This window comes from Gopherus flavomarginatus, chromosome 19 (genome assembly GCF_025201925.1).
Source record: "Gopherus flavomarginatus isolate rGopFla2 chromosome 19, rGopFla2.mat.asm, whole genome shotgun sequence".
NCBI lineage: Eukaryota > Metazoa > Chordata > Testudines > Testudinidae > Gopherus > Gopherus flavomarginatus.
In genome coordinates this window covers 2839334-3111365 of record NC_066635.1, presented here as the reverse complement: position 1 = coordinate 3111365, position 272032 = coordinate 2839334, and the positions used below count along the sequence as shown (strand labels likewise).

The 272032-nt window shown below is 48.7% G+C and overlaps 3 protein-coding genes and 1 long non-coding RNA gene across 20 annotated transcripts; all 4 read right to left on the bottom strand.

The window, feature by feature from the left end:
• Positions 1–4057: 4057 nt before the first annotated feature.
• MPO (myeloperoxidase) lies at positions 4058–44598 on the bottom strand. Its single transcript, XM_050928984.1, has 13 exons — positions 44523–44598; positions 41668–41761; positions 37407–37582; positions 36446–36569; positions 33466–33595; positions 24157–24363; positions 22414–22729; positions 20295–20455; positions 16148–16394; positions 14160–14330; positions 10925–11162; positions 6681–6892; positions 4058–4455 (listed from the first exon to the last, which is right to left on the bottom strand). Exons 1-13 carry the CDS (start codon positions 44596–44598, stop codon positions 4433–4435), a joined length of 2175 nt encoding a protein of 724 aa, XP_050784941.1. The 3' UTR covers positions 4058–4432.
• Positions 44599–55475: 10877 nt separating this feature from the next.
• LOC127037660 (chemerin-like receptor 1) lies at positions 55476–56120 on the bottom strand. The gene has a single exon (XM_050929674.1). The coding sequence runs from the start codon at positions 56118–56120 to the stop codon at positions 55476–55478; it is 645 nt and encodes a 214-aa protein (XP_050785631.1).
• Positions 56121–80987: 24867 nt separating this feature from the next.
• On the bottom strand, positions 80988–242557 carry TSPOAP1 (TSPO associated protein 1). Of its 17 annotated transcripts, none has more exons than XR_007770337.1 (32): positions 241545–242557; positions 221498–221605; positions 217540–217668; positions 210383–210559; positions 197615–197884; positions 178103–178210; positions 175990–176073; positions 172035–172124; positions 169520–169642; positions 168440–168544; positions 167837–167887; positions 160199–160219; positions 154451–154652; positions 144622–144860; positions 136592–136701; positions 135551–135660; positions 130160–130972; positions 129235–129386; positions 123256–123840; positions 121004–121324; positions 120509–120694; positions 109839–110996; positions 109065–109191; positions 108734–108858; positions 108350–108518; positions 106087–106158; positions 105603–105641; positions 100550–100653; positions 99742–99813; positions 97268–97396; positions 82318–82888; positions 80988–82250 (listed from the first exon to the last, which is right to left on the bottom strand). XR_007770337.1 is itself a non-coding variant. In XM_050928892.1 (32 exons), exons 1-31 carry the CDS (start codon positions 241914–241916, stop codon positions 93362–93364), a joined length of 6378 nt encoding a protein of 2125 aa, XP_050784849.1. In that variant the 5' UTR covers positions 241917–242557; the 3' UTR covers positions 82790–82888; positions 93327–93361. The 17 variants fall into 17 exon arrangements, 15 of the variants coding, with proteins under 15 accessions (XP_050784837.1, XP_050784838.1, XP_050784840.1 ...); XR_007770338.1 differs by lacking the exon at positions 80988–82250 and having other exon boundaries at positions 82259–82352; positions 82387–82888; XM_050928892.1 differs by lacking the exon at positions 80988–82250 and adding an exon at positions 93327–93388 and having other exon boundaries at positions 82790–82888.
• Positions 242558–254405: 11848 nt separating this feature from the next.
• On the bottom strand, positions 254406–258462 carry LOC127037368 (uncharacterized). The gene is made up of 2 exons (XR_007770343.1): positions 255275–258462; positions 254406–255159 (listed from the first exon to the last, which is right to left on the bottom strand). It is a non-coding gene; the product is annotated as an uncharacterized LOC127037368 (long non-coding RNA).
• Positions 258463–272032: the final 13570 nt, after the last annotated feature.

The following is a 272032-nucleotide window of genomic DNA, read 5'->3' as shown; positions in this document are numbered from 1 at the left end:
AGTGAAGGAGAAATAGAACTCAGGAACAGGTTTGCAGAGTTGGAAAATGAAGAAGGGGCACAGCAGGTGGTCGCTGAAGGTGAGAGGGCAAGGAAGAAGAGAAGAGCTGCTAGTCCTACAGGAAGAGGGGAGGAGTCAATGGAGGCAACACCAAATGTGAGCCCCAGGAGGATACGAGAAGGGTTGCGGAGGACTGCAAGGGTGAATAGGAATCGAGAGGACTTGCAGCCAGAGGGAACAGGGGATAGACCGGAGAATCACACTGTCACCAGGAAAAGGCAGGTCTACGTGATTGGGGACTCCTTACTGAGAAGAATAGACTGGCCTATAACTAGAGCTGATCCAGAGAACAGAAGGGTGTGCTGTCTGCTGGGTGCTAAGATACGGGATGTGGACCTGAGGCTGAAAAGGATCCTAGCGGGAGCGGGAAAGAATCCGTTGATTGTCCTTCATGTGGGAACGAATGATACGGCTAGATACTCTCTGGAATGTATCAAGGGAGACTATGCCAGACTAGGGAAGAGGCTTAAGGAAATCGAGGCTCAGGTGATCTTCAGTGGGATTCTGCCGGTTCCTAGAGAAGGGCAACAAAGGTGTAACAAGATTATGATGATCAACAGATAGCTCAGGCAGTGGTGCTATAAGGAGGGCTTTGGGATGTACGGCCACTGGGAAGCATTTATGGACAGAAGACTGTTCTCTCGGGATGGACTTCACCTGAGTAGGGAGAGAAACAGACTTCTAGGATGGAGGCTCGCACAACTGATTAAGAGAGCTTTAAACTAGGAATTTGGGGGAGATGGTTGGGAGATGTCCAGGTGATCTCCATGCCAGAATTTAACCTTGAGAGGGAAGAAAACAAAGTAAGAGGGGATACAGCCGTGGACAGAAGAATTGACATAAGGAGGAAGGGTTGTGTAGATACCAGACTAACAGGTGATGCTGGTGGTAGAATGTCTGTGCCTAACCGGGTAACGGATGTCAGTGAAGCCAAACGGCAAAAATTAAGATGTCTGTACACTAACGCGAGGAGCCTAGGTAACAAAATGGAGGAACTAGAGCTACTGGTGCAGGAAGTGAAACCGGTTATTATAGGGATAACAGAAACATGGTGGAATAGTAGTCATGACTGGAGTACAGGTATTGAAGGCTATGTGCTGTTTAGGAAAGACAGAAATAAAGGCAAATGTAGTGGAGCAGCATTGTATATCTATGATGAGGTTAACTGTAAAGAAATAAGAAGTGATGGAATGGAAAAGACAGAGTCTGTCTGGGCAAAAATCACACTGGGAAAGAAAGCTACTAGAACCTCCCCTGAGACAGTGCTTGGGGTGTGCTACAGACCGCCAGGGTTTGATTTGGATATGGAGAGAGACCTCTTTAATGTTTTTAATGAAGTAAACACTAATGGGAATTGTGTGATCATGGGAGACTTTAACTTCCCAGATATAGACTGGAGGACAAGTGCTAGTAAGAATAATAGGGCTCAGATTTTTCTGGATGTGATAGCTGATGGATTTCTTCACTCCCTTCCAAGATGCCTGAGATTTTGTGTCATTTGTGTGGTTCCACGTGATGCTTTGTCTTTGGTTCCAGGGTATATCACTGTCAGAGGAGACTTGCCAGACAACTTCATAATAATCCTGTCTAATCCCTCAGTGACATCTCGTATTTTCACTCCTGGGAAACAGCTCACCAGCCTATTGCCCTCATGTCCCTTGCTGAATTTTCCATCCACTCGTCTTAATATGGACTTGCTGATGATGATGGTTTGCATTCTTAGGGTGGTTGAAGAACCTCTCTTGGTAGCTTCTTACTTCATACCACATCAGGTATGTCTCTCGTAGTTCCATGCCTCCAGAGATTTGTTCTGCAGTGGTCGGTTTGCTCAGTATCACTACAGGTCAGGTTGAATGACTTTGGTCACATTAATTTGATGAAATTTTAAAAAATAATAACCTTACATTGATATATTTTAAATAATTTTGCCCTCTGAGTAAGGCACGGGGAGTAAGGAACCAATTTCAGCCTTGTGGAAACCGGGCCCTGCAATCCCCCATACTTACTCTGAGGGTTCAGCTGGGATGCCCTGTCTCCTCTATGAGGGGGCTGGGAGGTTTCATTCGCAGCTGTTAGTCTGAGAGGTAGTTGTTGATTTGTACCAGGCCTGCTGCAGTTCTCCTCTCTCAGTTTCTGTCACAACATCACGTGCCCCAGGAAGCCAAGGGATGCCTCTGCTGCACAGGGACTCGGCAGGGCAATTTCTTTTCAGCATTTTCTACTTTAGCTAGTGCCTCTGGATTTGAGCATGTACCTGCCGAGTCCCAGCACAATACCTCTCCTTGCTCAGCTCCCTTCACTACTTACTGCTCTCATTGCATTGCACAAGGGAAAGGAAAGTCAGCCTCTGCTCCAAAAGAGCATTTTATTGGATGATGCGTTACACAGACGGTGGTTATACAGCAGACATAGCAATTCAAGGCCTGTTACAGGAGAGAAGAAGAAGTTGGCTTGCCTCTCACTTGGGGAATGGTGGGCTATGCATGGAATGAGACTATGTGAACTAGATCTGCTCTAGAACAAACTGGAATTAATTCAGGGAAGTTCTGTGGCCTGTGTTATACAGAAAGTTAGACGAGGTGGTCACTATAGGCCCTTCTAGCCTTATAATTAAACAAACTGTTTCAGGTATTACTTCATTTCCACGCTAAGAAAAGGGAAAGAGAGCTTATTTACAAACACAGGCTCAAAAAAGAGTCACTGCCACCTTTATTGTGCCCAGTTTCCCACATAAATTGGCATGAGTGTAATAAACAGCTTCCTGCCTCCCCAGGGATGCGATCATGCTTCTGCTGCTTAGGCACAGAATCAAACCATTCTGATGACAGAAGAGCTCTAACAGAGAATGATTTTCTTCTCTGACTTTGCTTATTCCAGTTCTACCATGACACAGGGGCATGTGCAGTGACTGAGAGAGGCCTCTGTGTTCTGAGCAGAAGGGATGAAAGCCTTCAAGCCCTGACAGTCAGAGGAGTCCCCTGTTGTGTAATGCTGAAGATCACACTGTGGCTTTGTGACAGTCACTAACAATTACTGTTCACGTCCCAAACTCTCAGCCTCGCACAGCAGAAGATTCTTTGCACTGATGCCTGAGTTAATTAAATTAACTGACGATTAAATTAAACTGCCAGAGGAACCACACGAGTGAACACAAGGGCTTTCCAAATGTCTATGGCCTCTGTGACTGGATAGCTAGGCACCAAATCACCCACACCTAGGGCTGCTCTGCACAATTCTAGCCACTTTAGCTGGGCACAGCAACTCTAATGCCAGCGGACCCTGTCCCAGAGAGCTAAACAATTATCAACGCCACAATTGCTGGTGGATTCCCCCTGCCTAGGGGAATCCTGAGGTGACACAGAGCTTGTGTAATGTCTCCTACACCTCAGCTGCCAGATGGGGATGGAGCCAGGGGAAAGGAAGCATAGTTAAGGCATCCCTGCACCCCACTGGTCATCATCTTCCAGCTGCTCTAATGAGCACCAGGACTGGTCCCATCACCCAGGTTTAGGATGCAAAGACTCATGCCAAGTGCTTCTTCACCAGCCCAGGGAACTGTGGCTGCTGTGCTAATTTCCTTTCACATATGGTGCTAACATTAGTGGCGCGTCCTTCGTCTGGGACTACCAGAGCTCCACAGTCTGTGAAAAGACTAGGAATTAAGGAGTTAATGTCTTATTCCCTCAATAGGGACAATCTGCTGACTCACCATTCCAGGAAAAACAGCGAGAGAAGCTTTTTCATTATAAAGAAACCAAAGAACAATAATTAAGTGGCATCCTATGGCCGACAATCGTTACTGTCTCATTCAAAGGCACTCCTGGGAAATCAGCCAACTCTTAAAGGAAAAGTTCTAGTGATTTGTTATAGTAACTCAGAGAGCAAAACAGATTTGTAGTAAATAAGAGACATGTTAAAAGTTCATTTCAGTGAAATTCTAGTGCATCCGTTGGACTGCCTTTGTCCTACAACACCAGCTCCCAACAGAGACCCAGGTAGTTATGGAAAATCAGACAGAAAGAAATGGCTCTTCAGACAAAGCTGATTTAGGCCAAATTTCACAAGAGGGCAGCTTCCTGGCTGATTGTGAATTATTCTGTTGTCATTTTGAAAACTCATTTTGGTGTCGTTCTCTGCTCTGTGATGTCATGTTTAGAACATTGCATACATTGCACTGGAAAGTCTTTTAACAATGCTCACTTTAATTTGGTTGCATCTCACTGAAAAGGCCTCATGCAAAACAAAATCAAGCCAGACGATAGCATTTATGCCATGTATTCCAGGCAGTAAAAGCATTAGACTAAACGTGGTAAAGAATCCTTGCAGGCAGCATCCTGAATCCAGCCCTCCAGGGGAACTTCAGTTTCCATGGTTAGTAGTCACCGGATGCTTCTTCTGTGGGGTGAAATAGGCAAGGTGTTAATACAGCAGTGAAGGCTCCAGGAGGCTGGGATTGTGTTTCATCTCTATGAGTTAAGCAGGAACAGAAGGACAAGCGGAGACGTATCAGACAAAGAGGAGAGAGGCAAGATATCCACCAGTGGATGCCCTCAGTCTCTGTGGGAGGTGTTCACCTTGCCCAGCTGGAGTCCAATACAGCTAAGCAGGATTCCCTTCTGACTAGGCACAGGAGCCAACAGATGGCCAAAGAGCCTTTTTGAAGTGCGACTTTTAAGTTTGAGACATCTACCAATGAGAACTCTTGATACTTTGTGTACAGTGTCCTTCAGGCCCCTGACATTTTAACCAATAGAACCGGAGCATGCAAAGCTACTGGTCAGGAAGGGTGGCAATTGGTTGTATGTCGCAATGGGTCCACCTGATTTAGTCTATAATCGTAACAATTAGATAAACGTCATTAATAAGTTAATTTCTAAGTTTTTCCAATGTAGCTTGGGCATGAAATGTCAGTGTTTTATCTGTCAACTATTAGCTGTGACTTAGCTGCTGAAGAAGGGAAGCGATGTAGCTCAGCTGAGAACCTGAAGGATCAGAAGGGGCAGAGGAGCAACTGAGTTCTGCAGGAGGACAAGGCAGGGAAGCACCCACCAGCCCTGCTCTAGCCTGCTGGGGGAAGCCCAGGGCTGCAAGCCAGAGCTTGCATGGCAGTAGAGATCTCCTCGAGCCAGACCTCACCTCTCACGTTTCCTCAGATACCATCAGTCAACGCTCCCAGGCTGCAGCCACCCGGTGTTCCCTGGTTACCAGGATGGCTGTTGTGTGAGAAGGGGATCCGCTAGCCTCTGCAGGGGTGTGACCCACTGCAGCTCACCTCTTCTAGCTCCCTGCACCAGGACTCCCCTTGGCAAGCCATAGTGAAGCATCCTCCTTCTGCAGCACTGAACTGCTCCTCACGTCCATCCCACAGCCCCTGTGCTCTCTGCATTGCCCACTGGCAGAGCTGGTGCTGTCCTACTGGGGGCTGTAAGCAGGAATATCCCCCCCACACACACACACACACTACTAAACCAGGCAAATTCTTATGATAAAAACTTTGGGACTCCTTGAGCTGCTCAGGACCCTAAGCAATTGCTTAGTCTGCTCAGGAAGCCCAGGAAGCCAGCTCTGCCCACTGGGCTCCCGCTGGGGCTCCTCACACACCTTCTTCAGTTGCCAGGAGCTCCAGAGGCATAAATGAAAACAGTTCTGAAGAATAATAGAAACAAGAAGCCAAATCCCATGCTGCAAAGGGACCTGCGCCTGAGATCTTAGAGACTTTTCTGGGGGGACTCCATACATTCTGTGAATTTTTAGCTCCGGGGACCCAGAAAAACATTAGATCAAAAAGCTAAATTTGGAAAAGAGGCATATTTAAACCTTTAGAAGTTCAACATACTCCAGCCACTTAGTCCAGATCCAGGTCTGGCGGAAATATCAGAAACAATATCTGTACTCAGAATCTTTCTTCATAGGAAATAAATGAAATAAATTTTAGCGTAAAGTGGAAATCTCAACTCAGCCTTATCTATGGAGCCCACACCTGACTCTCAGCAATTATTTGCTAAGCACTGACAATGTGCTCAGCACAAGACATAGCAAGGACAGACGGCCAGGCTGGAGGGATTGCTGCTCTGACCCAGTATGGTAAGTCTGACGTGAAAGGAAGACCCTTTCCTGAGGAGGTAACAAGCCAAACATTTATATAAAGTCATCCCTGGCAGCCCAGGTCAGCTTTACCTTTGACCAGCAATGCTGATGGGCTGCATGCCCATGAGCTTACTCATAACAGACCCAATTTTCAAGCCTGGGTGCCTAAATGGAGGCGTCTATATACCAGTTTTTTGGACCTAAGAGCCAGCTTTACAAAGCTATTTAGGCACCTAAATCTGTAGATAGGCACCCAGCGGGATTTTCAAAAGCACTTCAGTGAATTACATGCCAGACTCACATTGATTTTCAAGGGAGTTAAAGTATCTTAATCTATTTAGGTGCTTTTGAAAATCCCACTAGGCCCCTATTTGCATCTTTAGGCAACTAAAAACCTTTGAAAATATGCCCTGTAGGTATTTATCTAGGCTCCTAAATGCAGATGCAAACATGCATCTTTGAGTATCCTACTTTGAAAATTGAGTTCCCCATGTTACGTTGAGTGCAAGCCAGCCAATTCACTCTGTACCTACTTTCCCCTTCACGTGTTGATCTCCAAGCCGAGAGGTCCAACTTCTGGATCTGATTGCAGTTCACAAAGTCTCTGGGATATCTATTGACGTGGAAAATATTCCTAGGAACCTCAGTAATGCGGGTGTTATCACAGATTATACGTGGCAAACTGATCCGTCTCAGGGCGCCTCGCTGCTGGGGAGTGAAAATCCCTGTGTTCTCCCACCAGAATCTGCCAAAACAGGAAAACAGCAGAACCAGATTTTATCCTGTGGGTTTCTATAGACTCGGGATCATTGGCATGTCATTTCCAGTGAAACCTGAACACCAGCAACACCTTTCTTTTGTGAGCTTTGCCATGAATGGGGCTTTGTAGTGAGGCTGAGTGTGAGGGACCACTATGCTCCCCTGGGTGGGTGGAGCCAAACCTGCCCCGCACCCCTCACTGGATGTCCCAGGAGCTCAGCTGCTGCCGAGCTAGAGGAGAGACCAGACGTCCCTGCCAGAGCCTGGCTGAGCTCTGAGCGGACCGACACTTTGCCATCGGTGGGGGGGGGGGGGCAGACGAGGACGCCGAGGAGCAGCCGGAGCTACCTGTGGCCAAGTACTCTGACGAGAGGTGGGATCTTAAGACCAGAACTCAGTATTGTCCCTATAAGGCAGTAATGGAAGGGCTGGACCTGCAGAGGCTGGTCCTTAGCCAGGTAGAAGTTAAGGGTGCCATATCACCTGCTCCATAATTCCTCTTTCCGTAAAACAGGTTTTCCTGCCCTATGCTCACAACAGCTATTGCAAAGCACTTGCCTACAAGCTATCTGACCAGATCCTTGGCCCATCTTAACTCCCCTTTGGGTTGCTAGTGGCACAAAGGGGACTAAAAGCTAGCTTAAGGCAGAAATGGAGGAGGCTCCCCCAGAGTGTGGGTTTCACCCTGGGGGTCACAGCCCCCTCTTCCTTCCTATATTGCTAAACAGATAAGGGGCCCCAGTAGAAAAACCCAAATGGTCGAGAGTCACGGTCCTAGTAAAAAGGAAACCGCAGCTGTCATAGGGCATGACCTTTATCACCTATTTCCTGCCTGGGCAGGAGGTATTTGGGGGAAGGAGGCAGCATGTTTAGGATGGGGCCAGAACACAATGTGTACTGCAGTGTTTCAAGCTGGCAGAGCAGCCCCTTGAGGTACATTATCCACTGGTGCAAGTTAGAGAGGCCCAGAGTCTGCTCTAACTTGTGCCATGGTGAAGTTTGGCCCTCAATAGCTGTGAGGATTGAAGTGGAGTGGAAAGTTGGTGAAAAGCCACCTATAACCCCCTCTTCAGGTTCTGCGAGTGCTGCTGTGTGTACCTGGGGGCCTGGCCCGCTGTGTAGCCAGTATCTAACTCAGTTACACAATCTGGACACAATCTGGACTTCTTGTTGCATGAATACTGCTAGTTATAACCCTGTGGTTTATCTGGCCCAACTAGTGCACAGATCCAGGAATGTGAAAATGAAGAGTTTGCATGGCCCCAGATGGGGAAAGGCAGCTCCAAAAGTGCTCTTGTTAAAGGAACTTTGTTTTCACCTACAATCCATCAGTGATCTTCCAGAAAACACCATCCTGGCCGCTATGGAGGTGGAAGCCCTCTACACCAACATTCCACACAAAGATGGACTACAAGCTATCAGGAATAGTAGCCCCGATAATATCATGGTTAACCTGGTGGCTGAACTTTGTGACTTTATCCTTACTCATAACTATTTCACATTTGGGGACAATATATACCTTCAAGTCAGCGGCACTGCTGTGGGTACCCGCATGGCCCCACAGTGTGTCAACATCTTTATGGCTGACTTAGAACAACGCTTCCTTAGATCTCGTCCCCTAATGTCCCTACTCTACTTGCGCTACATTGATGACATCTTCATCATCTGGACCCATGGAAAAGAAGACCTTGAGGAATTCCACCATGATTTTAACAATTTCCATCCCACCATCAACCTCAGCCTAGACCAATCCACATAAGCGGTCCATTTCCTAGACACTACTGGGCTAATAAGCGATAGTCACATAAACACCACCCTATACCGGAAACCCACTGACCGCTATACTTACCTACATGCCTCCAGCTTCCATCCAGGACCCACCACACGATCCATTTGTCTACAGCCAAGCTCTAAGATATAACTGTATTTTCTCCAATCCCTCAGACAGAGATAAACACCTACAAGATCTCTATCAAGCGTTCTTAAAACTATGATACCCACTTGCTGAAGTGAAAAAACAGATTGACAGAGCCAGAAGAGTACCCAGAAGCCACCTACTACAGGACAGGCCCAACAAAGAAAATAACAGAGCACCACTAGCCATCACCTACACCTCTCCAGCGCATCATCAGAGATCTACAACCTATCCTGAAAGATGACACCTCGCTCTCACAGATCTTGGGAGACAGGCCAGTCCTCGCTTACAGACAGCCCCCCAACCTGAAGCAATTACTCACCAGCAACTGCACACCGTACAACATAAACACTAACCCAGGAACCTATCCTTGCAACAAAGCCCGATGCCAACTCTGTCCACATATCTATTCAAGTGACACCATCATAGGACCTAACCACATCAGCCACGCCATCAGAGGCTCATTCACCTGCACATCTACCAATGTGATATATGCCATCATGTGCCAGCAATGCCCCTCTGCCATGTACATTGGCCAAATGGGACAATCTCTACGCAAAAGAATAAATGGATACAAATCTGACATCAGGAATCAAAACATTCCAAAACCAGTGGGAGAACACTTCAACCTCTCTAACCACTCAGTGACAGACTTGAAGGTGGCAATTTTGCAACAAAAAAACTTCAAAAACAGACTCCAAAGAGAGACTGCTGAACTCTAATTAATATGCAAATTAGATACAATTAACTTAGGTTTAAACAGAGACTGGGAATGGTTGGGTCATCACACTAATTGAATCTATTTCCTTATGTTAAGTTCTCCTCACACCTTCTATGGGTCTTCTCAATTATCACTTCAAAGGTATTTTTTCTCCTGCTGACGATAGCTCATCTCAGTTGATTGGACTCTTCCAGTTGGTATGCATACTTCCACCTTTTCATGTTCTCTGTATGTATAAATATCTCCTGTCTGTGTGTTCCATTCTATGCATCTGAAGAAGTGGGCTGTAGCCCATGAAAGCTCATGCTGAAATAAATTTGTCAGTCTCTAAGGTGCCACAAGTACTCCTGTTCTTTTTCGTTTTCACCTGTGAGTGCTGAGAGTCATCACTTTATCACGCCATCCTGTCCTCATCCCATCAGTGGTGATATCTAATCATACACACTGCAGAGGCATATAAGATCCTGAATTGTATTCTCCTCCATTGCTGAATTGCTTTCTTCCTCCCCTCCCCATCTTTCTTCCTATCCTCTCATTATCCTAGCTTTTCATTGAGTCCTGAAATCAGCGTGACACCCCTCACGAGAATGTGAACCAAGGTCCAAGCTGCAGGCGTCATGGCTGACTTGCTGGCCAAAGCATCCAATCATAACTAAAGAGCAGTCCACTGTTCCAAAAACATCAAGAAAAACATATTTTACCCCTCTTTTCTATCCTGTCCCTCATCCATCTTGTGTCTGTCTGTTTGATAGCAACAGGATTGGTGAATGTCCTTCACACATCAGGACTGACAGTAGAATTAATCCTTACCTTTTCAGCAAAGAAAGATTATTAATGAAAAAGGAAACTGATGTTTTGACGCTGAAAGGAGAGAGTCTTTGATAGGGTCAGACTAAGGTGGGGTTTTTTTTTTTGCATAGTCGCTCAACCACAGTTTCAATATAAATGCTTGGTTTAATTCCTTGGTTTTTCTTGATGATGCAGGGTGTGTGTGTGTGTGTGTGAGAGAGAGAGAAAGAGAGCAATCAATAAACTTTCAACTTGAATGAATACTTTTGGGTGTTTGCCAAGTAACCAAGTACAACCAAGGCCGCTGTGAAAAATAACCCCTGGCCTATCAATCACTGCTGAATGTGGGACAGTGAAAGAATTTATAAACATCTTTAACTCTTTAGGCCTTGGAGATTAAAATCCTTACAAAAGATCCCCAAAATGGAGGGACCCAGAATGCTTTTTTAAATGCTGGTCCTGGTACTTTACCAGGAAGGAAAGAAAAGTTTTGGAAAAAACAAAATCATATATGGAGCTCGCATTCAGCTCCCCAAAACAAACAGCCTCCTACCCTTAATCACTGGGATTCCTGTCTTTGTATGACCACTTACCTGTCCCCATCTCGTAATCTTCTGAACTGAGATCCAATGATGCAAGCCATGGTGGGCCCAACTCTGCCATTGGGAACAAACGGCTCCGCGAGTGCCCCAATCCAGATGTCGATATTGTATGGTGTCCCGTACAGGTCCATGAACTTCCTGGCCAGCTCACTATTTCTCAGCACTGCAGAGAGTTCAGCGAAGTTGCGAGGCTGTGAGAGCCCACAGAATTGTCTCCAGGCGTTATACCCTGAAGAACCAGAGCACAGCAGTCAATACCTCCATCTCCCTCCCATTGGTGTCAGCAAGTTGTTCCTCTCTCTTTGAGTGACCCAGTCACTCATTTGTTTCTCGTGTATTTGAAGACTTTTCTAAAGCTATCCCCTTATTGTCTCTGTTTTTCATTTCTTTGTGTCAATTCTTTGCCACTTTAGTTCCCATTTGTATCTTACCTGGCATGGCCTGTATAGTTCAGGCAGGATGTCTATTCTTTAGATAATGCTGATTTAGATGCAATCCTTTCTTGCTTGACAGCTTTTACTCTTTCTTTGTTTTGGTGTCAAAGGCACATGAATAATTGTGTCTCTCTATGGAGTCGTCAGTTACTTTCAGGCTCCATTTACAGTTTAAGATTCTAATATGTTCTTCTACCTGCTCTTCACCAAGACGATCTTTGGCTGTATAGACGGGGGAATGTTGAGTAGAACTAGTGAGGGGCTGTCATCTCTGAGTACATCACTGTTGGGACACTACATCCCATTCTGGTCTCCCCACTTTAAAAAGACTATTGAAAACCTGGGCAGGGTTCTGAGAAGAGCTACAGGAATCATCGGAAGTCTGGAAAGTACAACGTACACTAAAAGATTTAATGAGCTCAATATATTTCACTTATCAAAACAAAGATTAAGAGACTCGCTGATCCTGGCCTGTAATTACCTGTCTAGAGAAGGCCCCAGGCATTAGGGAGCTCTTTGCTCTAGCAGATAAAGGCAGGATGTGATCCAATGGAAGCTGGAGTTAGACAAGTTCAAATGAGAAATAAGTTGCAGCTTTTTAACAGTGAGTGTAATGAACCATTGCAGCAGATGAGCAAGGGAGGGAGTAAATTATCCTCATTTAGAGGGTTTTAATCAATTTGGGTATTGTTCTAAATGTTCTGTTCTAGTTCAGACACCTGGTACTAGACCCAATAGTGTTTCCTTACATAGCAGGGAAGAATTATTCCCTCCACTGCAGGAAGGGCAGGCTGGTGTTATATTGTCTGTGTTATGCTGGTCAGATTAGACCCTAGAGATTATTTCTGGCCTTGAAAACTGTGAATTTATCACCATTCCTCATAATTTTGAAATCTGCCCTATTAAATTTCCCACCACAATGCTATTGTAGTTACAATATCAGCCTAACTGGGCAGTGATCACCATTAGCCCAGGAAGTTCCTACGCTCCATTTTAAAGTTATTAACTCCTGTCTGTTACTCAAGAGTAAGGGCTTGTCTGCAAGGAAAATGCTGCAGCTGCACCACTGCAGTGCTTCAGTGAAGATGCTACCTACCCCAACAGGAAGAGTCTCCTGTCGGCACAGATATTCCACTTCCCCGAGAGGCGGAACTAGGTCTACACCAGGGACTAAGTCGGTTTAACTGCGTCACTTAGGGGAGTGGATTATTCATTCCCCTGAGCAATGTAATGATACTGACCTAATTGCCCGGTGTAGACCATGTCTGAATTGAGAATTGCTTCTTCTGTAGGTACCTAAACAGGCTGATGTAAAAAGGTATCATTTTGGTACCATATTGCTTCTCCAAACCATTCCCTGATTCATAGACTGTAAGGTAGGAAGGGACTATTAGATCATCTAGTCTGACCTCCTGCGTAACACAGGACAGAAATTTTAGCGTACCCTGTGTTGAGCCCAAGCTATGAGAATAGCATAGCTGAAGTCAACATATCTTAGATAGACTTAGAATCATTTACTTCGCGTCCTCGTGGCGCAGGATCAACGGCCACCGCTCCCCCGTCGACTTTGCTTTCACCTCTTGCTGAGCTGGAGTTCAGCAGTTGACGGGAGAGCGACTGGGGATCAATTTATCACGTCTACACTACACACGATAAATCAATCCCCGAAAGATCGATCGCTACCCGCCAATCCAGCGGATAGTGTAGACGTGCCCCAACAGTATGTGTCTAAGTAAAGCATCTCTTCCAGAAAGGCTCCAGTCTTGCTCTGAAGACTTCAGAAGGTGAGAATCGACCACTTGCCTTGACAGCTTGTTCCAGTGGCTAATCACCCTCTATTAAAAATGTTGCCTTATTTCTCATTTGAATTTGTCTGGCCTCAGCTTACAGCCATTGGCTCTTGTTCTGCCTTTCTCCACTACATTAAAGAGCCTTTTAGCATGCAGTATTTTCTCCCCGTGCAGGTACTTATATAGTGTAATCAAGTCACCTCTATATCAGCTAGATCAGCTGAGTTTTTTAAGTCTCATGTCACTGTAAGGCATTTTCTCCAGCCCTCAAATCTTTTTGGGGCACTTCTCTGTACCATCTTCAATTTGTCATCATTTTTTTCTCATTGGAGACACCAGAACTGGACGTAACATTCCAATACTGGTCCCACCAATGCCGTACAAAGGTAAAATCACCTTTGTACGGTAGTGAAGGGGCACTTTGCCACACAATAAGGAGGCACACACAGGACATGTGAGAAGATGCGATTTGTTGAATCAAACAGGCAGCATGGTTCAGGAGCTGGGCACAGAGTTAGAATGCAGAAACTCCTGAATTTTAGTCCTGGCTAGGCAATGACTCTTGCAGACAAGTCATTAGTTTCCATGACAGTTTTGCCATTTATCAATTGAAGATAATATGTTTGTTGTGACACACAGAGAAGACCATTAGCACCATTCTGTGCAATGTGATGTGACTGCAAAGGGTTATGCTGCTGAGCACCTAATTCCAGTCAGCTCCTAGCTCCACCTCGGCTGCTAACTCAGTGGCTAACTTTTCTACCTACTGGTTTACTGTGGCATAGATCCCCAAAACACTGGGCTATTAATATTTATTCTCCATGTCAGATTTTTTTTGTCCCAGCGTATGTGGAAGGGTTAAGGCTGACTACATTTCTCCTTACATTTCTCCCCATCTAGACTATACTGCAATTTACATTCATTCCTGTGGGGTTTGGTATATTGGTTTTTCCTCTTTTTCTGGAGTTTTGTTTCTGAGATGGAGCCAGCTGGGATCCTCACCTGGGAGACCTTTATCTCTGCCGCGCTGCATGTTAAGTGCAGGTAAATCCAGTCCAATCCTCGTGACCTGTTCAAACAGCCGATCCCGGAGTTCATCCACAACCATTTGCTGCTGTGTCATCAGTTTGGCCGGATTAGTCATCAAGCCACGGAGAATAGGGTCAATGCCACCTGCAGTAATTAAACAGCTACCCGTAAATGGCCTTCCACATCCAACTCCATCATTTGAAACAGAGTCCCCAGCTGGGCTTTTCTTCATACATTTATTGGTATAGCAGATGACTTGGAAACCTAAGCTTTGAATTTCCTGACATCTGGCAAAGGACTCCTTCGGAAAAGGAGAGTGGTCCAGCAGTTAGCATGCTGACCTGGGACTCAGGAGACTTGGGTTGAATTTCCTGCACCATCACAGACTTCCTAGGAGGCCTTGGGCAAGTCGCTCAGGCCCCAATCCAAGAAAGGTGCGTGGCCATTGTAAAGATTCACTTCTCAGTTCCTGGAAAATCAGGGGACTCACAAAGCCTGAGGCAGGCACCAGTGCATGGGGGCACAGAGAGAGGCACCTGAGGAAAGGCTCCACAAAAGCTCGGTGGGGAGCTACCTGAGCTAGCCAAAGGGGGAGGCGGATCAGAGGGGAGTGTTCTAAGCACCACCCCCTCACAGAGTTCAGCACCCAAGTCCAGGCTGCAGGACGGATCTCTGCTAGCAATCCACAGCCAGGAACCCCTCTGCTGGAGTCAGGAGGTTAGGTGGCTGCCTAGCTTCCCACAACACTGAGGAAGCTGCCTCGTGTATAACCTCAGTGCACTGGTTAGGGCACTCACCCGGGATATGGGAGACCGAGTTCAATTCCCCCTCTGCCTGATGAGAAGAAGGGATTTGACCCTGCTCATATGAACCCCCTAACGACTGGAGTATGGGAATATTCTGGTAGCAGGTGCTAGTCTCTCTTGTGGAAGCTGTTCTACTCTAACTAAATATTAATTGGGCCAGAGAAAGCGTGAGACTCTCCCTATGGTCCAGTGGTTAGGGCACCCACCTGAGAGGTGGGAAAGCCCTCTTCAAACCCTGTCTCCTAATTGGGAAGAGGATGGAATTAAACTGGGGTCTCCCCCATCCTGGGCAAGTACCCTAGCCACTGGATTAAAAGCTATAAGGGAGGCCAGCTCTGCCTCCTCCTCCCTCCTTGTCTGACTGTTCTGGGTAGTGTTAGGCTTGTTTTGAGCACACCGACTGGACTGGGCCCTGCAGGAAGATAGGTGGGGGAACATGGTCTGGGCAGAACCATGGACCCCAAGAAGCATTTAGGCACCTAAAGGGTTAAATGGCAGCTGAATGGTTGTGACTTGCAGTGGTGCCTAAACAGGGATTTGGTCCCCTAAAGCTGGAGTTTAGGCACGTACGCCCCTTTGTGGACCTCTCCCTCACTCTCTCTGGGCCTCAGGTCCCCATCTGCAACAAGGGACGGTAAGAACATCAGAATGGCCATCCTGGCTCAGAGCAATGTCCATCTAGCCCAGTGTCCTGTCTCTGACAGTGGCCAATGCCAGATGTCTGCACAATCTCACAGGGGCGTTGTGAGGATAAATACCTTAAAGAATGTGTCAGACCCAGACCCTACGGTGATGGGGACCATGTAAGTACCTCACATAGATTCAAATTTCCTGCATTCAGGTCTTTTTTCCTCCTCTTTCAATTCTAGGAATATTTTTATCTTTGGTATTTTATTAGCAACTATAACCCTTTAACCAACCAGCCGTGAGCTTCCCCAAGAGGCTGGTTTCTACTTTGACCACTCAGGGGAATTGTGCTGGGATGGCAAGATGCTTTGACCACCCGTGACTGGCAGAATTCACTGGCTGATTTTGAGACAATGACCCCTATTTTGATGTATCCTGTTGTGAAGTCTGGCCATCGTGGCAGACGGGAAGGGTCTGACCAGAATGGGTGCGGGGCAGCGGAACGCAGAACTGCAGGAAGGGTTTTACCTTGTGTCACAATTTTCCACATAGCAAAGAATTCTTTGCTGAGGAGGCTTGGGGGGCCTACAGGCTGGTAGCGATTATCCAAGCGGAACACAAAGGGCTGAATCGAAGCATGACCAAAGCGGAAAGCGATGGTGAAGATGCTGGATATTCGGGGATCCACAGAGTCATTGTACTTCCGGTAGGAAGGAATTGCTGTCTTAAAGGTATTTCCCAGCAGGCGGGGCAAGTAGTCTCTGAAGGTTATTATCTGGGGGAAAACAAGGAGAGGGTGATCCACTCATGGCACCAACCATCAGCTCCCTGGGAGTGCGGAGAGGGCTATGCTCTTCTCCCAAGAGTCATTCTATGTAACTGTTTCAAAACCACCTGTCTGGGAATACATGATAAAAGGGCAGGTGCTTGCACAAAGTGGGAGCAGAGAAAGTGCACAGGACAGGGACTACCCAACAATCATCTCTCTGTTGACGTGGCCAGACACTCTTTTCACCCAAACACACGTTAGTCCCAGGCACTACTTGTAACTTACTTCCTAACTTTGTGGCACGGACTCATGGTCCTTTCTACACCTGGCCGTTTTATCATGTGGTCAGTGATGCATTCTTGAGCAAGTCAGATTTGGGTGTCAGCACAAAAGTCCTCTGCGTATGGCTGCAGCTTCCCCAGCCAGGCGATGGTTTCAGAATCTCAGCTTTCATTACAAATAACAAAGTTTCTGCCCCTCATGTTTGCTCAGAAAATAACTAAAACAGGCTATTGTGAGCATGTCAGACCTGTCCTCTACTTCCTACGCTGGCTTACCATAGAATTTCACATTAAGTTCAAGGTCTCAGTCCCAGGGTATCTAAAAGACTAGCTAAAGCTCCCAGATGAAACCTGTGATCAACACACCACTCCCATAGCACGGTGGAACTCTCAATAATCAGGGTAAAGATCATCTGTGTAGGAGACAGGATTTTTTCCAGGGTTTAGTCCAAGACAGTGCAATGAAATCCCCCATGAACCAAGGACCATCCCAAATCTCCTTACATTCCACTTCAGGTGCAAGGCACATATCTCTGACCTTGCCAGTCAAAGGGGGCTGGTGGTTCCTAAAAGATGTAATACTAGACCCTCAATATCAAGCTATTCCAATGCAGAGAAAAGAAAAGAAGAGCCACAGGAGGCCAATGTGGCTGCATGAGAAGCTTTGTAGCTATCTAAAACCAAAAGGGATCCATACAGGAGATGGAAGGAGGGGCACAGCCCCAAGGAAGGATACATGGGAATAGTGTGATTGTGTAGGGACAAGATCAGGAGAGCCAAGGCAAAGAATGAGTTACTGCTGGCAAGGAATGTTGGAGGCAACAAGAAGGGGATCTACAAATATGTCAGAGAAAAAAAGGAAGATCAGGGAAGCTGAGGATCCACTGCTCAATGGAGAAGGTGAGCTGGGAGTGGAAGATGATAGGATGGAAGAGCCGCTCAGTGCTGACTTCGCTTCAGTCTTCACACCATAGCAATAGATACATTTATAAAAAAGAAAAATCCAACCTACAAATCAAGAAACGTCACTGTATCTGCTTCTCCCTCTCAGGAGAGGATGAGAGAACCAACCAACACGTACCAGATGTGTAGTCACATTGCTTTATATACGACAGGAAGGGGTTCAGATGCTGTGGTGATGAGCAAGTATAAAAACTATACAAACTAGAACAGACAGCAGGGGGAAGAGCAGCCACAAGTGCCAGGGGGAAGCTGCCTGGCCCCAGACCCACCACTGGAATAGTTCTGTCCCCTGCTGCTCTGAGTTGGGGGACTAGCTGACTCAGGGTTCTGATGCCCCACTAGTCTCCCTCTTGCGGGGGCTTGGATGCCTCTGAGCTCTGCTCCTTCCCTCTGGCCTTTGGGCTCCACAGGTCAGATGAAGACAAAAATTGCCAGTGTCTCCCAAACACCATCCACTTGTGGCTCCAAAGGAAGATGCTGCAGATTAAGTCCATCACTTCTTGTCCTACCTTCAGTGGATGTGGAGAACAACTGACCACTGTCCTCTGTAACAGCCCTTAACATATCTAAAGACTGTTATCAGTTCCCCATCCCCCTCAGTCTTCTTTTCTTCAGACTAAACATGCCAGTTTATGTCCTCATGGGTCAGGTTTTCTAAACCTTTGATCATTTTTGTAATTCTCCTCTGGACTCTTTCCAATTTATTCACATCCTTCCTAGAGTGTGGCACCCAGAGCTGGACACAGGACTCCAGCTGAGGCCTCACAAGTTCTGAGTAGAGCAGTACAGTTACCTCCGGTGTCTCACTTATGACACTCTTATTAATATGCCCCAGAATGACATTAACCTTTTTCACAGCTGCATCACATTGTTGACTCATATTCAATTTGTGATCCATGGTAATCCCAAAATCCTGTTCAGCAGTACTACTATATAGCCAGTTATTTCCCAGTTTGTAGATGTGCATGGGATGTTTACTTTCTAAGCAAAGTACTTTGCACTTATCTTTACTGAATTTCATCTTGTTGAATTCAGACAAATTCTCCAATTTGTCAAGGTTGTTCTGAATTCTAATCCTGTCCTCCAAAGTGTCCTTCCAGCTTGTTGTCATTTCCATATTTTAAAAGCATATTCTCCACTCTATTAGCTAAATCATTAATGAAAATAGCAAATAGTACCAGACCCAGGACAGACCCCTGTGAGGCACCACTACATAACATCTTCCCAGTTTGACAACAAACCAAACATGCATCTGACGAAGTGGGTATTCACCCATGAAAGCTCGTGCTCCAATACGTCTGTTAGTCTATAAGGTGCCACAGGACTCTTTGCTTCTCTAACAAACCATTGGTAACCACTCCTTGAGTATTATCTTTTAACCGGTTATGCACCCATTTTATATTAATTTAATCTAGGCCGTATTCCTCTGGTTTGCTCACAAGAATATCATGTGGGATTGTGTCAAAAGACTTAGTAAACTCAAATGCTGAAACTGCAGTTTCCATCGGAAAATCATTCCAGCTGAAAACTCCAAACCCACTACCATTGAAGACCCTTTTCTAGTATTAAAGGGAGAATCTGAACAAGTGGAGCATAAGAAAAGTAATGGTTTCCCCAACAGGGTATTCCCTGACCTAATACAGCCCTGCAGACAGCGGAGTTGGCTGGATGTGCTGTTGATGCAGAGTGAAGAGGAGGTTGAGTATGCTGTGCACTGCTAAGGGATGTAGGAGCTTTTCTTCTCCATCACAACAGGGGACCACAAGAATAATTGTGATGCCTTGTGTGCATCCCGGGTGTGAACTATCACAGGGCACAATCTAACAGCCAGAGCAATATTAATCCAATGCCCATCCAGCATTTGAAAATTTAAACCTACAGCATTTACACAGTGTTGCTCAGGTATATTCTCCCTCCTACTTTCTTTGTTCCCATATTCCTCAGAGAGGTCTAGGCAGGAAGTCTGATAAGACAGACAAGACTCCCCACTCCCCACAGTGAAAAGTGATTCCTCCACCTGCCTAACTCAGCAGTAGCCATTGTGCTCTTGCCTTCAGACAGGGAGTCGCTGGGGGGCTGGCACCAGGCATCTGATTGCTTAGCCAAAAACGAACATTTCCCAAAAGTTCTAAGCAGCTGACGAGAGGGTGTTAAAGAGGAACACCCTTCTCAGCATCCTCCAGCTATCGCCATAGCTTCCATGCATGTGACACCTGCCATCCCAAATACTTCAATCCAGATATACACTATCATTTCACCCACCATGAAAATGCAGACACCACTTGCATGGAACATACAGCTACTTAATATCTATTATATCCAGGGGAATTAAGGGGATGTCAAATTGGAATTTGGCCAAGCCCAACACCTACTCCCCTCTGAACAGTGCCAAAGACTATTTATTGACCTGGTGAGGTCAGCGCTTGGTTTCATACAGCAACTCCAGTAGCACAGCTCCCCAGCATCACATTGGGCATTGGTTCAGAGCTGACTCAGAAGGAAAAGCACCACCTCCCTTATCCGTTTTGCCTCTTCCTGTAGGAACACAGATTTCCGTTGATCGTCCCATTTTCAAGTACTTATGAAACCTGACCACGCTTCACTTTTAAAATCACAGCCCAAGGCAGCATGGCTGCGGGCAACCAATCATTACAACTGGTACCTGGATCATGGCACCTATGATCTTTCGGGCCTCCTGGTAGAGCTTCTCTCCATCCCACTGGGGATTTAATCTCTTCAGGTCTCTGGCCAAGCGATTGTGCTCTCGCAAAAAGACCGTGTGAAAAGATGTCAGCTCTGGCATTTCATTGGCTCGAGTGTCACCTGTGGAAATCAAAATCATTTATTTCATTCTCCCAGCCTTGTTTCCCTTGTAATCACATCGCCTTCCCCTCAAACCCCTACTGCTCCTCCCACTGAGTAGGTCCGTGCTCCCTCCCAGGAACCCCGTAAGTAACCCTTTCACCCCAGACTCCCACTCACCACCCAGCTACTCTTACCCTCCCCGTTAGCCCACAGCCTTTCAGGAATTTTATGCAGAATTCATATTTTCTGACTTCCACAAACAAAGGGAGAGTGAAGAGGTTAATTCCTAAAGTCTCATAAATGTCTTGGCCAAATTTACTAAACACAGTAACGCAGTCTGTGCTCTGCAGAGCTAATGCCACGCATTGGCCTAGCATGGAGAGGTGTCCTAGTGCTCGTCGCAACCTACTGCTAACTCCCACCAACAGGAGCTCTCCACTCTGCTAACCCCTGCTCCTGCTCGAGATTCTGCTGTTTATACATCCCAGGATCCCATTGGCCTTTTTGGCCACAGCATCACCCTGGGAGCTCAGGTTCAGCTGATTATCCACCATGACCCCCAAGTCCTTTTCAGAGTCACGGTTCCTCAGGACAGAGCCCCCATTGTGTAAGTGTGGCCTACGTTCTTTGTTCCTTGATGTATAGGTTTATATTCAGCCATATTAAAATGCACATTGTTTGCTTGAGCCCAGCTTACTGGGCAGTCCGGCGTGCTCTATATCAGCGACCTCTCCTCTTCATTATTTATCACGGCCCCATTTTTTGTGTCATCTGCAAACTTTATCAGTGATGATTTTATGTTTTCTTCCAGCTCATTGATAAAAATGGTAAATGTTATTTTAAAATGTTAAATCATGTAGGGCCAAGAACTGGTCTCTGCGGAATCCCACTAGAAAGTGACCCACTCAAGGATGATTCCTCATTTACAGTTACATATGAGACCTGCCAGTTAGCCAGATTTTAATCCATTTAATGGCACATTTTGTTATCAGTCAAGTTTTTTAATCAAAATGTCACCAGGCACCAAGTCAAATGCCTTATAGAAGTCTAAATATATTACATCACCACTGTTATCTTTATCAGCCAAACTGGTGGACTCATAAAAAAAGAGCTCAAATCAATTTGATAGGACCTGTTTTCCATAAGCCTTTGATGATTGACATTAATTATATTAGCATCCTTTAAATCTTCATTAACTGAGTTTTAACTGAGTACTGGGGCAATATTTTGCCTGTGCTTGATGCCAGGATGACATGGAAGAGAGCTAATAGGATACTGGTTTGTGCCTAAACACCATGATAATCAGACTACGTGTATTTTACTTTCACTGGTCTGGTTAGATCCCATCAGGATTGGCCACCTTGTTTGCAGGAAGATATATAATCTACAGGGATGGCAATGGAACGAAAGGCCTGAGATATAAAAGGTGGAGAAGTGAGGGCAGGGACATGGTGAGAGAAGTGAAGTATTTCAGCCAACTTGGGGTAATTAGGGTGGAAAGTTTATGATCCAGTAAGGTTTTTAAACTCTCCTGATGCAAGATCCCAATCCCACAGGCAATTGGGGTCATAGCAAAAAACCACGGAGGGGGCATTAGGAGGGTGTGGGTTCTGCTGAACATGATCTGACACCTTGCACTCCCCTGCAGGTGTGGCTGACGCACAGGCTTTCAGAGCTCCAGTCCAGAAGGACTCCAGGATGGGAGGCTTTTGGGACCCATGTGCTACAACTAGGCATCCCTAAACAGGCTCTTTGCACCTGCTTTCTCTTTCTTTCTTTCTTGGGCAGTCTGAAGACTAGCTGTGAAAATAAGGATCTGACAACCCCAGAAGAGAAGGTTTAAACCTCACTCCCCAAAATAAGATTTAATTGTTTGGATTTTTTAAAAAAATCAAGAAACAAAATAGAACCAATAGACTCATTCACTCTGGGTCTCGCTATCAGAGAATGAGAGGTGCTGCAGATGCACGACTTACCTGCAATAAAACATCGGATTTGAGCTGTTTTGTTGGTGAGAAGACAGGGGTCTCTCTCCGTGTCACCAAATGGCAGTAATTCCAATCCCCCGTCAGTAAATTGCTGGTTAACAGCCATCAAGCCCAGCTGGTTGGTATTATTCCTTAGTCTCCTAGCCAACGGTACTTCACTGCCATACACCATGCTGCCATCGAGGAAGGCTGTTAGTGCATTGATCTGGTTTCGAATGGCTCTGCCCATGGTGCATGCAGGGGCTGAGCGGGTGAATGGAATGCAGTCACTCTGGTTTTTAATTCGTGGATCATTGGGTGGAATCTGCAGCAAGAGATGAATGGGATTAATTACCACTGACTGCAGAAGCCATTCTCCCTCCCGGAGCAGCATTTCCTGCCCTGCTCCACACTGAAACAGCCTCAGTATCTTGCTAGATTTAAGCTGTGGCTGCACGTAGAATGCTTTGTTAATCCAGTCTCAAGGTGACAAAGGCTTGAGTTACTACAACAAGCAGAGAAATGGTCATAATCCTACGGGCAGCTGCAGAGAGGAAAACATTTTACTGGTCACTGCTCCTTTGTGACCTTCCAACAGCCAAACGGAGTATAATGAAGGCCTCCATCAAGGATCATTCCCACTCTTCATCAAGGGCCTGGGTCTGGGGGTGCCAAAGGCACTCACTGCCCATAGGAGGGCCTCATTCACTGCAGCCTGGGATGCAGGGGTAATGAAATGGGGGTTTCCTAATTCTACGACTGTACTTAGCCTGTCCTGATTGAAGGATCTCCATAACTTGAACTTCACTCACTAAGCATGGGGTAATGATGCCAAATCCAAGTGAAAGAGAGAGGGGGCAGAGACAGGTGTTCCTACCTGGTGGTGAGGACTCTGTTTAAGGATTTTAGATGCCACTGGATCCTCACTTTCCAACGTGTAAAGACAGAGCTGAGTAGAGAGTCTACGTCTCGTCTCAGTGATCACTAGAGCTGAAATCACTGATGGTCTGGTCTGTGGGACTGAGCTTAGGGCTGGTGTGGGGCAGAGTTGCAGGGGAAGGCAATGCAGAGGAGGCAGCAGCAGCAAGGTTCCCCATTATCTGGTGAAATCGCCAAGAGCAGAGCTACGTGGTGGAACCTCCAAACTCAGCATCCCAGCAGCAGGGCGTAGAGGTGCAGTAGAAGAGGTGCCCCCTACCCAGCAGTCTTAGAGCTGTGGGTACTAATAGCAGGGCTAGGCAGGTGTAGTATGGTGAGACATGCAGCAGCAAGTGGCAGCATCTGGAGGCTGCAAAGCAGGAGCAAAGTTGCAGTGGCACAGGTGGCAAAGTGGCAACAAAGGCATAGTGGTGAAAGTGGCAGTGGCAGAGGGATAAATACCAGGGAGGGAGAGGAATTATTTAAGCTTAGTACCAATGTGGACACAAGAACAAATGGATTTAAACTGGAGCTCAGCTGTTCTCAGTTGTGGCAGATGACAGAACGAGGGGGAGCTCTAGGTTGGATATTAGGAAGCACTAGAATGGGTTACCTAGGAGGTGGTGGAATCTCCATCCTGAGAGATTTTTAAAGCCTGGCTTGACAAAGCCCTGGCTGGGATGATTTAGTTGGTGTTGGTCCTGCTTTGAGCAGGGGGTTGGACTAGATGACCTCCTGAGGTCTTTTCCAACCTTAATCTTCTATGATTCTACAATTCTAAGGAGAGGTGCCCCATCACTTTTCTGTTCCACGCAGGAGAAAACCTGACAGTACCTTGATGGGGAAGCACGGTGGTTCTTTGGCACAACTGGTCTCACAGTTCACTCTGCTGCTGAAGGTGACTGTTGCTGGAGTCGCAGGGCCAAAGTCCATGTCATGATCAATAAACTGGCCCCACTGCATGAAGGAGACTGCCCTGTTCTGATCCAAGACGAGCTGATCATTTGGAAAGCGCACAATCTGGTTTGAAACTGCTCGGACCTGGAGGGATTAAAGCAGAGAGCATGTGTGTGTAATATGATGAGCTAGGAACATGTGTTCTGTGGACAAGATTGATGAGTTGGGGGCAATTCCCAGTACCATCAGCAGGTGTCCAATGGCAGCTGCTCCAATGTCCTTTTTGAAAATACAAACATTTAAGCCGTGAATTCTTTGTTTGCTTTTTCTGCAGGCACCATTCTGGACTCCCTTACTAGAGGGCTCTAACTCTCCATTTGCCATCTCCAGTCAAGTCTGTTCAGCTCTGAACTCACTCTACAATACTCCACCCTTAGCGCTGCTTCATTCAGAGAGCTCAAAGAGCCTCACCACTGCTTAATTTGTAATGAAAGATGGGCCAGGGCTCGAGCAATTGTTTTACTTTCATAACTGACACGGCAAGATCAGAGATGCCAGGCGCTGAACTGCCAGGCCCAGAGGTGCCGGGGTTGTGAACGGCCAGGCCAGGAGGTGCTGGGCTCTGAACTGCCAAGCCTAGATGTGCTGGGGATCGGCCCTGGCGCCAATTATGCAATGAGCCTCACAGAGGTGGTCCTGCATTATCAACCCTTCACAGACTGGAAATTAAAGAAAACAAGGATTGAAATCACTCTTTTGAAATGAGGGTGTCAGAAATGAATCGCCTGTTGAACATCTTTGAGTCAGGTGCCTTACTTCAGGCACAAACATTTGAAAACACTGACCTTCACCCCTTTGCTCTCCATTACCATTTCTGTGAAAGAGAAGCAACATTAGTTCCTTCCACATGGACGGGGGAGTCCGACCTGTCTGCCTGCCTCCATACGTCAGCGTAAAGGAGGAAAGTATGAAGGCCAGGCAGCAGCAGAACTACCCTCTGAGTCTTTTAATGAAATTTCTTAGGTTTTGTTTTAAAAGGAATTCCATAATCGGGAACTATATGGCCAGCTACCAGGGCACTGCTGGGCTGCCCTGTGCTGCAAAGCACACATTGACTGAGACAAGACTGCACTGAAGCCGTTGCCTTATTTAATGTGAACTTTAGAAGATGCATATGTTCACTAAACAGCTAAATTAGCTGAATGCCTTGTCTAGTCCAGGATTTAAGTCGTGACGTTAGCACCTGTTAGCTAATATGTTCTAATTAATACATTTTAAAAGCCTAATGTAAACAAGGCTCACACAGCCTTTACCACAGCGGTGGGAGGAAGCCAGTGTAACACATTTTCAATTATAAACTGTCGTATCTACTCTAGACTTTTAGAACATTCAAACATGTAATTTTCAGTCTCTAAGAACCTTTCTTTTAGCAACTGTTTATCTAGGAAGTATAAGAAATCTTACAAATCATTACCAAGCAAGTACCAAAAATGTCCTATTTACAAATACAAAAGTGGACATGCTTTTGCCAAGAGAGACATTATCCAGTGGACAGGGTATTAGAATAGCAGACAGTGAACCTCCTTTTATGCACCATGAATACATAAAATCATGGATTTTTTTGGATAATAGTTTATAGGAAATATCTGGGTTAGACACAAACAATATTGCATCCCTGTTTACTGCCTTCACACATCTCAGACTGGAGATCCTAGGCTCCGTTGACTTGCATTTAAGGCAATGGGGCCAGTGCCAATGTTCAATGTTCATGTGCCAAAGTTATGAATAAAATATGCCACTCTGTCCTGTAAACCCCTTTTCCTCATCTGAGGATAACAAGAAAAACACATCCTCTTTTGCTTTGGCACTATGAATTACTCCAAATACTATACAAATATTACTGGACCTTTGTTGGTCCTTAATTAATCCAGTTTGATCTGGATGTATATAAATCCCTTCCAGTTCTGCAAATAAAGAACAGCTCGTTTTGAATCTGGGCCTATCAGATCTGCATGAGGGAAAGTTTTTTCCAGCATTAGGGAGACCTACAATAGCAGTTTCTCTCATAGATTTTGGAAGTTCCTCCCCTAACACAGCAGCATTGTGAAAGTTACTGGTAACCCTCCTAACAACTAACGGTTTGGCCATTAGGGGAAAGCAGAAGCCTCACTTACACAGTACCCTGAACTTTTGAACTATCTTTTCTCTTCTGCCTCAAAGCAGAACAAACTTGCTTCAAACCAGCTTTTACTAACCAGATAACAGAGTGCGGAGTTTGACACCTACCAATCAAGTGTTAACATGCAAGGATCTTTGTCTAAAAGTGTATAAAAGGCTTGTGAATTTTGTATGGAACAGAGTTTTTTGTACCAAAGTACAAGGCTGTCCTTTCTTCTGCAGAATAAAGCATTTTTTCCTTATCCCTGTCAGGCTGTTATTGGCTCTCACCTAGGCAGACCTGATATTTCAGTAACAGCATTAAAGGATCAGCTGATATCTCCTTGACAGCTTGTAAAATTCTGCTGGAAATTCACAAGGCTTGGAGTTTTCCACTTTTTAAATGTCCTCTGTTATTTCTTCTCCAAAAAATTCTCTGTCAATCTCCTGTGTCTTTGACAGCTACTTCCCATTGCCGCTACTTCCAGATATTTTTGATAACAAAATAAAACTGGAAGTATCTGAAGTATAGACATTATTCTAATAATAGCAAAAGCAGCACATATTGTAGCAGTGTGTAACTACCTTTTGCCGAGCATTTTTAATTGGTGGGATAGTGTATTGTTCTTTAATCCTTTGAGCATTGAGTTATCACATCTACTTCCTTTTTCATAAAAAAGCCTCTTTATACATGTAAGGGCTTGTTTAGGGACATCTCCCATAAACGTATTCACTTCCCTCTCTAATGTTAGTTAGCTGGTGGTATGTTCTTCTGAGCCTGCACTTCTATGAATCTGTTACAGCTTTTTAGAACATAGGAACAGCAATACTGGGCCAGAGCAATGATCCAGCAATCCTGTCTTCCCACAGTGGCCAAAGCCAGATGCTACAGAGGGGATGAACAGAACAGGGCAATTGTCCAGTGATCCATTCATTGTTGTCCAATCCCAGTTTCTGACAGTCAGAGGTTTAAGGACACCCAGAGCATGAGGTTGCATCCTTGACCATTTTGGCTACTACTTATCTATTATGAACCCACTTATACTTTTGGCCTCCATCATATCCTCTGGCAACGAAATCCACAAGCTGACTCTGTGTTGTGTGAAGAAGTGCTTCCTTTGTTTGTTTTAAACCTGCTTCTTATTAATTTATTTAGTGACCCCTGGTTCTTCTGTTATGTGAAGGGGTAAATAACACTTCCTTATTCACTTTCTCCACACCAGTCTTGATTTTATAGACCTCTATCATATCCCCCTTAGTTGTCTTTTTTCTAAGCTGAACAGTCCCAGTCTTTTCAGTCTCTCCTCATACAGAAGCAGTTCCATACCCCTAATCATTTTTGTTGCCCATATCTCTACCTTTTCCAAATCTAATATCTATTTTTTGAGGTGGGGATGACCAGAACTGCATGCACTGATTGCAGTTCCCAACCAATGGGAGCTGCAGAGTCAGCACTCGGGACAGGGCAACATGCAGAGACCCCCACCTCCCCTGCTAGGGGCCTCAGGGATGAGCCGACCACTTCTGGGAGCAGCATGGAGCCAGGGCAGGCAGGGATCCTGCCTTAGCACCGCTGCGCCGCAGGACTTTTAGCACCACTCAGAGAGGGGAGCAGTTGAGGGAAGGAGGGGGAGGAGCTGATCAGCAGGGCTCACGGACCCCATGGAGTATCATTGGGGACCCCCAGGGGTCCACAGACCCCAGTTTGAGAAACTCTGGTATAGGGTAAAAGCACACAAAGGACCAGATTTCACTGAGAGGAGACCAGCTTTCATGGTCTGTGATGTGTTTTTGATGTCCGTGAATTTGGTAGGGCCCTATCTATTACCAGGCTATTCAGCTATATTCACCACTTGGACCAGCTCCTGTGCACCACTTAGGAATCTCCCCTTGTGAGTTTCGGAACTGCTGCTCCAAAAAGAAGTCATTAACGGTGTGCAGAAATTTTAACATCTACATCCTGTCCTGAGGTCACATGTTCCCAGTCAATATGGGGATAGTTGAAATCCCCCATTTTTAATGGGTTTTCTGTTTTTGTAGCCTCAATAACTATGATGAGCCTTTCACAATTACCATTATCATCTTCCTGGTCAGATGGTTGGCAATATATCCCCACTGTTATACTCTTATTGTCTATCCATAGAGATTCTATGGTACTGTTTGATTCTTTTAAGATTTTTACTCAATTTGACTCTATGCTTTCTTTCACACATAGTGCCACTCCCCTTCCAGTGCAACTGATTCTGTGATACCTGTGATATCAATATCCTTATTTCATAGCAGGCACTCAAGTTCACCCTGTGACACTCTGTACCTCAAAGTAGCACCCTGGAACCCCCATATTCACCACTGTGATAGGATTATGGTATGTTTTGTACAAACTACAGCTTGTGAGGTATCATTTTAAAGTCTTGATCTGTTGAACATTAATATCCTGTTGAATTGTATGTGCTATCATTGTATGTGAAGTATTGCTACCTGTGTTACTGGAATATGTTGTAAGGTTGGGAACACACACAGTCACCCTTTCAGTTACAGCAAAGAATGACTCAGACAGCATTAATGGCCCATCAAAAAGGAATCCCCTATCCCAGAGATTCCTTAGAAAAGACACCTATGTGATGAGTACTGCCTAACCCCCACATCACAGCAGGGATCTTTTTAGCAGCTGGACGAAGATATAAAAGAGAGTGAGGGACATCATCACTTGGCCTCTCCTTTCCCTCGCCCCCAATTCAACACCTGGAAGATCATCTGGAGGACAAAGACATTAAACTAGGGAGATTGGTCCCAGACCGGAAGGATTCCAGTCTGTGTACTGAGGAACTGTAAATTGTTTGTACCATCTGTTAGGGTGAGAAAGTGTTTGATTCAAATCTTGTTTAGTCTGTTTAAGTTAGAATTTAGACTGCGTTTCTGTTTTTATTTCACTTAAAATCTCTCTTTCTGTAGTTAATAAATCTGTTTAATATTTTATCTAAACCAGTGTGGTTTTGGTGGAAGTCCTTGGGGAATCTCAGCCCAGGTTAACATGGGCTGTTGCACACCCACTACGCTTCTGTTGAAGTGGCGAACTAATTAATGAGTTTACACCAGTCAGGCTTCTGACCAGCTCAGAATGGAATAGTTCTGGGGTGTAGGGCCGGAGCTGGGGGGAAGTGGCTGGAGCCTTCCTATTGATGGTTCATGACTAGGGCCCTACCAAATTCACAGCCCATTTTGGTCAATTTCATGGTCATAGAGTTTAAAAAACAGTAAATTTCATGATTTCAGCTATTTAAATGTGAAATGTTACGGAGTTGTAACTGTAGGGGTGCTGACCCAAAAGGGAGTTGTGGGGGAGGGCTCATAATGTTATCGTAGGGGGTTGCAGTACTGCTACCCTTACTTCTGCACTGCTGCTGGGGGTGGTGGCACTGCCTTCAAAGGTGGGCAGCTGGAGAGCAGCAGCTGCTGGCTGGGAGCCCAGCTCGGAAGGCAGCAGCGCAGAAGTAAGGGGTGGCAATACCATGACCCACCACCCTAAAATAACCTTGTAACCCACCCTGAAACTCCCTTTGGGGTCAGGACCCCCAATTTGAGAAACGCTGGTCTCCCCTGTGAAATCTGTATAGTATAGGGTAAAAGCACAGAAAAGACCAGATTTCATGAAGGGAGACCAGATTTCATGGTCTGTGGTGTGTTTTTCATGACAATGAATTTGGTAGGGCCCTATTCATGAGTGTCTGGGAACCTGTTCATGTAACTCAGTTGGGTGTGTCTGTGTCTAGCTGTGGATGGCTGTGTAAGTGCAGTGCCTGTCAGAGGCTTGTAGCTTGACATTGACATCACTGTGTGAGGGACAACCACGTTGATGGGTTCGAGGGCTCAATGGTCGGCAGTCCAGGCTGCACCCTGGGGACCCTGTCACACTCCCTTCGTAGTGTTTAAAGTTCTTCCATTTCTGTAGACGCACTTGTAAAATCTGTCAATATTTAGTTGTCTGCCTTCATGTGGTGTAACTGAATGAGACTCTATTTCACTTGACTGTTACTCTTCGCTTCTACTTGTATTTTATCAACTTCCATCCTCTCCTCTTTACTAGGGTATAGAGAATCTCCATTAATAAATCCTCCCCTACAGGATGTCTCTATCTAAACCATGTGCTCCACTGCACCTGTCGGTTTTTCCCCAGCCCTTATTTTAAAATGTCCCCTATGAAGGTTTTAATTTTACATACCAGCAATCTAGTTCCATTTTGGTGTAGGTGGAGCCCATCCTTCCTGTATAGGCTCCTCCTTTCCCACAGTGTTCCCCAGTTCCTAATAAAACCTAAATCTCTCCTCCCAACACCATCGTCTCATCCACACATTGAGACCCTGCAGTTCTGCCTGTCTAACTGGCCCACGCACGGAATGGAAAGCATTTCAGAGAATGCCACCATGAGCTACTGAACTTTAATCTCTTACCTACCCCAGAATCTCTCTCCTCTCTTTCTCTATGTCACTGGTAACCATATCTACCATGACCACCAGCTCCTACTCAGCACTGCACATATGTCTGTCTACATGTCTCAAGAAGTTCACAGCCTTAGCACCCAGGAGCCAATTCACCATGCAGTTCTCTCAGTCATCACAAACCCAACTATCTATATTTCTAATAACTGAATCCCCCATAACTATTATCTTTCTCTTCCTAATAACTGTGGTCCCCTCCCCCGAAAGGGTATCCTCAGGGCCAGAGGACACCACAACATCATCTCTAAGAATCCCAACTAAAGGATTGTTTCCCTCTCTCCCAGCTTGATGTTCTCCATCCCCGAGACTTTCATTCTCTTCAGCAGCACAGAGGCTGTCAGACCTCTCTGTCTCCCTTCACTCCTCCCATCAGTCACCCTGGTCAACAGCCCATGCTCGGTCTCTGACGGCCAGCAGCTGCTTGCACCAAATGCACACATATGCCACCTGCTCACAAGGCAAGTAATCAGACATGCTGCATTCGGTGCAATAAACTGGACAGCCCCCGCTGCTAGACTTCTGCCGCAGTAGTTTTACTCTTGCAGCTTTTTGGTTTGTTCTTTGTGTGTATGTCTGCGGGGTTTAGGGGATTGTTTGTTTTTCTGGTTGGGTTTTTGAGGGGGCGGGCGTTTATTGGCCTACATTTAGAGAATGTTTATCAATGTATCCGGCTCTCACGTGCCCTCTCTAAACACCTTTGCAGAACAGCCCTTTCTGCTGATCCTGTTCACTAGCTCTCTGGTCTCTTACAAGCTGGCTTTTCAAACCCCTGTTCTCACTGAGTTAGCCCTGCCCTCTTGAACCTAAAGAGATTAGGGATCAAAGGATGGATCTTTAAGTTCTGTTTCAGTTCTAATTTTTCTTGAGTTTTCTTTTTTTTTAATGAGAGTCTCTTCTCAGAGTTTACTCCTTCACGTGCCTCTCAGAGTCCTCTTTTTCTTTTGTCTTTATTATTTATTTGAAAGTATTGAAGATCACTTCTAATTGCTGCTAATCTATTGTTGTTCTGGCCAACATCCTCTACCCACGGGACCTCAACCCTGACCCTCAGGAGGAGATGTCCTCTGACGTTTATGTTACATGGGGAGGATTTATACAGAGCCCCTATGAGTCCCTTCCCATCCCCTTTCTTTTCTCCATTATTTCCCACCCCCAAGATCCCCCGCACTGCAGTGTGGCGCTTTTAAAGGCCTTAGTCTATGTTTGCCCCAATTAAACTGAACTGCAGAATATTTTCTTTTTACAATTAGCTTAGTTACTCCTCAGCTGTTCGTTCTGGATGGCTCTCTGTAAAACCCTTTCAGTTACAAATCTTCAGGTTACTCCTCATGTCTCAGAGTTCTCGTATTCAGCTCTGTTTCTCTCAGGGACAGCACGTTATCTGGATTCTTTTCTTTTCCTGCCCTCTTATTTTTCCTCCACGCGCTATGCATTTTTCAGTAGTTCATCATTAGTTTCTGCCTGAGGAGAATCTTCATGCACCTTCGAGCTTTGGTTTTCTAGCTCAAGCAGCTGGATTGCAGCTTCCTTTCTTTAAAGACTTTTCTGGCACAAGGTGGATTTTGGAAGTGGAATGAACATTTCAGCTGAAATCCCCAGCTATCCCAAATTCCTGCCTTCCTGAGTGCTGCTGTCATTACATCCCACTACAGCAGCTAACGGGTCCCCACTCACCCTGATGCGCGTACACATGTACCTCTTCTTTGCTAGGCATTTTAACATATTTTTTTTCGGGTTTTCTTCCTCTAGAACTTTGCGCTCTGCTTTTTAACAGGGTTAAGTGTTCTCAAACTGAAGAGTTCAAAAATTATGACTCAGGGCCCCAAAAATCATGAGACTGGCAGTGAAATCACAAGAATTTTTAAAATAGTAAATGTGGGATCTTTTTCTTTGCCTTCTGGGGTTTGGGCCATTAGGGTTCAGCTTTCTTAGCTCTTCCTGCCCCCATACGAGCTAGAAAGTCTTTTTTAAAAAATGAAAGCAGAGATTCTCATGACTTCAGGAGCTGGGGATTCAGGGGAAACACCCAGTATGATGACTCACCTGATAAAATCGTGTGAGTTGGCAACACTGGGTTAAGTGGGTCTAAGGGGGAACGATGGAGGCAGATTATTCTGCTTTCCACTCAGGCTTCAGACAGCCATTTTAGGGTACAGCTGCACTTTGAGCTCAGGGTGATTCCCAGCTCAAGGAGAGGCACCCATACTAGTTCTGATTGAGCCAGCATGCTAAAAATAAGCAGCTAGCTGTGCCGAGTACCTGCTCATCTGTGACACAAGGCAGCTAGCCTCTGCCTGCATCTGTGCCATGTGGCTATGTCTCTTTTTAGCATGTTAGCTCGATCAGAACTAGCCCAGGCACTTTCCCGCGTGCTGGGAATTACTCCTCCAGTCGGAAGTGCAGACCTAATGGCCTGCTGTTTCCTTCCTCTTTGGTCATTATGTGCCCAGCCTAGAGATGGCACAGGGGTTACTGATGGTGGAGGACGTGTGCCATGGGACCCCTGAACTACCCTATCTCTGGTAAAACTCTGAGCGTCCTTCCTACTGTTTTAATTGAAAGAATGTATTTTAAATGAATTGATAGTCCTTACCAACGGGAGACGAAATCCAGCATAAAGGACTTCTTCCGTCCAGCCACGAGGGATTGAAACACCATCCTCATACTCTGGAGGCAGCCATCGGCTATAGGGTCTGTTTGAAGCCCCTAAGGCAGGGCTTCTCCTGGGAGATGGAATGAAAGAATCCATATTTGCAATACAGCAAATTATACCATCAACATCATCATCATTATAGAGCCTAGGAGCCCCAGTCATGGGCCAGAACAATGTGCTAGGCACTGTACGGACAGAACAGAAAGACAGTCCTTGCTCCAAGGAGACAACAGTCTAAGAATAAGACAAGAGACACCAAGTAGACACAGACAGGCCAATGGGAGAGCACAAGTGTAAGCAGAGTCAGGATAAGCTCTACACTGACATGTGGTGGAAAGAATTTCAGAGAGTGTATTTGCATAGGCACGCCTACCCTATCCCAGACTGCCAAGCTGTGGGACTGCTTGGTGACAAATTGCTCACCCTCAGTTGGGTGGTACTGGCTAGACATGGGACATGGGTTCCAAAACCCAGAGAATTGAGAGAGGTTGGGGATAGGTATTTGTGCCTGCTGGTGCAGTCGCCTTGTGGAGCCGGAAGCACCAGTTGCACCCCTTCCTCTCTCCACTGTGGAATGTCAGAGTTGATTTTTTTATTCCCTTAAGAATTTAAATACAGGTTACTGAGCTGAAATCACTCTGGGCTAATGGTGCACTAGCACTGGGGCTCCCCTACTATGAGCTAGAATCACTAAGAGCTGAAAATCACTAAAAAGCTAAAATCACTGAGCTGAGAGCACTGAGTACGATGCTAACTAGTGGGGAGCCGGGTGGAGCAGCCCACAGAGTGAGCGGAGCCAAGCAGTTTGCAGAGAGAACTGGAGCAGCTCATGGAGCAGAGCAGCTGGTGGAGCGGAGCAGTTTCTGAGGACGGCTGGAGGAGCAGCGTGGAGCGGCTGGTAAAGCGGAGCAGTTCGTGGAGAAGGCGGAAGCAGAACCCACGGAGAGGCAGGGCAGTTGGCCCCTGACCACGTAAGGTGCCCCTTTCTACCCAGGCTGGGGGGAGGGACCTCTACAGATAAACTCTCGAACTCTGGGGTGGCATTGACCAGAGACTTTTGGGTTGTTGGACTTTGGGGTGATTGGACTTAAAACCCTAAGGGGAAAAAGGACAGTGCCAAACGTACTTGGAGGTGGGTTTTTGTTTATGGTTTGTGTTATAACCCTGTTTGTGGTGTTTCTCCAATGGGATGCCGCATTAATTCCTTCCTTTATTAAAAAGATTTTGCTACACTCAGACTCCGTGCTTGTGAGAGGGGAAGTATTGCCTCCTAGAGGCGCCCAGGGGGCTGTGGTATGTGAGTGTCCCAGGTCATTGGGTGGGGGCTCAAGCCGGTTATGCATTGTGTTACTGAAACGGAACCCCTGGATACTGAACCCGGCCCTTGTTGCTGCCAACTCAGAGGGGCAGAAGGGTTACACAAGGAAACAATATTGGGCAGCATGACAAGCAGGGGCCTCAGCACACCAGCTGCCTAATCATTGCTGACGCTTTTGTAGGCATCACTACACAGGGGCATGTTAAGGAGGAATTGGAAGGAGGAAATGAGGTGGCGATGCCAGGGCTCTTGGGAGCTCCTGCCATGGGTGAGGGGCAGTGTGGGACAAAGCACAAAGGGGCTTGTATGAGAATGTAATGAGAGGCAGTGAAGGAGGGCACAACTGACCTATGAGGGCAGGAGTCGCTAGTGTGTAAACCACTAAGCAGAACCATTGCAAATAGTTCAGTGACACCCTGACACACAGCATGCATGATGACAGACTACACTAGGAGCTGAAATCTGACCTCTGTTTTGGCTTGGGTGTGACTTTCACTCTAGGGATTTCCTGGAAATCAGCCTGATTGTGAGGCAGGAGCCAGCCGGTGAGGAGGAAGTTCTTGCTACTGAGCCAGGAGTGTAAAAGGCTCTTCAATGAGCTGAATTAACAAGAGGGTGTAGACACCAAATGCATGGTCAGGCTCACCACTCCTGGTAGGACTTTTCTTCTGTGTACCCTGTGAGATTTCACTGGAACAGGCCTGGCTAGTGATTTAGGAAATAAAAGCATAAGAATGGCCATACTGGATCAAAGCAAAGGTCCATCTAGTCCAGTATTGTGTCTTCCGACAGTGACCAATGCCAGGAACTTCAGAGGGAATTAACAGAACAGGGAATCATCAAGTGATCCATCTGCTGTCACCCATTCCCAGCTTCTGGCAAACAGAGGCCAGGGACACCATCCCTGCCCACTCTGGCTAATAGCCATTGATGGACCTATCCTCCACAAATTTATCTAGTTCTTTTTTGAACCCTGTTATAGTCTTGGCCTCCACAGCATCCTCTGGCAAAGAGTTCCACAGGTTGACTGTGTTGTGTGAAGAAATACTTCCTTGTTTATTTTAAACCGGGCGCCTATTAAGTTCATTTGGTGATCCCTAGTTCTTGTGTTATGAGAAGGAGTAAATAACACTTCCTTATTTACTTTCTCCACACCAGCCATGATTTTATAGACCTCTATCATATCCCACTCTAGTTGTCTCTTTTCCAAGCTGAAAAGTGTTTTTTGTTGCACTTTTCTGGACCTTCTCCAATTCCAATATATCTTTTTTGAGATGGGGCAACTACCTCTGTATGTAGTATTCAAGATGTGGGCATACCATGGATTTATATAGAGGCAACATGATATTTTCTGTCCTATTATCTATCCCTTTCTTAATGATTCCCAGTATTCTGTTCGCTTTTTTGACTGCCACTGCCCATTGAGTGGATGTCTTCAGAGAACTATCCACAATGACTCCAAGATCTCTCTCTTGAGTGGTAACAGCTAATTTAGACCCCATCATTTTATATGTATAGTTGGGATTAGATAGGAACGTATAGATAGGAAGTTATTCTAATGTAGGGAGGACCTGCCATCCTCTCCTTGACAGCTAGCATCACCTGTTGTTGCATTCACCCGTGATCGTTCGGTAAGGGTTTGTTTCATCACATGGTATATTCATAGTTTGTTGGGCACAGCCAGTAGCCTTGGAAAGCAATTTCAGCTGAGCTGGGCTCAGCATGTCTGCAAGAAAATGCAAAGGAAGTTCAGCAATTTGGTGTGTTGGGATTGGTGCCTCAGAAATGGGGCAAGGCAAAGTATTCTTGTAGCCACTTCTGCGCTCTGTGAAATCACTTCCCCAGCTCACTGCTGCCCTCCCCAGGATGCAGCCTGCTCTGGTCACAGAGCCTCTGTCTGGACTCATAGTAAAACAGAGCCTGAAGCAGCTGGGTATGTTCACACAGACAGCACCTGCTGGCTTTAAAACCTCACCTCTGCAAAACAGGGAGGGAGATGCCAGAATGAAGGGGAGAAAGGTGGCACCAGGGAAGAGTCCCCTTCGCCTCCCAGAAGAGGTGGGGGGCATGTGGGAAGGTTGGTGTTCTCTTTTCACACCAAGAAGATGAGTTCTTGAACTACAACACCACTTCTACTGCTACTCTGCCCAGGGGGTTGTGTTGCAGCGGAACTGAGTGATGAATGGGGAGATGCTAGCTCTGATGTGCACTACCTGACAGAGAGAGCATTCATAATGCTGTCACAGAATATCAAGGAGACCATCTAGTCAAAGCAGGGCCAATCCCCAACTGAATCCCCAAATTGCCCCCTCAAGGATTGAACTCACAACCCCAACGCTCAAACCACTGAGCTATCCCTCCCCAACGGTTCATGGCCTGCCACTGCCTGGCAACAGACACTTGCCTGTAGCTTGCAGACACTCATCTTCTAGCTTCACAGGTGTACCTAATTAAGGGCCCAGTCTCGCAGGACTGAAGTCAGTAGGACGACAACTGAGCTCCAAGACACTGGCCAGAGAAAGGCCTCAAGGAGAGGAAGCCTAACTGACTTGCCCCCCTGTACCTGTGACATTAAACTTCCCCTTCACAGTCCACTGCAACTTCTTCTTCAGCAGGCTCAGGGTGGTTTCCATGTAATCAGCAGCTCGGATCATGGCCCTGGTTCCCCCCACTGGCTGCTTCATATAGTCCAGCATATCTGCAGGGGTGAAGGCTTCGTTCCTCAGTTTCTCTTTTAAACTGAAAGAAAAAAAGTCCTGCTTTAGCTCTGAAGCAGAAACAATCCTCCAAGTTGCACGGGGCCCCTTTCGCCTTCTGTCCATTGCAGCTCATTCATTCCATAATTGCAGTAGTTACTATCCTGGCATGTGTGTGCGGTGCGGGGCTAGCAAACATCTGTGTGCAGGCCAGAGCTGACCAGCAGGGTGTATTGCAGCCTATATAATACAGTCGGGTTCTCCAGAAGCTCAACTTTCATTTATAAACCAGTTAAGGGTCTACCAGTCATGGCTGCAGTGCAGACATAACCTTCCCAAAGTGACTTAAAGGTAGCCAAAGCAGTGATGCCTGCCTGAGTCTGCACAGAGCCTGACACCATGGCTCCGAGAGGTGATCTCCCCTGTTCCTCTCACTGAGCCATCCACTTTAAATACCAGTGATGCCAACAATAACTGGTTAATTGCTGACCATTTTAGTGGCTGGAGGGGAGCATGGGGAGGCAGCGAAGCCCACAGGGTAGAAATTGGGTGTGGCTGCAGGGAAGGCAATGCAAAGAAAGTACAGAAGAATCACAGACAGGATAGGGAAAGAAACAGGAAGGTGGGTGGGGAAGGAAGAGAAGCAAACGGCAGGAATAGTAGAGGCCTAAAGAAGAGCAGATTCTCTCAGTGCGTGATGGATATGACAATAAGGCACTGAACAAATAATACAGATAACAATACAAACTAATCATCGGGCCAGAGAAAGTCACAAATGTAAGGCCAGAAGGGACCAGCAGATCATCTAGGTTGCCCCCTGTGCATCACAGCCACCCCCAACCCCTGGACCCTAACCCCAATAATGGCCTGAGTGAGACTGATGCTACAGCCCAGTGGTTCAGGCTCCCCGCTAGGAGAGGAGGCAGCCAGGTTCCAGTCTGCCTTCTCCACTCAGTATTGAATTACCCACACAAAGTGGAGCAGCTACGGCAGGAGAGACAGAGAGCCCTGCTCCAGAATCCCCTGACGGCTCGGGCACTCTCCTATGAGGCAGGAAACGCAGGTTAAGCCCTTTCATAGGGGACAGGAAAGTATTCTAGACACTGAGCTAAAGGGGACACCACAACCCCCTCTGCTGACCATTTTGTGTCAGTTTAGACGTGTGCAGAGGGCATCTACCAGACCAATCCCCGAAGGCAAGATAGGTAGGGGAATCCCTCGTTTGTGAATCCCACCAAGTGTTAGGTTCACGGCAGTGTGAGGAGGAGCTCAGCTGCCAAAATGTTGGTACCTTGTGGACTTTACAGGCAGAAATATCTATCTATGGACTTTATGCACCTACATGATTAGACAGAAGCTGAGCAGGGGGGTTGTGAATGCCAGTGGCACCTAATGTTGGACTGAGGAACTTAAAGTGGCAGTTAGGTGTGTATGTCCCCTTGCGAATTCCACCCTTGGAGTCTGGTGTCTCTTTGCTCACACGACGCAGGCTGCTCTCATCCAAAATGGCCACCACTTCTCATGGTTCCCACTGAGAGTGATGCCAAGTCGACTCCAGGGAAGATCGTAGCTCCCCATGCTGTAAAGGAGAGGAGGGGTGCAGGTGAAAGGAGGTGGTGTCCATCTTTGCTATGGGATTCAGAAGAATAAGAGCTGGCAGCCATTTTGAGAGGACAGTTGCTCATAGAATTCTCTGAAGTAGAATATTTTTCTTCAGCCACTGCTGAAGGAAAAACTTTCAGTTATGAAGAATAATGGCAAAAAATTACCATTAATCCTAAACACAAATTCTTCAAATGTAGCATATGCATACAAATTCAGTAAGGTTAATGATATGGAAAGTCTGAAGATTCCTCACAGTTCCATTAATGAGATTAGATTGGAACAAAAACACTTTATTTATTTTTTACGAATTGTAATGCTGTTTAATTAATAGATTATCTTGTATATGCTCAGAAAATTCATTTTATTCTCAAAGACAAAGTGCTGTCAGTGTGGGGAGGATATGCAGGATGGTTCATACAGAACAAAATGCTGAATCCCTGTTTTAAGTGCAATCTCCACACAACCGTGGAGTCCCAAACAGAACCTCCATAATGAGAACTTCCTGGGCACGTGTCCAGCCCCCTTACTCCACTGACTCATTTCAATCACTGGAATTGCGGCATGCAAATCAACTGTCAAGGGATTGTGATGGTTGGTTGAGTCACCTCTGATGTCACAAAAACAATCCACGCCGTTTGAACTGTCCTTGCTTGTATTTATGGAGGTACCGGTTGCAGCTCTATAGTTCTGTTTTGCACTTAAAATAAGGGTTCAATCTCTTGGTTATAAATGAAGAATACAACGTATCCTCCCCAAACTGACACCGTTCACTCTTTGAGCTCAGAATGAATTTTCTGAGAATTTACCGGTAAACCTCAGAATTAGCTTATAAGTTAACATGAATTAAAAATTGGATCCTTTAAGAAATTTACCATCCAAGTCAATCTGTTCTTTGTCCCAAAATAATGGGACAACACACGCTTGTCAAATTTCCACAGTTCAAATATTTGACCTCTTGTTCATGGTCTATATTTGAAGAAATGTGATTGTAATTAAACTAAAGTAGCAGTGATTGGTGCATAAATTGTTATGGTTTAACTGGGTTCAGATAAGATCAGGGCAACAGCTCAGCTAATTCGAAGTGCTACCAATGTGACATCAGAGGTAACAACTAATCCTCAACCTTCTTCTACAGCTAATTTGTGTGTAACAATTCCATTGCTTGTAATAAGAGAAGCATGAAGGAGATTGGATATATCAAGAGTTCTCATTGGTAGATTACATGGCACAACTGCCACTCCTTTTAAAGGTCCCATAGCCCCATAGAAGCTTGGTCATCAGTGCTTGAAAATTTCCCATTGGCTCCACGGACACAGAGGCAGCACTGCCAGAGGAACTGAGCCAGGAGCACAGGACAGAGCTATGGGGACTCAGGACCTTGTCTCTCCCAGCCTCCCTTCATGTAGCACCAGTCTCGCTAACGCAGACCAGTAAAGCCACTGCAAATTAGGGGACAGATTCACCACTGTGCTTCAGCTGCTTTGTACTGCTCTTGTGAAGGGAAAAATAAAAACCCCTTAACGTATCCTCAAAAAATCCATGTCCTCCAATCTGGAACCACAAACATTAAATGTTTTAATCATAATCCAGAATCTGTAATTGTATGGTTATTGCTTGGTCTCACTACTCGGCTCTCCCGAAACCTTACCATGTTTGGATTTCTTTTAAGCATAATTTTAACTTTGAATTTCCCGGGTTTGGAATGTTGGATATAGACTCACAACCGCCCTGAAATGTTCTTTCCCCTAAAATAAGGTGACATATTCTCTATCTTAACTATATTTAAACAACAATTGTTAGTAACTTTGCATTATGACCTGAATCGTTCAGATGTGCCGATTCCCAACATTTTCAATGTGTGTTAATTTTATGGAAAGTTTGCAGAGTTGAATAAGCTGTTTGGAAGTTAGATGTGGCCCAGGAATACCTGTGACTCAAAAAAAGGTGATGTATTAACACTTAGCTGAAAACCCTCAGAAGATTCACTCTTTGCTCCCAGATTAAGCGTTGTAAATTGGGGAAGATGCATTGTATTCTTAGACGAAAAACTGAACCCAACCTTATCTATGGAATAGCTGCCGGCTGTTCCATAATAATTATGTCAGAGCACAGATAGCCATGAGGCAGGACTTGCATACACAAGAGGCCCATGGGGAAGGACTGTCTCTGTCCCTCCATCTCTTTTACTGTCATTTCCACTAAGGACTATTAAATGCCACCTTAGTGACACCCCTTCTGCAGCCCTGCTAGAGAATGTCACCAATCGCAGATTAGGTCTCAGGCATTGTTCTACTTGCAACCTGGAGTAGACAGCCTTGGATTAGGGTCAGATATTGGACTGCAGCATATTACATAGGGAAAATTATCCTGGGACAGATTTTGACACCTGTGTTCAGGATGAGTCGCACCTTACGCTGCAAATAGTGACACAGAAATCAATAAAGCTACCTACTCATGGAGCGGGGTGCTATTCACCATGCAGAAGGGTATGAGAGGCTGACCCCCTGTTAGCAGGGAACTCACCGGTACCGGGTATACTTATATGCTGCATCCACCAGCCGCTTGGCTTCATCAACACTGCTCAGAAGGGATGGAGCCGACAGCATCCTTGAGATATCTAGTCCAAAGAGAAGGAGGAGCAGGACATGAGGACAACTCCGTCCCACAAGTTCACTGCACAAATCAGGATTTGCTGTATATATTGGAGCAAGTCTCTGCCCATCACAAGTTGAATCTGCCCTGAGGCTCACTATCTGGCCTCTGGCCTCTCTTCTCCTATCATATACCCACTCTTACAGCCATTCAATACCCAGAGCTTGGACATTCAAAGATCAAGTTTCCTTTGTACTATTAGCTCTCCCACATGGTACATATTGCATCAAATTCTACCCTAAATTACTGACATGTGCTACGAAACTTGACTCCAGTTTCATGTCGCTTTTGACTGAGAATTGTCTTGTTCTCTTTGCACTATTCTCTCTCCCACATGGTATCTATTGGGGCAGGCTCTGCCTAGTTAATTCTATGTGCCCCCAACTGAACTGAAGACTCTGTGTAGCTTGAAAGCTTGTCTCTTTTGCCAGCCGATACTGCTCCAATAAAAGACATTATCTCATCCACCTTGTCTCTCTAGCTGACATGGGCATTTCTAGACCAGACTGACTTTGGATTTCTTTTAAGTTTAATCTTTACTCTGAATTTCTTGGGTTCATAACAATTGTTTATGGGATAGTTACAACATCCCTGTTATGTTTGTTATCTTAAATTACTGATACGTGCTCTGAAACTTGATTTCAGTTTACTGTAACTTTTGCCTGAAAAGTGCCTTGATTTAAAAAAAAAAATTATTTCCGTATATGAACAGTAAACACAAACCCCAGCCAGAATGCCACTAAGTGATATTACTAGCGGTTTGAAGAAGCTGTAGCAATCTTTTGTTTTCATTTGCTTTTCATTTTTATGGCCAGATCTACTGGTTCAGGCTAACTTTTTTCTGCACCTTGGAAGCAGCACAAAGCAGCCAGAGTACTGGCATGGAAGTTGGGTTTACAGCTCCACAGTATAGCAAAGCAGTTGGGATACACCTTTCCCCCACTCTTTCCTGTCCACATTCCCCTGAAGACACGTTCTGATTTCCACCTCGCTCCTGCTATCCCCTGTGTACCACTACACACACCCTCCTCCTCTCCTCTCCCCCAAATAGGTCTGGTGCAATGGGTAGTTTCTGAAATGAAAGGTAGAGAGCTAATGGTCGTCTTTCCCATTATTCTTCATCTCTGAATGTCTTGAAGAACAATGAGAGAAGACAGACCTTTTGCAAAAGTGCAATTCATAGTTACTTTCTCTGAAAAAAAATATTATTATTCAGCCTCTGCTAAAGAAGAAACTTTCAGTTATGAAGAAAAATGAAGCATTCACAATTTATGCTAAAAATTATTGTGGCATTACGATCCATATCCTTCATAGTATTTTTATGATGATATGAGCATGGCATCATTATGACGTATTTTGTGCAAGATGAGGCATGTGAGATATCATTGAAGAGGTTATGAGTTACTGAATATGATTATCCTGTTTGCATGAATGTAGGGACAGGAAGTCAGGAATATTGTCTATACATCTATCAAAAATGTGTTTACACCTGGGGAACACTCACTAGACAGAATGCAATCAGTCTAGATGGCTGGCTGGGAAAGGCCATTAGGGAAAACAATAGGTCTTAGAAGATGCTAATCTCCCACAGGGAAGCCTTCCTGGGGACACTACAAACAGCCTCTGGTTCATGGCTGCTACAGCCTTACAGAGACATGTGACCAAGTCATCTGGTACTGGACTCCATCATAGAATACCAGTGTTTTTCCACTGAAAGGTGTGGGAACTAAAGTTGGAGACAAAGGGTTCCCGCTATTTGCAAAAACTATTTAAGGCAGGGGAGTGACATCATCGGGGTTCTTCTTGGACTCCCCGCCCAAAGAAGACTGCTGGAAACATCTGAGGAACAAGGACTGGAACTGGGGAGAAGGGCTGGACCCATGCTAGAGGGGTTTCTAGCCTGTGAAAGGAATAACGGGTTTTAAGCTTCAAGTAAGTGCAGCTTGCCCTCAAGACTCTGCAAACTGCCTAACTCAACAATTAGGGTGAGAATTTGCTACTCATATCCGATTGCTTTAGTATATTAAGCTTAGATTGCATTTTTGTTTATTTGCAAGGTAATCTGCTTTGATCTGTTTGCTATCCCTTATAATCACTTAAAATCCATCTTTTGTAGTTAAAAAATTTGTTTTTGTTTTGTTTAAAACCAGTGTGTGGACGTTATAACCTGGGGCAGAAAGCTTTTGCATCTCTTCCCACATTGAGGGAGAGGGCGGATTTCTAGAGCTTACAGTTCTCTGTGCAGCACAAGATGGTATAATTTTGAGTTTAGCCTCCAGAGGCGGGTGCCTGAGAAGCTGGTCAGTACCCTGGCTGTATAGCCTTCCTCTGCAGGGGCTGGTCAGAAAACCTGTGTTTATGTTACACCAGTACCATCTCCTTTCACTCTGGCTGAACAGCAAAAGGACACTGGCTGTCAGAAACTTGCCATCCTGTAGAATGACCAGGGCAGGAGAGGGAAAGGGCACTTGGGGCTGAGAGAGTCTGAAAAGGCAAATTATCAGCTGCTAGACATGCTCTCTGGTTTGTTTTCCCAAGCGAACTGTTTATTTCTTTTGTGCTTCAGCTGATCTCTAGGGAAGATTTCTGTGCAGATGAAACATTTAATTCCTGATGCTGTTGTAATTTTGCACTTTTCCTTCTCAAAATATAAACCACTTTTTAAAAAAAAAATCTTTGTCAAACTAATTAAAGAGAGCAGGAGAGGCAGGAGAAGGGGGCATTACCATTCAAGGAAGGGCGAGATCCATAGCACAGGCTCAGCGTTACCAGGGATCCGACAAGGGCGATCGCTGGCTTCATCCCTGGAAAGAAACACAAATACACCTGGATTAGTAGCAATGAAGGATGTAAAGGATTCATAGATTTCATCCACCCATCAGAAGAGCTCAACTCCCACAGCTCTGACTGCCCCTCTCCTCAGTAAGGTTCAACTCCAGGCCAAAATCTCCTCCCTTTGGGAACAGATGGACTCAGCTCCCAGGATGTGAGGGGTTATTTTCAGGCCATAAGAGAGCCATTGCAGTGGTACATGGCAGCCTAATCCTAGGCTCATTCACACCTCTGCAAGTCAGGCATTACGTTGGCATAAAGCCACTGGGCGAGGAGCTCGAAGCCCAGTCGGTGAGTTCCTGCACCTCAGCCCTTCTGCTCAGGTGGTACGTCCTGTTGCTATTATCTGGTGACCACAGCAGAAAAGCTCACTGCATCACACCCTTTTGATGGTGTTAAGTCACTTCCACTTTGCGTTCAGTGGTGTGTCCCACAGGAGCACCTCCTGCGTCCATCTCTCCCCGAGGAGCCGTGAGGGCAGCAATTCCCTCTCGCATCCATCCCTCCCTGAGGAGCTGTGAGAGCACCGATCCCCTCCTTCATCCATCCCTCCTTGAGGAGTTGTGAGGGCAGTGATCCCCTCCTGCATCCATCCCTCCCTGAGGAGCTGTGAGAGCACTGATCCCCCCTCCTGCATTTATCCCTCCCTGGGGAGCTGTGAGGGCAGCAGTCCCCTCCTGCATTTATCCCTCCCTGAGGAGCTGTGAGGGCAACGATCCCCTCCTGTGGAGCAGGAGTGACTTGTAAAAGGCTCAGTTCTGAAAATGTAGAGGCTAGAATAAGAATTGGCCAAGAGAGGTCTAGCAGGAGAAAGACTGAGCCACCCTTCTCCCCCCTCCGCAGGTAACTCTGGTGGGGCATGGACAGGGCAGCAGACCCGGCTGGGCACAAGGTAGGGGGCTGCTGGAGAAGGCTCCGGGAGCAGAGTCCCTCTGCACAGCCAGAGGTCGGGATATTTCTCATGCCTCTCTCTCTGCTGAGATGTCCATGCAGGAGCTCCAGAGAGACACTGGTGCTGTGAGTCAGGCTGGAGCTGGCTGCTCAACCCTGGAGGCCTGTTCTCCCTGCTCCTGAGGTCCAAGCCCAGGGCTCAGCAGCTCTCATTGGCCAGGAACCGTGACCAATGGGAGATGCAGGGGCAGTGCCTGCAGACAGAGCAGCATGCAGAACCACCTGACCATGCATCCGCATAGGAGCCAGAGAGGGGACATGCTGTTTCTTCCAGGAGCTGCTTGAGGTAAGCACTGCCTGGAGCCTGCACCCCTGAGCCTCCCCCGACACCACACACCCTTGCCCCAGCCCTGATCCCCCCTCCTGCCCTCCAAACCCCTCAGTCCCAGCCCATAGCACCCTCCTGCACCCTAAATCCCTCACCCCAAGCCCCAAACCAGAGCCCATGCCCCCAGCTGGAACCCTCACCCCCCCTGAACCCCAACCCCCTGCCCTAGCCTGGTGAAAATGAGCAAGTGAGTGAGGGTGGGGAGAGGGATCAACAGAGAGAGGGAGGATGGAGTGAGTGGGGGTGGGGCCTCAGCCAAAGAGCAGGACCTTGGAGAAGGGGTGGGGGCAGGGGGCATGGCCAGGGGAAAGGGGGGACACCATTGTCAAAGGTTTGGGGACCCACACTACATTAGCCCTTGTGACCACGTTGCACTGGGAGCTCATGCTCAGCTGATTCTCCTCCGTTGTCTCCATGCGGCCCCATCTGACCAACCTTTGTGAGTGATGTCCTCCTCCAGGGAGCCCAACTCAGGGAATACGATGGGGGCCCAGACTACAACTCCCATAAGGCAATGCACTTGCAAAATGCAATTGAGTAGGGTGTTTTAACTGATTTGAAACAAAATGTTTCAGGTCAGGTCAATAAAATGACACATTCTGATTTGTGTTCAACTGACCCGGAATGAAATCTTACAATCTGATTTTCCCAATAGAAAATTGGAAATTTTGGGCAAAATTGAAAATTTCCCAAGGAAAATTTGAATGTTTGTAGAATCAGTATTTTCTGTTAGCCTAATTTTCTGTCTGCATAATTCCCAGCCATCACTATTAATTGCATTAAGCCACTTTAGCATGTGCAGAGCTGCTGAGATGGGGAGAGCAGGATTTTAACAGTGGGACTAATTCACAGGTTTTGCTAGAGCAGCGTAACACAGAAGCTGGAATTCACAGATCCCACAGGAGTCCCCAGAGCTGCTGTTCTGGGGACCACTCACCGGGGTGGGGGTCCTTATCCCCAGCTCAAAGTTAGAGGAGCCTTTCCAGTCAGGAACACGCAGTGGCGTTCACCCCACCGTAAAGGGGCTGCTGGCTACTAGCTAGTGCCAGATTACCCTGGTTCTGGGGATCAAAGGTCACTGAGCACCACTTGGTGCCTCCCAGGATTGTGGAGGTGGCCGGGGACCAGAGAGATCCCCAGTGGTTGCTCTAATTTATGCGGTGCTGCAACTGCTCTGGCCACACCTCCACTTTCCCTCAGATCACCCCCCAGCAGGTCCCTGGGCCTTGGGCTGACCCAAGAGAGGTGTAGGGCCATGCTGCCCCCCTTGCACCAAGCTATACCCTGGCTTTGCATGCCCTGTAGGCCTGCAGAGCCAGTGTACAGGGCTCTCTGTGGAGGCCAAGTCAGGTCAGTGATGGTTCCAAACACAAGCAATGCACACAGCTATGGCTGAAAGGTGTGTGTTGCACGGGGCTGCCAACTTTCATGATATTTGTTGCTTTTCCACCCCCCAGTTCCTGAGTCATGTGATTATCTGAGACTGTCAGCTGTCCTATGAGGTAGAAAAGGTGTAAATTTCTACACTAATTGTTGTAGAGAAAAGCTTGAAAACATGACAGGAGTGCGGAATAAAGCTCCGGAATCAGAAGCCAAAGGCGTGTTATTATTTTAAGCTAATCTCATGATTTCTGAAGCCTGACATATGAATCCTGAATGCTCTGAGTGGGCAGCACTGGTGATAACTGGAGTGAATCAGGAATTTTTGATTAAACAAATTGTTTGCAAAACAGCTTCAAGTTTGAGAAAACACCTGGCTTAAAAAAAAATAAAAAGACTTTTCATTTTAAAATTTTAGTAAACTTACACCTAAAAAAGAAGAAAAGAAAGAGTCCAAATCAAGACAAAATGTTTCCAAATTATAAAAATAAAATGTCTCTGTTGACAAAAACCCAAATTTTTTTTCTTATTTTTGGGTTTTGAAAATTTTCAAGTGTTTGATTTTTGTCACTGATCCATGCCAGGAAAAAGTTCAGACTGTTGAAAAGCTCCTTTCCCGCCCAGCTCTCGCCATGGTGTTTAATTCTCCCGCAGCAGCTGCTCCAGACTGGTGAGACTATTCCAACACACCCAGAGGACAGGCCCTGGGTTGAGGGGACAGGGCTTAGCAGCCTCACAAGCACAACAATGGATGAAAGGAAAACACAACCAAGCAACTCAGATCTCTGGCTGCTTCCCTTTGCCCCGACCCCACCAATGAAACAACAGATCCCTGGTACAGTGCCTGGCTCAGCTGAACACCCTGCTGCTCAGGCAGGCAAGCGCTACTACCAGACAGCCGGCCGGACACGCCGCAGAGACAGTACCCAGCACTAGCACAGGGCACGTGCAGCAGTGTCTGCCACACAGACAGTGCAAAGCACCAGTAGCAGGGACTTAGCTGAGCTTTCCACAAGCATCTCCCGGCACATCCTCCTAACAACCGCGCTATTTTAGCAGCAGTTCTGCTCAAGCACATAAAAGCATTAAACCTGCAGCATCTCACCTGCCATCTTCTGTTCCTCTTCCCATGGCAGCCTTGACACTTGCACTTTTATCTCCAGGCGGTGGCAGTTCCTGCTGGGTGGGACTGGCCAGGCTGTGGGAAACGCCCAGTTGGCATGAATTGGGCAGAGCCAAGAAAAAGCTCTGCCTACTTCTTGCCGCCTCCCAACTCCTCATCCTGAAAGCACCAGGGCTAAGGGGCCATGTCACTGGTGCGCCCTGGCTGGTGTGTGCAAGCAGAGCTTGCCAGTGAGTCTGAATGGTCAGCTCCACTCCTCAGCCCTATGCCCGCCTGGAGGGAGCCTAGCGCTAAAGCAGGGATTCTGTCAGTTTTCTCAGGGCGAGCCTGGACTGACTCTTAGGGTGGTTTTAGTGGCAGAGTTGAGGAGCTGGGATGACCTCAGGGGCTGTCTGGCATTTTCTTCCCCATTAGTTCTGTTAATCCCTCACCGCGGTTCCCGACTCTTTATGCTGAAACTGCCCCCCCAGTCCCATCTCTGGGGGCGGGTCTGTGCCACTTTCTTCCTGTGCTGGACTTAGCCCTGTCCTTCCTCTGCTCCACGCTCTTGGGTCTTGTCTTCTTCTGAATAGACTGTATTATTCCTGCACTAGCCGAAACCATTCTTCATCTTCTCGCCGGAGGCGTTAGACCAAGTGCTTTAGCAAAATCCACAGTAAAATCAGCTCATGGCAAGACAGAGCCTGAATTTCCCTGTGTGTGTTACCGCAGCTGACTTGCACAACCATGACCGTTCTTATGCAAACCAGCTGAGCTGGCAGATGGCTCAGCCTGTTCTCTGTGCGTTCACTTTGCAGTCTCATATCTTTGCCCTTTGTGTGATGATCAGTCTTTAGAAGATGCCACTGGCCTATGCTGATATATGTGTTACACAATGAAGAATTACTTCTTTCATATGAAGAACAGGAGTCCTTGTGGCACCTTAGAGACTAACAAATTTTTTTGAGCATAAGCTTTCGTGGGCCCAGATAAATTTGTTAGTCTCTAAGGTGCCACTAGGACCCCTGTTCTTTTTGCAGATACAGACTAATACGGCTGCTACTCTGAATTCTTTCATATGGCATTTGAAAAGCAATGGGCTGCAATTGTAACTGAATCTTGAGATTCAAAAGCCAGTCAAATGCTGCTGGAGTAGCCAGGTGGATTCCCCCTTGTGCCACCACTGTAAGAGTGAATGTGACAGTTATTAAACCCCACTAAAAACCAATGCCTGGTCTCATGAGAAGTGGATCTTCTGGGAAAGATTTTGTCTCTTGAAAGCTGCTGTCCATGCCCATTGTGGACTTCTCCCAGGAGCTGCCCACAGAACACCACTCTGAAGGAGCAGGCATCTGAGATTCCCTTTGGGTTTTGGGGCACCTGTCTGCCAAACATCACCATGAGCCCCAGAGCCCTCACTGCTGCCATTTCCACCAAAATAGAATCAGGACTAATCCAAGCAAGGCCGGTGCAACCATTTAGGAGAACTAGGCTGTTGCCTAGGGCTCTGGGATTGGGGGGGCTCCATTTTCTTCAGCAGCTACTGCGGCGGCTGGATCTTGGGAGGCGCCTCAGGGTGGAGGGGAGGGGCTGCCAGGTGGGGGACGCTTCAGGGCAGGGGGGCACAAAGCGGAAGTGTCGCCTAGGGTTCAAAACATCCTTGCACCGGCCCTGGATCCAGGCTGAGGTGACACCAGGAAACGTGGCAACACTCCCAGAGCATCTACTTCTTGCCTAGCCACGGGGGGCTTCCCTGGTCTCATGAGCTGAAGGGATGTTCATGGGAACATCAGGCTTTAAACATTCTAGACACCCCAACAATACAGACAGCAATGCAGCTGGAAAAAAACGGAATGGTGTTTCTATCTGGGGTCTGTGTGTGTCCCTTAGTGAAGGCAGTTACCCATGCTGAGATATCCCCAGGCTAGAAGGAGGAGAACACCGCTGGATTGGCCTGCACCTCTTCACTATCATGGTTTGGGTGCCAGACCATTTAGATGAGCAATACTTTGAATATGGCACTAAAATACAGCTCATGTCCAGCATGGCAAGGGTCCTGCACCTGCTCTTTACTAACAAACACTGCACAACAACCATCTGTAACCCACTGGCCAGTGTGTGCTGATCCATAGACAGCTAACTCTCAGCTCTGATAGATTTCTCCTAGGTATATTTATTGTTGCTTCAACACCCACCAAATGCAATGGACTCTTTAGACATGCCCCCTGCCTCAATCTACACAAATTCCAGACAGACACAGAGACAACAAGTTTTGTGCAGTACCATGCCAGACATTTGATGCAATTTTTTCAATCTAATTTGTATATTTCCAAATAATTTGCATAAAACAATAAACTTCAGCTTAAAATGACATGTGGGTTTAGTGTTGGTGAAACAGCCCTGGTGAATCAAGGCAACTCGTTACTTACAGGGGAGCAGCAAAGCATGTTTCCCACACACACTGACAAGTCACCCTGCTTCCCCTTAATTCTTCTAGGGGGTCCCATCGGTCATTTGGCCTCTCAGCTGAGGCTGCGAGACATGGTCCAGCAGGCAGTGAGTTTGTGTGTTTTACACAGCAAGGAATAAGCCCCGAGTCCGAGTCGGCTGGCACAGGCCAGCCATGGGTTTTTCTTTGTTGTGTAGCCATACCTTCAGTGACCAATTAGCCCAGCCCATGCACTGCCTGGGGGGGCCTCCGGTCAGAAACCTGAACATAGGAACAGCCATACTCGGTATCACAATGTCTGGCTTGGCTCACAACTGTGAGTGCCTAACTCAGGGCAGGGCAGACCCCCCCAAGCCGGTGGTATGTTCTATAATTAGATTTCACCAAATCAGTAACAAACGTGAACTCCTGGATCACCAGAACAGTCTTATGATGAAGTCACACACCGTTCCTTTAGACTCTCCAGTCTATCTTGCCACCCAGACAAACTGGATGTAGTGAAAAACGGTCACTTACACCAAAAATTACACCATATTCAGGTTGCTTCCAGTTCCATGAGACCAATCATCTGCCTCAGGTTACTCTAGATCCTACACCAAAGACAATGCCTGGAGACAATCTTGTAATAAACTAGCTAAAGGTTTATTAACTAGGAAAAGGAAATCAGAGAGTTATTTACAGATTCAAGCAAGCAACCATGGACACACCAATGAGATACCGTCTAAATCCTAAGAGTGACAGAGTTGTAGTGATTTGTCTATTGAAAGTGTCTTTCAGGAGGCTGGGGATCTCTGGCTTCAATTTAGAGTCTCTGGCCCTTCAGAGTTCAAACAGCCAAAAAGATGCAATTTCTCTTCTTGTCAAGGATTTTTATCCCTTCCCCCAGAGTTAAAGATGATGGGATGAGTTCACGTGCGTGTCTCCTCTTCATGGGTGGAGGGGCGCAATATCCTCTGATGTTCCACCATGGTTAGTTTGGTGTCTAGGGGCCTTCTTTGGCTGGACAGATTATAACACCTCCTGTGGCAAACTAGTATTTCACACTTGGTCACGTTTCTCTCCTGACTGTGGGGCTTTACAGTTACAAAGCAAACACTTAAATATTGCCTAATAACATGGGATACAGACATTACAAGTGAGAGTAATGCAGTTAGCAACACATGCAAGCACTTCATAAAGGCTAAACACTAAATACATTCTTATACGAGTCATACCTATTTTGAGCAAAACAAACATCCAGGTGACTTGGTCTGGTCTCCAGCTGCGAGGTTGTCAGTTCTTAGCTACTGCATTTGACCTGCCAGTGTCACGTGGGGTCAGACTAGGTACATCTACCCCAATATCCTGTCTACAGACAGCGGCTGGTGCCAGACATTTCAGAAGGAAGGACCAGAAGAGGGCAATTGTCGAGTGATCCATCCCGTGTCATCCATTCCCAGCATCTGGCAGTGTGGAGTGTCTGGCCAGGGCATGGATAGAACAAATGGGAGTGGTGTGGTATTAATTTCGACGGACTATATGGGCCAAAAATGTCAGTAGTGTTAACTGTCCAACATTAAACATGGTTTGGGGTTTGCTATACAGAGAACTCAGCCTGCACCGTCCCATTGCAAACACACATTTAATAAGAGACAGAAAAGAAGAAAAAAACAGTTAAAGCATTTGAAATATAAAATATTAAGCAAGATTTTCATTTTCGCAACATCCCTTGTTCCCTTTTGTTTTATCTGGAGGGAGTTTTTAGAAGGGACCCCCCCCCCAGACTCTTAGATGGTATTTAAAATGGCAGTAACTGTTCTTTGGGGGATAGAGAAGAGTCAGTTGAAACAGATGGAGCTGTTGTTACTGCTGCTGTTGTTAAAGTCCGATCTCATTTCCTAGAAGACAAAACAAGAAACACACACAGGAAGGGTGAGAAAAGAACAGCAAAGAGAAAATGCAGCTTCTGTCTCTAGCACTGACTCACTTGCACCCTCACTGCTGAAGAAATAGAGGCACAGTATAAGGTTGTCTCAGCCACTCCAAGACCTGGCAAACTCGTATGACCATTGGGCTATTTAGGACATTGCTTTTAGCTGCTTCTTCATGGCCAGAGTCTGACAGCACTGTTGCAGTGCTGGGGCAGTACTGGCTCGCTAAGCCAGACTCTTAGTAGGCGGAAGGAAAAAAGAGAGGTGTACAAAGAGAAGAAATAAGTTAGGGAAGGAAAAGGACATGGGGTGGGTGGGGACGGAAGGTAACAACGTCTCTCTTACATCCCAGGTGGTGGTTGGGATTTAGCCAGATCCAGGGGAGGTGATGACGTCAGCTGGATCCCTCTCTCTGGCCCAGTCTGCTCGTGACGTCTCTCAGGATGAAGACCACAAAAGCCCAGCAATGTCATCTCCCAGGAGATGGTGGGTGGCAACCAGGACAGTAAAGCTCAGTGCAGGGGTTGTTAGCAGACTGCTCCTTTTCTGCTAGTTTTCGCCCCAAAGGCTGTTCTTTCTAAGAACCCCAAAAGAGAGAGATGGGTGGAACAGCCCATTCTGTTAGTCACCAATTTCAATACAATTTCCAGCACACCAATTTTGGGTCACTGATTTCAAATCCCACCATGTTCTCATTTACCAGGCGTAATCTTAACACAGACCTTGAATTACATCAGGAGGCTGTTTTGTTTGTACTAACTCAGTCCTTTTTATATCAGCATTTGTCATTATAGGTTATTGTTACATTTCATGGACTTTAACTCTCTTATTGCACTTGACCTCACCATTAGGTAAATGTGAAGGTCCAATGATTGCAAGAGTACTGTCACCCATGACCCCACCCCAAAGACCCCTTAAGCAGAGCGACATGTGCATGGTGTAAGGAGTTCTAGATTCTTATCTTCACTTGGCACTGTTAATAATTCTGTGTCTTGCACAGCTAGAGCTGAACAAATTATTGATGTTTCAGTTCAGTGATTGGACAGAAAATCCCCCCAAAATTCAGCGTGTTTTGAACCTAAATGGGGTGGGGGGGTTAGTTTTTTCTTGACAAAATGAAACCAATGAAAAAAAGTTCATTCCAGCTGAACAATGACATTTCAAATCGAAAGGTTTCCGCACAGTCACCAAAGAGGTTTGGCTGGGAAAAAAAACCTTACAACATGTCAGAAATGTCACTGCAATTTGAGGCATTTTGTTTTGAAATGTCATTGTTCAACTTGAATGTTTTCATTTTGTCAAGAAAAACGGAACCAATTCCATTTCAGTGAATTTGGGGGGGATTTTCTATCCAGCCACTGAACTGAAACATCAATGATTTGTTCAGCTCTAGCTGTGCAAGACACAGAATTATTAACAGCGCACAAGTGAAGACAAGAGTCTTGGGCTCCTCATACCATGCACATTTCACCATGTTAAAGGGGTCTTTTGAGAGGCTGAAAAAAAAACTCCTCTGTAGCAGCAAATCTCAGAGCTTGCATCTATAGACTTGGGCTAACGGGGCTCACATTGCAGCACTAAAAATAGCAACGTTCCCACTCAAGCTGGAGTGTGGGCTCTGAGCTCCTCCCATCCCCGTCCCCATCCCCGGAGGGGTTTCCAGCCCGAGCTCCATCCTGAGTGGGACTGTCTCCACTATAGTGTGAGCTCCTTGAGACTCACTGCAAGGGTCGGGGTTTGGGGTTGTTGTTTTTCACAGTGTAGACCTGGTCCCTGATGCTCCAGGGGAACCAAGCAGAATGGACAGGTCCAGTAAGTGGCCATGCTAGGGAAAGGTTAACAACAATTGCAACACTGTTCCGTTTTTTTCAAAAGACCTTAAACAACCCACTTGAGAAACCATCGTCTGTATATTCAGTTATAACTGCTAACCAACTTCCTCTAAGGAGGCCAGCAGCTATTAAGAATGATTGCACTGTGGGGAGGGAGAGTCTCTGGAGGATTGCCAGAACTGGAACGGTGTCTTTCCCAGCCATTGATATTCATACTACAGGTTTAGCTTTAGAAAAAAATCCAGCCTCACTCACAAGGTCCCTCGTGCTTCACAGAGTGTAAATCCACCCATTCCTGAGACTACGGCCATTCCATGGATCCTTCCGTACTCAGGTTGAAGAGTTTTGAGAATTGGTTCTTCTCAGCATTCTGGAGCAAACCAGCTTTATTTCTGTAAACTGTTCACCACATGAACTGTGCCACTCATGATCCTTTACTTAAAGGAGGCGGAATGTTTGCACTATGATGTTCAGAACGTCCCTAAGCTTATCCAGTCCCCACTGATATCTGTGGGAAGACGCCCGTCGGCTCAGGCCTGTGATCAAATGCCCTAAGCGCTGCAGGCTCAGCCATTTTGTGTGAAAAATATTGGCCATGAATTTAGATCCCTTTTTGTCTAGTGATCGCCCCCCTCCAGCATGTGTCATCAGCAGGGATTGAATCTAGCACCTTCAGCACCACACTTTGAGCACAGATGTTAAGGAGCCCCCAAGTGTAGTAGCAGTAGTAAGCTGTCATCTTCTTGTACAGTTCAGTTGCTATAGGGGGACACAACACACTTAGGAAGCTCGTTATCTTGAGCTACCATACAGTTTGTGAATGGATCCCATCTCCTCTTGAACATTTCTCCCCTATTCAGCTGGCTCTCCTGCCAAGTGAACAGCATTTTGGTAGTTAAATGCATTTTCCCTGCAGCCCATGAACTCCTGGCCCATGAAGGAAGACAGTGGGAATGAGGCAGCTGTGAAAATAGAGCAGGCCATCAGCAAAGAGGATGCCCATGTCCAGGGATTTTTCCATCACTGAATGTAGTGCATCACCTGAGACTTGCAGGAAGTAGAAGATGTGATATGGGAGACAGAAGAGGTAAAAGATCAGGATCAGGACAAGGTGGACATTGAGGAGCTTCCTGGACTGAGTGAGATGGCTTCTCCTCAGCTTGGCAGCTAGAAAAATGTAGCAGATGACGATCAAGGCTAATGGGACCAGGAACCCAACCAGGAAGCGGATAGCAACAAGGGCCATCATCCTTTGTTTTCTCAGCAAAAGGTTCTCTTGGACACTGTTCAGATTGCCAGAGGTGACGTTCCATTCTGAAGAAGAGCTCATGGAATCTCTGAGATTACAGTACTGCAAGCTCAATGCAAGGGATAGGACCCATATGACCAGAATAACCAAAGAAGCCAGACGGGGCGACCTGTGGTTCCGGGACCACACAGGGCAGGCCATGGAAATGCAGTGGTTGGCGTTGATGACAGTGAGGAGGAAAACCCTAGTGAACATGTTGAGCAAGGTGACAATAATGGTCCACTTACACATCACGCTGCCCAAGGACCAACAAAATCCCAAGGCTATGTAGCTAACTCTGAAGGGTAGGAAGGAAGTGAAGATGAAGTCAGCAATGGCCATGATAAGGAACCACATAGGAGGGACTGTCTTCTTCACCTAGAAGCCAGTGATGAGGATGATCCAGCCATTACCCACCATGCTCAAGAGGAAGGCCAGGCTATAGACCACCATGAAGATTATGTGAGTCGTGTCCAGGAGAACTGGATTATGAATAAGTGCTGCTTCATAGACTGCCATCTAGGTATGGGTTCAAGCAGTGCAGATCTTGAACTGACCGAACAAAGAACAGATATCATGTCTCTGAAAGCTTATCTTGATGAGCATAAAAGGTTAGGCGTGCTGGAACAATTTGTATAGTGGGAGTGCTGACAGCCATTGCACCAAACTATAACCCTGTTTATGATGGAAACCATTTCAAGACAGAGGCTGCAGCAGCACCCCCGGCACTGTAAAAGGTGGGGGTTTGGCTAGCAAGTTGTAAATAACACACACAAACTCTAGGTTAGCTCTACTAATAACTCTAGAAAGTGCTAAGATGGCCAAATAAAGGGCAAATTGCCGGTCTACACTAGAGTGTGCGAACACTTTTCTTAGCGTGTGCTCGCTAATCAGACTTCTTGGACATTTTTCATCAAAGTGATTTTTCAGGGACAAATAGTGTTTTAGTTGAAATCGAAATATCTAGAAAAACATCCTGATTTTGATAAAATTTCCTTTTGGAAAACAAAACAAAGTGAAGCATTTCAACATTTGCAGAATGGAATATTTCAATTTTTTATTTAAAAATGAAATTCATTATTTTGCATATAAAAATGTTAACATTTTAAAAGGTCAAAGTTGAAACAAAAGATTTCAAATGATCTAAATCAAAAAAAATTCAGAATTTTCTTTCATTGGAAATATTGTGTGCACTCCTGCCTCCCTCAGTTGGGGTAGAACCCAGGAGTTACTGCTTTAACCTACTAGATTCTGCACCCTGCGAGGCACTGAGAATAGTACCCAGGCATCCTGACTCCCCAGACAGAAGACTGTACAACTTTTTAAAAGATAATTTCTGATTGGTCTATAACTTATGGGCTTGATGCAGAAATGATGGGTGAGGCTCTTTGGCCTGTGTTATTCACAAGGCCAGACTAGATGATCCTAATGGTCCTTTCTGTCCTTAAAAGCTGTGAATCTATTAATCACTAGATCCCACCTTCCCCCACCACTGAGAATAGAACACAGCTGTTCTGGTTTACAGTCTCATTGCTCTAACTCACTAGATTACATTCATTAGTCCAAGAAACTCTTGAGGATTGACACAGAAGATACAGAACTGGATTTGGATATACAAGACTAGTTCAAATTAGGCTGTTTCACAAATCATACTCGGGATCCATAGGGTCAACAGAGAAACATTCCCTACGAAGAGCTCTTGGAGAAAGAGCACTGTGATGACAAGGGGCAACTCCTGGGTAAAGCTGGCCTGCAGTGGGGGAAGGAATGGGAAAGAACATCCTATAGCAGTGCGAGGAGTTCTGAGATAGACTGGAAAGAGGAAATCTCTGCAGCTGTAGTTGGCTCAGTAGTGGATACTAGGCCAAGGTCTGCTCCACTCAATTCATGACATTTTAACCCCTGAGAAGCCTGAGGGAACTAATAAGCCAATAGTACTAAGACAGACAAAAGGATGGATGTGTGTCTACTGTGAAGAGCAAGATCATTTAGTACAAGACTGTGAGAACTTACCTAATCCCAATTTAGTGCACCAACAGCAAAGCTGCCTGCTGGAGGATTTGTGTGACGAGGACAGCCAGCAAAGCAATCACGTAGATGCACAGAGTACAAACTGAGTCTCAGGAGGACAATCCTGGGGAAGAATCAGCATACCACAAGAGTTTCAAACACCAAGACCATAGCTTGGAAGGACAAATGCTCAAGATTCTATTCCCATTGATTGGAAAGTTTTGCAGTGACAAAACAGGCATATAGGACATGTGATTCACTTCCTGGAGTCTGGCCCTAGGCCCAGTCAGGGTGAGGAGGAGGAGAAGGAGAAATATAAGACCTGTCTATACGTACGAGAAAGGCCAAAGTTTTTCGTGTCCAATGAGATTTTGTACAGAAAGATTCAGAAAAGAGAAGATTTAGGATAGCTAGTGATTCCCTACACTCATTGAGACAGCATTATAAAGAATCCATGAGAAGATACGCACCACATGGGAATAGAAGAAACACTAGAGTTGGCTAGAGGTCAGTTTTATTGACCTTAAATGACCCAAGCCATAGAAAAGAAATGTCCGCAATCAGAACTCAATCCTCAGTCAGAGGAATTTGACCCAAACAAGAGGAGTCAACTTCATGAAGATCAACTGGAAGGGACACAAACCAGGGAAACCTCCCACCACAGTATCTGTAGAGAGTACTGCAGAAATACCTATTGGATCTCGCAGAACATGGAAAGATAGAGGCCAACCAGTCCAATCTGGGGACCATCCAAGGGCTGGAAAGTAAGGAACACTAGACTTTGGTTTGCTGACAAGGCAAGCGTTTGGGAAAGAATCAAGATGCTGCCGTTCTTTTTAAGCGGGGAAGGTGACACTTATTATGAAGACTGAGACCTCATCTCAGAAAGAAGATCAGAGAGCACCAGGTTTGCTCTGTGTGTGATAAGGGGAAAAGGCTATGTTGAAAGCTTGTGTTTAAATATATGCAACAGCACCAAAGTGGGAAGGCTGTATAAGGGCTAGATTTACTACCAAATAGCTTGTATTTAAAAATTATTCAGAAGTATTCCAGATATTATTTGCAGGGTGTTTGCATGTGTTCAGTGTTAGTTCATAAGACATTGCACTGGACTTTCTTTCTGAAGCTGCCTGGAAATTGTTAACACTTCTGTTCAGGGTTTTACATAAAACAGCCCTGAGGTTTCACTCTGTGTAATCCTTTCTGAAAAGCCTGTGCTTTGGCAAAGAGCTCAGCTGAGGAGGTGCAAGAAAGAGGAGTATGTAACCAAGTTATACATTCTAGTGGTGCAGAAACTTTTATCCTGTAATGTGTCATCTTCAGCTATCACCTCCCCTCTCCTTTCTCCTGTGTGATGTCACTCCAGAGCCCCTGACGTTTCCCAGGCGATTGTAGTAAACAAGTCCCTGGAGGTTCTGCTATGCCATGTGAGTAATGGCTTCCTCAGCCCCAGGCCAGTTCAGTTACTCACCTCAGAGCCAAGGTACTGAATGGAAAATACAGGGGATGGGGTGTGGGAGGGACCTGGTCATTCCTGGAGCTGACTAAGAAGAGGGCATGGTAGAATAACACACAGGCCAGATGGCTCTCCCACTCTGAATGGAGGTGGACCATGCCCTTGTTCAAGTCAGCCAAGACCTTCTCTGCCTCCCGACCCACCACCCCATCCTACATTCCTTCTGCTGTCTCTCTGCCTCTCACCCCCATCCTCCATCCCCATCACTGCTCCTCCACTCCCTTTGCTGCTCTATGTTGGTCTCCTTTCCATAGAACACTGCCTGTTCCCTCGTTCTCCACCCTGGTACTCTCACCTTGATGTTTTGGTTCATGTGTGCAGGCAATGGAGGGAACCCAGCTGCTCCTGCCTCAGCCAGCACCTCCAAGCCCAAAGGAGGAAGAGGAGGGAGCAGCCAACAAGAATTCCTGCTTCCCCCACCTCCCATCTTCAACCAGACAGCTCTGCCAAGCCACAACCCAGGGCTCATCTACAGCCTGACAGATGCCACCGTGTCCTTGCCCTCGGTGCTGGTCCAGACCCTGCCGGGGTCCTTCCCAGACATCTACGATGGAGACACCAAGAAGTGGGAGGAGCATTTCCACAGCATCCAGAGGGCATACAAGGAATTTGGCAAGGATGATGACTTCGCCATCCGGGTGCTGACCGAGGACTTCACCCTGCCATTCCCATTCACCTGGCCGGCTAAAGGTGAGGCATCCTTGCAGCCATCCTGTGACCCCACCGAATGCTCTGGCTTTGACTTCTTCCTGCACCCAGGCAAACCCGTGCCTCGGATCTTGCAGCCGCTGCACGCCACCACCCAGGCCTTCTTCAAGAAGAGACGTTTGGAGCAGCTGGCCCTCAGCTATGCCAGCCAGGCTTCCCAGGGGCCACCTGCAAAAGCAGCCACTCCCCCGATGCGGACAGATGTTGTGATGATCACCAGCCTGCCACATGTGAGCACCTCCGCCATTCCTGGAGAACCCACCTTCCTCCTAAAGGATAACAAAAGCCTGAGGAACATCCAGCCTGCCCCTGTGGCAGTCTCCAATCCTGCCCAACCGCAGCTAGAAAATCCTGAATTCCTTACCCCAACCATATCCCCTTTAAACCTTCAGTGATGCTCCAGATGTGTATGAACCCAAACACGGCCCATCTGAAATACTCCAGATGTTTATGACCCCTCCACACATCCGGTGTGAACACTCAATAATGTTTCCACTCTTTATGAACTCCAGTGCTGCCCGTCTTAATGTTCCAGATGTTTATGAACTCCAGCGCTGACCGTAACATACACTGATGCGCCAGATGTTTTTGAAGCCCAGTGCTGCTCACCTGGCCACTCGGAGTATGTCTACAATGCAAAAAAACAACTCCATGGCAGCGAGTCGCAGAGCCAAGGTAACTGGTTTGGGGTCATGCCGCTGGGCTAAAAATAGCAGTGTAGACATTCGCACCCAGGATGGAGCCCAAGCTCTGAGGCCCTCTCCCCTTGCTGGGTTTCCAGCCTGGCATGGAACATTTACACTGCTATTTTCAGCCTTGTAGTGTGAGCTCCACAAGCCCAAGTCAGTTGACACAAGCTCTGAGAGTCGCTGCTGCAACGTAGACATGCCCTCAGTGACGATCCAGATGTTCGTTGTCTAGCTGGGATCTGTATGTTACAGCCTGGGTTGAAAGTTTAATAAAAATCAGCCTATCTGCTGAAGGGGGACCCTACCAGCCTACCCTGTACATGGAGAGAGCATCCTGGGGAGAAGGTTAGTAAAATGGAATCAATTTGGACTCATCTTTGGTTTTAGAAGCTGTTTCTGCCGATTGGGCTCAGCGGACAGAACCATAGATCCTCTTTCACACCACAGCCAGGTCTCTTGCCATGGGACGTCAGAGACAAGTTGTGGGAGGTTCAGTCCCGTTACCAGCGGGACAGGTGTCAACACAACTCAGCTGCCCTTTTCACAGGCACCTTCAGCAGCATGGTCAGGGATTAAAATAGGCCCAGGAGACAGAAGCTGCTGCATCCAGATGAAGGCTGGTCAAAAACTTACCATAAAAAATGGTATGTCCCAATCCCAAAATATTTCCATTCTCAAATGCCACCAGGGTGCCTCATGGGAACTGTAGTTTGGGTAACTCATGCTTTTGGGCTATGTCCCGGTCAGACTGCCATGATACATCATGGTCATACAACTGCCATGATGAACGGCCTCCCCTTGCTAAGCAAGGAGCTGGCAGTCCATCGTGTCCAGATGGGGAGCCTGGTCCATTCAGCAGAGTATGAGGCACCATTTCAGAATGGAAATACTGTGGGGAGGGAGTTCCCAAAAAACTCCAAATTTAACCCCATTTTCCAGCTCTAATCCAGACTCTTCTTACTCTCCAACTGGCAGGTCCAGCCCCTCTCGGCCCCCTGCAAATCCATATGATGGGTGTGTCTGTGGGGAGCTGAGCTCTGAGTCATAAGGGGGGTGAAGATGAATGCGCCACACAATTCCTAAGGTCTGCCCCCCCCAGCACTGCCGAACCCCACCGTGACACTTCCCAGGGGTACCCAGGGCTGGACGGCACCCTGCTACCCTCTGCTGTTACCGTGAGAGAGCCGCCTGTGCTAGCCAGGGGCCACCTCCCCAACTCCACCAGCCACAGGCGACACAAGCAGTCAGACCTCAGCCTGGGCCGACCCCACGGTCCCTCTGCAGGTTAGCGATAGGCGCACTCCAGATCCCAAGCCTGCCAAGCATCTTCAGCATGGAGCCCCTGGGGCACCAGACACTCACTGTGTTTTCTCTCAAGGAACAGCACCGTCCACCTTGCCAGTTATGCCTCAGATCCCCGCTCTCCTGAAACAGCCCTAAGAGCGGCTTAGGGAGACGGCAAGCAAACGTTGAATTAACAAAGAGTAGATTTCAAAGAATAGCAAGTAGGAGTAACTGGAAACCAAATGTTACATATAAAATAAAATCATAGCACATATCCTGGGGCCTAGGCAACTAACCAAATACTGACGGTTGTTCCCCCAAGGATTCTCAAAGCAATTTCCGGCCTGCTTGGCTGTGACCTTCTGTTCATAGGCAAACACACAGCTTGCTTCCTAGGAGAAGGATCCGGCCTGTTTCTTTGCAACCCCAGATATCTCAAAACAGCCGTTTGATCTTTGTTCCTAAACTGTGTGCTCCTTCTTGTCTATTTCACGGTCTCTTGTCGATTTCACAATCTTGATTAGCTGGTGGCTGTGTAAAAAAAATAAACGTACACTCTGAGATCACAGTACACAATAATCAGACAGGGAGAGAAGCACTTGCTGCCTCCTGCCTGAACAAAGCCTGTGTGACCTGCCTTTCACTTCAAAAGCTTTAAGACATAATTTCCAGTATAAATACGTCAGTTCTTAAACATGATCCTACATACATTTCACAAAGACGATGATGACTCCTGGCTCTCAGCAGATGCCTTATCTGCCATCCTTTGGTGAATTGTTCTGCATATACTTGACCTAGGGGATCCCTGTAAAACTCTCCCCGTCTCATCCCTGTGTCTTCTGCCAGGTGGCACAAAGAGGTTTCTGTGTCACATGTCACACAAGACTTTGGGAAGTCCTGGGCCAAATATCATCCAGTGGGACCTGAGTTCTGTGACCCTAGTGCTCCCGTGACTCCTCCACCAACATGCTTCTGCTTCTCCCTCAGCAGCCGCCTCTCCCTGAGCTATCCCAATGAATCCCTTCATGTTCCTTTCTACAACTCTTATGGCAGAATGGCACGGGAAAGTTACCGTTAATGGGGCAAGCAACAAAGCAGCTCTTCTGAGGAACTGCAGCAGCAGATTGCCCAGTATCTCCACGAGAATTCCTGGAGATCTCTGAGGGAGATTCCCATGAAGTGAGGGAGTCAATCAACAACCTGTTCCACCGCTCAGACTAGGCATGTGGTAGGAGACAAACCTGCTTTCTGCAACCCTCCTGCCCCCAACAACTCGCTTCAGCAATTCCCAAAATCATATTCACTTACCAGGAGCCTCCTCTCCTCTTTGTGCTTCGCCAAGATCTGATTGTTGTCAGGGCCGGCTTTAGGAAGTGCGGGGCCCAATTCGAACATTTTCGGCAGGGCCCTGGCAGGGATGACTTAAAAAAAACGTTAAAAAAACCTTTCATTTCTTAGCAACAAGTTCCCTATAAAAAGTTCTGATTTAAGGGATGTGCCACAGTATGTATTTTTTGTACCAATAGAGTTACCATACGGCTGTATTTTCCCAGATGGTAATTTAAGAACCAAAAAGCCTGACATGTCCGGGAAAATAGGGATGTATGTTAACCCTACCTAAAGTTCTTTTTTTAAAAGATGGGCCTGAATTAGAAATGAGCTCCGTTTCACATGTGTGGGTCCCCACCATTCCCTGGGGGTGTGGTGTGCAAATGTGTGGGTCCCAGCTTCTTCCTGCCCCCCACATTGAAGCAGGTGTGCAGGGTTACTGCCCTGGGAACTGCAGGGCACCAGTTGACATGGGGCTGGCTGTGGGCAGGGTGGGGGTACGGGGCTGGTGTGGGCAGGGATGCAGCAGGGGCTGGCTGTGGGCAGAGGGTGAGGGTACAGGGGGTACAGCCCACCCTGTACGGTGCCCCCTCCTCCTCCCTCCCCCACTGCGGTAGCAGCAGGAGCAGCAGCAAGGACCGGGACAGCAGAGGCAGCTGGAGCCCCCTGCAACCCCAGGGCTCTGGGACTATTTAAAGGGCCCGGGGCATCCCTGCTTCTACTGCCATGTCCCTTTAAATAGCTGCAGGAGCCCTGGGAAAGTGGCGGGGCTCCAGTGGCTATTTAAAGGGCTGGGGCAGTAGAAGCAAGGGAAGCCCCGGACTTTTTACATAGCCCCCAGAGCCCCACAGCCCTACCCCAGGGCTCCAGCAGTGGGGATCTGGCGGCAATTTAAAGGCCTGGGGCTCCAGTCCCTGCTGGGAGCCCCAGACTCTTTAAATTGTCCCCTGGGGAAGCCAGAGCACCCTGGTACAGCGCACCAGCTCTTGCCCGTACGCCATACCAGGGCTTGGCGCGGGGCCCGATTCAGGGGAATTGGTGGAAGTGGCCTGAAGCCAGCCCTGGCTGTATTGATACGGAGTTGGGTGTCTCCACCCCAAAGCATTCAAGTGTTAAACCCTCGCTTTACTGCCACGAGAGTAGGCAGGTCAGTGTGGTCCAGCATTGTTGTTTGAGGTGACAGCGGCTCCCAGTGACTGGGCCAATCCTAAAAAGAAAAGACAATTAAAGACTTTGAAGTGTGCAGATTAAAGTAATTGTAATAATTCCCCTTATTGCCTTTCCCTTCGCCTGTATAAAGTCTTTGAAATGGTAAGTGCTGGGTGATGCTCTCTGGCCCAATGAGGAGGGCCTAACTGGTGTCTTCTGGCCTGAAAAGGATGAATCCATGACAATTCCTTGCTGGCCAGACTTCTGGAAGGTACTAGATGCCCTTGTTGGGAATGGGAGGGGGTCAGGTTTGGCTAGTGGCTTTTGGATAGTTGTTGCTGGACGCCGACTCTGTTATATTTGGAGACCGAACAAGATGAACTCGGCACAGGAAGAAGGGAGGCATCCTAACGATCAGGCACTGCAGCTCCTCTGGCTCAGTCTCCCACTTGTTCAGCAGCTCACAGCACACAGCGTATTAGCCGCTGCAGCAGACGGCAGTTAGACAACAGCTCCTAGCCTGGAGCTGCATTCAAGCCGTGTGGGGCCCTTGAAGAGAGCATCAGTGTCCCCATGCCCCTGCAGCCCCTGTGCTGCATTCCTGGCCCTGCTTGGACAGGGCCACCCGACAGGAGCTGGCTGGCGAGCTGGGGTCTCTTAACATACTGGATCGCTGCCCCCTGCTTCAGGAGAGATGGGGACCTCAGTCCCCTCTGACCCAGGCTGTGGTCTCTGTATGTGTGTGGGGAGGGCTGCAGCGCACTGCCCCCACACAGCTAAGATGGGGGTGGCAACAGTAACATCACAGATGAGTCCCCACTCAGGGAGGTGTCACAGGGGCAGGAATGGGGCAGAGGTGACAAATTTCCCTCCATCTTCCTGTCCGGTGTGCAGAGCAAATGTCTTCCTGAGCTCACACTGCACACCTGTGAGTGCAGCCGCCTCCTCGTCCCACTCCCACCCTCCTTTCAGCTCCCACTCCGTTCATTGCCCCGCCTCCTTCTTCACCCCTGTCATGACAATGGTGTGACGGGTTCCTCTGGGTGCCAGCTGGACCTGCGATACCACTGAGCCTCTGATCCACCCTCCTGGGCTCCCTCACACACTGTTCTGCGGTGACAAGCCCCTGAGTTCTCCAAGCTTCTCTTTCGACCAGCACACACACAGGTAGGGACACGCCCGGGGACACACCCAGCACACACACAGGCAGGGACACGCCCAGGGACACACCCAGCACACACACAGGCAGGGACACGCCCAGGGACACACCCAGCACACACACAGATAGGGACATGCCCGGGGACACACCCAGCACACACACAGGTAGGGACACTCTCAGCACACACACAGGCAGGGAAATGCCCAGCGGCACACCCAGCACACACACAGGTAGGGACACACCCGGGGACACACCCAGCACACACACAGGTAGGGACACGCCCAGCACACACACAGGCAGGGACACGCCCGGGGACACACCCAGCACACACACAGATAGGGACACGCCCGGGGACACACCCAGCACACACACAGATAGGGACACGCCCGGGGACACATCCAGCACACACACAGATAGAGACACGCCCGGGGATGCACCCAGCACACACACAGATAGAGACACGCCCGGGGACGCACCCAGCACACACACAGATAGGGACACGCCCGGGGACGCACCCAGCACACACACAGATAGGGACACGCCCGGGGACACACCCAGCACACACACAGGTAGGGACACGCCCGGGGACACACCCAGCACACACACAGATAGAGACACGCCCGGGGACACACCCAGCACACACACAGGTAGGGACATTCCCGGGGACACACCCAGCAAACACACAGGTAGGGACACGCCCGGGGACACACCCAGCACACACACAGATAGGGACACGCCCGGGGACACACCCAGCACACACACACAGGTAGGGACACTCTCAGCACACACACAGGTAGGGACATGCCCACGGACACACCCAGCACACACACAGGTAGGGACATGCCCACGGACACGCCCAGCACACACACAGGTAGGGACATGCCCACGGACACACCCAGCACACACACAGGCAGGGACATGCCCAGCACACACACAGGTAGGGACATGCCCACGGACACACCCAGCACACACACAGGTAGGGACATGCCCACGGACACGCCCAGCACACACACAGGTAGGGACATGCCCACGGACACACCCAGCACACACACAGGCAGGGACACGCCCAGCACACACACAGGTAGGGACATGCCCACGGACACACCCAGCACACACACAGGCAGGGACACGCCCAGCACACACACAGGCAGGGACACCCCCGGGGACACACCCAGAACACACACAGGCAGGGATATGCCCGGGGACACACTCAGCACACACACAGGTAGGGACATTCCCGGGGACACACCCAGGGACACACCCAGCACACACACAGGCAGGGACATGCCTGGGGACACACCCAGCACACACACAGGCAGGGACACGAGCAGGGACACACTCAGCACACACACAGGTAGGGACACACCCAGGGACACACCCAGCACACACACAGGCAGGGACACACCCGGGGACACACCCAGCACACACACAGGTAGGGACACACCCAGCACACACACTGGTAGGGACATGCCCGGGGACACATCCAGCACACACACAGGCAGGGACACACCCAGCACACACACAAGCAGGGACACACCCAGCACACACAAAGGTGGGGATACACCCGGGGACACACCCAGCACACACATAGGCAGGGACACATCCAGGGACACACTCAGCACACACACAGGCTGGGACACACCCAGCACACACACAGGTGGGGATACACCCAGGGACACACCCAGCACACACACAGACAAGGACACATCCAGGGACACACTCAGCACACACACAGGTAGGGACATGCCCAGGGACACACTCAGCACACACACAGGTAGGGACATGCCCAGGGACACACTCAGCACACACACAGGCAGGGACACGCCCAGCACACACACAAGTAGGGACACACCCAGCACACACACAGGTAGAGACATTCCCGGGGACACACCCAGCACACACACAGGCAGGGACACACCCGGGGACACACCCAGCACACACACAGGTGGGGATACACCCGGGGACACATCCAGCACACAGCAGGCAGGGACACACCCAGCACACACACAGGCAGGGACACATCCAGGGACACACTCAGCACACACACAGGTGGGGATACGCCTGGGGACACACCCAGCACACACACAGGTGGGGGTATGCCTGGGGACACACCCAGCACACACACAGGTAGGGACATTCCCGGGGACACACCCAGCACAACACACAGGTAGGGACACGCCCAGCACACACACACAGGTAGGGACATGCCCAGGGACACACCCAGCACACACAGAGGTAGGGACACGCCCAGGGACACACCCAGCACACACACAGGTAAGGACATGCCCAGGGACACACTCAGCACACACACAGGTAGAGACAAGCCCAGGGACACACCCAGCACACACACAGGCAGACACATGCCTGGGGACACATCCAGCACACACACAGGCAGGGACACGCCCAGGGACACACTCAGCGCACACACAGGTAGGGACAGGCCCGGGGACACACCCAGCACACACACAGGTGGGGACACGCCCTGGGACACACCCAGCATACACACAGATGGGGACACACCCTGGGACACACCCAGCATACACAAAGGTAGGGACACACCCAGCACACACACAGGTGAGGACACACCCTGGGACACACCCAGCACACACAAAGGTAGGGACACACCCAGCACACACACAGGTGGGGACACGCCCGGGGACACACCCAGAACACACACAGGTAGGGACACACCCAGCTGGTGTAACATGCACACAAGCTTTCTGACCAGACCCTGCATGTCTGTTATTGAGTGACCGGGGAGGTTGACATGTTCTCCAACTGGTTTTTGAATGTTATAATTCCACCAGGATTTCACCAATTTACACCCCACCATCAGCCTCAGCCTGGACCAGTCCACACAAGAGATCCACTTCCTGGACACTACAGCGCAGAAATGTGATGGTCACATAAACACCACCCTATACAGTAAACCTACTGACCGCTGTACTTACCTATATGCCTCCAGGTTCCATCCAGACCACATCACACAATCCATTGTCTACAGCCAAGCTCTAAAATACAACCACATTTGCTGCAATCCCTCTGACAGAGACAAACATCTACAGGATCTCCATCAAGCATTCTTACAACTACAATATCCACCTGGGGAAGTGAAGAAACAGAGCTAGAAGGGTACCGAGAAGTCACCTACTACAGGACAGGACCAGCAGAGAAAGTAACAGAACACCACTAGCTGTCACCTTCAGCCCCCAAGTTAAATCGACTTAAGTTACACTGGCGATCATAAACCACTGTAATTGCATCATAGAAGATTATGATTGGAAGGGACCTCAGGAGGCATCTAGTCCAATCCCCTGCTCAGATAGGACCAATTCCCAACTAAATCATCCCAGCCAGGGCTGCATCAAGCCGGGCCTTAAAAACTGCTAAGGAAGGAGATTCCACCACCTCCATAGGTAACCCATTCCAGTTCTTCACCACCCTCCTAGTGAAATAGTGTTTTTTGATATCCAACCTAGACCTCCCCCTCTGCAACTTGAGACCATTGCTCCTTGTTCTGTCATCTGCTACCAAGGAGAACAGCCTAGATCCATCCTTTTTTGAAGCCCCCTTCAGGTAGTTGAAGGCTGCTGTCAAATCCCCCCTCACTCTTCTCTTCCGCAGACTAAATAAGCCCAGTTCCCTCAGCCTCTCCTTGTAAGTCATGCGCCCCAACCCTCTGATAATTTCCGATGCCCTCTGCTGGACTCTCTCCAATTTGCCCACATCTTTTCTGTAGTAGGGGCCCCAAAACTGGACTCAATACTCCAGATGTGGCCTCACCAGTGCTGAATAGAGGGGAATGATCACTTCCCTCAATCTGCTGGCAATGATCCTACTAATACAGCCCAATATGCCGTTAGCCTTCTTGGCAACAAGGTCACACTGCTAACTCATATCCAGCTTCTCATCCACTGTAATCCCAAGGTCCTTTTCTGCAGAAGTGCCACTTAACCAGTCAGTCCCCAGCCTGTAGCAATGCATGGGATTCTTCCGTCCTAAGTACAGGACTCTGCACTTGTCCTTGTTGAACCTGATCAGATTTCTTTTGACCAAATCCTCCAATTTGTCTAGGTCACTCTGTATCCTATCCCTTCCCTATCTACCTCTCCTCCCAGCTTAGTGTCCTCTGCAAACTTGCTGAGGATGCAATTCATCCCATCATCCAGATCATTAATAAAGATGTTGAACAAAACCAGCCCCAGAACCAACCCTTGGGGCACTCTGCTTGATAACGGCTGCCAGCTAGACATTGATCACTACCCATTGAGCCCGAACATCTAGCCAGCTTTCTATCCACCTTATAGTCCATTCATCCAGCCCATACTTTTTTCACTTGCTGGCAAGAATACTGTGGGAGACCATATCAAAAGCTTTGCTAAAGTCAAGGAATGACACGTCCACTGCTTTCCTCTCATCCACAGAGCCAGTTATCTCATCATAGAAGGCAATTAGGGTAGTCAGGCATGACTTGCCCTTGGTGAATCCATGCTGACTGTTCCTGATCACTTTCCTCTCCTCTAAGTGCTTCAGAATTGATTGCTTGATGACCTGCCCCATGATTTTTCCAGGGACTGAGGTGAGGCTGACTGGCCTGTAGTTCCCCAGATTCTCCTTCCTCCCTTTTTTAGAGATGGGCACTGCATTAGCCTTTTTCCAATCATCATTGCTTGTTCATGCAATGCTCTGTGTGTCAGCAGAGTACATCTGTACTGTTAGTCTATAAGGTGCCACAGGATTCTTTGCTGCTTTTACAGATCCAGACTAACACGGCTACCCCTCTGATACTTGACATCTATACTTGGTGCTCTAGCACCAACAGAGACAGCATTGCACCATGGGAAGCTCTCCCACTGTGCAAATTGCCCCCTTCTCCCACTTCTCCCCCTTCTCCCACTATAAGATCTAGGAATAGATCACAGAGCATCCTAGGGTGGGATCACCACCCTCATGATACAATGTTCTCCATCCCATAATTCCAAGGGCTTCTGACTGTGTTCCATGACATTTTTCAACGGCCTCTGTAAACTTTGCACCTGCCATCTTTGCCTGAAAGCATGAATCCTGTGCTGCTCTCCAGTCTTGTGATGATCATTATGAAGACATCGTGGCTGATCCTGCAGTATTTCACGAGCTGCAAATCTGAACAGGAATCCATGCTGCCTACCATGCTGTGTGCCATGGAAAGAAAGAATTCAAGTTTGACGTTGGCATTCATGGAGCAGCTGCACAGAGTGGACTGTCACTGCTGGGTTCTGAAAATAAGCGCTGAGTGATGAGATTGGATTCTGATGCAGGTCTGGGATGGTGAGCAATGGCTGCAGAACTTTCAGATGGGCAAAGCCACCTTCCTTGAACTGTGTGCAGATCTTGCCCCTGCCACGCAGCACAGAACGAGAACTGCCCTTACAGTGGAAAAGTGAGTGGCAATCGCTGTGTAGACACTGGCAACTCCAGACTGCTACTGGTCAGTTCAAATCAGTTTGGAGCTGGGAAGTCCACTGTGGGGGTTGCAGTGATGCAAGTGTGCAGGGCCCGTTAATTGTCTCCTGCTACAAAGGACTGTGACTCTGGCAATGTGTGGAAAATAGTGGCTGGCTTTGTGGCTATGCGATTCCCTGACTGAAGTGGGGTGATAGCTGAACACATATTCCAATTTTGGCCCCAGACCATCTTGCAACAGAGTATATCAACAGAAAAGGTTACTTCTCTATGGTAGCTGATGGCTCACTGGGGTCATTTCACTGATATCAGTGCAGGGTAGTCATGGAAGATGCATACATCTTCAGGACACTGGTCTGTATAGAAAGCTATGTAGGGACTTTTTCTCCAGACCAAAAGCTTCCAACGGGGGATTTGGAAATGTCCATAGTGATCCTGGGAGACCCAGCCTACCAATTACTGCACCTCTTCCCCCCCCCTACATTGAAGCCAGGCACTAGAAACCTTGACAACAGCCAGGAGTGCCTCAACAACAGGCTCAGCAGGTACAGAATGACCACAGAATGTGCATTGGGCAGATTAAAAGCACGCTGGTGCTGCCTTTTTTGGCGGGTTAGACCATAGTCATAGCAGCCTGCTATGCTCTGCATAACATTTGTCAAGCCAAAGGGGAAAAGATTTCCCAGAGGTGGAGCATTGAGGTGGATCACCTGGCAGCTGCTTTTGAGCAGCCAGACACTGCGGCTGTTAGAGGGGCTCAACAGGGGGCTATTTGAATCAGGGAGGCTTTGAAACAGCACTTTGACAATGAGCTCCAGTAATGAGTCTTTCTATAATGAATTGAGCCAGGCACTGTTTACTTGCCACCTTGAATGACCCCTACAATGATTCCTGCCTGAGCGTTAATTATAGTCTGCAAATGTGGTGATTGCCTTTGTGTTTGAATTTCTGTTGCAACCACTGTGTGTAGGTCACAAATAAAGAATCACTGTTTTTGTGAGACTCAGTTTTTATTAAACAGTAATACACAGATTAACACGTTTTACCAGAGACATGACAGTGAGCAGCACTTGCTGATGTGAGACTCTCACAGGTGTATGTAAATCTAGCTGTCATTATGGAAAATATCCCTGGGGAGGAGTGCAAGGGGTACTGCAATGAGCCAGGAACACAAGATGAATGTGTCTGGGGAGCTTGGGGAAGGCAAGGAAGGCAATTCTGTATGAGCTGCAAGGGTGGGAGGGAGGTGTCAAGCATGCATGTGTTTTGCCTGCAGCACAGTCAGGGACCTCAGCATCTCCGTTTGGTCCTCCATGAGCTTTATTATCCACTCCTGATCATGTCTTCTCTCCCAGCCCTGTCTCCTTTCCTAGCTATCCATTTGTAGTCTCTAATTTATTGTCTCTCTCCACACTCTGTGCTCACTATTGGCTTGATCTGATAATTGCAGCAATTCCCAAAACATGTCCTCCTTACTCCTTGTTCACCTCCTTTTCTGATGGAGGTGCTCCGCCGGTGTGTAGGAGCTGGCCCCCAAGGGCACATCTGCAGAAGCAAAAGGAACAATACAAAGAGTCAGTATTGTGTGTGCACTCACAGTGAATCATAAGTTACATACACCTCTTTCTCACTTTCCCTTGTCAAGCACGCAGCACAGCCAGAGCACTAAACGTAGTGAGTTTAGTCTGGGGAGGGAGTGGTGCAGGATGAGACAGGTTCTGGGTGGTTTCAGAAGAGGATCAGCACAAATGCCTGGGGACACTATTCTGAATACTGGCACGATTTTTCACAGGCAGGGGCGATCGAAGCAGAAAGCACACTACAGAGGGTAACCGAAGATTCAAGGGTGCATCTCCTGCATGCGTGTGGCTTCAGACCAGGTCCCCATGCTGCTCACTTGTGTGCTGATTTAGTTCCTTCACATGTAATTGCTGATTGGCAGGGCAAAGTTTCCTACAATGGAGGAAGAAACAAAGCAGTTCTTCCACGGAACCTTCAGCAGAGGATTGCAGAGTATCTGCAGGAAAGTTTCCCAGAGATCTCTGTGAAGAATTCCTGCGAGACCTTGGTGTGCATTAACAAACTTTTCCACAGGGCCCCCACTGCATAGCAGCTCGGGGGAAAGCGAAGCAGATGCCAATAGTACTTAGTGTTGTTAATTTCGATCCCTTCTCCTATGTGCACCATGTAACAAAATAAAGGACACCTCTATCTCATGTAACTGTGCATTATAGAAGAAAAATGAGTACTTACCGGAGCTCCCTCTCCTGCTTCAGGCATGCCAGACATGAATTGCTGGGATTGGCTAGACCCCTCCAGAGTCAAAAAGAGGTCCTGGATCGCCACATCACCAGATGAGCCTGTCATCTGTCCCTCATCATCCTCCAACTCAACCTCCTTGTCTACCACTTCATCCTCAGAGTTGACTCTGCTGGCCACTGTCTCCAGTCCCCCCGAAGTATCCATGGGGCTCTTGGCAGTGGAGGCGGGGTCACTGCTGAGGATGATGTGAAGCTCCTTGTAGAAGTGGCATGTTTTTGGCACTGTATCAGAGCAACGGTTAGCCTCCCTTGCCTTCGGGTACACCTGCCTCAGCTCCTTTCTCTTAGTATGGCACTGCTGCGTGTCCCTTCTCATCCATGCCATGAGCAATCTGCTTGTAGATGTCAAAGTTCCTACAGCTGGATTGGAGCTACAACTGCACAGCCTCCTCTCCCCACAAACGCAACAGAACCAGCAACTTGTGTACTCCATGTGGGAGCCCATTTGCATGGTCAGCTGGGAAGATGCAATGTGAGTTGGCTATGCCAAGCAAACAGGAAGTGGAATTTCAAAAATTCCCAGGGCTTTAAAGGAAGAGAGGTGCATGCCTCTGAACCTGGATGCAGGGCAGCGGAGTAGAAACTGCTTGCCAGAGCAGTCATGATGGGCATTGCGGGACACCTCCTGGAGGCTTAGGGCAACATAAACAAACGCAGAGTCTACAGTGACAATGAGTCACTCTAACTTCATTGCAAAAAGCTCTATGCCATGCATTGAGATGGTTTTATTATGTTGATGTAGCAGGTGAGTTAAATCAGCAGGAGGAACTTTGCAGGGTGTACACCTGCACTGGTTTGTCAACAAAACCTGACTTTTGTCGACAAAACTGTGTAGATAAGGCCTTAGAGGGGACTGTAAGAGTGATCCAGTCTAACCCCTTGACAGAGTGCAGAATTTGTGTCATTAATGATTTAGAAGTATATATAAAATCACTGCTGATAAAATTTGCGGATAACACAAAGATTGTAAAAGTGACAAATAAGAATGAAGACAGGGCAGTCATACAGAGGGACCTGAAACCCTTGGTAATCTGGGCCCATTCAAACAATGTGCTTTTAATACAGAAAAAGGCAAGGCCAGGCATCTATGAACAAGGAGTGCAGGCCAGACATACACAATGGTCTGGGGTCCCTAAACCTGTAAATGCCAGAAGCTGGGAGTGGACAACAAGGGATGATCACTCAAAATTGCCCTGTTCTGTTCATTCTCTCTGAAGCATGTGGCACTGGCCCCTGTCAGGATACTGGGCTAGATGGACCATTAGGCTAACCAAGTATGGCCAGTCTTGTGAGCGTATCCTGGAAAGCAGGGACTCTTAAAGGTTTTATGAGTTATAGCGGGGAACTCAACATGAACACCCAATGCGATTCTGTGGCAGAAATGGCTAATGTGATCGTTGGATGCATAAAGAAGGGAATAGTGAGTAGGAGCAGAGAGGTGTTTTCACCTTCATATATAGCACTCGAAAGACTGACACGGGAACACTGTGCCCAGTTCTGGTATCCACTTTTTTAAAAGGTTGTCGAAAAATTGGAGAGGGTGCAGAAAAGAACTACAAATATGACGTGAGAGCTGGAGAAAATGCCTTGCAGTGAGAAAGGTGAAGGGCTTACTTTGTTTAGCAAAAAGACTAAGAGGTGACTTGACTACAGTTGCTTCACAGGGAGAAAATCCCCAGCACGAAAGGGTGCTTTAGCCCAGTAAAGAAAGTCAGAACAAAAATGTCTGAAGCAAGACAAATTCAAATGACAAATTAGGCCCAAATTTTAATGGTGAGGCTGATTAAGTATTGGAAGCAACTGACAAGGGAAGTGGTGGATTCTCCATCTCTGGGTGTCTTTAAATCTCAACTGGCCACGTTTCTGGAAGACACCTTAGCCAAAAAAGCTATTGGGCTCAATTTTGAGGTTCACTGGGTGAAAGTTAATGGTGTGCGCTATACAGGATGTCAAAGTAGATGATCCTATGGTACCTTCTGGCCTTAACCTCTATGGATAAGATGACACGTGAGGGCGTGAGGTACTGGAGAGGAAGAGCTTCCCTTGTGGTGGGAAGGTACCGGCCTGGGCTGCCAGGAGAATGGGTTGTCAGGGGGCTTGTTTCTGGTTTGGTGATGACATCGTGTGTCTCTCCAACCCTCCCATACTGGCAGAGATGGGGACACCTCCTAAATTCCCTCTAAGCTGCGCAGCCTGGCAGCAGCCCAGCAGGCTATCAAGTGCCACGCACTTCAGGTGTCTCTTCCCCCACTGCTACACTGTTCCTACCCTCAATCCCTGGCCAGCTGCTCCCAGGAGCCTCCTGCTTGCTGTTCAAAGCTGGGGGAAAGGGGGTCACTGATGTCAGGGTGTCCCCCTCCCCCAACTCTTGTATCCAATCTCCACAGAGTGTGCGGGGAACACACGACAGGGCTCAGGATGGAGGGAACTTGCTGGCAGCTGTTGCTGTGTCTCAACAAGCAGGGAACGGGCTTCAGACTGCTGAGCGCTGATCTACTTAAAAGGGCAGCGTACTTAAAGGGGCAGCATGTGTGAAGAAGTGGGGTTCTATTCATCTTGCTATGTTGTATGTGAGCCTATGTGAGTCTTACTGTTTTGCCTGAATGTTGTTTGCGCCTCAGTTTCCCTGTGTATTACACCAGAGATGGAAATAGGGATGTGTGACTTTTGCTGACACACTCAGGGGCAGGTGAGGCTGCTCCAGATGCCTGCATGGATGCTATGACAGTGCCCTTCATAACCTGAGACGCAGGAGGGGGATGTGACCAGGCCGGGAAGCGAGACAAACCAGGAGGAAGAGCAATGAGGGTGTCTGAGGTTGGGTTGCTGGAAGCTGGGTAGTCTGCTGTGGGGGACTGGAAGTGGGGGGCGTCCAGGGCGTCTGGCCCAGGGCTCCCCCAAGATAGAGTTGGCTGAAAGTCACAGATTTCTGTTCTACACTCTGTTCCTGTTGACTGATAAACCTTCCACTTTACACTGGCTGAGAGTCACATCTGACTGCAGAGTTGGGGTGCAGGACCCTCTGGCTTCCCCAGAAGCCATGCACGGGCGGACTCGCTGCAGGAAGTGCACGGTGGTCAGACCCAGGAAGGTGGAAGCTGTATAAGCTTCTTGCCCTGGCGACAGGGTGCTCAGAGAGAGGAGGCTCCCCCCAGAGTCCTGACTGGCCTCATAGGGAGTAGTTCCAGAGCATCGCCCCAGTAACTCCATGACAACTGGGGTAGCAGTAGGATAATCTGCACCCTGTGGACGGAGCATCCTGCAGTAAGTGACTGAGGAGCAGTAGAACGAAGGGGGATTAGCGAGAGACGAGCATGCTGAACGCTCTGAGAGGAGCAGTTACAGGAGGCGGAGGAGCCAGGGGCGGCTCTAGGGATTTTGCTGCCCCAAGCACGGCAGGCAGGCAGGCTGCCAAAGCAGTGGGACCAGCGGACCCTCCGCAGGCAAGCCACCGAAGGCAGCCTGCCTGCTTCCCTCGCAGCAACTGGCAGAGTGCCCCCCGCAGCTTGCCGCCCCAAGCATGTGCTTGCCGTGCTGGGGCCTGGAGCCAACTCTGGGAGGAGCCCACGGCTTAACCCCGAGAGTGGACCCCCGGGAAGAGCTGTCACACTGAAGGGTTTCCTCCAGGGATCATGAGAAGCTGAGAAAGCACAGGCCTGTGAGTTCCTGACAACTTGGGAACAGTGTGGAGATGGCCTATAACCATCTCCTTAAGAAGGACATTGTAGAGCTGTGCAGAGGGAGAGGGCTGTTCACTGGAAAGTTCACCAAGGCACAGCCAATTGCTCAGTTGGAGGAGAACGATTGCTCTAAGGTGCCGGTTCCTGACCCAGGTGGGGCCGCAAGAGAAGTTGGGAGCAGCCGGGCATTCATGAAATCAGTGTCCCTGACCAGCCGGAGGTCTCCACTGGGTTCCCCACCAGTGGATCTGAGACGGCTGGAATTGGAGCTGAGAATGAAGGAGTCAGAGGACCATAGGAGACAGGGAAGGCATGAGGCAGAACAGCAGGAGAGACAGCGGCAGCATGAACTGGCGATGGCTGAGCTGAGAGGCAGAAGGACCCATCCAGAGGTGAATGGGGATGGACCCCGGGGTGCCAATTCCACAGGGAACCTCGATACTAAATTGCTGCCACAGGTTAAGGAGGGGGGTGATATAGGTGCCTGTCTCACGGCTTTCAGGAGAGCTGGCAATTGGAACCAGGTTGGCCCTGCAGAAAGACTCCGGTGTCTAGCCCCCTTCCTGGACCCCAAGGCCATAGAGCTGTTTAGCCAGATGGGCAGGGTGGCAGACTGGCTCACTCCTGGTCCCTCCCAACATGTATGTCTGCATGATGTCTCCTGGGCTCAGGACCCTTGGACCCCCAGTGGGAGCAGAAGGTGGTGGTCAGTGGGGAGACCTGCCTGGGGTGGCGAGACCCTGGGACAGAGACAACTGTTGTCAGTCCCCGGGTGGTGCAGCCGTAGATGCTGAGGGGCTGTGGGACCTGGGTGAAGATCCCAGGTATGAAGCCCCTCTCCCTGCCTATGGCCCAGATCCCTGTGCAGACACAGGAGAGGTCTGGCTGGCTGGCTGGCAGTTGGGGTTCTCCAAGTTATCGGCTGGGAGATCCTGATGGGGGGTGACCGTGTCTCTTTTGGACAGAATTCAGGCCCAGCTCCTGTAATGGCCGAGGATTTGAATTTGAATTTGAATCCAGGGAACCAATCGACTGAGACTGAAGGAGTCAGTGTAAATGCAAATGAGCTGGCTGGCAGGGGGGAGGGGCTGCTGGGCTTAGGATACCTGCCCGTCTGCAACCAGAGCCCTGGGGCTGAGTGGGAGGGAGAGATGCTCTCTGCCCCCCTGCACACCGGGGAGGGGGCTCACGCTGGCTCTGATGCTGTGACCAGAGCAGAGAACTCACTGCCTGCCCCCACGAGGACAGCAGGGGAGAAGCTGAGCCTGGGGGAATCAGAGACTCCAGCTGAGTGTGGGCAGACACAGCCGGGGGGGACAGCTGCCAACCAGGGCTGCCTTGTCCAGCGGTGCAAGAGGCCTCAGGAAAGGGGGAAGCAGATAAAAGGGTGCTGCTGGTGAAAGAGACACCTGGTCAGAGGGTGGCTAAGGCCCAGAGGTGGACTCTTCACCAGGAGAGCATGACTCCCTGCGCTCCTGTCTGGAGGGCTGTGACCGTAGGCAGTGAGAGAGAAATGGTTTCACTCCCCTCTCCAGCTGCTGAATTCAAAACTGAGCTACAGGAAGATCCCTCCTTAGAGAAGCTGAGGGACCTGGCTGGCCTCAATGTGGCAGAGACCATCGGGGAAGGCTGCAGGGACAGATTCCTGCGGGAGAAGGGATCCCTGTACCAGGAATGGGCTTCCTCAGGGGAAGTGGAACCATGGGGGAGCTGGGGGCAGTTGGTGGTCCCCCAGAAGTACCACCGCAGCTATTGTACCTGGCCCACGATGTCCCTCGCAGGGTACCAGGGAATCCGGCGCACCAAGCAGAGGCTGCTACAGAACTTTTACTGACCTGGGGTCTTTACTACAGTCCAACAGTATTGCCGATCTTGTGACCCCTGTCAGAGGGTAGGTAAGGCCGGGGCCAAGGGGAAAGCAGCCTTGAGACACCTGCCTGTCATAGAGGAGCCTTTTCAGAAGGTCCCCTGGAGGTCCTTACAGACCAGGGGTCCAATTTCTTGTCAACCCTGCTCCAGCATTTGAGAGACAAGTGTGAGGTCCAGCACACTTGAGCCTCGGCATATCACCCTCAGTCTAACGGGCTGGTGGAGAGGTTTAATGGGACCCTGAAGATGATGCTGAAGACTTTCATGGACCAGCATCTGCAGGACAGGGACAAGTATTTACCCACCTGCTGGTCGCGTACAGGGAAGTGCCCCAGAAATCCATGGGGTTCTCTCCTTTGCAGTTGAAAGGAGATGCTGAATGCTCCAAGGTCAGACCCAGGAAAGTCGAAGCTGTGTAAGTGTCTTGCCCTGGAGACAGTGCGCTCAGAGAAAGGAGGCTCCCCCAGAATCCTGACTGGCCTCATACGGAGTAGTTCCAGAGCATCGCCCCGGTAACTCTACGACATACATACACAATGTGTCTCTGTCATACACACAGTCTGTCACACACACAGTCTCTCTCTCTCTCTCACACACACACTTTCACACTCATCTCCCAACACATACTTATATTATTATTATTATTGTTAGTTGATATTTCTTTCAAAAGTGTGTTGTTTTAGTTTTTTGACTGGTCGATGCATTTCACAATTTTTATTTCTCTTATATGCTTAAATGTAATACTTTGAGTAGTGAGTTCTAAAATGCCTAACCTGTCCTACTGGAGTGATTATCCCTATGGTAACTTTTAAAAAAATATATTATATCTAGGCTTTTTGTTTCTACTGGTGGTGCAGATCCACACATTACCTCAATATGATGCACATAACAAAATTCATTCCGCACATGGATGAAAAAAAATTATATATAGAGAGAGAACACTGGACACCTCCTGCCCCTACTTACAAGTCCCTGAATCCAGTGCAGACTCAAGGCATCTAGTTCATTCCTGAGCGAGCGAGTCAGTAGAAATGCAGCCCAGGGGCTCTGACTCTGAGTGAAGGTGTCCAGGGTGTGTTTTCAGATTCCATCGTCTATTTGCCTGTGTCCCTCATAGCTAAAAAGGGTCCAAGTCCTCATGCTTTTTCCACAGACCTTTTAAAAGAAAGAACGCCGATCCTTTCTGCCCATTTCACTACAAATCTTGCTCAGGTCCCTCCTTCTTCATCCTATCACTGCAAGTTCCCTAACATCCACACTGCCCTGCTCCAGTTCCACCCCAAGAGCTGATGCAGACACCACCGTCCTTGCCTCTTGTCCTAACCCTGTCTCCCCCTTTTCAGAATTTGCCTCCCTTCCCCCCACAGCACGGACTTTAAGCTTTGCACCCAACCCCACACCCCACCTCCCACCGCTCTACAAAAGTGCCATGTAACTGCCCCATATTGGGCCCTTGTTCCTTGTCACTTCACACCCTACCCTCCAATCCATGATGCCAACCTTAAGTCTCCCGTCACCTGTGTTCACACAAACATCTTCATGCTTTCTCCACACTGACCCTATGCATGGAACGCCCGTCCCACAGCTGAACCACGAGTCCACCACCCCCTCCTCATTCAAGTCCCTCCTGGAGACTCACTTCTGCTGTGACACGGACATGAACTCAGCCAGCTCAGACAGCCATTAGCCAAGAAAACTAAAGAACTCCGCCCCACCCTTTCATGCCATGCCCCTGTCTATGCTGAGTGCTTCTGATTGTCATTCTGCCACCCCACCTACTGTTGTTTTAGCCAACTGCAGCATCATGTCCACCTCAGCATGTTCTCTCCTCAGGGCAGGGCTAGTTGGTCTGATTTCACACTTTCTCTGAGCACCTCATTGTCTCTTGTTTGGAAGGGGAAGGCGGGGGGGGGGGTTGGGCGGAAAAAATAAGCAGCAGTGAATTTACCCTTTTTTGTAGAAAAAGTGTATTTTTGTGAAAATAGATTTTATTATAATAAATTTTGATTTTAAATACAAACATACTGTACCACCAACACCCATGGCTGTGGCCTGAGTATCATTGAAATACCAAACGTAGCTGCTTTGCTCAAAACAAATACCCACCTGAAACATGCAAAGGAATGAACGCTGCCATTAAAGGATAGACCCATGTATTACAAAACTCTCCTTGGCTATAGAAAGAGATCCATTCTCAATGTCTCTTATGAAAATAGCTGCAAACTCGCTGGCGGGGTTTTGCTCCCAGCTCCGCTCTCCAGACACACACACAGTCAGGATCACACAAACATCCAAATGATCCAGTCAAGAGTTAAATAAGCAGATAGGTCAAATAAGGCGGGATCCCCGGCTGACTGCAATGACCATGCACCAACCAAACGCCAGGAATGTTAGTCCAGCAGACTCCTGCTAACCCTGCCAGCAGCCCTGCGGAGATGCAAAGCTATTTAATGTATCCCCTGTGCAAAACGCTTTGGGGCACTGACTCCATGGCCGTTGGAACCGGGGGGGTTGGAGGGACTAGTGCCCTTCCACTGGAAACAGTGGTGGTGCCACCCCGTGTAAACTCGTGCATGCCAGGGGGAGGGGGAGGCAGAGGTGAAAGTGGGACCCAGAGGGGCAGGACTGGGCCTGGAAGCCAGCAGATGCCCCCAGTACCCTCCATCCCAGCCTGGAGATGGCTGACCTGCCCCTTCCTTGCCAAGTGTCAGTACCATCCCCTACTCCCCTTCCTATCGCTGTCTGTCCCTCCCCCAATTTTCCAGAAGCTTCTGCCCTCCCCTCAATCTATTCCTTCCTTCTTGGTGAACTGTCGCAGTGCAGCACGGCTGAGACAGACAGGATGCTCCTAGGCACAGCTGCATATTTACAGGTTTACAGTACAAATGTCTAACTCATCAGCCCAGAGGCAGCAAAAGGGATCGACAGGGAGAGAATCAAGCGCAAACACATTTCAGGGAGCGGAGGAGTCGCCAACAGCCTAATCTGAACGGAAGAGAGAAATGCCAGGGCACACTAGTCAACGGCGTCTCAGTCTTACAACAAAGGAGTGCTGCCGACGGGGTCGGGCCTCAGCGGGAAGAGCCGGTTAGCAAAATTACAGCCAGAATATCGTCTTTGAAATTCAAATATTTACAAGGAGTTGGTGCTGTTCACAGCTGGTTGGATCTGGGCACATTACTGCAAAGTATCTGCACCCCAGTTCCCAGGCCTCTTTCTGAGGTACCTGCACCCGTTCCCAGGCCCCTTTCCGAGGTACCTGCACCCCACTCCCAGGCCCCTTTCCGAGGTACCTGCACCTCAGCTCTCAGGCCCCTTTCCGAGGTACCTGCGCCCGACTCCCAGGCCCCTTTCCGAGGTACCTGCGCCCCAGCTCCCAGGCCCCTTTCAGCACTGCCCCCGTTGCAGCAGCACTACCTCTGCCCAGACATGCGTTATACTGAGCGTGCAGTCCCACAGCGGCAGGACTCTATGTGATGATGAGGTGAAGGAGGCCTAAGGTTGGAGCCATTTCAAGTCTTCAATAATCAAAGTTCACCTTCCCTTCTTCCAATACTCTGCGGTGGTTAGTTTGCTGCAGAGGACTTGTCCGAAATCTCCCTGTCTGGGCTCCGCAGAGAGGCCTACGGAGAGCAGCAACATCCTTTTCTAGTTCTTCTTACTGGGCCCTAGTTTCTTTAAGAGCTTTTTCCCCTTGCAGAAGAAGCTTCTTTTCTTTTTACTCTGAGTGGACAGGTCACTTGATTCAAGAGTCTCTAGTGATGCCTGGTCTGGACTTGGGTCACAGATGAGAGTGCAGGAAGGTGGCACTTCAGGAATGTTAGGCCAGGGGTCCTTCTGTTCAGCAGGCCCATCTAAATTCAGCTAGACAGGAAAAGAGTGAACAAAAGAGTGAGAAGAGTTTAGACTCGAGCAGTGACACCATTGCCACAGAAAGGCCGTACGATGAGAGAAAACCCTGACAGCCCATGTCCAGAGCTGGTCATCTCTTCCGGCAAAGACCACCTCCCCAGCAAATTCAGCCGGCCCATTTCAAGTGGCTTTAAAATGCTCCCCAGCACCGACCAAGACCATGCATGGGATCAGGTTTTGCACAGCCCTTGGTAAATTCTGGGCTACACAATGAGAGAAGGCCACAGGCTCCGAAGTGTTGGAGACAATGCAGCCATCTGCCTTTGGGTGACAGCAACAGAGGGTTGTGGGTGGCACCCTAAAGATACCACAGTAGGCTGCTTGAGGGGGTCAGCCTGTGGGCTACCCACTAAATATTCAGGCCACAGGGTGTGCCACTAAGCCTCTCCTCAAACTGGGGAGCCCAGGGCCTGATGGGGAGGGATGTATGTGGGGCCTGTGCAGGGACAAATTGCTTGGCCAAGCATGTGCGATAGCTAGAACTCTCCCATAACAGCAGCTGCTGGGCCAAACCTGAGCTCTGAGCCTTTTCAGGGTCCCTCAGCACCAATCCCAGCTCAACCATGGCCAATAGTAACTATGGGAAGCAGCGTATGACCTGATGGGCAGGGAGGAGTTAATCATAGACCTGGACATAGAGGGGAACCTTGGAGCAAGTGACCATAAAGCAACTGAATTTCCAGCAGCAAAGAAGAGGCAATCAGCCAGCAATCACAAAGAGGCGCTCGACTTCATCCAAGCAAATAGTGTGTGTAGCACACAGCACAATGGGGCTCAGCCTTCTGGGCATTACTGCAATGTACAGCATCATAGCAAACATTGGGGGCAATCCTGGCTCCTGGAGCCTCTCCCTTAAGAAAGAGTAGGGCCCTTTACAGGCCGAGATTCCCCTCCCTTCAAGCAGGAAACGCCAGTCCTTCATGCAAAGTCAAATTATGGAGGTAACATTTCAAAAGCACTTCCATGTCTTGGCAGCCGGTGTCTCTGTCAGTCATGGACTCCAAAACCCGGACGGGTTTTTGACAATGGGATATGGGCTCCTAAGTCACTCTGCTCTAGGATCACAAAAGTACGAAGTCCCAGATTTAGGCTCCAGTCTGATTTGCAAAACTCCCATTGACCCTGTATGTGCCTAAACTCACTTGGCGACTCTGTTTCTGAAGTAAAACGTTCCCTCAGTGCCTAGATTTCTGCTCTCAGCATACACGCTGCTGCCTGCCACTCGCTATTCGGCTGCCTAAATTACATGCAGAACTCGGCGTGTGCTTAGAGGGGGCCTAGCAGATCAGCCCCTCATGGGAGTTCACACAAACCAGTGGGATGGGGAAAGGGGAGGCCCCCACAGATATTAGCCTAGTGGTTCAGGTACTCATCTGGGCTGCGGAAAACCTCCAGTTCAGGGCCTCACCCTCCACCTGATGAGGAGGGATTTGAATCAGAATCTGCTACCTCTCACACTAGTGCTCTAACCACTGGGCTCTGGGACACTCTGATGGGGGGAGGGGTGGCCTCCCTCCTTCTCGTTGAAATGGTTTCACTCTGGCTCTATAATTAAAGAGCAATTGGAGCAGTGGAAGTGGACCCTGGTCTCCCACATCCTGAGGGCGCGCACTAATCACAAGGCTAGAGTCAGTCTCATGTGTGTGCCTGCTCTCTCTCGCCCCAAGGATTCTAATGACTGAATTCACAGTGGAGCAGCTTCAGCAGAAGTGGCTGTGGGGCCCCCACATCAGAATATCCCAAAGTTTAGAGTTCGATCACTCCCCTCAGTGGTAACAAAGCCCAGTTTAAATCCCTTCTCCTTCTCAGGGGCTCTCCCAAATCCCAGGGGAGTAGCTGAACCACTGGGCTAAACATTATGAGAGGTCGTCCTTTCCCTGCCCCCACCAAGCTTCCTGCAAAAATCACCTTAGGTGCTTAACTCCCAAGTGGGGTCCCAGCTGAGAATCACTAGCAGAGACAGGTGCCTGTCTCCAGGAGAGGGAAGGGCACCGCACACACCTCTCTCACAGCATCTCCCACTGGCTAGCATAGGCAGTTCCCTGCCTAGCATGCTGCCTTCTGTGAAGCGCGATCTGAGTATGTCCACACAGCAACACAAGCCCAGCGGCAATGGGACTTGTGTTAGCAGACCTGGGTTTGAGACCCCAGAGCTCAAGTGGCTACACTGATTGCCAACCCTAGGTCTTTAACCTGGATGTGAAATCGGGGCTCTGGCATCCACACTGCAACATGCAGATCTGAGACCAACCAGCAGCATCCGACTTTCTAGCACCCGCCCAAAATGTGGCCGCTCTGGATCTTTGTTGATGGTACCCCGTGGGAAAACTTGACTGTCTACCCTGCATGTTCCAGGAAGTTGGAACCACTTACCAACACATTCTGCCCAACTGTCATTTTCGTCTGTGCAGTCCCAGTAACACGGAGGTGCTGTTTGAAGAACTTTTCTCACTTGCACTTTCACTCTAGTTTCAAGAAACATGCACAGCTTCGGTGAGACACTGGTGGATATTTCAGTGGTGTTTTCTGACCCATTGAAGGCACCGGACAGAGTTAATGATGGAGGAGGAGGAGGAGGACACAGACATGGAAGTCTCAAACTAGCTGCTGTTGCTTATAACACTCAGTACATCCACTGATATTTCTTGTACAGACTGGCACTTCTGGAGCAGGGCCACAAGGACAGACTGGTGGGACCACATTGTCTTGCAGACCTGGGACGACCAGCAGTGGGTTCAGAACTTCTGCATGAAGGAAGCTACTTTTCTAGTGTTCTTTGAGCAGCTTGCCCCGGCTCTACAGTGTGAAGACACATACATAAGGGCGGCCATGGTGGTCCAGAAGCAGGTTGCTGGAAGCTGGTTACCCCAGACTGCTACAGGTCCATTGCAAACCCATTTGGGGTTGGAAAGTTGACTGTGGGTAAAGTGGTGGTGGAGGTATATGAGGCACTCAGACGTGTGGTTTACCACTAGGTGGCAGGCAGTAAAGATGTTCCTGACATAGCTGCTGCCTTTGAGAGAATGTGGTTTCCAAACTGTGCTGGGGCTGCTGATGGGACTTGTGTGCTCATAGTTTGGCCTCTTTCAAGGAGCTCACGAGTACATGAACCGCAGAGGTTCTACTCCACTGTTCTACAGGCCTGGGGTGGACCACAGAGGGCAAGTTATGAGTGTCACCATAGGCTGCACCGGGAAAGATCATGATGCCAGTGTGTTTCGCTGATTGGGAGTCCACATTCATGGACAGGCTGGGACACTATTCCCACCAAACGACATTGTCATGAAGGAAGTTGCTGTCCCCACCGGTACTCCGGGGGACCCCGTGTACCCACTTTTGCCTTGGCTTATGAATTCCCACTCTGATCTTTGTGAAGCCACAGGGGAGCCATTTCCCCTGAATGGGCCCAGGACAGCGAGGGGCTGCTGAATCAGGATGCTCATCCACAAAGTGCAGCTCTCACAGCTGGAGCTGGATGTACTGGGCACCAGAAGGCAGGGATGCTTTGTGCTCCCACACCGTGGGCTTGCCTGGCCCAAAGGAAGAGGGGGAATGGTACCTGTATGAATGTTGAGTGTGTGTGTGTGTGTGGGAAGGATTCATTGCTTGTGGAGGGTTTCAGAGCTGGGGGAGCTGACTGCCATGCAATGTACTTATGAATGATCTCACTGAATAGCAAATGGAAGTAGGGGTGGGGAGTTGATGTAAGGCAGCGTTTTTCAAAGTTCGGGTCATCACCCAGTACTGGGTCGCAGCATGTCAGGCACTGGGTTGCTCTGGTCAGCACCGCAGACTGGGATGTTAAAAGTCCCGTTGGCGGTGCTGCCCAGCTATGGCAGGCTAGTGCCGACCTGTTCTGACATTGCGCTGCGTCCCGGAAGCAGACAGCAGGTCCAGCTCCTAGGCAGGGGGGCCACGGGGTTCCGCATGCTACCCCTGCCCCAAGCACCAGCTCCGCACTCCCTTTGGCCGGGAACTGGCCAATGGGATCTGGGGGGGGGGCGGTGCCTGTGGGTGAGAGCTGCGCTGAGCCACTTCCACGCCTCTGCCTAGGAGCCGGACCTGCTGCTGGATGTTTCAGGTGCAGTGCAGTCCATGGTGCCAGGACAGGCAGGAAGCCTGCTGACTGGGGGCTGCTGGAGGTAAGTCCATGCTCAAACCCCATGCCTTGATCCCCTACCCCAGCCCTGAGCCCCCCACAAACCCTGAGCCTCTTCCTGTACCCCAAACCCCTCATCCCTAGCCCCACCTCAGAGCCTGCACCCCCAGTCAAGAGCCCTGACCCCCTCATGCACCCCAACTCACAGCCCCCTCTCATACCCTGAACCCCTCATTCTCAGCCTCACCCCACAGCCTTCACCTCACCTCAACTCTCTGATCCAGCCCTGAGCCCCTCCCACACCCCAAACACCTCATCCCCACCTCCGTTGGGTCGTGGGCATCAACAATTTTCTTCAACTGGGTCCCCAGAAAAAGTTTGAAAACCATTGATGCAAGGTGACTGATGCAGCTAACTGTACTGACAACGAATGTTTGGCAATTGTCCCTGGTCATGTGTTACCTTTATGATGTGAAATACACACAGTGTGGTGTGATGTGATGCAGTGATAGCAATAAACTTTCTTAATAAAAAGCTTTACTTATAAACATGGCCCAGCTGCCATTAGCACATCAAAACACCAGCAACAACAAAACCTTTACAAAAGAGAACAAAGTGCATGAACAAATGCAAACGGTGAAACCATGTTCAGGACAGAAACCCATGACCATTGCATATCCCCTGGCTCTCCATACTCCCTTCCCTTCCTTCCACAAGTGCTGCACACTTGAATCCTAGAATCTCAGGGTTGGAAGGGACCACAGGAGGTATCTAGTCCCACCCCCTGCTCAAAGCAGGACCAATCCCCAGACAGATTTTTACCCCAGTCTCCTAAATGGCCTCCTCAAGGATTGACCTCACAACCCTGGGTTTAGCAGGCCAATGCTCAAACCACTGAGCTCTCCCTCCCCCCAGCTTGGCGTGGGGGAGGAGTGGGAGAGGCATCCACAGACAATATGGAGGGCTGCATGTGCCACAGTTGCCCTGGCCTGCCGCTCACTGGGCCCAATCGCATGGGCCACCCAGCCATGGTGTTGTCCAAGCTGTTTCTGGACTGCTGCACGGGAACAGCCAAGGGGACTCAGGCCTTGGTGTAGGGGATGAAGTAGGAGCCTGTTAGAACTTTTTGAGTGGCTGCTGTTGCTTTCTGCTGAGCTCTGTCCTCCCTTAGCTGCCGTTTATGGTCCAGGGACTACAAAGAAAGTGCCCGTTCCTAAGCTGAAAACCAGTCCTCAAAGGCAGCCTGAGCCTTTCCCCTTGCCTCTCGCCACACCTTTCTTCTAGCCGCAAGTCCCTCTGCCCTTGGTGCTGGACCTGCTTGTGGGCCCTGTCCAGAACTTCAGCCATCAGTTCATCACGGAACTGATCAGTTCATCACTCTTGCAACGGTCTTTGGAGGTACGTTGGTCCAGGCTTCTCCTGCCCTGTGGGCGAACTGTGGAGGTGCTGCAGTCAGTAGGGGGCGAGGGGCCTGGCAGAGGACCAGACACTGAGGGTTTTCTGCTCACATGCAGGAGCACTGGAAGAATCCATGTGGAATTTCAGAACATAAAATGTTACTTTTCCAAACTGAACTTCAGTATATTACGAGAGGGATGCTACAGACCACAGAGGCTCCCTGAACACAGCCTGGCTAATCGCCGCAAAGATGTCCAGAGACAATGACAAGTTAAAAATTACAGCTGCTTTTTTCCCCCCTTAAAATTGCAGAACAACTTGAGTTAGCGGGGGAGGTCGGTGGCCATACACTGCACAAGGTTTTCCTGTCATTTCTGGCATTCTGCATTTTGGAGGACGGAACAGTTCTTATGGTGCCTGATTGGCAAAGAGAGGTGTTACTCCAAGCTGCCAATGGGAATCCTGCAGTGTGTGCCACTGACGTATTTAAATGTGCAGTGACTGAACAGCACATCTACGAGTGCAGTGGGCTGGTCAGCTACTGAGGTGGCCTGGGAAAATACAACCTTCTCTATGACTACCTGCTTCATGAGGGAATCAACAGGATGCTGCATTAGCTTCCACGCAGCTTAGCCTGTTATGGATCCATGCAAGCACACAGAATGCCATGGCCATCCCCGTCCCTGGAGAAAACTTCAAATCCCAGTTGTATTTGGGACAAATGATTTCAGCACCCATGGACTGCATGGACTCCCTCAAACTGAAATGGACTAGATTTGTAAATAGAATACGTTTCCACACTCCTCCTCTTCGCAATTTTCAAGTGGTTCATTACACCCGAGTGGTTCCAGAGCAGCGTGCTTACAGGGGTAGCAACGTAAGGTTATTATTTTCTACAAACAGGAAAGCACTAGCAAAACCGTGCCCCTTTCCAGTAGAAATTCACTTTTCAAGGTATTTTTTACTGTCTGCACTGTGTGATTACCATTTTTAATTCCACATGGCGGGGCAGGGCGAGGGTTGCTGGGGACACCAAGGTGCTGACATACAGTCTGCCATTAGCGGATACACACTGATAGCCAGGGCTAGTGATAACTCTTGCATTAGTTCATAGAACAGAAATTTTCTCCCATTCCTATGTTAATAGACATTAACATGGAGCCAGAAACTTACCAGGCTCCAGGACGGCTTCTGCCTTTTCTGCTTCAGTTGCAGGTGCCACAATGGTTCCTTCTGTGGCATCAAAAAGCTCCTCTGAGTATAGCCCAGGTTGTATTGCAGCTGCTTTTGCTCCAAAGCCTCCTCTGGGGCCAGTGTCAGCTTTGGTGGCCTCACTTGCTGCCTGCCACTGGCTGCCCTCAGCTCCCAGGCTGGCTCCATGCCACGCGCAGTGCCCAGCACCCAGTTAAATGCCTCATAAAATGATGTCAGCGAGATGCCCATGGTGCTGTTCTGGTCCCTGGTTTCCCTGTACTCAGTCCTGAGCTGTGTAGTCTGCTCCCTGCCCTGGTCACTGGCCAGTAAATTTGCCAGCTTCTTCACTATTTGCCGCCATGCAGGGTCATTCCTGGTACATCTCCTAAATCCACTGCTTTGCTGGCCCCACAGCAGAGATTTCCCAAATCTAGCCATGCTCCCAAAAGCAGCGCGCTCTGCAAAGGACTGCTTCTGGTCAGTGTCCATTTCAAACGCAGAAGGCTCTCTGAAGGTATATTTGGAGCGTGGCGGTCAGAATAAAATGGAATGGTTAAATTCTGATTTCCTGAGCTGCTGTAATACAACAAGGGGGAGTTGCTTCCATTTCCCTGGAGTCAACTGGTAATTCTTGGGAGAGAGAAAACAAAGGAAGTTGGCCTGTAGGATTATGGAATACTCTTGGCAGACTCCCAGAACCCAAGTCTGGGGTGGCTGCATCTACACTGCAGAATGATGGGGCTTGAACCCTAGGTCCTAGCTTGACTCAAGTTTGAACCCTCCACCCTCTCAGGGTCCTAGGATCCTGGGTCTGAGCCCAAGACATTTGTGTCTAGATGGAAGGGGGGCTTGGGCTCAACTCTGAGTCCAAGCCCGGGGTTATGCTGCAGTGTAGACATACCCTAAGGCAGTGGTTCTCAATCTTTCCAGACTACTGTACCCCTTTCAGGAGTCTGGTTTGTCTTGTGTACCCCAACTTTCACCTCACTTAAAACCTACTTGCTTACAAAATCGTGAAGCTTTCCAGCTCAGCCATGACCTTAGCCATCCTGGGCTGCTAATACATTGTGGACCCTAGCACAACAAAACAGTCTTTGCCCTCCTCTGCCCTTTCTATGACTCCTGAATGGGTATTGAACATTAACACCGACTTGTCAGGTCTGAGAATCATCCTTCCAACTTCCAATTGTACTCACTACAGAATAATCACCCAAAGAGTAGCTGCAGGCAGGGGCAGAGAGGTGGGTTAATCACCAGCATGCTGTTCTGAAACAGCATCCCAAGAAGCTCTGGTCAGGAAAGCTTAGCTACTCAGGACAGCCCCAAGTCTGAGTTTAGGTTCTATAGGAGTCAATGGGAGTTAAGCACAGGCACAAGTGGTTTCATGAATCAGGGTCTGGAAGTGTCTAGCTAACAGAATCAGACTCTCAGGGTTGGAAGGGACCTCAGGAGGTATCTAGTCCAACCCCCTGCTCAAAGCAGGATCAATCCCCAACTAAATCATCCTGCTCTGCCTGGGAAGAGTATGAGTCAGTGATCTAGACAGCATGATGTTCTGCCTAGGGAGGGGTATTAGCAAAGAGCACAGAGGCTGTCTCTGGAGACAAGCAGAAGAAATGCAACTAGAAGGCTGTGTGAGTGTAATGCTGTTGTCTTGTGTCACTTGGGGACTTGGGCATGGGAATACTTTGCTACCAGGAGCTTGTTACAAAAAAAACTCAGCTGCTGCATAAAAGCAGAAATGGAGGCTCATATGGCTGGCAGTCTGGAGCCTGTTTCCTGTGTCGAAATAACAGACTTAGCATCCCTGCATCACCCCACGGCTGAACTGCTCCATGCCATTAACACAGTTAACAGGAAAGGCAGGTTGTCCATGGTCTCTTCTTCTTTAGAGTTAAATTCACCTCTAGTTCATTCATTTCTAAGAAGAACAAATTATAAGGTGAGCTGAAACACAACTTCTAGGGAGTAAGATCTCCTGAACATCTTGTGGGGTGGGGTGTGTTACATGGAAAGAAGTCATTGTTTAGGAGAGGGTGTGACAAAAGTGGAATCAGTATTCTCGAGAAAGAGCTAAATGAACCTTTTAGAGAAATCTGGTTTGGTACTGATGCAAAATGCATATCTGCTCCCAAATCCAATGAGTTAACAGCAAGCACAGTGACTACAACATTGCTTTCCAGCATCCCAGATAACCAGGGGCTTGTTGCTGTTCACGGATTTCATAGATTTTAAGGCCACAAGGGACCATTATATTAATGTAGTGTGACCTCCTGCATAACACAAGCCAGAGAACATCTCCCGGTCAAGCCCAACACGTTTGGCTGAGCTACAGTATACTTTTTAGAAAAACAGTCAGTCTTCATGTAAAGACTCCAAATGATGGGCAATCCACCACATCCCTGGGTAACATGTCCTAATTGTTCACTGCTCTCAATGTAAACAATTGGCATCTTATTCCCAACCTGAATTTCTCTAACCTCAGCTTCCAACCATTAGATCTTGTTCTGCTCTTGGTGACATACGTCCAACGAAGTGGGTATTAACCCATGAAAGCTCATGCTCCAAAATGTCTGTTAGTCTATAAGGTGCCACAGGACTCTTTGCTGCTTGTTCTGCCCTTGTCCATTAAATTATAAAATAAAGACCTTATACTTCTGGAACTCTTCTCGCCATACAGGGCTGATAGACAATTGGTTATAACAACAGTATTATTGTACTATATTTGAATAAATCAATTCAAATATCAAATCTCCATCAGTTAGGACATGACTAACTGTCTTTGTGGTCACACATCCTTCTGATTGCCATCTCTGGTGAATCTCTCTCTCTCTCTCTCTCACACACACACACACACACACACACACGCACACCCCTCTCCTCTCCTCTAAATTACATAGAGGCAGTGCACTCAACTGGTACGTAACAAATGGAAATTCAGTTCTGGATATTTCTCCAAGAAAAGAAACGAAGAAAAATTACTCTGGAAAGATCTTGATAAACAGTGTTAGTGTTGAAAAAACGAACAATCATGTTAGTCTTTTCTCTTCTCTGTTACTCATGAGTCTTTTCTGAAATGATAAATCAAATGTTAGAAATCAAAAACACAGTAAAGCTGCTCCCCCTGCACCCTTCAAATGGTGGAGTGCAGGAAGTCACACCCCACAGCTGCTTGGATGCAATCCTTTCTGCGACTGCTGTCAAACAGAACAATTATCCACCTGGGTTAATTTTAGGGACTAGCACCACTCTATTTAGTCAATTTGCTAGTCTTTGGATTGTTTACGGGAGCCCCAGGGAACATAGTGAGGAGGCATATGAGAAAACTGAGCAAAGGAAAATGCAGGCTGAATATGGGAAACTATTGCATGCAGGCTGAGGTAGGAGCCCCATCACACGGGACAGCTACACCCAGTCTGGATAAAGCACCATAAACTACTGTGCAGAGAAGAACCTTGCCCTAGCTGGGGTCTGCCTGAAGGACAAAGCAGGCCCCTTCTATCCCTTATTTCTAAGAAACCAGCATCATACCACAGTCCCCAAAACCACCAGATAATTGTTCCAAACAACTGTACTTCACAGCACGGCTTCTCTTTGGTAATGAGCCTCATGCAGCCAGCCCCTCTGCAGCAGGGGAAGGAGAGAAGTCTGGCTGCAGGGCAGGCAAAGGATTAAGGAGACCTTCTCCCATACACTTACATGGTTGCTCTCTCTCTATGTATCATTCTTATCTATCACTGGACTCTTCTTTTCCTCATTCTCTGAAGAATATAACCGCCAGGGTTGCATAATATGGGCAGAAATAAATAGATGAAATCAATTAGAATGGAATACTTTCTAAAGGTGCTTTACAAACCTCAGTCTTTGACAGAATCGGCATATTACTGATGCAAAGTACACCCATAAGACCAATTCCTTGATAACAACAACTAATCATTGACGTTACCATGGGATTTTCACTGTCGCATCCAGTTTTCACCTGCTCAGGACTTCTCAGGGAGTTTCCCTTTGAGGATGAGTTTTCAGTGCTTAGTTTTCGTCCAGAAGTGACATTTGTTTGAAAGTTTAAGCAAAATCCCTTCATCTCTTTCAGTTATTGGACAGTTAAAAATATCCCCCATGTCTGCAGAATTGTACTAATTGTTTAGTCACCAATGATCCACATAACTCAGCCTCCATCCTCCTTCCTTTGTCTGGAAATTATCCTCACTGAGGGGCTGGGACCCTGCTTGGTGTGGGGGGAGGAGGGGGAGTTTAATCCAGAAAGTTATAAGCAATTGGAAAATCACTTCTGAATGAGCCCCTGCTAAGATCTGAGTAGGGCCAGCTTTGTTGTAACATCACGTTGTCCAGTGACCCTGCCCAAGAGGGCAGAATGGCTCAGAGGCTGCAGCTAGGCAATCTGGCAGGAGGAATCTCATCCCTAATCTTCCAAAAGAGTCCAATCATGCTTTCTCGCTGCTGCTACCTCTCTGTTGCTTTTTCAGCTCTGCTGACCCAGTTTTGCAGGAAACGGTCCCCAGCTGAATCAAGGTGGCAGGAAATGTGAGAATTTCACTCTCCCCAGCAACCAATCCCTCTCCCTGGTCAGGTCCAGCCTCAGCAAATAGGCTGTGTTTAAAGCCATGCCAGCTAACACTCTTTAACCAACACGAGAGTAGGCCTGTAAAAATATGCTAGCTGGTTATGGTCAATCCTGTTCCCCCAGATGTAGTTTGGTTGATGTCAATGACTCTATATTAATTCACAACGGGTGAGGATTGAGCCCTATACCATGGCGAGGGAGGGGGGCAAGGGGAGGCTATACTATGTAATAGGAGTAAGAATGCAGCTCAAGGGTCCTGGAATGAGGCTTTATTACTATATTTCTTCTGCTAATTTAGGAGTGTGTGTAAAAACTTCACTTCCAGGAGCCTCCCAGTAGTGCCCTTTCAATCCGATACCACGCTGTTTTGCAACGGACACAACCGTCAGGACATACAAATTCTGAGTTTAGTGAGAGGTGGGCACTCTGCAGAGACAATGCTAAGGGAACACTAGGGTAGTGAGACAAACCCTGTCGCCTAACACTTCACAGCCAGCAACTGCTTCTCAAAGGACAAAGCAGAGTCTGTTACTATTAATCTATCAGAGCCTCCAGCCAGACTCATGCCAAGTGTCCTCTTTCCATTGGTGAGCTTTCTAATTAGCTCCTCCTCCACTGCGGTCTCTACCATGCAAATGAAGATGAGGTCACAGCTATCTGCCTGTGACATCACTGAATGTGGCAGGCAGCCATAAGCAGCTTCAGGATTCAAGTTCTCAACCACCAAGAGTCAAACTTTTGTTATACAGGGCCTTTGTATTCATTCATGTCTCCCTCTGGTTCCTTTCATTGGAAGAGCCTGGGGCAATTCAAGTGCATTCATTAATTAGCCTCATAAGACACTAACTATGGGAGGAAGGTGGTCATTCAGTTGTACCTATCTAGGCACTTATGCCATGATCAGAATTTATACCCACACTGGGGAAGCTGAGGCAAGTATAGAATTCAGTGTCCTATTTCTGGTTCCCCTCTGTAATCACTCACTCAAGCTATACAATGTGTGACAAAGATTCAAATGAGAAACACCCGGAGAACATAAACTCTTCGGGATAGGGATCATGTCTTTGTATATTTATACACAGTTCTTGGCACATGGTGCCCTGACCTTGAAACGGGTCATACTCAATGTTCATGTCAATAACCACAGCAGGGAACTGGGAAGGATGTTGGGGTAACTTTCTCAGGAATGTATGGAGCTTGATATGAAAGTGAGCTGACCTCAGCCCCTGAGGGGAACAAAGGTAAACACTGGTCCATTTGGGAGGAATGTATATCAGGGAGGAACTGGAACGGGTAGATGTGGGAGGCATGTCCGTGTACAGCAGGCAGCCTATTATCAGTTAAATTCAATCCCTAACAATTGATTCCCCAAAATACAGCCTCCATCTACCCCAGCTTTGGAATCACATGCCAAGCCACATAGATCCAGAGCCATTAAAACAGTTGGATCTTAATTGGGATTAGTCTGCCTTGATGCACGTGGACATCTGTTTAAGAGAGCTATGCAGAGCCCTGTACTCTAATCTGTGTCCATTCACACAGTGGGGAATGCAGAGACTAAGGAAAGTTGTACTGTGAATTTAAACTGATACTGTTAACTAGCGGGGCCCCCTTGTGGGCACCCTTCTTCCAGTGTCAGAGCAGGGATTTTCACTTTACCTTTTGTCACTTTGGAAGTGGTTTAAACTAAACTGAAAAAGCCACTCTTACTCTGGAATAAGAGTGTCCAAAGGGGAGTGGTATGAGTGTAAATACAGCTCTCTAACTATACCTGTAAAATTAAACTGTTACAACTGGTAAAAGTTTCCCAAGCAGACAAGCCCTTCAAATCAGGGTCAAAGGAATCTGAACATCCATGACTGGCAGCTCAGGTTAGCCAGCTTTGGGCTGGCTTTAGAAGATGGGGCAATTAGCCTAACTGTATTTGACTGGTCTGCAAAGCAGGCACAGCACCTTCCCTGTATGAGGAGGAAATCAAGGCACTGGAGCAGACAGACATTACAGAACATGAAGTCATTGGAAATGAGGGATATGGTGCAGTAGGTGGGGAGGGAGGCTTGTGGAGACTCTAGTGTGGTTGAAGGCAAAGGCCAACGAGCAGGAGGTGGCTGAGCGTGAGGGAGAGGGATGGAGGCGGTCAGGAGCTGGGAGGGCTGGTGCAGGACTAACAGGAGGCAGGAAAGCCAGGAAGGTTTTAGTTCGGGTGACACTAATAGTTCCAGCTTCTTTTAAGAGGCAGAAAATCTTAGGAACTTGGGCAGTCAGGGATATGTGCCTGTTCCCAGACTTAGGCTTGGTGCCAGACTAGGCCTGCGGCTAATGCACAGCTCTGACAACTCTGGGACTTAGTGAGTGGGGAGCTACAGAGGTAATTTCCCAAGGTAGCTGACGGAACCGAGATCCATTTGAGAATTAAGGCCCAACTAAGTGTGGCCTTCCCCTGGCAACCACTGTGGCTGGAGGCACTGCGGGGGGGTAAGGAAGCACAGAATAGGGTCTGCTTTGGGGAGAGCAGCTGGCTGTGCCAGGAAGCCGAGGGGGGAGTGGCTGACCCCAGGAAGCAGGGGAGGGAGTGGCTGACCCCAGGAAGCAGAGGAGGGAGTGGCTGACCTAGGATTTTCTGGCTGTGAGTTTCCTGGGTTTGAGAGGTGCTCTCATAGCCTTGCATCCTTTTCACAGAGGTGCATGTGGGGATGTCCCAGTGGGTTTTCAGGTGTGTCACACTCACCATCGTGCAGCAGTGAGGGAGCAAGTCCTCAAAGCATTGTCTTGCCTAGAGGCTTCTCCCATCCTTTAACAAGTGGCTCTAATAATTCCCTCCAAACCCTTGAGCTGCTCTTGTGTGATAAAACCCACTAGACAAAGTGCAGTGATCTGAGTGGCTGCAGGAGATGGAGTGGGTTGCACTCATGCCCTCCACTCCACACCTCTGCTCACTGTGGAGTTTTGTATCTCTCCCATTTCTCAACTACTGGACGTCTTTTTATATGGAGATGGTAACAACAGTTTCTGTCCCAAGAGTCCTCTGCATTGATCAGCTGCCATATCACCTTACCTGACTCTCGGCATTCACTGCACACGTGTCTTGGTTTTCCAAATGAAGCCCGTCAGCCATTCCTCCATCCAGATAGACAGCTTCCAGGAAGTTAGATGGGACAAGGCCTCTCTGTCTGTTTAACTCCCCCTGCAAGGTCAGAGGAGCAGTTTAGATACACCACTAAGAAAGGCTGACTTGAGAAATGAAGCAGAAACCCCACTGCACAGGGCTGGGCAGATTGCAGCCTGTAGCTAAACCTGGCTACAGTCATTAGGAAATGTGGCCTGCCTTGCTCCCACAGGCTAAAAGGATCAAGCCTGGGTTCTGCTCCTGGCTCTGGCCTGCTGGGTGACCTTAGGCAAGTCATGTCCCCTCCTGGTGCCTCAGTTTCCCCATCTCTATATTGAGGATAATGGTCCTGACCTGCATTGTAGAGTGCTTTGAGAGCTAAACTCTGGGGCTGGGACTGTCTCTTTGTTCATCAAGTGCCAGCACAATGGGCTCCTGGGAATACAAAGGTTGGGGATGATGAAAAGCACTATGTAGGAGCTGAGGATTCCTATCATTAGTATTGTGCTGGGAGTGGTGTAGGCAGATCTCATAGAATATCAGGGTTGGAAGGGACCTCAGGAGGTCACCTAGTCCAACCCCCTGCTCAAAGCAGGACCAACCCTCAGACAGTTGTTTGCTTGCCTTTTTTTTTTTTTTTTTTTTTAACCGCAGTTCCCTAAGTGGCCCCCTAAGGATTGAACTTACAACCCTGGGTTTAGCAGGCCACTGCTCAAACCACTGAGCTATCCCCCCCATACCAACACCTGTTCCACTCTCACTACAAGAGCAGGAGCAAAGTAAAGGGACAAACAATGGAGCCAGATGGACAGACACTGATCACCATAAACCTACAGAACACATTGATACCTGGACAAACAGCAACTGACTTTGGAGAAACAAAGCGAAATGATTTGCCTGTTCTGGTGACTTTCTTAATCCTTCTGATTCTATTTGGCACTGGGGGTTTAACTACAGCTTCTCTGAACAACAACAGGTACAAAGATACTTTATCCAACAGGATCCCAGGAATACAGAGCCATAGTAAATGGAGTGCAGAACTAAACTTGAAAACAGAGTCTTGTAGGCAAGATGGGGATCTTGGCACAACACTGTGTAACATAAATATCCAATTCCTTGCAAACACCCTGGAAGATTCCTGGGCACCTGTAATAGCCCTGGGAGAGAATTAACTGAAATGTGACTTTTATACTGGGACTTTCTTTTCTCACCAGCGAGAGAGTTTGCGTTTAGTGGAAAATGTCTGTGACATATTGTTGCTACAGTGAAACTCTGACAACATCAGGAGTGTCTGGTCATCCCCAAGTTCCTGTGTAAATGATATCATAGACCAGTACACGGTTGTCACGTTGTATGCTTAGCTGAAATGAATGGGTTTGGTTTTGTAACAAGAACAGACTGGTAACAGCTAGAGCTGTCTGAATTGTAGAATATCAGGGTCGGAAGGGACCTCAGGAGGTATCTAGTCCAACACCCTGCTCAGAGCAGGACCAACCCCCACTAAATCATCCCAGGAGGACTTTGTCAAGCCTGCACCACCTGGATAGCTGAGCTGCTCCATGTCTGGTGGGGTGCTGGTTTGACACACTGTGTCTCTCCTCTCCCTAGAATAGCACCTCATGGGCAGCCACCGCGCCATCTCCCCCACACTGCCAGCTCAGCTTTCTCAACTGCAGGAGCCGTCTCTACCACAGAGAGGGAGCTTAGCTTCCAGGGCACATTCAGTTCTCAGGCTCCCAGTTCAGACCACCCCTCTATGCCATTAGTGCACAGGGGTTTCTTTGGGATGTCCTCTACCTGGGAACCGGATTGAAAGAACCAATTCATTTCACATAAGCCACTATGAAGCCTGTGGACATCACCAGCTTTCAGTCACTGCCAATCTAACTGGATCTGAACCAGGCCCCTGGGCCTCTCCTGAGCCCTCCAGGCTCCCAGCAAACATATCACTTGTGATTAAACCAGGCCATGGTACGTATAAAGGAAACAAGGAACGGAGAGTGAAACAGAAATAGCCGTAACGAAATGACACTTCTTTAATTGCAACTCAGCCTGCAGCAGATGTGGGGTGCTTGCTGAGCACTGCTCATGTGCACAGTACACAGACTCCAGTTTGGCAATAGCTGTATTAGGGTTATGCCAAAAAAGAAACTAGGAGAACAAAAGGGGGGGAGGGCGCTCCCCTCCACCGGGGACTGGAGAGAGAGAGAGAGAGAGAGAATGACTTAAAGGTAAAATGCAGAAAATATACCCCAGCGGGAATGTGTCGGACTGGGATTATGTAAGAAACCAAAGGCTGGAATTCACTGTATTTGGGACAGTCCCTGCTGACAACCCTCCATTTTGTTTCCCAGTCTCTCCTATTCTGACAGTCGATGGGGACAGGCTGCATGTCTCTCCGACTCTCTGGACGCAGTACTTACGTAATAGAATCCATCATCGTCCATGGACCCGAACACTGTGATAACGTCTCCAGCAGTAAATGTCAGCTCAGCCTAAAAGGAGGCACAGTAAGGACGTGGTGAGGAGAGCCCAGCTCTGGGAAGGAAATGGTTAGACACAAACAATGCTCCTGTGACCTGCCTTTCCCAAGCTTCTGCACCTCTTTCCCATTTTCATTTCCATCTTAGAAATTATCTGGGAGAGAAAATATTCCGAGGCTTTGGGATTTGGGTCCTGACTCCCAAGGCCATTGTGACAGGCTTGGGAGAGTCAGACTCCTAGTGAAGGAAGGAGGATCTGTCTGGATGTGAAGATAAAAGGAAACACCAGAAACAGGTCAGCCTCCTGCCCAGAGATGTCTAAGCGCAAGGAACTGTCATGAACGGAGCAACATGAACATTGGCTCACATATAAACAGTGATGCGGCCTCTGTGTGTTTGGGCCCAACGCCTGGGAATGCTCTAGCAAAAGCGTTGCCTACCAATAGCTGTGTTTTACAGGGCCTGATTCCACACTGCAGCTGCGGTCAAAACTGAACTGAATAGATTGAACTTGGGTCTCACACTCCAATCAGAGTAGGGGAAGTCTCTACAGTCAAACACCAGACCTCGCTCTGTGGATAAAGAGAAGACTTCTGTCTCCAAGGCTATTATTCCCAGATGTTCACACGCACTCAGAAAGAGGATGATGCAGGTCAGGCCAAAGGAATCCAGCATAAGAAGGTAAACCAGAGAGAGAGAGAGAGAAAGAGAAGTATGCCTCAAGCAGGAAGCGACTGGTGCTGGTTACCTCCACATCCATATTTGGAGAGCTCTCCCTAGGGTTGTAGTCAAAAGCAGCCACCATGGTCCTAGGTGTGATCAGATCAGCCCCACGGTCCTGCCAGCTGGACCCTGAAGGACACAAAAACAAAACAGACATTCCTGAGACTGAAAATCCAGGATGAAACCCCAGATTGGAACAGTTCCTCTGCTATCCCTGGAGCAGATGCAAGCACTAGGTCTCAATAGGTATCTTAAACGGGGGAAGGACATTTGTAGGGTTCAGATGGGTGGCTGGAAAGGCAACTCAGCTGAACCTGGTGAAAAGGTGCCACCTTTTCTCTCACCTCCCCTACTTCCTCATATATCCAGGATTCCCTCACCAGCTCTCCCTGTCTGTCTCCTGACCTGTCTGTATCTCTCTTCCCCACTGACCTGCTGGTGCTCCCACGAATCACCCAGGCCAGCACCTGCCACTTGCAGCCAGACTGGGGAGTTGGGGAACCATAAAGCCATTTGGCTGGTGCACAGCTCCTGTTCTGCTAATGGCAGAGCACTAGGGAAAGCAGGAGTCAATGAGATGAAGTTGCATGGTAGGGGGATGAGGAGGTGGCGAAGGTCCCGCAGAACCTGCTGGGGAATGCACTGATCCCTCAGCCACCTCCTTCTATGATCAAAGGATTGCTACCTTCCTTGGCTTACACAGCAAATGTGGGGCCCAGTTCGCATTTGCCAAACATGCTGCCACGTACAGCCACTCAGGCTGCAATGCGTAAAAAGGGACACGAGCTAACTGTGACCCCTCTTCCAATTCCTGCTCCTCATCTCCAAAGGGACCTGGCTGAACCAGGCCAGTCAGCCCTTCCAAACACAGACCAACTGCCCCAGTTATCATGACAGTGCACAGCTAATGGCTGAAGCAGTCCTGTGAAAGGACCTCTCTCGGTTGGGTCTAACTGACACCTTTCTCCCCCTTCTGGGATGACATTTTCCAGGGCAAGTCTCTACTCTACGGCATTTCTTTTTGCTGAAAGTTTGAGCCAAAGCAGTTCAGCCCCTCCTAGGAAGAGAGGCAGTAGCAAGGTCCAGCCCCAACTGAGAGAGCCCAGGAACTGAGTTCCTGGTTTGAGGCAGAGAGTTGAAATGTGGCCCCGTTGGCAGGCTGGAAAATGACCTTTCAGAGTCCCACTGAAATCCCATTTGGGTTGGGCCACGTCAGCAGGGCACACAGCACCATCTGCGAATTGCTCGTTGACGTGCAATGGAGCAGTGACAGAGAGGCACAGTCAGGGGCCAGAGAGGGGGCAACTTGCTCCAGAACGTGCCTCCCTGGCAGAGCTCCAAGCTCTGCTTAAGCCTGTCAGTGTGTAAAAGCAGAACTCGGAAGTCCAGGAGGTGCCAACTGTCCAGTCTCCAGCTGTTGGCTGCTGCGCTGTCCCCAGATCCTCATGGATCTACGCCTTCCACTGGCCAGGGCTGTGGTAAGGGAGAGAAGTGGGGGGAGGTGTGGGGAGAGCAGTGTCCTAGGGAGAGGCAGCGGCTCATTCAGGAAAGTGCACACGGAATGCAAGAGGGCTCTGGGGGCATCTCCTAGCCCCTTAACAAGTGTTCAACTTCCCTCCAGCACACGCTCTTGACAGAGAGATTTTAAAATTAACTTTAGATTTTGCAAAGCATCTACGATGGCTTGTACCTACGCACTAAGACAAAAGTTAAACCAAATATTGCTAATGGCCAGACAAGATGGCCTCAAAAGATCATTCATCTCCAGAGAGAACTCACATGACTCCTGTCTAGCAGAAATAACAATCAAACAGCTACAATACTACACCACGGGAAGGGATAGCTCAGTGGTTTGAGCACTGGCCTGCTAAACCCAGGGTTGTGAGTTCAATCCTTTTGGGGCAAAAATCTGTCTGGGGATTGGTCCTGTTTTGAGCAGGGGGTTGGACTAGATGACCTCCTGAGGTCCCTTCCAACCCTGGTATTCTATGATTCTATACACAGAATATTTCATCTTGTGGTATATATCACCCAGCTCCGGTTTTGCAGACTGTGGGTGAAGTCAATGGTTGTATTGCCGTAGACCTCCAATGGGACCAGGAATTCACCCCACAAGAGGAGTGAGTTTCACAGATGGAAGCTCTTCAGTAAGAATACCGAAGTAAGACTTCATCTCTGGGGCCAGACAACAAGAGCATTCCCACTAAAAGTTATGTTGAAATCAGGTGGAGAGGGTGATTTGGTCTAGAGGTTAGTCTGGTCCTAAGCCCCTTTAGGGCTCTCTGGATAAGCGAATACCTTGCATTATACCTGGAAGTGCATGGGAAGCTAGTGCAGACCTTGGTGGCTGGTGTTACGTGCTCACATTTGCTTGTCCCGCTAAACAAATGGATGACCACATTCTGCGTTAGCAGAAGCTTCCGAGTGGTCATCTAGAGCAAATCAAAGTAAAATATATTTCAGCACTCCAGCCTGTAGTAGAGAGAGCGAGCCTGAAGCATGGGCCTGGTGCAAGACCTGGGGCCTGAACCAAAGTCAGCAAGAGTTATGCTCTGAGCTACAGTCAGGCCCTGTCAAAAGATGCTTGCCTGCAAGTCAGTGACTAGCACACAAACTCGGCACCGGTACTGCTAGTATTGATTAAACACACTGAATATGTAAACACACTGCAGCCAGCCAGTGCAAGAACACGACAACAGTGATGAATAGTGATCTTTTGTCTAAAACATTAGAGTAAAGACAAGTGGGGAACAGGGATGTTTTGTCTGAAACATCAGGAGGAAAGTACAAGGGGAGGTAACAAACATATCATGATATGTAAGTTGTTTATCCAAGTCTATCCCTCACTTTAACCCTTCGTCTGGCCTAGGGGGCACTGGTAAGGCACTGAGCTGGTCCATTAGCACAGGCATACGTGTTAAGCGTATCCGTAACCACTGAGCTGGGGCATTAGCGCCGCGCTTCGTCGGCAAAAACCAGACCGAGCGCCTTTGCTACTAACCGGGTCGGGTCATTGGGCAGTTCAGTCGGAGCTTGGTACAGCACGCAGAGAGAACACACACACACACAGAGCCAACAACTGACAACACTGGTGACCCTGACCACTGATCTGGTAAGTAAGTGAGTTGCCCTCTGTAGGAATTGTGATCTAACAGCGCAGAAAACTATGAGTTAGGGAGCAATGGTGCTGAAAGAGGCAGGTCTGATAGCGGGTTCACAAGAGAAGCAGCTGCAGCCTGTGGCCCAGCCGAACATGGCAAAGGGCACTGCAAACACCTATTTTTACCTAGATGCCCAGGCCCAGCAATGGCTCCAATATGATCTCAATAGCTTGGCCCATAAAGACCAATGAGAAGCATACCTCCATCCCCACCCTTCCTCCAGATGTTCCCCCATTCAGCAGTATTTCCCCTGCCTTATCTAAACTGAGCTGAACACATCCAGCTTTCACCAAAGATCTTAGCTTGGCCACTAACTGGGAAAACACGGACCCTGCTGCTTCCAGTATGAAGAAAAATAAATGGAAATCAGGGCCGGAGGGGTAAGGAATTCAAGCAATCTGAATTCTATTCCACTCTCTGCAGCAGATCTCTTGTGTGACCCTGGGCCTCTTCTCTGTGGGCACTTTGTAAAACCAGGATCACACCGCCTGACCTCACAGGGTGTAGTGCCACCCGACATCACACTTGGCACCCATCCATCTCAAAGTATTTTCCAAGGATGGGTAAGTATCATCATCACCATTGTGCCTTTGGTTCCCCATCTGTAGAGAGAGAGGATGAGACTTACCCAAGGCCACCACCCAGCAGGTCTGTGGCAAGCTCAGGAATGGAACCTAGTTCTGCTGACTCCTGGTTCCATGCTCAATTCACTAAACCACTGCTTGTTTCAAGCAGCCCAGAACCTTGCCCTCTAAATGGAAACCACTAACAGGCCTCAATAACAGACTATCTCTTCGTGCTAATTTCCACTAGCTGGGAGTACCAAAGATCCATCTCCATTCTGCGCTGCTCCCAGCACAGCCAAAACCTCCTTCAGGGAAGCCAGATCAAATGCTGCAGGTCCACCAACTCTTGCCTAGGGTGACCAGACAGCAAATGTGAAAAATCAGGACAGAGGGTGGGGGGTAATAGGAGACTATATAAGAAAAAGACCCAAAACCCGGGACTCTCTCTATAAAATCAGGACATCTGGTCACACTCTACTCCTGCCCAACATGCATCCCTGGAACCAGAGAGACTGTCATGGAACTAAGCAATCAGCCCAGTAAGTCATTGGAACTTCCCTCACAGCAAGATGCCCTTCACTTTCTCTAGCTGTGGCACTGTCAGCCCCTGGGATCTATCACAAGGGGGTCCTGATTTCCGACTAGGCACCATGTCATACAAATAAATCATCACCAGATGAGTCAGACATCCTACTACTACTCAGGACAGCCACACTGGCTACCCAAAACTCCCCCAAGGTCCCCCAGCCACTTCCAGATTCCCACTGTGTATCTGAAGGTCCAACAGCCACCGTCCAACCACTATCCGAACAGGAGTGAGACCCTACACACACTGTAACCCCTCTGGCGTCACAACATGCTTTCCAAATGTCATAGGGTGACCATCTCTCCTGCTGCAAGAGCCATTTCTCAAACCTCACCCCTTTGTCCTCATTCCTGTCATCCCTTCGGACCATGCACACCTCCATGACAAGCAGCCCGAGTCCGACTCTTCTCTAGTGAGCCCTAGAAGCCTGCCATTCCCTATGCTCACCTCACCCACCATCCATGTCCCCAGTATCTGCCCTCGGCATACACCGCTCACTGCATAAACAGCCTGTTCCTTCTTGCCACAGCTTAGCTAGGATCTGGGTGAGACTGAACACTCCAAAACCACAAGCTGGTAGCAGGACTCTTCTTACTGGGGTCATGCTGACAAGGTTCCACATAGGGAAGAGAGAGAAACCTGCTCACATGGGATCTTACGAGGAAATCATGCGGCTGCTCCCTGAGATGTGTTGCTGAAAAGCATCTGTCTACTTTTATGGGCCTTTTCCCTGTAGTATCCAAGCATGGAAGGAGCAATTCTCACCTGGATGAAGCTTGTAGTTTTCCTGTTTCTCCAGCTCTGCTGTGGAAGAAAAGATTTAATGAGTCTGTAATTCAGCTTTCAACAATGACAAAAACGGACACCTGACAAACAACAACGAAACGTTCCTCATGAACAGCAAAGACCAAGCCAAGGCTCAACACACACACACACACACCCCCCACAAGCAGATCGTACATCCTGTCCATGCAGCTCAAAGTCTAGGACAATAACAGTGACACTGGAACATCACTGGAGACAGACGACAAGCTCCAGAGACGTAAAGAGCTATCTGCCCTGGAGAACATTTAACACCCAGGGTCCCAGCATGGAGTGATTACAAATGGTGCCAAACTGGAAGGAAAGGGTGCTCTGTCCACTTGCTGCCAGTCTGACCATTTGGAGATCCTGAAAGCAGGTAGTCAAAACTCAACCCAGTTTGCAACCCAAATGCCAAAATCAAACGCAAGCAGCAGGCGTGACAGACCTTTCTTGGCACGTCTGGGTTTCGGAGGAGGGACGGTGAGGCGGCGTGGAGGTGGAGCAAATGTACCATTTCCTTAATAAAATCCAAGAAAAAACGCAAATAGACAAAAGAACAGTAAGACAGCAAATGAAAGTGAAAAGCTTCTTGGAGAGTGAGCAAGCAACACAGCAGCATGAAGAAACTTCCACTGGGAAGCAGACTCTGCAATTTAAATATTATATACACAGGGACTCACATACTGTACAACCCACACACAGATACATGGTTTGTTATATATATGCTCATCAAGAATGCAACAGAGCATGTCCTGCCTGTCCATCCCTCCCTGCCTGTGACTGCACATCACCTTTCAGGAATATCAGAGAAACAGTAAAAACAAACCCTAACAGAAGCAAATTTAAGGCTGCGCTTCTCAAACAAGTCACCCACATTAACCCTGCCCTTACAGAAACACAGTTCCCTTATTCCCATTCTGCAGACAGATGAATGAAAAAGATCAGGATGGGAGACTGGGAGAGAAGAGGGGATTTCAGAGGCTGGCAGGGGAGATCAGGGTCCTTCTCTCCCTTCTCCTGAGGCTCTGCAGTGAGGAAGATCCCCAGTGAGCCAGGGGAGGAGGCGGTTCACCAGCCAGGCCCTCATGTGAGGCTCTCAAGGGGAAATTCTATTTTGTGCTGACAAGGTTCCCTACTGACAGGGTGATGCTCTGAGCTCAATCTCTGCAGAGAAGAGGAACCGATGGTTTTGGTAAGTGCGAGCATCAGGCTCCTGCAGTCCCTATGCTCTCAACCAATGATCCACAGTGATTCAAATTTAAGAACTAGTAACTTTTGAAATTACATGTTAGCCTTCGTCATTGGACACTGGATCTCAGCCTGGGGAGACAGGGAAACATGCTTCCTCTCTTGCCTCATCTCCACTGTCAACTACAACGTGGCAAAAGCACTGGGCAGACAGAGTCTGGTTAACTGCTCTGTCATTTGGGTGTGAACTTGGGAGCCCTTTGTGCACGCCACTCCATATTTGGTAGGAAAGTTCTATCCCAGCCTTAGATCAAACCTTCCAGTGCTGCTGTCCACCCATGGCACTCAGAATATCCGGGATTCACTTGGAGCAGCCAGGGTGTCCGGAGAGCCTGCAAGACATGCCAGTGCTTAGATGGCAATATTCTCCCTGGAACTCTGGCTGCTGGCAGGCGCCATGCCCACAATTCCCACCCAGGTTCAGCTGAGATCTTGCAGTTCACTAAGACCCCTGGTGGCTGTGATAACAAAGAGGGATTCTTGTCCTTCTCAGGCTCAGCTTCATGCATGTGAGATGCAGGAGGCAGAAGGACATCTGCTGTGCATAGAGCACTAAGGCCCCATGCTTCAGACACTCGCTGGCACGGACCAGGAGCCCAAGTGCCACCACCGTTTGGCTTCTCTAGGGCCACGTATGTGTACTTCACACTTCGTTACAATCTATGCAACAAGGCCGAGTTAAAGCAGCGTGGTTAATTGTAAAACTCAGCTCTTTCTCTCTCTTCCCCTCATTCTCTCCCTCCCATCAGTCTCCCTCCTCTCAGAGTTCCCTCATCACTATTCTCCTCTCAGCCCTGGCTTTCTTCCTCACCTCCACCCACCCGTCTCCTCCTCCTTCCCTATCTACACACTATGTTCTCCTAAAAGTAGTGCCTCCCCTGCCCAAGGGCTGGTCAGCTGCAGACCATGAGGCGCCCACGATGGGCTGAAGCTGAGGCACTGCTCTGCTCCCTCCTGCTGCTCCCTGCCATGTTCTTCTCATGTACTTCAACAAGGAGCAGACCCTACTTCAACTCCTCACTGCAGAGCAGCTGGCCCAGGAAAAGGAACTCCAGGGTTAGCTCTCACAAAGCACACACGTCATTCAAACCGATCCAGAGACAGCATCCTCCCCACGTGCCACTCCCTTGCATGTCCACACTCAATGCTGCATGTGGGAGGCGGCTTGGAACAATGCTGCAGTTTGGAAGGGCAGGTTTTGAACTGAGATACTACAGCAGTTAGAGCCTCAGGCCAGGTTACTCAGCTCACGTGCAGAGCCCTTGCTGCTCGCTATTGCAACAGCAGGGGTTCTGGGGGCTGATGCTCCTGAGGGTGGCCACAAGAACCCCCTTGGCAGGTGCAGTTGGCATGCAGCTGCAGTGCAGTGCATGACAGCAGTGCTGAGCTTCCTGAATGGCAGGAAAGAAACGCATTGTCCACATGCAGAAACCGAGCAGCGTGGGAGAGAGGTACAGTACCTATGCTTTCCACCGATGTGGCAGCAGGAATGTAACCTTGCTTTAACAGCTCCTTCCTCACTTCCTCACTCTCCACCTGCACTTCGGACACCATGTTACAAGGGATGTACCCTGCCCTTCCTGCACATTCACCTCTGTAAAACCCATCAGCGTCTTTGTCGCCACACACCTAGAAGAGGAGAAACAGCATCTGCATCAGTTCACACTAGGGAGCGTGAGCCATGTAATGAAAGCAGGGATGCTCTGCAGGCAAAGCAGTTTAAGGAAGGTAACGACAGCCTGTTCAACTGAATTCTGCATCCAAACGTCCCAGGCATCTGTGGCCGGGACGTGGCAGCTTAGCAGCAACACTGAAGAGAAGACCTCATGTAGCACTGCTCTTACCTTCAGAATCTGCCCCTCCTTAAATGGGAGCTCTTCTTCAGCCGCATCAGGGTTAGGTGACATAGAAATGGGGTCATAGTCAAAAAGGGCCACAAATATCCTCACTGAGTTGTCTGAATCTGTGCCTGCAAGCAAGGGAAATGAGGTTAGCACCGCATTCCAGGGAGGTCATACCTCCAAATCTACATGTTTTCAGGATAGAAGTTACCGGCTTCTCTTTCAACATTTCACAACAGATTTCTCTCGCTCCATCCCTCCGTCTGTCTCTCTCTCCCTGTGCTATGCTCCGTTTCCGATGGAAAATAGTCTCAAGGAAAGCTGACAAGCTCACCTGAACCGGAGATGGAAGATTTCAAGATTCGGCTTCTTCTCAAGGTCTTGTTCCCTTTTCGGGTTGGAGTCTGCCAAGCTGGTGAGCCAAGTAACTCCTGTAACCTCAGATCTTCATTATCAGAAGCCTGCAACAGAAACCACTGGAGAGTTACTAATGGCTGTGCTTTGAACTCTGAATTAGCATGGACTCAGCTCCACCCCTGACCAGCGACACTAAGCACACCACAAAAAGCAATGCATTCAAATGCAATATTCCTCTTTTGGGACACTCCAGAGATGAGAATTACGTGGCACTGTGGAAAACTGAAGCAAGTCAACAAGGACAGGTGCTTTTCTTGGAGGCCAGTAACAGCTCCATTGTGGTTGAGAGGAGGGGTGGAAGGACACATCAAGGAAAAGCAGAAATGATCACAGATCATCATGAATTTACTAGGAATTTTCACTAAGGTCCCAAGGTCTTTGAACTTGGACAGCATCTTGGCCTAAGGAGGAGGACCCAGTTGAGAAAAGGAATACTGCATCCATGATTCTTAGCAGCAGAGCAATGATTCTTCTCTGACTTTCCACAGTACAAGCATAAGCAGAGAATACAAGAAAAGCCTCAGAGCAGCACAGATCTACAAGCTCTAAAAGCTCTCCCAGACATACCGCTGGAGAGTCCGTTTCTGTACAGCACTAGACAAAGCAGCACACAGGCAAGCTGGGGACATGGGGCAGGGGAGGAAACTATTATCACTACAAGCTGCTTCAAAACCAGAAGAGGAAATGTCACCCAGACCCTTGCGTGCAACGCAGCACCATGTATCCCCTTCCAAGGGCGCTCTGGCATCCTCCTCCAGCCAGCTGGACTATCCTCTTGTTCCCAGCCTTGCTCCTCTGAGCTGCCTTCACTCCTCAGTGCCTCCTTCTCTGGGCAAGGTAACTGTGGGTGGTGGCCTGGAGACCCAGCCCACTTCATTCCCTCCTCTTCCCCAAACTCTTGTTTCGTCAGCGGGGTGCTCTCATCAGAGTGGGCAGACTCAGACTGACTGGAGCAATCACTCCACCCTTCACAGCCAGTCTGGGACCCTTCCACACTGCCATCTGGCCATTCACTGCTCCCGGGGCTGGAAGGGAAGGTCAGATCCTGATCTTCCTCGGAGTCATATTCAATATTGATCTCGAGGCTCCTTGTGTTGAAGCAGTGGGCTGTCAATGCAGCCGGGTCTGCTAGGTCTGAAGGCATTAACTTTCTGTGGGATTTTCTAAAGGTGCCTGGTCTTGCATGACCACAGATTTCTGACCCACTCTTGCCACTAGCACTGCTTACGACATTCAGGTTCTCCCTGAGACTATGGGCTCTGTACAAGCTGCCTCCTGTCAGGCTGCAGGTGTTCAGCAGGCGACTACACTGCTCTTTGACATCACTCCGTTTCTTCCTGCTCACCTCAGGCAGATCATGGGCCCTTTCTTGAGAATTACCTCCTTTCTTTCTGCCCCACTGGGGGCTTGTGCCTGCAGTGGGCTTCATTCTACTCTCCTGGTAACTCCAGTTACAGCTACCCCTCTTCTGAGTCCAGCTCAGCTCCAGATAGGCAGGATTCTCATCGTCAGAGTCTTCTCTGGTCTTCTGAAGGATAAGAGCCTCTTGGGGAGCCTGCATGGGAAGATTTTGGTAGGTGTCATTACCACCTGTGTTTGGAAATGCCTGAGGGACACTTATGGGATGGGATGTCCCCTTCCTTTCTGCATGGTATGGATCTCTCTCCAGGGAGCAGTGTGGGGATTCTCTCTTCTCCACATGTACACACTTTTCTTCCTCCTCCTCTTCATCCTCTTCCTCTGTCACTTCGGGAATGCTAAACAACTTCTTGCTGCAGTTCTGCTGATGTGAGAGCTCCAGAAGCCTCTCCAGAATTTCCTCATCGCTATCGGTGTCGCAAGGCTCCAGCTGCAGCCCAGCCCCCAAGATAAGGCACAAAGGGGATAAGCAGAGAGAAAGAGGAAATAAACATTAACAAAGAAAGAAGGCTACTGATGCTGCCTCACAGTGTTTGAAACAGGACAATCCAATGTCAGGACGAGGACAGCACACTGTGACGGAGAGCAATTGCAGTCTGCAGAGAAGCACAGGTAGGAAGCAATGGAGGAGATGGCTCTTCGTGCTAAAGAAAACAATTAGACAACCTAGTGATGCAATGAGACAGCAAGAAAGGCCACTGGGTGGGACGGTCTTCCCCTGCCAAATCTGCACAGATGTGTCTGCGTCTGCAGCACCTTCGACTGCATCCTCTGGATGCCACAGAGGCACTCAGCTACATGAGGAAACTGGCTGGGCTGGGGTCAGGCATGCTTTCTCCGGGGCCATCCTGTGTACACAGGAATCAGCAATTCACTCCATCCATAGGGAAAAGTCAGACTGCTCCTCATATGCTGGCCCCTGCCTCCTCCCCACCAGCTTTCCTGCATCCTTCTCCCTGCAGAGGAGTAGAAAGAAGGAATGCCTGTGCAACCAGAGCAACTGAGGGCAGGGGCTGCTCCTCTGAGAAGCCTGTTGCCTTTGTCACTCACAATGGTCCTATAGCAGCTGATTTGTACATGCAGCCTGCCTGCAAACCCAGGTGAACATACAACACTCCCTTAGCCAGAAGAGGCAATTGCTTTCCTTACATCATGGCTGCCCAGAGGAGGGCAAGTGGGACAATTTGCCCCAGGCCCAGCGGCGGTCCGGGTCTTCGGCTGGCATTTCGATGGCGGGGGGGGCCCTTCAGTGCTGCCAAAGACGTGGAATGACTGAAGGGCCCCCCGTCACCAAAATGCCCCGTGAGCCCTGGCCCACCAGTCGTCCGGGTCTTTGGCGGCATTTTGGCAGCGGGGGGCCCTTCAGTTGCTCCGGGTCTTATGCGGCATTTTGGCAGCAGGAGGTCCTTCAGTGCTGCAAAAGATGCGGAACAATTGAAGGGCCCCCCGACGCCGAAGACCTGGATCGCCGCCGGGTGAGTACAAGCGCCGCAGCGCCCCTGCTTTGCCCCAGGCCCCCTGAATCCTCTGGGAGGCCCTGCCTTACATTAAACTGAAATGGATACACTTGGTCCTACAGAGCTGTGTTCCATTCAGACACATATTGAAAGACATTCACATTAAACTGGTTATGCAAATGGTTGGTGAAATGTTGCATTGCTTGTAATAAAGCTGGGTTTTAACCACGGATGCTAAGGGTGGGTTATGTCTTGCCTTTTACTATTTTAGTAACAAAAAAAAATGTTCACTGGTACTAGGGGTTCATTTGCAAATAGCTTATAACGGATTACTCAACAATTAACACATTCTATAAGCATGATCTAGATATGAGCACTCTGTGGTATGGATAGTTATAGAGACCACAATAGAAGGTGTTCTAGATGGATCTAAACAACCTATGGACCAGTTGGACTCCGTAACAACTGATCAACCATTTATCAAAACAGGAAATGCACCGTCACCCAGCCCCAGAAACTGGTTCTCCTTACGTGGCTCCCAGTGGGCTGGTTCCATCATGGCTCAGATGACAGTGATTCCTTGTAGGAGCTATGGCTTGACCCCAGCTGGCAGGAATGGCTGCGTGTTAGGAGAAGTCCAGCAGCCACAAGCCACAGGTGGCTGATTAGCTAATAAGAGAGAAAGTGCCTGTGCTTCCCCCAGCACGCTCAATGTGATCAATGTGCTGTGCAGCGGCCTGGGCTGTCTGTTGGTCATCTGCAAAAGGGCCATGCCTTTTATGCCACAAGGGCCATGCCTTTTATGCCACAAGGTGTGATTGCTGCCTCACTGCCCCTTGGCTGAGTCTCAGCTTCTCTCTGTTGTTAGAGTAACTCAAGCCTCCAGCCAAATGAGAAACTCCCCCCCTCTGGCATAAATAAAAATCCCCAAACAAACCTGAAGTCCCCAGTCCCTCCCCTTGGTGCAAATACCTTCCCCATCTGATTTCAGCAGGACCTTTATTTCTCAGTTCTTGGCGTATCTGTATACTACCTCCAGGCAGCACCACAGATTCATAGAGCTGAAGGCCAGAAGGACCTACGATAACTTCCTGCACATCACAGGCCATTAATGTTCACCCAGTTACCTCTGTGTTTGCCCATAACTTGTGTTTGACTAAATCTTCCAGGAAGGCATCCTGCCTAGATCTGAAGACATTAACAGGTGAAGAATCCACTACTTCCCTTGGGAGTTTGTGCCAATGATTAATCACTCTCATGGCTAGAAATCTGTTTCAGCGTCCAGACATTGGTTCTTGTTCTGTCTTTCTCCACTGGATTAAAGAGCCCTTTCACACCTGGAAGGAATGGATACACTGTGACTCAGGGTACATCTACACTACCCGACGGATTGGCGGATAGTGATCGATTGGAGATTGATTTATCTTGTCTACACTAGACACGATAAAATCGATCCCCAATCGCTCTGCCGTCGACTCCAGAACTCCACCACGGCAAGAGGTGGAAGCGGAGTCGACAGGGGAGCGGCAGCGGTCGACTCACTGCCGTCCTCACAGCCAGGTAAATCAACCTAAAATATGCTGACTTCGACTACACTATTCGCCTAGCTGAAGCTGCGTAGCTGAAGGTGAAGACACCTCCCCCAGTGTAGACCAGGGCTCTGTCACCTCTCAGTCTTCTTTGGGATAAACTCAACAGATGGCGCTCTTTACGTCTCTCATTGTAAGGCATTTTTGCCAGCCCTCGACTCATTTTTGTGGTTCTTTTCCACACCTCTCCAATTTCTCAACATCCTTTTTAAAAGGTGGACATCAGGACTGCACACACTATTCCAGTATTGTCTCAGCAGTGTCATATACAGCGGTAAAATACCCCCCTGCTCCTGCTCCCTATTTCTCTGTTTATACATCTGTGGGTCCCATCAGCCCGTTTTCCCACAGCACTGCACTGGGAGCTCATGCTGAGTTGCTTCTCCACTATGAGCCCTAAATCCTTCTCAGATTCACTGCTTTCCAGGATACAATCCCCCATCTGTACATCTGGCCCACATTCCTTCTTCCTACATGTATGGCCTCGCATTTGGCTGTATTAATACGCATTCTGTTTGAAATAACCCAGTTTCCCAAGCAATCCAGATCGCTGTGTGTGACTGTCCTGTTCTAATCGTTATTAATCACTGCACCAATCTTTGTGTCATCTACAAATGTTATCAGCAGTGACTAATATTTACTTCCAAATCATTGAGGAAAATGCTGAACAGCATCAGGCCTAGTATTGGTTGCTTCAGGATCCAACTAGAAATATGCCCATTTGATAATGATTTCCCATTGACAACTACTCTTTGAGATTTGTCATTTAGCCAGTTCTTAGTCCCTTTAACATGTGTTCTGTTGCCACTGTATAATGCAAAATTTTTAATCAGAATAGCGCTGAATATTAATCAGAACTAAGTCAAATGCCTTACAAAAGTCTAAGTATATTAAATCTATGCCAAGTATCGGAGGGGAAGCCGTGTTTGTCTGGATCTGTAAAAGCAGCAAAGAATCCTGTGGCACCTTATAGACTAACAGACGTTTTGGAGCATGAGCTTTCTTGGGTGAATACCCACTTCGTCAGATGCATGCCGTTACTTTTATCAACCAAACTTGTATTCTCAGCAAAGAATAAAATCAGGTTTGTTTGACATAAGCTATTTTCCATGTTTATTGGTAATAATTTTATTCCTACCCTGAATTCTTTTTTTTATTGAGTTCTGTATCAGCTTTGCCATTGTTTTGCCCAAGATTCATGGCAGGTTAACCAGCCTATAGTTCCCACAGTCTCCTTTGAATATTGGCTCAACATTAGCACTCTTCCAGTCTTCTGGATTTTCCCCAGTATTCCAAGATTTATTTAAAATTAACATTAGCAGGTCAAAGATCTCCTCAGCCAACTCTTTTAGGACTCTTGGGTGCACGTTCTCTGGGCTTGCTGATTTTAAAGTGTTTATACTGAGTAGGTGTTGTTGAACATTTTCATTAGTTACTAATGGACTGGAAAGTACTTCATCACCATCATGTGATATAATCACATCATCCTGCTTCTTTTCAAAACCAGAACACAAAATGTATTTAACTTCTGCTTTTTCTGCCTTATTATTGACAATTTGCCATCTCCATCTCATAGTGGGCCTATATTATTGCTAGGATTTCTTTTGTTCCCAATATATTTTAAAAACACCTTTTATTGTCAGCCCTGTCAACAATGGAGTTTTCCCTGATGTCTTTAAGATTCCCTTATCAATTTTCTACTCTTCATAACTTCTAATTTATATTGATTGCTCTCTCTTTCTCCTTAATTTCTATTTGTTATATGTTGCTTTTTTTTATCTCTAACTGCTGTCTTCACTTTTCCACTGAACCAGGATGTGCTTTTAGCCAAAGTTGTCATCTTTCATGATTATGGAATCATGGCTTTTTGGCCATCAAATAAACTCTTCTTAAACACTCCCCATTTTCATTCAATTTTTTCTGTCTAAATTTTTCCTCTGAATCAATTTCACTCAATTCCCTCAGCTTTGGGAAAATAACTCTTCTGAAACGAGAGAGAGAGAGAGAGAGTGTATACAAATATATATAAATATATAAAAACTGGCTGGGACTGTCCTCTGTTTAAATATTTAATGTAATTCGTTCATGATCAGTGGTTGCTAGGCAACCAGCAACTTTCAGTCCAGTGATTAATTTATCTTTATCAGACATAGTGCACTCCAAAACAGAAGGAGTATTCTGAATCAGAGCAATAAAGAGGTGCAGGAGCAATCTAGAGGCCAAATTATTTTTTATCTCAATCGGTTGGAGGCAAAGTAGAAATCAGTTAAGTGGAGAATAATCAGAAGTAAATCAGAGTTACTTGTTTTAGCAGGAAGAAGTTACTCACCTTGTGCAGTAACAATGGTTCTTTGGGACGTGTCCCCCTATGGGCGCTTTACTGTAGGTGTGTCTGTGCCCCCGTGCTGCTGATTGGAGAATTTCAATAGCAGTGTGTCCTGCCCGCACAGCTCCCCATTTGCCATGAGGTTAGCCAGTGTGTGCGGGCATTCAGTTCCTTCTCTATCACAGAGTCAACTACTGAAACTCCGAAATAGAGGGGAGGAGGATGGGATGTGGAGCACCCACACGGACACACATCTCAAAGGACCATCGTTACTGCACGAGGTAAGTAACTTCTTCTCTGAGTAGTGTCCCTGTGGGTGCTCCACTGTAGGTGACTCCTGAGCAGTACCCACTGTGACAGACCCAGGCCAGTGGCGTACAGGAGTCTGGTAGAGGGCAAATATACTGGTCACTGGATGGGTAGTTTTCTGTTCCCTGAGTGACCAGAGCAGGGGCTGCACTAGAGTAATCAGGCACCTGCTAGAACCAATTAAGGCAGACAGGCTGATTAGAACACCTGCAGCCAATCAAAGAGGGCTAATCAGGGCACATGGGTTTAAAAAGGAGCTCACTCCACTCAGGCAGGGAGGAGCCAGAGGAGAGGAAGTGTGTGTGAGGAGCTAGGAGCAAGAGGCACAAGAAGCTGAGAGTGAGAGGGTGTTCTGCTGGAGGACTAAGGAGTACAAGCGTTATCAGACACCAGAGGAAGGTCCTGTGGTGAGGATAAAGAAGGTGTTTGGAGGCAGCCATGGGGAAGTAGCCCAGGGAGTTGTAGCTGTCATGCAGCTGTTACAGGAGGCACTATAGACAGCTGCAATCCACAGGGCCCTGGGCTGGAACCCGGAGTAGAGGGCGGGCCCGGGTTCCCCCTAAACCTCCCAAATCCTGATCAGACACAGGAGGAGCTGACCCAGACTGTGGGGAAGATCACTGAGGTGACCAAATCAGCCATATAAGCGCAGGACCCACCAAGGTAGAGGAGGAACTTTGTCACACCACCAATGGAGACAAGGACTTCAGAGTCAAGTCTGATATGGATGACAATACTGTCACACCAAGCTTGGCATCTGAAGCTGAATCGCCCAGGATGGCATAGTGCTCTGCAAAGGTATGCACAGATGTCCAGGTAACTATTCTGCACATTTCTGACATAGGGATACCCTTGGAGAAGGCAATGGGTGAGGAGACCAACCTCATGGAATGCGTGCATACTGAAGGTGGGGGTGCTAAACTATGCAATTGGTAACAGAGTTTAATACAGTCAGAAACCCAATTTGAGAGCTTCTGAGCTGAGATTGCTGTACCTTTTGACCTATCTGCAATGGAGAGGAAGAGTCTTGGAGATTTTCTAAAAGTCATTGTTCTGTCCAAATAGAAGGCCAAGGCTCTACATACACTTGATGTGAGGACGGTTTCCATGTTATCCTCATGAGGTTTGGGATGAAATGCTGGAAGCTGAGTAAGTTGATTCATATGAAATGCAGAAGTCACTTTAGGAATGAACTCTGGATGTGGTGTGAGTGTCACCTTATCAAGAAAAACACAGTAAAAGGGGGATGCGCCATCAAAGCTGCTATCTTCCCTATCCTTCTGGCAGAAGTGACGGCAATGAGGAATGCAATCTTCATGGAAAGTTGAGTTAGTGAACAAGTGGCCATGGGTTCAAATAGCGTCTAGTCAGTCCTTTTAACACTAGATTGAGGTCTCACTGGGGTGTGGGGGACTGAGTTGAGGGAAGAGGTTTGCTATGCCCTTAAAAAAGCTCTTCGTAGTTCAGAGGGAGAAGACTGAGTAGCCTTTTACCTGTTAGTGCAAGATTGCAATTGCTGCTAGATGAACTGTCAGTAAGCTAATAGAGAGACACAATTTCTTAAAAGGTAGACTACACAGGTAGTCTAGGACCACCAGTAAAGTGGCTGCAGTAGGGGTGATCCCCTTGGGCTGGCACCTGATCTGGAACCTCTTCCATTTCTGAAGGTAGGTATGATGAGTAGTGCCCTTTCTAATGTGTAATAGTGCCTCCTGTACCTCCTTGGAGCAAGATGTTTCTATGTGCTGGAACCATGAAGAAGCCACACTTTGAGTCACAGGATCCGCAGATTGGGATGGAGAGTGCATTCCTTATTCTGCAACAGCAGACAAGGAGTGATTGGGAGAGTCATCGGTGGACATAATGCCAGCTGCGACAGATAAGGGTACCACGTCTGCCTGAGCCAGGTGGGGGCAATCAGAATCATGTTTGCTTTTTTCCTTTTTATTTTTGACAGGACTTTCAGTAATAGAGGGAATGGGGGAAAGACGTAAAGATGTCCCTTCTCCCAAGGAATGAGAAGAGCATCTCCCATGGAGTGTCATCCGACCCTGGCCCTGGAGCAGTACTGTGGACATATCTTGTTCTGGTGAGTAGCAAACAAGTCTATTACTGTTGTGTATTCCACGTAGGTAGGAAATTAATATTAGGCTGTTTTGGGAGATGGACTAGTTCCATAGTTTTAGTGTTTCTACACACAAGGAATGAGATTTGGCACTTTCCTGTTGGTTTATGTAGAACATGCAGGCCATACTGTCTGTTATGACCTTCATGTGCGCGTCCTTGATCAGTGGGAGGAAGCGGTACCATGGCTGCCCACACCATGGAGGTTGAGGGTTGGGTGAGCGATATGCCTGGTGCTCATGGTGAAATTGGGTCTCATATAGTGGGTAAGATGAGCGGTGGGAACCCAAGTGCTCTATCTCACTATCCGACTCCAATGAGGAGAAAGGTGGGGTGTGGCATGGAGATGTCATTGAGTCCAATGCTCTGGGAGAACTTGGCACTGGAACCCCAGTACTGAGTAGAGGTGAATCCGGTACATCGAACACCAAGAGATCTGTTGTGCACTGGAAATCCACTATGTGGATGTCGTTGTTAATGGCGATTATAGGTGCCAAGAGGTTTGTACTGATGAAGTTGGAGATGCGGACCTAGTCATACTGTCTGTCAGTGCACTGGGGTTGGTGCCGGTGCTGATTCCTGCGCCGACACAGCCTTCCCCGGGGTGGATCTTTCATGTCTTTCATGCCTCCCACAGTACCGGTATTTCTTTGCCTGTGCCCACTGGGTCTTTGGCAGACTGACTTTCTCTGTTGACTCAGTATCGCGCATGTCCTGGGTACCAACTTTAGGCAGCTTCAACACCATCGGTACTGATCACATCGATGGAGCCGGAGACCATTTCTGGCTCGATTGGGACTCGCTACAGGGACTCTTAGACCTTTTCTTAGCAGTCTTGATTAAGTGGCTCGTCTCCTTGGGATCACACAGATCTTCGACATAGAAGGTTGCAATGATAACTCTTGCCAGGACTCTGGCAGCTGAAGGGCCAACCCCATGAGCCAGAGTTTGATCCTTAACCCTCTGTCTTTCCTGGACCTGGGTTTTAACTGCTGGCACCAACCACACTTTTGTGGAATGTGCTTTTCTCGCAGGCAGTGAACGCACTGTGAGTGTCTGTCCATCACTTGGATGGATTCTTTGCAGCTAAGGCACTTCTTGAAGCCTGGATAGCCAGGCACATCCTTGTCCAGGAGGGGAGGCGAACCCTTTCTTCTTTTTGCTTTTTTGGCATGGCCAACAAAAAACAAACAAAGAAAAAAGCTTCAAGGGAAGCTAAAATTTTGAAAACTAAAGGGAATTAACAATCCATGGAGAGCTCTTAGCTCCATCTCTAACCAGGGGTGGTTGAGAAGGAACTGAGGAGGGAATGCCCAGGCACGCTGGCTAACCTCGTGTTAGGCAGGGAGATGCGTGGGCAGGACTGACTGCTATTGAAATTCTCCAATCAGCAGCACAGGGGCGCAGACACACCTACAGTGGAGCGCCCTAGGGATACCACTCAAAGAACTATTCCTTAGGCTTACACCATAAATTACTGTCAATGATCACTGCTATCTACTGTGTATTACCTATTATCTCCCAGCTTCGCCTTTGAGAGCTTACTCGTATAACCTCAGGCCACAAGCCTGCAGACCTTAGCTGTATGCCCAGCAGAAGTCCAACTGTTATTATGTGCATGTGTGTTTGCAGGATTGGAGCTTTAATGGCACCTTCGTATGCGTTCTGTATGGGCTCTATACGTATGTGAACATTACAGGTTAGCTGTATTTTTACACACATTTGAGTACTGACTTATTGAACTTTCACTGTTATTTATATATTAGGGGTCAAATCCTAGCCCCAGTGAAGTCTATGGGAGCTTTGCCATTGATTCCAATGGGGACAGGATTTCAGCCTATAGTGTTACCTTTGCAGTACACTTTGTACTGTTCCAGCTGAATAGAACATGTTTGAACTACTTACCCATTTGACTCCAGAGTGTATTTCTCACACCCATCCCTTCCCTTCTACAACAAACGGGTATTCCGGCTAGTGAGAGAGGACATGAGTCTGTAAGACGGAGAGCTTGGTGTGTAGGAGATTAGCAAACAGCTGCTGAGAGCATCTGGGCTCAGTGAGGTGGCCCCTTTTACTCGCTAATGAATGGAATGAGTCCACTCAAACGCACCAGTAAGGTGACATTGCTGGAAGTTACCTTTCCCCCGTTCTCTCCGCTGCAGTAAGCCCTTGGGTCCCACTGCTTCTTTCCCTGCATGTCTGAACATAGGTCCTCCTCCTCCTCCTCCTCCTCCTCCAAAATATCTGACAGGTCAGAGCTGCGGCTGTGCTCAGCAAGCAGATTCAGCTGCCGTTTTCCTGCTTCTGCTATTTTCTCTTCCTGCTATTGAAAAGAAAAACCTCTGATGTATAACTCAGACCTCTGAGCCAGGCTCACCATTTCAGGAAGGTACCAAGCTGCACTTCGCCTTCTGCCTAAGGATAGCAACCCTAAGGATGGCAGGAGACGAGAGCAGAATGGAGATAGAGAACAACTTATGTAGGCAAAAGGAAAAATCATCCAGAGTGTCGTATCTGCGGGGGAAGAACTGGGATCCTATACATTGCACAGAACTCTGCATGATGCACTCGCAGCTCTGGGGTTCAAAACCAATGGCCCCTTAGGCAGAAATTCTCCCAGGGTAACACAAACCTCTCTTTTGACTTTGGGCACCATCAGAGAAGAGTCTCCTCGGGAAGTTTCTTTCATCAGTTTCTTTCCAGGGGACACTCTTAGGAATTCCTGAACAGAGTTTCCAGTCCTATCTGAGTCTCTGTAACAGTCCACACCCAGCCCAGCCTGGTGGGTGGAGAGCTGAGGCTCTGGACTCAAGCACTGCTCATCTGCCTTCCTCTCTCTGTCAATGGTTGACTCTTTCAACTGCTCCTCCACAAAGCACGTGTGGCAGGTCTCCAGGGGCATCTTCACATCACCGCTTTCTAGCTCAGGTCCGTTGCTTACAGAGAGCTCCTCCTGAAAAAAGAAACTGTTTTGGTCAGGGAGATGAAGCTTCACGGTATCGGCTGCATGATTACTTCTCAATCCTAGGCCCGGGATCACACATTACCTAACTCTGCATCTTTGCGGAACAAGGGTGATGGAGAAATGCTTTTGCAGCCATCAGGGATTGTGAGGAGGGAGACACAGACAACCTTGAGATTTCACTTTGCAGTGATTTTTGCTGCTACTAAAAGTTGGGTCCCCTGTCTATAGCCAGTCATAGTGCAGGCAGGGTTAAGGGAGGCTTCCCCTACTCAGCCCTGCCAAGGCACTCTAGTTATACCCAGCTCTGGCAGTGCAATGCACCCCCGTCTTGACTTGCAGCAAAACCTGCTGCTTTAGTCCTGGGCTCCTCACACAGCTCTGCCCCTCAACCCTGCTTGCCAGCCCCCATCTCTTTCCCCTCTATTTCAATCCTTTGCACCCTTCAGTGCAAACTACAGACCGTGACTAACACAGTGGTGGATTTGGGGTGTGAAACATCCATTCATGGTTAAGATGAAAGCAATCCCCCTGGATTAAACCCCTTCAGCCCATGTGGCACGTAAGTACAGGAGCAGAGTTTAATGCGGCGCCTTTCTGCTTTGCATTGGAAACACTCCCTGCTGCAGGTGACGCTGCAGCAAGTTCCTTCCAGCTTTTTGTTACTGAGGTTGGCATTACATGGGAGGTGACCTCACCCACTGCTAGTGACTGACTGTTTCTGTTTTTAAGATGCAGGCTGACAGCAAAGGCAGAAAGTAGACTGGGCTTATGGAAGAGAAGAAACTGGGATCAGTACATAGGCCAATATTTTGATGGGCACCACTGGGCCATCCTGGTAACTACGCTTCTCAGCCTGCACTAATGCCGCAGTCTATCCCAAAGGAAAAGCCTAAAGAGTTGCCCTAAGTGTCAAAGAGACAAAGGTTCTCCTCCACAGTTGTGACTGGCACAACACAGGTTAACAGGCCTCCTCTGCCCCGTGCCTGCTGCCTGAATTCCTCAGACCCCCAGCCACCATCCCTCACAGAGTGCTCTGCACCCCTGAATGGCTGATTATCACTCCTTGATAGACCTGTCCCCCCAGGGCCTGTCTACATTACAATCAGAGACGGGACTGCACCACGTGGAGACATATCTGAGCTAGCTCTGACCTAGTTAGCTCAAGTATGAATAGCAATGACACCACGGTAGCATGGGTGGCAGCGTGGGCTGTACAAGCCTGCCCAGGACTCTAGGCATGTGGACTCAAGTCGCCAGCTGCTGCTGCTGCAGCTTCACTCCTACTGTTATTCCATTTAGCTAGACCAAAGCTAGCCTCTGACTACTGTGTAGACAGATTCCCCGAGACCAGTGACTTCAGACTGCTTAGTGCTGTGGGAACCCCCACTCCTGATCGGCTACCATCCCTGCAGATATTCTGCAGGCTGCCTGTACAGACTGCCTCTGTATCCTTGCCTGCCCACCCTGCCCAGCACAGCTCCCAGCAACAAATCCCGCAGGGTGCAGAAGCCTGCACCGATAAGAGATGGCTGGATGGTGAATGCCGTACAAACACCATCATCACCACCTATAAGAATAATGACGATGGTGCCTTTTCCATCACCCACATTTCCTATCTCCTGCCTCTTGGGTGCAGCCCTCTGATCTGCTGGTGCACATGCAGCTGAGCAATGAGGTTCATTTGTCCCCTCCTGTTCTGTGCACACACCAAAGCAGGCAAGACTCTCCTGTTATTCTGCCACCAGCGTGAGGACTACACAGTCTCAAAGACAGTGTGTCACCTGACAAGGAGAAAAAGGGCACTGTGTCATTTCCCTGTACATTCTCTCTGCTCCCCCCAACGAGGTCTGTTTCCCTTCCCCTTTTCCAGTGTCTTAGAATTCACGACACTTTTCAGACGAGGATTCCCAGGCACTCACCGTCCCCTGTGCCTGGATGTCTTCACCAGGGCCCTTCAACGCTGCTGCCCTCAACGGCTCGGGTTCTTCGCCCACTCCCGCAGGCTGCGGAAGGGAAGTCAGACATTGCTCATCTCTTACAGTGTCTGAAACTAGGGATGATGTGCCCAACACTTGCACCGAGGAAACCCGGGGAGAGGAGAGGTGCAGGTGTGGGAAGATCTTCCCTGGCAGACAATTCACTGAGCTGTCACAGCTGGGAGTGGTGTGGGCAGTGAATTTGGCATCCGAACTGTCAGTGGAATACTTCTGTGGAGGGAAGAGCGGAGCTGTGCAGTGTGTAACTGGCATTCGCTTGGGATGAGAGCCCTTGGGTTCCCCACAGATCAGTCTGGAAGGAAGACTGGTAGAAACAACAGCCTGTGATAGTGAGGAATATCTGGAAGCTTTCAGCAATGCTGAGGGGATTTGGGCTGGCACTGAATCAGCGGATTCTCCATACAGAGACATAGTTCTCACAGAGACCTCCCGGCACACCTGGAACATCTGCAGCTGGGACAGCTCCACGAGGACACTGCCAGCAGTTGGAGATGCAACTTCCATCACCTGCAACAGAGAAACAGGAAGAGTCTCTTTTTTGTGCACAGGTAACAGCTTCCAGTAGCATGTGGAGACATACCTGAGCTAGCTCTGACCTAGTTAGCTCAAGTATCGACAGCAATGACACCATGGTAGCCTGGGCAGCAGCATGGGCTGAAAAGCGTGCTCAGACCTTAGGCATGTGGACTCAAGCAGCCAGCTTCCAACCCTACTGTCCTTCTATCACTTTTCAAAGCTCCTGGCAATTGAGCGGTAACAAGAAACTGCAACTGTCCAGCCCTTCTGCAGATGGAGATGAGGCAAGTCACAGCAGACAGAGAAAAGAGAACAAGTCACCCCAGCAAGAATCCAAGTCTCCAACTGACTGCAGCCCCACACAGGACTCCTTGGGCTGCCCCAGGACAAAGGCCCAGTCCCAAAGAAGGGGAGAAGGAGTAGATGGCTGTGGGAAGCCCTTGCTGGCAAAACCAGAATTGGGAAAATGCTCTGTTAAAAGCAGCAACGAGAGCCAATGAACCCTCTCCAATTTTAGCACATCCACATGGCATTAGCTGTTAAGATTTTCTCTTTTGCCCAGATTTAGTTACCTTCAATTGCATGAGAAATGTGGATATTTTACAAGCTAGAACTACAATCTTCCCTCTTCCCAGTCCCTCCCCCATCTGAGTCCTCAGAACCAAGTGCTGACTCTTCTTGTTTCTAATACTGGCATCATTTCCAGCTAAGCCACCTGGCTGCTGCTTCCCTCTCTCCCAAGCTCTGACAGTCTTCCAGGCTCCTTGGCTTTGGCCTGGGGAATGGAAAAGACGCCACTGCAAACAACATTCTCTCTTTCCTATCCAAACTGTGTTGTGCTGCGCACTTTTCCTGGTTGCTGTGTTTCACCCTAAAGGGGTACAGCTACACTGCACAGACCTACCGCAATGGGACTCAGAGCCTGGGTCAAAAGACGTGTGGAGCTCATGCTATGAAGCAGAAAACAGCAGCGTAGTCATTCGGGCTCCTGCTGGGCTCTGAAACCCAGTGAGAGGGGAGGGTTTTGGAGCCTGGGCTCCAGCCCAATCCCGAATGTCTACACTGGTAGTTTTAGCCCTGTAGAGTGAACCCTGCAAGCCCCATTCATTAACCAGGGCTCTGAGGCTCACTGCCACAGGTTTTCTTGCAATGTAAATGTACTCGAGACAGCTGCGTTTCCCACAGGTACAGTATGTTGCAGGTCAGTTTCAGCTTGTAATGTTCTAAGGGATTCTCTGCAAGCAGGTACTGGAGTGTGGAGCGTTCATACCCCACTCTCCTTTCCTGCTTCTAAGGTAGAGGGTGAGTTCCCTCACCAAGGGCTTGAAATATGCATCTGACACCTACTAGCACAAAAACTTTCAAAAGTACCTAAGTGACCTGCGTGCTTGAGGGACAGATTTTGAAAAGGACTTAGGCACCTGAAGATTCAGACAAGTGCCTAATGAGATTTTTAAAAGAGCCTATGTAGGTTCGGTGCCTAACCTGTAACCAATGGGAATTAGGAACCTAATCTGCTTAGATGGTTTGGAAAATTTGCCTATGTGCCAATCTGCATCTTTAGATGCCTAAATAGCTTTGAAAATCTGGCCCTAAATCATTTTTGGAAATGACACTTAGGCTCCTAAATCCATTAAGCTCAATTTTCAAAAGTGGCTTGGACAATTAAGGCACTTAGAGCCAGACCCACAAAGGGACTTAGACACCTCCCTCTCTCTTTAGGCACATCAGTCCACCAATGAGATGCTTCTGACATTCTCAAAACCACAGCTCAGCTGCATCCTACCCCTGTAGGCATCTACGTACCCTCAGCGGCTCCACTTCTGCTGGTCGGCATCAAGACGCCCACGCACTGACGCTGCCCCACAGTTGGTGAGCTCCTTGTACTCCTTGCTCATGCCGATGCCCAAGTAGTGCCAAAGCAGGATTTTCCAGCTAGACATTACCCCACGTATGTCACCAGAAGGGTCTAATTGAGCAGGTGTGCTCAGAGCACGGATCAGATCTCACCCATTAGATGACCAGGGATGAGCAGTGCGATAATTTTTCATGGGTGTGTGTCTCCACCTAGCAGTTAGGAATGAGGGGCAACATCTACAGGAGAAGGAGTGAGACCCACCCTGTATAACCAGGGGGTCAGGGCGTGCAACAATGATGTGGAGACCTCAGTTCTAGTCCTTGTTCCAGTGAATAGTTAATTATTGATACAAAGTGGAACAACTTCAACAGGCAAAATCGAGAGCTCCCTGCCCCTGAATACCCAATAGTCCAGTGGATAGGGCTTCCCGAGTGATGTAAGAGCCCTGGATTAAAGTCTCCCTCCACATCAGGCAGAGCAGCTCTCCCAGACCTCAGGGGACCTGGGCTATAGGCTACCATGCGGTAGGTTTCTCTCTGGCTTTTCATTAGTATCTCCTGCTAGAGCACGGATGACCTGGCTGAGATGCCTAACTCCAGGAGAGGGTCACTGCTGAGTCCTGAACGGAGAGATGCACCTCTTCCCTGCTCAACAGTCAGGTGCCTAGAGGCCCTCATTAGTGCTAGTTAGTGCAGCCTTGCAGGAGCCCTAGACATCATTAGCAGTGTGAACCACAGGCTGTGAACCAGAATCATCAATATTTGGCAGAATAGCGACGCACTAAGTGTCAGCTAACCAGGTAAGCACAGTCTTGACCGGAGAAGATGGTACAAGAACACCTAGAGTTCTCAAGTAACTACATAAACACATTTGTAAGAGGTGATACAGGACCACACCGACCCTGCATAAAGATAAGGAGGGGATGACAGATAATGGATGAGGATGTTTTGCTGGAACTAGCAGGTACAAAGAGAAGGGTGGTAACTAACTACATCCAGAGTGTAACTCATCTCTTGTTATGCTGATTGTCCTTTGTGACAGGCATCCATGTGTTAGTGTCCCTGTAGCTCCTATGGGGCATTAGGACCCTGCTTTGCTGATGACAAACCTGGCCAAGCGCCTTCACCACCGAACTGAGCTTGTGGCCTTTCTTGTGGATAACATCGAAGTCTGCTGAATCCGCATGCAGCACTGTCTGCTAGCGCAGCTGAGACAGGCGCTCCAGGAACGGCAGCACTAGCTGCATTAACAACTCTGCAGCACCAGCAACGCTCCGCGGCATGAACAACATGCCTCTGCATTTCACTCCTGGCTAGGGTACTGGCATCTGCGGCTCCCTTCCAGGACCCGTTCTGCCAGGCGCGGTGCAAACTGATACCAAAAAGATGGTTCCTGCTGCAAAGAGCTTACATTCTAGCTCTAATACAAGAGACAGACCCCCGAGGGAGCACAAGAAAATCACATCTGGCAACCTTATTGGCAGGGATCTCACAATAGCAGCTGCCCTATCTGCTGTCAAGGTTTCTTTAGGTGTCACGGCAAAGGAGAGTTTTAAGGGGGGATCTGAAAGATGACGGTCAGGTGGCTTTGTGGACGTTCACAGGAAGCTCCCTCCACAGGTGAAGGGCAGCCTGGGATAAAGCATGAAGATTTATTTGACAACATAATGAGCGAGTGACAGAGGCTGGCGTTATTGGCAGAGCAGAGGTGCAAGCTGACATCTCAGCAGTGTCTGAGTGACAATAGATAGCATGGAGATAAGACGGGGGAGAATCTGTGAACTGGCTTGAAAGTGAAGCTGAGTCGGTTGTGTTTGACATGATGGAGAATGAAGGGGAACAGTGGAAAGATGCACAGAAAGGGGTGATGTGCTCAAAATGATGAGCTAGTTACATTTTTTTGGCAGTGGAATTTTGGATGATATGTGGAGCAAGGTGGCATTTGTCAAGGCCAGAGAAGAGGAGAGTGCATCCGTCAAGACATGAGATGATGAGACTCAGAATGAGGCCTTCAGCTGTGTGGATAGAGAGGAAAGACCAGACTTTAGAGATGTTAGACTGAAGACTTGCAGCATTTAGACAAAGCCCTACCAAGAGAGCCGAGTCAAACATGGCACCCAAGTTATGAGCCTGAGTGACAGGGAAGATGGTGGTGGTGTCCATGGCGACGAAGAAAGATGGGAAGGGGGAAGGTTTTTGGGGGAAAGATGAAGAACTCGGCGTTGGCCTTAATCTGGCATCTGAACATTCACCAGGAGATGCCAGAGGCAGGCCCAGATTTTGGCCTGGACTCAAGGAGTCAGGTCTGAGGCAGAAAGTTCCTCCTGGCTGCTATTTGGCAGTGGCAGGATCTTCAATACTCCATTCTCTACCAGGTTGTTACAATGCGTTGTGGGCATCTCACTACTCTGTTAACCCCTCCTCTATAGACAACAGTGCTGGCATTCACCAGCCAGCTTCAGCGGTGTTACTGAGCATTCTCAGTACGTGTGAGCATGCTCAGTGCAAGCCAAGTGTGATGGTGCAGCTGCCCCCACTGGCAGAAAAGGCGTTAAAAGCAGCCCTAGGTAGGCTGCACCGGAGCAGCCGATCAGAGAAAGTCTGAAAGGAGCAGCCAGTCTGGACCAAGCAGGCCCATATAAAAAGAGAGCTGCAGGGCAGAGGAAGGCAGTTCTCTGCTGGGAGCCCAGGGAGGAAGGACTGTGTCTTTGGAAGGATGAGAGAACTGCCAGAACCCTGGACAGAGAGCGCTCCTGGCTGGCTACTAGGGCTTGCAGGCTGAGACCCTGAGGTAAGGGCAGAAGAGGGTGCTGGAGACACATGGGAAGTGGCCTCAGGGCATTGGACTGCAGTTGCCACTGAGGGAAGTGGCTGGATAGAGATTGGACAGAGATTGCAGGTCCCCTAGAAGTGGAGGGAGGACAATGTGTGGCAGTGTCGCTGAAGGGGACACCATGGTCCTTAGAGAGACATGGGTTCTAGAGCAGGAGTGACAGCAGTGAAGGACCACCAGAAGAGGCCGAACTACTACACAGAGCTAATTCCCAAGACAACCAACAGGAGGCGCCAGAGCGGTGAGCGCACCTCATCACACCAAGCAGCAAATCAGGAGGGGGCACGTATCCCTCCATGTCTCCCCCACACCTCGCCTCTGAATATGTTGTCGTGGATGTGTCTGAAAACACCAAACGCGTAACTGGGAATTTTCAGCTAACTAGCTATTCCCTGCATGCGCCGTACTAATGACGTCCGCACAGAATGTCTTTTTGCAGCTGATATTTCAGCTCTAAGCTCTTTGGAGTAGAGACCTTGTCTTCCTTCGTGTTTGCACATCACGAACATGACAGGGACTCCCTCACTTCTGATGGGGGAAACCGAGCACCACTGCAACAGCAAATTAGCATCATCCATGTGACTTCACTGAACCATATGGGGCCTCTAAAATAACATACCCACTCTCCCCTTCAATATCCCCATCCCACATCCCTCTGCACCCCAGTATCCAGCCTGTGACTGCATGTATATTACCTTCTGTCCATCGGCATACACAGCATAGCCAGTAACTCGGACCCCATTCGATGAGCCTTCTGCATCAATGGTGACAGGTAGCCAACTGATAACCAGAATGCCTGCTGAGGGGCCAGGCTCTGCTTGGACATCAAGTGGTGCATCAGGAGTTCCTAGGAGAGAGCAATACAATTTTCCCTTGTATTTGTCATGAAGTGGCATAATTGCCAAAGTAAATCCAAGTAAGTAGTGGAAGGAAGGAAGTGAAGCTCTCTCACCCGAAAGCTACAAGAGCAGAAATCAATGGAGTGGTTCATCTGCAGACTTGGGGAAAGACAGAGCGAATCAGAGCAGTGAAAATGCAATGCTTTTGCTTTGTTAATTTCCCCATGTGGAAATCAGGCTTTCGATGTAAATGTAGATGAGGGTGAAGTGAAGTGATTCCTGCAGCCTGGTGCGTGTATTTAACGATGACACATGTCACCTCTCCACACTACACACTTCACTGGAGGTGGACATTTGCTATTTTCACTCAGCAACTTGCGGCAAGAAAAGTTTATCTTGTAAAACTAAAACAAGAAAATGTTAAAACCAAATGACAAAGCAGCTTAGGTCTGTCTACACCTGGAGCTGGGGCTCTGACGTACATGGGCTAGCTCTCATCAAGCTAGGGTGACAAAAATAGAGAGTAGCGGCATCGGCATGAGCTGTGGGACGGGCTAGCCACCCCGGGTACGTAGTGCCTCTGATGGGCAGCCACTTGGGGTGGGTAGCCCTCTCACTGCTCCTGCTACATTCTGCTTTTAGCATGGGAACTCAAGGAAAGCTAGTGAGGCTAAGTCTTCTCAAACTGGGAATCACAGCCCCAGCGCCAAGTGTTACTCTTTGGAAATCAGAGAAACCACCTAGTAAAACTGCATTGTTTGTCCCTCTCCGTCCCCAGTACCTGCTAAGGGAGTAGTGAACTGTATCGCTGCTGATTTCTGCTCACGCCTCTCCTGGGACAACTCCCAGAGCACCCTGGGGGGCCGGGCCTCCACCTTGGCAACGTACTGAGTGCTAGGGCGCAGGCTGTGGAAAGTGTACCAGTAGACACCTGGCTTTGTGGTATCACACTCTTCCTCATTGAGGTACACTGCATGAACGTAGTTGCTGTTGCATGGTAGCCAGGTAACCTCTGCTGTGGTCGCTGTCATGCTTCTGATTTTCAGCAGCGTTGGTGCTATGCAGAAATCTTGCCCTACACAGAAAGTGCACCGCAGCTTATCGGAGCTTCCTCGCTCTGTCACACTTTGCACAGAGATGCGATAGGTTTTCAGCTCCAAGTCCAGCTTCTCGATCACAGCTTTCATTTGAGAGCCACTCTTCACATTCTGGCATAACTCTGCATCCACATAGACGTTATAGCTCTGTATGTCTGCACTGCCAACTGGCAAAAGTGGTGGCTCCCAGCCTACAACTATGCCGCTGGTGAGCTGTTTGATCACAGTCAGCTTTCTCGGGTAAGGCACTGCTGTGTGATTGACAGGCTCCTCTTGGTCTTCTGGTCTGCTAGGCAATGGACTGACACTGGCCTCGTCAGCAGAGTGATCACTTCTCTCTCCACTGCTAGTACTTGCACCGACAAAGCTCCTCTCGTGGTGCGAGCTCTGGGTGAGATCATTTACCTCTGGAGGCAGAAAGGTCATGAGGTCATCATCTGAAACTCGTTCAACAAAATTGGAGGGGACCAGCCCTCTCCTGCCATCCATTAGCTCCCCTAGATGAGAAACAGGAAACCCGTTATCACCACACCTGCCCTTCAGGCTCCAAACCTGGCAGTGGTAGAGAGAAAAGGGAGCAGAATCCCAGGTCAATCATTATCCCAAAGTAATCAGAAGAGAGAAGCCCTGTCAGGCCCTAGTGAGCACAGCACTCTGCCGGGAAAGGACTGCCCTCCATTTCCTCGCACTTTGTCCCATCTGGTTCTAAATGTCCCACAGGATGGGGTCTCCACTACTTCCCTTGGCGAGTATTTCACAGCCTACGGACTAGGAAGGATTTCTAGATAGACTAAGCTTCCTTTCCTTTTATTCCATCTAGTCACACTCCTTTTACTACCTTAAACCATCTTCTCCAGCCTTTCCAATCCAATATCTATATCAGTTGGGGCATGGGGAGGAATCTCTGTATAAGAGGATTTGTACAAGAACCCACAGAGTAAAAGAATTCATAACCTAGGGCAGTGCAGAAGGAGAAAAACAGTTACTAACCTTCCAGTGTAGGTGTGCACAGGCCATGTGCACTGTTGCTGGAAATTTTTCTTCCCAATGATATCCATCAGGTCATCTCTGGTGCCCCCTTGAGTGATGCCTACATGGTGCAATATATAGGAACCTACCACCCTCTCAGTTCTTTCTTGACAGCAACTCCAACAGAGAGGTAGGACGACGGGTTTGGGAATGGACATGAACAACATTTCTCGAAGAACAGTTACAGAAAAGTTAGTAACCGTCTTTTCTTCTTGGAGTGTTTGCTCAAGTCCATTCCAATGTGGGCAATTCCCAAGCAATTGGTCAGGTGTTGGGATCAGAGTTTCACTGACAAGCAGACTAGCACCACTTGACCAAAGCCTGCATCATCTCTAGCCTGCTGAGTGATGGCGTAGTGTGAGGCAAAATTGTGGATCAGCAGCCAGGTCACATTCTTTAGATGTCCTGGATTGGAAGGTGTAGGCCTCCTTCTGTAGTTCTAATTCTTCCTGTGGCTATAATCTTGCCTCTACTGAGGATGCTGTGGAGGATAGTGATGGCCCATAGGTTGGGGTGCATAATGTTTCCGAGCCGGGGCTGGGGTTTTTAAAGTAGCCCTTGAGTGCTTTAGAATATGGAGATTAGCATCAGTCTGCTCCAAGAAAAGGGAGTTCCGGGTAGGTACTAAATAGTCTGTTGGACTTCATAGGATAGTCTTGAGGACTGAAGCCAGGAGCTCCGCCTCATGACCACTGCTGAGGCCATGAATCAGGTTGCCAAGTCTGCCGTGCCCAATGCAGTTTGGAGGGATGCTTTGACCACCACCTTACCCTTCTCTACGAGGGCCAAGAATTTAGTCCTGGAGTCCAAAGGTAACAGTTCCTTAAATTTTGTCATGGCCGACCACACATTAAAATCATAGTGGCCCAAGAGGGCTTGATAATTGGCTATTTTCAGCTGAAGGCCCCGTGTTGAGTATACCTTCCTGCCCAGTAAGTTAAGTTTCATGGCCTCTTTCACCTTGGACAATGGCCCTTATTGCTGGTTTCTCCCTTTCATTAGCTGCCAGGACAACCAGCGAGCCCAGTGGAGGGTGAGTAAACAGATCCTCATATCCCATGAGGGGCACAAAATATTTCCTTTCCATCCACTTAGCTGTGGGGTGGAGGGAAGCAGGAGTCTGCCACAGAGTCTTTACAGGCTGCAAGATGGCATCATTTAAAGGCAGGGCCATGCTTGACAAACCCAAGGGCACTAGCATGTCCATCAGGGCATGGGCTGACTCAGAGATTTCCTCAGCCTGTATTCCCAAGTTCTGGGTGACACCACGCAGAAGCTCTTGATGAGCCCTATAGTCATCTTGCGTGGGCACCATGGTCATCCCTGCCACTGCCTCATATGGGGAGAAGGATAATGAAGTTTGTACCAGAACCGGGCCTTATATCTCTTCTGTTGCCCTATGTCCCGGTGCCAACCTCAGCATGAGGGATCAAACCCCTTTCAGATGGGGAAGGCAGAGGCACTCTCACCTCCAATGGTGTCAAGAGCATCCGGAGTGGAAACCTTGGAACAGATGGATCACCCAAGGGTACCAGATTGGCATTTACCATTGTGTCGATGACTACGCTATCAGTACGTGTCCTTGTGCCATAGCTGCCGGGTGTCTATGGTCAGCTTGGTACCTGCTCCTCCAGGAGGTGTACGAGTCTGCCTCCAATTTAGAGCCCAAGGACCCACTCCTGGGTGATCACGGTGGCGTGATGCTGTGATGGGGATTGGTGCCATGATGGAGAGCAGTGCTGCGATAAAAAGCAGCGCAGCGAGGGAGAGCTCAATGGATGGTGGTGCCACGCCATCATTGCTGGCTTGCCCTCTACTGGCACCTGCTTCGATGCTGAAGCATCCCATGGTGCTGGAGCTGTCATCAACAGTCCACAACCTGAGGGGGATGGTGGAACTGGGAGAGCAGAGGCTCCTGGCCACCTCAAAAGCCTCCAGCATCAATTGTAAAGCCAAGGCTGTATCCCATTGATGGCTCTCTCTAGGCAGAGAGTCCACCAGTATCAAACTTGGTGGTCCCCTTCCCATGGCCAGAGTCAGTGGTGCTGCATGGTCTGTAGGCATCTCAGAGTGACCTGCCACAGGTGGCACTCTTTCTGTGGCCTTATGTCCTGGGGTCAGAGAGAGCCCCTGGTCTGACTTCTTCTCTTTTTCAGCACTGGCAATGGGGAGCAGTGCCGGGAGGCTGGAGTTGGCGCTGACTTCCTGCACACCAGAGAACCATGGCGGTACTGGGGAGCAGAGTCTTTCATTGGCACCAGGGATGCGGGGTCACCGTACCTCTCTCAGGGAGGCCGGGGCACTTCTGACCGATACCAAGGTACTTGGCTGCCGATTCCACCTGTGGGTCTGAGGAAGGACGAAGTGTTACCTCCATGAGGAGGAATCTAAGTCTATTGTCCCTCTCCTTTTTTGTCCTCGGCTTAAAAGTTCTTACAGATCTGGCACCGATCTTGCACATGGGCCTCTCCCAGGCACTTCAGACAACTATCATGCAGATCAATCCCTGGCATCGGTTTGTGGCACACTGTACACTGTTTGAAACCCTGAGATCAAGGCATACCCCAGGAGCCCAAGCTGGGCTAGCCCTGCAGGGTGGAGAGCACTTCTATCGACACTAGGGTACTTGACTACATGCTAACTCATTAAATCCTAACTATTTACAATCTATTTACAGAACAAAAGTCTACTGAGGAGTAGCACCCCCAGAGGCAATAAGAAGGAACCGAGTGGGCAGTGGGGTGGCAGGTTCCTATATACCACACCATGAAGGTGCTGATCCAGGGGGCACATGAGCTGACTCGATGGATACCACTGGGGAAAAAAACTTTCCAGTGATGGTGCACGTGGCGCACACACACCTACAGTGGCATGGACGTGAGCTAGCACTCGACGAAGAACTAACTAAATCATTTATTCCCTTAACATTGAAAAATTCATTCAAATTGGCTTGCATGAGTATACTGAGGATATAAATCTGTCTAAAACAAAGGGCAAATGTAAACACCAACATATTGACATGGAGGGGTCTAGTAGGAGCCACAATCATGGCTAACAATGGTAACACCCATTTTTTCATGTGTGCGTGTGTGCGCGTGCGTGCGTGTCTTCCTTCTGTATTTTCCACTACATCCATCCAATGAAGTGGGCTGTAGCCCACGAAAGCTTATGCTCAAATAAATTTGTTAGTCTCTAAGGTGCCACAGGTACTCCTGTTCTTTTTACAGATACAGACTAACATCGCTGCTTCTCTGAAAACAATCATCAGTGTTAGCATCACTCTTTGGTCTGATCTAGACGAGGGAGCTCTCAGAACCCTGATAAAACACACACAAATAAGGATAAAGAACACTTTAAAATGGAAATACATTTTGTTTTGAGTCGACTGAAAATGTTTTGGCTGACTTGAAATGAATCCAAAACATGAAAAACAATTTCTAGTCAACTCATTTTTTTTTTGAGTTTTCAATTCAATAAAAAAAATTAAATGTTGTTGTGGTTCAAATCCAACCAGCTTTTTCTGGATGCTTTGATTCAGCCCCTAGAGCAAAGCTCTGTTCCTGCGTGCATCGAGAACGCCAGACACCACTGGGGTGGGGCTATGTCGTGCAACACCCCAGGGCTGTAACGAGTATACTGGGAGCTACTGGCCTAGGATAAGTGCAAGGCAACGTCTTAAACCCTTGGCACCAGTGGCTGCACCATGGCATTACCACTGTCAACTCCTTGAGAGAAAAGTGTGATGCCTACAGCTAAGGAGTCAGAAAGAGTTTGGGTGAAACACTTTTGGTGAAGTCCAGGCTCCAATGAAGCTAATGGCAAAACTCCAATTAACTTCAATGAGGCCAGGATGTCACCCTCTGATCTTAATTCAACCCTGGTGTAAGGAAATGCATTCCCCATTACATCACGAGAGCTGCACTTGCTTATGCTGCTCCTCACTTTGACCTTATGATCTTATGTTTCCTTAACTGTAAAAATCATTAAGTTCCTCTCTGTTCTTTCATGATGCCAGGTTCAGCCATGTCTCGTTCCAACAAACCCACCTTCAAAGAAGCCATCCTCGTCCATGTCCCCATAGATGTAAATATACTCTCCAGCAGTCAGTGGGAGCTCTGACTCCGGGTTCTCATTAGGACCATTGAAAGGATTATAGCTGAAACACATGCAACAGTCAAATGTACTTTGTACAGCAACTTGCATTGGTCACACTAGATCAGCTCGCTGGTCCACTGAGGCTGGTATCCTGCCTCTGGGCATAGCCAGTGCTTCCAAGGAAGACCAAAGCATAGCTGCTTCCTGGATCCTTGGACCCAAACTTTTTGAGTCCATTGGCTACCTCCTGGCCTGGGGCTCAGATCGCACGATACACACTGGATCCATTCATGCTGAACAAGTAATTGTCCCAGGCCATTTGCAACTAAGAGTATTTTGTGTCTTTAAAACTGTACTTGCATATCCTTAACAGTAAACGGATACACATGCCTGCCCATAACTGCCTTGGGTGTCAGAATTAATGTTTCACAATCATTATCAGAGCTGACCAGAAAATGGTGGCTTATTCCATGGAAAATTTTGAATTTTTGCTGAAAAAAACTGAAACCGAAACTTCAGCCAAAACCAGAATATTTTTGGTCAAAAACTGGAAGTTTTAGTTTTCCAGCTACACACTTTTCAGCTTTTAGGTTTATGGGTTTTTGATGAAAATGTGACATTTTCCCCAGAAAGAAGGCACTTTCACAAAAAAATATGCATAACCAAAATCCCAATTTTCATAAACAAAACAGTTTCAAAGGAAAATTTTCAGCTGGCCCTACTGGTTATACAACTTGTGAGTTTGTAACCATTACTTTTGTTTGTATAAATCCTTAGCACTATAGGTATTCCCAAACTGTATCAGAGGCACACTCCATCTACTCCAGTATCTTGTCTCTAACAGTAGATAGCGCTAGATGCTCATAAAAAGGAGCAAAAAACCCCAGAGTGTACCATTATGGATAGCCTGATCCACAGATCAGCCCTGGAGCCAAAAATCCCCTCAATTCTTCCTTCCCTTTACACAAAGGCCCTTGTGTGTAGTTCAGTACCTGTAACGAGCTAGGAAGACTTGGAGTTTTGCAGGGCCTTGGCTCTCTGACTCTGGAATCAAAGAGATGCTATCAACATCCAGTTCTTCCATTTCACTTGCAGTGTCCACCTAAGAAACACAAAAATAAGGAGAGAGGCTACAGCTCTGAATAAAGGAACAGTGGCAGAAAGCTCATAACAGCAGTGCAGCAACAGAAATCTTATTTCTGAGCTGGTGTATCCAGTCTGATGACACCAGTACTATACTACACACAGAAGCACAGAATGGTTAAATGATCTGTAGGAACTGCTCTGGGGAGCTAGAATTGGTAACAGATGCACATTCTTGGCTTCATGACATAAAAATATACCTAGTAGTCAGGGGACTAAATCCACAGTCCAAGGCAGAGATGAAAGAAGAGGTGACAGAGGACCTCTTGAGAGGTCGGGGGCAAGTTCCAGGTAAGAAGCCTGAAACCTCTGCCATCCCTAGCAGCTGGGAAAGTGCCACCCCTGGATCCTGCTCCATCTTTTGTAGCCACCTCTGTATATTAAGGGTGAAATTCTGGCCCTACTTAAGTGTATAGGAGTTTTGCCACTGTCTTCACCTATTGAGCATCTCATGTCCGCCCACATCTAAAGGCCCCACCCCTAGCATAAGGGGAGGAGCTACTAAAACCAGAGCCCAGATGAGTTCAGGGGACAAATAATGAAAAACAGGGATGAGAGTGAGGTCATATGGTCAAAATCAGGGAGCCAGAGAGGGACGCGGAGCAGAGAACCCCAAACAGCGCTCATTGCTCCTTGAAGGCATCGAGGGAGCCCTTGGACGCAGCCCAGAGAAACTCTGCCCAGATGCTGATCGAAGGGAGGAGCAGAAACAGACCCCACAGTCACAGAGAACCTCCCCATCCAGCATTCTCCTCCTGGTATGGTGGACAGCCACATTGGCCAGTGCCAGGAGGAATTTGATGAGGAGGTCTCACAACTTTGTGAGGCCATAGATAGGGTGTGTGTAGATCAGGAAGTGTAGGGAAAGGGGCAGCCAGAACCTGAGGAGAAGGTTCTGGAGGTGCCGGAAAAGGGGCTGCAACCTGGCACACTTGAGGTAGAGGTACACCAGGGTCTCCCTCATGCCGCAGAAAGGGCAGGTGTCAGGGAGAGGGTGAACCGCGCAAAATACACATCCATGCTCACGGCTCCATGAAGAACCTGCCAACCTAATATCCCTGGCAGGCCATGGAACCAAGGTGGAATATAGAGTGGACCACTCTCAGCCTTTTATACTTGTGCAGCCCCCACCTGCTGGAAGGGTGAAGGAGCTCTCTCTTTTCTTCTCCCCTCTTGAGAATCTCCTGGATGTTGCAAGTGGGGCAGGTCCCGCCTGGTCTACCTCCCATGGCCTCCTGGAAGCAGTGAGTGGTGGGGAGAGATCTCTACCCCTGCCCAATCTCCATTTCTTCTGTCTGTCTAGGTGTTTATCCCACACCCAGCATCATAGACTCTAGGTCTTCCTCACCCATAAATAACTCCTGTGCCTACACCTGGCTTTTGGAAACAAAACAGCAGTAGCAAACATACTGCAAGGTCACTTTTTTCAGGGAAAAAAATGCCTAGATTGGGCGACAAAAAACTTCACTTCCCTTTACAGTTGACAAACAGCCAGTGTAGAGACCACGTTTTTTTAAAAATTTTATTGGCCTCCAGGAAAGTATCCCACAATTCCCACGCTCTGGTCAGTGATTTGAACTTCGCTGCCCTGAAGCCAACCCACCCCTCACCCTTGCAAGCCCTAGGAATTTTAAATCTCATTTCCTGCTTGCTGACTTCCCAAAGGAGCTTCCCAGGTGAGCACGGCTGCCTATCGCACCAAACGCGCTCCTGCTTGGACCACTGCTGAGTTGTCAGATCTGATCAGTATATGGGGAAAGGAGTCTGTTCAGTAACAGCTGCAAGTGACCTGTAGGAATCGGGGCATACATGGGCAAATTTCTCGAGGCTTGTGCAAAAAGAGCTATGATCGGGACACGCAGCAGTGCAGAGTAAAGATCAAGGAGACAAGGCAGATGTATCGGAAGGCGTGGAAGGCGAACCATCGCTCTGGTGATGCACCTAAGACCTGCTGCTTCTATAAGGAGCTGAATGCTACCCTTGGTGGTGACCTCCATCGCCGATTGCCCCATGGATACTTCACATGCAGCTGAAAGAGGGGTAACCTGGAGGCTGAAACTGTGGATGAAGAAGTCGAACTAGAGCTATAAGTAGGGGCATTGCCAGCAGATCGAAGGACGTGATCATCCCCCTCTATCTGACATTGGTGAGGCCTCATCTGGAGTACTGTGTCCAGTTTTGGGCCCCATACTACAAGAAGGATGTGGAGAAATTGGAAAGAGTCCAGCGGAGGGCAACAAAAGTGATTAGGGGGCTGGAGCACAAGACTTATGAGGAGAGGCTGAGGGAACTGGAATTGTTTAGTCTGCAGAAGAGAAGAATGAGGGGAGATTTGATAGCTGCTTTCAACTACCTGAAAGGGGGTTCCAAAGAGGATGGATCTAGACTGTTCTCAGTGGTAGATGACAGAACAAGGAGCAATGGTCTCAAGTTGCAGTGGGGGAGGTTTAGGTTGGATATTAGGAAAATCTTTTTCACTAGGAGGGTGGTGAAGCACTGGAATGGGTTACCTAGGGAGGTGGTGGAATCTCCTTCCTTAGAGGTTTTCAATATCAGGCTTGATGAAGCCGATGACCTTCTGAGGTCCCTTCTAACCCTGATATTTTGTAATTCTAGAAGAGGATGTGGTGCTCTCAGTGGGGTCGCCCAGTGGGGCAGGCAGCCAGGAAGTTTCCTCCACTCCAGAAGTGCTCAACAGGGAGCAGGAAGCAGATGAAACTCCAGATAAGTGGCTGTGGCTTGTGTAGGGAATGGAAAAGTGGGAAGCAGGTAGTGTTTTCTGTGAGCTGGACATTGCCCTGTGTAGTTAATCTGCACAGCCAAGCAGGGTGTCGACGGACATCAAGACCTGCAGGGAATCCGCCAGAGAGAGGCTCTGGAAAGTTTCCAAAAGGTACTTGTTAATCCACTGCTGCAGATTCCAAGGGATTGCAGCCCTGTTAGTTCCCCCATTGTAGAAAACTGTCCCCTGCCATTTAGCAACCACTGAACTGGGACCAAAGCAGAACATAGCTGAGCTGCATATAGACTAGAGTGAAAGCCGCAAGCATTCAGCAGCTGAGCCCTGGTTTTTCTGGTCACCCTCAGCAACGAGATGTCAGCCAGCAAGTTGGCCGCCTGTGAAAAAGTGTGGGATAATTTTAGAATGAGTTCCCTGCAAAGCTACCCTGCAAGCCGTGACCTTTTTATCCGTACACACAACTGCCTTCCCCCCACTCTGGAAACTCACCATGATTGGGGTGATCGCGGAGCTGTGTGCCTGCCTAGAGGCTCAGAGAGAAAGTGATTCTACTAGCAAAATGCCCTTTTTACTAAAATGTTTCAATCATTTGCTGGAATGCAACACTCTCTCTTCGGTTCAGCACAGACCTTGAAGAACACTTCATGCACCCCCACAGACCGGCTGCGGCAGATAAGAAAAAAACTTAGGCGCAGCAAAGAAGACAAGTTCCACAAGGTTATACAGCATGATGAGAGACAGACTAGGGAACAGAAAGAGTGCTGGGACGCCGAAAGGCAGGACAAAAAAGAGAATGCTGCTTTTGCTAGGCAAGCAACAGAGCGGATGGTCAAAGTTATAGAGGATCAGACAGAGATGCGCAAGTCATTGATACAGCTGCAGACTGAGCAAATCCGTACTGGAGCGCCACTGCAGCAGATTCACAATTCTTTGCCAACCCCAACCCCCTCTATGCCCACACATTCCTTTTCACTCCACAGCACTCCTGAGTTGCCCTGTCACTCCACCCCCTCTCACAGCTTGCACAATGATAGTTGGAGCTACACACACTTGTGAGGTTTTACACTTTTTAACAATAAATAAAGGCAAAGGTATTTAATAGTACAGCATTTTTATTCTATATTCTACAAAAGCGTAGAGCAGGGTTTCTCAAACAGGGGTCACCACTTGTGTAGGGGAAGCCCCTGGCAGGACGAGACGGTGTGTTTACCTGCTCCGTCCGCAGGTCCGGCTGATCGCGGCTCTCACTGGCTGCGGATCGCTGCTCTGGGCCAATGGGAGCTGCTGGAAGCGGTGGCCAGTAAGTTCCACGGTCTGCACCGCTTCCAGCAGCTCCCATTGCCCCAGAGCAGCAATCCGCAACCAGTGAGAGCCGCGATCGGCCGGACCTGCGAACGGGGCAGGTAAACATACCGGCCTAGCCCGGTCCGCCAGGGGCTTTCCCGACACAGGCAACACTGTTTGAGAAGCCCTGGCATATAGCAATCAATTCACTCTCGGGAACAGGCTTCTAAAGCATTGTGTTTCATGGATCTTGAGCCTCAAAATTGTACATGGATGCAACAGGGAAGCAACTCCAAAGCAGACATGTGTTAGTGCCCCTCATTGTCCAAGTCGTTCCTCAAAGACTCTCTGATGTTAGTAGCAGCCCTCTGGGCTCCTCTGACAGCCCTAGCATCTGGTTGTTCAAACTGTGCAGCCAAGTGCTCTGCCTCAGTGTTCCACACCTGAGCAAACATTTCACTCTTCGATTCACACAGATTATGCAAAGTGCAGCACGCAGCTATGATGACGGGAATATTATCCTCAGTAAGGTCTAGCCTGTCATTGAGACACCTCCAGCGAGCTTTCAAAAGACCAAAGGCACAGTCGATGACCATGCGGCACCTGCTCAGCCTGTTGTTAAAACGCTCCTTGCTGATGTCCAGGTGCACTGTGTAAGGTTTCATGAGCCAGGGCCGTAAGGGGTAAGTGGGGTATCCCAGGATTACTATGGGCATTTCAACATCCTCCACTGTGATCTTGTGGTCTGGAACAGAAGTCCCGCCTGCAGCTTTCTGTACAGGCCACTGTTCCTGAAGATGCGTGCGTCATGCACCTTTCTAGACCAGCCTGCACTGATGTCTATGAAATGCCCCCGGTGATCCACAAATGCCTGCAACAGCATGGAGAAGTATCCCTTCCTGTTGATGTATTCAGAGGCAAGGTGATCTGGTGCAAAAATTGGAATGTGTGTGCCATCAATGGCCTCGACACACTTAGGGAAACCCATCTCTGCAAAGCCATTCACTATGTCATGCACATTTCCCAGAGTCATGGTTCTATGCAGCAGAATGCGATTTATTGCTTTGCATACTTGGAGTAATACAGCCCAAACTGTTGACTTTCCTACTCCAAATTGATCTGTGACTGACCAGTAGCAGTCTGGATTCGCCAGCTTCCACACAGCAATTGCAACACGCTTCTCTACTGGAAGGGCAGCTCTCAATCTGAGGTCCTTGCGAAGCAGGTCAGGGGCCAGATCAGCACATAGCTCCATGAAGGTTGCTTTACGCATCCTAAAGTTCTGTATCCACTGGTCATCATCCCACACCTGCATGACAATGCGATCTCACCAATCAGTGCTTGTTTCCCTAGCTCAAAAGCGACACTCTATCATATGCAGCTGCTCTGTGAATGCACAAAGCACTGATAAGTTGCTGCCATCCATATCACACTCGGGTGCTGGCGATTCATCCTCTGCTAGCTTCGTGAGTAACTGTGCTGCCATGCATGATGTCCTCAAGACAGCTAACAATGCCTAGGAGAGAAGTGTGAGATCCATCCTCTCTGACTGCAGATGCTGGTGCACACTACAAAAGAATGAGAGTTGGAAAAACGGCGCAAAAGGAAGCCAGAGACCTTTCGCGGGGTGGGACGCAAAGCAGTGCATGACAGTACACTTTGCACATCCCAAAATGCGCCGTGTTCCGTTTCCATATTCCCACAACACTAGCAACAGATGGTGTCACCAGGCACTGTGGGATACATATCCACAGCCCATTGCTCTCGCTGTCAACAAAGGTGCCCCGAATGTGGACACGATCTGTCGACAGAGGGAGCAAATGTAGACACACTTTGGCGACTTTGCTTTTATTGATTTTTCCTTGGCAACATGAGTTTCATTAAAAAAACTTGCCAGTGTAGATAAGCCCTTAGACCTCTAAATGCCCGGGGAATGGGGGGCAATCCCCCCAGACAGGGCAGGAAATGTAAACTAAAGTTCTTTTTCTTTTTTTCCCTTTAATCCCAACAGAGTAAAAAGGAAAAACTAACTATTAAAGAGAAAAAAAAAAAAAAAACAACTACTACTTATGCTAATGATGCAGATGAGGAAGGGCTGACTGCTTGCTCCTTTTAAGGCCAAAGACAGTTGAGAAGGAACTGGGGGGGGGGTTCACCCAAGCAGTGCTAGATAGCATTGGGGCAAAAATCAGTACTTGGTCCTGCTAGTGAAGGCAGGGGGCTGGACTCGATGACCTTTCAAGGTCCCTTCCAGTTCTAGGAGATTGGCATATCTCCATTTATTTTTTATTGAGGCAGACCACGAGGGAGGGACAGCGCATGTGCAGGCTCAAATGGACACTGCTACCAAAAATCTCTGATTGGAGGTGCAGGGGTACAGATATAACTTGCGTGGAGCGTCTGACGAAGTGGGTATTCGCCCACGAAAGCTCATGCTCCAGTACATCTGTTAGTCTATAAGGTGCCACAGGGCTCTGTTGCTTTTTACAGATCCAGACTAACACTGCTACCCCTCTGATACTTGACACCTACAGTGGAGCACCCATAGGGACCCTACTTGAGGAAGAACTGGGTGTTCACTTGTAACTGCTGCCAATAAATACACTGTTCCCAGCCCTCAGAGAAAGTAATGCCCCGGGCACTAGCTGTTAGATGGACTGGCTTGCTGGAGATAACACAGTGTAAGGCAGGGAGCTGTGCAGCCTTAAAACCCCGGTCAGCAGGGAGAGAGACACAGTCTCCTCCCAAGAGAGATGACGGCTGGGAGTCAGAAACCTTAAGTGAGTGCCCTCTGGGGACCATGGAGGGGGAAAGTCAGGTGCAATCACCCTGAAATTGAGATACAGTTCATGCTTGGGGAATCTGGGTTCCAATCCTAGCTATGACTTTGGGTACATCAGCTGATCTGTTTGTGACTCAGGCACCCTGTCAGTACAATGATATTTGTTCACCTTGTAGGAATGTTGTGAAGCTTAAAGAGGGCTTGTGAAGTTCAAAGGACTAAGAGAGACAGTCAGCAGGAAGGGTGAGCCTAGAACTCAGGCTCTCCTGGCTCTTAGCCCTGAACCTACTCTGCTAGGCTAAGAGAGTACATCGCAGAGTGGACATAGCATCAGAAGATGAAAGAGGCACTCTCTTACCAGACCCAGATTTCCATGAGCTCCCCTAGTGATCTAATGGGAACATTAAATAAGGGAGGGGACAGGACTGAGCCCCACAGGAATCCATACACGAGACCTACTGGGCAGAGGGAGCAGCTGCCATCACATCTCTGAGATCTGAGAGGGAGGGGAAAGCAAAGTCAATATAACCTGTCCGCATCTGCCGTCACCAGCTCAGCAGCCCTTCATGATCTCCTGCACCAACAGCTGCTAATAAGTAACAGCGATGTTTGCACCAGTACGTGCCCCTCTTGCCTGTATGCCAAGGACAGCAGGGCATGGGAACACGCCTTAATGCTGCTAAACCACTACTACAAGCTGCAGTACTCAGATATTGTGTGGCAATCCAGGGATGTAGTCACAACAGAGACTATCCAGAACTAAATACAAATTGAAAACACTCAGGAAACTTGCTATACATTTCCCAGGGCTTTTCTCAGGTTGTCTGCATTCCTCTCGGACTGCAATGATCTGTACAAATGGCCGTCACGGGGTGTTGCCAAGTGAAGAGGGAGCAAATCCCTTCAACCGTTTTCTGCAAGTTTTCTTTTATTTTTCCATGGGATTCTCTAGTTTCAGACACAGGTTTAAGAGGTAGCTGCAAGTGGAGAAAGCAGAGCTAGTAAATGTATTGATCCCAAGGTGTGCTTATCCCCCCCGGGTAATGACAAGGGTCACCAGAAACAGCACTGACCTCTGGAGTGGGGCAGGACTTGAGACTGTTCTGCATGGATTCTGATTTCGAAGAGCTTGACTGGGACTCCAGTCTCTTGACTTGCTTCTGAGACGTGGCAGCAGCACCTGAGACTGGAATTTTGATGACACTAGACATGGGATCAGGGATCTGAGGTAATGATTCCAGCTCTTTACTCCTTTCATCATGAATCTTCTTAGTGCACTGAAGAGCAGGACGTGCAGGGGCAACATCTGGATCTGAAACCAAACACTCCATTTGTTACTCCAAGCAGCAGCAGAGCAGAACAAGAGCTGCTGTGAGCACCAGGGTGCTTGCAGTGCAGACACACTCTGTAGCAGGGATCTACCCAGGGGCTTAGCTTTGAGCTGTGGAAACATGTTCAGCCCTGATTCTCCTTGCACACACACCAACAGCAGTTACACTGAAGTTACCGGAGGGAACTGATATAAGGGAGGGAGGATCAGGCACTTGACATGCAATACTCAGCCCTGCATGCTGCTGTGGGCCAAATCCTCTGCTTCACTGAGGTCCACTCTGCACAGGAGGTAGGGGAGCTATTAGGGAGCTCATTAGGGCTTGCTGAACCTGTGGGCTTGTCTGCACCAGCCCCACTGTGAATTAACTTACACCACAGGGATGTTAACAGGCCACTTCACCTTGAACGGTTCCTTAGAACATGAGCTGACTACTTACGCTAAACAATCTGTTCCATCTTGTGACACTCTCAGACTGAAGAAGGGCTCTGTGTAGCTTGAAAGCGCGTCTCTCTCACCAGCAGAAGGTGGTCCAGTAAAAGATATTACTTCACCCACCTTGTCTCTCTAGGGCAGTGGTTCTCAACCCATGGCCCGTGGGCCACTTGCAGCCCAATCAGCACACAGCTGCAGCTCATATGACATTCTCAGGGCCATACAGGTAGTAAAAACGGTTACTCACCTTCTCATAACTGTTGTTCTTCGAGATGTGTTGCTCACGTCCATTCCAATTAGGTGCGTACGTGCCCACACGCACAGTCGTCAGAAGGTTTTTCCCCTAACAGCACCTGTCAGGTCGGCTCTGGAGCCCCCTGGAGTGGCGCCTTCATGGCAGTGTATATAGGTCCCTGCCAACATGCCGCCTGTTCAGTTCCTTCTTGCCGGCTACTCCAACAGAGAGGAAGGCGGCTGGGTCTTAGAATGGACATAAGCAACAAATCTCGAAGAACAACAGTTACGAGAAGATGAGTAACTATTTTTTCTTCTTCGAGGGCTTGCTCATGTCGCTTCCAATTAGCTGACTCCCAAGTCCTAACCAGGAGGTGGGGTCAGAGCTCGTGGAATTGCTGACTGAAGCACCGCTCTGCTGAATGGAGCATCATCCCTGGCATGCTGGGTAATGGCATAATGAGAGGTGAAAGTGTGAACCGAGGATCATGTCGCTGCCCTGCAGATCTCCTAGATTGAGACCTGGGCCAGGAACGCTGTCGAGGAGGCCTTCGCTCTAGTTGTATGAGCCATTAGTGCAGGGGCCGGAACTTGTTCTAGAACACAGCATGCCTGGATACAGGACATGATCCACAATGAAATTCTCTGGGACAACACTGGAAGGCCTTTCATTCTATCCGCAACCGCCACAAACAACTGGTTCGACTTACAGAATGGCTTTATGCGTTCAATGTAAAAAGACAGAGCTCTCCGAACGTCCAAGGAGTGTAGTCTTTGTTTCCAGCCATCCGCATGAGGCTTAGAGTAAAAGACCGGTAGAAAAATGTCCTGATTGGCATGAAATTGGGAGACAACCTTTGGAAGAAAGGTTGGATGAGGCCTAAGTTGTACCTTGTCCATATAAAAAATGGTATAAGGAGGATTGGAGGTTAGGGCTTTAAGCTCAGAAAGTCTCCTTGCTGACGTAATGGCGACTAGGAAAGCCACCTTCAGTGATAGGAAGAGCAATGAACAAGTTGCTAGGAGTTCAAACGGGGGTACCATTAGCCTGGAAAGGACCACGTTAAGGTCGCACACCAGGACTGGTTGCTTAACCTGCGGTTTTAGCCTGTCTAGACCTTTCAGGAAGCAACTGACCATCGGGTTGGCAAAGACGGAACAGCTGGCCGCTCCCAGGTGGAAAGCTGAAATGCCTGCCAAGTGGACCTGGAGAGATGAAATCAAGAGGCCTGCTGTTTTAAGTGTAATAGATAGTCTAAGATAAGTGGCATAGGTGCCTGCATTGGGAGAGCACAACCCTGAGAATATCAAATTGTAACCATTTTCCACTTGGCCTGGTAGGTAGCCTTGGTGGAGGGTTTTCTGCTGCCCAGCAGAAGCTCCCTAATGGGCTCCGAGCAAATCAGCTCCATTGGATTTAGCCTGAAGCTTCCAAGTGGTGAGGTGACAAGACTCGAGGTTGGGATGACGAAGACAACTGTGGCCTTGGGTGATCAGATCCGGAAGCAAGGGCAACGAGACTGGAGCGTCCACCGACAGCTCCAGGAGCATGGTATACCAGTGCTGGCAAGGCCAGGCTGGTGCTACCAGTATGACTGTAGTCTTGTCCCTGAGGATCCTGAGCATAACCTTGTGGATGAATGAAACTACGGGAACATGTACAACAGATGGTCTGTCCAGGGAGGTGGAACACATCCGTGAGGGAGCCCAGACTGTGATTCCGGAAGGAACAGAACTGGGGACATTTTCTGTTGCTCTCCATGGAGACCAGGTCAATTTGGGGAACCTGCACTTTTGGAAAATGTTGTACACCATGTCCAGGCAGCTGGACTACTTGTGATTGTGGAATGATCTGCTGAGACAGTCTGCCAACTCGTTCTGGGAACCTGGGAGGTAGAATGCTCCCAAGTGAATGGAGTGGGCTATGCAGAAGTCCCAAAGCTTGAAGGCTTCCCGACATAGCGGAGAGGAATGAGCTCCACCCTGCTTGTTTATATAAAACATTGCAGTTGTGTTGTCATCTCGGTGCATTTCCCTTGCAAGTGGGCCTGGAAAGTCTGGCATGCCAGGAGGACCACTTTCAGTTCCTTGAAGTTGATGTGGAGTGAGAGCTTTTTCTGTGACCAGAGACCTTGGGTCTGAAGGTCTCCCAGGTGAGCACCCCATCCCAACGCTGTGCATCTGTCACCAAGGACAGGGAGAGCTAGGGCTTTGGGAAGAGGACTCCTGCACATACCATCGGTGGGTTGAGCCACCAGTGGAAAGACTTAAGAACTGGCACTGGGAGAGTGACCACCTTGTCCAGACTGTTGAGCCCTGGCCGATAGATTTCTCCAGGCCTGGCTGGTGTCAGCCTGAGCCTCAGTCTCGCATGTATGCCACATACGTACGTGCTGCCATGTGGCTGAAGAGTTTCAAGCAGTTCCTTGCTGTGGTGGTGGGGTACCGCTTGAAGTTTTCTATGATGTCTATCATTGTCTGAAACCAAGATTCCAGCAGAGATGCCCTGGCCCTGGCCTGACCTGAGTCCAACACTGCTCCAATAAATGTTATTCTCTGCGGAGGGGACAGAGTTGATTTGCGCTCGTTGAGAAGGAGACCCAACCTGTCGAAGGTGTATCTTACCAGGCTGACCTGACCCTCCACTTGTTCCCTGGAGCAGTCCCTGAGCAGCCAGTCATCGAGGTATGGGAATATCTGCACTTGCCTCAGTCATAGGAAGGCAGCAATGACTGCCATGTATTTAGTAAACACTTGAGGGGCCGCTGACAGACCAAAGGGGAGGACCGTAAATTGGTAATGGTTGTGGTTGACCACAAACCTGAGCTGGAATTATAGCTATGTGGAAGTACACATCCTTGGGGTCCAGGGCAGCATATCAGTCTCCCAGATCCAGAGACAGAATGATTGCGTTTAGAGAGACCATGAGGAAGCTCAACCTTTTTTATGAATTTATTGAGGACTCATAGATCGAGGATGGGTCTAAGGCCCCCTTTGGCTTTGGGAATTAGGAAATAATGGGAATAGAACCACTTGCCCCTTGTCCCTCCTGAGGAACCTCCTCCACTGCTCCCGCAACGAGGAGAATTTGGACCTCCTCCATGAGGAGATGCTCATGAGAAGGGTCCCTGAAGAGGGATGGGAGGGAGGAGAGGAGTAGAATTGGAGAAAATATCCCACTTCTACCATGCAAAAGACCCAGTAGTCTGAAGTTATCTGGGACCAAGCATGGTAAAAGTGAGACAGATGATTCAGGAAACAGGGATAAGGATCCAGTGAATAGATTGGTGCGTCACCCTCAGGCGCACCTTCAAAAGGCCTGCTTAGAGAGCCCGATGCCTGCCTTGCCAAGCCTGGCCTTGGCTGGGTGGAGGATGAGGAGGCTTACATCTGCCATTCCTACTCCGTTTCCTTAAGAAGTCCTGCCTGGGCAAGGGAGGGCAGAAGCTCTGCGGGGGCTGAGGTTTAAAATGTTTTTGCTGGGTAGCAGGGGTATGCAGGCCCAACAAATTTAATGTAGCCTGCAAATCTTTTAGGCTGTGAAGCCTGGAGTCTCCGCAAAAAGACCCCTGCCATCAAAAGGTAGGTCCTGAATTGTCTGTTGAACTTCAGGAGGAAGGCCGGTTACTTCGAGCCATGAACTCCTCCTCATGGCTATGTTCGAGAACAAGGTTCGCATAGCCGAGTCTGCAGCGTCCAGTGAGACCTGTAAAGAGGTCTGTGTCACTGCCTTGCTCTCGTCCACTATGGCTGCAAACTCTGCCCTGGATTCAGATGGGACCAACTCCTTAAATTTCAACATGGAGTTCTATGAGTTGAAGTGAGATCTACTCAGGATTGCCTGTTGTTAGCAACCCTGAGCTGGAGCCCTCCGGTTGAGTAAACCTTCCAACCGAAGAAGTCCAGCTTTTTTGAGTTTTTAGACTCTGGGGTCGGCTCTCGCCTCTCTCTCATTCACCGCAGCCCCAACAAGAGAGCAGGGCTGCGGGTCAGTAAATAAAGTACTCATATCCCTTAGAGGGGATGAAACACTTCCTCTCCACCTCCTTCACTGAAGGGGGAATGGAGGCAGGGGTTTGCCAGAGAGTTTTTGTAGTGGCCTGAATAGTCTTCAGGAGGTGCAAAGCCATCCTAGACAGCCCCTCCGAGGTTAGGACCCATCATGTCCTCCAATTCAACTACCTCCTCAGTCTCAAGCCCCATACTGTGAGCCACCCTACGCAGTCCTGGTGTGCTCTACTGTCAATGAGAGGCGGCCCAGAGGAGGAAGACCCCGCCACCACTTCATCCAGCGAGGACGACGACGAGGCCAGAGGAGGACCAGGCCCTTCTCGCCCTGTGGACTTGTCCCACTCAGTGCATATTCCTCATCGCTGACAGCAGGCTCAGAGCTGTGGTGGGCCCGCGATCTGGACACAGCTCCGTGCTGTGTCCCGACACTGTTTTGGAGCCCCAAGGGGTGGGATGGTCCGTGTCTGGCGGAGGTACCCAGGCTCCCAACACCACAGAGTGAGAACCCCTGGAGTGCATGCCTTGGGCCTGGTGGTAGGCCCACAGGGTCCAAAATGGCCACTGCACGGGCCCTTGACACTGCACTTACCATGGCACTAGCCTCACGTCCTGCCTATGCCTGCGGTGGTCCAATTGAGTAATAGGACTCCACCTCGGAGTCCAATGTTTGGGATCTTGAGCACGAAGACCACAGTGGCGCTGAGCAGGACGGTGCCAGAGAGCAGTGCTGTGGGGACGGTACCGGAGAGCAGTGCTGCAGTAGAGGTGCCAGGGACTGGTGCCGCGATGACGATACCGAGGACCGGTGCCAGGGGACAAGTGCCACGGGTACAGTGCTGGAGACCAGTGATGTGGGGAGCAGTGCCATGGGGAGCGATGCCACGGAGATGGTGAGCAGTGCCTCATCATTGCCAGCTTGCCTCTGGATTGTGTCGTGCCCTGCAGCAACGGAGGTCTATCCAAGCTGATGGGGATCAGCTGAGCCGTCCTGGCAATCAAGTCCCTCACCACCTCAAAAGTGTCTGGGGCAGAAGGGAGCTCTAGCTCATCCGCCTGGCACTCTCAGTCAGGATAGTCCAACAGCACCGGACTCGACAGACCCCCTTGCGGGACCAAAGTTGATGGTGCCAGCTCTGTCCAACCCAGCTGCTCTTGGTGCGGGCGAGCAACCTGTCTACCTTCTTGTGCCGCTTATGCAGCCCCGGAGAGTGCGAACAATGCCGTGCTGCCTCTACGAGCTTCGGCGCCAGGGAATGTTGGCACCGGGGATCTCTATGGCCAGAATCCTTCCTCGACACTGTTTCTCACATAGAGGCTGGAGTGCTCTGCACGGAAGTGCTTGGTGCTGGATCCTGTTGGCATGGAGCCAGCTGGGGATGAAGAGCTGCTTCCATCAGGATCTACTTCAGCCTGAAGTCCCGTTCTCTTTTAGTCCTCGGGCGGAACCCTTTACAAATCTTGCATTGTTCTGTTTGGTGCACCTCCCTCAGATACTCGGGACAAGAGTTGTGGGGGTCGCCCGTTGACATGGGCTTGAGGCAGGTTCCGAACCCCAAAAGGGAGACAAATTAGGGTGGGAGAAGGACTTTCACTCCTAGAAAACAAACCAACTAAACTAACTTACTCTAAAGAAAACTATTTACAGAGCTAAATACAAACACTAGAGGGAGCACTTGCTAAGGCAAGCGACCACAGTTCCAACCACGGTCACTGGTGGTAAGAAAGAACTGAAGAAGTGGCGGGTTGGCAGGGACCTATATTCACTGCCATGAAGGCGCCACCCCAGGGGACTCCTTAGCCAAAATGGTGGGTGCTACTAGAGGGAAAACCTTCTGACAACTGTGCACATGGCGCACACACACCTAATTGGAATCGACATGAGCAAGCACTCAAAGAAGTATATATATTGTGTGGATGCGACCCAAATAACACATGGAGAGCGGCATATGTGGCCCACAATGGTAAACGGTGGGAGAGCCACTGCTCTAGGGACTCTGTCTGGCCTACATAAATCAATGTACAGCAGGGGTGGGCAAACTACAGCCCGTGGGCCACATCCGGCCTGCCAGCCATTTTAATCCGGCCCTCGAGCTCTAGTCAGAAAACAGGGACTGGGGCTTGCCCTGCTCCCACGCCTCAGCTAGGGAGCAGGGTCAGAGTCTGCTCCACGCATACGTGCCACAGCTCTGCGCAGCTACCAGAAACAACAGCATGTCCCCCTCCGGCTCTTATGCGCAGGGGTAGCCGGGGGCTCCGCACACTGCCCCTGCCCCAAGTGCTGCCCCCACAGCTCCCACTGGTCGGGAATTGCAGGCAGTGGGAGCTGCAGGGGTGGAGCCTGTGGACAAGGCAGGGCTGCCTGGCCGTGCTTCTGAGTAGTAGCGAGGAGGGGGGAGAGAGAGACATGCCGCTGCTCCCGGGAGTTTCACCCTGAACCCCTCCTGTGCCCCAAGCCCCTGCCTCAGCCCTGATCCCCCTCCCGCTCTCCAAACCCCTCAGTCTCAGCCCAGAGCACCCTCCTACACCCTAAACCCCACATCTCCACCCTCATCCCAGAGTCCACACACCCAGCCGGAGCCCTCACACTCTCCTGCACCCCAACCCCCTGCCTCAGCCCTGAGCCCCCTTCGCACTCCAAACCCCTAAGCCCGAGCCCAGAACCCCCTCCTGCACCCAAGCGCCTCATCCCCAGCCCCACCCCAGAGCCTGCACGCCCAGCCAGAACCCACACCCCCTCCTGCACCCCAACCTCCAATTTCATGAGCATTCACGGCCCGCCATTCAATTTCCATACCTAGATGTGGCCCTTGGGCCAAAAATTTTGCCCATCCTTGATGTACAGCATAGAAGATGTTGCACATACATATCTAATAAGTCTAGTTGACAAATAGGAAAATGTTTGGGAAAATTTTCACACAGAAATCAATCCCTTAAACAAAATTCTGAATTTCAAACATTTTCAAACAGCTTTAAGGGGTGATTTTTGTGAAAATGTTTGCAAACTATTATGGTCTTTATTAAAATATCAAAATTTGGAAAATGCTGATGAGATTTAGTATCTAAGTTTGTAGAAAAAATTATAAGAAAAGGTACGTAACCACGTTATTATATATATCATATAACCACAGGGGCACAGCTAAGGTTTTTTGGCAACTTGCTAGTTGGCATTTCTTGACTCCTGAGGTCTTTGCCTCCAACTTCACACTGACTGTGGAATGGTGCTGGAGAGTCCCACGTTTATTGTTTCTCAGTGATTCCAGAAAACTGCTTTCAGGGTCTTCAAGTAAAAAGAGTCCGTTTTTAGCCACCAATCCCACAAACTCACCCTGGGTTCTGGAAGCCAAGCTAGTTTTCTTTGCACCAGTAATGCAAGCAAAATTATCAATGACACCAGGATAGTGTTATTGTCTTCTGTTGGTGTGCAAGGGAACTCAGCAGCGTTAGGATGAATTTACCCCCAGGCACAGGGGCAACACAAGGACCTATTCTAAGTAAAGATGGGCACATTTTTGGCAAATAGTTTATTTGCAGAAAAATGCTGTTTCAGTCAACCCTAAACCAGCTGTGACTTTGTGCAGAGTTTGCTAAACCATTTCCATCCCATTGAAAAATTGAAATGTTTCAGTAATGCTGAAACATTCCAGGCTAAGACTTGCAAGGGGCACCATCACCTCCTCACTCACTCTCAGTGAAATGGTGAAACTGAAACAAAATCTTTCAAATCAGAGCAAACAAAACATTTTGTTAGACCTGACTCAAAATGTTCTTGGACTTTTTCAATTCACTACAAACTCTGAAAAAGTTCATTTTTCATTTGACCCAAAATAAAGCTTTTCTTCAATTTTTTCAGATTGCCAGCAACCAAAGAAGATTTTTTGCCCAGCTCTAATTGATGATGCCTTCAGTGTGATTTACGTGATGCACAAGTATTGTGAAGATCCTCTGTACAAGGGTGAATTTCATCCCTCACAGAGAGAGTCCACAAGATGCATAGTGGAGGAAATTGCTTTGATGATTGCCTAAAGTGCAAAAATTCACAGATTTTCAAGGCCAGAAAGGCTCATTATGATAATCTAATTTGACCTCCTGCATGACTCTAGCCAGAAAGTGTCACCCAGAGAGCCCACAACTGCTGGTGGAACTAGAGTGTATCCTTGAGAAAGGCACCCAAGCTCAGTTTAAAGCTCCAAGGGATAGAGAATCCATCTCATTCCTTGGTAAGTTGTTTCAGTGGATGAGGACGGCGTTTGATCAGGGCTTGCACCTGCAATCCTTACAAAGGGCCCAGATGCTCTCCCTCAATCCTCTTGCATGTTACCTTGTATTTAAACACAACTATTATGGAGGCATCATTAGTGGCTCTAGAGCTAAGGCTGTGCTGAAATTTGCATTTACAGAATATCAGAGTCGGAAGGGACTTCAGGAGGTCATTTAGTCCAGCCCCCTGCTCAAAGAAGGACCAACCCCAACTAAATCCCCAAATGGCCCCCTCAAGGATTAAACTCACAACCCTTGTTTAGCAGGCCAAATACTCAAACCACTGAGCTATCCCTCCCTCCCCCATTGTTAGCTATTGTACCCTCCTCCTCCCCAACTAACACCATTTACTGCTGGGCATAGACCTAATTATCTGGGAAATTATTCCAAGCAAACGTTTAGTAGTTCGGGGCTAGGAATTAAAGACGCCTTTTGTAAATATAAAGTGTCTGTGGAATATTTCCCTCCAACAACTGAAGTGTTAAGTATGTGTTGCTCTAAATCAGTCTCAGACATATGCTAGTGGGGTTTTAAAAGGAACTAAAGAGATGAGAGAATTATTGCCATTATTGATCCTAATTGGTTCTATTTGCACTCAAGAAAGCCAACAGACAAAGCACTCATCAGCTTCTCGCAGCAGTTACCCTTCTCCCACTGGCGGCACTGGGATTGAGGGATGGAACAGCAGGGCACGAGCGGGAGCTCAGAAGTCACCAATGTTGAGGTCAGAGGGCAAGTCTTCCCTGCCTGTAGCTGGAATCGTTTGAGTTCCTGAGACAGGAGGTTGAACTGTTCGATGTGGCTGCGGCACTGATCCTCCAGATCTCTCACCTGGGCCTGGCAGGGAAGCAAAGCAAAGTGAGGCACAAACACAGGCCTGAACTGAGACAAGGCTCTTAATTGCAGCAGTCTTTGCTGTGTCCTTCCATGTAAGGGAGCTGGGATATTCAGAGGATGAAAGGTTGGAGGTGCCCAAATCCCAGAGATGATCAGTAGGGGTGGCAGCCCCCAGGCCATAGGCCCTTTGAAAATCCCAGTCCCAACAGACAACTTTAGGATTGGTCCCACTCTAATCCCAAGATGAGCCATCAGTGGAAAGCTGCTTTGGGCCTGCAATTTCCCTTGCTTACACCCATACAGGAGGAAATGTAGAAGGGGCTAGAAGCAAGTCAGACAAGGCCCTCTGAGATCGGGGAGATTGGAAGGCTTTTCACATCAAAGTCATATCTCCAAAACGGACTCCACCAGACCGAGCTAATCTAGGGAGCCTCCCTGGGACATGAGGCCTCCAGCAGCTTCCCCACCAAACTACTGGGGACAGGAGCCCTAACATTTCCCTCTTGGGCCAAGTTCAGCCATGAGTAAGAGACTCCAGGGAGCAACAGAGCATCAAGGCCCCTGAACTATCCAGGAACCTGCACACACCCCACTGATGTCCACAACCCACCTCCAGGAATTGTTTTCCATGGGGGACCGTGGATTGCAGCAGAAGTAGGAAAGCAGAGGAGGTGACTCTCCAGAGGGAGATGTGGGGGCTACGAGGATCACTTGAGGGTCACCTGCACTCCCCTGGCTTCTGGCCCCAGAGTGCCTCCCCTTCCTGCGTGCCTGCCCCCCACAGCTGGGCTCTTGTCCCAATAGGTTTAAAAATACACATAATCCCTCTCCAACATAGCCTACTGCAGCTCCCCCACCTGACTCCCTCAATGCCTCAAGCCCACACAGCTTCCAGGAATCAACAACCACTCGGCCTTTAACACCCCTTTTAACCCCACTCCTAACGAACAAACAAAATGTATGAGAGCCTGCCACGAATGTTCTGTCTAAATACTTTTTCAACGGAAAATGTAGTTTCCGCAGGAAAAATCTCCAATTTCCCCCAAATTTTTAATTTTTCAGGTCAGTTCAGATCACTAATCTGGGGCTGCACGAGAGGCAGTGGTGCCTCATGGGAGGAGTTGTAGTTTGGGTGCCTTACATCTATTCTTCTCTATGGACTGTGCTCCCCCGTGGGACTATGTCTCGCATGATTAAGGCTGAAGGCTGCGAGTTTGTCATGGAGGTCATGGAAGTCACAGATTTCATGACTTTCTGTGACCTCTGCAGCGGCCGGTGTGCCTGGCTCAGGGATCCCGGACAAAGGGAGCTGTGAAGCCAGTGCTCTGAGCAGAGGCAGCGTGCAGAGGTAAACGCCACCCAGAGCCCACCTCACCCCGTCTCGTGCCCCAATCCCCTGCCCACTTCCACACCCGGACTCTGCTGCTGGGGTGGGGGAGGTGGAGTGGAACCAGGTAGGGAGCCTGCCAGCCCCACCAACTCGTCCCTGCCCAGCACCAGCAGGGGTCCCGGGACTAGCACCACGGCTCACCCCCGCTCCAGCACCAGTAGGATCCCGGGCCACACACCACCCTCCCCCCAGCACCCAGGCTGCCCTCCACCAGCATCTGCAGGGCCCCCAGACAGCCCCATCCCTCCCAAGTTTTAGTCACGGGTATTTTTAGTAAAAGTCATGGACAGGCCACGAGTTTTTGTTCACCGCTCGTGACCTGTCTGCGACTAAAACGTAGCCTTACACATGATGCACTGCAGTCTCCACTCTGAACATTTAGTTTAAATCAGAAACATCAAAATGAAAAATTTTGAATCAACATTTTTCAAAACTTTCCACTCCGTGAACATTTTTGATATGTTGAGCTTTCGTCGCACTTTGGAATGAAAACTACCGGAATTTTCTGTAGAAAAGAAATTCTGATTTTTGACCAACTCTAAAAACGATACATTTGAATCGCCTGTCCTTTTCCAGATGAGCACAAGACCTTTCCATTCAGTTTCTTAACAACTAACAAAATCATCCAAAGCACAGGACTTGGTGGAGATGGGGGACTTCAACTACCCAGACATCTTTTGGGAAAATAACATAGCAGGGCACAGATTATCCAACAAATTCTTGGAATGCACTGGAGACCATTTCAGAAGATGGAGACAGCTACTGGGGGGAGGCTGTTCTAGATTTGATTTTGACAAATAGGGAGGAACTGGTTGAGAATTTGAAAGTGGAAGGCAGCTTGGGTGAAAGTGATCATGAAATGATAGAATTCATGATTCTAAGGAACGGTAGGAGGGAAAAGAGCAAAATAAAAACAATGGATTTCAAGAAGGTAGACTTAAGCAAACTCCGGAACTTGACAGGGAGGATCCTATGGGACGCAAGTCTAAGAGGAAAAACAATTGAAGACAGTTGGCAGTTTTTCAGAGAGACATTATTAAGGGCACAAGAGCAAACTATCCCATTGTGTAGGAAAGATAGGAAGTATGATAAGAGACCACCCTGGCTTAACCAGGAGATCTTCAACGATCTAAAACTCACTGGATGTCTAACATTGTAAATGCCAGTGAAAACGAGGAAGGATCAGAGTCTAAAACAGGGGATGCACAAGTCAAACATTGCTTAGACAGATTAGATGTCTTCAAATCAGCAGGCCCTGATGAAATGCATCCTAGAACAGTCAAGGAGCTGACTGAGGAGACATCTGAGCCCATTAGCAATTATCTTTGAAAAGTCATGGAAGACAGAAGACATTCCAGAAGACTGGAAAAGGGCAAACATAGTGCCCATCTATAAAAAGGAAAAATAAGGATAACGCAGGGAATTACAGTCCAGTCATCTTAACTTCTGTACCCAGAAAGATAATGAAGGAAATAATTAAGCAATCAGTTTGCAAATACCTAGAAGATAATAAGGTGATAAGTAACAGTCAGCATGGATTTGTCAAGAACAAATCGTGTCAAGCCAACCAAATAGCTTTCTTTGACAGGGTAACAAGCCTTGTGGTTGGGGGGGGAAGTGGTAGGTGTCGTGTATCTTGACTTTAGTAAGGCTTTTGATACTATCTCACATGACCTTCTCATAAACAAACTAGGGAAATACAACCTAGATGGAGCTACTATAAGATGGGTGCAGAACTGGTTGGAAAATCGTTTCCAGAGAGCAGTCATCAGTGGTTCACAGTCATGCTGGAAGGGCATAACGAGTGGGGTCCTGTAGGGATCAGTTCTGGGTCTGGTTCTGTTCAATATCTTCATCAAGGATTTATATAATGGCATAGAGGGTATTTCTAAAGTTTGTGGATGATACCAAGCTGGGAGGGGTTACAAATGCTCTGGAGGATAGGATTAAAATTCAAAATGATCTGGACAAACTGGAGAAATGGTCTGAAGTAAACAGGATGAAATTCAATAAGGACAAATGCAAAGTACTTCACTTAGGAAGGAACAATCAGTTGCACACACACAAAATGGGAAATGACTGCCTAGGAAGGAGCACTGTGGAAAGGGATCAGGGGGTCATAGTGGATCACAAGCTAAATATGAGTCAACAGTGTAACACTGTTGCAAAAAAAGCAAACATCATTCTGGGATGTATTAGCAGGAGTATTGTAAGCAAGACACAAGTAGTAATTCTTCCACTCTACTCCACGCTGATTAGGCCTCAACTGGAGTATTGTGTCCAGTTCTGGGTGCCACATTTCAGGAAAGATGTGGACAAATTGGAGAAAGTCCAGAGAAGAGCAACAAAAATGAATAAAGGTCTAGAAGATATGACCTACGAGGGAAGATTGAAAAAACTGGGTTTGTTTAGTCTGGAGAAGAGAAGACTGAGGGGGGATATTATAACAGTTTTCAAGTCCATAAAAGGTTGTTACAAGGAGGAGGGGGGGAAGTTGTTCTTCTTAACCTCTGAGGATAGGACAAGAAGCAATGAGCTTAAATTGCAGCAAGGGTGGTTTAGGTTGGACATTAGGACAAACTTCCTGTCAGAGTGATTAAGCACTGGAATAAATTGCTTAGGGAGGTTGTGAAATCTCCATCATTGGGGATTTTTAAGAGCAGGTTGGACAAACACCTTTCAGGGATGGTCTAGATAATACTTAGCCCTGCCCTGAGTGCAGAGGACTGAACTAGATGACCTCTCGAGGTCCCTTCCCACCCTATGATTCTAAACTCCTGACAATTTCTGCATTTTACTTTAGAAGAATTAACCGTCTGCAGCACTTGAGTCCATTCTGTTACTTGCCTCATATCACTGGATCAACAGCTTTCACACTTAATATAGTAAGCATGAGAGATCACCTCTAGGCTATTTAACACTGTTAAGACTAACAATGACAGCTAGCCAGCTTTGCACTGAGCCAGGTGATTTGATGCCCTGCCCACCTTACAGAAGTTTTTAGATTCTAACAAACCAAAGACTGCTAACTATTCATACCTTTGCCTTTTCCCTGCTCCTCCATGCACAAAGACTGCTGATTCCACCCATTAGCTAACCCCTTATCTGTAACTGTAAGTTATCCCACCAATTCCCCGTCTCGTCTAGGGCGTGATCTATACTTAAATCTTATGTATATATAGTTACAGCACTTAGGCAGGGAGAGCTGTGCCTGGACCCAAGAAGAGGCAGCTGGGCTCTCAGCGAGGAGCAAGGAGCCAAGACCCCGGGAGGCAGCATGGCTCCCAGCAGGGAGATCAGGTGGCAGCCCAACCCAAGAGCCTGGGTGGCAGCCCAGCTTGGACTGGAGACAAGGTAGCAGCCCATCTGGGGAGCAGAGGGGTGGCTTTCTTGTTAATTTCACAGCTCAAGTGGAGACATGAAATTGACAAGACAGCCAACAGCTGATTTAGGAAATGCAGTGATCACCCTAACTACACACACAGAAGCCCTACATCTCTTGTGGAGGTGGAGGGCACTTACACCGGCGGGAGCAAGGCTGTAGTGTAGACACTGACATAGTTAGGTTGACATAAGCTGCCTTATGTCAACCTAACTCTGCATGTAAACCAAGCCAGAGAATCTGAAAAAATAGAAAACCTGGAAGAGTGCACAAAAACTGAAAAAACAACCAACCCATTGTGTAGGATTTTTTTCTGAGAAAGAAAAGGTTTTAACAGGTAAGTGCTCTGCTCTGTCAAAGCAGCAACAGTAGCACCCTTTACATTATTTTAGATCTACTTTCTAGAGATGACATCCCACACAATAGTCAGAGGGTATGTTTTCACTGCCCGCCGTATCGGCGGGAGCAATCAATTGCTCGGGGATCGATATATCGTGTCTCATCTAGACGCGATATATCGATCTCCGAACGCGCCCATATCGATTCCGTAACTCCACCAACCCCAACGGAGTTGCGGAATCGACAGGGGGAGCCACGGACATCGATCCCGCGCCGTGAGGATGGTGAGTAACTCGATCTTAGATACTTCGACTTCAGCTACGTTATTCACGTAGCTGAAGTTGCGTATCTAAGATCGATTTTCCCCGGTAGTGTAGACCAGCCCAGAGTTAAGCAGCAGCAGGAGGAAAATGCCCTGTTCAATTATCTCAGTACCTGCATGCAATCCAAGTTATTCTGTCAGCAAGGAAAAGAGCAAACAGAGATTTAAAACCACATATCAGCATTTTCATTAACCAAAAATCAAGACACTGCAAAGCATAACAAAATCCTCAGTTTAGGAACATTCTTCTCCCAATTAGTACAAAGTAAGTGTTGAGATCCTCTGAGACACCCTTCTCCCCAGCCACTAAAAGAAATTCCACAGATTGAAAGCATGAATCAGATTGCTGCTACTTCAGAAACACTCACACTCTCCAAGGGCCTCCATCAAGGGCCTTTTAATTATGAATCTCAAACCCTTTTCTCCCAACCACACTGGTGGCTGACAATTCCCTGAACTAGCTGCTCTCCTGAATCAGAGCTCCACTCAGTGCTGGAAAGACAGAGGGGTTCAGTGAGCAAGTTACAATGCCCTTATTCTTGGAGTTGAGCCAGCCCTGACACAATGTAGAGCAGCTACCAGGCTGCTCTAAGGGTATGTCTGCACCGCAGCTGAGAGATATCATTCCCTAGTGGGGCAGACACACACACACTAGCTCTGCCTGAACTAGCACACTACAAATTGAAGCACGGCCACAGCGGCAGTTGCTTGGGCTGGCCTCCGAGCACAACCCCAACTGAGGTAAATCCTGAGTAGTAGCTTTACAGATCTCAATAATGTGCACATTCTTAAGGAAGGCCATAGAAAAGGCAATGGACCTTGCAGAATGAGTGGTTGAATATTTTGAGATTCATAACAAAAGTCAATGCAGGCAGATATCCACTTGATAAACTTCTAGTTAGAGGTTGCAGACCCTTCTGCTCTATCTACTAGCAAGACGAGCAGCCTACGGGTCTTTCTGAAGGACTCTGTCCTATCCAGACAGAAGGCATGGACTCTCCTGATGTCCAAGGTGTGCAGCAGTGCCTCTTGGTTACCTAGATGTGGTTTGGGGTGAAAGACAGCCAGGTGAATGGGCTGATTGATATGGAACTCGGAAAAAACCCTGGGTAAGAATTTGGAGTGGGGCCTCAGTGTGACCTCGTCCTTAAAAAATACGGTGAAAGAGGGGCATGCCACCAGGGCCTCCATTTCTCCAACCCATCATGCTGACGTGATGGCTATCAGGAATGCCATTTTCATTGTCAAATGGAGCAGTGAGCTGGTAGCCCTGGGTTCAAATCGTGGCCTTGTGAGGCATTTAAGGACCAGATTGAGGTCTCATACTGGAGTAGGATGTTGGACTGGTGGATACAGATTTCCAATCCTTTAAGGAATCTCGCTGTGGGTGGCAAAGACAGAATAATCCTCTCCTGGGGGATGGAAAGCTGTGACTGCTGCCAGGTGGACTCTTATGCAGCTCATCAATAGTCCTGAGATTCTGAGAGTTAGAAGGTAGTCCAGTATATCCGGAAGCAATGAGGTCACTAGTGAAGCATGCCTGAGGTCACAACAACTGGCAAACCTCATCCATTTCTCTGAGTACATGCTGTGAGTAGCTTGTTTCCTGCTATGTGTCAGTATTCTTTTTACGTCGTCTGAGCAGAGTGCCTCTAGTCCTGTTAGCCATCGACCAACCATGCACAGAGACCTAGCGCTGCAAGACTGAAGTGAAGAATCTGCCTGCCTTCCTGGGACAGGAGATGAGGAGCAGCAGAGAGAATGATCAGAGAGCAAAATGGTCAGCTGTGTCCAGTAAGGAAACCACGTTTGCCTGAGCCAAGCTGGAACTATTAGGATGACTCTGGCTTTATTTTTCTTTATTTTGAGCATAGCTTTGGCTATTAGGGGAGTCAGCGGGAATGTGCACAGAAGAGCTGATGACCACTGAATGTGAAAAGTATCCCACAAGACCTGGAGAGTCAATCTGTCCCTCAAGCAGAAGTGGGTACATTTCTTGTTTAAGTCTGTGGCAAAGGGGTTTACTGGAGGGGTGTCTCCATTGACAGAACACATGGTGTAATTTACAGGGGTCTATTTCCCACTCATGGTCTTTGAAGATATGCCTGCTGAATGCATCCGCAGTCACATTCTGAACCCCTGAGAGACAGGCTGTTGTGATGACAATCTGGTTGCATACGCACCAATACCAAAGTTTGACAGCCTTGGTGCAGAAGGAGGTGGATCTTTCCCCTCCTTGGTGACTGCTGTAAAACATGCATGATGTATTGTCCATCATGATCTTTGTGTGTTTGCTCTGGGCAGTGGTAGGAAATGAAGAAAGGCATATCTGGCCAAAGGGGCGCACTCAGCATTGAAGGTGATTCTGGCCGACAGTGAAACAAAGGAATCGTTTCTGGGATGGGTGGATAGTGATATGGAAATACGCATCTTGAAGGTCAAGGCACAGAGAACCAATCCCCTTGCTCTAGTGACAGAATTATCACTGCAAGTGTTACCATTTTGAATTGTTCTGCCTTCACACAGGTGTTGGTACCAGGAAGTACCTATAATAAACCCCCTTCCTTCTGTGCTGCACGGGGACTGGTTCTATAGCTCCCAAGTGTAACAAAGTGTCTCCTTCTTGAAGAAGTAAGCTCTTGTGAGAGGGGTCCCTGAAGAGGGACAGTGAAGGGAGGCTTGATGGAAATGTAGTAAAGTGGATAGTGTGTCCTGTGAAGATGATCACCAAAACCCACTTGTCTGTAGTGAACAACTCCCAAGTCCGCATGAAGTGCTGAAGGTGGTCACCAAAGGGAGGAAGGCTGGTGAATCGATGCAGCTGAAGAGGATGACGATGGTAATTCAAGCCCTCAACCAACCCGTCAAAATCACTGCTTGGAGGCGGACAGTTGCAAGGCGGGAGGCTGAGAAGTGACCTGTTTCCTTCTCTGGAATCTCTGCCTCTTCTGGTGCAGTTCATACGAACTCTGGGAGGATAGGAATTGGGCAGGGTGGGATCTCTGGGTCCTCTGGGACTTGTTGAGCTTTCTCTTGTAGGTGAGTGTGTAAATACCAACATAATGTAAAGTAGCTCTAGAGTCCCTTAGTATTTGCAGAGACCTTTCTGTGCTATCTGCAAACAACTTAGACCCATCAAAAGAAAGGCCCTGTACTGTATTCTGGACCTCTTTTGGGAATCCAAAGAGTTGGAGCCAGGAAGCGACTCAAATAACTATCACTGTAGCAATCAAACAGGAAGCAGTATCAGAGGTGACAAGGGAGGCTTGTAGGGCTGTTCTGGCAAGCAGATGGCCCTCCACAATAACTGTCTGGAACTGCTCTCTGGGCTCTGTCAGTAGGTGATCCACAAAATATTCAGCTTGGTATAGTTCATGATTGTACTTTGCCATTAACATCTGAAAACTGGTGTTTCTAAGTTAGAAGGAGGCAGAGGAATAAGATTAAGGGGCACATTTGATAGCTGCTTTCAACTACCTGAAAGGGGGTTCCAAAGAGGATGGATCTAGACTGTTCTCAGTGGTACCTGATGACAGAACAAGGAGCAATGGTCTCAAGTTGCAGTGGGGGAGGTTTAGGTTGGATATTAGGAAAAACTTTTTCACTAGGAGGGTAGTGAAGCACTGGAATGGGTTCCCTAGGGAGGTGGTTGAATCTCCTTCCTTAGAGGTTTTTAAGATCAGGCTTGACAAAGCCCTGGCTGGGATGATTTAGTTGGGGATTGGTCCTGCTTTGAGCAGGGGGTTGGACTAGATGACCTCCAGAGGTCCCTTCCAACCCTGATATTCTATGATTCTGTGACTTATGAGGAGAGGCTGAGGGAAGTGATCTTATTTAATCTGCAGAAGAGAAGAGTGAGGGGGGATTTGACAGCAGCCTTCAAGTACCTGAAGGGGGTTCCAAAGAGGATGGAGCTCGGCTGTTCTCAGTGGTGGCAGATGACAGAACAAGAAGCAATGGTCTGAAATTGCAGTGGAGGTCTAGGTTGGATATTAGGAAACACTATTTCACTTCGAGGGTGGTAAAGGGTAACAGTGAAATCCTTGCTGATCTTAAATACAAAAAAGAAGCTTACAAGAAGTAGAAGACTGGACAAATGACCAGGGAGTATACAAATATTGCTCAGGCATGCAGGAGTGAAATCAGGAAGGCCAAATCACACTTGGAGTTGCAGCTAGCAAGGGATGTTAAGAGTAACAAGAAGGGTTTTTTCAGGTATGTTAGCAACAAGGTGGTTGCAGAAAGTGTGGGCCCCTTACTGAATGAGGGAGGCAAACTAGTAACAGAGGACATGGAAAAAGCTAATGTACTCAATGCTTCCCTTCCCCTCCTCTTCATGAACAAGGTCAGCTCCCAGACTACCGCACTGGGCAGCTCAGGATGGGGTGGAGGTGAGCAGCCCTCTGTGGAGAAAGAAGTGGTTCAGGGCTATTTAGAAAAGCTGGACGAGCACAAGTCCATGGGGCCGGATGCGCTGCATCTGAGGGTGCTAAAGGACTTGGTGGATGTGATTGCAGAACCACTGGCCATTATCTTTGAAAACTTGTGATGATCAGGGGAGTCCCGGAAGACTGGAAAAAGGCTAATGTAGTGCCCATCTTTAAAAAAGGGAAGGCGCAAGATCCAGGGAACTACAGGGAAATCAGCCTCACTTCAGTCCCTGGAAAAATCATGGAGCAGGTCGTCAAGGAATCAATTCTGAAGCACTTAGAGGAGAGGAAAGTGATCAGGAACAGTCAGCATGGATTCACCAAGGGAAAGTCATGCCTGACTAACCTCATTGTCTTCTATGATGAGATAACTGGCTCTGTGGATGAGGGGAAAGCAATGGACATGTTATTCCTTGACTTCAGCAAAGATTTTGATACGGTCTCCCACAGTATTCTTGCCAGCAAGTTAAAGAAGTATGGGCTGGATGAATGGATTATAAGGTGGATAGAAAGCTGGCTAGATCATCGGGCTCAATAGGTAGTGATCAATGGCTCCATGTCTAGTTGGCAGACAGATGGAGTGCCCCAAGGGTCGGTCCTGGAGCTGGTTTTGTTCTGTATCTTCATTAACGATCTGGAGGATGGCGTGGACTGCACTCTCAGCAAGACTGCAGATGATACTAAATGGGGAGGAGTGGTAGATACGCTGGAAGGTAGGGATAGGATACAGAGGGACCTAGACAAATTAGAGGATTGGGCCAAAAGAACTCCACTACAAGAAGGATGTGGAAAAATTGGAAAGAGCCCAGAAAAGGGCAACAAAAATGATTACATGCATCCAACAAAGTGGGTATTCACCCACAAAAGCTCATGCTTCAATACGTATGTTAGTCTATAAGGTGCCACAGGACTTTTTGCTGCTTTTACAGATCCAGACTAACACGGCTACCCCTCTGATACTTAAAAATGATTAAGGGGCTGGAGCACATGACTTATGAGGAGAGGCTGAGGGAACTGGGATTGTTTAGTCTGCAGAAGAGAAGAATGAGGGGGGATTTGATAGCTGCTTTCAACTACCTGAAAGGGGGTTCCAAAAAGGATGGGTCTAGACTGTTCTTAGTGGAACCAGTGGACAGAACGAGGAGTAATGGCCTCAAGTTGCAGTTGGGAAGGTTTAGGTTGGATAGTAGGAAAAACATTTTCACTAGGAGGGTGGTGAAGCACTGGAATGGTTTACCAAGGGAGGTGGTCAAATCTCCTTCCTTGACAAAGTCCTGGCTGGGATAATTTAGTTGAGGTTGGTACTGCTTTGAGCAGGTACTGGATGACCTCCTGAGGTCCCTTCCAACCCTGATATTCTATGATTCTATGAAGCACTGGAATGAGTTACCTAGGGAGGTGGTGGAATTTCCATCCTTAGAGGTTTTTAAGGTCAGGCTTGACAAAGCCCTGGCTGGGATGATTTAATTGGGGTTGATCCTGCTTTGAGCAGGCGGTTGGACTGGGTGGCCTCCTAGGGTCTCTTCCAACCCTAATCTTCTGATTCTATGACAAAGGATCACCAACGGTTGGAGCCTCCTGACAGGCATAACCAACATCTTAGGCGAAGAATGAATCTCCCCGTCTTCCTTCAAACATGCAATAGTCTAACCCAAACTAAAGAATGGCACCTTGGAGGTAATGGACCTAGCGAACTATTGCAAATATTAAACCTTTCTTCTCTGAACAAGTTTGTTAAGAAGCTAGCTAAATGCCAGCTTCAAACTCCTCTAGCAGAAGCCATATCCTAGACATGCCACAATCCAGATTCAGGTCAGCAAATGGTAAGGAAACAGACAGCAGCACTGGTGGTCAGTCTCTTGTGTCAATGGAACACTGATGTCCATTCTCAAACCTCTGGACTCTGCAGCATTCAACACAGTCAGCCACAAGGTATTTCTGTCCCATCTAAGCAAGGTGGCAGGGGCCAATGAAAGAACTACAATAGTCTGACCACTTCCTGGAGGGACATGCCCAAGGGTCATTACGTGAACCTGCACCTTTACCCCCAGGCTTCTTGCTTGTGGAGCTCCACAATGATCTATTCAACTCAAAATGCAGTAGCCTGCTGAACTGGTGAGACATCACAAGGTCAAATGCCAACAAGATGCAGCTGAGACATAGACCTAGCTGTCTACCCTTTACAACAAACAGCAGTGCCATTGTCACCAAGCTAACCTAGATGTCCCAGAATCAAGATGAAAAAGGGTTAGTTAAAGCTCCTGGTTGGCAGAGGAGAACTCTGTGAAGGGTGCAGCCATGGCACAGTCTCCATCAGTCAAAGACACATACCCATACCTGCTCAGCTGACTTCACAGTTTCTTATAGACTCCTCACTGACACCAAGGTCTCACAGAGCCGAGGTTATAAGGAATGCATTTTGCCATTTCTGATTGTGTTCCATCACTGGAGAGGAAGAACAGGCTTCAACAGCACATACCTTCATTACCCTTCAACTGCACTGTAAGAAAGCAGCTTACTTGGGCTTACTACTGATGGAGAGTGCAGCAGCTCGTGCCCTGGGCATCAAACCTCACCCTCACTCACTATACTGGATTCCCCTAAATCATCATGTCAAGTTGAAACTGCTGGTCCTTTGTCATTATGCCTCTAAACAGCCTGGGCCCAGGTTATCTAAGAGATCACCTCATGCGTAGGATCAAAACGATGGTCATCACTTCTCTCCACTGGCATAATGAAGTTGGCTATCACAACCATAAAGCTTGTTTGGGCGGAGGGCAGAGCATTGGGGGGGACTGGCACTTTGGGAGACTGTGGCATTTGTTCCTGCTGGATGAAAGAACTACCTCAAACCTCACCACTTTCCATTCCAAGAGCTAAGCCGCATCTTTGCTGTGTCTCCTGTAATAACAGCACAGACCACACAACATAAAAACCAACCAACCAAAAACCCACATGCAGAAAGTCATGGAGAAGGATGCAGACATGACAGTTATGTTGTTTAATGCATCACTGGAAGATGAACAGACACCACAGTGATGGTCATTGTCTGAACCCGAACTGAGTAAACAGTCTTAGGGCAGATTTTCCAAGAGGATCAGCATGCCAGGTGTCAAGCTCTTGAAAATTCTGGCCCTAATGACTACTCAGCCTGACTGACAGGTAAGTGTGCACCACACTGCAGTGAGACAGGTCTACCACTTGCAGTGTTTGCTAGGGAACATTCTGACCCAGGAACATCAGCCCACAAAGAAACGAAGCGTTAAAGCTATTAGAGACCAAGCTTGCAAACATCTGCCTGATTTTGCCTTTCCATCTTACCTCCAGTAGCTGCACTGCTCCTTCATGTTCCCTTTTTGCCTCTGCCTGGGCCTGAAGTCAAACAAGAGACAAGAAGTTACTCATCAAACACTCATCAGAAAGCTCACTTCTGCTGTCAGCACCTCAATAGGCAGCAAGGTAGATTTAAAAGCCTGAATAGAACAACAGGACCAGAGACATCCTTGATCTATTGACAAAGAGCCTTTGCAGATTAGAATTGTCGTGCATGAGAACAGCCCCTTGTAGTGCCCAGGTATCAGAGTTGCCCCTGGCACAGACACACTTCCCTGGATTAGTTTATCTGGTAAACTCACACATACCTCCTCCCTGCACAGTCCCACCAAGGAACATAAGAACAGCCATACTGAGTCAGACCAAAGGTCCATCTAGCCCAGTATCCAGTCTAACAACAGTGGCCAATGCCAGGTGCTCCAGAGGGAATGAACCTAACCGGAAATGATCAAGTGATCTCTCTCCTGCCATCCATCTCCACCCTCTGACAAACAGAGGCTAGGGAAACAATGGAGGAGTTCCATCTCTTTCCAGGGGGGATTCAGAAAGTTAAAGTGTCCATTTTCTCATTGTCTCACACTCGCTACATACCTGCTGCAACCATCTGACCTCCTCTTGTTTCTCCTGCAGTGCTAGCTGGGCTTCCTTGTGTTCAGCCTCCAGATGCTGCCTTCGCTCAGCCACATCTCTCATATGCTGGAGAAGAAGTCACACACAATTTAGGGGAGGCATTGTCGAAGCATTGCTTCTCGGAGCTCTACTGAGGGCCTCATCCTCCATGCTTTCCTGATGGCAATTAACAGACTGTGTGTTTCTCACAGACTAATTAAAAAAGGGGGAGGTTACTTTCAGGGGGCGGAGTTCTAGCACATAATGGCCAGATCCTTGGCCTCCCAAAGTGCTTTCCAAGCCACTCTAGCAATATAAATAGGATTTCTAGCAGCCTCATGCAGCTTTACACCACTAGCTTCCCCCTCAGACGCAGAGTGCATGTAGAGGAGTGGTATGCCAGGTACGCTAAGAGGGAAGGCCATCACACACAGCACTCTAGCCAGTCCTCAGCCAGCAAAGCAGTCCCTGTGGGATTACAGCAGCCAGTATAATTTAAAGTCACTCTTGACAGACAAGAGACTTGTCAAAAACCAGATATCTGAAATGAGAACCTTCTTGTAGAAGCCAGAGGAGCCCAGTTTGAGAAACTCCCTAAGTAGGGAAAGCCACCAACAGCGGTACTATACATAGGTGACCCAAACAAATCATGCAAACATACTGCAGGAAATCAACCGCTACCCCTCCAACTTGGCTGCCTTCCACCGTATCGCAGCCCAGGTGGGCTGACAGTCTATTGTCTGTGGTGAACAAGGAGCACCAGGGAATCATGGTGCATTGAAAATCTCCAACTGCAACAGGAAATTATAGCAATCACTTCCCTCCCATATTACCCACAGCCAAGGAAACACATTCATAAGTCTCTCTTCTTGCTGTTTATGACAGACTTTAGACATTGCTCTAACAGACCCTCTTGAAATAGCATTAAATTAACTAGATCACTAGCTTAGACAGACCAAATACTGTAAGAAAGGGGGAACTTCATGTCCTTTCCTGAGCAAACCAATCAAAACAGTGTTCACCATTTCAACAGCCTTTTCAAAGGCTCTGGATCTGACTAACCTTCAGCACCCGCTCTAGATTCTCCAGTTTGGTTTGGAGTCCTTGGCTCTTCTGAAGAGCAGAATCCCGTTCCTTAGTAACTAAAACAACCTGCAACTTCAGGTCGGCATTTTCAGATTCCACCTGTGGAGAGATGACAGTGTATTAGTACAAACAGCCTCAGACACACTTTGTATAAATAACAGAGGGCCACCATTTTTCACAGCCTGAACCACATCTTAGACTTAGAGACACCTTTCACTGGCAGGGACATGAACCTATGTCTTTTACTCTCCCGTGGGCAACCATGGCACCACATCTCCTCCCATCCCATTGGCAGTCATGTGAACTCACTCTCCTCCCATTTGTGGTCAAACACAACATTACGAAAATATTTATTTGCATCTTTCTTAATTATGACTAATGGTGAGTCACACAGCCTTCATTTGCTACTGAAGTCATCTCCCGTCTCATATGTGGAGCTTTCTGAACATGATTTATGCTGGAAAGACTGTGGAGAGCCAGGCTGTACAACCTGGACACAACAAGAATAAACCCAGAGATTTGCGCTTCAGGTTGGACAGAACTGTAACCTGATGTATTGTGTTCTCCTCTACATTCACCATATAAAGTGCTGATGATTAGTCTTTATATCTAATCAGAATGAACTATGACTTGGGTATTATGAGCAACTAAGATCACCAGTGTAAGGCTAATGCTCCCTTTCTGGCAGATGGCTTGTGATGATCTAGGAAGTCTTAACCATGGGGAAAATGACCAGTCTTCAGAGTGAAACTCAGTGCAAAACTTGGCTTTTTGCCTCACTTATGCCAAGAGAAGGAGCTGAGTTAAGAAACCACATCTTTGAGGCATACTGCCCCCTGTACAAATCCTTTATCAATTCCCATGCACTTATGAACATTTAAAATCTTTCCTTTACTCGTTAGTGTGTGCCTTATGGTTACCTTAATGCCTGCAGCCAATATGATGAATTATTTTCTTTCTTTTTTCCTTGCTGCTCTGTGCATCTGTATGATTTTGATTTTCCTGTTTGTTATGACCACTGTGCAGTTATTTACTGGAGGTAATGCCAGAAAGCGCAGTCACGTCTTAAAAAGCCAGTTTCCAAAGTTGGCACCATAATTACCCCACCCTGCACCCTTAGGGGGATTCACACAAGGAGTGCAGCTGGTGTTGCTGCCTCCTGTCCTGCTTCAGGGTTTCCATCAGGCAAAGGCAGCTGTAAATTGTACTTGGGTTTCTTCCCTGCTCCCTGGGGTACACTCTGCCCTCAGCCAGCTTTACCCATTTGAGGGGCAGCACTGCCCCCCCCCCCTTATGCCCCAGCTATGGAGAAACATTTATGGCCACTTTCCTCCACTGTTACCACCCCATGGTGGACTCCACCAGCCCTCTACAAGGCCCCTCATCAAGCACTACAAAAGCAGAAATCACCATGGGGAATCACAGAATCATAAAAAGCTGGGACTGGAAGGGACTTCAAGAGGGCATCAAGTCCAGGCCCCTGCGCTGTGGCAGGACCAAGTAAACCTAGACCATCGCTGACAGGTGTTTGTCCAACTTGGCCTTGAAAACTTCCAGTGACAGGGATTCCACAACCTCCCTTGGAAGCCTGTTGCAGAGCTTAACTACCCTTACAGTTAGAACATTTTTCCTGTTATTGAACCTAAATCTCTCTTGCTGTAGATTAAGCCCATGACTTCTCACCCTATCTTCAGTACATATGGAGGATAATTGATCACTGTCCTCTTCAGAACAGCCCATAACGTGTTTGAGGACTGTTATCAGGTCCCCCTCTGTCTTCTTTTCTCAAGACCAACCAGGCCCAGTTGTTTTGGTCTGAACCTTTCCTCAGGTCAGGGTTTCTAAACCCTTTAACATTTGTGTTGCTCTGCTCTAGGCTCTCTCCAGTTTGTCCACATTTTTCCTAAAGTATGGTGCCCAGATCGGGACCCAGCATTCCAGCTGAGGCCAGGGGCAGCGCGTGCACCCCCTGTTCAGGGAGGCTAGTCCCTTTCCCTGCTCTTCCGCCCGAGGCTATAACCCCCAGATCCTTTCTGCAGTACTATCACCTAATCAGTTATTCCCCTTTTTGTAGTTGTGCATTTGATTTTTTTCCGTCCTAAGTGTAGCACTTTTGCACTTGTTTATTGAATTTGATCTTGTTGAAGTCAGACCAATTCTTCAGTTTCCCAAGGTCACTTAGAACTCTTATCCTGTCCTCCAAAGTGCTAGCAACCCCTCCCAGTCTGGTGTCACTCTCCACTCCATTATCCAAGTCATTAATGAAAATATTACACAGTACCAGAGCCAGAGGACTGGCACCTACAGGACCCCACTAGATACACCCTCCCAGTTTCACAGCCAGCCATTGATAACTACCATTTGAATCTGGGCCACTGCTTTTTCTTAGTCCTCTGACAAGCTCTGCTTGGTAGAGGAGTTTTGCAATGTCGACATAAACATAAAATAAAAGCTAATGCTCCACTGAGGGAACAAGAGTATCCCTGGTTACCTGTCGTGCCCATTCAGCCTTCCCATTCAGTTGAGTGTTCTCCTCAGCCAGTCGTGCATTTTCACCCTGCACCACCTGCAGCTGGATTTCCTGTCCAGAGAGAATGAGCCTGTTACTACACCAAGGTTCTCTGATTAACTGCTTTCCCCAGGCAAGAGGGGACTAGGAGACTGAGCTGAACCTGGCCGATTGCAGGTTATAGTTCTGTGCCTTGATGCCCACTGTACAGACCTAGGAGATGCAGCTCACATAATTGTGAGTGGTGATATGGGGAGACAAAGATTTTCCCCAGGCCGGGAGATCACCACAGAATTGTGAGTGGTCTCTATAGTAATGGAGGAACTTTACCAAATTTCATTCCCTCCTCCACACAAACACACATTGTGGTAGATGTCAAAAACTCCAGAGAAGGGAAACAGGCGGTTAGTGACCATCAAATATTTCCTGGACACCCACTCGGCACAAAGCACCTCTGCAGAGAGACTTTCAATCCAATTCCTCTGCAGTCACCAAATATTCTAGGGTCAGCCAGTCCTATCATCACTGGGGGGTCAGGTTCTGACACTCTTACACACACTGAATGAACAGCATCGTATCCCACAAGCAGCTCTGCTGACTTCAGTGACTTGGTGCTACCCAATATGAGTCAGGGGACCAGAATCTGGCCCTAAACGTGTAAATCAATATGTGGGCAAGACATGATCAAATTAGACCCCATGAGGGTAACAGTGGCTCCTGCATCCCTGTTCCTAGAGGGCACTTTTCTTCACATTCCAGCGATCACACCATTAGCAGTGCAATAGCCAAGGCTCTGCTGGGAGATGTGTAAGGGGGCAGTTGGCACCTTACTGAAACGTAGTGGCTTTTTGGTTGGCCCCCTCGCAATATCAAGAGAAAGGGGAAGGGCTGAAGAGGAATCAGGATCCAGGGACTGACAGGTCCCAGGGCCAATGGAGAGAGGCCAGCACTCCAAGTCAGCCAGATTGTCAGGGTGGGCAAGTCAATCAGTGATGGAGCCAAGAGCTCAGGGCCCATGCTCGGCATGAGCTGTGGCTGCCAGGGCAGAGTAAGGCAGAGCCAGGGAGAGCGCAGCAGCCCAGAGCAGGGGGTTGATTTTACATTTTCTTCCAGGTCATCGATAAAAATGTTAAACAGCACAGGAACACGAACCAATCCCCGCGGGACCGCATTAAAAACACACCCATTCAACGATGATTCCCCATTTACAATTACATGTTGAGATCGATCAGTTAACCAGCTTTTAATTCATTTAATGTGTGCCATATTAATTTTATAGAGACAATGTGGGTGAGGGAATATCTTTTAATGGGCCAACTTCTGTTGGTGAGAGAGACAAGCTTTCGCGCTACACAGAGCCCTTCTACAGGTCTGGGAAAGGTCCCGCGAGTGTCACAACTAAATACAAGATGGAACAGATTGTTTAGCAAACCAGGGCCCACCAACTCAAAGCAAAACCAGACCCTGCCAGAACAACACATGCGAAACCTGCAGACATATCTCCACTGCTACAATAATCAACATCCCCCACGACACACCTTTCATTCCATGGGTCCTACATACATCTATCACAATACAGGTGTATTTCATCGAGTGCACTAAATGTCTCAACAACAACTCTGTGGGTGAAACCCACAATCACTATGCTTTTGAATGAATTCACACAGAAAAATGATAAAAGAAAAAACACTCTGTCACCTGTGGGTGAACATGTCACAAAACCATCACTCTATATCTGACCTCTCAGTCCTCATCCTCAAAGGAAAAATGAACAACACCTTCAAAAGATCTTGGGAGCTTAAATTCATAACTTTACTAGACATTAAAAATCACAGACTCAATAAAGATACTGAATTTTATGGCATATTACAACAACCTATAACCCACTAACCCCCTGTTTTGTCCTATGACTAGAGAGACGTGAATGGGCCATTTCACCATGAATGGTCTCATAGAATAGGTGTTAACTACTTATGCTAAACAATCTGTTCCACCTTGCCTTTAGCTGTGATGCTCCAAGTACCCTCCCTAGACCTGAGTAAGAGCTCTGTGCAGCTCGAAAGCTTATTGCTTTCACCAGTAGAAGTTGGTCCAATAAAAGATATTCCCTCACCCACCTTGTCTCTAATATCCTGCAACACACACAGCTACAACAACACTGCGAACAGCCTAACTTTATATTTTTCTAACTTTTTTAATCAAAATGGTACGTGGTTCCAAGACAAATGCCTTACAGATGTCTACGGCCAGGTCTACACAACAGACCTATACTGGTATAACTAAATCACTCACGGGTGTGAAAAAATCCACACAGCTGAGCAATGTAGTTATACTGACCTAACTCCCCCATGTAGACAGCGTTATGTTGGTGGGACATCAACATGACTACTGCCTCTCGCTGAGGTGGATTAATTACACCAATGTGAGAAGCTTTCCAGTCGGCGTAGTAGCATCTTCACTAAAGCACTAGAGGTGCAACTGTACCAGTGTAGCTGTGCCGCTGTATTGCTGTACATGATGTTATGCACATAGGGCTTGTCTTCAACACTTTTACCTTTATCATCCAAAATAGTAATCTCATCAAAAAAGATACCAAATGCATGTAATAAACCCCTCAGTGCTACAGATATTTGTGACCACAGAACCATATCATCTGCACATCATACGACAGACACAGCGTGATTCATGATTTTAGAGGGAAAATACTGATCCTCTTTTAATGCTAAAACCACATCATAAAAGATAAAAAGAAAAGGGGCTACTAGACACCCCTTTCTAACTGGGATGGAATCAGTTAGTCCCCCATCCAGGTTTACTCACTGTTTGTCTGTGAAGAGCTCTTAAAAGAAAAAGTAATTAAGGGTCTATTCCAGCAATCTCCAATTTGCCCCACTGATGGTCCCTAACAATCGATTCAAAGGCTGATTTTAGATCAACAAAAACTGCGTACAATTTTCTCCCTTTAGGAGGCACATATTTGTAAATCAAACAAGAATATGTTTGCTACTGTCAACAGGAAGGCCTTTCAATAAATTACTCCAAAACTAACAAAAGCGTCTTTTATCAGAGACTGTGGTTGCATAAATGGAGGATCGATGGACAATATACTGAACAGGCTAGCTCTTTTCCCCTATGCGGGTATATAGGTCTCACAAAATGGTTTGTGGCATACAAATATTCAGGTAGCAAAAGAGAAGGCCTCAAATTTAATGCAAGTGATTTTATATTTTACCTAGACTCATGGGGGCAACTTAGTTGCACCAGCCTTTATCATAGAATCATAGAATACTAGGATTGGGAAGGACCTCAGGTGGTCACCTAGTCCAATCCCATGCTCAAAGCAGGACCAACCCCCAGACAGATTTTTACCCCAGTTCCCTAAATGGTCCCCTCAAGGATTGAACTCAAAACCCTGGGGTTAGGAGGCCAATGCTCAAACCAGGTCATATTTTTAACCAATATGGCCTTCTTCCTTGACTCTGGCTTTTTAGGCTTCTCTTAAAGAATTCTTAAACAATTCTTAAACAAGTCAAATCATCATTCAAATTCTTCTGATTACATTTTTCCTTCCAGCTGATTTTTAAGGCTGGAAGGGACCTTTAATATCTTCTAACCTGACCCCCCGCATAACACAGGGGGAATTTCACCCAACAGTCCTTCAAGTGGAAGGAAATATTTTTCCCTACTACATATATTAATATTAATTTAATGCGGAAGCATCTACACATTTGGCCTACAATCAGCTGAAACACTACATGAACTAATCTTTGGACTCTAAGGGTTGGAACCCAGAACTTGTGATTTTGTTGAAATGAGAAATGAGAGCTGGAAAAGAAATTACTTTAGCTAAACGAGGAAAAAATGACATATAAGAACGCAGCAATCTAACCATTCATCTAACATCAAACTCACAGCTGTAGAGAGAGACAATGCTTACCAATTCTTTGCATCTTTTGTGCTTTTTCCTCACTTCATGTTCAAGGTTTTCACATTTCTTACGCTTTTTCCTGAGCTCAAATTCCTACACAAGAAAAGCAAAGAAAGCCATGAAGAAACATTGGACCACACAGAGACCAGCATCCCAGATGTCTCATGGCGCATATGAAATTCAAAATAGCTTCCTCGATCTACCACCACACAAGCTTTTACTCTGCCACATGAAAATCTCTTTGTGAAAATTATTTGAAAAAAGTTAATGACAGTTCTTAAGAAGACAACAAGAAATGCGCAAACAAAACTCAATAAGCCAACCAGCTATTTTTACAGGCCTCTTTCCTCCTCCCACCTTTTCAGTTCTGGACACAGCTCTCTTCCCACGTGCATCATGCTGATGACAAGCAGTACATGGCATGACATCCAGCACAAGTGGGGAACAAGTACAAAACACAGAGCTACAGGCTAGCGTTATGCAGAAGGGTCAGCCTGAGCTGCAAAGAATGTGTTACCTCAGCTATTTGTTTTATTTCTTAGGTAACCAACTTGATCTGTACACTTATTACTTATAATCTCTTAAAATCTCTCTTTCTATAGTTAACAAATCTGTTTTACATTTTACCTAACAGTGCGTTTTGGCTGAAGTGCTTGGGAAATCTGCTCAGGGTGCAAGGGCTGGTACACGATCACTTTCCTTTGTAGAAGTGGCAGTGTCATAAACAGATAAGTAAGAGTTAATAGAACAGAAGTACTTCATATCTTTTTTGCCTGTAAAGGGTTAACAAGAACAGTCAGCCTGGCTGTCACCTGACCAGAGGGCCAATCAGGGGACAGGATACTTTCAAATCTTGAGGGAGGGAAGTTTGTGTGTGTGCTGTTAGTTTTTGGTTGTTGTTCTCTCTGGGTTCTGCGAGTGACCAGATGTGCAACCAGGTTTCTCTCCAATCTCTCTGATCCAGGCTCTTGTATGTCCAGAATAGTAAGTGCTGGCTTGATAAGGCGAGTTAGGCTTGTGTTTGTTTTCTTTATTTGCAAATGTGTATTTGGCTGGAAGGAGTTCAAATGTATATTTGGCTGGAAGGATTTTAATTTGTACTTGTATACTTAGACTGGGAGGATATTCCCAGTGTCTATAGCTGTAAGACCCTGTAACATATTCCATTTAAAATTTACAAAGATAATTTTTTACTGTTTTTTTCTTTCTTTAATTAAAAGCTTTTCTTGTTTAAGAACCTGACTGTTTTTTCATTCTGGTGAGACCCCAGGGAACTGGGTCTGGATCCACCAGGGAATTGGTGGGGAGAAAGGAGGGAAGGGGGAGAGAGAGGTTAATTTTCTCTCTGTGTTAGGATTACTTTCTCTCTCAGGAAGAGTCTGCAGGGGGGAGAGAAGGAGGGGGGAAGGTGAATTTTCCCCTCTGTTTTAAGATTCAAGGAGTTTGAATCACAGTGATCTTGCAGGGTAACCCAGGGAGGGGAAGCCTGGGAGAGTCAACGGTAGGGGAAAGGGTTTACTTTCCTTGTGTTAAGATCCAGAGGGACTGGGTCTTGGGGATCCCCAGGCAAGGTTTTGGGGGGACCAGAGTGTACCAGGCACTGGAATTCCTGGTTGGTGGCAGCGCTACAAGTACTAAGCTGGTAATTGAGCTTAGAGGAATTCATGCTGGTACCCCATCTTTTGGACGCTAAGGTTCAGAGTGGGGAATTATACCATGACAGGCAGACTGGGTAATAAACTTACACTGTGGATGTCTGTGTAAGTGCAGTACCTGCCAGAGGTTTGTAGTTTGTCACAGCATCACAGAGTGAGAAGGAGCCCAGACTGTGGGACAGAGGGCTCAGCAGTACCCCAGTTCCAGGTTGCAGCCCAGGAAACCCATCACACCTTGACTACCTGTTTTGCTGCTGGTTCTTGGCACAGGCCAGTTCCTCACACCTCACTCTGAGACCAGCAAGCACCTGGGAGACTTTATCCCAAATCCCACATATGAAATCAGAGATGTAAAAACTGAAACAGTTGTAGCATTTCATCCCAAGAAAGCCTGACTTTCACTCTGAGGGAGAAAGGCCCAGAGATGGAGTTCCCTTCTGAGCCTGTGGAAAGGGACGGCAACTCACCAATTGCTGTGTTTGCTGACTGCTCTCTGGGTCTGCTACCACACTTTTTGGAGGAAAGTTCTCATACTCCTCTGAGGCATGTCCCAAAGGTAGCACTCCTGGCTCCACCTGGAAGGGAAGAAAGTGATCCCAGAGGGATATGAGAGAGAATCAGGGTAACAGCACAACTTGCTTGTCAAGGGAATGGCAGCTTTGCTTCCAGCAGTCTAACCTACAGCCCAGAAGAATATTTTCTCTCTCTCTGAAATCAGCCAGCAGAGTGAGTCATGCTAGAGATGTCGATAAGGGAAAATAAGTGTTTCCATTATATCACATTGCACACCTCTCTGGAGCTTAGTGAGATTTCTCATGGATGATAGAGTTCTTAGGAAAATCCAGGTGTTACAGGCAGTAGTGCTGGTGATTCACTAGAAGAAGCTCTTCCTTCTGAATCAGCTGACCCCAATGCCCCAGTAAGCTGTTAGTGGATGCTGTGATGGCTGAGGAAGCCTTTCTAGTGACAGCTATGGGTCTTGGCATTTCTCACTACAAGATAAGCATGTCCTCAGCAGATTCCAATGTGGGACAGAAAAGGTGTCTGGTATTTTGCTGTCTTTAGCAAAGTTCAATATACACATTCTCCTTCCATTCATCCATTCTGTCCCAGCCAAGGTTTGACCTTTTTTCACTGAGTTACCATCACGGAAAAATCCCATATAATTTAATATGGATAAAACTAATACCGTGCTATGGAAATTGACTCTAAATAGCTACAGAATTTAATACAGAATGTGATCTCCTTTCCACTTCATTTTTAAGCCTCCTGTCACATAGCTGCATTTAAGGAGTAAGCTGTGCTTTCTCTCCTCCTGACTAGCTAAAGAGCAGGAAGCCTTGGGAAATGATTCCCCGTGTTTCAGTTGATTTGCTTTTTGTGTCAGTTTGGTGACTAATAAACAAGCCCTGAGGAAAGAACCTTAAAGAAGTCAGGTTAGGAGCTCTATGTCTATTCCCTTGATGGTGGAACCACCACCAGCTCACACCACACTGTCAAGTATAATAGATAATTATGGAAACACCACAGAGCCACCGCATAGTTAGGGCTACATTTTAAAATGGGGCATTATGATCAGCTCTTAGCAGACATCCTGTGTAACCCAGGGAAGAGACCTTGTGATTCCTGCATCAAGCCTATAATTTGTGTCTAAGCTACCGCATATCCTTTAGAACAGCGGTCACCAACCAGTCGATCACGATCGACTGCTCGATCCTAGAGACTCTCCCAGTTGATCACTGTAATAACCTTAGTCCCAGATTTGGACCTTAGCGTCCAAAATATGGGGGTTAGCATGAAAACCTCCAAGCTTAGTTACCAGCTTGGACCTGGTACCTGCTGCCACCACCCAAAAAATTAGAGTGTTTTGGGGCACTCTGGTCCCTCTGAAAAACCTTCCCTGGGGACCCCAAGACCCAAATCCCTTGAGTCTCACAACAAAGGGAAATAATCCTTTTTCCCTTCCCCCCTCCAGGTGCTCCTGGAGAGATACACAGACACAAGCTCTGTGAAACTACACAGAGAGACTCCCCCTCTCTGTTCCCAATCCTGGAAACAAAAAGTACTTTCCTATTCCCCCAGAGGGAATGCAAAATCAGGCTAGCAATCCAACACACAGATCTCCCCGATTTCTTCCTCCCACCAATTCCCTGGTGAGTACAGACTCAATTTCCCTGAAGTAAAGAAAAACTTCAACCGGTCTTAAAAGAAAGCTTTATATAAAAAGAAAGAAAAATACATACAAATGTTCTCTCTGTATTAAGATGATACAATACAGGTCAATTGCTTAAAAGAATATTGAATAAACAGCCTTATTCAAAAAGAATACAAATCAAAGCACTCCAGCACTTATATTCATGCAAATACCAAAGAAAAGAAACCATAGAACTTACTATCTGATCTCTTTGTCCTTACACTTAGAAACAGAAAATTAGAAAGTAGAACTACTTCTCCAAAGCTCAGAGAAAGCAGGCAGGCAGACAAAGACCTCAGTCACAAAATTCCCTCCACCCAAAGTTGAAAAAATCCGGTTTCCTGATTGGTCCTCTGGTCAGGTGCTTCAGGTGAAAGAGACATTAACCCTTAGCTATCTGTTTATGACAATCACGATTTCTGGCCGCTAAAAGTCCGGTGGTGCAGCAGGGCAGCTGGAAACGTGGAACTGCGGCCAATGGGAGCTGCAGAGGCGGTGCTCGAAGGCAGGAGCAGCACACGGAGACCCCTGCCCACCGCCCCCCCCATGGGCTGCGGGGGCATGCTGGCCGTTTCCAGGAGTGGCATGAGGCTGGGGCAGGCAGAAAACCTCCCTTAGCCCCACTACACTGCCAACCGGGAGCCGCCCCAGGTAACTGCTGCCCTGCAGAAGCCCGCACCCCAACTCCAGCCCTGAGCCCCCTCCTGGAGCCAGTACCCCATTCACCCTCTATACCCCATATCCCCATCTGCCCTAGCCTGGAGATCCCCCCTGAACTCCCTCCCAGAGCTTGCACCCCTCAGCCCCTCCTGCACCCCAACCCCTTGCCCCAGGCTCAACCTGAAGCCCCCTCCCACACTCCAAAGCCCTCAGTCCCAGCCCAGAGTCTGCACCCCATCCCGAACCCCAACCCCCTGCCCCAGTCCGGTGAAAGTGAGTGAGGGTGGGGGATAGTGAGCAACGGAGGGAAGTGGGGATGGAGTGAGTGAGTCGGGGCTTCAGGGAAGGGGCAGGGCAGATCCTGGATTGCACTTAAATTCAAAGAGTGATCATGTGCGTAAAAAGGTTGGAGACCACTGCTTTAGAAAGACATCCAATATTGATTTAAAGGCTCTAAAACACAGCGACTCCACCACATTCCTTGGTAATCTGTTCCAATGGTTAATTCTCCTCACTGTTAAAAATGTGCCCCTCAGTTCTAGTTTGAATTTGTCTACTTCCACTTCCAAGCACTGGATCTCATTCTGCCTTTGTCTTCCAGACTAAGGCTCTCTCTTATCAGAAATCTTCTCCCCATGTAGGTACTTCTACACTGTTATCCAGTCCCATCTTAACGATCCCACGGAAACACTAAATGCACTGAATGTATTTATTGTGCGACAGGTTTTTCTAAACATTGAATCAATCTTGTATGTAAGAACACAAGAACGGCCATGCTGGGTCAGACCAGTGCAACAGCTAGTCCAGTGTACTGACGCTGACAAGGGGCCAGTACAAGATGCTTCAGATGGAATGAACAGAATGGGGCAATTTTGAGTGATTTATCCCCTGCCATCTAGCCCCAGCTTCTGGCAGATGGGAGATTTAGGGACACTTGGAGCATGAGGTTGCATCTCTGACCATTCTGGCTAATAGCCATTGATGGAGCCATCTACCATTAACTTACCCATTTCTTTTTTGAACCCAGTTATACTTTCAGCCTTTACAACATTTCATTCACAGTCATGTAACACTTACTAATCTTTCTGACTCCAAGCAGTAGCTGGGGGAGAGTGTTTGGCACACTGCAGATTCTGCACCCTCCTCCAGCTACTCTTGGAGTCTCCAGCTTACACTGTCACCTCACAGTTTGTTAATTTTCAGGTAGCCGTCTACAGCTCAACTTCGGTTTGTGTCTAGCTGGATTTCTTGAGCAACTTAGCTGAATTTCTGCTGGAGACTGTTTGCTGTCTGATGCAATGGAAGGAAACCTCAAAATAAAATAAAATCACTAAACAAATGGAACTGCGGTAACATTTAAGTGAGAAATTGGAGCTGATGTAACATTTACTCAGACAAAACACCTTCTAAGGACATTACACGACCCCCTTTCCCGGTTAGTTTTACACGTGCTATACCTGCCTGCCCCCCGCACCACCCAAGAGCACATTAGCTGAATGGGCACTAATGGCAATGGCATTCACCAGTGGCTGAAATAGGGCTGAAATCTGCAGCAACAACATCTGCTTCCGTGCAGGTCGCAACCCGATCCCAGGAGAATGTTGACAAACTGAACAGGGTACAGATAAGAGCCACTAGAATGATTAAAGGATCAGAAAGCCTGCTTTATATTGATAGGCTAAAGGAGCTCAATTGATTTAGCCTAACAAACAGAATGCTAAGGGGCAACTTAATCACAGTCTATAAATACCTACATAGGGAACAAATATTTGACACTGGGCTCTCCAGTCTAGTAGAGACAGGTCGAACACAGAATCAGGGAAGATGAGGGTTGGAAGAGACCTCAAGAGCTCATCTAGTCTAACCCCCTGCTCACAGCAGGACCAACCCCAACTAAATCATCCCAGCCAAGACTTTGGCAAGCCAGGCCTTAAAAACCTCTAAGGATGGAGATTCCATCACCTCCCTAGGGAACCCATTCCAGTGCTTCACCACCCTCCTAGTGAAATATTGTTTCCTAATATCCAACCTAGACCTCCCCCACTGCAACTTGAGACCATTGCTCCTTGTTCTGTCATCTGCCCTCACTGAGAACAGTTGAGCTCCATCCTCTTTGGAACCAGCCTTCAGGAGTTGAAGGCTGCTATCAAATCCCCCCTCACTTTTCCTTTCTGCAGACTAAATAAGCCCAGTTCCCTCAATCTCTCCTCAAAAGTCATGTGCCCCAGCCCCCTAATCATTTTCATTACCCTCCACTGTAGTCTCTCCAGTTTGTCCACATCCTTTTTCTGTAGTGGGAGGCGCCCAAAAATGGACGCAATACTCCAGATGTGGCCTCACCAGTGCCAAATAAAGGGGAATAATCACTTCCCTTGATCTGCTGGCAACGCTTCTACTAATGCAGCCCAATATGCAGTTAGCATTCTTGGCAACAAGGGCACACTGCTGACTCATATCCAGCTTTTCATCCACTGTAATCCCAAGGTCCTTTTCTGCAGAACCGTCGCTTAGCCAATTGGTCCCTAGTCTGTAGCGGTGCATGGGATTCTTCCGTCCTAAGTGAAGTACTCTGCACTTGTCCTTGGTGAACCTCATCAGATTTCTTTTGGCCCAATTCTCTAATTTGTCTAGGCCACTCTAGGTCCTATGCCTACCCTCCAGCGTATCTACCTCTCCCCCCAGTTTAGTGTCATCTGCAAACTTCCTGAGGGTGCAATCCACGCCATCCTCCAGATCATTAATGAAGATATTGAACAAAACCAGCCCCAGGACCGACCCTCAGGACACTCTGCTTGATACCGGCTGCCAAATAGACAGGGAGCCATTGATCACTATCCGTTGAGCCCGATGATCTAGACAGCTTTCTATCCACCTTATAGTCCATTCATCCAGCCCATACTTCTTTAACTTGCTGGCAAGAATACTGTGGGACACTGTATCAAAAGCTTTGCTAAAGTCAAGGAATAACACGTCCACTGCTTTCCCCTCATCCACAGAGCCAGTTATCTCATCATAGAAGGCAATCAGGTTGCTCAGGTATGACTTGCCCTTGGTGAAACCATGCTGACAGCTCCTGATCACCGTCCTCTCCTCCAAGTGCTTCAAAATGGATTCCTTGAGGACCTGCTCCATGATTTTTCTGGGAACTGAGGTGAGGCTGACCGGTCTATAGTTCCCTGGATTCTCCTTCTTCCCTTCTTAAAAGACGGGCACTACAGTAGCCTTATTCCAGTCATCCGGGACCAACCCTGATCATCACAAGTTTTCAAAGATAATGGTCAATGCTTCTGCAACCATATCAGCCAACGCCCTCAGCACCCTCAGAAGCATTGCATCTAGCCTGACGGACTTGTGCATGTCCAGCTTTTCTAAATAGCCCTTAACCTGTTCTTTCATCGCTGAGAGCTGCTCACTTTCTCTCCAAACTTAGGCTGACCCGATGTTCTGATTTTATAGGGACAGTCCCGATATTTGGGGCTTTGTCTTATATAGGCACCTATTACCCCTCACCCCATATCTTGATTTTTTACACTTGCTGTCTGGTCACTCTCCCCGTGCAGCAGTCTGGGAGCTGACCGTGCTTGTGAAGACCAAGGCAAAAAAAGCATTGAGTACATCCGCTTTTTCCACATATCTACATGGTCCAATGGCTGGAAGTTCGGCAAATTCAGACAGGAAATCTGGCATAAATGTTTAACAGTGAGAGGAATCAATCGTTGGAACAATTTAACAAGGGTCAATTTTTAAATCAAGATGGGATTTTTTTTTCCCTTAAAAAGTACACTAGGATCTCTGGCCTGTCCAGACAAGGAGATCCCAGCTTGCCTGGGAATGGGTAGATCCATCCTAGCCTGGGGCCTTTAGTCCCATCAGACACAAACCTACCTGGGCCACTAGTGGCCTCCGAAGAGAAATGACGCTGGTCGGTGCAGCAGCCTGCGGGGAGGCAGCGGGCTCAGGCGGGAGGCTCGTTGGCGGCTCCCCTGGTGCAGGCACAAGGCGCCAGTGACGCCTGGCGCGGGTGGGGGAGGCGGAACTGCCCCTCACGGGCCCCGCCGCCCCGGGGAGGAGCCGGCGGCCGAGGCTGTTTCGGTACCAGGGAGCGCGGCGGCGGAGCTGAGCGCGCGGTCCGGCTGCCAGGCTCGCCGCAGCCCTACGGCAGCGGGGCCGGGCCACGAACCACCTGCTCCAGCCCGGCCCCCAGCCCGCCTGGGGAGGGCCCCCGCCTACCTGAGGCCGGAGCCGGCGGGGCGGGCGGGGGCGGCGGGACGAGCGGACCGTACCATGGCCCGGCGGGGGGGCGCGGCCCCGCCGGCCGGCAGGTGTTGGGCGGCAGCGGCCTGAGCGCGGGGGGAGCAGAGCGCGCCGGGCCTGCGGGGCAGGCAGCGACCCCCGGGGCCGGCGCCAGCGCACACGCTCGGGGTAGCCTGGGAGCCGCAGCCTGGCGCCCCAAACCCGGCCACGCGATCTGGATGTGACCCCCCCCAGCTGTGCCTGGCGCCCCAAACCCGGCCACACTTTCTGGATGTGACCCCCCCCCAGCTGTGCCTGGCACCCCAAACCCGGCCACACTTTCTGGATGTGACCCCCCCCAGCTGTGCCTGGCGCCCCAAACCCAGACACTCGTTCTGGATGTGACCCCCCCAGCTGTGCCTGGCACCCCAAACCCGGCCACGCGTTCTGGATGTGACCCCCCCCAGCTGTGCCTGGCGCCCCAAACCCGGCCACGCGATCTGGATGTGACCCCCCCCAGCTGTGCCTGGCACCCCAAACCCGGCCACGCGTTCTGGATGTGACCCCCCAGCTGTGCCTGGCACCCCAAACCCGGCCACACTTTCTGGATGTGACCCCCCCCCCAGCTGTGCCTGGCACCCCAAACCCGGCCTCGTGTTCTGGATGTGACCCCCCCCAGCTGTGCCTGGCGCCCCAAACCCGGCCACGCGTTCTGGATGTGACCCCCCCCAGCTGTGCCTGGCACCCCAAACCCGGCCACACTTTCTGGATGTGACCCCCCCCCCAGCTGTGCCTGGCGCCCCAAACCCGGCCACGCGTTCTGCATGTGACCCCCCGCCAGCTGTGCCTGGCGCCCCAAACTCGGCCACGCGTTCTGGATGTGACCCCCCGCCAGCTGTGCCTGGCGCCCCAAACTCGGCCACGCGTTCTGGATGTGACCCCCCCCAGCTGTGCCTGGCACCCCAAACCCGGCCACGCGTTCTGGATGTGACCCCCCCAGCTGTGCCTGGCACCCCAAACCCGGCCACGTGTTCTGGATGTGACCTCCCCCAGCTGTGCCTGGCACCCCAAACCCGGCCACGTGTTCTGGATGTGACCTCCCCCAGCTGTGCCTGGCACCCCAAACCCGGCCACACGTTCTGGATGTGACCTCCCCCAGCTGTGCCTGGCGCCCCAAACCCGGCCACGCGTTCTGGATGTGACCTCCCCCAGCTGTGCCTGGCGCCCCAAACCCGGCCACGCGTTCTGGATGTGACCCCCCGCCAGCTGTGCCTGGCGCCCCAAACCCAGCCACGCGTTCTGGATGTGACCCCCCCAGCTGTGCCTGGCACCCCAAACCCAGCCACATGTTCTGGATGTGACCTCCCCCAGCTGTGCCTGGCACCCCAAACCCAGCCACATGTTCTGGATGTGACCTCCCCCAGCTGTGCCTGGCACCCCAAACCCAGCCACGCGTTCTGGATGTGACCTCCCCCAGCTGTGCCTGGCACCCCAAACCCAGCCGCGCGTTCTGGATGTGACCTCCCCCAGCTGTGCCTGGCACCCCAAACCCAGCCACGCGTTCTGGATGTGACCCCCCCAGCTGTGCCTGGCACCCCAAACCCGGGCACGTGTTCTGGATGTGACCCCCCCCAGCTGTGCCTGGCACCCCAAAGCCCGCCACTCATTCTGGATGTGACCCCCCCCAGCTGTGCCTGGAACCCCAAACCCGGCCACGCGTTCTGGATGTGACCCCCCCAGCTGTGCCTAGCACCCCAAACCCAGCCATGCACTCTGAATGTGACCCTCCAGCTGTGCCTGGCACCCCAAACCCCAGGCATGTGTTCTGGATGTGACCCCCCCCAGCTGTGCCTGGCACCCCAAACCCCGCCACTCATTCTGGATGTGACCCCCCCCAGCTGTGCCTGGAACCCCAAACCCGGCCACACGTTCTGGATGTGACCCCCCAGCTATGCCAGGAAGCAGTGGCCTGTTCCCTCACCCCCTGGCCTGGTACTGGAGAGGTGGGTCCTGTTCCACACCCAGGACCTTCTCCAAACACAGCCAAGCTCAGAGGTCGGCTCGCTTGGGTAGGAATGGCAGAGAATGGGCTCTTGTCTCCGTTTCTGCTTCTGTCAGACTCTCACTGTGGCCACACTGGCTGAGCACAAAGGACAAGGACAGTGTCCCACCAATACACAAAACAAAGGGAACTTCTCAAAGGGTCAGGGGCATACCCCCCACCCCGGCCCATTCCCCTGGCCCTGCTCCAGTTCAGTTACAGAAATGTTGTCCGTGGATTCAGCACTGCCACCCTTCCCAACAATGCCCACTTCCCCCTTCAATGGCCGGCCCGCTTTGCAGTGCCACTCGCCTTATGATTGTTAACCTACTATCTTCTCTTGCACTCATGCAGTTACTGTCACACAACCCAGACTCCCACTTCAGCCACACTGTGCCACATTCCCTGGAGAGAATAACGTTTGGGACGGTTGGTTTGTGTCTGGGAAATTCTGCATCTGGAATTCACGTTGGGAGGAGTTGGGTAGGGTGGAGTGGAAAGGAAGTTTGCTGTGGAGCTGTGGGTTGGTGTCCGACGATGATTGGTTTTTAGTTAGTACTCTGTGCTCTGTACTAATTGGTACAGAAAGGCCTCAGTTGTAATGTCATGATTACAGATTTGTTTTACTTCTCACGTACATAGCACTGTGGGACATGCTATACCAATGCCTATCCCAGTATTTCAGAACACTCAGCCTACTACCAATCATCATACACTTAATAACTGCAGTTGCCCTAACAGGAATGTGTTGCTATCTGCAACACCAAAGCCAAAGCACCAAACTACAGCACTGTATTTCAAAAACATTGTTATGCTTCAAGATAAGAGGGTGTCACATATACACATACATCCTATGCGTACATGGGCGGCAGGTATAATAGGCCAGGGGAGGCTGCCTCCCCCGGCGCTGCCATGGTCACGACCAGACCCTCGTTGCGGGGTTTGGGGGTTAAGTTTTTGTTTTATTTTGCCCCATGCAGGTTCCAGGGCAGCAGCGGAGTCTCATAATGCTGCCTCAGCTGCCCCGGAACCTGCATGGGGCATATCAAAAGAATCTTCTAAGTAACAGAAGCTTTTCTCCTAGGTGGGCTGGGTCCAGGGAGCGGAGGCTTCTGCCAGCCAAAGGGGAGGGGCACTCGGGGCTGCAGTCAGCCCAGGGCTCCTCCAGCAGAGTGGGGGGCACACTCCAGGCTGCGGCCAGCCTGGGGCATCTCCAGCCAAGGCAGAGAGCGCTCAGGGTTCCGGTGGAGGGGGGTGTGTGTTCCAGGTGGGGGTGTTGTGGCTCTGGTCATACAGGGGGCAGGGGCCATGGGGAGGGTGTGGGTGGAAGGGGCAGAGCCAGGGGTTAGCCTCCCCAAAGGAGGGCTCTGCCTGCTGCCCATGTATACATATATACCCATATACACTACAAATGTACACATCATATCCAGATTGTTCATCTGTATTCATTATCTGGTAGTGCCTCCAAGGCTCAGTCATAAAACTACGTTCCTCAAAGTCCCAGGCCTAACACTCCCAGGCCCACCATAACGGACAACACAGATTAGAAAATAAAATCTGTGCATCAGTCGTATAAGGGAATGTGCAAACTAAGGGACAGATGGGGCATGAATGTGTGGATGGAACAGTAAGGTGGCCACGTAACAGTGTTTAGTCCATTGGGCGATCTTCGGTCCATGCATTATGCTTTTCTGTAAACATCCTCCCCATAAAAAAAACAAAGCAGGGGAATGTAATAGGAAGAAAGCCTGAGACATAAGCCCTTGTATCAGAGGCCTAGTGCGAGGCAGGACCTGCTCACAGACTGGCAAGAACAGGGCTGATATTGCAGAAATACACATTCCTAAGCAGTGCTAGTCACAGAGTGCTCACGCAAGCACATCCCGATACCCAGGGGTACCAGAACATCCCCATATCAAGGATGGTACAAAACCATTCCCCAAGGTTAACAGGAACACACTGACCCCTCCTAAAGATCAGGTCAGGATGACAGTACGTAATAAAAATGTTTTAATCAAACCAACGTGTACAAGGAGACGGGTAATAACTAGTGATGTCGGGGCAGTAACTATGTCAGAGGGGCAGTGCTAACTTGTTTGTAGCGGGGTATAAAGATGTATCTCAGAAGGAGGATCTTTGTCCAGCCGAGGGGGAATGGAAAGTCCTGCCATTCAGTGAGCTGTGTCCATTGTCACAGGCATCCATGTCTTAGCATCCTCGTAGAGTCTGCCAGGTGCTATTACCGTGCTTTGCCGACAGTAAACCTGGCCAGGCAGCTTCACGGAAAACCGAGTCCGTGGATTTATTGGGCAGTTTAACTGAGGTTTGCTATTTCCACTACCTGCGCAGAGCTGGGACAGCACACTAAATAAACACACACAGCCAACATCTGACCACAGTGGTGAGCCATGGCAGGAGGAGTAGAGGGGTGGGGTAGCCAGGGCCGGCTCTACCATTTTTGCCGCCCCAAGGAAAAAAAAAAGCCGCTCAGACTGCCAAAGCAAAAAAAAGGCACCTGGACTGTGCCACCCCAGGCACATGCTTCCTCCGCTGATGCCTGGAGCCAACCCTGGGGGTAGCTGGCAATGTCCTCTGACTTTAGTGGCTGTGGTGATAGGAAACCCAGTTCAGCAACTTTAATTTCAAGTTACCCAGTTTCTTTGTGTGGGTATTTCCACGGCTTTTTAAAATGTGTTTGGGGGAAGGTGGCAGTACTGGGAAGAGGGGAGGTGGAAGAGGTGTTTGACCTAGGAAATGCACCAGGGAAAATGGAACAGCAGAGAGGACATGCAGGGCTGGAGAGGAAATGAGATCCCTGCTGCACAGGGGCACCACAGGAACATGTCCAGGAAGAGAAGCTGCCCCCTTAGCAGAGCTGCAAACTCCATTTTCCAGACAAATTTGGATGCAACTCTCCCCCATCCCACCATCTCCTAGCCCCTCATTCCAAATGTGGGCATGAAGAGAGCAAGGTAGAGAATCTTATGGAGAGTGGTAAGATGCAAATGTGAAACAGACAGACAGGTTAGCCACATAGTGAATGAATCTGGGGACAGCCCCGGGGAGCACTACCTATGAGATAATCAGCCAGGCATATCAAAGGAATCTGAAAGACACATGTGGGCTATGATGGATAAAGACGGGTGTGTCAGGCTGAGGTGGGTGTGCTTAGCACAGAGCAGGAGAAATCTAAGGCAGTAACTTCATGGTACCAAGCCAAGGGACAGCCCCCAGCTCACTCTCACTGAGTATCAAACTAAGGCTCCATGTCAACCACTTCCTTTGCTTCAGTCTGATTCTTTCTCTTTCTTCTACATAAATTGTTGTCCAAATTACAGAAGGTCTGCTCAACACCTAAAACTCAGCTTGATCTAGCTACACTGCTCAGAGCTGTGAAAAACGTCACGCCCTGCGTGATGTAGTTTGGTCGACCTAACCTCCACTAAAGAGGCAGTTCGGTCAACAGAAGAATTCTTCCACTGACTACCTCTCGGACAGGGGATTGATGACAGTCCCTTCCATCACTGTAGTAAGTGTCTGCACTATAGTAGTGTAGCGGGGGAGGGATAGCTCAGTGGTTTGAGCATTGGCCTGCTTAAACCCAGTGTGGTGAGTTCAATCCTTGAGGGGGCGATTTAGGGATCTAGGGCAAAAATCTGTCAGGGGATTTGTCCTGCTTTGAGCAGGGGGTTGGACTAGATGACCTCCTGAGGTCCCTTCCAACCCTGATATTCTATGATCCTCTGCAGTGCAGACACAGCACAAATGGAGAGGTAGGGTGAGCTGAAGTCACTGTAGTGCATCTTGAAGAGAAGATGACCTCATTATGATAAGCATTTGGGGAGAAAACAGTACTTCTTCTGGGACACTTGGTAAAGGCAATTCCCTTAGCCTGCCTTCTGGGTCCTGGCTGCCATCACTAAGGGAATGGGGAAATAGAGTACACAGAGTGGCAAGAATAGGGATAAAGCATTCTCTAGGCTGAGGAGCTGCCCAGGGGCACTGGTGAGGCCAGGAGGCAGCTTGGGAGAACAGACACAGCTGGAGGAACTAGGCCATTTCACTGGCTTTTATTTGTTGAGCTAAATTGTCAGGCCGTTACACCTCATTTGATAGTCATTTCAGCAGCTATCCATCACTGGCACAGATGGTCCTAGCACATGACAGCAAGTGGCAAAAAGCCTTTATGGGAGAAGCAACCTGTCTCTGAGACATTAAGAGAGCACATGTGCGTGTGCGTACATTTGTGTGATGCTTGAAATTTTGGGGGACTGTGAGTCTACGGGGAGGCAAAAATATGTTTAGAGTCTCAGTCTTAATGTTTGCTCTGCAAAAGTTAGTCAATATTTTACTATTATAAAACATTCAGTTCTCTTCTGCAGAGCAGCCAAAAGAGGCAGGGGAGAGACACTCCATGTTAAAAATGGCATTACCTGTTTCCCAGTCACTGACAACTTGGAAACAAATGATCTTGAATGCTTATGGATCGAAGTCCTTACAAATAAAGAACAAGATGGAACAGTAGTTGAAGTCTGCTACAGACCACCAAATCATACTAGAGAATAGGATAAAAATCTCCTTAAGCACCTATCTATAATGTGTAGGGGAGAAAACAGTGTTATCATGGGGGACTTCAGTCTCAGTGATATGTGCTGGAGGTCTCACGCTGGCTAAAATTCAGGGGCGGCTCCAGGCCCCAGTAAGCCAAGCACATGCTTGGGGCGGCATGCCGCAGGAGGCACTATGTCAGCCGCCGGGAGGGCGGCAGGTGGCTCCGGTGGACCTCCCGTTGGCGTGCCTGTGGAGGGTCCACTGGTCCCGCGGCTCTGGTGGACCTCCCACAGGCACCAAAGCCACGGGTCCAGCGGACCGCGGGACCAGAGGACCCTCCGCAGGCATGCCTGCGGGAGGTCCACCGGAGCATCCTGCCACCCTCCCGGCAGCCAGCATAGCACCCCCTGTGGCATGCCGCCGTGCTTGGGGCAACGAAATGTCTAGAGCCGCCCCTGCTAAAATTGATTAATGACTAAAAATTATAGATGACAATTTACTCAAAAAATGCTGCATCCAACATGAGGGAATTCAATATTAGACTTCATCTTGAGAGAGAAAAAGAAATTGATTGCAGAATTAAAAATTAGTGAAGACTTAGGTGCAAGCGATCATAACTTGATTACATTGTTATGTGCAAACAGAATAAAGTCCAGTCTAGTTCCTGGACAGTGTCCATGTGGAGACAGCTGAGGTAGCTGTCCCATTACACAGGACTGCTGACACAGCACCGGTGGAGGAGGAGATGGCTCAGGTTGGACACTGGCAGCTGGTTACTTCTGGCAGAGGCCAGTGCTCCACCCCTGCTCCGAACCCTCCCGCCGTGGTAATAGGTAACCGTTATGCTCTTCTTGATACAGGAGAGAAGGAATCACCCCCTACAGTAAAGGAGAAGCCTCATACCCCTAAGGCTGGGAGGTCTGCTGCCACCACTGCGAATAGGAAACGTAGGGTGGTGGTGGTCGGAGACTCTCTGCTGAGGGGGATGGAGGCGCCCATCTGTCGCCATGACATTTCATCTCGGGAAGTATGCTGCCTGCCGGGAGCCTGTATCCGAAATGTTACAGAGGCATTGTCAAAGATTATCCAGCCCTCTGACTACTACCCCATGCTACTCATCCATGTGGGCACAAATGATACTGCGAGGTGTGACACTGAGCGGATCAAGAGCGACTACAGGGCTCTGGGAGTACGGGTGAAGGAGTTTGGAGCACAGGTAGTATTCTCTTCGATTCTTCCTGTCAAAGGTAGGGGCCTGGGCAGAGACAAATGCATCATGGAGGTGAATGCCTGGCTGCGAAGATGGTGTCACCAGGAGGACTTTGGCTTCCTCGACCACAGGATGCTATTCGAGGAAGGACTGCTAGGCTTTTGAGGAGGGGAAAGACTCTATTTGCACACAGACTGGCTAACCTAGTGAGAAGGGCTTTAAACTAGGTTCGACAGGGACAGGTGAGCAAAGTCCACAGGTAAGTGGGGAACATGGAGACCTGGGAGATGGATCGGAAACAAGAGAGAGCGTGGGCTATAATGGCAGAGAGAAAGGAGGGTCAGGGCAAAACTGGGAGGCAAGATCAAACCAGTATCTTAGATGCCTATATACAAATGTGAGAAGTATGGGTAATAAGCAGGAAGAACTGGAAGTGCTAATAAATAAATACAACTATGACATTGTTGGCATCACTGAAACTTGGTGGGATAATACACATGATTGGAATGTTGGTGTGGATGGGAACAGCTTGCTCAGGAAGGACAGACGGGGAAAAAGGGAGGAGGTTTTGCCTTATATATTAATAATGTACACACTTGGACTGAGGTGGAGATGGACATAGGAGATGGAAGTGTTGAAAGTCTCTGAGTTAGGCTAAAAGGGGTAAAAAACAAGGGTGATGTCGTGCTAGGAGTCTACTACAGGCCACTTAACCAGGCGGAAGAGGTAGAAGAGGCTTTTTTTAAACAACTAACAAAATCATCCAAAGCCCAAGATTTGGTGGTGATGGGGGACTTCAACTATCCAGATATATGTTGGGAAAATAACACCGCGGGACACAGACTATCCAATATGTTCTTCGACTGCATTGCAGACAACTTTTTAGTTCAGAAGGTTGAGAAAGCTACTAGGGGGGAAGCTGTTCTAGACTTGATTTTAACAAACAGGGAGGAACTCATTGAGAATTTGAAAATAGAAGGCAGCTTGGGTGAAAGTGATCATGAAATCATAGAGTTTGCAATTCTAAGGAAGGGTAGAAGGGAGTATAGCAAAATAGAGACAATGGATTTCAGTAAGGCGGATTTTGGTAAGCTCAGAGAGCTGATAGGTAAGGTCCCATGGAAATCAAGTCTGAGGGGAAAAACAACTGAGGAGAGTTGGCAGTTTTTCAAAGGGACACTGTTAAGGGCCCAAAAGCAAGCTATTCCGCTGGGTAGGAAAGATAGAAATTGTGGCAAAAGACCAGCTTGGCTTAGCCACAAGATCTTGCATGGTCTAAAAAATAAAAAGGAGTCATATAAAAAATGGAAACTAGGATAGATTACAAAGGATAAGTATAGGCAAACAGCACAGGAATGCAGAGGCAAGATTAGAAAGGCAAAGGCACAAAATGAGCTCAAACTAGCTATGGGAATAAAGGGAAACAAGAAGACTTTATCAATACATTAGAAGCAAGAGGAAGACCAAGGACAGGGTAGGCCCACTGCTCAGTGAGGAGGGAGAAACAGTATCAGGAAACTTGGAAATGGCAGAGATGCTTAATGACTTCTTTGTTTCGATCTTCACCGAGAAGTCTGAAGGAATGCCTAACAAAGTGAATGCTAATGGGAAGGGGGTAGGTTTAGAAGATAAAATAAAAAAAGAACAAGTTAAAAATCACTTAGAAAAGTTAGATGCCTGCAAGTCACCAGGGCCTGATGAAATGCATCCTAGAATACTCAAGGAGCTAATAGAGGAGGTATCTGGGCGTCTAGCTATTATCTTTGGAAAATCATGGGAGACGAGAGAGATCCAGAAGACTGGAAAAGGGCAAATATAATGCCCATCTATAAAAAGGGAAATAAAAACAACCCAGGAAACTACAGACCAGTTAGTTTAACTTCTGTACCAGGCAAGAAAATAGAGCAAGTAATTAAGGAAATCATCTGCAAACACTTGGAAGGTGGTACAGTGATAGGGAATAGCCAGCATGGATTTGTAAAGAAGAAATCATGTCAAACCAATCTGACAGCTTTCTTTGATAGGATAACGAGTCTTGTGGATAAGGGAAAAGCCATGGATGTGGTATACCTAGACTTTAGTAAGGCATTTGATACGGTCTTGCATGATGTTCTTATCGATAAACTAGACAAATACAATTTAGATGGGGCTACTATAAGGTGGGTGCATAACTGGCTGGATAACCGTACTCAGAGAGTAGTTATTAATAGTTCCCAATCCGGCTGGAAAGGTATAACAAGTGGGGTTCCGCAGGGGTCTGTTTTGGGACCAGCTCTGTTCAATATCTTCATCAACAATTGGCATAGAAAGTACGCTTATTAAGTTTGCAGATGATACCAAACTGGGAGGGATTGCAACTGCTTTGGAGGACAGGGTCATAATTGAAAACGATCAGGACAAATTGGAGAAATGGTCTGAGGTAAACCAGATGAAGTTTAATAAAGACAAATGCAAAGTGCTCCACTTAGGAAGGAAAAATCAGTTTCACACATACAGAATGGGAAGAGACTGTCTAGGAAGGAGTATGGCAGAAAGGGATCTAGGGGTTATAGTGGACCACAAGCTAAATATGAGTCAACAGTGTGATGCTGTTGCAAAAAAAGCAAACGTGATTCTGGGATGCATTAACAGGTTTGTTGTGAGCAAGTCATGAGAAGTCATTCTTCCGCTCTACTCTGCCCTGGTTAGGCCTCAACTGGAGTATTGTGTCCAGTTCTGGGCACCACATTTCAAGAAAGATGTGGAGAAACTGGAGAGGGTCCAGAGAAGAGCAACAAGAAAGATTAAAGGTCTTGAGAACATGACCTGTGAAGGAAGGCTGAAAGAATTGGGTTTGTTTAGTTTGGAAAAGAGATGACTGAGAGGGGACATGATAGCAGTTTTCAGGTATCTAAAAGGGTGTCATAAGGAGGAGGGAGAAAACTTGTTCATCTTAGCGTCTAAGGATAGAACAAGAAGCAATGGGCTTAAACTACAGCAAGGGAGGTTTAGGTTGGACATTAGGAAAAACTTCTTAACTGTCAGGGTAGTTAAACACTGGAATAAACAGCCTAGGGAGGTTGTGGAATCTCCATCTCTGGAGATATTTAAGAGTAGGTTAGAGAAATGTCTATCAGGGATGGTCTAGACAGCATTTGATCCTGCCATGAGGGCAGGGGCCTGGACTCGATGACCTCTCGAGGTCCCTTCCAGTCCTAGAGTCTATGAATCTATAATCTATGAATCTATCTATCTATCTACTTGATCCTTTAAACGGCCAGTTTCACAAAGCTAAAAACAATTTTGACCAAATCCGTTGGGGAAAAGAATTTAAACAGAAAATGTGAATGATAATTGGAAATTGTTTAAGAACTTTTTACTAGATGCCACAAAAGCCACAATCCTACAATCAAGGAAGAAGGCTACACTGGCTAAAAAACACCAACCTGGTTGAGGGGAGGTAAAGGCCACTATAAAAAATAAAATAAAACACAATATATAACAAATGAAAGAAAGAGGAAGTTGCTAGTAATGAATATAAATCTGAAGCCTGGAACTATAAAGAACTGATAAGGGAAGCAAAAGGACACAAGGTGAACTCTATGCTAGCAGTGTTAAGGATGATAAGAAGGCGTTTTTAAATTATATTTGGAACAAAAAGAATCCTAAATGTGGTATTGGTCCATTACTAGGTGGGAATGGTAGAGTTTTCAACAATAATTCAGAAAAGGCAGAAGTATTCCGTAAATAGTTCTGTTCTGGATTAGGGAAAAAGCCAGGTGATGTATTCACATCATATGATGATGAAATACTTTCCATTCCAACAGTGACTAATGAGGATGTAAAACAGCAGCTACTAAAGTTGGCCATTTTTAAATCAGCAGATCCAGATAACTTGCATCCAAGAGTTTTCTAAGAACTGGCCAAGGAGCCTACTGGCTTTTCAATAGGTCTTGGAACACAGTGCAAGTTCCAAAGGAGTGGAAGAAAGCTAAGATTGTGCCAATATTTAAACAGGATAACCTGGGTAATTATAGGCCTGTCAGTCACACATTAATCCTGATCAACATAACGGAACAGCTGATACAGGACTCAATAAAGAATTAAAGGAAGGTAATATAATTAATGCCAATCAACATGGTTTGATGGAAAACAGGTCTTGTCAGACTAACCTGTTTATTGTATAGCAGGTTTTCGCGTGTGCGCACGCACACACAGCTGCCCTATTTCATCCAGCTTCAATACGGTTTTCAGAGGCTTCCAGAATGTGAGACATATGTTTTGCCCAACTTCACAAACGGAAAAATGTTACATAAAATGCTGCCTTTGAATGGAAGTTTTGCAAAATCAAAGCACAAAAAGAATTGGCCTAGGCCTATCTCTACCTACACCACTGGCACCTTGCAAGGTTTAAGAATGCCATAGAACAGCGGCTCTCAGCTTTCCAGACTACTATACCTCTTCAGGAGTCTGATTTCTCTTGTGTACCCCCAAGTTTCACCTCACTTAAAAACTACTTGCTTACGAAATCAGACATAAAAATACAAAAGTGGCACCGCGCACTATTACTGAAAAATGGGTTACTTTCTCATTTTACCATATACTTATAAAATAAATCAATTGCAATATAAATATTTTACTTACATTTCACTGTATGGTATATAGAGCAATATCAACAAGTCATATGAAATTTTAGCTTGCACTGACTTTGCTAGTGCTTTTTCTGTGGCCTGTTGTAAAACTAGGCAAATATCTAGATGAGTTGATGAGCCCCCTGGAAGACCTCTGCGTACTCCTGGGGTACACGCACTCCTGGTTGAGACCTACTGCCATAGAATTCACTCTGGGATATGTTTATTGGGCTTTCTATAGCAACCAGACTTACCATCCTCTCTCTTCATTATATGACATCTGACACTTTATCATACACTCATAGATGTTTTTCAATATCTAAAAGGTCATTTTGAAAACCTGTAATATCTATTTCTAGCAGAGAGGATAATAACTATAATAATCTTAGCAATTACACAATGGTCAAAGTTCTGTAAGAACATTCATTAATTGACTGATGAATTAGCAAAAACTTCAGATCATTGACCCAGATATCTCACCTTCCTATGTGCTTCCATTGCTAGTGTTGGATCTCCTAATTGCACCCCCTTTGATAGAGATGAATAATTTATGCTGGTATCTAGAGTTGGCACAGATGGTCCCAAGCAATTGGCAGCAATTGACGAAGAGCTTTTGGAACCAGTTTTAGAGGACTGGAGACACTCCTTGAAATTCTTCAGTGCAATCTGTCTCTGTAACCGTAACACTTCCTTCTGAGATTCCCGCAACAGGTGATCAAAGTCTAGGAGGTTCAGGCAATGAGGGCCCTCCTAAGGAAATGCAAACACAACATGATGTAGCCCCTGTGATTGAAAGGATGGGAAATAGAGGTTGCTGGGTTTTTTCATGAATTACCAAAGTGTTGTTCCATAGACAACAGACTGGCACAAACACACCTGCTCTGTTTGCAAACCACTAGGACCAACATGATGGAAGGAGGAAGAAAATGACTGTGACCTAGATTCACAAAGGGACTTCGATGTCATGCCTAGTTTTGGGGCACCTAGAAAATCACAAGAACGCACTGATTCACAGAGCCTGTGTCAGGTGCCCAGGCTCACTATACAATGTATGGGGAGAGACAGGCACATAAGGATACGATCCACAAAAGCTAGCACCTGGGCAGGAAGCTGCCTAAACTAGCCAATGGGAAATTATGACTAAGTCCTACTCCTTTGTGGAGATAGATGCCTGAGTCCAGGCTGCACAGAAGTGCCTATCTCTGCTACTGAATCATAGCCAGAAATCCTCTCCTGGAGTCGGGTGGCTCAGGGGCCTAACATACTTCTTGTTAGAATTACTTAGGCAGGTGCCCAACCCTACACAAAACAGCCAGAGGAGGAGGTGCAATCATGCACCTTATAATTATTAGCCTGGCACTCCTCTGAGATGGGGGAGGCTAAGGTACAAGTCCCTCCTCTGCCTGAGGGAGGTACAGGACTCAAGCAAGGGGTCTTCTAACTCTCAGCATCATGCTTTAACCACTGAGCTTTATGATATTCTGATGTGGGGCTCTCTAAATTTTTCCTGCTGAAGCTGTTCCATTGTGGATAAATAATTCGGGTCATTGGAGCAGGAGGGCTGGGCACTAGGTCTCCCACCTGCCGGAGCTGGGGGAGGAGTTTGCCCTCACTACCAGCCAACAGAGTCATTCTCTCTCTCACTGTCTCTCTGACTCAATGACTCCCTCTCTCTATCTCTCCTGTTGGCACTTTTCCACTTGGGACAAATACCTAAAGAGTTATTGGGCCAAAGAGAGATTGTAGTCTGTAGTCTGGTGGTTAGCGTACCCAGCTGGGAGGAGAGAGACCCACAGTCTAGTTCCTCTGCTCCAAGGACTCTTTCATTATTTATCCACAGTGAAACAGCTTCAATGGAAGAGACTGAGGGAGCCCCACTCAGAATAGCCCATAGCCCAGTGGTTAGCACACACTCCTGAATGGTAGGAGACCCCTGTTTAACTCCTTTCTCTGCCTTGGGAGAAACTGAACTTGGGTCTCCCACCTCTAACCACTGAGCAAGAAATTATAAGGTGGGCAACACCACCTCCTCCAGACAGATTTTGAATGGAACCTGATGCAGGAGGCAGCCTCTGAGCACACCTCCCAGCTCAGGACACAGGCAGATGAACTATCTACCGTGCAGCTCTGGCGCATAGACAGGAGATAGGCTTTAGACACCTAGAGCAAGGCAGCAGTGTGCATGTCCAGAGGCTGAAACATGGGCACCAAGGGAACTTTTACCCTGAAAATGTAGGTGCTGAGTGAGTTTAGGCACCTACAGGGATCAGCAGAATTTTGTGGATCACAGTGAAGCCTAAAACTGAGACATAGTCACCTATGTACTTTTGTGAATCTAGGCCTGTGACTCTTAGATTCGCCTGTGTCAATATGCGACAACAGCTCCCCCTAGGTAGAACACTACCACATGAAGCCATGCAGTCACCTCACTGTTGATGTGACCTTAAGGGAGTTCCTGTATCCTGCACTTATGGGAACTCCTGCATGTACGATAACACCCAGTAGGGAGCGAGTCAGGGTTACATTCATTATCCTTATTTTCCCTGCAAAGCAAGGGTCTGCTTTCAATTCTGGCTGTCTGACTTACTCAATGTGAATGTTAGAAACTAAAAACATAAGAACAGTCATACTGGGTAAGGCCAATGGTCCATCTAGCCCATGGGAAGGAGACTTCGGAAAAATTCCATCACAATTTCAACAGCTTCCAGCCCACCATCAACCTCAGCCTGGACCAATCGACACGGGAGGTCCACTTCCTAGACACCACAGTGCAAATAAGTGATGGTCACATTAACATCACCCTATACCGAAAACCTTCTGACCGCTATGCCTACCTTCATGCCTCCAGCTTCCATCCCGGGCACATCACATGATCCCTTGTCTACAGCCAAGCACTGAGGTACAACCACATCTGCTCCAACCCCTCAGACAGAGACCAACATCTACAAAATCTCCACCAAGCATTCTCAAAACTACAATACTCACACGAGGAAATAAGGAAACAGATCAACAGAGCCAGATGTGTACCCAGAAGCCTCCTACTGCAAGACAAACCCAAGAAAAAAACCAACAGGACTCCACTGGCCATCACATACAGTCCCCAGCTAAAACCCCTTCAACGCATCATCAGGGATCTACAACCCATCCTGGACAATGATCCCACACTTTCACAGGCCTTGGGTGGCAGGCCAGTCCTCACCCACAGACAACCTGCTAACCTGAAACATATTCTCACCAGTAACTGCACACCACACCATAGTAACTCTAGCTCAGGAACCAATCCATGCAACAAACCTCAATGCCAACTCTGCCCACATATCTACACCAGCGACACCATCACAGGACCTAACCAGATCAGCCACTCCATCACCGGTTCATTCACTTGCACGTCCACCAACGTAATATACGCCATCATATGCCAGCAATGCCCCTCTGTTATGTACATCGGCCAAACTGGACAGTCTCTACGGAAAAGGATAAATGCACACAAATCAGATATCAGGAATGGCAATATACAAAAACGTGTAGGAGAACACTTCAACCTCCTTGGCCACACTATAGCAGACCTTAAGGTGGCCATCCTACAGCAAAAAAACTTCAGGATCAGACTTCAAAGAGAAACTGCTGAGCTTCAGTTCATCTGCAAATTTGACACCATCAGCTCAGGATTAAACAAAGACTGTGAATGGCTTGCCAACTACAGAACCAGTTTCTCCTCCCTTGGTTTTCACACCTCAACTGCTAGAACAGGGCCTCATCCTCCATGATTGAACTAACCTCATTATCTCTAGCTTGCTTGCTAGCATATATATACTGGCCCCTGGAAATTTCCACTACATGCATCTGACGAAGTGGGTATTCACTCACGAAAGCTCATGCTCCAAAACGTCTGTTAGTCTATAAGGTGCCACAGGATTCTTTGCTGCTTTTACAGATCCAGACTAACACGGCTACCCCTCAGATACAAGAACAGAGGGGAAAGTTTTCATCTTTATTTCTTCATTGTGGACTCACTGGAGCAGACACAACCAATATAAATTGCCAAAGTTTTCGGAAGGATGACAATTTTCATCAGCAGAAGATCTGCACTATCACCCTCTGCCAGATGAGGTCTCTCTCACCCCAGCTATGGAGTGCTTGTTATAACATGGCTGTGGCATTCATCAGTACTAAATCTGAATCCCTTGCTGTGGGAAAGGAGTTTTCTCTGGTAATACTTTGCAAGTCCATGAAATGGACAGAACTAATTCTGTTCCAGATATCATTCACCTGGCTGGAATCTGATGTGCAGTAAGCTATGTAATGCAGCTGATGAAACTCATACCACCATATTGAGTTCATGACAACTACTCTTTGCAGCTTTGGCAGATTGTGATGTTACAGAGGAAGACTGGAGACTTACAAATGTCACTTTGCATTTCTTCTAGTGTGGTGAAATTAGCCCCCAAATCACTCACACACAGCATTTTTTTTAATATCTGCCTCTGCAGCAAGAGGCATGGGTTGCTTGCTGGCGTGCACTAAATTAAAGGATTGATTACCTGTCACTTGAAGTGTTTAATGCAAGATTTGAGGACTCAGGTAACTCAGCCAGAGATTCTGGGCCTAGTGCCAGAGTGGGTGGGCCCGCAATGTGCAGGTCAAACTAGGGTTGCCACCTTTCTACTTGCACAAAACCAAACATCTTTACCCAGCCTCCTGCCTGCCCCTTCTCAGAGGCCCCACCCCCAGTCATTCCATCCCCCCTCTCTCCGTTGCTCGCTCTTCACACCCTCACTTGCTCATTTTCATGGGACTGGGGCAAGAAGTTGGAGTGCAGGGGGGGGGCTCTGGGCGGGGCAGAGGGGTTCAGAGTATGGGAGGGGGCTCCGGGGTGGGGCAGGGGGGGCTCTAGGTGGCTGAGGGGTTCAGAGTGCAAGAGGGGGCTCTGGGCTGGGGTAGGGGGTTGGGGTGCAGGGGGGGCTCTAGGTGGCTGAGGGGTTCAGAGTGCAGGAGGGGGCTCTGGGCTGGGGCAGGGGTTGGGGTGCAGGAGGGGCTCTAGGTGGCCGAGGGGTTCAGAGTGCAGGAGGAGGCTCTGGGCTGGGGTAGGGGGTTGGGGTGCAGGAGGGTGTGAGGGCTCTAGCTGAGGGTGCAGACTCTAGGATGGGGCTGGGGATGAGGGGTTTGGGAAGCAGTAGGGGGCTGGGGATGAGGGGTTTGGAGTGCAGGAGGGGGCTTCAGGCAGGGGAGCAGTTTAGGGTGTGGGCGGGTGAGGGCTCCAGATAGGGGTGCAGACACTGGGGCGGGGTTGGGGTTGAGGGGTTTGGGGTGTAGGAGGGAACTCCAGGATGAGGTCAGGGGGGTTGGAGGGTGGGAGGAGGATCAGGGCTGGGGCAGAGGGTTGGGGCACAGGAGGGGGTCAGGTGTGCAGGCTCCAGGCAGCTGGAGGAGGGACATGCCAGCCGCTTCCGGGAGCCATGCAGTGCGGAGGCTAGCAGGAAGCCTGCCAGCTACGCTGCACGGTGCTGCCAACCGGACAGTCAAGGGGCCAGTCAGCGGTGCTGAACGGAGCCGCCAGGGTCCCTTTTGGACTGGGTTCCGGTCGAAAACCGTACATCTGGTCACTCTAGGTCAAACTAGATGCTCATGATGGTCCTTTCTGGCCTTTAAAGTCTACGAGTCTATGAGATAGAAGAATTAATAACTAAATATGCATTTATTAAAACATGGAATTGTCCTATTGGGTCAGATCAGTGGTCCGGCTAACCCAATACCCTAGGTTAGAAAACAGCTGCTACTAGATGATCCAGAAGATGGGGCAAGAAACCCCTAAGTTGGGAAGTATGGAATTACTTGCCTATAGGGTGCCTGCTGTAACTATGTAACAACATTGTAATATTCTTAGAATCTCTGTCCCTTTCTTGCTTCTACCTAATACCTAAAGGTGTAATTTCTAGCTCAGACAGACATACCCGTAGAACCAGAGGGTTAAAAGGGACAATAAGGTTCATCTAGTCAAACCCCCTGCCAAGATGCAGGACTTGTTGTGTCTAAACCATCCAAGACAGCAGGGCCGGCTCTAGGTTTTTTGCTGCCCCAAGCAAAAAACATTTTGGCTGGTCCCTGTCCCACCCCTGGGCTCCCCCCCGCACCCCCCCTGCCACCCCACCCCTGGGCTCTCCCCCCCCACCCACACCCCCTGCCGCCCCAGCTCTGGGCCTCCCCCTTCCTGCACCCCCCTGCTGCCCCAGCCCTGGGCTCTCCCCCCCCCCACACACACACACACCCTGCCACCCCAGCTCTGGGCTCCCCCTTTCCCCCTCCCATCATTGCCCCCCCCTACATCTCCTGCCGCTCCAGCCCTGGGCTCTCCCCCCCACACCACCCACCTGCACCCTCCTTCCACCGCAGCCCTGGGTCACTGGTAACTTTCTCCCAGGGCAGGTCATTCAGCAAGAATTTTAGATGTGCACAAAACACAGACAGGATTCGTTCCCACATGGTTACAGAGCTGCAATTTCCAGCCTGTGTGATTGGAGGATATCTGGATGTGTATTATAAGACTGTCCTCCATAAATGAGGAAAAGTTGAGGTGCCTTTATTATTATTTTGTTCCACTCTTTCTTTCTATGGGGAATTTGCCAGTGCAATATCACTGTCTTCCTTTTAAACAATCAAACAAACAAACAAACAAAAGGCAATGGCTGTTGAAAATAGCAATTCCAATCCTGATAACCACTGGGAAGCATTTCTTGCTAATTTTATCCTACTTTTTCTACAGCAGACTACAGTGGATCAGTATATTTGATTTGGGAGAAATAAAGTAGCAGCTGCCTAAACTGAGCTCAAGCACGCCTGAATTTTGAGGTGTTCAAATCTGGAAGGCAGGTGCTGGGTGTGTGGGGGAGGGGGGCTGTGGGCTCCACTGGGGAGCACGGCAGCATGTATGCAGCAGCATGTCTGGAGCTGCACGGAGCCAGACACTCTGGTCTGAATGGCATGGTAAGGGGGTTGGGGGGTTGGAGAAGGGGTAGGGGGTTCTGTGGTGCGCAGTCAAGGGACAGGGAGCAGGGGGGGTTGGATGGGATGGAGGTTCAGGGACGGCAGTCAGGGTCAGGGAGAAGGGGGGGTTAGATGGGTCAGGGGTTGGGCAGGCAGTCAGGGGATAATAGCGGTTGGATAGACATGGGAGTCCCAGGGGTTTGTCAGGGGACGGGTAGGGGGTGGGTTCCCAGGGGGAAAGTTAGGGGGTGGTCTCAGGAGGGAGCAGTTGGGGACAAGGAGAAGGGAGGCTTAGACAGAGGGTGAGGTCCCAAGGGGCAGTTAGGGGCAGGGTTCCCAGGAGGGGACAATCAGGGGACAAGGACCAGCAGTGCTTAGATAGGGGATGGTGTCCTGGGGGGCAGTTAGGGGTAGGGGTCCCGGGAGGGGGTGATCAGGGGACAGGGAGCAGAGGATGTTGAATGAGTTGGGGTTTCTCTCGGGGGCAGCTGGAGAGAGTGGATGGTGGCAGGGTGGGCCTACCCTCCCGCCCCGTGGAGTGTACTATTTTTTGAATGTTAAAATATGGTATCACTACCCTTCACAGTGCAGCTCTCCATTCACAGCAAGCTGCAGCATGAGGTCTCAGCTACCTCACTCCCTCCCCCTCCCTCTCCTGTTCGTAGTAGCCAAGGGAATGCTGGGAAATGTAGTTCTTCCCCTGCTCCAGGGTTCACTCTATAGGCAGGGAGCTAACCAAGGAACTACAGCTCCCAGGGCCCCCTGTTGGTTCTCATCTCCCATGCTGGATCCCTGCCGCCCCTGCAAATGGGCTGCCCCAAGCACGTGCTTGCTTTGCTGGTGCCTAGAGCCGCCCTTGCAAGACAGCCTCCTTTTGAAATCCTCCAGTGAAGGAGCTTCCACGACCTACCTGGTGCAATCTGTTCCATTGTGCTACTGCTCTTACAGCTAGCAAGTTTTTTCTGAGATTTAATCTAAATCTGCTCTGCTGTAGTTTGAATCCATTGCCTCTTGTCCTGCCCTCTGTGGCAAGAGAGAATAGCTTTTTTCCATCTTTTATGTGGCAGCTTTTCAAGTATTTAAAGACCACTATCATGTCCACCCTTGATCTCCTCTTTTCCAAACTAAACATACCCAGTTCTTTCAGTCTTTGCTCATATGCCCTGTGTTCCCTCCCTTTGATCATCTTTGTCGCTCACCTCTGCATCCTGTCCAGTTTCTCCACATCTTTTCTATACATTGGTGACCAAAATTGGACAAAGTACTCCAACTGAGACCTAACCAGCCAAGTGAAGTGGTACCATCACCTCCCATGACTTGCATGCTGTGCCTCTGCTAATGCACCCTAAAATTGCACTTGCTTTTTTTGCAGGAGCATCACATTGCTAACTCATGTTGAGGCTGTGATCTATCACAACTCCCAGATCCTTCTCAGCAGTGCTGCTGCCAAGCCAGTTCCCCCCGATTCTGTATTTGTGCATTTGGCTTTTCTTCTCTAAGTGTAGCACCTTACATTGTCTTTGCTGATTTTCATTTTGTTGTCTATAGCCCAGTTCTCCAATTTATCACTATCCCTCTGAATTTTAGCTCTTTCCTCCAAAGTGTCATCTGAAAACTTGATCAGTGTGCTCTCTATTCCTACATCTAGGTTATTAATAAAGATGTTAAACAACATCGGACCCAGAACAGATCCCTGTGGAACCCTCCTTGAGACTTCCCTCTAATCCACCATCATTCCATTCATAGTGACTTTTTGTTTGAGGTTCCTTAACCAATTACATATCGACTTACTGGTTCACCTCTACCCTGATATAACATGACCCGATAGAACACAAATTTGGATATAACGTGGTAAAGCAGCTCTTCGGGGGGGTGGGGCGGCGGGGCTGCACACTCTCGCAGATCAAAGCAAGTGCGATATAATACAGTTTTACCTATAACACGGTAAGTTTTTTTGGTCCTGAGGTCAGCGTTATATCGGGGTAGAGGTGTAGTTCCGCTAAACTCGTATTTCTTCAGCTTACTTATCAGAATGTCATATGGGACTATGTCAAAGCCTTACTAAAGTCCAGGTATATTATGTCCACCTCATTCCCCCTATCCACCAAACCAGTTACCCTGTCAAAGAAGGAAATCAAGCTGCTTTGACATGATTTGTTCTTGGCAAATCCATGCTGCCTGCTAGTTATCACCTCTTCAGCCTCCAGGTATTCGTAAATTAAACGTTTATATATTGTTCCAGTAGCTTCCCAGGTATGAAGGTCAGGCTGACTGGTCTGTAGTTCCCTGGCTATTCCTTTTCCCCCTTTTTAAAGTTGAGCACCACATTAGCTCTTCTCCAGGCTTCTGAGTCCTCTCCTGTCATCCATGAGTTTGCAAATATTATTGCCTGTGGCTCCAAGATTCCTTCAATGCCCTTGGATCAACAGCATCTGGCCCTGCTGATGAATTCATTCAAACTGATCAGAAGATCTCTGACATTTTCTTTAATTATCCTGATATATGTCCCTTGCCCCTTATTGTCTATGGTAACTTCACTAGTCATCCAGAAAACTGAAGCGAAGTCAGCATTGAGCAGCACTGCCTTCCTATCATCTTCCATTACCATCTCACCTTCTCCATTGAGCACTGGCCCCACACCCATGAGCACCTTACATTTGTCTTTGTTGAATTTCATGTTTTTGTCTATAGCCCAGTTCTCCCGCGTTAGCATTGATCAAGCTAGCATGGTAAAAACAGAAGGATAGCCACGGCAATACATGCAGCAGCAGGGGCTAGCCAGCCCGGGTACATACACTTGGTCTCAGATGGCTCATACAGGGGGCAGCTATCCACCCCCACAGCTTGTGCCACTGTGGCTACACTTCTGCTTTTGGTTCCATCAGAGGTAGCATGGGTTTGTCTCCTCGAGCTGGAAGTTACACTTTCCAGTTCCGGCACAGACACACCTTTAGAGCTTAGCGTGTGAGTGAGTAGTCCAAATTATTCCTGCCAATGTACATTACCTTGCACTTAGCTACATAGACTTTAAACTGCCAAAGTGTTGTCCGTTCACCTTGCTTTGTTGGGTTGTTCTGCAGCTCCTCTCATCCTGCGAGCTCTGGGTTTATGTTGCCAGACACTCCCCATTATGAAAATTCTTCTGCCAGATTTTTTGAAAAGTCTAGTGTCTCTGTGGTTACAGAATAAACTTGACATTTGCCAAGGGGGGAGTCCTGAGCTAAGGGAGTTGCCTATGACTGGCATCAGGGAAATTCAAGATTTGGGCAAGTTATTCATAGATTATTTTTTTAAGGCCTGAAAGGACTAGAAGGGATAGCTCAGTGGTTTGAGCATTGACCTGCTAAACCCAGAGTTGTGAATTCAATCCTTGAGGGGGCCACTTGGGGGAACTGGGATAAAAATCTGTCTGAGGAGTGGCCCTGCTTTGAGCAGGGGGGTGGACTAGATACCTCCTGAGGTCCTTTCCAATTCTCATATTACATCATCTAGTCTGACCTCCTGTGTAACACAGGCCAGAGGATGTTACCCAGTGATTCCTACATCAAGCCCATCACTTCTGGTCTAGAGCAGAGCTATGAAAGAGAGCTAATTTTGATCTACAGACCTCCAATGACAGAAAACCCACCACTTTCCTTAGTAAGTTGTTGCAATGGCTAACTCACCTTACTGTTAAACATTTGCAACATTTTTCCAGTCTGAATTTATCTAGCTTCAACTTCCAGCTGTTCAGTCTTGTTCTGCCTTTTTCTGCCTGACTAAATTCCATGTAGATAAGTGAAAGGTAACATGCACTGGAAGGAATAATTTGAATTACTCATCTCCTTTGCTAGGTTCTAAATCACTGCCAAGCACTCAGGAAGGAAAGGCAGGGTATCATTCTGGCCAGCTCAACCTTAATTCTAACTTCTGAGTGCTTGACTTTGCAACCCTAATTATGGTCCTTTGGTACAGTTTTTAAAAATCATGAATATATGACAGAACCCTGGATTTAGTAATGGCCCTATCAGGGCTTAATCCTGAGAGGTGCTCAGCTCGCCGGCCCTGTTCCAACAAAACACTGCAGCATGTGTTTAGCTTTCAGCAGTGAGCAGCACAGCTGAAGTCTCTCAGAGGAAGTGCATTCCAGAGACTAGAGCAGTAGCCTGGGATTTGAGTCAATTCCCTGCTCTGCCCCAGACAAGACACCTAGGGCTAGATTTACAAAGATACTGAGGTGCCTCAACACCAGAATTACGTGTCTCCATCTGGGTTTAGGCCTCTAAATCCCAATTTTAGGCTTCATTGTGACTCTCAAGACTCCCACCAAAACCTTGTAGGCGCCTACACTCACATGACACCTACATTGTCAGGGTAAAAGTTCCCTCAGCACCTACTGCCTCTGGACACATGCGCTGCTGCCTCCTTCTAGGTGTCCAGGCACCTGTCTCTCCCCACCACCCCCCCAAATCCCAAGATGATCCATGAACCAGAGAAGACAGGTGTTCCTCTGCCTAGCTCTTATGCAGGACACAATCCAGCAGGCACACTCAGAGGCACCATTTTGGATAGGTGCCATTCAAAGAGGGAGGAGATGGCAGTGCCCACCTTATAACTCCCCGTCCAGGGGTCAGAGCACTGGCCCAGGATGTGGGAGACCCAGGTTCACTTCCCCTCTCTGTCAGATAGAGAGAAAGGATTTGAACAGGTGCATGGTGGCTCTCCTCTGGCTGTTTTGTGTGGTGTTGGGCACCTGCCTAACTCATTCACACAAGAAACAGCTTAGGTGCCTGAGTAGTTCCTGCCTGTGAATCACTAGCAAAGATAGGTGCCTCCCTGCAACGTGGATTTAAACATCTACTGTATCTGGGGAGGGCAGGGCTTAGTCACCGTCTCCCACTGGCAAGATTAGGCAGCCCTCCCTCCGAGAATTCTGGCTTTTGTGGATCATATTCTCCCACGCCTGTTGCTCCCCATGCATAGTACAGGGAACCTGGGTGCCTGACTCAGGCTCTGTTGAGGGCAGTGTGTTCCAGCGATCTCCTAGGCACCTAAAGGTGTGGCATTGTGATGATGAGCAGCATGATGCCTAAATCCCTTTGTGAATCTTGCTCCTAGTCTCTTGGTATGTCAATTCTCTTTCTGTCAAATGAGGAAAATAGCCCTGCCCTGCCTCACAGGGGGGTTGTGAAGATAAATCCATTACCAACAGAGGTGTGAGTAGGGGCCAGAGCAGTAGCTGAGTTACTGTTAAACTTTAGAGACTGCTAGTAAATCTGACAATGCTGGAATATTATTATGTGTAAAAAATGAAGTATTTGCAGTAATTAACTTGTTCTTCTGCTAAAACTGATCCCTGAATATTTGGCTCGGGAAAGGAATTCAGTCTGGGGCAAGCTGTCCAGAGTACTGAAACACATTCGCTGGCAGCAGCATTTGGTAAAACCACAAATTTTAAGTGCTATCAAACAGTTATGCAGAATATTCATGGAAACCAAATTTAGACTCTGAAGCTATGAGTATGCACGATGGAGACCCACTCTAGGGCTCTCCTCACCCTGTCAAAGAACACAAGCTAAGCTGTGTGTCCAAACAAAACTGCTTGACTTTTGAAAGGAAAATATTTACCACAAGCTGTTTACTTGCAAAATTAGAGGGGGTCCAGAGAAGAGCAACAAGAATGATCAAGGGCCTGGAAAACTCATCTGAAGGGGGACTGAACAGACTGGGGCTGTTTACCTTAGACACGAGACAAATCAGAGGGGTTGTGATAAAACAGTAAATGGTCTAGAAGTTCTCCTGTCTCATAACACAAGAATGGGGGAATATCAATGAAATCTAAAGGTGAGAAATTCAAAACCAGCAACAGGAAATACTTTTTCTCTGGGCATGTAATTAGACCATGTAACGCAGTGAGATTCAAAGAGAGACTGGGCATATATATGGATGCAACATCCCAAATCCTACTAGTTAATACTAACAAACATTTTGGAAGGGAAATAAACCCTCCTGCTTCAAAGCTTAAGCCAGTCTCTAAGTATAAGAGACTTTATGGGGTGCAGGTTATCAAACATCTACCCACTGCAGGGTTCTTGCACCTTCCTCTGACACATCTGGGGCTGGCCACTGTCAGAGACAGGAGACTAGGCTAACTGGACCGTGGGTCTAAGCCAGGCTTGTAATTCCCACGTTCCTCTCTAACAAGCTACACACCAAGAATTATACTGAAGACATTTGAAAAATGAAAACTGGCCATGCCAATGAGTAAAACCCCAGAAAGACACTCACCTTCCCAGCTATGAGCTTCGCCTGTAGCTCCCAACACTCATGCTGCAAAGCTTCAATCTGTTTATCTTTTGCTAGGAGGGCACTGGCCTGTTCTGTCAGGTCCTTGGCACGCTGGTGGGCACATGCTTTTTTACACAGCTCTAGGCTGGAGCCCTTCATAGCCACTGGAGCATTTACCTGCAACAGGGAGAGAACAGCAAGGGAGAAACCACACACGTGGTGGTGGTGGTGTTAATAATTTCACAGTTAAGCAGCAGGCACAGAGCAAATAACCAGAGCAGGGGGGCATCACTGACTTTTTTGGTTTACTGGCAGCTTCGAAAAATTTAAAAAAAAATCAGTTGAATCTTCTGAAAAATTTTGGTGAATCAAAAAAGTTGACAAAAATGTGCTTTGGAGCAAAGGAATCATAGAATATTAAGGTTGGAAGAAACCTCAGAAGGTCATCTAGTCCAATCCCCTGCTCAAAGCAGGACCAACCCCCACTAAATCATCCCAGCCAGGGCTGTGTTAAGCCAGGCCTTAAAAACCTCTAAGGAAGGAGATTCCACCACCTCCCTAGGTAACCCATTCCAGTGCTTTACCACCCTTCTAGAGAAATAGTTTTTCCTAATATCCAACCTAGATGTCCCCCACTGCAACTTGAGACCATTACTCCTTGTTCTGTCATCTGTCACCACTGAGAACAGCCAAGCGCCATCCTCTTTGGAACCCCGCCTTCAAGAGTTGAAGGCTGCTATCAAATCACCCCTCACTCTTCTTTCTGCAGACTACATAAGCCCAGTTCCCTCAGCCTCTCCTCGGAAGTCATGTGCCCCAGCCCCCTAATCATTTTCGTTACCCTCTGCTGGACTCTCTCCAATTTGTCCACATCCCTTCCGTAGCGCGGGGGGGGGGGCAAAACTGGATGCAATACTCCAGATGTGGTCTCACTAGTGCTGAATAGAAGGGAATAATCACTGCCCTCGATCTGCTGGCAATGCTCCTACTAATACAGCCCCATATGCCATTGGTTTTCTTGGCAAGGAGGACACATTGCTGACTCATATCCAGGCACACTGCTGACTCACATCCAAATGCTCTGTTTCATCTCCAGGCACTTTGAAAAAGAAATGCAAAGGAAATGAAGGACTTGTTTCACAAAGCAGGTGGTGCCCTTATAAGCTTTAGCCCAGGGCTCTCACCTGGGATGAGATGAAAGACCCAAGCTGAAGGCTCCCCCTCTGCCTCTTGTTTTGGATGGATTTGAATTGGTTCTTCCACATTGCATCCCGGTGAGCTATGGGTAGTCTGGGCTCAGGCTGTGCTCAGGTAGCACCTGTTCTACTGTGTGCCCACATAGTCAATCAAAATGACTCTAGGCAGGGGGCTAGACCACTCACAGGGGAGTCCCTGCTCCACAGCAGGCAGCATGGGGAACTGAACCTAGCTCTCCCACAGCCCACAAGTGCCCTGAGCTAAAGGCACCTCTTCCTCTGTCAGCCTGTGAGTGAAGGGAGAGGAGACGACTCTGGAGGGACTGAACTGGAGATGACTGCTGGGTTCCCAGAGACACCAGAGGAGCAGCTGGGCAGAGGGTGATTTGAACCCATCAGCTCTAAATGGAGGTTAATTCGCGTTTCTTGCTAAGAGGCCAAATAACATGGGCCGCAGGAGTGAACAGCAGAGAGAGAAAAAGGTCTGATGCCCTGTGCATGAGACACAGCACACAGCAGCTCTGTCTACTCTAGGAAATGCAGCAGGAGTTAATAGCAGGTGTGGCTGTGGTGCAGGTCAGCTGTAAGCACAGACAGGACCAGGCGATATCCAGCACCATGCAGAAGCCTGGCTGAACTGTGCGTGCATGGCTGAACCAGTGTTGGGCACTGTCTGGCTCTGACTACACATGCATCCCCCACCCAGCTGCACCCACCACCAGAGCCCACTGTCAGCAATGGTGGCATTCCCTAGGGTAACCTTAATCACCGAGTGCTGGCAAAGCAGCCATCGGTCATGGCCAGGCTCCTTTGCTCTTCTCTGGATGCTCAACAGCCTTTACACAAGGGGCAGCCTTGGAAAATCAAAGTTCTCTGCACAACTGCAAAATGAAGGCAGTTCCCAAGGGTCAGGATTTAATAGAAATCCGCTCGTGGGCGATGCCCTGCCTGCACAAAGCCTGGCTACTTGGGCAGGTGTGAATTTCCTCCTCAGTCAGTGCAAAGGGGATAGATAACTCAGTACAAACTCTTGTTTTCTAATACCTTTCATATATGCAAATCATCCAGCAGCAGGATGTCGGTGCTCAGGGGACCTTGTATCACAAGGCAGGCCCAGTGTGCTGCAGCATATCCGGGCACTGAAGCCAACTCTAGCAACCAAATGCTAACTCCTCAGTACCTCTCCCTTTAAGTATATGCCTGCGCAGCAACCGTGCACAGATGCCTCCCACACACTCCCTTATTACACAAGGCTGGTGTGTTGTAACTAGACCAGCTAGAAATCAAGTTGTCCATTATACATTTTGTTTCTCTGAGGCTAGCAGCTCAGAGTGTTCATGATTCAATACTCTGAAATCAAGTGTATGTGTTCCTGGTGCTCATTGAAACCCGTTGAGCCTTTTCTGTTCTGGAGAGATACAGAAGATTTTTGATGCAGTTTTAGGAGGAAAAGGGGGATTTTTACTGGTCCTTATTATTTCTGCATCTCAGATCCCCCACTTTATCCACAGTGCCAGGCAACAGTGCCCATGAGATGCTGTTGATTTCTTTGCCCAGTCCCTGAAAGGTGCTTGGTGCTGCACAGAGAACTTGCAAAGAAAGCTCCCATGGGAGAGCTTACAATGGACATTTCAGAAGGGGCACAACCCCACAGCAGGGAGGGCTTCAGCAACCCTAGTCACTCCACCGTACCTGCATCTCAGAGTGGTTCAACGAGGGGTTTTCAACTCTATAAATAGCAATGATCGGGCTCACTTCTCATGGGGACTGCAGAAGGAGAGCTGGCACCAAGCCCAGTAGCACCCAATTCCGGTCTCCAGACAGTGTCTGTTCTGCCTTCTGCTGTCGACATTGCTGCCACCTCTTTCAGAGCTGGATTAACTATGCCAACAGGAGAGCTCTGATAACAGTTTTCAAGTACATAAAAGGTTGTTACAAGGAGGAGGGAGAAAAATTGTTCTCCTTAATGTCTGAGGATAGGACACAAAGCAAAGGGCTTAAATTGCAGCAAGGGCGGTTTAGGTTGGACATTAGGAAAAACTTTCTAACTGTCAGGCTGATTAAGCACTGGAATAAATTGCCCAGAGAGGTTGCGGAATCTCCATCATTGGAGGTTTTTAAGAGCAGTTTGGACAAACACCTGTCAGGGATGGTCTAGAATAGATAATATTGAGTCCTGTCTTGAGTGCAAGGGACTGGACTAGATGACCTCTCGAGGTCCTTTCCAGTCCTACGATTCTATGATTCTCCTCCCAAACCATGCCAAGGCTTTCTGAGTACTCAGGGAACTGACACCAGGGGAAATAACCATCTGCCAGTTGCCTGCTGCAAATGGTTGAAGAGGCCCTGACTGAGCAAGTGGGTCTGTAAGCAGCCCTCTATCAAGGCTGTTCTCCTCCTGCCTTTCAATATGAGTGCAAGTCTACACTTCAAAAGCTGCATCAGCACTACTGCGGCTGTACCACTGTAGCACTTACGTGCAGATGATCCCATGCCAATGGGAGAGCTCTCCTGTCGGTGTAGTTAATCCACCCCCACAAGAGGCGGTTCCTAGGTTGACAAGAGAAGCTCTCCCGCTGGCGTAGTGCTATCTACACGGGGCAGCGTAGCTGTGTTGCTCAGGGATGTGGAGTTTTTACACCCCTGAGATATGTAGTTATACTGCTATAAGCCTGTACTGTAGACATGGCCTCAGGGTATGTCTACACTTAAAATATTACAGCTGCACCACTGCAGCACTTCCCCGTAGACACTACATATACAAGCAGGAGGGGTTTTCCCCTCAGTGTTGGTACCCACCTCCCCAAGAGGCAGTAGCTAGATCAGCAGGAGAATTCCAGTGCTGTCTACACAAGGCATTAGGTCCGGAGAGCTAAGGCTCCCCAGGGGTGGATTTCTCCCATAGCTGTACCAATGTAAGTGCCTAGTGTAGCCCAGGCTCAGACTCTTCCTCCTAATGAGAAGCCATGACCTGGCAGGGATCTCATTAGTTTTGCTTAGGGGCAGGGTTAGCACCAAGCTTGCATATGATGCCTTATGAGTCACTCATTTCCTAGGGGAGACACAGGAGCCCTGAGTGGGAGCAGTGACCTGTCTTGGCCTACACAGCGCATCAGTGCGACCATCTGAATTCGGACTCGGTGCTCCTTCTCCCAGGCTTCTGCCTGCACCTCTGCCTCTGAAAGGCCCTGGCCAGGAGAGAGGGGAAGGGGAAGCCCAGTTCTGAATGGTAGAGAAGCTTGGACATGTAGTAATACCCCTTGTGTGCTGCCTGGCAAGTGGGCAGAGCTGCAGTGCAGGTTCTCAACAAAGGACTTTGAGTCACTAAGCTCACCGCAGCTTATACAGAGAAAGGCTTTCCCCTCTCACCCCGCCTGCCCCAGGCATCACCTGGCTGGCAGAGGGCTAGCACACTGTGAGCAGCTGGTCCCACTCGGCTAGGCCATGGAGGAAGCACACCGCTTGCCTTTGACTGCTCAGCGGAGAAGCCACTACCCCCACTTGTGTGTGCATGTTCCAGGAAGTAAATTCAAGCTGGAGCGGACACCTAATGCCCGCACACCAAACCAACGGCTACCCCACCCACTGGTCAGCACTGTCATCACGTCCTCTCCCATCACCTTGCGTGGGACATCTCTTCCCATTGCCATTCCTACAGCCCCTCAGTCTCTCCAGCTCCCGGCTCCCCAGCACACTGCAGACATGCCGCTTGGCCAGGGCAAGACTCTAGCCCCTGGTGCCTGGTCCTTCTCCTCCATTCAGGATCCAGCCTCTCTCTCCTCCGGCTCCAGGCAGGCTCCAGACCCTACCCCCATGCATAGGCATTACACCTGCCTACCTCAGGCCTGTTGGTCAAAAACTCTAACTTCTTGGCCTCTTCTGGAGCTCCCCTTGCTCTAGCAAGGCCAGGGTGAACCTCTCTGGAGTCAGAGAAAAGCTTTTCCCAGCAAAAGGCCCTGGGCTGGAGAACACCCTGAGGTGGGGGCTGAATGTGCTGTAGCCTGACCATGGTCACAGGCTGGTGCAAACCACACAGGCAGCCTCAGGAAGGGAGAAAGGCATTGCCAGAGCAGGTCATGCTTGCGGCCTAGGTAGCCCAATGGCCTCTTTCTAACAGGGGCCAGCCACAACTGCTTCAGCAGAGGTGCAAAAAGCCCTGCAGTGGGTAGTTCTGGACTAACTTGCCCATGGGGAAATGTAATGGCACAGAGTCCACCCTAGCATGCCCCTTGTGATCAGGTGCAGCATGGTAGGAGAGACCCTTCCTCAGATCCCTCACCCAGGGCATAAATAAGTCCAAGCAGGCTTTCCAGTACTAAAGAGCATCCTCTTCAGAGGGTCTTGTTCATTTAACAGGAAAGAGCAACACAAAAGCTTCAATCAGAAGCTTTCCACCCCTGTTTTTCCCCTTTAGCCCCAATGCCGGCTTCCTGGCCTGGCAGCTTGGCGGGCATTCAGTTAGATCCCTATCTTCCCCTCAACTAACAGTCCCTCGTGGCTCCCCTGGAGGCTCCACACCCAGTTCACTCCTTTGGAGCATTTTCTCTCCAGGCCTGATCCTCTCTCCAGGAGCCTCTGCTCTCTAGGGAGACCCCACTGGGAATAGCTTCCTGCCCAGCTCCCCTGAGGAGTCTCTCCCTCCCCACCTTCCTCTTTTCTGGGCTCCCTGATTGAGCCCCTACAAACCTGCACGAGGCCCAGGTGCCCCTTACCTAATGAACTGCTGCCTAGCTACCTAGGCAATGAACTAGCCACGGGCAGGGGGGCTGGAACTAGGGGTACTAGGGTTGCAGCAGCACCCTCTGGCTTGAAGGGGTTCCATCATATACAGGGTTTGCAGCTTGGTTCAGTGGCTCTCAGCACCCCTGCTATACACATTGTTCCAGCGCCCCTGTCCACAGGTGAAGCTGGGTTGGCTCCTTCTCCTTAGCGAGCTTGTCACAGGGAGGTTAGGTGCCTGATCCTCTCTGGGACCTGCCCTCGGGACAACGGGTTTCTTCCTACTCCTGTCAGACAGGCTGGCTGATGCCCTGAAGCAGAAGGGCTGGTCTTGTTCTGAGCTCTCTCCTTTCCTCCCACGGCACTGGGGATCTTCTATTACCCACAGAAATGGCCTGTCCATCTTTTTAATCCTCCTAAGGAAAGAGGGAACAAATCCCAGCTACAGCAGCAGTTGAACTTTCAGAAGGTGAGGGCCCATTTCAAATGATCTCTTCCTAACATTGTATCTGGCACTTACATAGCCCAGTGACTGGTGCCCCGCAGTAACAACTGAACAGTCAGGCAGTTCTGACAGTGCATGTGGGAATGAGAGACAATGCCCACATGCCATGGGGATCTCACCCACCGGCATCCACCGTGACCTCACTTCCCCTCTCATTTCCCATGCTGATACCTACTCCCTCTCCAGCAGCACGTGCTCCCTCTCCCCCGGCACACCAAGGACATGCACACTGCAGACAACCCGCTGAAACCAGCCAGCCAGTGGTTACAATTACCACCAGTTCCCATGCCCCACTATCCCATGGCCACGCTGCAGTTATCACCAAAGCAACAGGGAAGACACTCAGGAGAAACACTCTGGTGGATGCTGGCATGTCAATGGGGATTGGCATAGAGCCGAGTTACCCGATGCAGCAGGGCAATTTGACGGGAGAATCTCGGCCGGAGTGGAGAATTTGCTCTTTCGCTGGGTTCAGTGAGAGACAGGCTTTTGTCATTCCTGGAACTGTGTCCGTGGCTCTCGCGGGGGTTCCTAAAAACCCTATCTGGGACACATGCTGTATCTTCCGTTAGCCAAAGGTATAGGAAAAATAACCTGCCAACTCTGCTCCAATTTGTGTTCTCCTCCAACTATGCAGTCATTGCTAGGAATAACTAGTGGCACTGAAGGCCTGATGGGAGGGGATGGACAGGTAGTGCCATGCCATATGCTGCTGCTGCAAAGGGTTAAACACTTACTAGCTTGAGGTTTGCTTCCTGCAGTTTTCTCGCTCTTTCCTCCAGGCGCTTTGCGATCAGGGCCAGCTCTGCATTCTTTCTCTTCAAGTGCTTCACCTTCTCCTCAGTCTCGGGAAAGTAGCTCTTCCGCTAAGTAATGAGTGGAATGGTTAACGGCCCTTTTGCTCACCCCCTGCTCACAGCCCTACAGCCCCCCAAACCTCCATCTCCAATCTCACTCTGTCCAGGCAAGGCCCCCATTATAACTACACATTCAGAGAGCAAGAGCTGGCAGAGGGCCCTGGCAGTAGAAGATCCAGTCCATCCTCTGGGGCTAATGCAGGATTCTTCAATTTCTACATTTTCTAGCATTTTGTCTGCTCAAGTTTTACACATCCCAAGTATTGAGGCTTCTACCCCATTTCCCTGAGTCTCTTCCACAGCTTCCTATGCCTCGCTTGTCAGTGTGTTTTTCATGATATTCATCCCCTTTCTTAATTTCATACCACTGACTTCAAGTTAAGCCCCTACATGACACCTACACAATTCTCCTTCTGCTGTGCTTACATCCCTTCGCCGTTTGCAGGCTCTTATGCTGTCCCCCAAAGCATCACTTAGCCAAGTCAAGATTTAGCATTTTCAGCTCCTCTCAAACAGCAATCCTTCCATTCTCCTCAACTATTTGGTTTTTCTCCTCTGAAGTCCCTGCAGTTTATCTGCAGCTTTCCAACCATATGGTGCCCAGGACTGACTGCAAGCTTCCAAGACCACATCCTTGATTTGAGCCATGGCACACTGATCTCTCATGTGCATCTACCTCTCCCCTCAGTCTCTCTAGAGATCACTGCTTTCCCAAAACTCCATCCCAATCAGTCTCCATATTTCGAATGATTTGTCTCCATATATGTTAATTCCATTTTTCCAAGTTGTATCTCATTTTATTTTCTTCCCATGTTTTTATTCTCTCTAAATCCTTTTTTATTATTTATCTGTCCTCACTGATAAACTGATAAACTGCAACTGCTCCCAATTTAGTGTCATCTGGCAATATCATCCACAGGCTGTTTGCTCCTCTTCTAGAAAGTGTTAAGTAAGATGAGACTTAAAACTCCTGCCATGCCCCGATTGGATGCTCCCTGGCATATCTGCTGTTTTCATTATCCTTCCTTTACAGGTCTTCAGTGACGAGATCAGAGTTAATGTCCGGAGTAAGAACTCATGAGACCTGGTTTGATAAATGCTTTACGAAAGCGCTCGTGCTCGGCATTATGGGAGAGCAGGAGTGACACCATAGTTGGGTTTGGCCAGATTCTTTATGTGGTGGGGTGATAGGGCTATCCCAAATCTGTGTATTTTGAAACATATGATTAATTTTAAATCCTTAAAGAAGATTGTAAAGTGGTTGATTTTTAAGTGCATTTTGAACGAAAAAAACAACCCAGGCTTAGTTATCATTGTCCCCAAACTCATCATTTTGGATTGTTTGTGCTTTCTTTAGAACTTTTTTAAAAATACAATAAAGCAGCATAAGGGATTAAATTAATGTGAGCAAATGTTTAGTACATGTTGTTTGGATCAATGTGAACCTTTCAGCTCATTGCAGGCCACTCCTCTGAAGGTTTGCAAAGTTTTTTTTTTTTTTACTGTTGAGTGTGGACAATTAACAATGCTCCAGGCATAAGAGTTACAAGGACAGCCTTGTCTACACTACAAAGTTTTGTCGGCAAAAGTTATGCCACTTTAATTAAAGCACTGTTGCATGTCCACGCTAGCTCCTTGTGTTGGCAGAGCTCACCTGCACTAGCAGCTCTGGCCTGGACACAGAGAGCAGAGCACTGTGGGTAGCTATCCCACTGTGCAACTGGGTGCAGGGTGCTTTGGGAAGGGTTTGCAATGCCTCATGGGGCAAGTACAGCATCACATGATGCAGGTTTCTCAGTTTTATGATTCCAGGGGCATCCAAGTAGACTGTCAGCCACCTTTTTAACTTAAGTGTGTGGAGGGGAGGGAAAGGAGAGTGGTGTGTCTGGGCTTGGGGAGACAGTAGGGCTGATCAACCGATCCTCAGGCAGGGGGAGGGGGACACACACACCCCCACATCAGTTCCAGGCTCTGCTCAGCACAGCAGTCTCTCCTGAAGCAGCCCACTCTGCCTGCTTTTGGTTCCGTGATTCCCTCTGAGTTCTCCCACAGCCTCCTCAGCTGCTGGGTGCAGCATCCTGAGCAGCTCTGTGAGCTTTCAGCACTGAGAAATGTCAAAGCAGCACAGCAGTCCCTGTCCCGCCCATGCTCCCCGCAGCAGACAGCTGCCTACCCCTGTGTTTCTAGTGTGGGCACAACAGGAGCATTGCAATGATTTGCTCTTTGTTCCCCCGAGGAGCAGCAGGCTCAGCTGTCAGATATTCCTGGAGTTCTGAAAGAGGAGGAGCACATGCCTGCAGGGCAGTAGAGATCAAAACAGTGAGCAGAGCGGTCATGGCAGGCATTATGGGATACTGGTGGAAGCCAGTTAAGTCAACAATACGAATAGCAGCATCTACAAACTTTGCCGCAAAAAGCTTTATGCCTCTCATTGAGGTGGTTTTATTTTGTTGGTAAAACAGCAGTTTTGCCACCAAAAGTAGCTTTGTAATGTGTAAACCTCCCCTGTTTTGTCAGCAGAAGCTGCCTTTTGGAACAAAACTTTGCAATGTAGACAAAGCCACCGTCATGTTACTGATGATACTAGGGTGACCAGACAGCAAATGTGAAAAATCTGAACTGTCCCTATAAAATCAGGACATCTGGTCACCCCAGATGATACAGATTCTGAGGCAGGCTGTTACAGCTCGTTCCAAAGGAGAAAGGCCTGTGCACTCGTGAGGCTGGACGCTGACACACTGGATCAGACGTTGATGCTCAACTACACGTACTCGCACTAGCGATGAGAACCTAACAGGACGTCTACACTGCGGCGGGGACCGTGCTTCCTAGCTCGGCTACAGACATGCACTGGCTCTGCTTGAGCTGGCATGTTTAAAAAGCAGTGCAGCTTTGGGAAGCTCAGGTGGCTGCTTGGGCTCGTACAGACCCAGCGGTTCCGGATGGGTTTGTACTCAGGCAGCCAGCCCAAGAGGCCATCCATTGCCACCCCTGCCAAACTGGTCTTTTTAGCATGTTTGTTCAATCAGAGAAAGTGTACATGTCTGCCTGAGCTGGGAAGCAGGCTCCAAGCTGCAGTGCAGATGTCCCTAACAACCCTCAGAAGAGGCAACTGTAACCCACAGTGGCTCTCTCTCTCCTTCTTGTGGCTGGATCACTTATAAAGGTTCATGAGTCTACTGCAGCCAGCTTAGCGGCGCTGCTCATCAGCTCAAGCATTAGCAGCTGCTGCTTTTAGAGCCTGAGGTCTTGGGTTCAGTCCTTGCAGGTGACCCCAGAGTCTTGTTATAAATGGTGCTCAGGGAGGGATTTGAACTGCTGTGGTTCTTGAAGGCTTTGGGATGAGCTTGCCTAGCCAGGAGCAATGGGGAACTAACACAGTGCGGCTCTTTGTCGTGCTCGGTAGTTAAACTACTTACAGAACTTTCTTGTGGAACTTCTCCTGGCAGTGAGATAAAGGGTGGTGGCGTCTGGAGCTGAGTTACAATGAAGTTGTAGTGCTGCTGTGGCACTAATGCAGGCCCACAGTGCTAGGTTTGATGTGGCCTTTGGATCTGACCGGGTGCAAGCCTGGCTCAGGGAGCAGCTGCCTTGCTGCTATTCTTAAGCTGTGTCAGCAGACAAATCAACATTGCCTCTTCCTAACAGCTGCTTCCTCCCCGCCCCTAGTGCTATCAGCCTGGGATTGGGTCTCAGATTGTCAGTGGGCCTGACTGGCTTCTGGAGAGGTTCACAAGAGCCATGCATCCCTTGGCCCTGCACAATGTCCTGCAGCTCATGCTCATTCGTGCTCCCAAGCCAACACAGACTCTACCCAAGGCCCCTCTCCCATGCTCACCAGCAGGCAGTTTTCCTCCTTCAGGCTGGTGCAGCAGTGCTGTAACTCCTCTAGCGCCCGCAGGAGCTTCGTGTTCTGCGTCACCAGGTAGCTGTAATCAGCACAACACTATGGAGGAAGGGAAGGGAGAGACAAGCTAGGACATCACTGCCACTTCGCAATGAGCTCAGATGGACCCCTGCCCACCCCTACTGTCCTGCATTAGCCTCACATCGTAGGAATTCCTCCTAAAGGGGGGGATGGGATGGGAGGCTGGAGGGGAAGGGGATGGGAGGCTGCAGGGGGAGCTGGGATGGGAGGCTGCAGGGGGAGGGGGATGTTTAGTATGGGTTCCTAATACCCCCCACACACCCTCTGTCCCGATTTTTCACGCTTGCTGTCTGGTCACCCTACCTGCTCCTCCTCTTCCCCCCTGGAGCCCAGCCAGGGAACCTGGGAAGTTCAGGTCTGCGCCAACTTCCCACAGCTGCCCATGCGGCTCTTCTTTCTCCGACCTGGCTCCAGCTGAGGGGTGGGGCCTTGGAGCCATACTCACCATGATAAGAGCCACGTAAGCAGCTGTGGGGAGCCTGGATCCCTCCACCTGGCCTGGGCGGGGAACTTGGGGGCAGGGACACAGGCAAGGGGCTGCTTTCAGCCTGCCCGCCCCCGGTGCAGGGGCAGGCTCCCCAGACCTACTCTGGCTTCTGGCTTGGCTGGGGGTGGAGCCTTGGGGGGGCCCTGGCCCCCCCACTTTTGGGAAGGTTCTGCCACCCCTGACTTGAGAATAGAGGAACAGTTCAACCAATCTGAGCTGAGCACACTCTGGGCAGCATCCACACCTCCCACTGACTTCCTAGCAGCCCAGCAGAGTCCTCAGCTCCACAGCAAGCTCCTTCTCCCTTCCACCATGTAACCCAGCTAGTGTCCACACAACCTGATCCCCACCCCTGAATTCTGCCATGGTAGCTCAGAGCCACCCCCAGGAGCAGTGATCTGCCAGGCAGATGGAGGGAAGGTTACACATTCCGTGTGACCCACAGATGGGCATGGGGCTCTAGTGGGGGCTGCTGGATATGGACTCTGGTGGGAGATCAGTGACTCCTGGGGGAGCAGGGTCCTGGCATGGGGAGCATGGGGGATAAGGACATGAGGGAGTAGCGATCCAGGGGAGTGGAAGGGAATGTCCTCCTGACCCCAACAGCAGCTCTGTGCCAGGTTGGGCTGAGCAGAGATTTCTGTGAAAACAGTCTGAGCAGCTCCTCAGCTGGTGTCAACTGGCACAGTTCCTTTGACTTCAGTGGAGCGGCTTGACCCCAGCTACCAATGTGACCTTTAAACATCACTCCCATAGGAATCTGGCCTCGGGCTGTGGAGGGGGGGCTAGATGCAGTCTCAATGGATGGGAAGCAGAGCAGAAATGCTGTTGTTGGGGCACGGGGATTGATGAGAACAGGAAAGGCTGTGTCTCGGGCCCAACAAGGCTAAGGTGTTCTAAATCCTAGTCTTTAAGGTGCCACTGGACTCCTCGTTTATTGAAGAGCTCCATGAGTTTGGGGCCTGTGAGTCCCTTCAGACTCCCTCCTGCCTGGCAGTCTCTGAGATGGCACAGAAGACGGTGTTAACTCTCATTGCTGGGGAAAAGTGACAGTTGGTTTAGGTTGTCGTGAGTTGCTGTGGTTGATGTCTGATCCCTTCAAACCAAAACAAGACTAATCACACACACAAAATGGGGTGTGGGGAGACAATGCTAGGCAGAAAATGCATCTTCTGTCTTTCTGTTACTCTTCTGCTTGCCACCTCACTGCCGGGAAACGACAGTCTCAGCTCATGGGTTCATTGAGAGAGCGGGCAAAGGCTTTACTTCAGTTTGGCTTCCTGGCCCCAGCCTCTGGTCATGTTGCAAAAGGTGCATGTGTCTGTGGCATGCAGTGGGGGTGAGCCCCCATGCTCGGGCTGTAGCTGGAGAAGTCTTGAAGAAGAGAAGGAATATGTAGGAATTATTTGCAAAACAAAACTTGAATTTCAAAATGTCAAAAACGACAGCAGATCTGTGTATAGATATGGATATAGATAACCCTGTGGTTTTGGCTTCCTGCTACTAAGCAGCCAGCCGCAGGCATGCCACAGACAGCAATGTCCTGAAAATGACGTCTGAGCATGCAAGCTGTCACCATGTCAGTGTCAAGCTTCTGACTGGCTACTCACTACAGCAAGCCACAGGCCCCATGAAAATCTGCCCAAAAGCTTTTACCAGCAGCACCTAGGAACTCAGAGGCAGTTCTGTGTGTTGCCTGGAATACTGGTTTGCTGCTGTTACAAAGCTAGCATCTTGCCAATCCATATCTGGGCATTGTAGGTAATAAGCAGGGGCATCATAACTGAATGTTTCTCAGTTACTGGATAATTGGTTAAAAAATGACAGTATATCGCTGGGGTTGGCAAATGCCTGTTAAATGGTTTCATTACCCCTTGAATGGCTCTTTAACAGTTTCAGTGTTGTGCTAATAGGTCAAGCAGGCTGGAAGGGTTTTTCACTTGTACATATTAGATCCCCTCTGGAGGAAGACTCACCAGGCTGCAGCAGCTAGCTGTGGTGGGAGCCTGCAGGAAGGGTCAGACCAGGGATAGGAAAGGTAGGAGGGTGGACACTAAGACCCAGGGGTGCCCCAAATTTTCAGGTGCCCTACGCAGCCAAAGGCCGGCCCTGGTGGGAGGCTCTAGAGGAGCGGTGCAGTGGGTGGGGCTTCTTCCTGCCATAGAACTTCAGGACTGAGAGGGCCCAGCTGTATTCAGGATGGATCTGTCCCTCAAGAGGATGTGTGTGCCCTGCCGAGACAGGAGGGACTGTCTAGCCTTCAGCTACACTTATTAAATATTCATTACTAGAATGAAATGGCTTTTATTTTATTACACACTCCATTGTTTACCACAAACAATAATGCAGCCTCGTTCCAGGCCATGCTAATATTCCTAAGTGTTTATGGCACGAAATGCTGTCCAGATTAAACTGTTCAAAGGCACTGAAGAGACTTAGGCAGCCAGAGCCTCCTTAAGGATCCTTTGAAGATCCCTGCCTCGTAAAGGAATTAAGCTGGGATTTACAGTCTGCTATGAGAGTTAGGAGCATACATCTCAAATTCACCCTTAGTCTCAGAATTTGACAGCAAATGAAACAGGTCATCGGGGCAGGGGAAAGAAGGAGTGCAGGATGCAGCGTGCATTCTCAGGGAAATTCTAGGGTAACCACCAGCAATACAGGACCACAACCTCTCTCAGCCTTTGCTTCTAAAACCATAGCAAAATTGCATAAAATACAAAAGTTACACACTGCAAACTCTCCACAGCCCTCTAAGCAAATAAAAACATCACAATTATTCTGCAAAAGAGCTGGCACAGCCATGCAAGGAACAAAACCAGAAATTTCCTTTAGCAATTCAATGTACCGCGAAAAGGAGCACAGGCCTTTTCCACTCATCACAAAAGCAAGGATGCAGTTACTTTGCCATCTCTGTAGCAAACATGACCAAAAATAAAATCTCTGATTTAGTCATTAAAAAAATCTCAGTTAAAGAAACATTTGCAAAATGTTGCCCAGCAAAAGCTAAAAGGATCAGCAAAAATATAAGAAGCCTATTATAGCAAGAAATGGGTCATAAAATATAGTTTAACTACAGCCACAAACCAAAAAGCCAACAAAATTTTCAATGTAATTTTAAAATCCCAACAAAATAATGTTAAAAAGCCATTTGTGGAGAGTTAGCTCAAAATCTACAAAGGATCCCAGTACCCCATCTTAGTCCCTGCTCCTGCCATGTGAAACAGCTGGGCAGAGCCGTGCAACCATATTGAGTCCCAGTAAGCTCAGCCATGCTCCAGGTAGGCAGAGATCTCTGTCCACTTGCTTCACATTGTAGTAGCAGGTCCTTCCAACTGGTATCCCTGTGTCTGTCCCTTATACACTGATACAAACAAACCCAGCCAACAAACCAAAAGGTGACAGTGAAATAAAGAATCATCGTTAACTGTGTTTAAAACCCCACAAAGTTCAATCAGATTTCAAACAATACAATAACCAAAACGAAAAAGCTAAACAATATGCAAATGAATCTGGAGTGTTGCAAAACGTTCAAGAACACAGCATGGTGCCTTCAAACACTAATTGTTAGAACTGGTTTTTTCTGCAGAAAATGTTGAGTGTCAGAAACTGAACGATTTGATTAAGAACTCCCAGTGTCGTGGGTAATGGGAGCTATAGTTGGAGGTGGCTAATGCTGCCATTCTCTTATCATAAGGTTGCTCATGCAACCCAAATTCAGATTCCTTGTGCAGTATCCTAGCACAGTGCACCTGTCACAAGCACCTTCTAGCTAACTGATCAGGTCACGCTCACCACAGAAGTGAGGAAAGTCCAGTTCTGTTCAGCTGAATCAACAGGGTGAACTTCAGTCAAACCTACACTGACATTTAGCCAAGACAACGGGGTTTATGTTCCTACTTCTGCAAAAAGCAACACAAGCTGTTCTTATTCACATGTGGTCACAGGAAACATCACCTCCAGCAGCCTCCTTAGCCCATGCTGCTTTGCTGGCACCGTAAAGATGCAAAGGCCCCTTGGGGAGCTGACAGGCAGACTGCTCTGCCCTCTTCTACAGATCAATGGGTCCTTTGCTGAGAGGAGCAGCAAGGCAACCTGATAGCCCCTTCCACACTGGCCTTGCCATCCTGAGGATCAGGTAGGCTGGTTCAGAGTCCAGGTAAAGGACTGAGGAGTTAATGTGCCCCTAAAACTGAGGGGGAGAGACAAATAGGAAGGATTAAATGTGTGAACAAGGAGACAGGGACATCTCACCCGGAACCATGACCAATTCCAATTCACTGACGTTGGAGCAATTCCTCTCCATCCAAACACTTGAACAGCAAATCTAAAAGAAAAAGTCTTAGCAGTCAGGCAAAAAGACAGTGACACAGAAACACCTCAAGGTTGCTGTCAAAGTCAGATCAGAACTGCACACAGTATTCCCTAAAGTGTCATTTTATGTGCTGCTTCATCTCTTACAAACTGACCCAAATAGAACAATTTCAGGAGGTGACCTGAGGATCCCGAGCAGTCTCCTTTCTTCACAGGGCGAGCCTGTGGTCATCCAATGCTGAGACAGAGAGTACTTTGAACACTCTTTCCAACTGCTGATTACCAGCCGAATACACACAAGTGTAACAAGTTTTCCCTAGCCCCTGAACATGAGCAGGCCTCTCTACTTGGGTGAGCTCCTCATGGGACTTTACACAGTATACTCTGCTCTTTTGACAGGAAGCAAGATGCCTGGACTGTTAACAATAGCTCCAACACCAGGTCTTACTCAACAAGAAACTACTGACAGTGACCATTACAATCTGATACCTTCCTACTAAGCTATTCGATTGGTTTTGTTTCTTTGTCTGCTTTAATAAAAAGCACTAGAAAATTCCATTGCAAAGCCAAACACTCAAAAGTTAGGAAATGCCAGTAATAACATTGCCTGTACAATCTTAATTCCACTTCTTTGTGTGTATCCATGAGTATGTTTACACTACAGGATTATTCCGATTTTACAGAAACCGATTTTTGGAAACAGATTGTATAAAGTCTAGTGCTTGCGGCCACACTAAGCATATTAATTTGGCAGTGTGTGTCCATGTACCAAGGCGAGTGTCAACTTCCGGAGCATTGCACTGTGGGTAGCTATCCCATAGCTATCCCATAGTTCCTGCAGTCTCTCCCACCCTTGGAATTCTGGGTTGAGATCCCAATGCCTGATGGGGCCAAAAATTTGTCGCGGGTGATTATGGGTAAATGTCGTCAGTCAATCCTCCCTCCGTGAAAGCAACGGCAGACAATCATTTTGCGCCCTTTTCCCTGGATTGCCCGGGCAGATGCCATAGCACAGCAACCATGGAGCCCGTTCAGCCTTTTTTCACTGTCACCATATGTCTACTGGGTGCTGCTGACAGACGCAGTACTGCAGCACTACACAGCAGCATCCCCTTGCCTTTGCAAGTTAGCAAAGACGGTCACCAGCCCTACTGTACCATCTGCTGCTTTGCAAGTTGACAATGAAGGTTACCAGTCATACTGTACCGTCTGCTGCTGTCATGGGTGCTCCAGGCCAGCCTCGGTGAGGTTGGTCAGGGGCGCATGGACAAAAATGGGAATGACTCCCCAGGTCATTCTCTTCTTTAAGTTTTGTCGAATGGAGAGTCAGTCCTGCCTAGAATATCAGGCAAGCCTACTAAAGAATCAGAGAGGCAAATGGCCGCTCTGGGTCAGCGCCCCAGACATCCTGCAGAAATGATGAGCTGCATGCCATTTTAGGGGGTGCCCCTGCAACAACCCCACTCGTTGCTTCCTTCCTGCCCCACCCCTCCTGGGCTACCATGGCAGTTATCTCCCCATCTGTGTGATGAAGTAATAAATAATGCATGAATTTGAAACAACACTGACTTTATTGCCTCTGCAAGCAGAGATCAAAGGGGGGAGGGGAGGGCAGCCTCCAGCTGCCATGATATTCCGGGTAGGACTGAATCTCCATTAGACAAAGCTTAAAGAAGAGAGTGACCTGGAGTCATTCCCATTTTTGCCCAGGCACCCCCAGCCGACCTCACCAAGGCCAGCCAGGAGCACTCACGGGACGACGATGACGGATATCAGTCCTACTGTACCGTCTGCTGTCCGGAAGGGAAGGGAATGCTTCTGTGTAGTGCTGCAGCACCACATCTGCCAGCAGCATCCAGTAAACATACGGTGACACTGAAAAAAGACGAGAAAGGATTTTTTTCCCTTTGCTTTCATGGGGGGGCCACAACATATACCCTGAACCACCCGCAACAATGTTTTTGACCCTTCAGGCTTTGCGAGCTCAGCCAAGAATTCAAATGGTTTTTGAAGAGTGCGGGAACTGTGAGATAGCTACAGTCGTCAGTAGCCCCTCCCTCTGTGAGCGTTCATTTCATTCTTTGGCTTTCTGGTATTCTTGTCTCAGCTCCTTAAGTTTCAGCACTGTGTTGAGTCCCTGTTGGGGCCTCTGTCCATCATAGCCTTGGAGATTTTTTCAAATGTTTTGGCATTTCGTCTATTGGAACAGAGTTCTGATAGAACAGATTCATCTCCCCACACAGAGATCCGATTCAGTATCTCCTGTACAGTCCATGCTGGAGCTCTTTTTTGATTCTGGGGCTGCATGGTAACCTGTGCTGATCAGCGCTCCACGCTGGGCCAACAGGAAATGAAATTCAAAAATTCACGGGGCTTTTCCTGTCTACTTGGCCTGTGCATCCGAGTTCAGATTGCTGTCCAGAGCGGTCATAATTGTGCACTGTGGGATAGCTCCCAGAGGCCAATACCGTCGAATTGTGGCCACACTAACCCTAATTCTAAATGGCAATGTCGATTTCAGCGCTACTCCCCTCGTCGGGGTAGAGTACAGATATCGATATTAAGAGCCATTTATATCGAAATAAAGGGCTTCGTTGTATGGACAGGTGCAGGGTTAGTTCGGTTTAACACTGCTGAATTCAAGATAAACTTGTAGTATAGACCAGGCCCATTAGGAGAAAGTTTGATCACAGATAGCTTTTTCCCAACAGTTCCTCTGTCCCATTCAGTGCAGAGTTGGAAGGTGTGTAATGAAAGGCTGAAGTCTGCTTTGGTCAAGGCTGGTCTTACGCTTTAGGCAATGGAAAAATTGATTGTCCCCTGCCTCTGCCACAAATCTCCCATGTGATACCAGACAAGTCACTTAGCTATGAGGAGAAGTGAACCCAATTGAGATTGTTTCATTTAGAGAAGGGAAGATTAAGAGATGATGAGAGGAGTAAAGCATTTAAGTGACCTCAGGATTATTACAGCAAAGAGTCCTGTGGCACCTTATAGACTAACAGACGTATTGGAGCATGAGCTTTCGTGCGTGAATACCCACGTCGTCAGATGCATGACACCCACGAAAGCTCATGCTCCAAAATGTCTGTTAGTTAATATGGTGCCACAAGACTCTTTGCTCTGATACTTGAGGACTATTACAGTAAACACTATAATTAAGCAGGCCAAACAATTTCCTTTACAATAGTCACTTTTGACATTTTTATACATCATGGAAACTCCTTCTGAACAGAAATTTTACATGCTTGGTTTCTGTTACAAGGTGATTTTTTTTATTTTTTTTTTGTAAAATTTGAGCAAAATCTATCCAGTTTTTGAGTTGTGAGTGAGCAAAAAAAATTGCTTTCCCATTTTAAAACATTGTTCCAATAGGATTTTCCAGGACCAAAGGGCAGAAACAGCTGTGCCTTTAAATGTGAGATTAATCATGGACATTTTAGTGAATATCTAGTATGTGTTTTACTGCAATTCCAAGTACAGTGAATGTCTGAAAATCCAGCTGGGTGCCTGGGCAGTAACGTATGCCACTAAGGCACCAATCATGCAAAGAATTATCTAGATCAGTGGCACCGCTATGGGCACCGCATGGCCCCACAACATGCCAACATTTTTATGGCTGACCTGGAACAACGCTTCTTCAGCTCTCGTCCACTCACGCCCTTTCTCTACCTACACTACATTGATGACACCTTCTCCATCTGGACCCATGGGAAGGAGACTCTGGAAAAATTCCACCATGATTTCAACAGCTTCCACCCCACCATCAACCTCAGCCTGGACCGATCTACACGGGAGGTCCACTTCCTAGACACCACAGTGCAAATAAGTGACGGTCACATTAACACCACTCTATACCGAAAACCTACTGACCGCTATGCCTACCTTCATGCCTCCAACTTCCATCCCGGGCACACCACACAATCCCTTGTCTACAGCCAAGCACTGAGGTACAACCACATCTGCTCCAACCCCTCAGACAGAGACCAACACCTACAAAATCTTCACCAAGCATTCTCAAAACTACAATACCCGAACAAGGAAATAAGGAAACAGATCAACAGAGCCAGACATGTACCCAGAAGCCTTCTACTGCAAGACAAACCCAAGAAAGAAACCAACAGGACTCCACTGGCCATCACATACCGTTCTCAGATAAAACCCCTCCAAAGCATCATCAGGGATCTACAATCCATCTTGGACAATGATCCCTCACTTTCACAGGCCTTGAGTGGCAAGCCAGTCCTCACCCACAGACAACCTGCCAACCTGAAGCATATTCTCACCAGTAACTGCACATCTCACCATTGTAACCCTAACTCAGGAACCAATCCATGCAACAAACCTTGATGCCAACTCTGCCCACATATCTACATCAGCAGCACCAACACAGGACCTAACCAGATCAGCCACACATCACTGGTACATTCACCTGCACGTCCACCAATGTAATATACGCAGGGGCGGCTCCAGGCCCCAGCATGCGAAGCGCGTGCTTGGGGCAGCTTGTAGCGGGGGGCGCTCTGCCGATCGCCGGGAGGGCGGCAGGCAGGTTGCCTTCGGCGGCATGCCTGAGGAGGGTCCGCTGGTCCCGCGGCTCCAGTGGATCTCCCGCAGGCGTGCCTGCGGAGGGTCCGCGGCTTCTGTGGAGCCGCGGGATCAGCGGACCCTCCGCAGGCACACCCGCGGGAGGTCCACCGGAGCCGCAGAACCGGTGACCGGCAGAGTGCCCCCCGCAGCATGTTACTGTGCTTGGGGCAGCAAAAAGTCTAGAGCCGCCCCTGAATATACGCCATCATATGCCAGCAATGCCCCTCTGCTATGTACATCGACCAAACTGGTCAGTCCCTACGGAAAAGGATAAATGGACACAAATCAGATATTAGGAATGGCAATATACAAAAACCTGTAGGAGAGCACTTCAATCTCCCTGTACACAATAGCAGATCTAAATGTAGCCATCCTGCAGCAAAAAACTTCAGGACTAGACTTCAAAGAGAAACTGCTGAGCTTCAGTTCATCTGCAAATTTGACACCATCAGCTCAGGATTAAACAAAGACTGTGAATGGCTAGCCAACTACAAAAGCAGTTTCTCCTCCCTTGGTTTTCACACCTCAACAGCTAGAAGATGGCCTCATCCTCTCTGATTGAATTAACTTTGTTATCTCTAGCCTGCTTCTTGCTTGCATATATATACCTGCCCCTGGAAATTTCCACTACATGCATCCGTCGAAGTGGGTATTCACTCACGAAAGCTCAATGCTCCAATACGTCTGTTAGTCTATAAGGTGCCACAGGACCCTTTGCTGCTCTTGTAGAGTTTTGTGAGTAGTTCCACTGGCTGGGGTGGCAGAGGCTAGCCGCCTGGGTACAATCCCACCCGACCCCATGTGCTGCCACCCTGGCCACTCTGCGATTTTTAGTATACTAGCTTGAGCAGAGCTAGCATGTGTCTGTCTACCACACCAGAAAGCACTCTCCCAGGGCAGTGTGTGAAGTATATGTATATAAGTCTTTGTGGGATCAGAGTCTTAGTTTAAGCTATAGTAGGAACTCTGGATATGATGCACATGTGTCCTGCTAAACCAATTTAACAGGGAAATTACTAGTGCACTGAAGCCAAGACCTGCTACAGTGACGATTGCTACATTAATGTTAAATTTGGCATGTTGCACATACAGGTTGAAATCCCAGCTCCAAAGAGTCAATGGGAATTTTGCGATTGATTTCAATGGATTTCACCCACTGAATAGTTTCTATTCCTGTTTACCGTGATAAAAGTGCAGTTGAGTGTAGAGATACATTTTTAATAATTTTATTTTTATTGCATTCAAGATAAATATTAAGAGGAGGCATTACAAGGAAATAAGAGTACTGAATGGTGTATCAGGTAACAAGGGGAAAGGACTGCTAAAATGCTCAGTCAATAGGAATGCTTCTTACAAATTAAGAACACTTAGGAATTAAAAATTCTAGATAATTCACAAATGACATCCTTGTTTTTTCTTCAGATTGCATTTGTATGTAATATAAACAGAACTTATGATCATACACTGGCTGTGTCAAAATTTAAAGACAAAGCGAGAGACAACAGAAGCTAAAAAACATAACTTAGTAGTCCTATATGTTGGCTCTGTTTTATCCGGAGACTGGCAATAATTATTGTTGAATCAGCAAAATATCTGGTTTATTATATCCTTTTTTGTTTGTTTCTTTCTGTTTTATTTTTTCAAAATTAATCTAGAATAAATATAGATAATAAACTGTTCTTCACCTCCAGCTAATCTTCATTATAAACCTAATTGCTGATAATATCTTGGGCAATGGATTGGTTAACTTGAGTATAACTCAGGTGTTCCCTGAGCAGCGGTATCAAACCCGTGGTCTTTGGGCTCTGTCCAGCTCACCTGATGCATTTATATGGCCTGCTTCGTATTCTCAGAATCTCAGGTTTCATTTTAAAACAGAAGGCAACTCCTTAGTCTTCCTGGGTACAAAGAAAGTCTTCCCAAAGCAAACCAAGTGTAACCACCACAGTGACACTCCCTTAGGGTATGTTTACACTTAAAACGCTACAGTGGCATAGCTACAGTGCTGTAGCGCTTCAGTGGAGACGCTCTCTGCAGTGATGGCAGGCGCTCTCCTGCCGTTGTAGTTAATCCAACTCCCCGAGAGGCGGTATCTAGGTTAAAGGAAGAATACTTCCAGCCTAGCACTGCCTACATAGGGGGTTAGGTTGACATAGCTGTGTATTTTTCACATCCAAGAGAGACGTAACTAGGCCGATGTCAATTTCCAGTGTAGACCAGCCCTGAGTCTGCGGACAGCCTACAGTGGTGACTCTGAAAGATCTGATCTCCCATCCCCATTAATCTAATTGGACTGTTAACTCTAAGGCCTGATGACATTGGAATGTAACCATTAACCATTAAATTGTTAGCTGATGTAGTGGAGAAGGAGGTGGGAGTGAGGCTGAAGTCAGGTACACTACTGCTTTGAGCAGGGGGTGGGACTAGATGACCTCCTGAGGTCTCTTCCAATCCTAATCTTCTATGATTCTCTCTCAGGGATGCACATTGTAGTTATACAGACCTAACCTCTGCGTAGACAGCTCTACATTGGTGGGAAAGCTTCTCCCCTCAGCAGAGCTACCGCCTGCCACGGAGATGGATTATCTATGCCAACAGGGGAACCTCTCCAGCTGGTTTAGGAGCATCTTCACCTAAGTGCTACAGTGATGCAGCTGCTCAGTGCAGCATTTTAAGTGTAGACCTGCCCTCATAGCACAGAGGCATTGGGAATTACTGTGAGGAAGGGAATGGAGTGGGAAAAATCGAGCAGAGACACTCAAAGACAGAGCAGAGGGGGAGATGAGGCTGGGAAGGAAGTGAAGCAAAGGGCAGGGGCTTTAAAGGGCAGAATATTTCCACAGGGAGTAATACTTAACACCCCAAAGAGCTCCTTACCACACAGTAAATAATGCTTAAGGGCTGGCTGTACCTTCTTCAGTGAGGTTCTTTGCACAGTAAAGTGTTGCTCTGAAAGTTTAGTTATGACTTTTGACCCATGGACCCAGTGGGAGCTTTGCAATAGTCTGAGGACTCTTAAATGTACACCCTGCCTCATAGACCACCAATAAAAATAGCAACAAAGAGTCCTGTGGCACCTTAAAGACTAACAGATGTATTAGAGCATAAGCTTTTGTGGGTGAATACCCACTTCATCAGATGCATGTTGTCAAGGTTCTCCCCCACTCTGAAATTTAGGGTACAGATGTGGGGACCTGCATAAACACTTCTAAGCTTAACTACCATCTTAGATCTGGGTTTGCTGCCACCATCCAGATTCCTTAGTGTCTGGAACACCCTCTTTCCCCACAAAACCTTCCCCTCCGTGGGTAGCCTTGAGAGGCTTTGTCATCAAGTTCCTGGTGAACACCAATCCAAACCCTTGGATCTTAACACAAGGAGAATTTAACCATCCCCCCTCCTTTCCCCCACCAATTCCTGGTGAGTCCAGATCCAATCCCCTTGGATCTTAAAACAAGGAAAAATCAATCAGGTTCTTAAAAAGAAAGCTTTTAATTAAAGAAAAAAAGGTAAAAATTATCTCTGTAAAATTAGGATGAAAAATACTTTACAGGGTAATCAGATTCATATAGCCCAGAGGAACTCCCTCTAGCCTTAGGTTCAAAGTTACAGCAAACAGAGGTACAATCCTCTCAGCAAAAAGGAACATTTACAAGTTGAGAAAACAAAAATAAAACTAATACACCTTGCCTGGCTGTTACTTACAAGTTTGTAATATGAGAGACTGGTTCAGAAAGATTTGGAGAGCCTGTATTGATGTCTGGTCCCTCTTAGTCCCAAGAGCGAACAACCCCCAAACAAAGAGCACAAACAAAAGACTTCCCCCCACCAAGTTTTGAAAGTATCTTGTCCCCTTATTGGTCATTTGGGTCAGATGTCAGCCAGGTTTCCTGAGCTTCTTAACTCTTTACAGGTAAAAGGATTTTGGCGTCTCTGGCCATGAGGGATTTTATAGTATTGTACACATGTAATGGACATTTCCAGAGGCAAGTATAAATATGCAGTCAAGAATCAGTCTGGAGATAACAAAGTTAGTTCATTTGCAAATTTGACACCATCAGATCAGGATTAAACAAAGACTGTGAATGGCTAGCCAACTACAAAAGCAGTTTCTCCTCCCTTGGTGTTCACACCTCAACTGCTAGCAGAGGACCTCACCCTCCCTGATTAAACTAACCTCGTTATCTCCAGACTGATTCTTGCCTGCATATTTGTACCTGTCTCTGGAAATTTCCATTACATGCATCTGGTGAAATGGGTATTCACCCACGAAAGCTTGTGCTCCAATACATCTGTTAGTCTTAAAGGTGCCACAGGACTCTTTGTTGCTTTTTACAGATCCAGACTAACACAGCTACCCCTCTGACCAATAAAAATAGATTTCTCCCCCGTCTCCCCCCAGCAGGATGAATTGACATTCCCACTTAGTGCCTGGTACTCCACCAAGGAAGTCAACGAAAGTGTTGCTAGTTGCATCAGTGGGTGCAGGGTGATCCTCTGGAGCCCAGGGGCAGTCAATAGATCTATCATTTAGTAACACTCTGGGGCAAGCACATTGACTCCCCATTGTTTACCTCTTTCAGGAGTGTTGAGACAGTGTGTTGTTCTGAGCAGGCTGAGGTCAGTGTGGACTCACTGGCATTACACTCACCTGTAATATGAGAGTATTGGCACAACCAGTAGGTTCAGGGTAAACCTTTCCCCCCCCCCCACAGTCAATGTATTCAGTGATCTGAAGGTTGCTTCCCAGAATGCATAGTAAGGATTCATTTACATTGTCAGCTGTCAACTTGGAATGTACGGAATGGTGCAGTGGTGCTCAAAAATCTGTACATGTAATGGCATCTCCATAACAGTGTATGAGTGACAGTGACGAAGAATCAGAATTAGAGCATCCTACATGTAGATCTGGATTCATTTTGTTCAAAAGTTAAGAAAAATAGCACTGTCTATTCAGTATGTTGTGCTGCATTTGCTCACAAGTGTTGCCAATAGAGGCTTCAAAGAGTATTAAAGTGATCTCTGTCACTGATTATCTGAAAAGAGACATTAAGAATTTTATGATCTCAAGCTCAGGGTATATAACTTGGGCAACACACATGTGAATGTTTCTCAAGGAAGAATAGGCACTTATCTGGGTTAGGCCACCAGACAAATATTACGTCTAATCAGTTCTTCCTCAGTTTTGTGGAGGGATGGGGGGAGGTGGGCGGGTGTTAGAGCCCACATGTAGGAGGTGTCTAGCATTTCAGCACATATGGAAATCTGTAGAAGGTAGATTAGATTTAGTTTTGAGCTGTTCAAAATTCAGTAGTGTTGTATCTTGGACATAGGTGACACTAACAGTCCTTAAGTAGCTCATCTTTTAAAATGAGCAGCTTCCTGTTCTAGAGGACAGTCTGGCCCAAAGGAACCACATGAATCTAGGACAACCAATGAACTTGGCAACCTTTCTCCATGTAAATAGAGTGGTTCCTATGGGAGGGTGTTGTCAGATCTCCTGAGGGATCTGCTCCATAAATCAGGTTGGAAAGAAGAGCAGCCTGCTGGTGTGTCAGATGCTGTCATGTGGGGCTGTTGTTCTGAGTTTTAGTAAAATATAACCAGCTCCAAACACAGAACTACAGCTGCCCGGCTGTAGTCTCCCCACTTGGGGAGGTTAATCCCTACTCCTGTTTTCTGTCACTGGAGCTTCAGCAAGCGGATTCTTGGTCTCAGATGTTCCTCTTTATTACGTATCAGAGGGGTAGCCATGTTAGTCTGGATCTGTAAAAGCAGCAAAGACTCCTGTGGCACCTTATAGACTAACAGATGAATTAGAGCATGAGCTTTTGTGGGTGAATCCGAAGAAGTGAGTGTTCACCCACGAAAGCTCATGCTCCAATACGTCTGTTAGTCTATAAGGTGCCACAGGACTCTTTGCTCTTTATTATGCGGACTTAGTCAAACATACATGGGTGTGATTTCCTAAAGCACTCAGCTTGGGCCCAACTCTGAACATTAGTGAAAATCCTACCAGATATTGGTACGTTATTCCACCTCAGGTCTTGAATTGAGGGATAGTAACTTGGGAGCAGATCTGGGGTTAGTTCAATTAAAACAGGGGTATTGGTCCCCACAGCAATCTCTGAGGGGAGCCTCCACTTTGCAAATTAATTCAAGAGCGTTGCTGGCTGGGTTCATAGGAGTATCACCACTGACGGGACCTGGTCATATTTGCTCAAGAACTACCTCCAGCGCTGAAGGCCTGTGAGACACACATCTGGAATGGAAGTATGTATTACACCAATATAAAACAGTATGTTATCTGTCAAGAGAGCAATGTTATGTTCTTTATCATGGACTGTATTGCCCTAAATCTCTGGAGAATCTCTGATGACTATTGCAAGTAGTTAAAGAGAAAGAGGGGATGAAGTATGTCCTTCCCTGCTGCTCCTTAGAGATAAAGGCTCTGACTCCAAGTTCAGATAAAGAGCTTCATGAGAAGAACTGCAGAAGAGTTATAAACTGGTGTCCAAAATTACATATCTGGCACTATAAAAAGATAGTCCCAAAGAACCTTATAAAATGTTTCATCAGCGTGAGTGGATAACGACAGAGCTAAAGAGAGGTTTGCTGATATCTTATTGCCTAGATTAATAATATTGCTCCCAATATGTACAATCTTCTGGCCTTTTATCTTTTGTCAGGAGTGTGGGTATACTGGTTTTCTAACGTGAAGTGGGCAATTTTCTCTCTTTAAGGAAGTTATAGAACTTTTCAAGTACCTGAGACACTAAAAACTCCTGAACAAACGTATACAACTCACTACTAAAGCCATCTGGTGCTGGAGAGTTGCCATTTGGAAAGTCTTTTACAGCATTTTCAAATTCATCTGTTGATATGTCTGCTTCAAATTGTACCTTTTTATCTTCTGATATTCAGCAATTGCAGGATTTTAGGAGACCTTAAGTGTGAATAGAGTTTTCAGTAGAATTTTTAAATGTCCAGTGGTGTGGGCTGTCCAGACTGAGAGATCTTGGTTCTGATTTTACAGCTTTGCTGAGTACCTACAGCTCCCATTGACCTCAGCTGAAGTTGTGAGTGCTCAGCACGTCAGAAAATCAGGTCTGAGGTGTTTCAGATTGGCATCCAGAAAATAAGAAATGCACACGGTGGCCAGGCCCACCCCACCAAGCACAGAAGCCATGCCAGCCACAACTGGTACCCAAACTGCAAGGTTTTCAGAACAGAATCAACTTCTGCGCTCCTCCAGCAACAAAATATCCCAGGGTGCATTATTGGGCCATGCACTCTGATGGTGGACACCCTGCCCTGCAGAAGCACATGTTTGGTTTTCAGAAGGCACTGGTTACTGCTGGTGACAGCAGCCCTGTTAGAGGACAAACAACTTCTATTCCCAGAACAGGCACAGAACACAGAACCGCATTATAAGCTTCACCTCACCATGCCCACCCACATGCCCCAGCCCTGACCTGGAAGAACCAGCCCTCAGACAGGAGAACAGCATCCTGTCTCTGCCCATTCACTCCCTAGTCTCCACTAACATTATTCTGTGACACAAGCACCTGCCTGCTGGGAACTGGATTGAGAGACCACATTTCACACAGGCCAATCAAGTATCAGTATCTGTTATCGCTTGATAGTGAATTATGCTCCTGTGACCTAGGATGTTAAGTTGTGACTGCCATCGGGGGAGCAGTCCAGGGCCGCACTTGATAAGCTTTAATCTTCTTGTGCTTGACATCAGGATGAGAAGTTTAACTCTTTCCCAGTGGGAGACACGCTAACTCTGCTGGAACTCTGACTCACTGCACAGCAGCAGCACCCACGGCTACTGACAACCAGGGACAGGAGAGGCAACTCCCAGAATGAGAGGTGTGCATGAGAGGAGGAGAACACAGGGCATCAAAGGGGTCACTCAGCCAAGTGTCTGCAGGATCCCTAGGGGGGTTCCTAGGCAAGCAGTCTGCAGAAACGTGCAAGGCTGGGAGGGTTCAGGATTGTATCTGTGCAATGACTGCTATCACTAAAGCTCCTCAGCAGCTATGACCATGAACTAATGGAACAAGTCCCCTGCTAGGAGCCAGAGCAGAGTCAGAACCTCTGTAAAGCAAGCACAGAGATGGATGTGGGATACACTGAACAGCGGATTACCCAAGGCAAATCAGAACTCGTCATCTCCTCCCCACTTCACACACAGCCCTGCACCCTCATTGCACCTCTCTGCTTCCAGCCTGGGCTCCAGGACCCTGCAAAGTGGGAGGGTCACAGAGCCTGGGCTCCAGCCCGAGCCCAGAAGTCTACACAGCAATGAAACTGCCCCACAGCCCAAGCTGCACAAGCCCAAGTCGTCTGGCCAGCCATGGGTTTTTCTTCGCTGTGTAGACATACCCTTAGTTTTACTGCAAGTAAACTCACCATGGCAGTGACCTTACCGCACAGTAAGCTAAAGCTCCTGCTCTTCTCCATGTGTCACCTCAGGATAGTTCAAGTGCATTAGCTACCCCAAGGTAAAAAACGCATCTCTTTTAGTCGTGAAGACAAGGTCTCCAATACCTTATCAGGGAGTCACGCAATTTGCATTTGCCGGATCAGGGGCTAATGAGGAACAACAGCACACCAGAGGTGCTGAACTCCAGTGAGCACAGCAACTAGGCTTCTGGCAGCAGCTTCCAAATGCCCTTTCTCCCCCTTCTGAGAATACAGCTACAGCATTAACTGGGATTGTGATTCCCAGCTCGTGTTATCACACTCACACTCTCGCTCCTTCAGCTAGTGCACTAAAACCAGTAGTAAAGCTGGGTAGCATGCACAGCAGAGAGCAGTAGCATGAGCAAGCCAGGATGAGTACAAACCTGCCTCTACCCCACGGGTACCGTGCTACACTCCTTACACTACAATTTTGAGTGTGACTCCCTAACAAAGTGAACTTTTCAAGTGTTTGCGTTAAACAGGGCATTCAAAAAAACCAAACGAGTTCGGAGAACAAATGGATATAAACTGGACACTAGGAAGTTTAGACTTAAAATTAGACGAAGGTTTCTAACCAGTAGAGGAGTGAAGTTCTGGAACAGCCTTCCAAAAGACACATCTGGCTTCAAGACTAAGCTTGAGAAGTTTATGGAGGGGATGGAATGATGGGATAGCCTAATTTTGGCAATTAATTCATCTTTGATTATTAGCAGGTAAATATGCCCAGTGGTCGGTGATGGGATGTTAGATGGGGTGAGATCTGAGTTACTACAGAGAATTCTTTCCTGAGTGCTGGCTGGTGAGTCTTGCCCACATGCTCAGGGTTTAACTGATCACCATATTTGGGGTCGGGAAGGAATTTTCCTCCAGGGCAGATAGGCAGAGGCCCTGGAGGTTTTTCGCCTTCTTCTGCAGCATGGGGCATGGATCACTTGCTGGAGGATTCTCTGCACCTTGAGGTCTTTAAACCATGATTTGAGGACTTCAGTAACTCAGACAAACGTTAGAGGTTTGTTACAGGAATGGCTGGGTGAGACTCTGTGGCTTGCATTGCGCCAGAGGTCGGACTAGATGATCATAATGGTCCCTTCTGACCTTAAAATCTATGCGTCTATGAACTAAAGCCATGTCCCTTCACACATAATTAGTTTTCACTTGCAGTTTCTCTAATGTGCCAAACCTGCCACTTTCCAGGAATACAGGGTAGACATGTCCTGAATACCTATTGTAAACCACCCAACCCCTTTTCAGGCCTTCTCTGTCTATCACTGTAATAATGGGCCCAGGCTCCATTTTTCCCCTTTTCAGAAAGCCTGGCTGGGCCATTCCCATGTCCCGCATGCTGCCATTGGCGGGGTTCTCACAGTAATTCCTGGATTCCCCAAGAGGACATGGAGGGAGTGTGACGTGTCCGAGAGAGGAGGGAACTTACAAACTGTGGAACACTGTTGCCCTGTCCCCAGGGAGATGCTGGGTGGAGTCAGGTACAGTACCGGCTGAATGATGCCTGGGGTTACCTGCCAATCGTGGTGCAAGTGCCTGGAGCCAGTAGACCCGCACTGCATAACCTCAGCATATAAAGGATATCATGGAAGAAGCTTCCAATTAATCCCATCACACTCTCCAGTCTGAAAGCCAGAAGCGAGGAGAGGCTGCAGTGACAAAAAGATCTACCTTCCCCTTTGCACTGCACAGTGACTGCATCTGCTGAGAACCAGCACCTCCCCCCACACACACACACAGTCAGGTAGCTCTCATCCAAGCTCCACAAACCATCCTCCAGCACTGGCCAAAGTATAGCCAAGTGGAGATCCCTGCAAAAGGGCAACCAGCTAGACAGGTGCCTTCACTTTCAGTCCTCCAAGCAACACACACAGTCACTCCTCGGAACTGACCTCAAGCCCACAGCAAAGCTTTACCAAGCTGTTGATGTGAGGGTTCAGTCATGGAGAGACAGCCTGTGCCTCTCTCCACACCGAGTCAGTGTTGGTGTCTCATCTCACAAGCACCCCAGCTGATACACCAATAGGAATCTCTTTCTTTAACTGAAAGGCATGCGGCAGTTCCCCATGTGAAAGCAAATGGCCTTACCTTGGAGGATCCATCTGTCTGGTAGTGTCTGAGCCCCTCCATTGCACACTGAAGCCTAATGCTCTCCAGAGGTTGCATTGGCACCTCCCATTGGCCTGGGGCCCACAGGGAGCTTTCCTGGGATTGGACCAGGACTGACTGGTTTCTGACTTCCTCTAGACCAGGCTCTGGCACCCCAGGCGTCAGTTCAAGAACTACCCCATTGCCGATATCCACCGAAGGGGTTCCACCTTCTTGCCTATCTGTCACCAAGGCTGAGTCCTGACATATAAGAGCTTCAGGGACTATGCTGCTGTGCCATGCCGGACAGCCCTGACATGGTGACAGCTGTATTAAGTCAGCATGTGGCTTCATTTCTTCCTGCTTCTCCATGTCTTTCTGTGGGGCAATGTGCTTCTCTCAAACACTGATCCCACCCTGTCTATGGCTAGGAATTTTATGCAGCCACAAAGCTCCAGAGGACAGGAGAAAAACCCTGAAGGCATCACAGCCTGAGCACCGGAGAGAATCCCGGGAACATCTTGGGCTGCATTTCTTCACTGCAGGGATAAAAGGAAATGGACGAGTCTCTCTGCTAGGAAAGGGTTACCTCGCATCATCCTCATTGTGACCTGTCAAAGGTTTTGCAGACTGAAAATCCACGGTTTGAGCTCCCCCTCCTTCCTGTCATACGAAGACTGCTAAATGAACTGCAGAATATCAAGGTCTGTGTTCTCAGTTGCAGATCCTCAATGCACCGGCTCTGTCATCACTCAGCAGGGTCTTCGGTTCTCATTCCCAGAGCAAACAGCATCCAGCAGGCCTGCTTATTTATTCAGGGTCTGATGCTCATCTGCAGCTCTGTGCTATAGAGGCCTTGTCCGATCTAGTGCTTGCCTCATACTCACACACACTGAAGCGATGACGTAAGTGGAGGGGCTGGTAAAGTTGTCAGCCCTTAACAGCTCCAAGGAATCCTTCCGTGCTGCTTGCTAGATTTTTCCAGTGCACACTCCATTGCCAGCTGTGGAATCACCAAAATCACCAGCACAAATAGTGCAAAGTCATCAATATTAAAATGGGACATGCACCTAGTAGGACTGTGTAGCTCCTGTGAGCCCTCCAATAGGAAAAGACTTCTGGTTTCCATGGAAATCATGCTGGAATGGTGTGTTTGCTGCCTATTGATTAGAGGTTAGGGTACTGCAATACAGAGCTGTCAGATAACATGCATTTCTAATCCACAGCTACCTCTGCTGAGCCAAAATTGACAGCATGCACCCAGAATCCCTACTGGACTCAGAACCAAAGAGCCCCTCCCACCTGTCATTTCAGTCTTTAATCACTTTCTAACTCTTTGGCTGAAGCAACTTTGCATTTTGACAGCTGGGGGATAGGTATGGGTAACCACAACTGCAGTCCAATAATACAGAGACCTCAGCTGGACCAGCAATCACAGCACCACAGCCCAGTCTGGTAGTCTGTACAGAATGAGTCCAAGACACAGAGTCCTTAAAGAGATCACCCAGCAGGGAATGCACTGCATGACAGCAGGAGTTACTCTGTTGTCAGTAAAATGCATTCCCAGATTAGCTCCCGCATGAATGGTCAGTTCCTACAGGAGGAAGCAGTACAGCTCTGCCTTCAACTGCCTGTCCTGATAAAACTGATGAAGCTGATGGCTCTAATCCTCTAATCAGAGGGAAGATTCAGACGCTTCTCATTTTCCCCTCTGGCAAGTTAAAACTCCTGCCCACCCCATGTACTAATTATGGCAACTATAGAGCAGCACTAACCAACGCACCCTAAACCATTGTCTTCTAGGCTAGCTACACAATCCACACACATCAACCAAAGGCATGGGGTCTGCTTGAAATCCCCCTACATTAGGAAATTCAGAGGGTGAAACCTGGAAAGCTGGGGTTCTGAAGAGAGAGCTGAGGGATGCTGGACTGCAAATTAGACAGGAGCTCACAGTATAACACAAAAGTAAAATAGGTCACTGCAATTTTTGAGCACTTATTCAGAGACATCACATAGCAGAGCAGACAAGTATTGCAAAAGTGTAAGAAAAATGCCAGTCCCTTCAGGTCTCTGTCAGTCCCATGTACGACTCTCCAAGGATGGGGTCACACGCTGCTTTTAGCACTGATTCCCGGGGTCCACTTGTGATGAGAGCCCATTTCTAACTCAGTGGTAGATTACTTTGTAGGTTAGTTCCATCTCTGCTATCTCTCTCCATCTCCCAAGGTCACAAATGGTCTTTCCACCTCATTCCTGAACAAGGTGTCTTTTATGGCTCCTGATAGTTTGAGGAAATCTCTCTCTTGCCCTCTGTAAGGGGGTCCGCTGTCGAGAGAGGGGGCTCTTCATTCTCCGGGGTGCCTGGGAGCCAGGCCGCCTCATTACACCGAGCAAGCAGTTCAGCCTGGAAAGCCCAGGCCCTGGGTTCGGGCGGGGCAGCAAACACAGCAAAGTCAAATAGGCTCAGGCCTTTAAGCAGGGCTGAGCAATCCCAGTTCTAGGCCCGGCCCTTAGGTCAGGGCGGGGCAGCAAACACAGCTATAGCAGGTTTCTGCCTCCTCAGGCCAAAGAGAGGGGGAGCCTGCCACCCCTGTAAGGGGGGGGGGGGGAACGCAGGCCCTCCCACTCCACTGCGGATCCTGACCGCAACACACTGACATTGGCTCTGGCAGTGTTGCAGCCAGACTGGGGTCGGCTACCCCCGGACCACTTCCACTCTCCCCCTCATCGAGTACTTGAGTCGTCATGGTGTCAGCACAGGGGTCAACCACCATCGGCTCCTTGGGGTTAGTGTTCACGGGTGGGCAGAGCGGGTCCTCAGGGTAGGTGGCGAAAGGTAGGCTCGGCTCCTCGTCGGGGTAGCTGGAGAGGGGCGGTCTCGGCCAGGCCTCCTCCGGGTAGCGAGCGCAGGGCAGGCTCGGCCAGGCCTCCCCGGCAGGAGCTCGGTCGCTCGCAGACGTCCAGCCCCTCTGACGGCTGGTGCCTTACTGAGCTCGGAGGGCCTGCCTTTATACTTCTGGGTCGGCGCTTGACCTTTTGCAGGGCGGGCTCAGAGCTCCGTAGCTCCGCCCAGTCCGGCCTCTGGCTGGGCTCTTTGTCCTCCAAGGCACCTGGGAGCCAGGCCGCCTCACTACACCCTCTCTTGTACTTGGGACAGTGGCGCAAAGGAGTCTATCCTCTCAGTCTCTCCTCTGGCATGGTGACTGCACAGTCTATCCCCTTCACATTTGGACTAGGCTTTGTGTCCTCACTTTCCACCTCTAGCTTACAGTCGCTCTTCTGCATTTGGGGAGAGTCAGCCTTAGCTTTGCACATCGCTGTGGAGGGTTTCTACTAGGCAGATTGTTTTGTGCAGAGGCCTGGAGCCCTCCAGTTCACTAATGTTTCTGATTTGTTCTTCCCAATATCTTGGCATTTTACATGCTGGTCTAGTATCTTGAGCACCCTTCAGTTCTGATTGTTTGCTTCTCTGCTTAGGCATTTTTGAAAATACAACTAGGCACCTATCTGCATCTTCAGGTGCCTAAAGACCTTTGAAAAACATGGCTCAAAGTCCCTGAAAGCCATGTACCAGGAGCTGCTCTGAATGCATCTATCAGCAAAGCATCTATCAGCAAAGCTTTCAATGGCATAGGAGTGAAACAGCTAATTGAATCCCATGGTATGGCCCCACAGCGACACTACTTGCTATTATTATTGTAAGCGGGTTTCACAGGTTTCACCATACCCCTAAGGGCAGCTAATCATCAGGAGCTCTTACTTGCTGTCCTTCTACTTTGGCTGCAGTGGGTGTCAGCAGCCTGGGTTCTTAGCTGCCAGTTGGTGGTGCCTGCACCTGACTGTTTAAGGGAATCAGGAACCCATCTTACCCCCACTATCTTGTTTCAACTATCCCTGATCCAGTACTTACCCCTATGACTAGCCTGAAACCTCGTACATACACTCTTCTGACACCTCTGTAATGGATGAACCAGCAACAACTGTCCACTTTATTTACAAGGGAAAAATATAGAGAAAGCATCCAAAGAGAAGGGGAAGATGCATTTGGAGTGGGTACATCAGTAACACCATATAACCCCCAGCTAGCACAACACCAGCATGGATTTCCCTGGATTCACGAGTCCAGCTTACTCCACACCAGTGGGCTCTGGGATGTGGAGGAACCCATGTTTCTTGATGAGGCATTGTAGGCCTGAAGGTGCTTGGGTGTGACTAGGGTGCCAATTCGCTCAGGGGGCCAACCTCTCTCCAGCAGCAACAGGCATCAGTGGGAAAAATCCCCATGGAGTAGGGGGTCTCTTCAGTGTTTCTAAGATGAGTTGCTCTTTCCCAGAATAGTTTAGCAAACCACCTTTCAGGGCAATATAGACAACAACCCAGGCTAGGAGAGTCAGGGGATCGCCCGCACTCCCCTCAAGCAGGGAGGACAGTCAGGGAGTCGTCTGCACTCCCCTCAGGCAAGGGAGACAGTCGGGGGATTGCCCGCACTCCCCTCAGGCAGGAGGAGAGACAGTCAGGGGGTCACCCGCACTGCCCTCAGGCAGAGGAGACAGTCGAGGGGTCGCCCGCACTCCCCTCAGATAGGAGAGACAGTCGGGAGATCGTCCGCACTCCCTTCAGGCAGGAGAGACTGTCAGGGGGTCACCCGCACTGCCCTCAGGCAGAGGAGACAGTCGAGGGGTCGCCCGCACTCCCCTCAGGTAGGAGAGACAGTCGGGAGATCGTCCGCACTCCCTTCAGGCATGAGAGACAGTCGGGGAATTGCCCGCACTCCCTTCAGGCATGAGAGACAGTCGGGGAATTGCCCGCACTCCCCTCAGGCAGGGGAGACCGTCAGGGGGTGTTCCACACTCCCCTCAGACAGAGGAGACAATCAGGGGGTCACCCACACTCCTCTCAGGCAGAGAAGGCAGTCAGGGGGTAGCCCTCACTCCCCTCAGGCAGGGGAGACAGTCGGGGGATCACTCGCATCCCTCTCAGGCAGGAGAGACAGTTGGGGGATCACCCCCACTCCCCTCAGGCAGGAGAGATAGTTGGGGGATCAGCCCCACTCCACTCAGGCAGGAGAGACAGTTGGGGGATCACCCGCACTTCCCTCAGGAAGAGGAGACAGTCAGGGGATCACCCGCACTTCCTTCAGTCAGGGGAGACAGTCAAGGGATCGCCCGTATTCCCCTCAGGCAGGGGAAACAGTCAGGGAGTCGCCCGCACTCCCTTCAGGCAGTTGAGACTGTTGGGGGATTGCCCGCACTCCCCTCAGGCAGAGGAGACAGTGAGAGAGTCGCCCGTACTCCCCTCAGGCAGGGGGAGAGACTGTCAGGGGGTCACCCGCATTCCCCTCAGGCAGGAGAGACAGTCGAGGGATCACTCGTGCTCCCCTTAGGCAGGGGAGACAGAGAGGGAGTCGCCCTCACTCCCCTCAGGCAGGGGGGACAGGGGTTGCCCACACTTCCCTCAGTCAGGGGAGACAGTCGAGGGATCACCCGCGCTCCTCTCAGGCAGGGGAAACCCTCAGGGGGTCCCCCTCACTCCCCTCAGGCAGAGGAGACAGTCGGGGAATCGCTCACACTCGTTTAGGCACAGTTGTCCTCCTCTCATCCCCCCTCTGACTGGCTTAGTCAGCTTTCCTTCCCCCAGGGTTTGCCCAGTCACGAGGCTCAACACCCTTGGCGACATGAGCACACTGCAGTCTTCCCCATCTCTCACCTACCCGGCAACGAGTGTGGTTCCCCCTTTCATCGAACCCATTAACTTGGGTTACATTATTATTGTAGTGCCTGGGTATCTCAGCAATGGATCATGACCCCATTGTGCGAGACACTGTACAGAACAAAGAGTTCACAGTATAAGAGACAAAGATGGGTTCAGACAGATGGGGGAATGCAAGGAAACAAAAAAACATATTGGTCAGCACGATGAGTTGTGGTCTCAGCACAACAGCAGCCTAATTGTTGTCAGGTTTTTATTATTTTTATTCCAGTGATGCCCAGAAAGCCTGAGCAGGAATAGGGCCCCCTGTGTCAGGCCCTGCACAGACACATTGTAAGGCACAGGCCCTGCCCGGACAGCTTTAAGACAAGGCATAACAAGTGGCTTTAACAAACAACAGCAAGAGAAGGGAGGGGATGAGAAGTGAAAGGCTGATAAGATCATGTGGTTGCAGAGACCAGTGCACAGCTTGCAGAGACTGTGTGTGTCTAGAAGCCCCTGCTCTTGCATGTTTCATTTTTCAGTTACATTGACTTGTACTGTTAATTTCCTCTTTGCCTGTTTCCTTTTGGTTTGTTTTTGCTTTTATTTGCTCAGTAGACTCTGACCCTGGCTGCCATTATTATTGCCTGTTCTTCCGGCAGCTGCCACCCAAGGCACATGCTCCCAGAGCCCTCTCCTTAGGACTGCTGCCCAGTGGTCTGGGGAGAGGTTGGGAGCGGAGTGGATACTTGCAGAATTCCTGGGCCAATCATGCAGCAGATTTTAAAAGTTCAAATTCCAAAACCGGGGCACTGATGTAAGGGTCAGGAGTGGGGGGAGTGGCTGGGTTTTCCTGCCCACTTCCTTCCAGCAGCTCCCTGCTCCTAAGGACTAGCTCCACTCCTGAGAAATGGGGACTGTCCTCTCTCAGCCTGCATGGCAGGAAGGAGCATTTATAGTGGTGCACACCCTGCTGGAGTCTGGAGCTGGGGGAGCTCCTGGTAGGTTCTCCCACCTTTGCCCTGTGGCAGCAGTTCCTACACTCACAGATGGGATGTATCCTGTGACTGCTGTTGGATTGTCTGAGCAAACTGGAAAAACAAGGGTTGCTTTGACCTGCAAGTCAGGAACTGGGGGTTTATCAGGTCATATAGCAAGCGAGTGAAGGGGGCCTATTGGCAGGAATGTTACAGGGGTTCCATCGTGCACAGACTCATCTTCCAAGACTGAGTTCACTACCCTGTGGGGAGACCCCTCCCCATTTCTGTGTCAGAGACAACGTCTGCGCAATGCTGGATGATTCTGCAACAAATTGCCACATGCCCTGTGCTTTGTGTAAAACTCAACACAGCACATGATGCTCTGGGGAAATGCAAGCCACAGGTGAGCTCTGGCTGTGGACACACTGGCCCAGGAGGTGTGAGGGGCTGGAATGCCTGGAACATGGCCTAAGGAGCCAGCGGTGATATGATGAACCAAAGAGATGCACTTTGTCATAGTCTGGCGGTCTCCTGGATGTATACACAGATATACTTTCCAGCATGCTGCTTGTGAGTCTGGTGCAGGGCACAGCCTCAGGGTCCTTCCCTCACTTCCACCTGTGTCCCTCACAGCATTTGGCACCACCACAAAAAATCCAACATCCTCCTCCCTTCCCCCATTCCTCCATCCATTTGTGTGCTCCTAACTGTGTGCAGCAGCACCACAAAGTGAGCTCAGGGGGCTGAGTCTAACACTTGCTGTCTCAGGTCATCCCACCTCACATCAGTTCCCTTGCTGCCAGCAGTTCCCAATCCTCTGATCTCTGTGCCCCCAGGCCCCAGCATCCCTCCATTGTGGCCTCAGCATCCATGGGGATGACTATGCTGGGACTGGAGGTGTAACATCCATATCAAGGAGACATGTCTGCACTAGCACTGAGCTCACTAGCCTGCTAAAAATAGCAGTGTGGCTGCGGTGTCACGAGCAGCTAGCTGCCCCAACTATGATCCTATCCGAGACCACAGGCACATACTTGGAGTGGCTAGCTGCTCCCACCTCACTTCTATTTTTAGACTGCCTATTTGATCAGAGCTAGCATGGGCCTGTCTCCTGGAGCTGGAAATTACACCTCCAGCTCCAATGTAGACATAACATTATAGGCAAGGTCTATGGGCAGTGCTGCTGCCTCAGCTACTAGGCAACATGTGAGTGTGTCAGAGAAGCCCTCTCACACCGGCCCCATCTGCTTCCCACACAGGTAGGTGCCAGCCACTGCTGTCAAATGTTCCAAACCACCATGTATAAACCAAGTGGTTTGGTGAAAGCCTGTGTCACGGAGTCCCCGGGCGATGCTCTGGAACTGCTCCCCACCAAGCCAGTCAGGACTTTGGGGAGCCTCCTCTCCCTTGGAGCAGACTTGTTCAGGGCAAGAAGCTCACACGGCTTCACCTCCTGGGTCTCTCCTTGGAGCATTCAGCATCCTCTGCCCCTCCGTGCGCTTCCCACAGCGAGCCCACCCCAGCGGGGTCCTGGGGAAGCCACCGGGTCCTGCACCCCCACTTTGCAGTCAGACGTGACTCTCAGCCAGCCAGTAAAACAGAGGTTTATTCGATGACAGGAACAGGGTCTAAAACAGAGCTTGTAGATACAGCGAACCGGACCCCTCGGCTGGGTCCATTCTGGGGGGCAGTGAGCCAGACCCCCAGGTCTGCCCTCCACCCTTGACCCCAGCCAGCTCCAGACTAACAACCCCTCCCAGCCCCTGCTCTCTCCTCAGCCCCTTTCCTGGGCCAGGAGGTCACCTGATCCCTTTGTCTCCAACACCTTCAGCTGGCACCTTTGCAGAGGAGGGGCCCAGGCCATCAGTTGCCAGGAGACAGAGTGCCAGGCATTTAGGTGCACTGGCCCTTTGCTCTGCCAGATACTTAAGAACTGCCATGGGGACACTGAGGCACCAACACAGTACTCAGAGAAAACATTAAGAACTTTCCCAGTTCGTCACATCTCTCCCCCCTTCGAGACCGAACTGAGCGAGGTCACTTCAGCCAGTGACCTGGGGAAGTTCGAACCCACCAAGGTTCCCATGGATGCCCCAGCGTCTCTCCCATTCCTTGGTGTGAGTTACACCAGTACAGTCCAGTCTCACGCCCTCCCTTAGGTCGAGTGTGCTTGATGGCACTTGCAGGCCGCATGTGGGAAGGTTTGTGCAGCCCACACCCTTTGCCACCCCAGTACCCCTGCGGTTCAAACTGGGATGGGTCTTCCCCCAGCACTCTGGGCTGCTTTCCCAGTGACTCTGAATGGGGAACACCTGATGGGGAGATTGGCTCCCACCTCAGGGAAGAGATCCCCCTGGGGGTCTTCCCCCTTCTCCATCCAATCCTCCCTCTTCAGGTCCAGGGGTCCCCTCACTCTCCTCCCATCCAGCAGCTCGAACGGGAAGAACCTTGTGGATTCCTGGGGTACCACCAGCTGCCTCCCGATTCCCCCCAGTTCTACTTCCCCTTGGGGAGCCCATTCCCGGTACAGGAATCCCTTCTCCTGCAGGACTCTGTCCCTGCAGCCTTCCCCAACGGGGTTTGCAGCGCTGTGGCCAGCAAGTTCCTGCAGCTTCTTCAAGGAGGGATCCCTCTGCAGCTCGGTCTGGGATTCAGCAGCTGGGGCAGGGAGTGGGACCTGCTCTCTCTCGCTGGCTGGGCCTGGGGTCACAGCCCCCCTGAGCCCTGTCCCTGGTAGCTCCCTCCCTGCTGTGTAATCACTTCCCAGCAGCACGTCTGGACCAGGCAAACCTGTTTGGCAGCTGACCTGCCCTGCCTGGGTGTTCCCACACTCAGCTGGGGTCTCAGCTTCCCCTGTGCTCAGCACTGCCCTTGCTGTCCCAGTGGGGCCAGGCAGCGAGCTCTTTGCTCTGGTCACAGCATCAGAGCCAGCGTGAGCCCCCTCTCCGGTGTGCAGGGGGGCGGGGAGCATCTCTCCCTCCCACTCAGCCCCAGGGGGCTGGTTACAGGTAGGCAGGTGTCCTGAGCCCAGCAGCCCCTCCCCCCTGCCAGCCAGGTCATTTGCATTTTCACTGACCATTTCCATCCTAGCCAATTGGTTCCCTAGATTTGAATTCAAACCCTCGGCCGTTACAGGAGCGGGGCCTGGATCCTGTCCCATGGGGAGACAGTCACCCCCCAACAGGGCCTCCCAGCCGACATCCTGGAGAACCCCAACTACCAGCCAGCCTGACCCCTCCTGCGACTGCACAGGGATCTGGGCCATAGGCAGGGCGAGGGGCCTCACCCCAGGGACCTTCACCCAGGTCCCACAGTCCCTCAGCATCTGGGGCTGCACCACCACAGTTCTCTCTGTCCCAGGGTCTCACCCCCGCAGGCGTGTTTCCCCACTAACCCCTGGGCAGCCCCCTATGTCTCTCTGATCCACCATCACCAGTCCACGCTGCTGCTGCTTCTCCTGCAGCTTTTCCTCGGGCTCTTGCTCTCTCTCACGGTCCTCTCGCTCTCTCGGGCTCTGCTCCCATCCCATCCGTCTCCAATCTCCTGATGGGGAACCCAATCGTGAAGACCCTCGTCTGATTGGGGACCAGACTCCCGGGGATGCCTGGCTGATGCTCCAGCTGCTCTCAGATCCTCTTGTAGCCCCATCTGGGCCAGGAATCTGCTCCTCAGAGCGGTCCTTCTCCTCCAACTGCACGATTAACTGTGCCTTGGTGAATTTCCCCATGTGTAACCCTCTCTTTGTGCACAGGATCACAATGTCCTTCTCAAGGAGATGGTGATAGGCCATCACTTCACCATTGCCAAGTGGCTCTGGACTCACAGGCCTGTGTGCTCTTGGCTCCCCCATGGTTTCCAGGAAGAACCCCTGGTGTGCCAGCCCTTCTCGTGATCACCACCTCTTTGCCAGGGTCGAGCTGCAGACTCCTCCGCCCCTGGGACTGCTCCTGCAATCCCCCGGGGAACCCTGCTACTGCAAAAATCCTTCTCTCTCCCAGGGTCGAGCGGCAAGCTCTTCCGCCCCTGAGACTGCTGGCTGCAGTCCTCAGGGGGACCCTGTTACTCCAACAGTCCTTCTCGCTGGTCACACACTCCCAGAGGTTAACTGCCCCCTGAAACCGTCCCACTCTGAGCCTTCAGCATGCCTGGTCCTCATTATCCCTCCTTTGTTTTACTGCTCCCCAGTCACTTACTGCAAGCAGCGCCATTCACGGGGTGCAGTACGTCCCGCCGCTGCCACCAGTTGTCACGGAGTCCCCGGGCGATGCTCTGGAACTGCTCCCCACCAAGCCAGTCAGGACTTTGGGGAGCCTCCTCTCCCTTGGAGCAGACTTGTTCAGGGCAAGAAGCTCACACGGCTTCACCTCCTGGGTCTCTCCTTGGAGCATTCAGCATCCTCTGCCCCTCCGTGCGCTTCCCACAGCGAGCCCACCCCAGCGGGGTCCTGGGGAAGCCACCGGGTCCTGCACCCCCACTTTGCAGTCAGACGTGACTCTCAGCCAGCCAGTAAAACAGAGGTTTATTCGATGACAGGAACAGGGTCTAAAACAGAGCTTGTAGATACAGCGAACCGGACCCCTCGGCTGGGTCCATTCTGGGGGGCAGTGAGCCAGACCCCCAGGTCTGCCCTCCACCCTTGACCCCAGCCAGCTCCAGACTAACAACCCCTCCCAGCCCCTGCTCTCTCCTCAGCCCCTTTCCTGGGCCAGGAGGTCACCTGATCCCTTTGTCTCCAACACCTTCAGCTGGCACCTTTGCAGAGGAGGGGCCCAGGCCATCAGTTGCCAGGAGACAGAGTGCCAGGCATTTAGGTGCACTGGCCCTTTGCTCTGCCAGATACTTAAGAACTGCCATGGGGACACTGAGGCACCAACACAGTACCCCGGGCGATGCTCCGGAACTGCTCCCCACCAAGCCAGTCAGGACTTTGGGGAGCCTCCTCTCCCTTGGAGCAGACTTGTTCAGGGCAAGAAGCTCACACGTCTTCACCTCCTGGGTCTCTCCTTGGAGCATTCAGCATCCTCTGCCCCTCCGTGTGCTTCCCACAGCGAGTCCACCCCAGCGGGGTCCTGGGGAAGCCACCGGGTCCTGCACCCCCACTTTGCAGTCAGACGTGACTCTTAGCCAGCCAGTAACACAGAGGTTTATTCGATGACAGGAACAGGGTCTAAAACAGAGCTTGTAGATACAGTGAACCGGACCCCTCGGCTGGGTCCATTCTGGGGGGCAGAGAGCCAGACCCCCAGGTCTGCCCTCCACCCTTGGCCCCAGCCAGCTCCAGACTAACCACCCCTCCCAGCCCCTGCTCTCTCCTCAGCCCCTTTCCTGGGCCAGGAGGTCACCTGATCCCTTTGTCTCCAACACCTTCAGCTGGCACCTTTGCAGAGGAGGGGCCCAGGCCATCAGTTGCCAGGAGACAGAGTGCCAGGCATTTAGGTGCACTGGCCCTTTGCTCTGCCAGATACTTAAGAACTGCCATGGGGACACTGAGGCACCAACACAGTACTCAGAGAAAACATTAAGAACTTTCCCAGTTCGTCACAGCCTGCACCATTCCACACTGCAGGGGCTGCTTGCTGCACCTCAGGCACTCGTCATATCACTGTTTCATTGCTAGGATGGTGCTGCATGTTCTTTTGCCCTTGTGGAGATGAAAGTTTGCTGCCCTGTCCCTCGAGCACTGTGCACGTAACCTCCCAAAATGCCCTATTCACCTTTTCACTTTCCCAGCTGCAGTTAGAGTTCCTGGACATGGGACTGCCAGTTGAGGGCCCTGCTGGGGACTGCGGTTTCCCCTCCGCCCATCCATGCTTGTGTGGAGTGACAGCTACCATGTTAACCAACACAGCAGGGACTGAACTAGAGCCCTTCAGAGCTGAAGACATGAGTTGCTACAGCTTGAGCTAAAAACTCCATAGAGGGGGCTGTAACAAACTCACGTTCTCTGTGAACCCTGCCAGTGCTTCCCCTGCAAGATCCAGAAGTCAGATCTTTTCGTTCCCTGTTCACAATTCTGATGCAGCATCAACAACATTGAGTGTCATATTGTAGGCCGGACTTCAGGAAGCTGGCAGGGTCTTTGAAACCGAGGCTCTCACAAGAAAACTCTTGCTGGTGGCCGCTCTGACAATTTTTTCCTAAAATACTTAATCAATGTTAGGAAAAACAAATAAATATGCAATAGACATGTCCAAATCACTGTATTTTATTTATGTAGATTTTTACCACAGCCTCAATAATAAAATTAATGTACAGTTGTTTCTATTCTTTACTGGACCTAAACAGAAGAGAAACAAATAACGTGCTTGGCATAGTCTTGTCTTTTTTGTTGTTGTTTCTTTTGCTTTTTTGGTTGCTTTTTAAAAAAGACTTGCTAGCTAGTAAGTCTGTTTCTGTAAAAAGTGATGTTTGTTAACATGCTTTGCCCTCCTCCCACGAAGCTATGGCCACATAAAAAGCCCCTGGTGGCCACATGCATCCACGGTGGCTGTGTTTGAAAATTGGAACACCAAACAGTTAGGTGCCCTGCTGTCTATTTGAACCCACAGCCTCCAGTTTAGGTGCCCACACAACACAAGGGGAGAGTTAGGCACCTACGAATGGGAGTCACAAAAGCCAGTGGGTTGAGCAAGGAGCTGTCTAAACTAGCCAATAGAAAATGCTGAGAAGGGTGGGCATAAGCCCTGCCCCTCAAAGGGACTTTGGCACCTAAGTCTCGGTCAGAGGGAGAGGGCCAGATTCACAGCCACAAGCACACTCCTGGAGCTTAGCCCTAAGCCAGCTCAGCCCTTTCTCAAGAAAACTCCAGGTTGTTGAGGCACTGACACCCTAAAACCCAGTAGGTTAAGCCCTTGGCTGGCATGTAGGAAACCTAGGTTCAAATTTCCACTTTGCCTGAGGTTTGAACCCAGCTCTCCCATGTGTCAGCCCTAACTACTGGGCTACGAGGTGTTTGGGGGGGAATCCCTCTTGTGGAGGCCATTCCACTTAAAATTTCCACTTTGCCTGAGGTTTGAACCCAGCTCTCCCATGTGTCAGCCCTAACTACTGGGCTACGGGGTGTTTGGGGGGGAATCCCTCTTGTGGAGGCCATTCCACTTCGTATAAAATACTTATGAGTCATTGGAGCAGGGAGGTGGAATTTGAATCTCCCAGGTGAGTCCCCTAACTACTGGGCTACAGTCACTCTTGCTGTTTGGCCCAATGAATTTTTAGGGGATTTTACTGCTGGAAATATAGGTGCCTACAGGGTTAGGCAACAGCTGAACTGAGGCTTTTACGATCTAAATTTTGGACCTAGGTGGCTAAAGTAACAGTCAGAAGTCTACGTCCCTTTGTGGCTCTAGTCTCATGTGTCTAACACTGAGCAATCAAGACTGTATTCAAAACAGTGACAGTGGCAGAAGAGTCATTCTCCCAGGGCTGTCATCAGCAGGGCAGGTTTTCAGAATAAAGCCCAGAGAGGACAAGGCCTAGACAGTTCTTGGCACACATCCCTAAGATTTGAAGAGTAACACACCCACAGAGTGCCCCACTCCCCCACACTCCGCCCTGGCTTCTTGGTAGAAGAGCGGCTCTGAGCAGACCGTAATAGCAGCTTCCATTCAGTATAGACCAGCCAGGGCTCCCAAAGAGCTCTAGGTGTGCATGGGGGTGTGCAGGTGGAGGGGGGCAGCAGGGACCTGTGAACCACTTCTTATCTCTCTTTTTCTTTCAACTCTCTTGCAAAATAGTCTGTGGAGAACACTCACTGAAGGATGTCCTCACCAAGGAGCCCATTGCCCAAGTCACTTCAAATTTGGTTAAAAATAACATTCTGCCCCAGACTTAACCTAATTAGTGCTGAGCCCAGAATCCTTTCACTGGCGACTTAGAGAAAGGGAGTAAAATCAGGCTTCTATGGAAACTCAATTGCAATTTGAACTCTAGAGTGACTGCCCACACTCAATAATAGGCAAGTAAACACTGGACCCTTTATAGTGCAAGCTGGGGCACAGTGTCTGCCTGCGTGGTAGATTGCCAAGCGTTTGTGTCTGAACTGATGCTGGTAAGTATCTTACTTGGCTTTGTGTTTTATACAAATATAGCAAAAAAGTCTACAAAAAATAATAAAACATTTTATTGATTAATCCCCTCCTATCCCAGCACTGTACATCATAATGAAACAATTCAAAACAATTCAAAAGGCACATCAAACAAGACCTTAAAGAGACCCAATCAGCTTACACACTGCACTGGAGTCTGCAGCGTACGCCCTGAGCAGTTATACTAACACTGCAGGCTGCTGTAGCTCAGAGCAGAGGAAACACATTGCTCTGCTTTCTGTGCTTGGCAGTACATTGTGTGTTGCCTGTGTCCTGCCATTGCAGGCAGGCGTCGGTCTGTCACTCTGTAATAGGGGCAAGAAAAACATTTTTCAAAGCAGGAGGATGTGGCTCTGGGCTCCCTGGGAGCTGCAGCACTTATGCTCACATCTTTAAAGTCTGCCTAGATCTAACCCATCAGCAACACTTCACTCCTAGAGCCTGGTGTGTACAGGGTGCACCTCACCTTCCTCCCTACTCCATAGGGAACTGAATACCCTTCCCCTAGCACTTCCAGTGCCCTCCCATCTCTGCCAGTGGCAGTAGTTGTAGCTGATCAAACTCTCCATATTTAAGGAGTGGAAGGAAAAGTGACTGTGTGGAAAGATTCAGGAGCTAAGCATGGACTCTGGGGCACTATTAACACAGGCTCCAGGCAGTGGCAGCATCACATACAGCTCAGCCCAGCAGCCCAAGTGCTCACAGGGCTTCCCAATCCATGATGGCGTGGCTGCAGCAATCCGTTCCAGCGGTGGGTGCAGGCAGTCGCGTGTCCTGGTGACTGCAGTGCTCTCTTCTCCGTAGCCCACAGTACACTCATCCATAAAGTAGGAAACACTACACCCTGCAGTGCTGTTTAGTAGTGCTTTCTACTTTATGGGTGACTGCACTGTCTCTCAATCGCCGTGCAGCTCCTCTTCACTCAATCACAGGCTCTCTTCCTCCAGCAGGTCCTTAGAAAGGCCGTGAGTGGCAGCCAGGACCCATCTCCCACTCAGACAGGAAAACAGACCCTGTGGCCATCACAGGGGCAGATTTACAGCTGCTTCCAGTTGGCAGCTGGGTTTTATAATGGAGCAACAGACCTATGAGGCTGCTGTCCCCAGGGCTAACTATTCTCCCATAGGAATCAAGATATTCTTGGTCACAGGAGACTGACCCACCCCTCATCCTGGTCCCTCACTCTCCCAGTCCCAGCCAAAGGAGACTCTGCCCTGTGCCCCATCTCAGCCCATCATGTGCTGTGACTGCAAAAGGCAATTTTTGAAACCTTTTCCCACTGATGCGAACTCCAGGTCAGCTCAGCAGGTTGTGGGAACATGGGTTGGCGCCTCAGGTAAACTTGCCAGCAGCCTTTTAACCTCATGGTCATCAGAGCAGCTGCCCGCTACATGGAGGGGAGGAATGAGGGGCCTTCCAAGAGACCTGGAGCCTGCTCTGCACCTACTCCCACTCTTGCTCCAACCAGGGCTCTGCCTGCATGTGAGGAAATATCCCCAGAAAAGCTAGTGTGGCTGAGGCTCCGCTGTTTCACTGATGGCCTTTTCCCCAGGCAGTCCTTACTCTAGGGGGCAACAATGGGAAATTCCTTTATTAGCAAACTGATTGATGTGGAGATAGGCCCTAGTGCACCAAACCCAGAGCCTGAAGCCAGCGAAGCAGATACAGAGTCCTCTTGGAGCAGGAGCTTTGGAAGCAAGCAGTGGGGGGAACAGCCAGCCAGCCTCCCTCCTCCGCCCCCACTCCGGGTTCCTAACGATGGGACACGCAGACAGACAGCCTCCCTCCTCCGCCCCCACTCCGGGTTCCTAACGATGGGACACGCAGACAGACAGCCTCCCTCCTCCGCTCCCACTCCGGGTTCCTAACGATGGGACACACAACCAGACAGCCTCCCTCCGCCCCCACTCCGGGTTCCTAACGATGGGACACACAGACAGACAGCCTCCCTCCGCCGCTCCCACTCCGGGTTCCTAACGATGGGACACGCAGCCAGACAGCCTCCCTCCTCCGCTCCCACTCCGGGTTCCTAACGATGGGACACACAGACAGACAGCCTCCCTCCTCCGCTCCCACTCCGGGTTCCTAACGATGGGACACGCAGTCAGACAGCCTCCCTCTGTCCCCACTCCGGGTTCCTAACGATGGGACACGCAGTCAGACAGCCTCCCTCTGTCCCCACTCCGGGTTCCTAACGATGGGACACGCAGTCAGACAGCCTCCCTCCTCCACATCGGGTCCTAACGACCTGGGACAGAACTAACTTCACTACCGACTCTGCCTCGTCAATTCAGGGGAAATATCCTGCCTCCAATGAGCTTGTTACCAGGTCCCTGCTGCTGGGAAAACCCCCTCACGGAGCCTCACTCACGGACACACCTGCATTAAGAGCCCTAGGCAGGGACATGGGCACTAGCTAGCCCCAGCTGCCATCTCCGCCCTGGTTCTAGGACCCCTGTCTCCAACAGTCACTGACAGAACTCTGCACTTCTGCTTTTGACACTTCCTCCCTCGCTGCCTGCTCCCTGGGCTCATCCTCCCCTTTCCACGGTCTAAACGAGACCAAAGAAGGCACATAGGATAAGTGCAGCCAAGAGCCCCCTGAGTCCCAGCACCCAACAGGCACATGACCACGAGGCAGCCCCAGCTCCTGGCAAGCACATGGCCATCCAGGCAGTCCCCAGTGGCACACATCTACCCAGGCAGCTTCTGGTGGGCACATGGCAAGCCAGGCAGGCCCCTGCTCCTGGCAGCAGCTAGGCAAACCCCATTTGACCTGCACATAATATTAGCTTAAATAAAGCCTTTCGGAGCTTCGGCAGGGAGCTTGCCAGCCTCTGCCTCTGGGGGGGGTCTTTCTTACCTGGTCAGGTGCTGTCCAACTGCCTCACATCTGGGTCTCAGAAACTGGGCACCGAAGTGGCCTCTTTCAGGGGGAACAATTGACAGTTAAAGGGTAAGGGAGCAGACGCAACCCAGACACTGCACTTCATTGATGCTCCCCAGTCCCCACTCTCTGGTGTGCTCATTCTCTCTGCAAACGCACATACACGGACACTCCCGCACACACAGACAGTCATGCACTTTACACACTCCTTACAAGGGCTATTCTCTGGACTCTGAGCAGCACCCAGAAAGGCAGACCTTCCTCTGTGAAGCTGCAGCATCACTGCCCAGGGAGTGGACAGGTCATTAGGAGAGTTCTAAATACATTACCAAATTCCGCCTCGTGTGTGATGAGCTGTACAGGGTAAAAACCACAATACAATACAGTCAATTGTCTACCCGCTGCCTCTGCTGCTGCTGCTGAGGGTGCAGCATGTTGCACTCATGGTGTCTCAGGAGGAATGGATGCCCCCACCAAAGAGTGAGCCTGCTTTTAACCCCATCCTACCCACGTGGGTTCAACCACAGGAAGAGCCGTAGCTGCTAGAAAGATAACGTGTGTAGCTGTCCCACCCAGTGACACTCCAGCAGTCTGACCGCAGAGTTTTCTCAAGCGACGACTATGCAGAACCGCTGCTACTGCAGAAAGACTCACAGGAAGCAGGACACACTGTTGCAGTCACAGCCATTTAAGCTCTTCGGAACTTTGCCTTTCGGAGCAACAAACATGTTTTTTCCAAGCATCTGCTTTCCACAGGCCCTTGGTAACTGACTCCCCCTTCCTTCTGGGTTTGTATCCCCAGCTAGTCATTCTCCTTCCTTGACCTATGAAGTCTCAACAGAATCACCAGCTGGACGACTCGCCAGAGCAGCATGGCCCATAGGTAGGTGAGCAGTGCAGATCCTGCAGTGTGGCATCCAGTGACGAAGACAGCAGCACAGCAAGCTAGAGATAAGGCCTTTTTCCACTGGTGCCTCCAGTTCTCCTCATTCCCAGCCAGGCGCTGGAGTTAACTTTAGATCAGTTTGCACTTGAAGCACTAGTTCAAGCACATGCACCTGTTGCAAGTCACGTGCACCTGGCGCAGAGCTGAAGGAGCTGCAATGCCAGCAAGAGGGCCAGAGCACCAATCTTCCAGAACACAACTAGCAGCCTCAAAGGGGATGTTGCACCATTGCTGGTGGTCAGAATTACTCAGGGGTACAAGGAAAATGGGGCAGGTAGATTGCAATGGCATGTCACTCACTGAGGTCCCAGTCTATCACTCACACTGGCTCCATTCTTTACTCTACTGATTTCAATGGGGTACTTCTGGAGTAAGGTATTACTCAGTATGAGTATTGGTGACAACTCTGGACCCCTATTGAGTGTGTCCAAAGGTACTCAGGCTACCCGAGGCAGAAGTGGACTGGAGATAAAAGGTTTAGAAACCTGACCTATGGAGAAAGGTTAAAAAAAAACTTGGCACGTTTATTCTTTAGAAAAGAATGCTGAAGTGGGGGAGGGGACCTGATAACAGCCTTCCAATATGTTAAGGAAGGTGGGGTAGCTCAGTGGTTTGAGCATTGGCCTCCTAAACTCAGGATCGTAAATTCAATCCTTGAGGGGGCCATTTGGGGAGTGGTCCTGCTTTGAGCAGGGGGGTGGACTTGAGGTCCCTTCCAACCCTAATAATCTATGATTCTCTGAAGGGCTGCTCTAAAGAGAAAAAAGATCAATTGTTCTCCATGTCCACTGAAGATAGGACAAGAAGTAGTGCACTTAATCTTCAGCAAGGGAGATTTAAGTTAGATATTAGGAAAAACTTTCCAACTATAAAGGGAGGTTGTAGAATCTCTGTCACTGGAGGTTTTTAAGAACAGGTCAGCCAAACACCTGCCTGGGATGGTCTAGATATACGTGTTCCCACTTAATGTCCCTTCCAGCCCTACATTTCTGTGGTTCTAAGACTGATGAACAACAAAGAGTATTCCAGCACCCAAAAGGCCATGCTGGCTCCTGAATTTCTGAGCCACGTGGCAGGAGTGATGTTAGGGAAGGGGGAGGAGTCTGTTGCTCTTAGTTACATGAAATACTGTAATATTCATTTAGGCAGGGAGCTGGAAGCACATCAGTAGACTTCTAGCAGCAGAATGCAAGGCCTAAATGCATTTCCTAGTGATCCAAACTGTCTGACAGAGCTTTCACCAACACAAGGAGGAAATAGAAAAACCCAGATATTCTAAAGGGATGAAATCCAGGACCCCGTAATGGCAAACAATGACCTGGGGCCAACAGTAGACAAAGCAAATTAGATATGGATTTGCAAAGGGACTTGGAAGTTGGGGACTGGAAATGAGATACAGAGCCTTCTACTTCACACTTCACAATCTGAATCCATGCAAGGCTAGAAGTGATTGAGAGCTGTCACCATCTGACAGACATATAGGGAGAGGGCCACACGACAGTTTAATAATCTCAGTTAAGATCTTAGTGGACACTCCTCATCACAAAATTGGTGCCATTTGGCTACCTTCTTGACATCTGCAGCAAAGAGGCCAAGGACTGAACGGGAGTGGAGGCTTAGCTACCCTTCCTTCCCCAGAGGAGCCTGTTTAAGTCAAGGTTGAGCCAAATTGAATATGCATTGTGGGGAAGTTTTTATTGTCATTGCCTGTGCTGTATATTAAATATGTGCTTTGCACCAGTAGCTAAAGGGTTAATTATCTTTGAGTCTGATGCACATGGGTTACTGAAGCCATAAAGTGATGGTTATGTCCCAATTGGCTATTAAAAGAGCTTGGGTATACAAAACAATGTATTGTTGCAACCAATGTACTAAAACTAGTTTGATAAAGGTAATTTTTGATATCATATATTCAGACTTTTGTAAACACCGCATAACATACTGATTTTTTAAAAAATCAGCCCATGCTAAATGGATTAAAAACTGGCTAACTGATAGAGCTCAAGAAGTAACTGAAAGGGGTAATAGAGGTAACTTGATGTAATATATTTAAACTTCTGTAAGGCATGTGATCGGTGCCACACGTTTTGCTTAATAAACTAGCATGATACAGAATCAGTGTGGTATACATTAAATTGATTAAAAACTGGCTAATTTATAGATCTCAAAATGTAATTGTAAATAGGGAAGTGTAATCTAGCAGATGTCTTTCCAGTGGGGTTCCACATGGATCAGTTCTTGATTCTATGCAATTTAACATTTTATCAGTGACCTGGAAGGAAACATAAAAACATCACTGCTAAAGTTTGCAGATGGCACAAAGACTGGATGAGTGGTAAATAATGATGAGGAGAGATCATTGATACATAGCAATCTCAAGTGCTTGGTAAACTGGGCAAAAGCAAACAATATGCCTTTTAATACAGCCAACATCTAGCAACAAAAAGTGCAGGCCATACTTACTGGATGGGGGGCTCTATCCTGGGAAGCAGGGACTCTGAAAAAGATCTGGGGGTCATCGTGGATAATCAGCTGAACATGACCTCTCGGTGTGATGCCATGGCCAAAAGGGCTAATGTGATCTTCAGATGTATAAACCAGGGAATCCTGAGTAGGAATAGGAATGTTGTTTTACCTCTGCATTTGCCACTGGCACGACCACTGCTGGAATCCTGTGTCCAGTTCTGGTGCCCACAATTCATGAAGGATGTTGATAAATTCAGAGAAGACTCACAGGAGTGATTAAAGGATTAGAAAATGTGGCTTACAGTGATATACTCAAGAAACTCAATCTATTAACTTAAAAAAAGAAGACTAAGGGGTGACTTAATCACAGTCTATAAGTACCTACTGGAGGGAATAAATATTTGATACTGGGCTCTTCAATCTCACCAACAAAGATATAACAAGCTGGAAGCTGAAGTCGGACAAATTCAGACAGGAAATAAGGTTCAAAATTTTAACAGTAATTAACCTTTAGAACAATTTACCAAGGACTGTGGCAGATTCTCCGTCACTCGCAATTTTAAAATCAAGATTGGATGTTTTTTCTAAAGATCTGCTTTATTCAAACAGGAATTCATTCATGGGACTTTTCGGCCTATGCTATGTAGGGGGTCAGATTAGGTGATCACTGGACCCTTCTTGCTTAATCTATTAATTGTAAATGAGAACTCATCATCCAAAGGGACATTTCTAGTGGGGTTCCATGTAACTCAGAGACGATGTCATTCAGAGACAATGAGTGTGAGCTATGTGTTCTCAACAGCATGTTAGCCCAGTAGCTAAAGAGTTAATTATCTGTATTTGTTGCACATGGCATGATACATGTTGGCACCACGCATGCACCTGTGTTAAATTAACCACGGTGAAGACAGTTCTCTTAAGATGCATTTTGGGGCACTTTGAAAAACCAGCTCTTAAACAGATAGCTCTTCTCAGCCAAACTATGGAAGTCCCTCTCACTAGCCTGGATGACCAGCTGATTCAGTCTTACTCCTTGGAGACTTTTTGTGAAAGTGAAGCATTTCCTAAGACAATCCAACTGAGAGTTTCATAATTATTCAACACACAGCCAAGTCCCGGTGTTGTGGATAAACTGTGGACTCCCTCCCCCTGCGCTTTTGCTGGTCAGAAATCCAGATGGAACATTCCAACATTTAGTTTTGAGCAGGCTCATATGCAATGTGATGTGGCAGTGTAGAAAAGCCAGGGTGACTGTTTATCACATCCCAGGGCAGGAGAGGAAAGAGCAACTCTGGTAGTGCTGCCTTGACTGCTGTTGTGTTTATTAGTTAGGTTGAATTAAAACCAGGAGTATGTGAACTGGAACAAACTATAATATCACAAATAGTATGGAGAAAGTGAATAGGGAAGTATTTACCCCTTCACATAACATGAGAACTAGGGGTCACCCAATTAAATTAACAGGTAGAAGGTTTAAAACAAAATATTTCTTCACAGAATGCCCAGTCAACCTGTGGAACTCATTGCCAGGGGATGTTGTGAAGGCCAAAAGTAAAACTGGGTTCAGAAAAGAATTAGACAAGTTCCTAGGTGCATCAATGGCTATTAGCCAGGATGGGCAGGGATGCAACCCCATGCTTTGGGTGCCACTAAGCCTCTGACTGCCAGAAGCTGGGACTGACCAACAGGGGATGGCTCGCTAGATAATTGCCCTGTTCTGTTCATTCCTGCTTAAGCAGCTGGCACTGGCCCTGTCAGAAGACAGGACACTGGGGTAGATGAACCATTGGTCTGGCCCAGTATGGCCATTCTTATGCTGGGAGTCTAGGTGTAAGAACATTAACTCGCAGTGGGCTGGAGGTAGCCATTGTGGGGAAAGAGTTAAACAGAGTGACACAATGAACTGAGCGATGGAGAAATCCACACACTTGTTGCTGCCGCCACCCTCCCTCTCCTGCCCTTCACTTTGATCTCTCCCAGTAGTTTTCTCTTAAAATTGCCCTGAATCCAAGCATCAGTCTCTTGGACCCGGATACAGTGATTGCTGACATGCAGCACTCAGCTTGCTACCCTCCCTAATGCCCCCAAGGCACCTGAGTCAGCTGGAGGGAGCTGGGAATCTGGAGCAGGGGAAGGGGCCACTCCCTGGCACAGTATCCACAAGACGATCCAGAACAGTTCTCCTGGAGCTCAAAGAAGAGGGAGAGAGGCAACAGCAGTCTAGGATGAGGGAAAAAACCAGGGGAGCCTGTAGTGGAGGTAGCAGGACATGAAGCAGCCAGCCTAGGATGAGGGAAAAAACCAGGGGAGCCTGTAGTGGAGGTAGCAGGACGTGAAGCAGCCAGCCAAGGAGATGTGATGTTTTAAACTCCAGGAGAGTGGCTCTGAGCTGGCCAATATGGCAGCTGGGGAGCTAGTGAATTGCTGGAGCCTGGGGGCGGAGAAGGTGGGTGAGGCTCCAACCAGAGACAGTCAAGCACACTGGTGACATCGAAGTGATAGTGCAAAGGTGATGGCTGGCAGAGCTACTGCATAAGGAGGAGGGGATTCTGAGTCAGAAGTGATGGATGGTGCTAGCACATGGGGAGTTGGAGATGTCCTTGTTGGTGCTCCTCTTGCCCTGGAGACAAGTCCTGCTGAGGTGTTCACCTGAAGGTGATGATGGCTAGAGAAGGTGGTGTCAAAGGGTCAGATGAGAGCAGACAGGAAGGGAAAGGGAGGGATAGCTCAGTGGTTTGAACATTGGCCTGCTAAACCCAAGATTGTGAGTTCAATGGCCATTTAGGGATTTGGGGCAAAAATCTGGGGACTGGTCCTGCTCTGAGCATGGGGTTGGACTAGACCTCCCAAGGTCCCTTCCAAAATATTTTGGGGGGGGGGAGGGATAGCTCAGTGGTTTGAGCATTGGCCTGCTAAACCCAGGGTTGTGAGTTCAATCCTTGAGGCAGCCATTTAGGGATTGGTCCTGCTTTGAGCAGGGGGGTGGACTAGATGATCTCTTGAGGTCCCTTTCAACCCTAATAATCTATGATCCTAGGAAGGTTACTGGGGTAATGCCAGGAGGGAGAAGGTAGATCAAAAACAGCCTCAGCAGAACTGAACCTGGTGGTGTAGCCAGGGGGTTGATAGGCAGGCAAAGCCACATGGCAGGAGAGCCTGGGGATGGGCAGGCTCTGCACCAAGGAGGCCCCAGGGTATCCATGACCTGGGGAGGGAGAGTGCACTGGATGGGTGTGCAGCTGGGAGCAAGGGCTGCAGGGGGAGCCCCGCAAGGAGGGGCAGAAGTCTCCCTGTAGCTCAGCTGAGATGACCCAGCTACCAGCGAAGTGCCCTGGAGCTCCAGTAGGGCAACTCCCTGGTTCCTGTGCCAAACTGGGCAATCAGTAGCAGATGCAAGTAAATCCAAACATGGCATCATTCGCTACAGTTGAATGATGCCAGCAGGATAGGGCAGCATACAGCCCATCGAAGTTTTCACTGTCCCTCCGTGCTGCTGCCACACAGCGCTGCAGGCACTGCCAGACAGGAAGCTGGAGAGCTGAGTGCCCCAGGAGGAGACACATGGGCCTTTTTGTACTTGCAAAGATGGGGGGGAGGTGACATCTTTTACTGGACCCACTTCTATTGGGGACAGGGATAAGCTTTGGAGCTCCACTGAGCTCTTCTCCAGGCCTGAAAGCTTGTCTCTGCCCCCAACAGAAGTGGGTCCAATAAAAGATGTTCCCTCCCCCACCTCATCTCTCTCTTATCCTGGGACCCACTCAGCTAGAACAACACTGCAAACAGGGAGGTGGGAGTGGATTTGGATTTTCAGGAAGAAGAGAATGGGGGGAGGGCTGCCTCTCCTCTTTCCCATGCCCTAGTGGGCAGAGTTAGAGGTGATTTGAAATTTTGGGTGGGTCTTCAGCTCCTAGTTCCCCACCCCAGCAGCCCTTGACAGTGAGTCTGCCTCACTGCTCCCCTCCCAGTGTTCACCACTGCACCCAAAAGCAGCAGCTCAGGATGTTCTCAGTGGTGGCAGATGACAGAACAGAGAGTAATGGTCTCAAGTTGCAGTGGGGGAGGTCTAGATTAGCTAGTAGGAAACACTATTTCACTAGGAGGGTGGTGAAGCACTGGAATGGGTTACCTACAGGAGCGGCGCCAGGGTTTTTGGCGCCCTAGGCGCAGGGCCAGCTCTAGCTATTTCGCCGCCCCAAGCACGGCAGCATGCCGCAGGGGGTGCTCTGCCGCTCACCGGTCCCGCAGCTCTGGTGGACCTCCCGCAGGTGTGCCTGCAGATGCTCCACCGGAGCCGCCTGCCACCCTCCCAGCAACCGGCAGAGCACCCCGCTGGAGCCTGAAGCCAGCCCTGCCTAGGCGGTGGTCCTTCCCACGCTCCCGGTCGGCGGCAATTCTGCGGCGGGGATGGGTCCTTCCGTACTCCCAGTCTTCGAGGCACTTCAGCGGTGGGTCCCGGAGAGAGTGAAGGACCCGCCGCAGAATTGCCGGCGAAGACCTGGAGCGCGGAAGGACCCCCCCGCCGCCGAATTGCCGCCAAGAGCGGCAAAATGCCACCCTCCCAAATCCTGGTGCCCTAGGCGACTGCTTAGGTCACCTAAATGGAAGCGCCGGCCCTGGTTACCTAGGGAGGTGGTGGAATCTCCATCCTTAGAGCTTTTTAAGGCCTGGCTTGACAAAGCCCTGGCTGGGATGATTTAGTTGGGGATTGGTCCTGCTTTGAGCAGGGGGTTGGACTAGATACCTCCTGAGGTCCCTTCCAAACCTCATTTTCTATGATTCTCTGACAGCTAGTTGCTCAAGTATTGAAACAGTTAACAGTGTTGCCATTTACATTTAGATTCATATATTTAAGGCCAGAAAGGACCATTCTGATCATCTAGTCTGACTCTCTGCATAGCACAGGCCAGAGAATGTAACCCAGAGATTACATCAAGCCCACACATTCTGCATATCTTTTAGAAAAAGACACCCAGTCCTGACGTAAAGACTCCCATTTATAGGAACTCTACTATAGCCCTTAGTGAGCTGCTCAAAGGGATGGTTAGTCTCAAAAAAACTTAAAAAAACCTGAGCTTCATTTCTAATCGGCAATCGTCTTTTTGCCTTCATGTGCTAGATTCAAGAGTCCTCTACTATCAGAAATCTTTTCCCCGTGGAGATACTTCTACACCGTGACCAAGTCACCACTTAACCTTGTCTTCAGTAAGTTAAATAGACCAAGCTTCTTAAGTGTTGCACTGTGAGGCAGGTTTTCCAGACCCCAGATCATTCTTTCCGCTTGTCTCTGAACCCTTTCCAGTAGTCCAATGTCCTTTTTGAAGTCTGGACACCAGAACTGGACACAGTATCCAGCTATGATCTCACTAATGCTGTGTACAGCTGCATCTCTCTACACCTACAGCCGCGTCCCGCTGGAAGCATGCATTCAGTCTCTTTCCATCTTCACCCCAAATCCTTTTCAGTCACTGCTTTTGTGGGTTCAGCATGAGCTGGGTTCTTTGTAACTTTATCCTTGTTAGAGTCCAAAATTACCAGCCCATTAAGGTGAGTGGAACAGTTCCCCGCTTTCTGCGGTATTGCTTTAGGCTTGTTGCAGACTTAGGCAAACAGGCACTGCATCAGGTCACACAGTCCCACTCAGAAGTTTTCGTCACATGCATATGGACTAGAGACAATTTTTTACATGAAATATCACGGCAGCCTCTGAACCATAGGGAACGCAGGGCATGGCTCTTAGCACATGTGACTGGGCCACAGGCCAGTCACTCTCTTCCTATGGGGTTCAGGGGGGATGTGAGTGGCAGGGCTTGAGAAGGGCAGTGGGCAGCACAAAGCTGTTGGTGTCAATGCAGGGGCCAAAGGCTTAGTCAGCGAGGGGGAAGGGCTCTTGTCAGCCTGTGCAGACAGGTTGCCGAGAAAGCTCTGATATTTCTTATCTCTCCCTACAGCAACTTCCCCTCCTTGTCTGTGGTCACAGCTCACTCCTGCACTCGCAGGGGAAGTAGAGATCCTGGCCCAGCTGCCTCCTAGCCCAATTGTGCTCTGCTCTGTCTTAAAGAAACACTGCTCCATTTCTGTATCAGTAGCTCACTGTAGGCACTTTTATTCAGAGGTGCCTCTGCCAGCCAACTGCCCAGCTGTTTACTCATAAGAACATAAAAACAGAAGAGCGGCCATACTGGGTCAGACCAAAGGTCCATCTAGCCGAGTATCCTGTCTTCCAACAGTGGTCAGTGCCAGCTTCCCCAGAGGTAATCACCAAGTGATCCATCCCCTGTCACCAATTCCCAGCTTCTGGCAAACAGAGCCTTGGGACTATCCAAAGCCAGCTCAGCCCCTGTTGACAGTGTCCACCCATGCTCCACATCCAACGTAGTTCCAAAGCATACACCTAACCTAACCCCCAGCCTGCATACTCCAGCCACAGCCTTGTCTTTGTTCTGATCACTTGTCCCAAGCTAGTCATCCCATTGCACAAAGCACACAGCAAAAACAGAAGAGATCAGAGACCAGTGCCGGAAATGGGGAAAGACCTGGAGAGAGGCTGTACAATGTTGTTAGAGATGAGGCAAATGCAGGGGACATGACAGGGTTGTAAAATAGTCAGTGGCATAAGGAAAGGGAATCAGTTGTTCTTATTTAGTCATTTATTTACTCTTTCAGAATACTAGAGCATTAGGGTCCCCAGTTAAGGGAAATATTCTTTTATGGAATGCATGACTGACCTGTGGAACTCACTACCACAAGATGTCACTGAGTCAGAGATCTTAAAAAGTATCCCAAAAGAATTAGATGTGTATATGAATAATAAGAATATCATCTGTGTTACACAAGGTAGAACAAAGTATTATAAGGGGTATCAACATTCATGCATCATGACATAATCCAACTACTAACTCTGTAAACTCAGGAAGAAACTTCTTTTCATTTTCCTCTGAAGTATCTGGAAGTAGCCAGTGCTTAAGACAAGAAGTGGTTAAGATGGACCGCTGGTCTGACCCCTATATTCCTGGCAACTGACTGCTGATTATACAAACATATCAGGGGAAAATCCAATTGTCAGCTCTCTGATTAGGTTGCAAAGGCAGAGCACATTCAGCAGTTCCATAATAACATCCCACTGTCCAGCTGACATCTCACCACGATGAGAGCAGCAGCCAGGGCCACTCCAGAGAGATTTTGATGGAGTTTCTGAAGCATATGTAGATGCCAAACCCTGAGTAGGTTTCAGAGTAGCAGCCGTGTTAGTCTGCATCAGCAAAAAGAACAGGAGTACTTGTGGCACCTTAGAGACTAACAAATTTATTTGAGCAAAAGCTTTCATGGGCTACAGCCCACTTCATCGGCTGCATGCAGTGGAAAATACAGTAGGAAGATCTTATAAACTCTGAGTAGTGAGCAACTGGAAATAAGAGTTGACTGGTAGGCCTATGCATCTTGAAGCCCTTGTATCTCTTTCTCTGGAGGCTCTGGATGATGGCTGGGTGAGTTATGAAGGGTAGGAGAGGGCAGGAGAGAGAGACCTTTCCCCAAACAAACCTGGGAGCAGCAAATGGGAAGAGGCTGCCATTGTGTGCTCTGGAATCCCTGTGTGTATAAAAGTGTCTAGCCCTGGTGGTTGTGAAAATAACTTTCAACATCTCCCAGACATACCCCACTGCAACAGTGTCTGCCTGAGTCTGAAGGAGATGTGCATTTGTCTACGTTACTTGCTAAATCTGAACCCTAATGATTGCATTACCATTGATTAGGAGTGAAATAGTTAACAAAGTAAGCAAGAACGGAGACAGACTTCATACCTCAAAGGTCTATTCAACCTCCTGTGAGTGACAGCTCAAGTTAGCATTATGAGTGCGTTGAGCTTGGGTTGTGGAACTGATTTTTTTCCAATTTGCCCCCTGAATAAATGGCAGGTAACTGGGATGCAGAGCAGCTACCAAGAATCCAAGGGAGTCTGTCACAAGCCATGCTACTGGGGAAAAACAGAGAGCTGGCCCAGGTGATTTCCTCAGAGGGCTGCCTGCTGCCAAGGGATAGCTAAGAAAAGAAGGCTGAAGGCCACCGGCTGAGAGGAGGCATTTGAACAAGCACAGCAGTGAGCAGCCTTCTGCAGTGGAAAGTCACTGCTGCTAACCTCCGCTTCAGCACGTGGGTTAAGCACTAGTAGGGCCGGCTAGGCAGGCTTAAAGTGGTGGGAAGGTGGGAGAGAGGTGAGGAAGGGATAGAAGAGCATCTACGATCATGCTGAGCTTGGTACAGGATGCTAGTTGAGAGAGAGAGAGAGAGAGAGAGAGTGTGTTCATTCATGTACATCACACCTGCTGCAAGAGAAAGCTGCAGCCTACCTGCTCAGGAGCAGTCAGTAAGGCCCGATCCAAAGGCTCCCTGAAGTCGGGGAAGACTCCCCTCTGCTCCAATGGGGGTTTTGATCAGGACTAGTGCTGAGTGCCTAATTACAGACACCTTACAAGAGGGGTCAAGCACCTTTCAGAGCTGGGAGCACTCAGCACCTCTGAGAACCCAGCCCAGATTGTGTCATGGTTGGTCCGCAAAAATGGAGGCACCCAAACGCAGCGGCCATGTGTTATGCAGGGGCTAAAACTGTCAGCAGGATCCCACAGCCTGGCCTGCTTCACACAAACCTGCAGTGCTCAGCCATGCAGGCCCCACTGGCATTTCCCTTACATTGCAATAGGGTGCCAGACTTTGGGGACAATCTATGCAGGGGATTTTGCTCTTTTCAATTCACGGTTGGTGCCAGGCACAGCAGCGCGCCAGGCCGTTCGTGCTGTTCAGCTGCCAGCGCCACGTCCAAGTGCAATTAATAAACACGCCCCTCTGAATAAGTGCCTCCGATGGAAACATCTCGTGGCTGAAACCCCGCTCTGCTGCTCTTGCTCCGCTAATCACTAACTGACTTTCTCAGAGTCGCCTGTGACCCTCCCCTGAGCCAGCAGCTGCCGAGCTTAGAATTAGTCCGTTAAAAAGTGAGTCAACTAGAAACTGACAAGTGAAACACACTGGGCTTTGAAGGCAAATAAGAGCGTAAAACAAAACCTCAAAAAGCGAAGTGACAAACCCCAGCGGCAGGCCCCCATCAAGGGAGGAAAGGGTTAATACGGGAGCCCTGGCATGCCCATATATAGACAAAACTGACACACTCTCCACCAATGGTGCATCTGCCAGGCTGTGTTCGGAGCTAGCAAGGCAGACAGTGCCCAAGGTGGGGGAGGGAATGTCTGCTACTGGACCAGCTTCTGCAGGTGAGAGACAAGCTTTGGGGCCAGCCAGAGCTCTGCCTCAGTCTGGGGCAGGTGCCCCCACCCCACAGCGAATGCCAGGGGAGACAGATGGATTAGCACAGTAGTTAACATATTTCAAGGGACCCATCAAGGTGAAGTGCCCTGTTAAGACCCCTCCAGCCATAG

Bases quoted from the DNA above. Each gene is read 5' to 3' on its own strand.
- MPO (XM_050928984.1), bottom strand. From the start codon at position 44,598: ATGAAGCCAGCGATCGCCCTTGTCGGATCCCTGGTAACGCTGAGCCTG. The intron at 36,570-37,406 runs GTACAGGGGGGC...ATTTTCTTGCAG, and splicing joins GGGGAAGTTTAATGTCACAG to ACATGCTGAGCCCAGCTCAG. The intron at 20,456-22,413 runs GTAAGTCGTGCA...TGATTTCCACAG, and splicing joins AATCCGATGTTTTATTGCAG to GTGACACTCGAGCCAATGAA.
- LOC127037660 (XM_050929674.1), bottom strand. From the start codon at position 56,120: ATGTGTAAGTGGACCATTATTGTCACCTTGCTCAACATGTTCACTAGG.
- TSPOAP1 (XM_050928880.1), bottom strand. From the start codon at position 241,916: ATGGAGAAGCAGGAAGAAATGAAGCCACATGCTGACTTAATACAGCTG. The intron at 176,074-178,102 runs GTGAGTTGCCGT...TTTCTTGTGTAG, and splicing joins GTCAGCAAACACAGCAATTG to GAATTTGAGCTCAGGAAAAA. The intron at 100,654-105,602 runs GTGAGAATTGCT...TGTGTCCTTCAG, and splicing joins AAACTACAAGCTTCATCCAG to GGTCCAGCTGGCAGGACCGT.